At 41.9% G+C, this 242,449-nt stretch overlaps 1 protein-coding gene across 2 annotated transcripts; it reads left to right on the top strand.

The window, feature by feature from the left end:
• Window positions 1-23,371: 23,371 nt before the first annotated feature.
• Window positions 23,372-234,864, top strand: LOC132591035 (probable JmjC domain-containing histone demethylation protein 2C). 2 transcript variants are annotated; one of them, XM_060263908.1, is made up of 26 exons: window positions 23,372-23,885; window positions 90,375-90,539; window positions 149,151-149,264; window positions 187,068-187,173; window positions 194,116-194,240; window positions 195,225-195,368; window positions 195,457-195,643; window positions 195,725-197,403; window positions 198,703-198,875; window positions 199,241-201,417; window positions 206,116-206,317; window positions 209,621-209,835; window positions 211,101-211,253; window positions 211,526-211,615; window positions 213,826-213,953; window positions 214,172-214,385; window positions 216,864-217,078; window positions 218,863-219,141; window positions 220,783-220,951; window positions 221,834-221,924; window positions 222,032-222,162; window positions 227,195-227,317; window positions 229,409-229,548; window positions 231,881-232,057; window positions 233,181-233,312; window positions 233,972-234,864. In XM_060263908.1, exons 1-26 carry the CDS (start codon window positions 23,739-23,741, stop codon window positions 234,059-234,061), a joined length of 7,566 nt encoding a protein of 2,521 aa, XP_060119891.1. In that variant the 5' UTR covers window positions 23,372-23,738; the 3' UTR covers window positions 234,062-234,864. The 2 variants fall into 2 exon arrangements, with proteins under 2 accessions (XP_060119891.1, XP_060119892.1); XM_060263909.1 differs by lacking the exons at window positions 23,372-23,885; window positions 90,375-90,539 and adding an exon at window positions 139,301-139,496.
• Window positions 234,865-242,449: the final 7,585 nt, after the last annotated feature.

Raw genomic sequence — 242,449 nt, 5'->3', positions numbered from 1 at the left:
TATTGTCTACTCAGACTGGCAGCGGCTCTCCAGTGTCTCAGGCAGAGTTCACATCATCTGCTTGATTCTTTTTATGCTGGAGCTTGAAGCTGCACCTTCTGAATACCAAGCAGATGCTCTACAGCTGAGCCATGGCCCCGACTTCATATGTCTCATTTCAGTGGAGTGGGCTGTTAAGGATGAAGAAAACATCTTTCTTTTTTACACAAGACTTATTTGTATCAATTTCATTCTCGGTTAAGAGTCCTTTTCCCGTCCAAGATAAATCCACTTTTTCCCTGTATAATAAAGGAAGCCAGCAAGCTAAATTTTGCTCTTCAGTGGGACTACTAAAATGTTTTTAAAACATCAGGAAACATAGTCAGTGCTGCCTTGAGAAAGAATGACCACACATTAATTATACAATGCTATCTGACACTACATTGGCATATGAAGATAGGTAATACATTTGGAAAACTATGGAAATACAACAATTAGAAATACAACAGATAGGAAAGAGACTTTTGTTCTTATTGTCTGCAGACTTGTCCTTATTAAACAAAAATTATGGTAATTACTTTCAAGTATGACTCATTAGACAAACACAGCCTGTCAAGTTTGTGAGCCTTTTAAAAGGGACTAGTGCAGGGGTATCAAACTCATTTGTTATGAGGGAAGAATCTGACACAAATGAGACCTTGTTGGGCTGGCCATGTGTGTCATAAAATGCAATGCCAGGTAGCAGAGATATAATATTTATAAAGCACAGACAAACACAATTTAATTTAAAAAAAAACTTAAAATAAAACATGCTTTAAACATTAGCACTTGTTAGTCTTAATGGTGCTTTCTTTTTATCTGTCCTTTGAGATCCCTGGAACTGGGCAAAGGAAACCCTGGCTCTTTCCTTTCTTCCCCAGAGGACCAGGAGGGGGAGGATCCTCAGCCAATAGAAGGAAGATAGGTTTGGCTCAATAGTTCTGTGCGATTGAGCAAGCATGGCAGAGCAAGCTGTGATGCAAAAGGAAGCAAGAGAGAAGGAGAAGGAAGCAGATGGAAGCTAGTTGCTCAGGGGGGGTGGGGCTGATAGGAGCCCTCCGGGGGCCTCATTCAGCATGTTTGACACCCCTGAGTTAGAGTGTCTGATTAGAAACTTAGAGACCCATGTTTGAATTCCCACTGTGTTATGGATGAACTTGCACTAGTCATTTTTTCTTCACCTAACATATCATACAAGTATGCTGGAGACGGAGAGAATGATGTAAGCCTCTTTGAGTCCCTCATTCAGCAGAAAAACTGGGTGTAAATATCTATATAAAATAAAATGTTCCATGCTGGAAGATTGGCCTGGAAGATAAATCGTTATGAGGTCTTTAGGTAAAGTGACAATACTTAATGGGATACTGATAAACTAGGTTTCTACGTGCCCCACTGGGAAAAGATAGGTCCTAACTGCCTTACCTAATGTGGAAATACATAACAGCTTTGCTATACAACTCACATCCCTCCGCCGAGAGATGTCTATGTTTTCTAGTTATCATGGAGGTTTGTTAGAACAGCCACATGCTAAACAGTGCAGTTTCAGTGTACTTAGTCCAAATAAGGTGACTAAAGGAGAAGTGGGCAACCACCATACCCATTAATTCCAGAACAGCATAACATGGAATCTTAGAATCTAACAGTTTATGCAAAAAAATTCAAATCCCCTGCATTCTCCCTCCTGTCTCTCACCTTCCAAACAAGAGACACAGAGTACAGACTCCTTTCCCACTACCCAATCCACTACCAGTGCTGTCTGACAACCTAAACTCTTACAAGGTGCCGCATTCTGAAAGGTGAGGGATAAGGAGAGAAGGTGCAGAGGACTCAAGGGGTACATATCCCCTCTCAGTCAGAAACGCTCTGTGCTGAGACTATCCTATGATGTGTCTGTCTTGCTATGGAAAAATATTGCTCAATCCTGCATCTCAATTATTCCCTACTTACCACCATTAAGTCCTCCTTGCTCACCGAGCAATTACTAGAGTGACTTGGAAAGAGCCTTGATACCAAATCTCAGATTTTTGGTGGCGGCGGGGAGTAAATAGCCTAACAATTGTTCTCAGGATCAAACCAGATAGGATGCTGGCAAGTTCCAGGTCTGGCACTCACAAGCATCTTCTTCTCTGTAGATTACAGTTGAACTGTGTGTGTGCATTACTCTTTTCCTCCTTGCTCTTTTCATAGCCTGAAATGACCTTGCATGATGGCTGTTTGTCCCACCAGGACATGTATACAGACACTCTGTACGTTGCCCATATCTTTTCCCAGTGGGGCACATAGCAGCTCCGGTATGACTTTTGAAGTTAAGAGTAATATGAATGGGGGGGGGGGAATGTTACAGCCCCTTCACTGTGCCACAGCCCTGTTTTAACCAGCACTGTACAGCCTTATTTACAAGAAAAAAAATAATGCTTGAGAGCTCAGTATATGCAAGTCCCAGTCTCTTGTCTAGTTTGAACCTTAGTCACCCCAGTCTTGTCTTTAGACAGAGGTATGTATGTGCGCAAGAGAGAGAAAGCCTGGGCAGGTTTATCAGCAACACCCACACTGATTTCAGTTATTTGGGTACTACCTGTGCAAGTTGCAAAGCCACTAATGTTGCGGCTTGTTGCCTCAGAAATTACTTCTCTGTTTACATTCCAGTACGATGTCTTAATCCATTTGCGGATTATGCTGCTTGTCTTACATGGTGAGAAGGCAGAAGATTGGCTGCATGGCTGAAATGAAATAAACTTCTGACTGCAATAATGGAAGCCCCAACTTTTTTTAAGATACAGAAAGCAACGACAAAAAAACAGTCAGTTTTGCTCTAGGGATGCTGCTTATTTAACTACTGACACAGGGTGAACCTAGCAGGATATCAGATGCTATCTTCTCACCTACAGCAGCTGTACCTTTTGGTTTACTTCTGGCTCAGACCATATATGGATGGAGATTGGAACACATGTAAACAGTTGGGAAATTATAAACTTAAGTCAATGCACTTATTGTAAGGGAAATTATAAAGTTATTTTGCTTCAAGGGGGAAAGCTTAGGAACAGGAGAGGCTATCTGCAGCAGTGGGGCTGAGAAGCTGACAGAGCAGGTAGTCAAAGATGCAGGGAAGAGCTCAAATGGATGAAGAGAGAGATGTTAGAGGATAACAGTAGAAAGAGTTGAGCAAGGCTGTAGTTCAGGGTGGCCAAATTGTGGCTCAGGTGCCACTTGCAGCTATTGAGCAGCTCAAAAAGGAACTTAATGCTGGCTTACTCTCAAGTAAGCATGCTTAATATGTGTGACTATTTTTGCAGTGTGAAGTGAAGAAGGAGGGGGAAATAGGCAGACTTGCAAGCTCTTCTCCAATATAGAAGTCACCAGAAGACCTAGAGTGAAGAAAGAGCACAAACTGAGGGAGCCACTGAAAGAAGGGTCAGAATTAAAGAGAGTCTAAAGAGCACAGGGTTCCCCCAGTTTCATAGCTCTTGCAGAAGCTGTATTTACTAACCTTAGTGTCAAGGTAGAGAGATGCATAATTATGCAAACGGTGGTCAGTGATTTATACGTACATGTGTGCTTCCTTCTCCCACTAGTACAAAAAAAATTCCCTAACCTTTCCCTATGCTGGTCTTATGGGGACTGTTATTCCAAGCTTTTGTTATTGAAAAAGTCTCCTTCAAGCATGGTCATGTTGTAAAGTGCATGCATATTTTATCCTTCTGTGCAACGAAAGTATGCAGAGTTTTAATAAAGACGTGCATAATATTTGTCAGCCTCAAACAACTGACGTTTATTCTATGTAGCTCTTAAGTTAAGCAAGGCTGGCCACCCTTGCTGCAGTTCATGTACTTATTTAGCATAATACTTATTTTATTTACCATAATACTTCTTTATTTCAAACATGAATGTACCACCTCTTAGAGACTGATGATGATGGGTCACAATTAGCCAAATGCTTTTTATCCAATGTAAACCTGGCAACTGTCTTTCATACCTGGCTACTGTGGGTCTCTCCTAAGTTGTTTTGTGCTCAGCACATGAAAGGGGTCGTGCACAGGGTTTGATTTTTTTGCACCATACAGGTTAACTCTTGGTCTAGTAATGCCATGATCAGAGTATTAGTTGCATAATGCTCAGGTGGCTATGGCGTCTTCCCACAAGCCCCAGGGACTCATGGATCCAGTTGTTTTCCAAAATGCTATGGGGTTTTTGAAAAGAATGGTGACAACTCTGCCAATGCCCTTGTGAGGGCTTGGAATGTCAGGATCTCAGTGGCAATTTACAGAGTTGCTCCTCCATGCCCTTCCCCCACTTCTAGGAGACTCCTGATGGAGAGGGTGGGGAGACAACTAGAGCATAGTTGGCAGAAAGCCAAAGTACGCCCATTTGAAAAACTATAAGACATCCATGTCAGTCATGAGGAGGATTTTCTTCTCTGCTACCATTGCATCAACTAATTTACATCTGGCCCAGTTGTTTGTCAGTCAGAATTCACCAACTATCAGGTTGGAGTCACAAAATAATAAAAATATGGTCATTAGATTTGAAGAGTTTGCATTTTAAAAAACAAAGTGCCTCACATCAAATCTGAATTGGATTCTACATTTGTTTCAAAAAATAGCCATGTGAGATGCACTGCCTGGTCAACTTTGCATTAATAGGTTCGGATTAGTTTCCTTGGATGATGTTGACAAGATCCTAAGGACTGTGGAGCCAGCCGCTTGTAGCCTGGACCCTTGTCCCACTTGTTATACCTTGTCCTAAAGCAAGGGGTCCTCTGGCAAATATTGTCAGCTCCTCACTTTAAGAGGGCAATTGTCCAACATCCTGAAGGAGACGATAATTTGTCTTGTGTTGGAAAAAGCCCTCTCTTCACTCTCGCCAATTAAAAGCCTGCATCAAACTTGCCGTTTTTAGGTAAAGTGATTGTGGGTATTGTGGTGAAGCAACTTCAGGGTTTTCTAGATGACTCATCTGCCCTGGATCATGTTTTTTTTGTCTGTCTTTAGGACAGAGGATTTTTCTGGTGGACAATCTCCATTTGTAGAAATTGCAGGCTGAAATCAAAAAGCAATCTCTTTTGCTCTTATTGTATCTTTCTGCCACTTTGAACATACACATGGACACATGAAGCTAGCTGCCTTATACTGATCCAGTCCATCCAGGACCATAGCCAAGGTAGAGCACACATGGCAATGCCCCCTCCTGATTCTGCCCTGCCCTTAGTCCCAGGTCTGCCCCTGCTAGCTTGTGCTAAACACAGCCACGGCCGCTCTAGCTATGGTGTGTAAGAGGAGCCTTGAGCAAGCAGGCAGGGCAATAGGAGAGCTCAGCGGCTCTCTATGCTCTGAGGGTGGGATGGATGGGATGGGAACAGGAAGAAATCAGAGCACCAAAGAGCCCCTGATTTCACCGCTGCTGCATCTAAAATAAAATAAAAAATATCATCAATATGCCACTTGGCCAAGGGCATCAATATGCCACTTGGCCACTTGGCCAAGGGAGGGAAGCTGATTGACTGGCTGGGCTTGATGCAATAGAATGCCATGCAGAAGCTGAGGAGGAGGCCCCTGGTCGGTCCAGCTGCTTCAATTGGCGGCCCTGAAGTGATTTCAAACCTGGAGTCACAGACATGACAGTTGCCACTGTACCTGTCCATTGGTTTCTCAGTGACATCACCCCATCAAATGACATCATCACATCAGCAGCATGTTCACCCCCACCCTGCTGCTGAAAATTTTCTGGCTATAGGGCTGAGTCCATCAAGGCAGTATTGTCTCCTTAGACTGGCAGTAGCTCTCCAGGGTCTTAGGTGAAGGTCTTTCACATCATCTGATCCTTTTCACTTAAAATGCCAGGGACTGAACCTGGGACCTTCTGCCTGCCAAGCCGATGCTCTACCACGTGACTGTGTTGAACCAACATAAAACCAACGTGGATTTTAGAGGTAATGTGTTACTTTGTTTTTTTTGTTTCTTTCTCCATAGGCAGTCCTCCAAATCTGTAGTTAATGACTGGATCTATGCAGGGTGCATGAAGCGCATCCAGTAAAGTTCCACAGAATTCTACCCTCTCATCAGTGTTATGATGCTGTGCCTTTTAATGAGATTGTCTCAGTCATTGCCACCAGAAATAGTAGTCACTCTTTTGATACAAGGATTGGATGCCATAGTCAAGTGACTGAGAAATAACAAGCTAGAACTGAATCCAAACCAAATGGAGATGATGCTGGTTGGAAAAGCAAATGCTCTGGGGGAAAAAATGTTCTGCTCACTTTGGATGGAGTGATGTTGAACTTGGGCAGTACTGTGAAGAGTTTGGCATTTTTGAAAGAAGCTGCCTTATTAGAGATTTTAAAAATGCAGTTGCTTGCCAGAATGGCTTTCTTTCAGCTGCATGTTCGGCAGAAGTTGTATCTTCTCTTTCCCTTTGGTGTTCTGATCACACTAAACTATACTTTTGCAACTGTGAGTAGACCACTGCAATGTATTCTGTGTGGGGCTGCTTTCGAAGACCATCTAGAAGCTGCAGTTGGTGCAGAATAAAGATTCTTGTCTATTGGCTAGAACATGGAAGTATAATTACATTACTCCAATTTAAGACACTTTAATTGGTTACCCATATGCTTCTAGGTTTGTTTCAGGGTGCTGGTTTTCACATTTAGACCTTTGCCCATTCTGGGACCTTTATATCTGAATAACTTTCTCGTCCAGTAGGAACTTGTGAACTCCCTCACCCAGGACAACTAGGAGAGCAATCCTAAACAGGTCTATTAAATGAGGTTTACTCCCAGGAAAGTGTTCTTTGGATTCTACTGTAGATCTACAACAAAATGTTAGTCATTTTCAGCTGCAGCTGTAGCCCTTTAGAACAGCCATCCCAAAGAGGTCAGGAGGGGGTCCATGTTGGCCCATTTCCGGGGATTATGTAAGGCTTCCTTATTTAAAAGGGCTTTCGAAAGCAGGAAGTCTCTGATGTCTGTTGTAATCTTAAGTAGGAACCATAAGTAGTTGTTCATCTGTTTCCTGAGGGAATATTACTGCTTATTTTCTAAAATTATCTAAAATATTTCCTAAGCCCATAACTGGCTCACCAGAATTGGATGGCCAGGTGATGTAAAGGGTATGAACCAGACTATCTCTTAAGCACTCTGACAGTGACATAAAGTGGGAATAGGGGGGAAGGATGAGGGATTGGAAACTTAGCTGCAGCACAGAACTATCATAGCTTATTATTTATTTATGAGAAATAAGACCTGTGAAGAAAAACACAACAGGCTCTTGAAAGAGGCTCTGGGTGAGTGCTTCCTCACCTTACTGTCTTCCCACCCACCCAAGTGAAGGCATTCACTCCCACACATACTTCAAGGGGAGCTTATATCTGCCATCTGGAGAACCGCTGTAGTTCTGAATTATCTCCAGTCGTCACCTGGTTCCCCAGGAGGAAATGGCTGGTTTGGAGGATGGAGTATATGGCATTGTACATGCCTGAGGTCCCACTCCCTACCCTCTCCAGGCTCCACCCTTCAGATCTCCAGGAATTTTCCAACCTGAAGTTGGCAACTTCTAAATCACACTGGCTGTTGTAGGAGGGCTGCTGCTGAACAGGAGCAAGCAGCCATGCCTAATTAAATCATGCCAGTCAGCTAGCGGCCCCGTGGTGCAGAGTGGTAAAGCAGCAATACTGCAGTACTGTGGTCTGAACTCTCTGCCCACGACCTGCGTTCAATTTCGGCAGAAACTGGACTCAGGTAGCTGGCCCAAGGTTGACTCAGCCTTCCATCCTTCTGAGGTCAGTAAAATAAGTACCCAGCTTGCTGGGGGGAAAGTGTAAAAGTGTAATGGCAAACCACCCCGTAAAAAATCTGCCGTGAAAATGTTGTGAAAGCAATGTCACCCCAGAGTCGGAAACGACTGGTGCTTGCACAGGGGACCTTTCCTTTCCTAGTCAGGTGGCATCAAGTCACCCAGAGTGTGTTGCCAGGCCTAGGGTAGCCAACCTCCAAGTGGAGACTGAAGATCTCCTGGGATCACAACTGAACTCCAGACAACAGATCTTTCTCCCCATCGTGGAGAAAAGAACTGCTTTGGAGGGTGGACTCTATGGTATTGTATTCAGCTGAGGACAACATTGGTTGCCTAGTAACAGCCTCTGGCTAGCAGCTTTCCCAGTGGGGAGGAGGGAGGGAAGGAGTGACAGGAAGAGATGGCCACCATGGCCTCTAAGGAAATGCTTTGTGAAGCTGCAGTAGAGTAGCAGCCCTTTCTGAGGTGGACTGATGGAGAGGACACAGAGAAGTGTGTGAGATATGTCTGTCTCTGAGGTAAAACTATTTTGGAGATTTGTTCATTGTTTCCAGCCCTGCAGTAGGTGGGGGATAAGGTAGTCATTTGGCCACCACCATAGAAGAAAGAAAGAAAGAAAGAAAGAAAGAAAGAAAGAAAGAAAGAAAGAAAGAAAGAAAGAAAGAAAGAAAGAAAGAAAGAAAGAAAGAAAGAAAGAAAGAAAGAAAGAAAGAAAGAAAGAAAAAGAAGGAAAGTACTTGTGTAAAACTTCAGAAGTTTAGTCTGAACTCTAAAGCACCGTTCTTCCTGTAGTACACCAGAATAAGGAGCTGAATAACAGAGCAGGGGCACTGCCCAAGCATCATCCGTTTTGATATTATACAGTAGAATGGGACATTTATTCAAAACTGTAGCTCTGATTTGTGAGCTGCATTGTATATGTGTCCTAATTTCTAGTCTGAACCTATTTCCCCAGTCCAGCTGTTTGGACAAAAACAGAAGTTTGTACCACAATAGCCAAAGCAGAAGTCTCTGCTGTGGCAAATAAACTTTCGAAATCTTACATGTGTTGAGAGATTTGGATTGAGGAAATGGTGCCCAATTCTCTCTACCAATTCTAAATCTCCTCTCCTAAATCAGTTTTAATTATATATATATATATATATGATGGAACCCAATTATATGTTTTTTCATGTAACATAATGTAAGTCTATATTCTTTCTAACTTGCTCCTATAAATTCCCCAATTTATTTTTACATAAGCCAGAAATATTTCAATAGTTTTTATGGCTTGAATATTTATTGGTATATTTACTGGGATATCTGTAGAATTTAAAAGTATATTTGTTTTCTATAAGAAAACTTGAAAGTATTTGAGAAAGAATAGCAAACTGCTCCACCCTAGCCTGCCATAGCACATGGAACTTTCATTTTTGTTATCCAAGAGGCAGGGGAAAGAAATAAAAATTGAAAGAAGAAATATTATGTAGTAAGCAAAATAAAGCATATTATATTTAAAACTCTCCTATAGAGTCACAATAGATAGGGCTACCAGAATGTTTATAGCTTTATAAAAACACTTAGTTGTTGAATAATGTTATCATTAAATACTTGATAGCATATTGTTAACAAAGTTATTTATATTTAAACAAAAACACATTCTTGAAACTATTTATTTATTTGACTTCTTTTTGATTACAGAGTCCAGAAAAGGGGGGGATGTAACCATATAGTATAGAAAATAGAATGAACAATGCAATAGGAGCAGGAACACAAAACTGAATGACAATGTGAGCAACAATATAATAACGCAGTAGCAGTATAACATATCCAGAGAACAATGTGGTAGGACTAAGAGTACAGAATTGAATTACAATGTGAACAGGCCAGGTCAGCATAGAGCAAATAGTGCAGAGTGAGATTACAAAGATACAGGCAATGCAGTACCCAATCCAATATGAAGGTGCCCTTCTGGACCATTCTGTCCCACTTCCAATCAATTCCATTACAATACCTTCCTGAACATTTCTCTTTGCACCTTTTATATCTATAGTAATTGTTAATGCTTTTCTGTTCACTGCCTCAGTCATCAACCAAAAGTAGCATTGCCAGGTTCCCTTGCTGTTGTGGCAAATATGGGGGGTGTTCTGGGGTGGGCAGGGTATCACATGTGATGCTCTGATTTGGGACCAAAACTCTATGTTTTGAGCAAGAATGCACAGGAACACAGTTCCGGCTGGCTTGGGGTCAGGGGGTGTTGCCTAATATGCAAATTAGTTCCTGCTGGGCTTTTTCTACAAAAAAGCTCTGTGTGAGACAGTTGTGTCAACAGAGGGTGTGGCCTAATATGCAAATGAGTCCCTGCTGTCCTTTTTCTACCCCCAAAGTCCTGTTTTTTGCCTTCAAAACCATAGAGTTTGCCCAAAAAACAGAGCATCACCATGCAACATCCCCAGCATGATAACATCACCTGGAAATGACATCATTGCATTGGGGACATTGCACAGTGACATCCCTATTGGGGTGGAGTTCCCCCACCAATCAGCTGACTGCAGTGGATCAAAGGCCCCCAAAGTGAGGGAAACCCTTACTGGGTCCTGAAGGGTGGCAACCCCTGCTCTGCAACCAACAAATCAGGAGGCAACTGAGGCTGGGAAGGAGCTAGAAAAGAGTGGTAAGTGTATAGATGTGTTGCTGGTGATGACCAAGATCACAATAATTCATGCTATGGTATTCCCCAATATTATGCGTGGTTGTGAAAGCTGAACAATGAAGACAGCTGACAAGAAAGAAAGCTGATTAATTTGAAATATTTGAGGAGAGTCTTACAGATACCATCAGCTGCTTGAAAGACAAGTCAGTGGGTTCTACATCAAAGGAAAAGACAATAATGCCAGGAAAAGCCGAAGGCAGCAGGAAAAGAGGAAGACCCAACATGACATGGATTGATTCCATAAAAGAAGCCATGGTGCTCAGTCTGCAAGACCTGAGCAAGGTTGTTAAGGATAGGATGTTTTGGAGGTCAGTAATTCATAGGGCTGCCAAAAGTCAGGAGTGATGTGATGTCACTTATCACACACACATTTGGAAAGAAAGAAACTCTTTGAAGCTTTTCTAACTCAAATAGAAAACAAATTAATAGGAGGGTTATTTTTTCAGGGGTCCCACAGGTTTCCCATTTGTCTATTAGATCTTTTTTAGTTGATGGGGGGGATGGGACAGTCCCCCCTTCCCCTCCTGGAACTTCACATTGGTTCTCCTCACATCTCAAGGCTTTTCAATGGGAGATCAGCAGAAGATTGATGACACCCTAATGGGCCAAAAGGATGCAGAATTTTCCTGCTCTAGCACCAGCTTGCTATGCACAATCATGCAACTTTTTCAAAGTCATGCATAGTAACCAATGTTAAAAGACAGCCTGTTGTGATGGATATCCTCCAGCTATGCAAATATCTCTGTGTTTGTTCCTTGATGGCCCACTAGTCTGCCCTTTGTTTTAAAAAGCCTGCTAGGAATGAGAATTGCACTTGCTAAACCTGTTTGAAAGGTGAACATGGGACAAATTTGCAAAGAAATAGTTTTTCATCTTGGAATTGGCTGGTAGAGGTGCTAAGAGATTGCTGTGTGCCAGTCAGTTCTGGAGTTGCTTTGGGACTGATGTTGCTGTGAATCTAGTTGTGCCTTGCTTCCTTGTCAGCCCTGTAATAATCCCTATACATTTGTCAACAGATTACAAAGCAAGATAATATCCAGTGAGTGCTAGTTCCTCAAACCAGCAATTGACACTGTAAAGAAGAGGAGTTCGAATACCACATGACTCAGGAGAAGAGATACATGAAATATAATTATACCCTACCCAAACAAGTTTTCAGTTGACAGTCTTATTTTGCAAAGTAACTTCAGTAGTTCTCTCATGTATACATAATATTTTAGAGGCAGGCAGTTTCTGCTAGGAGAATAAAGTACCAAAAGTGTACGCTTCACAGAAAAGAAATACAGGAGCTAGTATTTACTTCTATCACCATAGAAACAGAATCAGTGTAAAGATCAGGGCTTTTTTTTAGCAGGAATGCACAGAAACGCAGTTCCGGCTGGCTTGGTGTCAGGGGGTGTGGTCTAATATGCAGATGAGTTGAGCTTTTTCTACACCCCCACCAGTGCAAAACAATGGTGATGTCAAGGGGTGTGGCCTAATATGCAAATGAGTTCCCACTGGGCTTCATCTACCAAAAAAACCCCTGGTGAAGATATAAAACATCTTTGCAGTGTAAACAGTTGTAAACATATTAAAATGATAATTTGTAAAGGCGACGACCATTTGTGAAGGTGCAATTGTTAGTAGGGTCTTGTATTTAATAGAATGTGAGTTTTTTATATTTAATAGAGGAATTAAAACAAATATACACTTGAAAAATAAGGACTAACTAGACTTGAAACTTAGGATGTACATTAATTGATGGCTATGTTGTGGAAACAGCAAACAATCTGAGACATTGGTATGCAGAACAAGGAACAAAGTTCATTTACAAAATCGATCTGGAAGATCCAGGACAAACCTAAAACTGGTGATCAAAAGCCCTGCTTGTATTTTAGATGGTGCTTTAATTGAACATCAGCTGCTCCAGAAACCAGAGTGTATCTTACTAATATACTCAATTGAAAAATGACCGTAAAGCAGTCATAAAGTGCATTGGTAAAAACAAAGGTACTCAGACTACACTTAGAACCTCCAAAATGAATTTCAAATACATCATGCATCCATTTAAGTATTTCCCATCAAAGAGTAGTACTTGGTTCAGTAAATGGCAGGTGGTGAAGGTAACCCCTCAACTTTTTCAGATGCGCAGCAAAAGGAACATTAACAGGGACCAAATAACCAATATTGCATGAATTACTAGTAGCCAGGGCCGGATCTGGGGGGGGGGGGGCAGCGAGGGGTGCTTGCCCCGGGTGCTGACGGAGGAGGGCACCAAATTGGGTATGGAGTCCATTGTATTCTATGGGACCATAAGATAGAATGGCCCATAAGAAGGGCATCATTTTTTAATTTTACCCCCCCTCAAAAAACATGTAGATCCGGTCCTGCTAGTAGCAGACCCTTAAGCACTCAAGGCCCAGGATTTCTTTGCCTGCTTTCAGACTCATATCCTGAACAGTGGAAATCTGGTCTGTGGTACTCTATACCAATATCTGTGCCTGCAATATACTTGGTGGGCCTATTGTAGGAGAGCTTAGCAACTCACTGTGTAGCAACTCACTTTTGATTCCTTGTATCAGACCATCTGTTCAATAATGATATTTTGCCTTTGGCAGCACTGTTATGGTTTTCAGATATTTCTCCCTCCGTCCCTGCTATTGAAGCAGTAAAATCCAATATTTATGTATGCTAGTACTGAACTGGACTTAAAGCTTGAAGAAGACTCAAAAGTTAATGAAGACATAAGCTCTAGTTGTATTTCCATTGTCTAAGTAGCCTCACTGGAGAATCTCTACTGAAGTTTAACCCCTAACTCTACAATGTGAGGGGAGAGAGAAAGTTAATTTAGGCCTACATTAATCTCTAATAACAACTGTGATGTGTCCCTGAGTCTTCTTACTTCCTTTCAGCTACTTTAGCTGGTACAAATAATAATGATACACCCAGGTAAATATAAGTTAATTTATGAATTTCAGTGTGGGAGGAGCCACGTTTGTCTTGCTGGCTCCCACAAAAGAGCTAAAATAGTGAGACAAATGGCCGAACTGAAAGCTGCTATTTGCTGATCAGGTCTGTGGACAGGGGAGATGGCCTAACCCACTCTCACAGTTAGGGTTTCCAGTTCTGGTTTACAAAATACCTGGGTATCTTGAGGGTGGAGCCCGGAGAGGGACCTCAGGGAATAATGCTATCAAGTCCATCCTCCCAAGCAATCATTTTCTCCAGGAGATATTATCTTGATAATCTGGAGATCGTTTGTAATACCAGGTATCACCTGGAGGCTGGCAACCCTACCTGTTGGAGAATATGGATGTCATCTGCCTGGAGAAAAAAATATCCTGTCTTTTAATACAGAGTTGGTGGTGGCTGGAAGTGCATAAAGTTTGCACACAGTTTATGGCAAACACTCATGCGGTTTTCAAGACAAGAGGTGAATAGAGGTGGTTTGCCATTGCTTTCCTTTGTACAGTAACCCCAGTCTTCGGTGGTTTTCCAACCAAATACTAACTATGGCTGACTCTACTTATTTTGGGTTAGAAGCATCAGTTAGTCTGGGCTAGCTAGAAAGTTGGGTTATTCTTCTGGTGCATTTAGGCTGTTATTCCCCTCCATGCCATGAAAACCGTCAGCTCCCCATTTCCATACATTAGGCCTCTTTTAATGGTCTCCTGTCTTGTTGGCAATAGGCTTGCTAATCCCCAGGTCCCAGTGGGGGTTCTTCCGCTTTCCCAGGCTCCTTCCCGCCCCCAGTCAGCTGGCCGGTAGGGGGAAGCCCTGCCCCCAAAAGACCTTGTGCCTTTCCTCCTCCAGAGGCTTCAGTCTCTAATTGAAAGGCTTCCTCTTGGGATGGTATGTCTGTGTTACTTTGAAGAAGTTGACAGCAACTTGTGAGTAGAGAGGCCAATCCTTCACTTCAGAGTCGTCAGAAACAGGGCGGGGAGGGAGGGAAACATCTGCTGAGCACTTCAGTATTCCCTATGTGGAGATCGATTCTCATAGGATATAATGGGGAATTGATCTGGGGGTTTCAGGGGCCCTGGGGGAACTGCTTTTTGAGGTAGAGGCACCAAATTTTTAGTATAGTATCTAGTGCCTCTCCCCAAAGTACCCTCCAAGTTACAAAATGATTGGACCAGGGGGTCCAATTCTATGAGCCCCAAACGAAGGTGCCCCATCCTTCATTATTTCCTATGGAAGGAAGACATTTTAAAAGGTGTGCTGTCCCTTTAAATGTGATGGCCAGAACTCCCTTGGAGTTCAATTATGCTTGTCACACCCTTGTTCCTGGCTCCGCCCCTAATGTCTCCTGGCTCCACTCCCAAAGTCACCAGATATTTCTTGAAGTGGACTTGGCAACCTTAGTTGGCAACATTATGAGGTATGTATTTTATATACTAACGCTGGCAGCCACACTAAGTCTGGCCTCAGAGGAGGATATGTGTCTGAGGAAGACACTGGGCTTGATAGTTTATTTAGGGCCTTGGAGCCTTTCCAGGCTTGGATGAGGGTGAGATCTGGAATCACTCCATGAGTCTCCCTTCCACTGAGCTGTTAGGATGTGGGGAATCAGCAGTGATGTGGGGTGGGATTCCCTTTTGAGTAGCACGGGTCCCAATTTATTAGGCTGTGCCATGTATTAGGCTGCTCAGAGGCCTACAGCTTTGTGGTACAAATCCATCTTAGAAGTAAAATCGCCTAACTTTTATCTAATAACTTTACTAATGTGGATTATTAAACTTTATCCTTTTCTTACAGAACAATTATTCACATATTTTATATACATTTGACAAAGTCCACACTGGATTTTAGGCTGTTTCTCTGCAAACCCCCTCTGTATAAACAGTCTATTGGCATTTTTAAAAATAAAAGATGTATTATGACTTTCACTTTTGTGGTCTAGAGTCTACTTTATCAGATACATTAAGAGTTCCCCTCAGTTGGCACACACAGGTATAGAGGACAAAAAGGTAATCAATTTGCTGCCAAGGACTAAAACAGCTATGCCCTGGAGAATACTCAGCTTAGTTGGGCAGCCTGTGAACGTGCATATTGCTTTATCTAGTGAGAGTAGAATTTTCAAACTGAAGTGATAGTTGAAGGTGACAGTTAGAGGGATGTCCCTACTCAAGGTCTGATTACTGTGGGATACACATTTACAGTTTATCCAGAGTACAAAGAGTTTATGCAAACAAAATGGTGTTATATAAAAAAACAGCAACAGACTTTTTATACAGAAATCTGAGGGGAAAGTTATAGAACACCTGGAAAGCTACTTGGATATTTATCTGGATTTTCCTTATAATTTTGAGAAAATATTGTCTGATAATACTATTGTTACAATTAATTTTTTAGAAATTAATTTTGTTACTTGCATATATAACTAGAATCCACAAAATGTAGGAGGATATGGAGGCACAATCACATCTTATTCCCCTGTAATAAACATGGTCCACTTTGCTACAGCTAATCCTTGCATGTCTATGGTATTTTGGTCTGCTTGGTTGATATTGGTTATGATGGGCAATTTGTAGTCAGACTTAGAGCACTGGAACCTCATTAATGTATGGCCTCTTGAATCCCACTTCACACAAGTTGTCCATATATAGAAACACATGATTACAAAGGACTAGTGACAATAACAGCATAGGAAACAACCATATAATCTGTCATCAATTCCATGCAGTTTCTGTACAAAGGCATTACTTTTGTGGCAAAGGATTCAATCGTGTAGTAGAAATGGCTCCCTCACTACAGTAGTAACCCAACCAATTACTGTTGTTTTAGTTGAATTGCACAATGAATTTGTAGACAAATGTAGATAGTGAAAAAAAACACGAAGATGTGATGTAGTAATAAAGCAGGGCACCTTTTAAACTAGGTGTATCAGTAGGAGTTACAAAAACAAAGGCAACCTATGACTTGTTCGTGAGCTTAGCCTCTGCTGAGCTGGAAATGTTCATGCACCATCATGGGCTTCAGCTTTTGATACACTATCAGATATTCCATGTAAAGAACATAAGATGAGCTCTGTTGGATCAGACCAAGGGTCCATCAAGTCCAACACTCTGTTTCCAACAGTCAGCCAAGCTGCATTGGGGAAACACACAACACATGTGTTATGAACATCATGGTTGCATGTCAAAACCGACTCCAGAAAGAATTCAACCCGTGGCAGCAGAGGCTAACTACAAGTCCACATGGGCTGAAATGCTAACGTGAACCAGCCATGATTCCAGGTATTCCCTATCAACAGCTTCTGAATAGCTTTAATTGTTATTTTGATTAACTGGAGAAGTAGAATTCATATTATGCAAATAATTTGTTCAGAATCAGTAGAGATAGCCAAACCAAACAAAGGCAAAACACGCACCCAGCCTCAGACTTCTGCATTACCTTTTCCTGTCCTTTTTAAATCTTGTGTTCTTTTCTCAAAGTAGCAATAACAGCCTTAATAATCTAGAATTACAGTTTAAAACACAAACATTTTAATTAATCGCAGATTAGACTATTTTGATTCCACCATAGTGAAATAAAATGATTTTCTTTAGAGCTTCCAATAATTGTTAAATATATTGCTTTGGGGGAAAGATTAAACCCCACAGCTTGTTTTTTTAAAAATGCAACATACCATATTATTAATAGTTTGTATTAGTTCAGATGTTCTTCAATCAGGTTTATCATGGTCAAAAGCTCAAATGTTATTGCCACAGCTTAAACTAAATATTATTCTCCTTTATTTGTTCTGTAGAGTTTTCTACATGCTAAGGCAGTGAGGGAGTTAAGTACCTTTCCCCTTTATAATCAAAGCTGGAAGAAAAAGCTTCCAGAGTTCCTTTTTATTTCTAAAGGAAACATGATCCATAAAGGAAGGGGAAAGTTCAGCATGGCTCAGTTTCAGGACTGTAGCTATGGCAGCAAAATCTTATGGCTATACTGGTTTATTGCTTCCATTTGGTGTTGCTGGAGGCTAAAAAAATGTAACCCCTATGAATGGGGACTATAGAAAGTGGGAAAAACTTCTGTATGTGTTGACAGCTTGTTAAGATTACTGCTTTGTTTGGACCTTCTCTACTGAAAGCAAAGGTTTTATGATTTGAAAATGTGGTAGGCTGCCTATTTCTCTGCATCTCATCCATCCCAGCATGAGACCAGCATCTTATGGAGAAGGATCAAAAGGGGAAGTGCCAAGGTCATTAACTAAACAATCAGATTTGGTGAGGAAAGGAAAGCAGCAGTCTCATGGCTGTAATTAACATGATATAAATTCCCTAGCCATACACAGAAACTGCAGAGTGGTATAGATCACTGTGTTCGTGTTGAGTCAAAGGATTTTGTCTACTTTACTTGTTTAATTGACAAGAAATTTGGTGGTTAATAGCTATGGGGTACCAATGTGGTACTGCAGCTAGCATTGGACTCTGAAAATGGGCAATGCAGATGCAACCCCCTACTCAGATGGGAAAAAAATCTGGGTTATCTGAACGCACCACTGATTGTCAACCTCATCCATCTTGCAAGCAAGACAGGAATTGGCATGGGATAAATGTAAATAAACAGAAACAATCATGCCTCTCAAGTAATCTCATGCAACAAATCTCATCAACCCATTCAACTCTTAGTAATGACTAGAAGATACATTCAATTAAAAAAAAACCCCTGTAATTCTAATAAACTGGGCCGCCCTCATGAATAGAAACTTAGTATGAATAGAGAACACATAATTTATTGCACATTTCATTTAATAAAGATTTTATAATGAGGCATTAAATCTGATTCATGTATAACTGTAACCTCTTTGAAATTATTTTTCAACTCAGCAATGATCTAATATTGAACATAACATATTATCTTATTCTTCCTAAGCTTTCTCTCTACCTCCTTCTGACTTCAATAGAATGACAGCCTTAGTTAAGTTAGTTATGACTATGGGGTCATGACTGATTTGCCCCACAGAATTCAACCAATCTGCCTCAACTACTTCTCCATTTTCTCCCTTGTTATCTTTACACTAACTAATTTGCTGTCATTGGGGAACTAGAATGCATTGAAGGGGGAAGCAAGAAACTGTGGCCAAAAGATTTAAAAAATTAGGGCCTCTATCCAACTAAAGTCAGTTATGGCTACAGCTGCAGTCCTAAAATCAATAGCTTAGAAGAGTGCTTAGAATTCCACTGTAGTTACCTATCAAGAAATATGCTGACATTGAGCTCAGTGGGATTTTTGAGTAAGCAATGAGCTGCTCTAGTATGTTTCACTGGCTTCAATAGGATTTAGTAATGACCAGGGCTTTTTTGTAGCAGGGATTCCTTTGCATATTAGGCCACACCCCCTGATGTAGCCAATCCTCCAAAAGCTTATAGGGCTCTTATTATAGGGCCTACTGTAATAATCTTGGAGGATAGGCTACATCAGGGGAATTTAGCCTATTATGCAAAGGAGTTTCTGTAACAAAAAATTCCTGGTAATGACTAACTTCAGCTGGAGAGGGCACAGAAAACAAGACAGCTCTTAATGGAAAATAGCATAGTTTCTTATTTTGTTCTTATGTGTATATTCCTCTAAGAGATGCACTCAAGATTTAACTTCTTATTATTTACTTAACATACTTCAATTACTTCATGATACTTGAGCAGTCAATGTGGTAGAAGGGCAGAATCCCCCCTTTCAACCTGTGTTTATGGGCATTCTAATATTTTTCAGTGATTTATATTCTAAATTAAGATGTGATCTTGTGGGCAAACAGTAATTAATATGTGGCAAGAGTATGGTCTAATAAGATAAAGTTTCAGCCTTAGGAAAGCAAATCAGACTACTTCCCTCCAGCACCTGTAATCCAGTGGTTAATTTGCTTTAACCAGTGTGTATCTTTATGAACCTTGTAAAATCACAAAGTAGAAAATTGAGTAATCTAACAGGATTGACTGCACTACAATTTGATCAATTAATTGCTTACAGTTCAGGAGTCCTAAGACAATTTGATACAAAGCAAGCAGACAAGCTGCATTCATAAACTTTAGTTTCTTTATTGATGACTAACAAGTCAATTGTGTCACAAAAGTTATGCTTAACAAACTTACTTGTAGTCATCAGTACATGTAAGTTATCCTGTTGGGCAAAGAGCATGGGGCACTTTCAGGTTGGGATAATGCCATGGGTGCAGGGGGAGACCATCTTTCCCGTGTGTCATGATCCCAATCTAAATCAGGCCTGTGCATGCCTGGGTGGCACAAAACACATCTTTGTAACACATTAATCTCCCCTGAGGATACATGATCTCAATCCTCTATCTTTACAGGGTACATTTTTTTTGTTTTTACAGGTGATAATAATTTATCCTTTGCTGTAGTAACTTTACATTGATAGCAGATTGAACAGAAAGGTCAGTCAAGGGAAGGAAGGGAACCATCAATATGCCTCCCACTCGCAACCAATGATCTGAAAGTCTCACAGTGTAGGCATCTTCTCTTGTATAGATGTAACATGTTGAGTGGTCTTATTGTATACTACTTTATTGTACATGACAGTCTGCACTAAGGTGGATTCTCTGATCTTTAACTTATTTAATGTTGTATATTTCACAGGGATGGCAGCTTATGGATGGAGTACTGGAATAGACTTCTCACAGATTTTGTCTTTTAACTGCTACGGGGTTTGCTCATTGTAATGGGATCTATTTTCTTCATCACTCAGGGAATTTTTTGAGAATATTAGCTATTTACTTAGTATGATAATATGGGGATTGGGAAAATGAACAAATCTACCCCCTATTGGCTATCTAGTATTAAAAAATTGTGGAAAGGCCTTGATTTTTTACTAAGATTATCTTTTTATATTTTACAGCACTTTTTACAGGCTGCTTAAAATATTATGAAATGTCTTCTAAAAATTTAATAGGATGCTAGGGGTGCTTAAGAAATAATATATATATGTAAATAATTTTAATATAATGCTACCATTAATGTTTTGTTAATTCAGATCAAAATGCCTTTTTCTCCTTGAGCTACAAACACAATTACATCGCAGAATTATAAAATCTCCTTTACATCAATACAACATCAGGTATATCATTATCACTTCTTTTTAATATTAAAAGGCTTAGTGATTTGTCCAAGGTTATCCAGTTAAATCCACAGCTGAACAGGAACTTGAATCCATATTGTGGAAAATATCTAGCATCCTTTCTACACATTTTTTTTGTGTATGCATGAATGTATATACTTTATTCACTTGCAATGCATTGTCCACATGTTTCCCCTTGAGACTGCATTTCTGTTGTGGAATACTGCATGTTCTCAAGAATTCAAATTCTAACCCTTTGTACCTGGCAAAATGCAATGTTGTCTCTTTTAGTACATCCACTGCTATAGTGATTGCCACGTGGAACACAACTGCATATCTAGTGGACATACCGCTGAGTGTCTCCTGTTCTGTGAATTTATTTTTTTAAGATCCGTGGGCAGCCGTGTTGGTCTGAAGCAGTAGACCAAAGCAGGAATCAAGTTACACCTTTAAGACCAACCAATTTTTATTCAGAAGGTAAGCTTTTGTGCGCTCTCTTAAGCACACTTTATCAGATGAGGGGATCAGGTATTGACTGATCTCACAATACCTTATCCCCTAGTCTGATGAAGTGTGCTTAAGAGAATGCACGAAAGCTTATGTTCTGAATAAAAATTGGTTGGTCTTAAAGATGCAACTTGATTCCCGCTTTGTTCTTTTTTTTAAGTAAGCGTCCTCAGGAACTGTGAAGAGATAACATCTATTACTGAAGTTACATGGTTTCCACAGATTTGCTTCTTGTCAAAATCTGCCCCTTAAGCAGGACCCCAGCAGTTACAGCTTTCCCCATCCCTTTGTCCCATTCTTTTGTCTGCCCCCATGTATCTCTTGTTGTGCAGCACACCTGAAATCTTGCCTGCTGCAGCAACTGGAGAAAGTACAGATGAAAGCAGCGAGGAAGGAACCAATAGGCAATGACACTGCTGCATCTGCTGCTTAATCAGTAGCTTTAAAGTGAGAGAGCAAATCTTCAGGTTGCCACCTGGCAACACAATCCCACTTTTTAATTAACTTTATTTATGGAGAAGGCACAGCAACAGTGCAACACACACAGCAAAGTATTTATGCATTGCATGGGAGCAAAGTATCCTGCTATTGATTCTGAGCTGGGGCTTGCTAAGTATCATGCTTCCACACAAAGGATAAAATGCAGCACTCATTGTTTGATCCTGAGAAAAGGCCCCATGCCCATTAACCTACACAGCCTGTTTATTGACAGCTCTATGGAATATATGCTCCCTTTCTTGACTGAACTGGAACTTTGAGGCACTCACTGTAATAGTACAGCTCTCCTCCTGTGCCAATTAAGGAGCACTTTGCATATTGTGCTGGAAGTGGCTGTCTGCATCTCCCCTCCCCCACCCAACATTTGTTGCTAATATTTAGCAAAAAAAGACTCATGGAACTCAGCAATACCCAGAAAAGAAATAAAGCTGTTAAGACCATATAACCCGTCAGGGCAGGCTGGACTATTTTTTGCATACAGCTGTTTCCAGAAGAGTGGTGCGAATCGCCTTGATTCTCCTGTGCGCTTTTCCTTAGGCTGATGCGGCTCTTCCAACTGCAGCAGCATCACCACAGTGCAGTAACCATGGCAAGCCTATGTTCAGCACACACAAATTTACTCTGGATAGGTAGAATTTTCCCTGGGTGGGTGTTTCATTCAGCAAGAGAGACGGTGACCTCAGCCGCTGTGAGTCATCCTGCAGAGATGCAAGGAAGAAAAGCGCTGAAGAAAAACAAAACAAATATCCCAGACTAACCCCTGTATGGGATATCATAGGAACAGGCAGCGTCTGGAATGGAAACATGGGGAGGGAGAAAGAGGGAGGCAACAGCTTTGTGTGCAGTTTGGTCTCTTTTACAAGCCTAACCCGGGCAGGAGGCAACAGCAATTAAACACAGCCGACTAAACAAAACAAGGCTTCCCCCCACCGCCTTCACAATCGCCACCACGAATTACTGCTGAGCTCTTTCTCATTGTAGTAGCACATTTAACAGCATGTTTACTACCACCACGGCTTCTGCTGGTCTCGCCCGCCAGTCCCTGAAAGGGGAGGGGGAAGGGAGAGACACAGCACCCTACAAGGGGGGGGGGGAATCAGTTAGCTGCTTTTGGCCTTTCCCCAGCTCCTCCACACACACCCCTCCCCACATCAACTCCCCGCTATTCCAGCTGTTCGCTTCCTGTGGCGCCAGAAGAGCTCAAGGCGCGCGAGGAAGGCTGAGGAAAGCGGCGAGAAGAATATTAGTGCGAAGCCAGGCTGTTTTAATTTTTATCTTCTAGAAAGGGGGGGGGGAGTGGGAGGCGTCGTGGCCTTCGGCACCCCGGCCCCACACGTTTTTGACTTTTCCAGGCAAGCCCCTTCCTTCCATTGCAACACTGACACCGCTGCTTGTCCTTCTTTCTCTGAAGCGACTCAGGGCAGCGTCCTTCTCTCTTGACTGCTCCCGCCCCCGCCACTCGTCTCTGCAGATGCCTCCCCTCGCTATAGGGATGAGAGCAACAAGGTCCCTCGCGGAGGCAGCCGAAGCTTTCTTGGTTAGACCCCGCCAGGCAATTTGCCTGCGCTACTGCTGCTTCTCCGCTCTCCTCGCAGGCGCGAGCGCTGACGGACTCTTTCCCGTGCCGTGGCAGCTGTCTCCCGCTCAACCCGCCCTCCCCCCGCTTTTCCCTCTCTCTCCCTGCCCACCTTCAGACCAGCGCGTTTGTGTCTGGCGGAGGGAGACGGCGCGTTGTGCCGGTCTCCATGGTAGTGGGCTTGTGTGGGCGGAGTGGTCGGGGCCGCAGCGCGGTTCTGAGGGAGGGAGTGAGCGGCTCCCCCGCCCCCTTCGCTTTTCCCCTCCCTTCGCTGTGTTGGTGTCAGGCTGGTCGCGGCGGCGGCGGCTGAGCGGCTGCCCGGGCGCGCCCGGCTCGGAGCAGCGGGCAGGCAAGGCAGGCACAAGAAAAGAAGGGAGGACGAGGCGAGCTAAGGCGGACGAGCAGCGCAGGGAAACCAACCGCCACCGACTCGGCCGAGCGCGCGCCCGCCCGCGAGGGAGGGGGCAACGCCGCAGCCTCCCCCTTTCTCTCCTCTTCCCCCCTCCCTTCGGCTCGCCGCCGCTGGGCTTCTCCCGGCATGGGCGACCCGTAGAGGGAGGCGAGCTCGGCGGTTGGCTGGCTCTGTCGGGCGGCTGGTGCTTCGGCAGCGGCGTCGGCCATGGCGGTGGTTGTGGAGTCGCGGCCGGAGCTGGTGGGGAAGCGGTTCCTGTGTGTCTGTGGAGACGAACCGCCGGAGAAGGGGCGTTGGAGGGCTGGCGTGATCCGCACCGTGTCCCACCGGGACTCCCACAGCCCGGAGTTGTCGGTAAGAGGCGGCGGCGTTCTGCTCATCCCCCCCCCTTTCCCCTCAGGGGGTCCCCCCTTCCTGTCTCCCCCTTCCTTTCCAGGCTTGGAAATGCCTCCTGTTTATAAGGCCTTTCTCAGGGGAAAAGGGGGGCGAGTGAGGTATTTTTCTCAAGCCCCCCCCCCCAATACACGGAGCCTGTGTAGTGGATGTATTTAGGGAGGGGGGAGTGAGAAAGGGAGGTGGTAACACGACACTCCCCTCCTCTGCTCCTGGAGAAGGGGGGGGAGAGGCGATGAGGGAGTTTAAACATGACACATCCGCTCTCATTTCCCCTTTCCTAGGCCCCGAAGAGAAGAGGGGGTGACGGTGGCGAGCAGCAGGAGAAAAAAAAATCTCTTTCTCTCTCTCCCAGACTGATTTGTAGAGAAGGGAAGGGTCTGTTGCCCGTTTCTTCTCCATGTTTTGTGTGCGCGCACTGTGGTGTGTGTGTTGGAGGGAGGGATGTCTGGTGTAGAACCAGGTTGACGTGGATCACTGAACGTAAAAATTATCGTGAGTACAGCCGCCGCCAACTGTTGGTGCTTTGCCGATGGGAGTCTTTAGGGAAACGAGGGTTTGTTTTTCTCCCCCCCCTCCTTTTCTTTCGCACACACCACACACAACATATACACCCCCGCGCGTTCCTTTTGCTGATTCGCTCCCCTCAATATTAATGTGCTGGGACTGTGTATGTGCCTAGCATGTGTGATAAAGGAAAGAAGCTTCTCAAGGCGTTGATTTCGAATTCATTGTGGAAAGTGCAATTGCGGCGGTGGCACTCAGATTCCTTTTAAATGTTGTGTTGTAAAAACACACACACACAACAGGCGCTGTCATCTAGTGGCCGTAGGGATTTTTTTTTCCTATTTTAAAAAAGCCACAGGTTTGATTTACAGTCAGACTGCAAATCTCTTATTTTCCCATTTTTGGGGGCGATTTTAAAAAGCCATTGTTTTTTAAAGCTAGTGTGTCTTGCTGTTAATGTTTTCTTGATGAGCATAGGAATGCATATGGGTGGAGGAGGGAAGAGCCAGGATATACTCTGTGGTGGGAGGAGGGGAGGAGAAAGTGTCCAAGATTTCCTTGGCCAGTGTTATATGTAAATTGTAGATTAAATTCTAGTCTGTTAAGGATTTCAACTTTATTATTTTTCTACTTTTTCAGAATCTAGTTTTGTTACACATGTGATATTACTACAGATATGATCAATTTTGTGCATTGTCGTATGTGTACAAAACTGGCTTCTTAGTTCTCTCAGTGATTCCCAGCTGGCTTCCTGATTGTTCTTTGTAGATTCCCAACTACTCTGTGTTAATAACAAGCTGTTCAAGAGTTTCCTCTTGTAATTTGATGGGGGAAAAGAAATAATCATTTTTTTTAATATATGAGGATTTGTTTTGCTTCTATCAACATTATGCTCTTAATTGCATAGCTCCTCTTCATTTTTCACACGAAGGAGTTCACTTTTGTATTTGCATGTATATTTCTATCTGTTAGTACTGATTTTGTCTGGATGTGTGTAATATGCACTTCTTAATTAGGAAATAGTGTGTTGGCCGTGACCTAAAACACAGTTTGGGAGGGGATGTTCCCTTCTATCCTGTAGTCAAAGACCATAAATGAAGGCAGGAAAAATAGATTGAAGGGATCTTTGTTCATGAGTCTCAGTCTTATAATGACTTAACTCAGCCTTTCCAAAGAATCAAGATAGCTCATCTAAGCATATACTCTCATATTGATCTCAGTCCCTCATCAGTATGTCCTTCCATACATAGTGAAAGGGTGAGAATTCATCTTCCTGCAAGGGTTCATGCTTGTTTTGTTTTTACTAGAAGAGGTGTGAGGTGGAGATGGTGAATGCAGTACCTTCCGATAACTGCAGACCTCTACTAAAACAAAAGGGTGTTAAAAAGAACAAACCTTAATGGTCTATTACTACAATAATGCAGAAGGGTAGCCTTGGTAGTGTTTGTTGCCTAAACTTGCTTTTGAAAGAGCTGTGCATTCCATTGCATAACTTTGCACTGGGGGGCATGCTGATTTTCTGAAAAAGGGTGTAAAAAGGTTCATAATACTTCCACATAGTGTGGCCATGGGTTTTGAAGATGTTGTCACTGTTGACTAGGAATCTGATGCTACCAAATACAGTGTGCTACTTAAAGTTATCATGGATATCCTGGTAGGAGAAAGAATCATGTTTCCCTAGTGAAGAATATTGCAGCTTGAATCCTTGGGAAATGTTTTATTACCTTCAAGAAAGATGTTTAACTACTTTGTACAGATGGGAGACTGCAGTTGGGTTATAAAGGACCAAGTGGAAAGTCTTGGCTGCATTCTTGGGCATATTTACTGGTCTGGCTGAACTGCTCCTTTTCTCCGCTAGTGGAACAAAGCAGAAGGGTAAAAGTGCATCATAATTCAGACTCCTGCCTCTTAGGAAATAAACTGATTTTAGAAAAGCTAGATTTTATGGTATCAAGGCTGTGGGGTCAAGATCACAAGTACAAACCTTGTAGACATAATCAGTGCTAATGAAAGAGCTCTGTTTCAGTTGCTGGAATGTAGGAGGGAGTTTCTTGGTCACTGCTGGCTTCTCTAGTGTTTGACTGTTGTTGTGGGTGGAGCATTTTTGCTAATCCTTCTAGGCTTCCATTCTTAGATTGTTTCTATGAATAGTTCCAAAGCCTGTTGGTGCTCAGAGTGAAAATAATTTTCTTTTGGGAGAAAAAGGATTTTGTTCCTGTGCACAGGGTTCTGATTAGAAACTGCCCAATCTTGTCAATTTCATGCTGCCAGATTTAAATTACCAGCATTAAAAACATCTGTAGCAATGTTTCTAAAACTTTTTGTTGTGGACCATTATTCTGGCATGCCTTACAAGCCACCTTTTCCCATATGTTGTCCCAGGATGCCACTTGAAATGTAATGTAGAAATATTGTAAATCCAGGGTATGATTAAGTGAGCTAGCCAGCATTCTTTTTAAAGGGAAGGAAAAAAAGAAACCTTATTTTCATATTCTCCACTTTTTGGTATTTTAGTGGAACACTGGAGTGGTGTAACAAGGAGAATGGCCAAACCAGCTGGCAGTGATTATTGTCCTGCTGGCATTCCCTTGAAAACAAGTGTGTTGTCTTTGCATCGCACACTACTTTTTCTGATCCAAAATGGGGATTATTTAGTTAGCTTCAGATATATTTCAGCTTGCATTATAATGCATACTATCCTTATATTGAGTTTCTAGGACATGTGTATGGTATATGGCTTCATAAATCCAGACAATTTCTGTGAACTTAGGAAGGAATGTTAAATTTTGCCAGAAATTCAGTTCATGGTTTTTCAGACAAATTAAAGCTTCCTTTCTCTAGTCTTTTCCATCTTTTTCTGATCTTGGAAAATGGAGCTGTGGATTATTTATTATAGGGATAAGCCTTGGATAATCACATGTAGCTATAGGACTTGTGTTGCCTTTCTTAGTGTAAATTACCTTCTAAATAAACTGGTAAAGGTAGGCCTTGTGCAAGCACTGAGTTGTTATTGACTCATGGGGTGATGTCACATCACACAATGTTTTCTTGGCAGACTTTTTACGGGGTGGTTTGCCATTGCTTTCCCCAGTCGTCTACACTTTACCCCCAGCAAGCCGGGTACTCATTTTACTCACCTTGGAAGGATGGAAAGTTGAGTCAACCTTTAGCTGGCTACCTGAGCCCAGCTTCTGCCAGGATCGAACTCAGGTCATCAGCAGAGCTTGGACTGCAGTACTGCAGCTTACCACTCTGTGTGGTTGCTAAAATCTTGATTCAGTAACCCATGTCTTTATATCACATTAATGCTGGCTGTTACTTTTTCTTCCTCCTATATTTAGAACTAAAGGTCTCTTTCCCCTTGTTGTAGGTGACCATGTGAGTGGCTTTTACAAGCCTGGATTAATATGGCAAGGATCATGGTGGAAAATGCATATGGTGTGAAATTAGGACTGATGGTGAAGTGAGGATACAGGCCGTTGCCCCTTGGAGTGAATTTTGTGTTCAGTGTCTGTAAAGATGAACATGTTTTTAAATGCCATTTGTTAATGTTAAACAAGCTTTTGGAATACTATTAGTGACATTCACTGAAGAAATCCAATTTTTGCTTTGACTCAAGAAAAAATGTATTGCATAATGGAACTGAACTAATGAGTTAACAGTTGAAACTCAAAAGTGTCAACAAATGAAAAATTCCTGTTTATCTCTTCTGTTACTTATAAACAGAGAGTTGAGCCAGTCTCCTGATAACATGCTGTAGGGGCAAGAGGTTTGCTTAAAACGCATATGAGTTGTATTTCAAATAAAAACCACAGCAGTTTAAGTGTTGAGTTGTATATAGCTTGTGGAGACTTTGATGTTTTGTGATTTTGGATGTTTGGTGCTACTTAAAACATAGTATCATCAAAGTTACATGTCCAGATTTTACTGTGTGTTCATATTTTAGGAATCGACTTTTATGTCTGTATTCAGAACACATGTATGTATTGTATAGCAATATAAATGTGCAATCAGTGCATACATGTGCCTGGAAGTTTTGTAAGCTTCTTGGAACAAGATTGGTTTGTTTGATTCAATTCTTACTGCATGTTTCATTGTTGTTCTCACAGAAAGAACGTTTGAGCACTTCTAAAGAATTAGTTTAGGTAATGTATTCCTAATTAATAGGAAGAAGAGTAAGTATAAATGGGCAGTCTTCTCAATGGAGGACGGTAAGCAGTGGAGTGCTGCAGGGCTCAGTACTGGGTCCCATGCTCTTTAACTTATTCATAAATGATTTGGAGTTGAGAGTAAGCAGTGAAGTGGCCAAGTTTGCTGATGACACTAAATTGTTCAGGGTGGTGAGAACCAGAGAGGATTGTGAGGACCTCCAAAGGGATCTGTTGAGGCTGGGTGAGTGGGCGTCAGCGTGGCAGCTGAGGTTCAATGTGGCCAAGTGCAAAGTAATGCACATTGGGGCCAAGAATCCCAGCTACAAATACAACTTGATGGGTTGCGAACTGGCAGAGACTGACCAAGTGAGAGATCTTGGGGTCGTGGTAGATAACTCACAAAATGTCAAGACAGTGTGCGATTGCAATAAAAAAGGCCAACGCCATGCTGGGAGTTATTAGGAAGGGAATTGAAAACATATCAGCCAGTATCATAATGCCCCTGTATAAATCGATGGTGCGGTCTCATTTGGAATACTGTGTGCAGTTCTGGTCACCGCACCTCAAAAAGGATATTATAGCATTGGAAAAAGTGCAGAAAAGGCCAACTAGAATGATTAAAGGTTTGGAACACATTCCCTATGAAAAAAGGTTAAAACGCTTGGGGCTCTTTAGCTTGGAGAAACGTCAACTGCGGGGTGACATGATAGAGGTTTACAAGATTATGCATGGGATGGAGAAGGTAGAGAAAGAAGTACTTTTCTCCCTTTCTCACAATACAAGAACTCGTAGGCATTCAATGAAATTGCTGAGCAGTCGGGTTAGAACGGATAAAAGGAGGTACTTCTTCACCCAAAGGGTGATTAACATGTGGAATTCACTGCCATAGGAGGTAGTACCAGCTTCAAGAGGGGGTTAGATGGAGCAGAGGTCCATCAGTGGCTATTAGCCACTGTGTGTGTGTGTGTATATAAAATTATTGGCCACTGTGTGACACAGAGTGTTGGACTGGATGGGCCATTGGCCTGATCCAACATGGCTTCTCTTATGTTCTTATGTATTTTATTGCTACACTAGAATCTGAGGAAAACCATTTTCTTGGTATGCCTGGAATTTAATATGGGAAGGAATAGAGAATTAGGGCAAACTGGGAAATTCATTGTTAGGGGTTGCAGACATGCTGTAGATGGCGGTTAAATTTCAGTCAGCAGCAGGAATAGATTTATAAAAGTTTGTAATTTTTGGTCTCTAATCAGTGGTAACTGAAATAATATTTCACAGTGCAGGTTCTGTTAGGCTTTAATGCTTTACTTTTAAAATACTTTCTGTTGTGTGTGTTGCTTAATAGAAAGTTAAAATACATTATTGGTATCTGGTTTGGTGAATTCACAAAGCTTTCAAGAAACAAATATTTTTTGGTATTGTGCTGTGTATGCAAGTTGTCTTGCAAGGTACTAGGAAAATTTTTTGGTGAGAAAAGTTGAGTTGATTGAACCATTGTTTTCACAATTCCATTTGAGTGTGAGAAAAGTTGAAGGTTTGGTCCCTGTGCTGAGAACTGAAGATTTTTGACACTTTTGTGTTGTATCTCACTTCACATATAGAATTGAATATCTGGATCATGGATAAATTCATGGACTGTTTTTCTGTTCATGTACTTAAAATTCAAATTCTTGGTTAAATACAGGAGTTTGGATGAGACCAACATCAAGCCCCTTTGCTGTCTGCGGTTTTGCTCTCTCTTTTTTTTAACACTAGTGATAGTTTCTTTCCCTTTATTATTGTGATGCCAGTTTTGCACAGGGATATACTTCTATATTTTTTGCGTTAGTATACTTCATACTATGATATGTTGATGTCTGTGTACTAAATTTTAAATTTATTTGATACCTGAATACATTAATTTTTAGCACTCCTCTTAGATGTATACATTAGGGGTGCCAATCCCCAGGTGGGGGCAGATGATTCCTGGTTTGGAGGCACTCCTCCCTGCTTCAGGGTCATCAGAAAGCCAGGGAGGGGGAATGTCTGCTGGGCACTCCATTATCAACTTTGGAGACCAATTCCCATAGGGTATAATAGAGAATTGATCTGGGGCTCTTGGGGGGGGCTGTTTTTTGAGCTAGAGACACCAAATTTTTCAGCACAGCATTCAGTGTCTCTCCCCAAAATACCTTCCAGGTTTCAAAAAGATTGGACCAGGGGATCCAGTTCTATGAGCCCCAAAAGAAGGTGCCCCTATCCTTCATTATTTCCAATGGAGGGAAGGCATTTAAAAGGTGTGTGGTCCCTTGAAATGTGATGGCCAGAACTTCCTTTGAAGTTCAGTTGTCACAATGTTACTCCTGCCTCGACCCCCAATGTCTCCTGGCTCCATCCCAGTGTCTCCTGGCTCGACCCCCAAAGTGTCCAGATATTTCTTGGACTTGGCAACCCTAGTATACATGCATGTTTTTGCTTCCTTCACATAGCTGTCACATGTATTTCCTGTGCTAAGCAATCTAACTGCAAGACACAATCATATGCACTTACTACAGATTTCCTCCATCAAATGTGCCTTTAACAATTTCCTTATCACTTGGCTGAGTGGCTGAAAAGGAGGACCACCAAGAAGGGACTTAAACAGATTTTTTTTAAAGGGAGCAGGTGGTAGCTGGCTAGAAGCTTCCATCTGACTGCTGGAAAAACCAATCAGTTCACTGCTACTCTGTTTGGCTGCTAAATGGATAATTCCCAGCTTTCATTATGAAATGTTTTATCAACAAATAGTGAGAAGCAAACCTTCATTTTACATAATAGGGTTGTCCAGTAAAAGTTGACAGTAAAACACTTGCTTTACTTGTTACTAATATATGCCATTTTTCATAACTAACACTTGAGGTTAACTAAATCTTAACATTTGAATTTTGTACTGCTATTGCTTTTAATAACTATCATAAACCAGTGGTAACTGAAGAGCCAGAACGGTGTAGTGAATAGAGGTTCCAGATGAGGATTTGGGAGACCAAGGTTCAAATCCCTACTCTGCCCTTGAAACTTGTTGGGTGACTTTTGGACAGTCAAACACTCACACCTAACTTGCAGAGTAGTTGTGGGGGCAAAATGAAAGAGGAAGAATAATGTAAACTGCTTTGGTCCTCCACTGGAGGAAATAGTGGGGTAGAAATATCTTAATATAAGGATAATTTTCAAGATCCTCTCATAGCCTGCTATAATTGCATACTAAAGATATGGAGCCTGCTGCTACGCCACGGGTGTGGTGGTCCATCCAAATTGCAGTAGAGTTCTCTTGAGAAAGTATGTTGTTATATTTGGGCATAGTTTACATCAATTTATTGTTCCTCTAAGAAGACATTGGCATCTTAGAAGACAAATGTTGTGGTACTCCAGAGACTGCTTTGTTGTGGCATTAATTAATGAATGGATTTGTATCCTGTGCTTTGGTGGCTGAATAAAAACTGTGCAATTCATTTAGATAGTTCAAATAAACTAAAACATTAAGTAGTATAATAAAGTTTGTCAATAAATAATAAATATGCTGCTTAAATTAAATTATTTTTCATAAGACACTTCACTTACCCCAGTTAAAAGTTGAAAATCTGCTTTAAAAGTAATTTTGCTATCTTGCCTTCCTTTTCTCTACAGTGACTCGCAATATTTCATAAGTAATACTTCACTGTGCTTAAACAATGTGTTTTTAATTTTAAAGATTTCTTTCTTTTAAAAATGGGGAGGGGGGACCGAGAAGGGGAAAAACTCTAAACTGAGCAACTACATTTTTAAAAAAGGAAATAATATATATATAAAATTGAGACAAAAATGCAACTGTGATGCTATACAGTGTAGTAGTTAGTAATAAATATAGCATGTTGACCAAGGGGGTCAAGGCCTTAAAGAAACTCATAGTGGAGAAGAGGCTGATGGGAGATAAGTATGTGCAAGAGCTAGGTATGCTGTTGGCTTGGGAGTAGGCTAGAGATGGGAGCTGAAAGCTGCACTATATGTACATGTTGCAAAGAATCATGGTTGGTCTTTGGCTGTTATTGTCTGTATGTAGTAAAAGACTGTAATGGGTAGCAGAGCAGACGTACACAATGTCGCATGTGCCTACTTATTCTTATAGCTTGTGAAATAATCTTAAGAAATGGGGATACCCTGGAATGGTAGGAAAAGGAAGCAGATTCTTGAAGAGCAGAAAGGAGGAATGGAACTGAGAAACTGAAGATCCTTGGAAAGTCTTTAAAGCAGGAAGGACTGTCTGCTATTGGCAAGAAGGCAGTTGATGAATAAAGGAACTTTGGAAGAAGGGAACTGTAGGTCAGGAATACTGAAGAAACTATTGTGATGGGGAGTATGCAGGTTGCATACTGATCCAGCTAGAGAAGTCAAAGTTGTGAAAATTTTGATGCTAGTGCAAACTGCCCCCCTCCCCCATGGTGCATTTTTTGGGATAATGGAACATTTGAGAGGAAATTGAAATATTTGTGCTTTCTTATTAAATGTCAATGTTACTGCTTTAATAACATAAATTGCATAGTTTATAATGGTTTACAATGCAAAATGTGTTATTTGGCATATTTATAGAATTTAAAAGTATAAATGCACTAATTTTCTATAAGCAAAATTGTAAATATATTAAAAAATTGAGAGGTGTGAACTGCTGCACCTAGTGCTACCTTAGCACATGGACCTTTGTTTTTGCTGTCTAAGAGATATGAAGAAGTAAAAATGGAAATTGAAAAACAAGTTAGTAGTAAAGAAAAGCATATTCTGTGGACTGAATGAAACAGTATCAGACAGTCACTGTGGATCTACCAGCCCATTTGGATATCAAGTTAACAGTGTCATCCCTAAACAGAGTTACACCTTTCACTGAAATAATTGAATGTTTGGGATGGTATCATAAGCTGTATAATATTGACAACAGAGAACTCTTTAATGTATTTGGCAATAATAATTATTATAGCACATTAAGTGTTATCAGTATTCACATTTAAACAGTTAAACATATTCTAAAACAGGGGTGTCAAACATGTGGTCCAGAGGCCGAATCAGGCCCCCAAAGGGCTTCTATCAAATCCCCAAGCAACTGGCTGTCATCTGCTTCCTTCTCCCTCTCTCTTGCTTCCTTCTGCATCACAGTTTGCTTTGCCAGACTTGCTCAATCACACAGGAGCTACAGAGTAAAGCCTCTATTTTCTCCATCAGATGAGGCTGCTCCCTTGGGGAGGAAGGGGGGGAAGGCAGAGGTTTTTCCAGGCTCTCTGAATTGCACAGCAGAGCTACTGAGCCAAGCCTCTCTTCCTTCTATTGGCTGAACCTCCTCCTGGTCCCCTGGGGAAGGAAGGAAAGAGCAAGAGCTTCCTTTCCCAGTTCCCTAGATCCCATGGGAGAAATACAAAGAAAGCACCTTTAAGACCAATGAGTGCTAACATTTTTAGTGTGTTTTAAGTTTTTTTTTTTAAAAAGATATTTAATTGTGTTTGTGTGTCCTTTATAAAGTTTGTATCTCTGCTAGCTAATTTTAAATAGATATGTATATGACCTGGCATGACATGGCTGGCCCAACCATGTCTCATTTTTGTCAGATCCATCCCTCATAACAAATGTTTGACACCCCTGTTCTAAAACATGTGTTGTATATGTCTACATGGGAATTATCATTCTCTAATGCTTCAGATAGTCTTATGAAAGAATTATGCTACATATTTTGTGAAAGTAAATCTTGTCTTTAAAAGCATTTCATTCACTCTAAAGCAAAATCTGTTTAATTGGGAAGTTTCCATTGAGAAATTGAAGGAAGGCTTCAGAAAAGAAAGGAAAGAAGATTTTCTCCCTGGACCTTTAAATTTTTAGATGCAAGCCCTCTGACTTGAGAAAGTATGCTTTGGTGCCCTTAGGCCAGTGTGGCTCATGTAGTAACGGTATTCTTTCCATGCAAAAAAGAGAATCCCAGGCAGTTTGGTCATGGATTTCCCACCATCTTGTCTAGGTTGGCACTCTGCTGGATTGCTGTCCATTATTATAATGTAAACTTTATTCTCCAACATTTGACTGTTTCAAAATTCAGACTGTCAAAACTCCTGATTGTTTCCCACTTCAGATTTTTCTAGCAATCAGGTATTGTGCCTGGATAGATACTGAACTTTCTGAGTACCTGGAAGTCCTTAGTAATTTTGTGGTATATTTATGCAAATGTATCGCTTTTCATATTTTTTTTTAGTAATCCGTGTGTCCTGAAATATTTGTGCATCACATTGCATGTTTGTTGATTTCATAGAAGTGCCTGAAATATTGGGCTGGGTTGGTTCTACTCTGTTTTCTATTAATGGAAGACACTTGCAAAATGGAACCTCTCTTCCCACCTCTCCCACAGCAGCCTATTGAGCTGTCTGAAATGCTGCACTGAGGGAGCAGGGAGCCATTTCATGGACTGCAGTGAGGGGGGAAGTGGAAATATTCATTCTGCTGACAGTAGTGTCTTCTGTTAATGGAAACCAAATTTTGGATTCAGCTTAATGACGTGCTTCCCTTTTGAACCAGATGCTTGCGTATCTATTTTTTTTTTAAATAATGGTTTTATGGTATGTTTTGGCCAAAAATTAGCTGCCAGAAAAGCTCAGAGACTAAACTTTTAACACAACCGAGAAAGTATAATGCAAAATGTTTAGAAGTCATTTGTAGCTGAACTACATCTGAACATGATATGGGTACCTGCCTCCTACCTGCCACTCAACCCATGCATGGAAGCTGAAGGGAGGTGGGCTCTCAGCTGAACTGAATCCAGGTGCAACAGAAGGGAGCCTGACTGCTTGAGATGTACAGATGTCCAAGTATCAGACTTGTCCAGGGCTTACCAGGTCTGCTATGTGATGTGCAGGTAAGAATGATTAAAAAGAAAAAAGAACCATCTCCCAAGTGGCCTTATTAAAGTTGACCATATTCTAGAAGTGCAGAATATTGAGACCAGTTATGAGGGAAATGTGGAAACGAATCTGTTGAGATCTTATAGAACCCTTAGAAGATTTGAGGTGTGTGTGTGATTTTCCTAGTGGTTTGTCTCCCCCTGAACCAGCAATATCTTATGGATCCCCCTCAGGATGTTCCCTCTAACAATTAACTGATTTGCAAATTACAAAGGCAGAGAGGCCCACTGGCAAGCAGTATGGAATTTGCTTAGGTTTGTGGGAAAATACTACTTTTAAAATTAAAAAGACAAACAGCCTAATGAAGACTAACCTTGTTCTAAGTACAGGTTACTAAGGGTGGTAGAGTAGCAGCTAATAGTATTAAAAATAGAAAGGGCACAATTAACCTATTCAGGCCTCTAGAATGTGTATAGCATAGAACTACTGTAACAGTTTTATAGAGAAAGTCACTTTGGCTACCCTTTTAGTCTAACATAATCATCAGTATCATGGACTCTTGTTAGCTCCTTGTTTTCTGTTTTGCAAAGGTATGCACAAATATCCTGTTTCATATGTTTCTAAAAAAGGGGGTATCCTGGAATATACAAGTTCTAACTCCAGCCTTGACAGATTCCCTTTGGTGTTAGAAGCGAGCCCCGGTATGTAGATTCTAGAGTCATTTTCAGCCTTCAGAGCCTTCTGTTTTAGCCAATAAGGATTTTAATGATAGCAACCACAAAACCTAATTCTAACCTCTGCAAAGTTTCTTGTATTAAAGCTATGACAAAGTTCTGAAATATATAAATATAGGAGTAACTCTAGTTGCCATTTCCACAACAAAACCCTCAATTTAATTGAATAATGAAATCAGAAAAAAAGCATTTGCTTAAGAAATAAAATCATCTAGCAGCACAGAATAATATAAAGGTAAGTTTATGTATAAACAAGCACATTTATTTTTATGTCATACACCAAAACATTCTGGTGCGAAATGGTAAGCTTTGGTTTGGATCTAGTTAGCTTTTCTAGTCAACCTTGAACAATTCCCATTCATATTATAACATCTGTTCTACATTGCTATTGCCTATGCAGGTTGCAAGATCCCAAACATAACCTTTTGGTGATCAAAGTGGGGGATCCCATCCCCTTTTTAATCAAATGAATAGCTGGTTGGATCCAGCCCCTTGTATTTCTACTGAGAATTGCTGAAAATACTGATTGCCACAATAAAATGTATTGGTGCTTTGGTGACCAGGCCTGAAATTCAATTCTTTGAGCTCTGTTCTAACATCATAGAAAGTACTTAAGTGAGGGTTGTTATGATCATGAAAGATATTTTTGTGGTGGTATATGTTAAGTCTAATTTATTAGTTCCTTGAATCTACCAAGCACATATGTTAAAAAAGAGCTGCTGTTCTTGCATTGTAGTCTAGCCTCTGTGACTATAATAGGAACTAAGGTCTATAATAAACATAAACATACATTGTTAGCTACTGGAGCAGTGGTTTTTAAACTCCCTCTGTAGGGAACTTTTTCTGTGCTGTCTAGTCCTCTGAGGAACAGTTGTATGTTACAGAACATTCTCAAGCAATTTCAATTCATGCAGTGTGTGGACCAGGCTTACTAGACCATATTGTTGCTGTTTATAAATTGATAGTATATATTAATGCACTCCTTCAGCTATGCATTGCAGCAAAAACCGATACAGCAAAAACTGATGCGGTGAGGAAGCCAACTTTCAAGGAAACTTGTGTGCCATGACTGACTTTCACTGAGAAACTCCTGATAAACTTACGAGAAGTCCAAGAATCCCCTGGAGCATAGTTTGAAAACCACTTGCTCGAATCATGCTTGATGATTTTTTTAAAGCAGCTGATGAAATACCCAAGTTTTGGGAAGAGGTATTACAGTATTATTTCATTGTCCTGGAGAAAAGTAATAACACAAAGTGAATAGATATTATAGGTGTCACATGTTCTTCTAGAATATTCTTTTATTTATGAGTCCAAGAACATCATAGTAATGAAGTATATATGGTACCTCTTCAGCCAGTTTGGCAAAAATGTTGAATTTGGCTGTTTCAAAGTCTTATTGGATGGCATGGCTATTTTGTCAGCCTTTTCTGGTAGAACTGTGAACTTGAAGAAGGGTATACCTCAGTATTTTCCTAATTTTGTAGCTGCTGCTGTTCATGTCTGGCCATGTTACAACTACCTGTAATTTTAATAGTAGTTGCTTGTCAGTTTTTGATTAATTTAGCAGGACCAAACAAAATCCAGCAGGCAAGTGGAATAATAGTCAGGGGCTGAAACAGGATAGAATTTGCCAAGACAGGCAGCACTTGACAGGTCCAGTGATAGAGAAAATGATGAAAATCTTTAGTGGATGAGCACTGACGTTTACTGAGTTCTCAGAAACTACTAGTACTTGCTAATGCACCAGAATGTTGCTTTATTGATTCTACCGCTAGTAAACAGCAAAATAATACCTTTGGCTACCCTAACAACAATAAGGCATTAAAAAACCCTTATTTGTGTGTATTATGTGCTTGAGGGGCAGAAAACTTTCCAGTTCTTTATTTTTCAGTGGAAAATTTTCTGTTCCCAAAGATTTATTGTTTCATAAAATTGCAATGAATGGATGCTATTGCCAATACAATGTTAGGCAGGCCTGGCAGTTTCAAGACTGTAATTAAAGGGTTTTTCTAAATGATTTTTCTAAATGATTATCTCTAGGAATTGTGGGAGAGAAAGTACATGCATGATGTATTGATATGTAAACTGGAGGAGTGGGATAGAGCATAAAATAATCCAAACAAAAACATCAAATGTATGAATTCACCTGGTTAATTATACTGGTTGAATGAAAACCAAAGCTAATTTTTTTTTATTTACAGGTCTCCCACAAAGTGAAAGGGATATTCTAATGGTCAGTGTGATATGAAATGTGTATAGCAAGCTCCAGTGACTTCCCTGGGTGAGAGTTAAAGCCTGTTGAAACAGAGGAGTAAACAATCATGTTCTTGGTGTGTCCTGCCTAGTTCTTTGGATGTGCTAAAATTAGTGTTTCAACAATTTTTAGTGTCTTAATCCCCCCCATCCCAAAAAGAATTATACAGTGTAAGGGAATTTCATATTTCATTGGCTTTAAATTTAAGTATTATTCCAATAAAATAATTTCTGTATAAAAATTGTAAATACTTATTTCTTTTGGAACATGAGGTGTGTTGTTTATGTACATAATGTGAGGTATATAAACAATATATAAAAATAAACATGCTACATCATATCATGCTCTATTTAGTCCTTTGTATGGTTTTCCAGAAAATTCTCTGATTTTAAATTTCTTCCCAGAAAACCCAAATCACTGGATGAATTCCTGTGGGCATACTGTTTACTGTTGTGTGATCTCTAAGCAGACAACATTCAAGTGGTTGGTGCATCCTGCTGAGTTCTGCTCGCTTCATTTAAGCAGAACATCTACAAGAACAGCAGTTGATAGATTGCTCCTTTCATTGGTTGCTGTTACTTGTTGCAACTCCCCTATCTCTCTCCCCTTTAATTTATTTTAGTTAGTTGTCTAACAGTGTTTAGACTAAAAGATGACACACCTGTTCAAAGGAAATGCATGCATACTTAAAAAGTAATCTTGGAGGGGGGGGGGAGCAAATGAAAACCTTTTCTTTATGCTACCAAAATTAAGTGGGTAAAAATAACAAAGGGAGCAATCTTGTCTTCTCAAGGCTTTATGTTCATTGTGGTGTGACTGTTAATGTGGGAGGATTAGTTGTGTTCAGAATTCTGCCTATTATTCCCAACATGTGAAAGAGATCTGCAAACAAAAGGAGAGTTAACAGATCTCTTTATACTTAAGTATTAAACTTGCAGCTCTTTTTTTGAAAGCTTGCATTTTTGGGAGTGACTTAACTCTGTGGCTGATTGGTTTTTGATCATAAATGAACATCAGAATATAATGATTTCTGCAGTTCCTTTTTCATGGACAGGCCATAACATGGTGAGATTTTCAGGAACTTGAAACATTTGCAGGATGAGTGACCAAAATAATCTACTCCCAGAGGTTGATTTATCCAGATGATTTCCTTTGGGTGCTTGGAGAATTTCAGTGCTAATAAGGCTGACACTCCTGTTTCATTCTTGGTGACTTGTGGCATACAGGTATGACCATCTTACAGAGTTCACTGGTTAGTGAGAAGTCAGGTGGTAATGGAAGGGCAGATGATTTGGAAGATGACTCAAACCAAATATGACCAAGCACATTTTTGTGCCTACTTTACGGTAGTAACAATGGCCAAGCAATCTACATTTCACTACAACTACTCTTCTGTATCGTGTTTCAAATTGTGAGTGGGCTTTTATATTAGGCTACTGATTGCCTGTGCTCAGATAATATGGGGGTTCACTTCGGCTTGTTTGTGGGTTGCTTGAAAGAATATGAGCTTGGAAATATGTGGCCTAGCATACCTGATCCCTGTCCATCTTGGTTTGTGGTATGTTGCAATTGGGGGTTGCCCACCTAGCAACAGCTTCGTTAAAGGAGGGAGTTGAACTTGACCACATTGAAGGATGTAGTTGTGAAGCCCCTTCTGAAAAAAATCAACCCTGGCCCTGAATGATCATAGCTATTGGTTGCTAGCAAATATCCCCTTATTAGACAAGAAACTCAGGCAGGTGGCAACGGTATAACTCCAGGCATTCTTGGATACATGGACCTATTTCAGTCTGACTTGTAGCCTTGTGTTCAGACAGAAATTGTCTGGATTATTGTGATTGGTGATCTTTGCTAGGAGGAAAATGGGGATTGTGGCATCTTTTACTCTACAAGATTTCTCATTGGCTTTCAATAACATCATATGTTTGGATTGTTGACTGAGATGAGTATTTAGGACACTCTGGACTGGTGTTACTGATCCAGACTGACAAACCTGTTGTAGAAGGTGGTGCTGGGAGACAGCTAGGTTTCCATTTTATGTCCCATACTGTTTGCCAACTACATGATACCACTGGAAGCAGCCATCCAGAAATTTGTGGCAAAACATTATCAACACGCTGGCTACACCTAACTGTTCCTTATCAGATTCATATGAGTTAGTGAACTAAAACAAATGCTTGGACAGGCCAGCAAATTGATGTCTGTCCAGATAGACTGAAGTGCTAGCATGTTGGTTGATAGTATAGCTGGCTTGGAACTGAGGTCATCCGGACCAGTCTGCACTCCCCCAAAGGAACTTATAGCTTCTGTTAAACACAGGTCTTTGCATTGGCATGCTTCAACTAGCTTGGTGTGCCAGCTGTGACCTTTGGTTATGAAGTAAGATTTATCTCCAGTGATACTGGGAACATATCTAGGTTATATTTCTTTATGTTTTTGAAGACTGTTTGGAGATTGTAGCTGGTGCAGAATGTAGCAGCAAAGGTGGTAACTGATGTGAATTGTAGATAGCATGCATTGCTAGTCTCAGTTCAAAATTTTCTTACCTGTAAAGTCTTTAACTATTAGGTCTCTTGAAGGACTAACTGAAGCAGATAGGAAGAGCATTGGGAGACCTGTTCCATGTGCTTCCACATTTGGCGGCAAAGGTTTCTACATAGTGATTTGCCTGTCACTTAGCTTGTTGAGCTTTAGGCACCAACAGAAAATATTCTATTTACCCAAGAATATCCTTAATTTTTGAGTGTTGTACCCTTGCTTGCTTTTACTTCTCTTATTCTTTTACTGCTGGTTTTTATAAATGTTGTTTCTGTTATGTCACTTCTTCACTTTATGCTGTATCATATTATTTTAATTTAATATTTTGTTTTAATTTAATTTATTTATTGGACACCCTTTCCTGCAAACAGGGCTCAGGGTGGCTTACAACAATATATGTACAGTACATGATTTTAATTAAAACCAGTGTTAAGACCAAGTCCCAGTTGGGCAAGGGGGCACATATAGATATTAAACAACATTGAGAAGAGGAGTTCTCCTTGAGGAACCCTGTGTTCCAGCGGTGGGTACCTTGGAGACACTGCCCCTCCAAGTGCAACCCTCTGTATCGTCTGTGGAGGAATGAGGTAAAGCACTGGTAAGGCTTTCCCACAGATTGCAGCTTTGGCCTTCCATCACCCAAACTCCAACTTGTTAGTCTCCAAGGTCTTTCTAGCAAGAGGATGATTGGGCGCCCACTTGGCACCAATTGACAAGGAAGACTGCAAACTTGACTTCTTACGCTGGAAGGTCTACTTGTTGTGAGCGATGGGACTGCTGGTGGTGAACTTTACAGCCATAATGGGCAGATAGTATGTTTGGATTCAGTTTACTATTTTGGTCAATTGTAATGTTGCTTAAGCACCAATTCTTCTCTGGGTTTCAAATGATATTTGATTTCATAGATTATATTGGGTGTTTTTAAAAAACACTTATTACATGCTAAATATTTGCCTATGATTGTTATCACAGAAAAGATATTTCTGACTGAATATATATTTGATAATGTTCTTAATAAGTTAATAGTAATTCAGACATTCAGTTCAACTTTTATTCAGTCAGTTTTAAAAATCATTTTAAATTGCTGTGTAAACAAACAAAAAAGGTCTAGATTCAGTAAATCAGTTACATGAGCTAACACTCAGCCCAAGCTGCCCTGAAGGGGGAAGAAGGTATGTGGATAATTTTCCTTGTCACCCTGAGGGGACCATGGAAGTGGGCAAGTCATGTGATTTGTTTCCATATGACATTTGCGTTGTATCTTGTTGATATTCATGTAGGCAGAAGGAATGTTTGACCGGGGGGGGGGGGGGGGCGCTACTACCAAAGCTATATTTTTCCAGTATGGGTAGCATTGTTTTCTTTGAAGAAGGAAACATTTGGAGTGCATGTGATAGTGAGAACAAATACTTGTTTGTAGTACAATCATTGTGAAGGACAATGTCAGCTAATAAATAAATGCTAAATACAATCTTGGACATATAAGTGGTGTTGAACATCTTACACTATTCCAAAATGAGATACAGCTGGCTAGAATAGCGCACATTTTCTTGCATCTCTTTCACATCTCTGCTTTCTCTTAATCAGCAGAAACAATATTGGCATCTAAAATGGCCATATGTAAAATTTAGCGAAAGTGCATGATGGAGTTGTTTGCTTATTGAACTGATACAGGTTGGATGAAATGAAATGTTCTTTTTTAATGGAAGAAAATTATCTTAGAGCAATCAGGGAAAGCCAAATTGGTTATTTTTAAATCTATGAAGAAAATGTATTACTTTAGCAAAGTTACAGCTGCCAAAAATAACAGTCAGCTTGATCTGGTTCTATGCTATCCTATAATTGGGGGAAGAATTAGCATATAAGAATACGTAATATTTTGAAATTGAATTTTCATCTAGTTTTGTTTTTCTTGTCTTCAAAGTACCTCATGTTACCTTAGAACAGGGGTGGGCAAACTTGCTTTATATAAGAGCCTCATAGACAAAGACTGATTCCCTACGCACCTTGTCCCGGTCTCACGCTCCTCTTCTCTGCAGGGCTTCTGTCTGATTTTGCACAAGCTGCCCTGGGGCTGCAACTCACTCCACCCCTTTCATACTGCAAGCAGAAACTGGTTTTTAGAGGATTGTGCTTGCTGCTTGAAAGAAGTGGAGCGAGTTGCAGCCCCAGGGCAGCTTGTGTAAAATTGGATGGAAACCCTGTGGAGAAGAGGAGTGTGAGACCGGGACAAGGCTAGTGGGGAATCGGTCTAAATGTCAGATGTTCGAGAGCCACAAGGTGACTTTGGAGGAAGAGGCAGGTTTGGGAGGGTGTCTTGGAAGTGACATCACAGGAAGGGGTGGAGTTTTGGTGCAGGATGTGACATCAGAAGGGGTAGAGCTTAGGAAGTGACATCACCTTATCTGTGCTGTAATATCCCATGTGTATGTATTGATTTACTGATTTACATCTGTTTTTCCTTCTCATTGATGACCCTAAGGAGGCTCATAACATCCTTCTCCCCTCTTTCCTTTTAACCCTACAACAATCTATGCTGAGAGAGAGGTAGGTCCATTAGCTAGGATGCCTAAATGGGACTTTCATGTTCAGAGGCAGTGTTCCTCTGGATACCAGCTCCTGGGAAGCAATACATACAGGCTTGCCTTTCAGTCTGAAAACTCTATTTAGCAATCATGGGTAACAGCAGTGGTGGTGGATGGGTTTGTCTCATCAGAGAGCCAGAGTGCTCTAGTATCCAGGCTTGAATTCACATTCTGACATGGAAACTCACTGGGTGACCTTGCGCCATTTCCTATTTCACAAGACTTCTGTAAGGAGGAAGTGGGAGAAGAAATAGTGATATTGTCAGTTGCCTGGGGCTCCCACTGGTGAGAACAGCAGGATATAAATATCTAAACACAAATAAATATGAGCCCATTTCAAAGATCTGTCAGTGCCCTCCCAACCCTTGAGATAGCCAGCTCCACAATCAAGTTATGCACAGCTTTCTCTGACATTTCACCCAACATGCTTGAGGACGGACCTCAGAAAGGCATAAGGGCATAGACTCCACCCTCCAAAGCAGCCTGTCATGTTATCAGGGTGCAGGCAGGCAGGATTCCAAAGCCAGTCCAAGGCCAAAGTCCAGGAAGTCAAGCAAGAGCCAAGTCACCAATGCAGAATCACAAACTGGAATCAGAAGTCAGTGTCTAAAAGCCAAAAGGTCAGGGTGCCAAGGAAATCAAGCAGGTCAGTATCAGGAATCAGGAAGGAGTGTGGATGCAAGCCAGAGAATAGACCTGTTGCTTTCACAAGGTTACCAGGTCCTGGATGGGAGCTATATGTGAGTCTCAATCAGCCTGTTCCCGGGTGGCATCGACTCTGCTAGAACTCGGGGCTGAGAGACCTGAAGGATTGGCGTTCCTCATGTCGTCGCTCTGAAAGTTCTTTCTGGAGCCTGCTTCGATCTCTTGAGATGGGAGGAGGAGAGCTTGGAAGAGATTGATCGTCAACAGCTGACACTAGTGCCTGGAGAGTGATTGATGGGCTAGCTGCTGTTTGTTCAGTTGAGGAACTGGCTGGCAACTCTTCCAGGTCTGTTAACCTTTCCAGCTCTTCCTCGTCAGGGCTCATGACACAGCTATTTCCTCCAGTTCAGGGCAACTGATCTCTGAAGCCTGGGAATCCCTCCCAGAAGTGGCAGCCCAAATTCATATTTGGAAGGAAGAAGAAGAGAGAGAAATAGAAATAAAGCAAGTGGGGAAGAGAGGTGGGGAAGGAGGGGGAGAAGGAAGGGAGAGGGAGGGAGGGGAAACAGAAACAAAGCAAATAGATGGGGAGGGGGAGGAAAGAAGAGAAAGAGAGAAAGCAAGCAAGCAAATAGATGGAAGGGGAGGGGGAAGGAAGAAAGAGAAAGGAAGAGAGAAGGAAACAAACCAAATAGAAAGAAACAAAGCTCGCTCCTGCACACAGACCCCGCATGGAGGCTTCTATTGCTGGGTGACTTAAACTGCCTGGGAACAGGCCCGGCATGTGGGTTTCTGGCGTCTGAGGCAGAACCCCAACATGCAGGCCCCCCCCCCCCCCCAGACCCGGGAGCAAACTAATTGTGTGCGAGTGAAGCGTGATGATGTCCCAGTTTAGTTCAGACCTTTATTGGCATAAAAACAATAATGATTCACAATCAAAACTAGGTACAAGGGCATGAAGTATAGTAGGAACAATACATAAAGCAATCAATTAAAATGGCAGCCAATACTACTAATCAAGAGTAGACACCCAGCAATTAAAATACAGAAGTAGGCTTCTACTAAGAAATTCACAACACTTGTGGTAATGTGGGGATTAACATCTTCTAAAATGTATTTACTAAAAGGATGACATCCCCTGCCCAGCATGCTCCGAGATTGGAACGTGCTGGGCAGGGGAAGGCCGGTTCTTTCCGGGCTTTGAGGGATCGGGGGAGCTCCACTTTAAGCCCAGAAAGAACACTTGGCGCGTCCCCTGCCCTGCGTGCTCCAAGTTTGGAGCTGCTAGGCAGGGGAAGCCATGTTCTTTCTTGGCTCTGAGGGATCGGGGGAGCTCCTCTGATCCCTCAGAGCCAAGAGATGGATCAGGGACTGCGCAAGCGGGGACGGGGAGGGGGCACCTGCCCCCACCTCTGCTGCGAGCTGGCACCCCAGGTGGTCACCTAGTTCGCCTGTTCCCACGCGCTGGCCTGGCCTAGGAAGAGAGGCTAGCCCTGGGATCTGTATGCAGCCGGAAGGTCTCTCCCGACTGCACACAGATCCCTGTTTGGAGGCTTCTTTTGTCAGGTGGCTTAAACTGCCCTGGAAGAGAAGCTGGCCCCATTGCAGAAGCAGGGTGCCTGTAGCCATCCACTTCTCCCCATCCTCTTGACTTACGCACACACACAGGCCGCCTCCCCTGGCAAGGGTGTTGTCGTGTTAAGGGGGGTGGTGGTGGTGGTGGTGGCAAGCCTTTGCAAGACACACAGAAGAGGGCTTGAAGAACTGCGTGTAGCTCGTGAGCTGCAGTTTGGCTGCCCTTGCCTTAGAATATGGGAAATAGCAGCTTGATTCATGTGGTTAAATGCAGCAAGTTTTTTTGCATTTACAGTTTGCAGTTAAGCCTTGTCTTTTTACTCTTTACTCCCCCCTAAAAAAAAAAAGAACACTGCAGCTGCCATGGGGGCTTTGGATCAAATATACATCTGGGAAATCAGTGTCCAGGAATGTAGGGGCCCAATTGGCCAATTCACCACTGCTTTCTCTCGTGTGTGGATTTCCTGACCAAAAATAGCCCCAAATAGTCTGTTACTTTGTACAAATCAATTTATGAAGCTTTGTATTAATTTGATGGGGGAAAAGTCATTTGCTACCTGGAATTTTGACTTCTGCCTAATATATATGTCAATATAGTATGGTCTGTATGTTGTCTTGCTATGTTAAAATTGTCTAGCTTACTTATCACACTATTAGCTACTAGTCAATAGCAGATGGCATGCAATTTAGTTCCCAGGATCTAGATTTTTCTGATCTAAGCTGTCACCCTGGCTGGCTAGATTGGGTTCTTTTATTTTGTGCTAGTTTGATTTTGCATTTGGGCTACAGAAAGATAGTAGTGAGGAAACCTTCTCTTCATTGTGCAGTCATTCTCTGATCTTAATGAGATACTGAGTCCTGCAGCAAAAATAGCATGTGATTGCCTCATAATGCATTCATACATTGGCTTAATTTTATTATTTCCTATATTGAGTGGTTGACTTTGCCACAGAGATTTCAGTCTGTAGCTTCTGATTCATGAATGTTTAATGAACCATAAGACTTTTTGTGAAGTTGGTACTGCATAGTGGTTGCATAATACTTGAACCTGGAATGTGATGATTGTTCCATGGAGTTACCAGAGCACAATGAATCATATAAGCCCTTCCCATCTGAAATTTTAGTCTGCAAAGAAAAAAGAACCTCTATAACTGTTGGTTTCTGTCAAGGGTTTAAGTTTGTTAAATGAACACATCTAAATGTCTGTGGTATGATATGCTCAGATTAACTAAGGTGCTCTGAGCAATATGCGTAATGCCACCAAAGAAGTGTATTATATTCAAAACAGTATTATTATAGAAGGTAATGAAGAATTCTTGCTTAAATTCTTGTAATTATTGATGCTGAGATGTTAGTCCAATCATTCATTCATAGACTGTTGTACTTTCCATACTTTCAGACTATATGACTGTGACAAAAATATACTTGTATCAGCCACAATACTGACAAGCATTCTATGGTACAGATTTTATATCCTAACAAGTTTTCCTTCTTTTATTTTATATCTGAACAAGTTAGCCACACATATGAATATATGAAGCTGCCTTATACTGAATCAGACCTTTGGTCCATCAAAGTCAGTATTGTCTTCTCAGACTGGCAGCGGCTCTCCAGGGTCTCAAGCTGAGGTTTTTCACACCTATTTGTCTGGACTCTTTTTTGGAGATGCCAGGGATAGAACCTGGGACCTTCTGCTTCCCAAGCCACCGTCCTTCCCCTCAACCATCGTCCTTCCCCTAATCTTTTAATATACATATACATATCAAGATTGCCAGAGTCTTAAGAAATGTAGCTATGAAAATAATTCATCTTGCCTAGAAGCAGAGAAGACCAAGAATTGATGGAAAACTTGATGTGATTCAGTAATATGTATCAGCCTTTAGAGAATCTAGAACATTTACATTTTAGCAGTGACACCATTAAAAGAATGCTGTATAGGTCTGTGACAATGAAATTTGAACATATCTTGTTGCAGATATTTAGATGTGTTCATTTAATTTTACATTAAACGTGAGACACATCAAATATTTATGTAGTATTTTATAAATGTTCAGGATATTTACCCAGTTTCTCACTAAACTTTATTTCAGCCCATGTTTATTCAGCTATCCAAAAATGGCTGACTTGAAAATATTTGGGATTTTTCAGGACCACCAGGTAGCAACTGGTGCAGTGTGGGCCTCCTTTTTGCAGCTTAGTTTCAACTGAGTTGGAAGGAGAAGCCAACTCAGGATTGTCTGGGTCAGTGCAAAGCTCTCATCTCCCTCAGCCTCACCTAGGCTTCCCAACCCTCCCGCCCTGGCGGGGGACCCCAGGATTTCCACCCTCTTCACCCGCTCCCCCAAAAAACGGAAGCGGGGGAGGGGGTGGAAATGGCGCCGGGGAGCATGGCCAGCCGCCGCATCCCGGAGCTGGCGAGGCCGCTGCGCCGCTGCTGCCCCCTCCCCTCCCACCGCAGCTGCTCCTCCGAGATGAGCTCAGGCTGAGCCCATCTTGGAGGAGCAGCCACGGCGAGCAGAGAAGAGGCGTCAGCTGCGCAGCGGCATCGCACGCTCCGAGACGGGGCGGCTCACCGTTTCCCCCCCTCCCCCTAGCCCCACCCCAGTGTCTCCTGGCTCCACCCCCAGTGTCTCCTGGCTCCACCCCCAAAGTCTCCTGGCTCCACCCCCAAAGTCCCCAGATATTTTTGGGGTTGGACTTGGGAACCCTAGCCCCACCTAATGCTTTTGTTTTTTTCCTTCTCAGGTCCATTGGGCCTGAAAAAATTCGGGAATCCTGAATAGTTACAGTGAATCACTACAGCAGAGTATTGTATTAATATATATTTTTGTACTGTTCATATCAGTGTTCTTTTGAAATAACATTAAGTTTTCCAGTCTTCTAAAACTATTCCAGTTAGTATCAATTCTGGTATTTCTCAGTTTCCTTAATTGCAAAGGAATTAAAATATGTGAATTTGAAAAAATAATTTGTAATACTTTTAAATAACTAATCATGCAAACCTATTGTTGGCAGGCTGGCTGGTCAAGAATAAAATACCAGTTAAAGTCTCTTTTGATGGCAGAGCCCCTGGATTTACTAGCATTATGAATCCATATGAACATAACATCATGATGATTTTATGCTCATATGGATGCATAATACTAGCAAATACTGATGCAACCTTGCCAGCAAAGAGGTAAAAACGGGCAGTGTTGGGGGTGTGGCTGGGAGGAGTGGAACTTACCTGGAATATTGTACTCAAACCTCAGTATCTTTCATGGCAGTTAGGAAAGGAAGAATGTTATAAGCTGCTCTGGGTACTCATGGAGGAGAAAAGTGGCATATTAATTCGATACTATGGTTTTTAATAGGGCCTGCTTCCAACTGTTTATGATGGTAGCTTTCATATTAGAAGTGTAGTGTGGTTTAAAAAAAATTAAATGGTGGTACTTGAAACTGAAATTACATCTTTATGATGAACAAAACTTACCTTGCAGGATCAGTAGTCTGCTCCTGACAAGGCAGGAGGAAGGAGGCCTTTTCAAGGCCTGTTTTGCCCTTTAAGACAGAACTCTTGGACCCACTCCTGGCTACAGCTGCCAGCTCCAGGTTGGTGGGGAATTCCTAGAGATTTTGTTGTGGAGTTTAAGGAAGCCAGAGTTTGGGTAAAGAGGCTTTGCTTGAATATAATGTCATAGAGTCCACCTTCCAAATCAGCTCTTTTCTCCAGGATGGGGACAGAGATCTGTTGTCTGGAGTTTGGTTGTGATCCCAGGAGATCTTCAGCCTCCATCAGGACGTTGGCTAACCTAGCCCTAGCAGCACCCTCTGAGTGACTTGATGCCACCTGTTCAGCAGCAGCCCCCCATAACAGCTAGTATGCCAACTCCAGGTAGGCAAATTCCTGGAGATTTGAGGGGGTGGAGCCTGGAGAGGGTGGGTTTGAGGAGGGGTGGAACCAGACAGGTAGACTACCATAGATTCCACCCCAAAATCAGTCATTTCCTCATCAGAACCACTGTTGCCAATATCCAGGTAAGGGCTGGAGATCACTGAGATTTACAACTGCTCTCCATATGGCAGAGATCAGTTCCCCTTGAGGGGATGGGAGAGAGTGAATGCTTTCACTTGGGTGGATGGGAAGGCAGCAGGGGTGGGGGACACTTGTCCACCACCTCTTTCTAGAGCCTGTTGTATTTTTCTCCACAACAGGGCTTTACTCCTAGTTAAATATAAATAGAGAGAGGGTGAGGGAGATTAGTTGTCAGGAAGGGTTAGTTATAAAAATGCTGATTTACTGCCATTCACAGATTTTACCAATCACCTTAATCCAATTGTAGCTATAATCGCCCAGTTACTTGCACCTTGAATGTTAGCCTTAAAGGCGCTGCTGGATTCAAACTTTGTTTTGCTGCCTCAGACCAAAATGGCTACCCACCTGAGTTCTTTTGCTCATCACTAGAAACAAAAAGGAGTCTTGACTTCTCAAAGACTATAAGCAATGTATTGAAGCATATACTTGCATATTTGTTTTCATCAGATGCGTCTTACAAAGTGAAACTTCGGTAAATTAAGTTGCTATATTATAACTCTTATATGCTGTAACTGCCATGTTCTGTTATATTTGTAGTTTTACAACAGTGTTTTATGTCTTTTTATGTATGATTTTATGGTCATTCAGTTTTAATTTTGTATGATTTTACTTTTAAATTCTAGCTTAGGCTGTGAATAAACTAAACTATGATATTATAAATTTTTTTTTGCTGAAGTAGACTAACAAAGCTATTCCATGGCATTCATAGTCCAAAAATGTTATGAATCACAACATAGTCTGCTTTCCAAATGCCCCTCTATTTCTGAGTGCGGTTCACGGAGCCATGAAATTTTATATAGGTCTCTTGTTTGAAGTCCCCCAGTTCCATGGCAATCTTTGCTCTTGAAATTTGACCTGGTTACCCTGTAAGGGGACCAAAGTTTTGCAGCCGCTTATTCCAATCACCAACTTCCTTATTTCTCAAAACAATCTCCTCTCCCACACTTCAGTACAATTGGGCAACTGTAGTAAGGCGCAGGCCCCTGGGGAAGGATGTGAACAAATGCAGTAAAAGATTCCAGCTGACTGTTCCTCAGCTCTGGTTTAACTGAAAGAAAAATGCAGAGGCAGGAAGTTTTATGGAAGTGAGCAAGTATATTTGCAGGAAGAATCCAAAATGCTGAGAGCAAATATAGGCTGCTTCCACCTCGCCTTCCTTCTCTTTGTCTTTGTCCTGACCACACAATTACTTCCCTTGCCCAGGAACTAGCCAGGAATTGCATTCACTCATTCACCCACATACCCCTTCCTGGCTGAAGCTCAAACAGCTGCTGCCTTCAAGTAGAACATAAAGCTCTTGCATGTGCCATGTAGGAGGCAAGACGCTGATGTTCAGGATTATGAGGCATGAGAAGTTACAGACAAGAGTTCTCTGTTATTTAAGAACACCCCTTCCTAGGATGAGAATAGAACAGTTTGGTGAAGGAGAGGGGTCCTTGGAATTGCAGAGAAAGGCAAAGCTGTGCTTGTGAAATTTTCCATCTTATTAAGGAGCTCTTTAAAGAAGCAAGAACTTTGCTGAGGGGAATAGCACCTTAGTGCCACAAGGCATTTTCTAGGCACTATTATGACTTGGCTACCTGTGCTTGTGAAGCCCTTCTCTGATGTGATGGTTGTTGGCCAGGCATCTGAAAGGTCAGTTTTGCTTTGTGATTAATTCAGCACTTCCCATGACAAGATTTTAGTTTGGGAGTAAATTTTATTGAACACTGAAGAATGTGTAAATGAATGTTATTTTATGTGTTACAGCATTGATTTTCAAACTGTTTTCTGGAGGTCCCTGAAATTCTTTGAAAGGTTATCAGGGACTTTTAATAATAAATTCATACTGATGGGCTAACTTCAACTGCACTGATCATTTCAACTGCACCAGAGAATGTTCTTCTGGATGCAGGGATTCTGTGGCACACAGATTTTTATGGAAAAGGGTCTTCGTGGTTTAAAAACCATTCTGTTATAGCATTTGCCTACAAATAGACATGGTATATTGTGTTTTAAAATATTAGTTGTTTTTTGAAGTTTTGGAAGATATATTGGGTACATGCTGAAGGCATATGTGCTTGTGATGTTCCCTGTGGCTTCAGAGCCAACCTCGTATTTTTCTTGAACCAGATGTATACTTACTATATGTGTGATATACATGTTGTGTGATGCTGCAGCTGGCCCTGGTTTCCCACAGAATGGATATGTACTTAAAAGTCCTTTGTTTTCTCATACATTATGATAAATATTGCAGGTAAATATGATAGATAAATATTGCAGGTAAATATGATCCCAATTCCCACAATTTGTTCCATGATCTTAAACAAAGTTGTTTGAGGCTGTTCTGGGTATATAGCAAAGTTGCTCTGCATGTATATTGATAGGGGCAGAAGACACATCTGATGTATGAATTGCCCTCCTTGCATGCGAGGCATCACATGATGGTATGTCCAAAGTTTGGAACTGTGATTTGAAAATGAGAAATAGATCCAAATTTTCCTCTCAGTATTGCAGTTTTCAAGAAACCCATTAATGTAAAATAATAATAATAATCAAGGTTGAGATAGAACGATGAACCAACTTTTTTACAATGTCAAAAGTCCAGTGGCTTGAGTCTGATCTGAAAAGATCTAGGGCCTGAATGTAATAAGCCCTGTAGCCAGGATTTGAAAGATCAGAAGGCCTTTCATTTTTTCAGGGGCACTTAGCACCTCCACTCATTACCTTCCCTCCCACCATTGCCCTGATTGTATCCATCAGGATCTCAAAGAGCGGCCAGTGCCAGACCCGCCATCACTGCAACACAGGACTTCAGTGGAAGCACCTGGATGAGAGTTCAGGACACACCCCGCCCTTGAGGTAGAAGGTACAGAAAACTGGGAAGTGGGAGAGGGCATCCCTGTTTGCAATGCCAGCTAGTGAGCTGTCCCTTCCCCATCACTATGCCACCTAGGCAGGATGGATCTTCCCTACCCCTGAGAATCTGGCCTCTCACCAGCACTGCAAATTCCAAACATTGAGGCCTCCTAGCCTTCACCCCCCCCCCCACCAAGCAGCACCCTGATTCCCATTCTCCTCCTCTGCCCTACCCTGGGCTATGGAAGCCATGGAGCCTGTCCTCATCCCCTGTTGGTTTCGTGCCAGTCCAGCTATTCTCTGCTGAGCTCTCCAGTGCCAGGAAGCTGGGCATTCCTCTATGCATCCTGCACCCACTCCTTGGTGAGGGGAGTTCAGGCTTAATCTCCAGGGTGGAGGAGGCACCGTTAAGCCCTGGGTGGCTGCAGGCAGAACGCAGCTGCATGGGTCCTGTGGGGCAGTAGAGAAAGGAGGAGGAGAAGGCGGCAGGAAACTGAACATTCCTCCATGCACACTGCCGCCTGCTCCTTGTGAGGAGAACTCAGGTTGAATCTCCAAGGCAGAGGAGACACTGGTGGCCGCTGCTGGAGCAGCAGCCACCGGCCTCCCACATGATTGAAAGGGCCTGCTGATCACCTGATCGGTGGGGCTTTTAAAGTGTGAGGGGGAGGCTGACAGCTGGTTCTGCCACTGCCCTCCCTTGCAATTTGAGTCATGGAGAAGGAAGGGGTGAGGGAGGGAGGTGGTGGCTGTGGTTGCTGCTACAGGTGCTCTACCCACTGCTGCCCTTCCCCTGTGATTCAAATTTCATGACAAGGGCAGCAAGAGCAGCCACTAGCCTCCCACACCATTTAAAGGCCCCACCAATCAGCTGATCAGTGGGCCATTTCTCTTTGAATTAAGGGGGGAGGGAGGCAGCACGAGGCGTGGCAGCATGAGGCATGTTGGGGAAAAAAAGTTGAGGGACAAGTCAGGGGGCAACATAGGGGATGGAAGTCAGGGGGCCTTGCACATGAGTTGGCCCCTCTGTGGTTACAGGCCTGAATGTAATAGTTTGACAAAAACTGGGGGAAAGAACTTTATTGAATGTGCTAGTTCAATGATAATATGTGTAGCTTTCGTTAAGTGAGGGCAGCAAAGTTGTAGGCTGACTGACAACCATTTAAGTGGTTGTGGGTATTGGGTGCTTTGACCTGTTTACAGTAGAGCTTTGTATAGAAAGTGGCTTATTCAAGCAGAAAGTTTAATAGTAAATCATCATCTGTAAACCTTTTGTGTTGGAGCCAGCAGTTAGATCACAGAGTACAGTATTAACCCAGCCTGAGACACAGAGTTAGGCAAATAAATGAAGGGGGTTTGGAGCTGCTTTGAGATGGAAGACAATGTGAAATCCTATCTAGTCCTTTTACGAAATGATTATTTTTCATTTTTCATTTCTCATTCTTACTGCATCTCAGGTTATGCCATTGCAATGATACCATTGTTCTGATGAGACACTGCCTTTTTATGAAATGAAAATGAGTGTGGCTAGAGGTGTGACAGGGTAAGAGTGAAGCTTAGTCAGAATCCTGTTCTTGCTTGGTTTGATCTCTCCCCGCAGTAATGGTGTACCTATTCACCTTTGTAAAGAGGTGAGGCAGTGGCCTCAGGCATTGGATTAGGTGGAGGCAGCCTCTCCAACACTCTTCCTTCCTGTTTCCCCAGCATCTTGAAATGCCGATTGACTTAAATAGATCGTCTCAAACTCTCATGATTCTACAATCACCACTGATTGTTGCATGTGCAAAATATAAAAAAATGATCACATCTGTTGCACCCATCCAACTACACAAACATCAGTTGCTCCTGCAAGCACCCTTAAATAAGAAGGCTTTACAGCGCTTCCAGAACTCTGCCAAAGTGGGAGTCCTTCTAACTTCTTTTGGATGACTGTTCCAAAGAACTAGGTACCATGGCTTGAGCCATGGGAAATATAATAGACTTCAAGCATAAAAAAGGTAAAGGTAGTCCCCTGTGCAAGCACCAGTCGTTTCCGACTCTGGGGTGATGTTGCTTTCACAACATTTTCATGGCAGACTTTTTACGTGGTGGTTTGCCATTGCCTTCCCCAGTCATCTACACTCCCCCCCCCCCCACCAGCAAGCTGGGTGCTCACTTTACCAACCTTGGTAGGATGGAAGGCTGAGTCAACTTGGAGCCGGCTACCTGAACCCAGCTTCCACCAGGATCAAACTCAGGTTGTGAGGAGAGCTTGGGACTGCAGTACTGCAACTTTATTACTTTGCACCACAGGGCTCTTTCAAGCATAAGAAACTTAAAAGAAAGCCACAGAAGATGCACAAGGTTCATATTGGGAGAACTGCCCTTCTGATATATGAATCTCATAACGGGCCTTGGATGTCACAGATTCCACCTGTGCAGTGTCTTGCCCACAGGACTGTGAAGGTGATGGGGCAGTCCGCTATTACTCCCTCTCCCCAAAAACATTTCTTTATTTATGTTAGTAACCAAGCAGTTCTGCTGCTGTGATGTGGGCAGAGGGGAAGATTGCCAGTATGCCAATGCCTGCTCCAAGAGAAATGCAGGGAACAGAACAAGGTCTATATGTGACTTTTGTCGACCTTACCAAAGCTTTCGATACCATTAGCAGGAAAGGCCTGTGGCATATCTTGGAACGTTTAGGATGTCCCCCAAGGTTCCTCAGCATGATCATCCAGCTACATGAAGACCAGCGAGGCCAAGTCAGACACTGCAACGACCTCTCGGAGCCCTTCCCAATAGGCACAGGTGTAAAGCAAGGCTGTGTTCTCGCGCCAACTCTCTTTACGATCTTCTTTAGCATGATGCTTCAAAGAGCCTCAGTAGATCTAGATGATGACGATGGTGTCTACATCCGCTATCACACTGATGGCAGCCTGTTCAACCTGAGGCGACTAAAGGCTCACTCCAAGACAATGGAAAAACTCATCCGAGAGCTACTATTTGCTGATGATGCTGCACTCGTCTCCCACTCGGCATCAGCTCTGCAGCATATGACGTCCTGCTTTGCAGAGGCTGCCAAGCTATTCGGCCTAGAAGTTAGTCTGAAGAAGACAGAAGTTCTCCACCAGCCTGCACCCCAGAAATATTATCACCCTCCCTGCATCACTGTGGGTGAATCAGTTCTGAAGACAGTCCAGCAGTTCATCGTCCAGTAAGACTGAGGTCAGAGAATTAGATTCACTTTTAGAAATGCTTTGGGTTGAAATAGAGGGCCCAAAAGGAAATTTAACTATGGGAGTTTGTTATCGCCCACCAAATCAAAAGAGAGAGGACGATTATAATATGATGGAAGGCTTAAAGATAGCGGCTAAACGTAAAAACTGTGTTGTAATAGGTGATTTTAACTACCCGCAGATTGATTGGGTCAATATGTGTTCTGGTCGAGAGAAAGAGATTGAGTTTCTTGATGCTCTCAATGACTGTGCTATGGAGCAGATGGTCTCAGAACCTACCAGGGGTGGGGCGATCCTGGATTTGGTCCTAAGTAATGCCCAAGACTTGGTGAGAGATGTAAAAGTGATTGCGCCGCTTGGGAGCAGTGACCATAATGTTATTGATTTCACCGTTTGTATAAATAGGGAGTTGTCCAAAAAGACCGCCACAACCACATTTAACTTTAAAAGGGGTAAATACACTGAGATGAGGAGGCATGTGAGGAGGAAACTGAAAGGAAAGGTAAATACGGTCAAAACCCTCGGGGAAGCTTGGACGCTATTTAAAACTATCATCCTAGAAGCTCAGATAAAATACATACCACAAGTTAGGAAAGGCACAAACAGGCATAAGAAAAGACCTGCATGGTTAACAAACAAAGTAATGGAAGCTGTAAAAGGTAAGAAGGACTCCTTTAAGCGGTGGAAAACCAGTCCAAGTGAGATTAGTAAAAGGGAACACAGGCTGTGGCAAATCAAATGCAAGACTGTGATCAGGCAGGCAAAAAGGGACTATGAGGAGCATATTGCAAAAAACATAAAGACCAACAATAAAACTTTCTTCAAATATATTAGAAGTAGGAAACCAGCCAGGGAGGCAGTGGGGCCCTTGGATGACCATGGGGTAAAAGGATCACTGAAGGAGGATAGGGAAATGGCTGAGGAGCTAAATGAATTTTTTGCCTCCGTCTTCACTGTGGAAGATGAGAACTTTTTGCCCTCCCCAGAACCACTAATTTTGGAAGTGGTGTTGAAAGACCTGACTCAGATTGAGGTGACAAAAGAGGAGGTCCTACAACTGATAGACAAATTAAAAACTAATAAGTCACCGGGTCCGGATGGCATACATCCGAGAGTTCTGAAAGAACTCTAAAGTTGAACTTGTGGATCTTCTAACAAAAATCTGTAATCTTTCATTGAAATCTGCCTCCGTTCCTGAGGACTGGAAGGTAGCAAATGTCACCCCCATCTTTAAAAAGGGTTCCAGAGGAGATCCGGGAAATTACAGGCCAGTCAGTCTGACTTCAATACCGGGAAAGTTGGTAGAAACCATTATCAAGGACAGAATGAGTAGGCACATTGATGAACACGGGTTATTGAGGAAGACTCAGCATGGGTTCTGCAAGGGAAGATCTTGCCTCACTAACCTGTTACATTTCTTTGAGGGGGTGAACAAACATGTGGACAAAGGCGACCCGATAGATGTTGTTTACCTTGACTTCCAGAAAGCTTTTGATAAAGTTCCTCATCAAAGGCTCCTTAGAAAACTTGAGAGTCATGGAGTAAAAGGACAGGTCCTCTTGTGGATCAAAAACTGGCTTAGTAATAGGAAGCAGAGAGTCAGTATAAATGGGCAGTCTTCGCAGTGGAGGATGGTAAGCAGTGGGGTGCCGCAGGGCTCGGTACTGGGTCCCATGCTCTTTAACTTGTTCATAAATGATTTAGAGTTGGGAGTGAGCAGTGAAGTGGCCAAGTTTGCGGATGACACTAAATTGTTCAGGGTGGTGAGAACCAGAGAGGATTGTGAGGAACTCCAAAGAGATCTGTTGAGGCTGGGTGAGTGGGCGTCAACGTGGCAGATGCGGTTCAATGTGGCCAAGTGCAAAGGTCTGGGAGGAGCACAGCAGAGGTCTGGGAGGAGCACAGCAGAGCAGCTCTGATAGCTGAGACAGCTGGAGAAATTGCTGAGAATTTCTGAGTTTTGAAGGACTACATTCTAAGGTTTGTGGGGCTGCCTAAAATTCTAAGGTGTGATAGCTGGGGAACTGCTCTTTGTTTGGTTGACTGCCTTAAGGGTGAAAGAGATTGAGAGTGATTGCTGCTGATTGAGAGTGATTGCTGAGGAGTGCCCTGCTCCACCTCTTTGCATTTTAAGCTGCGCCTTGCCAAAGGCTGAGCACATCTCACAGAGGTCTGGGAGGAGCACAGCAGAGCAGCTCTGATAGCTGAGACAGCTGGAGAAATTGCTGAGAATTTCTGAGTTTTGAAGGACTACATTCTAAGGTTTGTGGGGCTGCCTAAAATTCTAAGGTGTGATAGCTGGGGAACTGCTCTTTGTTTGGTTGACTGCCTTAAGGGTGAAAGAGATTGAGAGTGATTGCTGCTGATTGAGAGTGATTGCTGAGGAGTGCCCTGCTCCACCTCTTTGCATTTTAAGCTGCGCCTTGCCAAAGGCGCGAGCCTTTGGCGCGAGCCGAAGGGCGAGAGCTAAAGGGCTCTTGGCCTGTGGCTCTTCGCCTAGGGGCTCTGTAAGGAGCAGGAACCCAGATCCCTGGCTTCTTTGTTCTCCAAATAAGGTAAGTTCCCAATAAGGTAAGTTTAGGTAAGTTGACCCGCCAGAAGGGGAGCCACTTAAACAGCATTTAAAGAGGACTGTATATTTTAATATATATATATATATACAATGAAGATAGAATGCCAGCAGGGGGTTGGGGGCTTTCCAGTGTTTTGCACTGAGTGTCACATGTATGACTATCTGCCCAAAGGACAGAAGTCTTGGGTGTGTGCTCGATGCAAGGAGCTCCTGGTCCTCAGGGAACGAGTTCGTACCCTTGAGGCCGAGGTGACTGCCCTGGAGAAGCAGAGACGGTCAGTTAGGCACTTGGGGAAGACTCTCGGGGGCGTATTAGATGAGCCCCGCTCAGAACGTAGCAGCCCCGTTGCTGCCAGAGAGCGTGAGGGTCGAGAGGGAACAGGGCACCGTGCTGAGGATAAGGGGAATGCGCCCTCAGAAGGGACCTCTTCTTCGGTCGGTGAGCGGGAATCCTTTCGCGCCAAGGAACCATCCCTGAGCAGGGGGAGAGGGGGGGTATTGGTAGTTGGTGATTCGATCATTAGGCAAGTAGACAGCCGGGTGGCGAAACCGCGTACTGACCGTATGGTGACTTGCCTGCCTGGTGCGAAGGTAGCGGACATTACGCGTGTAGTAGATAGACTGATAGACAGTGCTGGGGAGGAGCCTGTGGTCGTGGTGCATGTTGGCACCAACGATGTGGGGAAATGCAGTCGTGAGGTCCTGGAGGAAAAATTTAGGCTGCTAGGCGGGAGACTTAAGGCCAGGACCTCCAAGGTAGCCTTCTCGGAAGTGCTACCTGTTCCACGTGCAGGGCAGGAGAGACAGGCACAAATTAGAAGTCTCAATGTGTGGATGAGACGATGGTGTAAGGAGGAAGGGTTTAAGTTTGTTAGGCACTGGGATGCTTTCTGGAACAAGCGGGAGCTGTACAAAAGAGACGGTCTCCACTTGTCCCCGGATGGAACCAGGCTGCTGGCGCTTAAAATCAAAAAGGTGGCAGAGCAGTTTTTAAACTAAATCTTGGGGGAAAGCCGACAGGAGATGAAATGTCTCTGGTTCGGGAGGACTCGTCTCAAAGAGATGAAGGGTTAGCTGCTATTTTTCTACCGGGTAACGGACCGGAGTTGTCCACTGTGAAGGTGACAAACAATATGGACTGTCTGCCAGTGTCTCGAGGCGGCAGGAGGAAGGTGGCGGGCCTAGCTCGCCTGGGAAATTATAGATGTTTGTATGCAAATGCTAGAAGTGTTCAAAGTAAAATTGGTGAATTGGAATGTTTAGTGCTGGGAGAAAACATAGACATTGTGGGAATTTCAGAAACTTGGTGGAATGAGGAGAATCAGTGGGACACGGTGATTCCTGGATATAAGCTATATCGGAAGGATAGGGAGGGAAGGGTTGGAGGTGGGGTGGCTCTGTATGTCAGAGAGGATATACGGTCCAGTAAGGCTGAGATCAGAGAATTAGATTCACTTTTAGAAATGCTTTGGGTTGAAATAGAGGGCCCAAAAGGAAATTTAACTATGGGAGTTTGTTATCGCCCACCAAATCAAAAGAGAGAGGACGATTATAATATGATGGAAGGCTTAAAGATAGCGGCTAAACGTAAAAACTGTGTCGTAATAGGTGATTTTAACTACCCGCAGATTGATTGGGTCAATATGTGTTCTGGTCGAGAGAAAGAGATTGAGTTTCTTGATGCTCTCAATGACTGTGCTATGGAGCAGATGGTCTCAGAACCTACCAGGGGTGGGGCGATCCTGGATTTGGTCCTAAGTAATGCCCAAGACTTGGTGAGAGATGTAAAAGTGATTGCGCCGCTTGGGAGCAGTGACCATAATGTTATTGATTTCACCGTTTGTATAAATAGGGAGTTGTCCAAAAAGACCACCACAACCACGTTTAACTTTAAAAGGGGTAAATACACTGAGATGAGGAGGCATGTGAGGAAGAAACTGAAAGGAAAGGTACATACGGTCAAAACCCTTGAGAAAGCTTGGACGCTATTTAAAACTATCATCCTAGAAGCTCAGATAAAATACATACCACAAGTTAGGAAAGGCACAAACAGGCATAAGAAAAGGCCTGCGTGGTTAACAAATAAAGTAATGGAAGCTGTAAAAGGTAAGAAGGACTCCTTTAAGCGGTGGAAAACCAGTCCAAGTGAGATTAATAAAAGGGAACACAGGCAGTGGCAAATCAAATGCAAGACTGTGATCAGGCAGGCAAAAAGGGACTATGAGGAGCATATTGCAAAAAACATAAAGACCAACAATAAAACTTTCTTCAAATATATTAGAAGTAGGAAACCAGCCAGGGAGGCAGTGGGGCCCTTGGATGACCATGGGGTAAAAGGATTACTGAAGGAGGATAGGGAAATGGCTGAAAAGCTAAATGAATTTTTTGCCTCCGTCTTCACTGTAGAAGACGAGAACTTTTTGCCCGCCCCAGAACCACTAATTTTGGAAGGGGTGTTGAAAGACCTGAGTCAGATTGAGGTGACAAATGAGGAGGTCCTACAACTGATAGACAAATTAAAAACTAATAAGTCACCGGGTCCGGATGGCATACATCCGAGAGTTCTGAAGGAACTCAAAGTTGAACTTGTGGATCTTCTAACAAAAATCTGTAATCTTTCATTGAAATCTGCCTCCATTCCTGAGGACTGGAAGGTAGCAAATGTCACCCCCATCTTTAAAAAGGGTTCCAGAGGAGATCCGGGAAACTACAGGCCAGTCAGTCTGACTTCAATACCGGGAAAGTTGGTAGAAACCATTATCAAGGACAGAATGAGTAGGCACATTGATGAACACGGGTTATTGAGGAAGACTCAGCATGGGTTCTGCAAGGGAAGATCTTGCCTCACTAACCTGTTGCATTTCTTTGAGGGGGTGAACAAACATGTGGACAAAGGAGACCCGATAGATGTTGTTTACCTTGACTTCCAGAAAGCTTTTGATAAAGTTCCTCATCAAAGGCTCCTTAGAAAGCTTGAGAATCATGGAGTAAAAGGACAGGTCCTCTTGTGGATCAAAAACTGGCTGAGTAATAGGAAGCAGAGAGTGAGTATAAATGGGCAGTCTTCGCAGTGGAGGACGGTAAGCAGTGGGGTGCCGCAGGGCTCGGTACTGGGTCCCATGCTTTTTAACTTGTTCATAAATGATTTAGAGTTCGGAGTGAGCAGTGAAGTGGCCAAGTTTGCGGATGACACTAAATTGTTCAGGGTGGTGAGAACCAGAGAGGATTGTGAGGAACTCCAAAGGGATCTGTTGAGGCTGGGTGAGTGGGCGTCAACGTGGCAGATGCGGTTCAATGTGGCCAAGTGCAAAGTAATGCACATTGGGGCTAAGAATCCCAGCTACAAATACAAGTTGATGGGGTGTGAACTGGCAGAGACTGATCAAGAGAGAGATCTTGGGGTCATGATAGATAACTCACTGAAAGTGTCAAGACAGTGTGCGTTTGCAATAAAAAAGGCCAATGCCATGCTGGGAATTATTAGGAAGGGAATTGAAAACAAATCAGCCAGTATCATAATGCCCCTGTATAAATCGATGGTGCGGTCTCATTTGGAGTACTGTGTGCAGTTCTGGTCGCCGCACCTCAAAAAGGATATTATAGCTTTAGAGAAGGTGCAGAGAAGGGCAACTAGAATGATTAAAGGGCTGGAGCACTTTCCCTATGAAGAAAGGTTGAAACGCTTGGGACTCTTTAGCTTGGAGAAACGTCGACTGCGGGGTGACATGATAGAGGTTTACAAGATAATGCATGGAATGGAGAAAGTAGAGAAAGAAGTACTTTTCTCCCTTTCTCACAATACAAGAACTCGTGGGCATTCGATGAAATTGCTGAGCAGACAGGTTAAGACGGATAAAAGGAAGTACTTCTTCACCCAAAGGGTGATTAACATGTGGAATTCAGTGCCACAGGAGGTGGTGGCGGCCACAAGTATAGCCACCTTCAAGAGGGGTTTAGATAAAAATATGGAGCACAGGTCCATCAGTGGCTATTAGCCACAGTGTATGGAGCACAGGTCCATCAGTGGCTATTAGCCACAGTGTATGGAGCACAGGTCCATCAGTGGCTATTAGCCACAGTGTATGTGTGTATATAACATTTTTTGCCACTGTGTGACACAGAGTGTTGGACTTGATGGGCCGTTGGCCTGATCCAACATGGCTTCTCTTATGTTCTTATGTTCTTATGTTCTTAAAGTAATGCACATTGGGGCCAAGAATCCCAGCTACAAATACAAGTTGATGGGGTGTGAACTGGCAGAGACTGACCAAGAGAGAGATCTTGGGGTCGTGGTAGATAACTCACTGAAAATGTTAAGACAGTGTGCATCTGCAATAAAAAAGGCCAACGCCATGCTGGGAATTATTAGGAAGGGAATTGAAAACAAATCAGCCAGTATCATAATGCCCCTGTATAAATCGATGGTGCGGTCTCATTTGGAGTACTGTGTGCAGTTCTGGTCGCCGCACCTCAAAAAGGATATTATAGCATTGGAGAAAGTCCAGAGAAGGGCAACTAGAATGATTAAAGGGCTGGAGCACTTTCCCTATGAAGAAAGGTTGAAACGCTTGGGACTCTTTAGCTTGGAGAAACGTCGACTGCGGGGTGACATGATAGAGGTTTACAAGATAATGCATGGGATGGAGAAAGTAGAGAAAGAAGAACTTTTCTCCCTTTCTCACAATACAAGAACTCGTGGGCATTCGATGAAATTGCTGAGCAGAAAGATTAAAACGGATAAAAGGAAGTACTTCTTCACCCAAAGGGTGATTAACATGTGGAATTCACTGCCACAGGAGGTGGTGGCGGCCACAAGTATAGCCACCTTCAAGAAGGGGTTAGATAAATATATGGAGCACAGGTCCATCAGTGGCTATTAGCCACAGTGTGTATGTGTGTATATAAAATTTTTTGCCACTGTGTGACACAGAGTGTTGGACTTGATGGGCCGTTGGCCTGATCCAACATGGCTTCTCTTATGTTCTTATGTTCTTACCTGGGGTGCATCATCTCCTCAGATGCCAAGATCGACAAGGAGATTGACAACAGGCTGGCAAAGGCAAATCGTGCATTTGGCCGACTGCACAAAAGAGTATGGAGCAACAAGCATCTGAAAAAAGGCACAAAGATCAATGTTTACAAAGTGGTTGTGATGACAACCCTCATCTACGGCTCCGAATCGTGGGTTTTATACCGTCATCACCTGCGACTCCTTGAGCGCTTTCATCAGCGCTGCCTTCGCACCATCCTCAACATCCATTGGAGTGACTTTGTGACGAACACTGAAGTCCTCAAGAGGGCGGAGGTTACAAGCATCGAAGCACTGCTGTTGAAGACGCAGCTGCGTTGGGCAGGGCATATTTCTAGGATGGAAAACCACCGCCTTCCCAAGATTGCTCTGTATGGCGAACTTTCCACCGGCCATCGAAATAGAGGGGCACCAAAGAAGAGGTACAAGGACTCCTTGAAGAAATCCCTTGGCACGTGTCGCATCAACCATCACCAGTGGTCTGACCTAGCCTCAGATTGCAAAGCATGGAGGCACACCATCCACCAGGCTGTCTCTTCCTTTGAGAACGCACGCATAGCTGGTCTTGAGGACAAAAGGAGATTGAGGAAGAATCGCACTGCTACAGCACCAACCCCAAATCAGACTTTTCCCTGCAGCCACTGTGGCCGGATCTGCCTGTCCTGCATTGGTCTTGTCAGCCACCAGCGAGCCTGCAGGAGACGTGGACTACTGCACCCTTCTTAAATCTTCGTTCGCGAAGTCAAGCCGAGAGAGAGAATGCCTGCCTTTTAGTGCGCTAGCATACCCGTATATACTCGAGTATAAGCCGACCTGAATATAAGCCGAGGCTTCTAATTTTACCCCAAAAATCTGGGAAAACTTATTGACTCGAGTATAAGCCGAGGGTGGGAAGCGCAGCAGTTACTGGTAATTTACAAAATTAAAATACTGGTAGATACCAATAAAACGACATTAATTGAGGCAGTAAACTATTGTTCTGCAAGTAGAAAAGAGGGTCAACCTAAACAATATGGTATCAACAATAACTAAAAAGTACAAAACCTTAGCTCAATCAGCAACTACGGTAAGCCGCGGGAAACCAGCAGCTGCTTTGTAGGCGGGCAGGCAGGCAGGACGGCTTTCTTTCTGCTCCTCTCGGGCTTCCCAGGGTCTACAAGACGGCGCATGGAAAGGAGTCCCCCGCCCACTTGCAAGGAAGGAAGCAGGAGGGAAAGAGGGAGGAAGGAAGGGAGCCCCCGGGAGGGAGGGAGGCAGAACTCTTGGGGCGCGGAAACAAGAAGCCGGGGAGCGGTTTCCCGGTGAGGCCGGCGTGCTGTGGCTGCTTCACCCGGAGGCCTTCGGGGAATGGAGCAAGCGTACTGGCAGGCAGGCCTTCCCAGCCAAGGAGCTGCAGAGAGGGACAGACGGATTGCCAGCCATTGTCCCCCTCAAGCTCAGTCGGCGGAGAACCACCCACGGCCCGCCAGCCACGCTTCTGGGTTGCCTGGATGGTCCTTGCTTGGAGGGCAAGCCGAGGCTGGCGGGCGAGGGAGGGAGGAGAGCTCTTGGGCCCTGGACGGAGGGATGAAAGGCGCCTCCTCCTAACGCAGCCGATCCCACTCCGGAGTTGCGCTGCAGCCAGCTGGGAGCTGCTGGTTTCCTCGGCCGCTTTGGAAGGGGCCCTCGGAAAGGTGGGAGCCGCTTCAGGGCTGGCATTTGGTGCATTTGGCGGCCGTGGCGGTGGGGGGATGCGCGCATGAGAGAGCGCCGGTCCAAAACCAGAGAAATCAAACCGAAGGGAGGCCGGATAGTGACTCGAGATAGTGACTCGACTATAAGCCGAGGAAGGGGTTTTTCTGCCCAAAATTTGGGCAGAAAAACTCGGCTTATACTTTTTTTTTTTTTTTTCTTCTCAATATTCATCATTTATTGAGATTAGTATATATAACAGATCCATAGTAATAATAAATATTTAACAATTAAACAAACAAAAATTGCATCGTTCATAATTATCCACTCATCCAACACCCTGTGACCCATCACCCTTGTTGCCCATACTTATCTGTCACTGCCTATTGTATGCCTAATACTTGATATAGCTCTCTGGACCACCTTGGCCCCCACAGCCTAGAGGGAACTATGTTCAAGATCACATCCCGGACCCTGTAAATTATTGACAGCCGCCAAAAATGGTGCCCAAATGTCCTCGAATTGTTGTTGTTGCATCATTCGTCGGTAGACCAGCCTTTCATCCACCGCCAATCGCAGCATGTCCTCTAACCATTGCGCTACGGTTCCTGAAAAATCTGTTCTCCACGTCTGCATGATTATCCTCTTTGCCGTCATCAGTGCCCGAAATCCCCAATATCGCTGTGGGCGAGACAACACCCATGTTGATGGGAAGTGGTTTAAAAGAACTTGCATGGCTGTAAATCTGTGCTGACCTCCCAATACGCGGTTTATACTTGAGTATATACGGTACTTTACCTATTGTTACTGTGCCTTTCTTCTCAGCAACTTAAAGTGTTTACAATATGAATATACAAAGTAAAATACGTTTCAAATAAGATACAACTCAATAAACCCCGTAATACCCTTGAAGCAGGCCAAACAATAATCCTGGTTTTCCTTTCCTTTTGTACGCTTTGAAGCGCATAGATTGACAAATCTTGAGTAGCAGCTGGGTTTCCTGCTTCAAGTACAAGCTGCAGACTGAGAGGCCAAGAACTCCTTGGTTCTTGCTATATGGCTTTGCATCTGGTCATGGCCAGACTTCACTCCAGCGTGGTATAGTTCTTAGAGTGTTGAATTATGATCTGAAAGACCCAGGTTCAAATCCCCACTTGTGCCATGGAAGCTTGGCCAGGGGTGGCCAAACTGTGGCTTGGGAGCCACATGTGGCTCTTTAACACATATTGTGTAGCTCTCAAAGCCCCCACTGCCCCGTCGATTGGCTTGGAGAATGCATTTGTCTCTTTAAATCAGCTGGCGACTTGGAAAATGTATTTAAAGTTAGAGTTGCTTTTTTCCACCTCCCTCCCCATATATTTGCTTTCTTTCCACCTTTTTCTTGCTTGCTTCCTCTCGTCCATTTTGCGGTTCTCAACCATCTGACAATCATATCTTGCGGCTCTCAAACATCTGCCATTTATTCTATGCGGCTCTTATGTTAAACAAGTTTGACCACCCCTGCCTTAGGCCATTAACACACTCAGAGCCTAGGCCAACCTTACAGGATTGTTGTGTGGATAAAATGGAGGAGATGAAAATTAAGCCACTTGGTCTTAGTTGGGGAGAAAGGTGGAGTATAAATGAAGTAAATAAAATAACTTTTAGAAAGGTAGATAGAAATATTATTATTATTATTTTATTTATATTCCACCCATTCCTTCATAGGGGCTCAGAGCAGAGTACAACATAAATAGTAAAATCACAATAAAATCACAGCAGCATGACAATAAAAACCAATTACAATATTCAGTACACAGAATGGTCCAGCAGGACAGTATAGTAAGATGGTGTAGCAGAACAGTACAGCAAATCAGCTCAGTAGGATAGTTCAGAGGAGACCTTACTCAGCTGCTTGGATTTTCAAAGTTCCCTTATCTCAGTCATCCGAATGAATATGGGTGTTATCAGTCAGCCAATTAAAGATGGAGGAAGCAAAGGAGGAGAAGGGGAAGAAAGAAGAAGAGTTGGATTTATTCCCTGCCCTTCACTCAGAGTCTCACAGCAGCTTACAGTCTCCTTTCCCTTCCTCCCCCACAACAGACACCCTGTGAGATAGTTGTGGCTGAGAGAACTCTTTCAAGAAATGCACTTGAGCAGAACAGCTCTGAGAGAGTTATGATGGACCCAAGGTAACTCCAGCAGTTGTATGTGGAAGAGTGCGGAATCAAACCCGGTGTTCACAGATAAGAGTCTGTGCACTTAACCACCTCATCACACTGGCTCTCAGAATGGGTTGATAGGGGGGCTGTATGCAATGAAAGATATACAAGGCATGAATGATCCACCAGTAACCTGCCAGTCAGGTGTGCCTAGGTGATTTGCAGTATTTCAGGTATATGTGTTTTGTTTTTGTTTTGAACCCTTTTCTGCTAAGAGATCAAATCTGGAAATCTGGGAATTTTTATTTTGGCATTTTTATGCTTGTTCCTTATGGTTTATGGCTCCATATAATGATCCTTTAGTATTATTGATCAATATACTATATACAGTGAATTATTTACTTCCTGTTTACCACAAACCATACAACTAAATTTATAAATGCAATACAAAAGAAATAAATACAATATATAAAAGAAACAGTGTATAAATACAATATAAAAGAAACTGTTGCAGAAAACAGTTTTGGTGTAACTTATTTCTTGCCTTTTTCTGTGGAAAGCAAGGTGGCAGGAGAATTGTAATATGGTTTACATCTTTCAAAGCTTTCTGAAACATTAAATTATTTCATTGTTTTCATGGGTTGAAGCAGGAGTTGGATTGTAAAAAGAATAGTAGCAGACCATTCAGCAGATAAGTCTGAGTTTACATTAGGACTCTGAACTCCCATCCTGACTGTATTCAGTTTATTTGTGGTTTGGCCCTGTGCTTGTGTCTCCCCACCCCAATCAATGCTGTAATTACTTCCTGCTTAGTCTAAACCATAGTTTCTATTGTATTGAAATTTGCATTCCACATTTTGATTGCAGATAAACTGAAGAGTTAGGCAGTTTTGATGTAATGGCAAAGTATGGTTTGTGGTAAGCAGGAAGTAAATAATTTAGGCTGAGCATGCTTAGATGATGGAGCGTGCAAACGCAAGTGTTGGTTTTGTACTGCCAAATAATTGTCTCAGTTATTGGCAGCACACTGCAGTTGAATGTGAACATGTAACATTAATACAGTTTGTAGCTGAGGCAGTGCTGACTATCAACAGTATAAATGAATTTGAAATAACTTAAAATTGTCAGGTAAGTAAGACATCCTGTAACCAAGGGATTAATATTATTTAATGAAGTTGACTGGTTGTTGTGTTAAAAAAAGTTCCTTTTGGGATAGGGAGGAGAACTACTTAACAGTGCTAAGAGTTGAGTAGTTCCATTGATTGGTTCCATGCGGGTGAAATCTGACCTTTTGCAGATGTTTGAAAAATTGCCAGCACTCGGTGTGATCAGTAGACTAGACAGTTTTTTCTCTCATGTTGGCAGACAATGTACATTGTGTTAGTAACTTAGCATAGCACTTTTAAAGGTTTTTTAAAAATGCTTCTACTACTTTAAAACACTTTTCAGACACTTAGAAGCTGTGGCATTTATATCAAAGCAAGTTAACATCTGAATCAAATATACCCTATTGCATAAGCTATGAGTTAAGTACATTTTTAAGGGGAAACTGTATTTCTAAATTTTGGATTAGTTCTCTTGAAAGTTACAGCATTTTTATACTTTTCTGGGCATACGTGGGTGTGTGCTCCCCCTCCCAAAACAGAGATTAAAAGTGAAACATGGTCCATCTGGAAGTTTTGGCTAAGAACTGGTTGTTGCATGACTCTTTGCATTTCTAGGAGTATTTTAAGGGAGAGGTTCAGCTGCTTAGATCTGGACCACTGAAGAAAAAAGAGCTCCTGCTTTTCCTTTTAAACTCTACCCAGTTAAGCTTCAGGAAAGTCTGACTTATCTGATGAATACTTTGACAAGACCACCAGCTCCAGGGCTGAAGCTTTCCCTGCAAATATTGCTGTTCCTATGAACTTTACAGATGTTTCAGATTATACTGAACTTAGAATTTTTAAAGAAGTTAACTTTGAGATGTAATTTTAAGAGTAATCTTTCATTCTCAGATGTACAATGGCGGCAAATCTTTCTACAATGTTCTTTTTTTAAAAAAAAACCCCTCTGGTTTTAAGAAAAATTTCATGTAAACCAGAATAGGAGTCTGAAGGGGAAGGCTCTTATAATTGTACTGTTATATTGGTTTAATGAGATATGAGTAACCTTTTCTTAAACTGGGCTCTACTAACTTGACTGGCTGTGACATAAGTCCAGTTGGTACATAGCTTCTATTCCTAATTACCGTTTCCTGACATTAATTAAAAAAAAATCCATTTGGCCACCATTCTTTCCCCTCCACTCAACCCAAATGTGTCTCTCTGCTAGGGTGCATCTGGGCATGTGTCTCCCTGAGTCATTCTTAAATTTTAGGGTGCTCCAGTTGTGCAGTAACTGAGCAGTTACTTCCTGACCTGCATTGTAATTCGTAGTGGCTTCTTATCACTGAGGGGGCTCAAGTTCTTTTAGGCAATTAGTCTATTAACTTGTATCACTTTGATCTTCTTTTAGTAGGATCAGAATGTCAAAGTTGCATCTTCGACCAAGATGACAGAAAGGAAGGTTATTTATAGCCAGAATTGACCAGACTTGAGCAAATAAAGTTGTACTGTCAAAACTGTATGATCAAATAACATAATATTGTCTACTGTAGCAGACTTCCACTCTCCAGTGTTCAGGCAGGGAAATCTACTATTTAAGATGCTTTAACTGTAGATGACTTGGACTGGTACCATCTCCAATCAAGATATGTGTTCTGAAATTGCACAATGCTCATTGGAATGATGAATCTTCTGCAGTTGTATAAGTATAAATTTTAGTGGTGGTGTTGTAATAGATGCATTTATAGGACACAAATCGGTTTATTATTTTACTGTATCTTTGTATTCTCTTGTGTATGTTAAGCAACCTTCCCAAGTAAATGAGCCATTGATCTAAGGTAGTTGACCATCTTTATTTACCCTGCACAGATGTTCTTGGTCTACTTACAAAGAGTAAACTTAGGGGGGATGATGTGCTAGTTACAGATGAAGTAACTTCTATTTTAATCTGGTTTAACAGTGGTCCTGAGTTTGCTAGGATAAGGAAACGTGGAACAGTCTGACACGGTGCAGTCAATAAAGTCTATTTGAACTACAGGTACATAATCTATGAGAAAATTATATCCCTTGGTATCTTCTCATTAGAACTGCAGATGACAGTGCTTTCAGCTGTGCTAATATAAATGCCCTTCTGTAATTTAATGAGATGCCATTTTGTAACAGGAAAGAAGAAAAGTATGAGGGAAGCATGAAGATGGGGATGGCAGAGTTAGGAGCTCCTGAGGCTTACCACTTTCCTTCCTTCCTTCCATCCATCCAATCCAATTACTGTTTCTTTGACCATTGTTAGGAGCACACAGTCAGGCGAAACAAAGCAGACAGAGGGCTCTTTAAATTTCTCTCTCTCTCGGCTTGGCTTCGCGAACGAAGATTTAAGAAGGGTGCAATAGTCCACGTTTGCTGCAGGCTCGCTGGTGGCTGACAAGACCAATGTGGGACAGGCAGGTCCGGCCACAGCGGCTGCAGGGAAAAGTCTGATTTAGGGTTGGTCCTGTAGCAGTGCGATTCTTCCTCAATCTCCTTTTGTCCTCAAGACCAGCTATGCGTGCGTTCTCAAAGGAAGAGACAGCCTGGTGGATGGTGTGCCTCCATGCTTTGCGATCTGAGGCTAGGTTAGACCACTGGTGATGGTTGATGTGACAGGTGCTAAGGGATTTCTTCAAGGAGTCCTTGTACCTCTTCTTTGGTGCCCCTCTATTTCGATGGCCGGTGGAGAGTTCGCCATACAGGGCAATCTTGGGAAGGCGGTGGTTTTCCATCCTAGAAATATGCCCTGCCCAGCGCAGCTGCGTCTTCAACAGCAGTGCCTCGATGCTGGTAACCTCCGCCCTCTTGAGGACTTCAGTGTTGGTCACAAAGTCACTCCAGTGGATGTTGAGGATGGTGCGAAGGCAGCGCTGATGAAAGCGCTCAAGGAGTCGCAGGTGATGACGGTATAAAACCCACGATTCGGAGCCGTAGATGAGGGTTGTCATCACAACCGCTTTGTAAACATTGATCTTTGTGCCTTTTTTCAGATGCTTGTTGCTCCACACTCTTTTGTGCAGTCGGCCAAATGCACGGTTTGCCTTTGCCAGCCTGTTGTCAATCTCCTTGTCGATCTTGGCATCTGAGGAGATGATGCACCCCAGGTAGCTGAACTGCTGGACTGTCTTCAGAACTGATTCACCCACAGTGATGCAGGGAGGGTGATAATCTTCCTGGGGTGCAGGCTGGTGGAGAACTTCTGTCTTCTTCAGACTAACTTCTAGGCCGAATAGCTTGGCAGCCTCTGCAAAGCAGGACGTCATATGCTGCAGAGCTGATACCGAGTGGGAGACGAGTGCAGCATCATCAGCAAACAGTAGCTCTCGGATGAGTTTTTCCATTGTCTTGGAGTGGGCCTTTAGTCGCCTCAGGTTGAACAGGCTGCCATCGGTGCGATAGCGGATGTAGACACCATCGTCATCATCTAGATCTACTGCGGCTCTTTGAAGCATCATGCTAAAGAAGATCGTAAAGAGAGTTGGCGCGAGAACGCAGCCTTGCTTTACACCTGTGCCTATTGGGAAGGGCTCCGAGAGGTCGTTGCAGTGTCTGACTTGGCCTCGCTGGTCTTCGTGTAGCTGGATGATCATGCTGAGGAACCTTGGGGGACATCCTAAACGTTCCAAGATTTGCCACAGGCCTTTCCTGCTAACGGTATCGAAAGCTTTGGTAAGGTCGACAAAAGTCACATACAGAGCCTTGTTCTGTTCCCTGCATTTCTCTTGGAGCTGCCTGAGAACAAATACCATGTCGGTGGTGCTCCTGTTAGCTCTGAAGCCGCACTGGCTCTCTGGGAGGAGTTCTTCTGCAATGGTGGGCACCAGTCTGTTCAGGAGTATTCTGGCAAGGATTTTGCCTGCGATGGAGAGCAGGGTTATCCCCCGGTAGTTGGAGCAGTCTGACTTTTCCCCTTTGTTCTTGTATAGGGTGATGATGATTGCATCGCGAAAGTCCTGTGGTAATTTGCCTTGTTCCCAGCAGGTGACAAGTACTTTGTGAAGTGAGCTATGTAGTACTGTGCCCCCATGCTTCCAGATCTCTGGTGGAATTCCATCAACTCCCGCTGCCTTGCCACTTTTCAGTTGCTTGATGGCTTTAACAGTCTCTTCTAGGGTGGGGATCTCATCCAACTCTGTTTTCACCGGTTGAAGTGGGGTGAGGTGGATTGCTGAATCTTGAACTACGCGGTTGGCACTGAAGAGAACCTGAAAATACTCCGACCACCGGTTCAGTATGGATGCCTTGTCTGTGAGGAGTACTTGGACAAGGACAAGGACAAAGGACAAAGGAAAGGCATGCACCTGCCTCACAAAGTGTGCAAAGACTAAAGCTTTCGTGTTGGAACATCAGAACCATGCTTGACACAGTAGGCAGTGGTCGCCCTGAACGACGCTCTGCTCTAGTTGCCCACGAACTTCTCAGGTTGAATATCGACATAGCAGCTCTCAGTGAGGTCCGTTTCCCTGAGGAAGGTAGTCTTCAAGAACACGGTGCTGGCTATACCCTCTACTGGTCGGGTAAGTCAAAGGCTGAGAGCCGCCTTTCTGGCGTTGGCTTCATGGTCAGGAACTCCATTGCCTCCAAACTCGAAAACCTGCCAACAGGTCACTCAGATCGCATCATGTCCATGCGCCTCCCACTTCAAAACAAGCAGCATGCAACACTCTTCAGTGTGTATGCCCCAACCCTTCAAGCAGATCCTGCAGAAAAGAACAAGTTCTATGCTGATCTACGCAACCTCGTACGGAAGACCCCTACAGAGGACAAGGTGATCATCCTTGGCGACTTCAATGCCAGAGTAGGTAAAGACTCGGAAGCCTGGAAAGGAGTACTTGGCAAACACGGCATTGGCAACTGCAATGACAACGGGCGCCTCCTGCTAGAATTCTGCATGGAGCACCAGCTCACCATCACCAACACTATCTTCCAGCAGAAGAACAGTCTGAAGACAACCTGGATGCACCCACGGTCCAAGCATTGGCACCTTATCGACTACATTCTGGTGCGCCAGAGAGACCTTCGAGATGTCTTACACACCCGAGTAATGCCCAGCGCAGAATGTCATACGGATCATCGTCTTGTACGCTGCAATCTCCGTCTTCACTTTAAACCCACACCCAGGAGAGGAGGTATCCCTCGGAGGAAGTTTCAGGTTGGCAGCCTCCAGTCAGCCAAAGTTAAAGCTGCCTTCCAGGCAAAACTCCAGTCAAGAATTGAGGACCCCAGTTGCCCCACAGACCCTTCTCCAGAAGCACTCTGGGAACACCTAAAAACTACCGTCCTGCAGATCTCTGAAGAAGTCCTCGGGTTCTCCACAAGGAAGAACAAGGACTGGTTTGATGAGAACAATCAAGAGATCCAAGAATTACTGGCAAAAAAGAGATCTGCCTACCAAGCACATCTTGCTCAGCCCTCCTGTCCTGGGAAAAAAGCAACCTTTCGCGCTGCATGTAGCAACCTCCAGCGCAAGCTTCGAGACATTCAGAACGAGTGGTGGACCAAGCTTGCAGAGAGAACCCAGCTGTGTGCAGACACTGGTGATTTAAGAGGGTTCTACGAAGCCCTGAAGGCAGTATATGGTCCATCATATCAGGCTCAGAGTCCCTTGCATAGTGCAGACGGCTCTTTAAATACGCTGTGCTATAACTGCATCCAGATATTTGGCTATCTGTCCAGTAACTTGGTTTTCTGCATCTCTTAATAACCAAGAAATGTCCTTATCCAGGGAATCAAAGCTAGCTTCAAGTAATGTGAGAATTAAATCTGATCTTAAATCAGAAAACGCAGAACAGTCTAACACGGTGTAGTCAAAGTCTATTTGAACTACAGGTACATAATCTATCAGAAAATGATATGCCTTGGTATCTTCTCATTAGAACTGCAGATGACGGTGCTTTCAGCTGTGCTAATATAAATGCCCTTCCGTACCTTGATATTGTTAGCAATATTTTCCTCCATCCCTGATTCTTTTGTATTCTGAAGGAGGCATCAGGTTTGAGCAGGCATTTTTTTTCTTGATATGCCCTTCAGAAATGCATATATGCTAAGGTTTGGGATGGATATAATTATATTTGATGAATTGGTTAATAGTAGACAATTAAATTTAACTTGATTGATTGCCTGTTTCTGGTTGCATGGGTACTGAATACTAAAGAAATCACCATACTTTAAGATTCCATTAGCGGTATAGAAAACATTTTGTTATATTCTTGAATAACCCTCTGCACCACCTTTATAGTATTTTGAGCTTTCACGTAGGGATTGTTCTTCATGCACATGTGTGCGCCTGTGTCTGCATGTCTAACTGAGCTGTCTTTCACTCTAGAGTCTAACAGTGCAATGTGCTTTCCCTGTGCTTTCGTCTTCATAGAACTTATATTGGAATTATCATGTTTCATTCCTATGTATGTTGGTGTTTTGTAGAATGAAGAAGGCTGTGTAAAACACTGACCATGTGAACTGTTCCTGACATATACATGTAGCTGAGTAATGTTGCTTTATCTGTTTTAGTTCATAGTAACTTGATTCTGCTAGCGGTAGGCCTGCACCATGTAGTTGTTATAGTATCAAACAAGGTGTGGTAAGACCAAGGCTCAAATTTTCATTCAGCTGTGAAACTCACTGGTTGACCTTTGGCCAGTCACCTTCTCTCAACCTAATATACTTATTTCACAGAGTTGTGAGGATAAAATGGAAGAAAAAAAATCCATATATGCTGCCTGAAATCCTTGGAGGAGAGGGGAGGATATAAATATAATAGAGGTATGATTCTTAAACTGGGGTCAGTGAGTCTGGGCAAGTGCTCTAGGTAGTCTACAGAATGACAAAGGAATGACCCTCCACTGTTTTCTGATTCCCCAGAAAAGCTCCCCGCTTCAGACACTATGATTCTTCCTAGGTGTGTTGACCAGGCAGTGCCTAATTCCAGCTGCTGTTTTTTGTGGCCAAGAGAATGAAATTGACAAACTGTGGCCAAGAGGATGAAACAAACAGATAAAGACCTTGTTTTTATTTCATACCTATTTGTTATACCTGGCTTTGAGTTCAGAGCATCCATTATGTGATTGATGGGTTCCCTCCATCAGGTCAACAGTGTGACTGCACACATGAGGACATAACACCCAACTTTTGATGCTGCAGCAGCCATTTTCTGGTGGTGGTGGTGGGGAGGTTATTGACCACTCCTTTGTTGGTATGAAGAAATGCATTTTTCTTGGGCAGAATAGCTGCAGTAAAAATGAATATCTTACCAAGGATTATGTATTTGTTTCAAACCATCCCCATTGTGAAAGATGCTAAGCAATTTGATAAATGGAGAAGAAAAATCTCGGAATTTGTGTGGGCCGGGAGGAAACCTAGAATTAAAATGAAAGTCCTGATAGATGCAAAAGAGAGAGGTGGGTTTCAATTACCAGATTTGAAACTGTATCATGAAGCAATTTGTTTAGTATGGTTGAAAGAATGGATAACGTTATTAAATAAAAAACTTCTAGTGTTAGAAGGCCATGGGAAAAAATTCAGCTGGCATGCCTACTTGTATTATGGGAAAAAGAAGATGGACGGTCTTTTCTCTTACCATTATATAAGGAGCAGCTTACTAAATGTGTGGATAAAGTACAAGAAATATGGCGATGAGAGAAGACCTTTGTGGATAGTGCCGGCTGAAGTGATAAAGTTAACGGCCAAAACAGTTAAGGAAAAACAACTATCATACAACCAACTACTAAAAATACAAAGTGGGAAAATAGAAATGAAAACTGCAGAAGAATTGAATTATAAATATGATTGGTTTCAAATGCAACAAATAAAAAGCTTGATGGAGAATGATATCAAAGCTGAAGGAATAAGGAAAGAGCAAACAGAAATGGAAAGAGTTCTGCTTGGAGATAATGAGAAATTAATTTCAAAAGTGTACAAATTACTTTTACAATGGACTACAGAAGATGAAGTAGTGAAATCTCAAATGATAAAATGGGCAATTAATGTAAATAAAGAAATAAAGATGGAATCTTGGGAATATCTGTGGAAAAACTCTATGAAACTCGCAACATGTCATAGCATTAAAGAGAACTGTTTTAAGATGATGTATAGATGGTATATGACTCCAAAAAAATTAGCAAAGATGAACAATAAGATGCCAGATAGGTGCTGGAAATGTAAAAAGCATGAAGGTTCTTTCTACCATATGTGGTGGACTTGTGAAAGAGCTAAAACGTTTTGGCAGATGATTCAACAAGAGATATCTAAGATCCTGGGATATGAATTTAACAAAGAAGCAGAGACTTTTCTGCTGGGATTACAAATGGAAAAATTTCCAAAAGAAGATAGAACTTTAATATGGTACTTGCTCTCAGCTGCTAGGACATTGTATGCGCAGTTGTGGAAGCAAGAAAAAATACCAGAAAAATGGGACTGGGCTATAAAAGTTATGTCATGGAGTGAAATGGACAAATTAACAAGAAAACTAAGAGACTGCGATTTAGAACTTTTTAATCGGGAGTGGAAGAAATTCAGAAGATATGTAGAAAAAGAGTGGAAAATAAAAGGACATTGGACAATTTTTGATGATTAAGACTTTTAAGACAAGAATATAACTTTTGAAGGGGGGATCCTTTTCTTTATCAATTTTTGTTTTTTCTTGATAGTTAAAGGTACCTTTAATATCTGTTTTTTTTAAAAAAAAACACTGGCGGGGGTCAAGTATTGGGGGAGGGGTGGGAGAAAAGTAAGATGTGGGGTAGAATGATGTTTTTTTTTAATCTTAAGCTTTTTATAAGTTGTAGATATAGTTCTACTACCATATGTTACTAATAAAATTGTTTATACATAAAAGAAATGCATTTTTCTTTGGAGGTTTGAAACGAGCAAGACCTTCACTCTTGAATTTTAAAAGGTCCCCCCCTCTGGACAGAGAGCAGGCAGGAAGGGGAGAAGTCAGTTCAGTTGCTTTCCAGACATACCTTAGCCCACCTTCATACAAATGCTAATAGGTTTAGCAGGTGAGATAATGGATGGGTTAGGCTGTCCCCCAGGGAACAGAGATTTGGAGGAATTAAAATATTAGAGAGACTTCAGGAACGAAATTTCTAAAAACTTCAGGAAAAACTTCTGTGATCCAACCTGACTGATCAGTGGGTAGGGAAAAGAGAGGTGACAAAACTCAGGGGTGTCAGGAGGAAAGTCATCTTTGATGTGTAGTCAATCAGAGCAGGTAGAACTTTTAACTGAGGTCTGGAGGAGGCAGCCATTTAACCATGTGCTTACCCTGAAGAACTGGAGGAAACTTCAAGGTAATGATCACTCTGTAGAGATTTGTACTTTACTAAGCTAAGGAGCCTGTCCTATATTTTAACATCTGATAGAGAGAGGGATGGAGGAATGTTTTACCCATTTCTTTTGAATTCCCTGCTCAATCTGGTGCTGTGCTGAAAGTATGCCTATGAACATTTTTTATTAAAACTTTATAACTTTTGATGCTGGTAGAGGTTCTCTTCTCTGTACTACATAGACCTCCACCATCTTGGACACAGTATTTTAAAAGGAGTGCCAGGGAAAGGCAGTCAGTTGGCAGGTGACTCCAGTGGCACACAAGGCAGTAAACGGTCCTGGTGGTGACCAGGTGCTGGGCAGCAGGAGACACAGAGGGAGGGCCTCAGAACTTGGAAGGGAAACCGGGAGTCCTGACCCTCAGGGGAACTTCCTGCAAAAATCAGGTGGTGGTGGCCGGTTACTGGAGGGAGGGAGAGAAAAGCCTCTCCAAGTGTTGGGAAAACCTTGGAGGGCAGTGTGCAAAAGGGCCCATAGGCCAGATCAGTCAAATTCTACCATAGTGGATATGAATGTTGCTTGAAAAGCTTTTTTATAATACAGAGGAGCCTTATAACTGGGTTCTTTGGGATGGGTTGTTACTGATAAAGGCCTGTAAAATTATGCAGGAAAGAAAATTCCAGCACATACACCCCATCGTACTCATTTTGACATCATGCTTAAAATGTGTCTCACCCTTGCTCTATTTATGGAGTGAATATAATTTATCCCATTTATTGCTCATTCTTAAATTCTGCTAACTCCTTTTCAGTTTTCCAGCTGTTACTTTGTTTTATCAGCCTACTTCATTTGTTGTAATGCTCCGGTGATAATGTGTAAAAGTAGGGTTTAGAGTTGTTCATAGTGACTAACAGATGTAGCGTTTAAATAGAATATAGTTGAATAATTATTTTCAAAAAGGATTATGTAAAGATACTTTATAGATTATATAAAATATTTATTTTTTGCAATTTCCTCACATTTTACCCCTCTTATTTGTGTACGGATGTGGCAGTTTTCGTTATGGATCCTTTTAAGGAACAGTATGCTATACAAGATCAGAAACATAGAGGAGAATGTAATTAGTATATCAGTCATGCATTGTTCTAAGAATATGTATTTGAGGTTTTAGTTTTTTTGCATGCTTTCAGGTTCTCTGTGCTGTAATACTGCCCTTTTAATGTAATTGGAGAAAAAGGCATTGTGTTTTTAATTTTTTAAAAACATCTTTCAACGATTCTGACTCTTCATGTCTTGATATTGAAAGCTTAGCTAGAGGTAGTGATTAGGGGTGTGCAAAAACAAACAAACAGATTTACACGGATTTGGAAATACACGGGGCCAAAAAATTCGAAATATCGTGTATTTCCGAATACCGGTACTCAGAATAGCCGCATATATGGTAGATGCGCGGCTATTACCGAATATACGGCCCCATTATACCCTATGGCCATTGCAATCAATGGCAAAATAGGGTATATTGAAAGGCATCTGGAGGGGAGGGGGTTTGAGGGAGAGCCCCTAAATTTACAGGGGACCTGCAGGGGACTCTCCCCTACAAATCCCCCCAAGTCCCAAAAAGATTGGGCCAGGGGGTCCCATTCCAGGGGCACTCAAAGCCAAACCTAACTTCACACCACAGAATCTCTATAGGACCCAAATGCACTACATTCATCTATCTACTCTATGAACCCTGCTGGCCTGGAACCAATATAAACCCAGTTGCTAATGTTACTGCCACACAAAACACAATCTACTCTGCTCTGTAGACCTGGCTGCAGCAAACCCAGATGCCAGCTCTCCAGCCCTGCCCCAAACAACACAGGGAGAGCTGGCCAAGCACAGTAAGCCTGCTGGTTCTGGGTCTCTCACCCAGGTGCCAGCTTCCCTGCCACAAAACACACAATCTACAGATGCCAGCTCTCCAGCCCTGCCCCAAACAACACAACTCTCAAACAAGAGAAGCAGTGGACAGATCCAAATAATAACAACAGATCCAAACAGACAACTGAAAAACAACTGTTAAAAAGTGACCCTTTTTAACAATGAAAATTAGGCCAAACAGCCCCCCTCCACAAGAACCAGAAGAGAAAAGGAACAACAGCAGCACAACACAGCAGCAACAAATCAAACAAAGAATCCCTTTAAAACAGTAAAAAACCTTGACTTTTAACAATGCAGGAACCCCTCCCCCCCAAAAAACCTTCACCCTAACCCCAAGAAATCCAAGCCACCCAAATCAGGACACTGCACTTTTAGAAGTCCTCTCACTAAAGTAAGATATGGGCAAATTGGCAAACCCCCCCCCAACCCAGGCCCCCACCCCCAGCAGAACCCCCTAACCTCAAATAATCTACCCAGTACTCACCCATCCAAATCTGGATAAGTAAAGGGACTCTGAGTCTTAAAAAGTCTTTTTACTAACTAAAATAAAAACAAGAACGCCAAGACTGCCGTACCTTAGACGTCTTCTCTTCTCCTAGCAGGTCAGGCAAGGCTGAGAGAGAGCAGCAGCAGCTGAGGCCAAGGACCAGTGCAGCATAATCTTTCTCACACACCAACACAGCAGCAATGGAATGGAGTCCAGCCAGGCAGACTCTTTTAAAAAGTCATCTGGCCCTACACAGAGCAGTTTCAAAAAATACCACTGCTCTGTGATTGGCCAGAGAACACTTTTTACTTGGATACCCAAGTAAACAAAAGAACAAAAGAACAACAATGTTGCTGATGGCTGGGGAATTAGCCCAGCCATCAGCTACACAACAGCTGTGCAAAGCATGCATTTGTAATGCATTTTGCAAATGCATGCTTTGGATTGGCTGCTGGGGCTCCTCTCCCCCTCCCCCTCCCTTCCTGATCCCAGGGAACCTATGGGAGAGGCGGGAAAAGGCTTCCAAAGGCAGGAAAGGAGGCAAGCAGCTTCCCTGAGGCTGCAGAAGCTCCTTTCCCGCCTTTTCCATGAACTTCTGTATACTTCCGAATATCTATTCGGAAGTATATGGGGAGCTGTATACGGCTCCCGTATAATGGCTTCAAAATGGATTTGGAAGTATATGGTGCCGTATACTTCCGAATCAGGGGTGATTCGGGAGTTTCTTTGATTCGGCTGAACCGAATGCACACCCCTAGTAGTGATTCTGTTAGCTTTCACTTGATGTCTCTGAACAGCAGATAGAAACCGAGTATACATCTAAGCACATCTAAATGAAAGGAAATAGTCCTGGTATCTTCATTTTGCCATAAATGTCCAGTTATACCAAAAGTAGTATAGAAGCACTCTTACTCAGATCTTTATCTAGCCCCTTGCATTGCTGACTGTTGTTGTGTCTTTCAGGCATCCAAATCTCATTGTCAGTACTTCACTGCATTTGGCTTTGGTTCTGTCTGCACTGGTGCACCATGTTCTGTCCTGTATCTGGGATGGTTCTGATGTTTGTGACTTGATTTAACCCTCTTCCAAATTGTGCACACACCCATTCCCTGTGGCTACTTTTAGGGAACATTAAAGACATCTCTCATCTGGCCTCATCACTGATTTCTCAGATGTCATCTGGTTTATCCCTGGCCTGTCTGTTTCGCTCTGTTACTTATTGCAATGCACTCACATTAAGACAACACAGCAGATGCTGCCTCTCATCAAGGGGGCAAATGTGGCATTTCTCTCCAGTCTGCAGTGCTGTTTGTCTGTGTCCAAGTGCTGTGTCCTCTCCCTGGCAGCTGTAGCCCAAGGGAAAACGGAACAGCAAGCAAAAGAAAGAACGAACCACAGCTGCTTTGTATAAAATAAAATAAACCTTCCTAGGCCAATGATCCAGCAGTGTGATTGGTGTAAATAGTACTTCTGAAAGACAGACATAATCTTCTTTGAGGGCAAGATTTGTGAGTGTAACTCTGCTTGATTGGTAATTGTCCCTGTCAGTTAGATACATGTTAAGGCGCTGTTCACCTACTTCTGACCTTGAATTCTAAGCCCTGGTGCTGGGTCTGATTGCTTGAAGCAGTTTTTTTCAATAACTATCAGTGCATGAGTCATTTTCATTTCGACTTCTGATTCCTTAATGTAAAAAGAGTTCTCCCTCTTAGGCGTAGGACACCTTGTGGATGATTCCCAACCCATCAGTAGGGAGACAGGACTAAATTTTCAACTTCCTGTTTCTGTTGGGAGTCACCCTCAACTCAGTTCTTTTCCTGCCTCTGTAGGGAGAGCATCGAATATAGGATCGTCTGCTACTATTCTCTTCATCTACATATTTCCTCAATTTTTTGATCCTTTGCTACCTATTTATTTATTTATTTATTTATTTATTTATTTATTTATTTATTCCGGGATTTATATCCCGCCCTTCCCACGAGTGGCTCAGGGCGGCTTACAACAAACAATAAAGCAATAAAATCGGAATAAGATAGTTACATTTAAATCAAACATTTAAAAACCTTAAAAACCTTAAAACTAGTATTAACTATACGGTAATCACAGATATCTAGAGAGCTACATTAGTCCAGTCAGGCGTAAGCTAACCGGAAGAGGGTCGTCTTACAGGCCCTGCGGAACTGAGTAAGATCTACTCATCATACTGTTCTATTGTCTAATCCTCCCTCTTATCTTTTCCTCTGACAAACCTTCAATATTTCCTTTCCCTGGAGTCGCCTTCGGGCATCCCAACTGCCATTTTGTGCCCAGTACTTCTAACAGGCCTTGAGATCGTCATGGGCTCCTCCGAGTGAGGCACTCCAAGGACGATGGCTTCATCTCCTGCGGGGAGTGTGAGCCCTTGAGCAAACAGAGGTTAATGGAGCCGACAAGACCCAAGAGAGGCTTGTGTGGATCTCCCCGTCATTGCCGCATTCAGGTGGCGCCTCAGAAAAGCACGCCAAAACAGGCCGCAAAGAGAAAGACGCCCTGGTGAAAGGCAGAATGCAGGTCTTGGGCCATCCAGATCCTTCCCAGTCTGGCGGAGATGGTGAGGCATGCAAATCGGGCTGTTGAACGGGCGGTAGAAGGCTAATTTCAGGGCCCCGTTCCACAGCCGAGTCTAGTGCAGCATTTATACATTACTCTCAAGTAGACCAACTAGAGGCTACTCCAGGTACTGCACAAGAGGATTTGGTTCCTGTGCTGCTCCCTAGCGATTTCTTCTCTGTACTTAGAGGTCAAATGAGAGAGGAAATGCAGGCCTTTTGTAAGCATCACAGTACAAAGAGATGCAGATCACACTCCCATTCATCATCATCACCCTCCCCTACTAGAAGACCAAAAGGGAAGGGTAAGTGGCCTACCAAGGCAGCACAAAAACAGGTTTCCTCTCCAAATAGAGGAAGAGATTCCTCTTCCTCTAGAGGAGATGTCTGATAGAACCATGACAAAGAAGAAGGGGAATTCCTCTCAGATGAAGAAGATTTAAATATTGAGGTCCCAGAGTCTGCCCAACGATTCTTTAAAATGGAGGACTATCAATATCTACTCATTAGAACCCTCACAGCATTAGATCTTCACGATGATCCTGATGTTGAAGATGAGGAGGAGGAAGATGGAAAATAGAAAGTGAAACAAAAGGAAGGGGATATGGAATTTTTTCCACAAAGGGCATCCTATGACAAGGCTTTTCCATTTCCAAAGTATTTTGAAAGGCAGATCAGAGCAGAATGCAGAAAACCATTTGCTAATAAACAGTACCCAGGAATTCTAAAAAAGCTCTACCAGTTATATTCCTTTACTAACGATTTCTTGCAGATTTCTTTAATTGATGCTCCAGTTACAGCTCTTCAGAGATACTATCTGGTGTCGGAAGATGGCCAAGGCACACTAAAAGATCATATTGACAAGAAGACAGAGTTTGCCTTACGAAGGTCACATGAAGCCTCTGTTATGGCATCGGCAATAGGGTCCATGGTGGCAAGAGCTTCAATTGTATGGATGAGGAAAATTATCTCAAGGATCCCAGAGGAAGACCATCGCATGGTGGAAGGGACCAATCGGGTCTTAAAGGCTGTATCCTTCCTGGCAGATGCCTCCCTTGGACTCCATGATCTTCGCTGCCAGAGCTATTGCTTCATCAATGGCAGCCAGATGTTCTGTTTGGTTGAGAGTGTGGTTGGCAGACACACATTCTAAAAATATTGTGATGTCTTATCCGTTTCATGGAGGGCACCTCTTCGGCCAAGACTTAGATAAAATACTAGTAGATACTAAAGACAAGAAGAAGGCTATGCCCAAGTTTCTCCATCAAGACAGCAGACAGGGGTTCAATCTTCCTTTCTTGCGCAACACATGTTACCCCGGTTTAGACAAGACAATAGAAGAGGAGCCTGGAATTCCAATAAACAACCTTTTCATCGCAACACCTCGAACAGATTCAACAAGTTTGGAAGCAAGCAGACAGAAAGATCGGACAGAGACGACAAACCAAACAAAGTGTGACTACGATATAATTCCAGTCGGAGCACGCCTCTTCCATTTTCAGCATCAGTGGCAGAAATGAACAATGGATGTTTGGTGCAAAGAAATAGTCTCCGAGGGTTACAGAATAGAATTAAGTCAAATACCATGCAACCACTTTGTCTGCTCACCAAGTCATTCAAATCCAGTAAAAAGAGATCACACAATTCAAGCAATTCAACGACTTTTAGAAATAAGGGCAATAGAGCCCGTTCCTCTGGAAGAACAGAAGAAAGGAGTTTATTCGATATTTTTCACAGTGCCGAAAAGATCAGGCAACTGGAGAGCAATGTTAGATCTAAAATATCTGAATACATTCATCTTGTCAAAGAAATTTCGAATGGAAACACTGCGTTCGGTAACAAAAGCCCTATAACCACGAGAACTATTCACTTCAATAGATCTCATGGAGGCGTACCTACATATACCAATCTTTGTGGGTCACGGAAGGTTCCTTTGATTTTGTTATCTCAACCATCATATGCAGTTTGGAGCACTACCGTTTGGCCGTTTGGCCTATCATCAGCTCCGAAGGGTGTTCACCAAAGTATTGGTAAACTTAGTCGTCCTGCTGAGGGAACAGGGTATTCACATTCACCCTTAAATAGACGACATAAGAGCGCCAACATTGGAAAGAGCACAGTTGGACACCAACAAGACCATCCAGATTCTGCAGAGCCACGGATTCAAAATCAACAGTCACAAGAGTTCACTGGAGCCAATGCCTGGGAGTTATAATAGACACATTACAGAATCACCTAGTTCTACCACTTCACAAGGTGCAAAAGATAAGAGAAGCGACTGCAGCAGTGATTCAGAGCAAGAACTCATGTCTGTCGTTAGCAGTGCTACAGGGCTTAATGATTGCAACAGTAGATGTCATCCAATGGGGCAGGTTGTATTCCAGACCACTCCAGAACTTCTCACGACCCTACCAATACTGTATTTCAAAGAAGATGGACTGTTCATTGAGGGTTCCACTGAAACTAAAGATGGACCTACGCTGGTGGACAAAGACTTCCAACCTGACTCAGGGAAAACAGTTTTGGATAGGAGAATGGATTCAAATATATACGGATGGCAGTCTATCAGGCTGGGGAGCCACATGCTTCAACGTTCCAGTCCAGGGCACCTGGAACCAGGAGGAGTCCAAGCTTCCGATCAGTGTTTTGGAACTGAGGGCAATCAGACCATTTTGCTGCAAGGATCAACAACTGCCACGTATTAGTCAGAACGGACAATGTTTCTGTGAAAGCATACATAAACAGACAAGGAGGATCCAAGTCTACTCTTCTTCTCAAGGAAGTGACTCATCTGTTAAATTGGGCACAATTTCACATAGCTTCAATAAGAGCGGAACATATGAAGGGCTCTACCAATATTCAAGCAGATTGGCTCAGTCGTCAGCAAATATGTCGGGGGTAATGGGCATTGAAGCACAGCGTATTCCAGATGATAGTGAATAATTTCGGCCAACCAGAAGTGGATCTATTTGCATCCCCGTACAACAACAAACTGAAGCGCTTCTTCACATGCTTTTTTCATCCGAAATGGAGACCACAGATGCATTAACAGCCAAGTGGCCACAGACCTTACTATTTGCTTTTCCACCAATTCCACTCTTACCAAGGCTGATAAGGAGAATCAGACTACTTCAAGCCGAGATAATAGTGGTAGCTCCATACTGGCCAAGACGTCCCTGACTTGTGGATCTTCAAGAGTTATCAACAGATCTTCTGCTAACCTTGCCTGTATCAGAAGCATGCTTGTATCAAGGGCCGATATGTCATCCGCACCCGGAGTGGTTTCATTTGACAGCGTGGAAATTGAGAGGTCAAAGTTGCTAAATCTGCGATACTCGGAACAGGTGACACAAACAATGTTAGCTTCTCAGAGACCGTCTATGGTCCATATATATAATGTGACCTGGAAAGTGTTTGTCCGCTGGGGCAGAAGGAAAAAGATCAACCTTTTGAAACCTAGGGTGAAAGAAATTCTACAATTTCTTCAGGACGGCTTGGATTCAGGGCTCAAAGCAGCCACACTTCGTCGTCAAGTGGCAGCACTTGCTTCTGTATTAAATTTAGATGGCAAAAATGCGCTGAATAGACATCCTCATATCACTAGGTTTTGCCACTCTTTCTCTTCCTCCCCAGTTGCACAGATTTCCTACTTGGAAATTAAACATGATGCTCACGGCATTAACAAAATAGCCTTTTGAGCCTATAAAAGAGATTTCCTTGTCATTCCTTAGAATGAAGGTTATATTTCTGGTGGCCATAACTTCTGCCTGAAGTGTATCTGAATTGGGTGTGCTTTCAGTCCACAAGGATTTTTGTATCTTCTGCAAGGACAAGGTGGTCCTCAGAACAGATTTCACATTTAGACCAAAGGTGGACTCTAGTTTTCATAGAGCTCAAGAGATCTCCTTACCCTCATTTTGTCCAGATCTGGTACATCCCAAAGAGAAGTTGTGGCATAAACTGGATGTCAGGCAGGCTCTAAGATGCTTTATTGAGAGAACCAAGGGCTGCCGCAAAACAGATTCTCTGTTCATAAATATATCTCCACCACACACAGGCAAAAGAATGTCTAATGCTGCCATTAGCAAATCACTACGTTTATGTATTACTGAGGCCTATAAAGCTCAAAAACTTCTGCCGCCACAAGGTTTGACAACTCACTCAGTGAGAAGCACAGCAGCAAACGCAGCTTATCTAACAGGGCATCTGTAGAGGAAATTTGCAGAGCCGCTACGTGGTCATCAATCTCAACCTTTATCAGGCATTACAAAATTAATGCATATGATTCTGCTGATGCCGCATGTGGAAGGAAAGTGCTGCAACATATTCTGAGGGATGCTGATGGTGAGATCCCTCCCACTATCTAGGGACACTGCTTTTAAGATGTCCCACAAGGCGTCCTATGCCTCAGAGGGAGAACGACCACTGGGTATTTACCGTGAGGGGTCCTTCTCCTCTGAGGATAGTAGGACACTTTGGCCCTACCCTTTAGTTCTCGCCATCGACGTGCATCAGATATGTAAAAATATTTATATGAAGCAGAAACAGAGAGAAAAACTCAAGTTATAGGTTCTCAAGAAAGTGTAAATACTCCTGTTACCCTGTTTTTTCAACTATGCTATCTATTTCTGTCTGTTTTCGTTGCCTTATTCTAGTTCTAATGGTTATATCAGTTATATTTTTTTAGTTAGAAGGAAGGTTCCTGCTGCTTGCAGGAATTGCCAAACTGAGTTGAGGGTGACTCCCAATGGAAACAGGAAGTTGAAAATTTAGTCCTGCCTCCCTACTGATGGGTTGGGAATCACCCATAAGGTGTCCTACTATCCTCAGAGGAGAAGGACCCCTCACAGTAAGTACCCAATGGTCATTCTAGCAGGATCCGGATCTGCACTAAAATTATTGTCTTTTATTGCTGCTATTGGGAATATAAAATTGCCTAGTTTTATTCATAGAGCCACACAGCTTGGCCTTCGGGGCGGGGCGGGGGGAGCATTTTGAAAAATGCAGTTTTGTGTCTGTCTAGTTGTATTTTTAAAATTTAAAAACTATTTCAGAGCCAGTCCAGTAGTTACATTTGAATATTTTAAAGGAAGCTAGATTGGCAGAAACTTTTGAGTGCCAGCTCAAGATTCCCTTACTCAGAAATATATAGGTCCAAAATTCCTCCAACTTTTCCTAAAAGACCCATTATTTCTTACAGATCATTATTCTTATAAGTATTCCCTTGTCCAGGAATTTGTGTATAGTCTTCCAAACACTTCCTTCACCTTTTCCCCCTCTGAGCTTGTTTGCAAGTACTGCCTTCTGCATCCCTCCTTCAAGCCAAATGCCACAACATTGGAGTATTATTATTTACCACTCTATTTAACAGCAAATTGTCTGGTCATTGTTTGGATAATGGAAGCCCCACAGTAGGGCTACACAGAGACAAGACCCCCTACTCAGGGGCTAGGTATAAAGAAAAATACTATTTTGGAAATTAACTGAAAGGGGGGAAAATGCTCCCCCACAAATGGCTTGATGAGGACTGACAGTGCTGTAGGAGTAAAATGTTGAGAGTGGGTGAGATACAGTTGAAAGTGGGAAGGTGGGGTGGGGGGAATCATTTTGCTCAAGCCCATGAGAGTTTGTAGTTTCCTAGAGCAGAATGTCCAAGAAAGCAAGACTAGTGTATCTTTAATTGTGGTGAGAATCTACAATTCAGTGGTTTAGATATTCTCAGGTCAGAGATAGGGATAGAAACCCTTAAAAGAAAAGGCTGCTGCTTGTCCCTGATTTCAGATTTTGAGACTATCTGCAAGGAGTATGATGGGGACTCAAGAGGCCTCTTATCTTCTACAGTATTTTTATGAAGGTCTTCACAAAAGGGCAGACGCATGCGCAAGAGAAATGGGCACTGGACCTGGGTAGGGAACTTTCAGTTACTGAATGACACCAGGTTTGGAACTCAGTTGTTCAGTACTTAAAAGTTTTTCATATTCAGCTCCAAGCTTTTAAGATGCAGACCAGATGGTAGTACACCCCCTCTAGGTTACATAAGAGAAATAAGAACATTAGCCCATTGTATTGGAAGGAATGTGGCCAGATTGGTGCATTTTGACACTGCTGGTGGGACTGTCCCATCATCCAGGGATTCTGTCAAGATGTCTTAACTAGGACTGGTAGAATAGGAGGTCAGGTCATTCCTCCTACTTTGGATCTAGCTTTGCTAGAATTGTAGTGTGACTGTCCCTGAGTAAGGTTAAGAAGGTTATGATTTCTCTTACTGATAGTGGAAAGGTTAGCCATTGCTTCCAAATGGAAAACTAAGGAAGCACCAACTTTAGAACTATGGTCCAATATACTATGGACACCTTTTGTGATGGAAAGATCACTGATGGTCTAAACTCTCACTCCTGTGATGTTATGAACAGCACCTTTGTAGGTACCTGGTTCCCGATACTGCAGTATTTATCTGAGAAGGAGATTATTCTATCTAATGTATACATCCGGGACTAGAATTATTTCTGAGTACGTGGTTGCTAACAGTTTCTCTTTTGAGGTTATATGCTGTTTTAATGCCCCTAAAAGTTGGAGTATGGTACCTGCCTTCCTTTTATTATATAGTTATTATTTTCCTTCGCCTGTTTTCCCCCTGATGATACATGTTTTTAAACGAAATAAACATTTATTTAATTAAAATAGTGAGAGTATGTCATTAGGCTCCATTATTCTCCTGTCAAGCTTGACATCAGTCTCCACTTCTTACGTATTTATAACCATTGGTATGTTCTCCCCCTCATTGAAAATATATTAACCATATATACTAAGCTAATTATTATTTTAATCTGATAAAAATACTCTCATTATTCTGTATGCTAGTTTACTGCCCACCATCTATATGTATGGCTGTGATTTCTGTTTTCATTCAGTTGCATCTGAAGAGGTATGGGTGCACAAGCTCAGACCTTGTATAAAAATTTGTTGGTCTTAAAGGTGCTGCTGAACTCAAACTTTGTTATAATGTTTATTGTTAGTGAACTTGCTATTATGCTAACTTGGAAACACACTGAGGAGCTTCAAATGGTGAGACTTGAGTGCGGAGGGCTGGATATGAGGATCATATTATTAACTGGCACTAGTTCCTAGTTGCTTACCAGGCACAATTAAAAATGCTGGGTTTTGACCTTTTGAATTCTAAAATGTCTAAGTCCTGAGTATCTGCAGGAACATTCTTACCATATGTGCTGAATGTGGCTTAATATTGAGAAAGACTTAATGGGTGCTCCTGTCTGAAATGTGGTGGGTGAACACAAGATTAAGGGGCTTTCTCATGGTAGTGCCTGTTCTCTCCCAGGAAATCAAGTCAGATTATCTTTGTCATAATCTGTAGAGACTTGGTGAAGACTTTATTTTAAGGAAAGAAATTACTGGACTGGAGGAGGAATCTGACTTGGTATAACACTTGGTATAATGTTTTTATTAGTTTCAATAAGTTGTGTTTCTGTTATTAGAAACAAAATATATTTGGAGTTGGGCTGTAATAGAGTGAAGATGTTCAATAGTAGTTTGTTTCCCATGATTTGGAACTTTTTTCTTTTGTTTAGGAGGAATCTAAAAACAGTAATAAAACTATTATACTAATTCTACTGATCTGTGTATCATTGCGTAATACGTCTCAATTTATTTCTTCAGGTATATGTGGAATTTGATGACCTCGAATGGGAAAAGCGAGAATGGGTTAAAGTTTATGAAGATTTTGCAGCCTTCCTGGTGGAGTACCAGCTGGTCTGGGCAAAGAGAAAGGATCCTAGTCAGACTCAGGGATCAAAGATCAAGCATATTCAGTGGCCTGCATTGGTAAGATGTGTCACTGTTTTTATGCATGCCTTACAAAAACTCTAGAATGGGGTGGCCAAACTGCAGCTTGGGAGTCACATGCGGCTCTTTCACACACATTGTGTGGCTCTTGAAGCCCCCAGTACCCCATCAGCTGGCTTGGAGAAGGCATTTGTCTCTTTCAATCACTTCTCCAAGCCAAGGCAGCCAGCTGCTTGGAAAATGCAATTAAAGTGGCTTTCTTTTTACCTCTCCTTCCCCCATCTATTTGCCTGCCTGGCTGCCTTCCCTCCGATAGCTGACATTTTATTCCATGTGGCTCTTACATTAAGCAGGTTTGGCCACCCCTGGTCTAGAAAGTGACTTTGCAATTTGGAATTTATACATTGATGTGTTCTTTTCCCATACCCCTGGCAATGCTTTAAGCTGTTTTAGAAGTATCGTAATTGTAGTTATCTGGGTTGGAAAAGATGTATGATCTACTTCCTTTATTTCATTTTTAGTTCTAAAATTTGTATTGGCCAGTTCAGAAGTGTTATTGAGTTGTGTGATCTTGTTAGGCAGAGCTTAAAGTAGGGCACAGATTAAAGCATGGTAACTGATGTCACCTTTTCACCTCCTGGTTTTACCTGTACCATGCAGTAAATAATCATTTACCTCTGATATAGTACTCTCCCTTTTTTGGAAATTACTTTTCTCTACATGAGCTCTTGATGAGACACGTACAGAATATATTTTGTGTTGTTGATTCTGGATGTCCAAAGGTGTGTCAGAGATTGCCACTTAGCAACTATGTCAAATCTGGGTAGTTATTGCATCAACAAACTGAAAGGCTTTTTGAAGATCAATTTCACTAAAACTGCTTCTTTCCCTTCCACTTGATTGGCTCTGTAGCGACCAGTTGAGAATTGAGTGGGCAAAGGAATGTTCTTTACATTAAGTATCTCCTGAAGTCAGTCTCATTTGTCCTGAACCAGATTCAGTTATTTGTTTACTGTCAAAGGGGTAGAATCCAAAAGATTTGAGTGGGAAAAAATATGAATGGTAGAGTGAGAGCTGTAAATATTGTTAAATTGTATATACTGACTTGAACCTTGGAATATGAGGATTTTGTAGTTCAGCTCTTTGGGTTCCAGTTCCAAAGGAGGTTCAGGTCATAACATCATGGCCTGCTTCCCACCTTTCTGTCTTAAAAAAAAAAAACAAACAACTTGTAACATTCAGCCTGATGAAGCATTCTTGTGAGGTGGAAAGTTTACACAATGTTTTGTGACAATTTGGTTGGTCCTAATAAAAAGTATTACATAGATTTTGGGGGTGGAGGTTGGTGAGGAAATTCTGTATTCAATATATCTGTGCAGTTGTCCTGCCTGTCCTCTACTCCCCCAGACATTCTGCTACTGTTCCAGGGCTTTTGGTGGGGGAGTGCAAAGAAATGGAGCTCTGTCTGGGTTTGCCAGGGCTCCGACTAGCAAGCTGAGGAAGGAGTGGGGTGGCATCTTTAAATGCCTCCTCAATGGTTTCAGCCTTCCCCAGCTTGCCCACTGGGGAAGGCACGGGGGAACTCCTGCTGGGCTTTTTCTACAACCCCCCCCTGGACTATCCTATATAATCAACTATGGTGATAGATTAAGATAGGTAGCTGTGTTAGTCATCTGTAGAAAAGAGCAAGAGTCCATTAGCACCTTAAAAACTTAACAGATGAGCTTTCATGCATCACTGCTTACTTGAAATTCTCTTAAAGTGAGCAGTGACTCACGAAAGCTCATACCTTGCCACGAATTTTGTTGGTCTTAAAGGTGCTACCAGACTTTTGCTCTTTTCTACTATGTCACCAACTGCAAAACATTCTGCATGTTCACCACTTATCTGTGTGTTCTTGCAACATACTGGACTGTGTTATGTAACTAAAGCAGTTAGGCTTTTCTTTGTTGAAGGTTCACTTGGAGTTGAAATTCAAAATTGATCGTTAGTTTCCCATGGCTTGGTGAAACCTTTCTTTAGGGACCTGATATGCTTATACCTTTTGCTCAACATTTGGTTCCTTATTTCTTTGTTCTTTCTGGACTCCTCAGTAACCATTTTGAACCCATGACTTCTTGTGATATAAGACTGCTTTCATTCAAAACTGCTTTCCTAGTGGTGATCACATACTACAGTCTTTCATAAGAGCAAAGTAGTACTTCATTCCAACCTCAGTTTTCCATTTGAATAGTTTTCTGCAAGATGTCACACTTGTCTCTTCCTGCTCTGGCATGTCAGAGGGCAGCTGATATACTGGATGTCACATGAGCCTCCTTTTTTGTACACCTTTAAAGCCAAAGATTTCAGAAAGGTCCATACTTTGTTTCTTTGTGATAGTGCCCCAAAGAAGTGTTGTAAAGTCTCCAGCAAAACAAGTGGGTGGTCTCCACTGTTTTGATAGAATAGTTTTTTAATGAAGCAGTGTGAAGTCTTATGCTTCACATACATCCTGAGTGAGAGATATAAATGTTTCTTTAGTCTGAGAGGTACATTGGGTAGCAATGTAGGTAACTGTTGCTCAACTTCCTTCTCCCACAATGACCTCACGGTGCAGACCCCTGAATTAAATATTTTTATTAGTCTTAGGGAAAATGTATTCCTCCTTACCATTGTTTAATATAATTTAATAGAAAAATGTGTTTTGCATTACTTTATGGGATTATGTTTTACTTAATGTTGTTCAGTATAGTGTGATTGTTCCTTTCCTAGTCCCTATCACTGACATTCTGGCCACTTTGTATTGGGGGCGGGAAGAAGATTTTTTCTTCCCCAGTGATGTCTCAATTAACATTTTCCATTTTTTTCATAGCAATGAATGACAGAAACACACATACTTTTTTGAGAAAATAAAAGACAGCAGTTGGGAGACAATTGAGCATTTGTGACCCAGTGTCTGGATTAGAAGGGCAGAATTTGTCTTTCATCATTGCAGTCTGTGACACAGTTATTCCAGCTGGAAAAGATCTCTCTATCAATTCTGAAATTTTTTTGTCCACCTGAAAGCAATTGGTACTTTTGTTGCGTGAGCCTGTGACACATCTGTGTCTGCTGCTACATGCATTGAAATTCCTTGGGAAATTCTGACTCATCCTGCTAACTGTAGTTGATATAGTAATAAAATTAGGCTTGATTATGACATTACAGGCAAACCATGGTTTGGCTGCCATGAAATGGCTTTGTGCCTGCATGCTTCCTCTGTTGCATACTCCAGACCTTCCTAACTTCTGGGTCCACAGCAATTATGGTTTGCTGTTGCTGAGACAAAGTAATGATTACCATGATCTATGATGTGCTTCCAAACCAGAACTGGAAACACACTTCCAGTTTCCTGCTTTGATTTGGAGGTAGCTCTGGCAAACAGTAAGCATAATTTTTTCATTGTTGGAACTAGATAGGCTAATAGTTTCTGTGAACCAGGACGTGAAGGTGGGAATTGGAGCATGCAGGGAGAGGAAGGAGTGGGCAGCTTATTCACTAACCGTAGTCTGGCAACGATGCATAAAGTGGAGCATTTCTTTTTTTGCCGTCATGTCATAGCTGACATGGCAACCCTATAAGGTTTTCAAGGAAAGAGACATTCCAAGGTGGTTTGCTGTTGCCTACTTCCACATTACAAACCTGGTATTCCTTGGAGGTCTCCCATACAAATACTGTCTCCCATCCAAATACTGCCAAGAGCTAACCTTTCTTAGCTTCTGAAATCTAATGAGATTGGGCTAGTTAGGTCAGGATGAAGTGGGCCATAGGATTAATTTGTTACCTTAGCAAATGATTGTCAGTCCTGTGTTGTGTGCTGCATGTTTTACTTATACCCTACACTAGTAGGTTTATATCTACTTCACCACTCATATATTCTGTATATTCAGCCTATCATCCTCGCAGCTGTGATCTTAGATCAAAACTTCCTTCATATTTTCATTCTCCTTTCCTTTAAACAGGTTCATCTGGGAGAAGACTAGACTTGCTTAATAATATGCTGCTGCTAGTTGCATGCAGAGTAAGGGCTGATTTACATGCATAATTCTATTTTAAAAATTGCTCCATCCTGTGATAGCTTGCTTGTGTGGAGCTTGCATGTGACCTGCTAATGGCTCATAGCATCTCTTTGTGGAGGACACACTTTTCATAATATTGCTTTCAACCATGAGAGCTCAAATCTGCCCCCCTTCCTTTCAAAGAAAGTTGGGATTCTTGTGATTTTAAGAAACATCTGTGTTGCTTAGGTAAAACAAAACATCTAATCTCTTAGGAATGCCAAATGACAGGGTGTATTCATTTCTGTCATAAAACAGACAGGTTAAATCCATGATGATGATTGGAAAAAAGATTAAGAAAGTTTGCCTGTCTGGAAACATGGTAGTAAAACATTTCAAAATATCCACAAAGCCTGTTTTCCATCTGTTTCAGTACTGATCACTTAGGTAAAGGGATAAAAATTTATCTGTTCCAATTGTAGAGTGATGTTTGTAGAGACTTACAGTGCAATCCTAAACAGAGTTGCACTCTTTTAAGTCATTGCATTGTCCCATTGTAAGTTTTATAGGCACACAATTTACACATTTTATAATTTTGAAATGGCAATCTAAATGTTTGATTATTTTTGAAAATTAGAAATGTAGACATGCAATTTTCTTGCCAAAAATGGTGATGATAATATTCTGAGCCAGTCTGTTGCTCTGTCACAGTAAAAAGAGGGAGGTAAAACCTGCTTGTTTTGAAGTATCCCATTGTTCTCAACAAGACCACTCAGGTAAACATTCTGATTTCTGTTTAGACTGACAGGAGACCCATGAGATTCATGGGGTATGGAAATTCCATCAGCCCTTCCCCCAGTTTGTGTCTTCTCCCTCCACCCCGGTCTGTTACTTTCCGTCTTTTTCCAAAATGCACATGACCTCCCATATCTTTGCTTTGTATCCCCCACTCTCCTTTTTGCTTTTCCTACTTTTCCAGCCTCCCTGTGACAGAACACCAAAGTCAGCTAGGCATCAGAGAAGAGCAAAGACTGAAGCAGACCGAGCCATATACCTTGCTGTTGCTCACTGTGGTTTGGTCTGCTTCAGCCTTTGCTCTCCTCTGATGTCTTTAGAAGACAGAAGGGGGATTTTTGTCTGATGAAGAGGAAGAAGAGATTGAAAAATCTAATCGAGTGTTCAGGAATCTCAAAGCAGATGACAATCAATACCTCCTCCTGTCAAAAATTCTTACAGCTGTAGAGCTTCAAGAGTCCACTGCAGAAGACAAAGCCCTTGCAGATTCAGATTAAAAAAAAACAGATCCAGAGGGAATTGACAATTCCTCCCCAGATCTAGTACAGCTGACAGGGGTTTTTTCATTTCCAGAATTATTTGAAAAACAACTGAAAGTCTGAACAAACCAGGGGGATCAAAATCCACAGCCCTACACAGAAGGCAGCTGAAGTCCTCTCATGGTTGGAGAAGAATCTGTCACCGATCAAAGCAGAACATATAAAGGCTCAGCAGGCAGATGATTCAGGAGGAAGAATGGTTCCTGCTAATCACAAGCCAGTTTGCTTCCCCAAGCGTGGACCTCTTTATGTCTCTGTAAGACCACCAACCCAACAGATTCTTCATCAGGTTCCCTCACCCTAAAGCGGAAGAAACCAACACTCCCACTTCACAGTGGCCAATGTCATGGGTGATGCTGAGCCCCTGTCCGAGTTGGCAGCATCATCAGAGCCTGCAGCCAGCCCTTCTGATGCCTCAGGAAGTGACAGCTCACCGCTGCTTGAGTCAGCGTTCCCGGCACTTGCCCAGGCAGCTGACGAGGCACAAGTGCAACCAAACAGCCCATCTGACTCACCTCCGCTGGTGGCTCAGGTGAGAGAGAGGCTCCAGCAGGACTTAGCAACCCACTGCCGAGATGCATACTTGCAGGGAAGATGGTCGCTGATCCCTGAGTGTTAAAAGGAACTTTGCCGCTCGCTAATTGAATCATCACCAGAGGCCCATATATCCCCTGCTTGGGGCTGGGCTCTCTGTGAAAGCAATAAGTCGCACCTGTGATGACCTCGCATCCACCCCTGGCTTTGGACCTTAACCCTGCTTGGTTTTCCCAGTTACCAGATCTCCTGCTTCAGATGATCACATTCTTAGACCCTTGACTTGGCTCTTGGCTTCCTGACTGAGCTCCTGTTCTGATTCTCCTGGCTACCACCTCAGACCGAACCTAGACTCTGCTCCCCGATCAAGCCCAGCCCATGACAGCTGAGGACTCTGTTGTTCCCTTTTCCATCCAAACTAGTCATGGCCAAACTAATCAGAAAGCTCAAGGAGCAAGAAGGAGATAACATCTTAGCGGCACCCTTTTGGCCATGCCAATTGTGATCCTCAACCCTGCAAAAAATGTTGATGGAGTCACCACTGAGACCCTTGGTGTCACCAGACATGCTTCATCAAGGTCTGATTTGGCACCCACGTCTGGAATAGTTATATTTGACTGGTTGGAAATTGAGAAGGACAACTTTCTCCATCTAAGCTATGATCTAGAGGTCACTGATACTGTGTTGGTCTCCAGAAAATAGTCAGCAGGATATACAACATGTCATGGAAAGCCTTCGTAAGGTGGTGAAAGAGAAAGGTAGTTGATCCTTTAAAACCTCACCTTAAATCAATCCTGGGCTTTTTACAAGAAGGAGCTTTCAAAGGGCTGAAGCCTTCCACTCTAAAATGACAAATGGCAGCCTTGTACATGATCCTGCCACCAGTTAAAAGAGTTCAACATCTCAAGGCATCCTCATTTAAGACGTTTTCTTAAGGATGTGGCCTTGTGACTCCCACCACAAGTGCAGAGGTTCCACATGTGGAATATATATACGGTCATCTCAGTTCTTACTAGACCACCCTTCAAATCCATCGGGGAAGTCTCATTAAAGTAGTTAAGGCTAAAAGTTCTTTCTTATAGCAATCACATCTCAACAAAGAGTATTGGAGTTAGGTGTGCTTTCAGTCAAGTCCGAATTGTGCATATGTTGTAAGGACAAGGTGGTTCTAAGAACTTACCCTAGTTTATGCCCAAAGGCTACTCTGTCTTCCACAGGACCCAAGAGGTGTGTCTTCTATCTTTCTGTCCAAATCCTAAACATTCAAAGGAGAAGACATGGCACATGGTTGACATACAAAGGGCACTTAAGATGTACTTACGCAGAACAGAACATATCAGGAAGACCGATGTATTGCTTATTTCCATTTCCCCTCCCAATTCAGGGGGCATAATGAAAATCAAAAGAGTTGGTGAACACTCAAAGAAAGTGTAATGGAGTGTTTGGAAAACACTGGAGCAAAAGCTTCTCAACATAAAGAGTGAAGTCACTGTGAAAAGCTCTCATTAGTCAGAAACAAAATGATTAAAGTCTATGCATGTGCTGATTTTACCTAAGAATTATCCATATTGAGTTACCTCGGAAATTTTACCCTAGATTTCACCTGACTTGCCCTCTCTGTTAAATAAAATATTTTGTTATTTTTGAATTTCAAAAAGCCTCAAGTGCCATTTAAGTTGTTTAAGTTAAAGTGGGCTCCTGATCCTTCCCTCAGGTTCCTGGGCTGAGCCAACAGCCAAAATATCATACTGTGACAGGATTTATGACAGGGTGGGACAGCCAGAGTTCTTCAGCAAAGAAAACATATCACTAGGATGTCTCAGTCAGTAAAGGGAAAGAAAACTGGAGGGAAAAAACTTACCTCTAAGGGAAGGAAGTGAACAGAGCCGTCCTAAGTGTTCTGGAATCCAGTGGCTTTTTAGCAATTTTTGGGTAAAACTAGTAAAACTTAAGCTTATCTCATGTATGAAAACTTTGAAGCTCTCAGAAGATCAGATAGGAGACTGCAGTATCTTTATGATATGAGGAACTGGTTTTATGCTTGATAGTGGGGTTGAAGATCATCAGGTACTTTGTTCTCTGAAGCTTTGAGAAGGGATGTATCTACCTGACAGGTTATGGTGTAGAAATACATTCCCTGTGTTTTACAAGGATGTAGTGATTCTGTAGTGTGATTAGTTCACATTGAAGGGTTTGGGTACCATGTTTTTGGGGCTCCTTATAAGACAAAAAAAGCAAGAAAATTGATTGTAAAGGGGCATAGCCAACTGAGAATAATTGGGGGGGAAATGTTAAGAAGCACCCAAGAGCTTAATCAGAGAACATCAGGAATTATACCACTCCCCCCAGCATGAGGCTTTGTAGCTTTCCTGAGGCTTGTCTGCAGTTTGTCACTTTTAAAAGAAGCTCATCAAACCTTGGAGGTTTTTAAACAGAGGCTAGATGGCCATCTGACAGCAATGCTGATCCTGTGAACTTAGGGGGAAGTATCTGTGAAGTTTCTGCATTGTGCAGGGGGTTGGACTAGATGCCCCTGGAGTCTTCCAACTCATAGAATCATATTCTATGATAGCAGATGCCCTTCATGGCATATATATGGTATAATGGATTAGAATGTTGGTTTAGAGCAGGCATGGCCAAATGCAGCTTGGGAGCCACATGTGGTTCTTTCAAACATACTGTGTGGCTCTTGAAGCCCCTACTGCCCTGTTGGCCAGCTTGAAGATTGCATTTAAAGTTAAAATTCCTTTCTTTCCACCCCTTCCCCCCTTCCTCCCTCCCTCCCACATCTGACATTTATTCTATGTGGCTCTTACAGTAAGCAAGTTTGGCTACCCCTGGCCTAGGGTCTAAGAGACACTGCTGTGAAGCTTACTAGATGATCTTGGGGTGGTCACTTTGGTACCATTCCCTGGTGGCAGAAGGGCAGGGTTGCTGCATAGAGGGAGACAGTGGCAAACCACCTCTGAGCATCTCTTGCCTTGGAAACCCTATGGGGTTGTCAAGTCACATCTGTTCTTTTCATCACCACTACTTTTTACTTTGGCATCCAATGTACTGTTGCATGGGCCACTCAGGCATGTAGGACCTGAGGCCAGTTATACTCATGCCAAAGAATTTCTAACCAAACGTGTTTTTTGAAGAGTAAAAACAATGATAAAGTGTACCTGAGATTTAGAAAAACAGTGTGCAAACAAAGGAAACACATGCATGGATTTTGCATATTTGTTAGAACTTTTGTTAAATCATTTGAATGAGCAGACTGATAGTCATTAGTTTATTCATGCTCACTACTACTCTGTAAGAGAAGTTCCTTTATATAGAGGAGAAAACTTAAACTGACAGAGCCCAAGACTACATGACTGGAGTAATAGTTTCAGCACTGGTTTTGGGGCACATCTGATGTATTCAGGCTGTACTGGGTCTCATAATAGACTGTTCAGGCCATACTGGGTTTCATGATACAGTTGTCAAAAAAGATTTAGGGTAAACTGCATGATCTTATTTTGAAGTTATGTTGTATAAATATACTTGAAAATGTCTTCTCTTCTCTGGTTTAGATCCTAGACATTGTTCTCTTCATACTTCTGTACAGTTAGTGCAGAGACTTTCCTCTGCTGTTAGCACGTCTGCGTAGATAAAGACTCCTTGAAAAACATTGATCTTGCGCAAATGAAAGTGCTAACTGCAGAGGAAGCCTCTTCAGTGACTGTAGATACCATAAGTATGAAGTAAATGATGTCATGGGGTGCAAGCTCATAAGTCCAAACTTGGTTACAATTAAACGTGTAAAACAGAGTTCTGTTGTGAATAAAGTATTGTTTTTTTTGTCAGTATTTCTCTTATGGAACTTTGGCCTTAGTGTCAAATTAATTGCTTAGTTTCTTCCACAGAATGTCACTGGGCACTGAATCAAAAGCTCCCTTAAGGCCTAAGAAAGCTGTATATAATTTAGGTCCTTTCCCTTTCCTATATTTATTTACTAGATGGCTAAGGACTGCACAATGGTCCAGGGTTGACTTACCCTGACAAAAGCCAATTTGCTCTGGCCCCAGGATTTGCTGGTCTAGCATCCAGGATTTAAGTGTACTGGCCAAGTGATTGGCATGCATTGGGGGATCCCTTTTAGTGGTTCACTTACAGAGAATTTTTCTTGTTTGATTGACCCCCATATTTGAAGGGCGTTTATGTTAGCCTGTTTTAATGTGCTTCCTTCTGCTGTACTATACTAGAGGTTTTAAAAAATATCATTCCTTGATAGGCTGTGTCCCTGTGGGCTGAAGGAAACTGAAGGAACAGACTATGTACTTTTATTCTGTAGATTCTACTGTGATTTACATGCATTTTATCTGGATCCTATATTGTAATCCCTGGAGGGTAAATCTGATGAAAACAAGATTGTAAGTTTACTAACCTCAAATAAGGCTGAAACCATCGAAGTGGTGGCAGACTTTCTTTACTGTGCTTATAAGAGGAGAAGTCTGTTTAGAATGTTTAATTAACCACCTTTTCCCCCCTGCTTCCTTGTTTTGATACTGTTGTTATGCCAATAAAGGTTCTGTGACTGTGTCAAATTAAACTTGCTCACTCTTTCAGGTGCTGCTTTATCAATGAATATTTTCAGCAATATCTGTAATTTTTTTTAAACATCAGAACTGTGGGTTGTGATAAGAATTTGGTGTTGCATTGTCTGTACTTTACAGCTGTGGAGGAGCACAGCTTCTGGGCCAGAGGTGTCAAACTAATTTGTTATGAAGGCCAGACCTGAAATAAATGAGACCTTGTCAGGCCGGGCCATGTATGTCATAAAATGTAATGCCAGGTGGTGGAGATATAAACGTTATAAACACAATTAAAGATTTTTTTGAAACTTAATAAACTATGCTTAAAATATGCTCATCCAACATTTTGCTTATTCAACAGTTTTTGATAACTGACACCTCTTGCTTTGAATTATTGCATCAAAATCTGGAGACAATGTCTTTGCTGTTGAAATCTTGGTTATGTTGTTCAAGTGTGTGTCAGTAAGTTGCAAATCTACTTTTGATTTATTGACATTCATTACAGAAATCTCATGGTCAATGCTTTGAGCCTAAGACCCAGGGGAAAACATGAAATGGCTGGGCATTGCGAACTTTTGTACATGTTGCTTCATGTGCTGGCCAGCCAGTGGAGAAAATCCTTTGCTCTGTAGCTCCTGGGTGATTGAGCAAGCATGGCAAAGCAAGTGTGATGCAGAAGGAAGCGAGAGAGAGATAAGGATGCTGATGACAGCCTGATTCGGCCCCCGGGTCACATGTTTGACGCCCCTGGGACCTAGGCATTTTCAGGAAATGGATAGAGAGAATTTCTAAAGCTTCATAGGCATATGTTTTGTCCCTTCTTCCAGTTATAGCTAGGGTTGTTAGCAAACAAGAGATGGTGGTAGTGATAGCAGCTGCAGTGTAATCTGCATGGCCTCCAGTTTGAGCCTTCCTGTGTATCATGGGATGTGTCTGGAAGAAAAGGCTTGTTGCTATATCTGTTGCTCACTGTTGGTACACCTGTTAAGGAAGAAAGACAGTTGCTGTTGTGAAAAGGGCTTGCTTATGTGTCTGGGAAGAGCTTGGAAGAGAAAAGTAGCAATAGCTACAGTATGTCTGCAGTGGGTGTGGGTCTTTGGTATGTGGTTTGGAACCTGCTCTCTTAAGTTACAGGATTTTTAGACCCATCTTGCAGTATTAGAATACCAACTTTATAAATATGGATTGAAGTGTTTGCATTCTGAAAAAACTACAGCAGGTTTGTTCTCCATTTAAACTGTATAAAAGGAGCTACCTTTTAAATGTGCTGCTAATCTTGTCAGGCTTTTGTGGTTTTATATAACAAACAAGTGTGGAACTCAGAAGGACCTGCAGGGAACATTTCATTTTCCCTTTCTCTATTATTTCCTTTTTCCCTTCCCTGATAGTCCTCATAACCTCTCTCTTTCCAACTTCGTCCTCTCCTTCTCACCCACCAGCCAAACTACATTTATCTGCTCTCTTGTCATCAGCTTTCCCGCCCTCAGCAGCTGGGAAACTCTAAATTGCATGGGGCCAGCTGCCAGGCCTAATTGTTCAGTACCAGCTGCTAGGCCTATGCCCAGTTGCACTGTGGGGTACCTGCAGGACACCCTACTTTCTCCTGTATCTCCTTTGTCATGCTATTCCTTTTTCCCTTTCTGCAGTCTTCCTGTATTTCCTTTGCACCTTTCCAACCAAAATGTCCTTTTATTTGACCCCATCTTCAGTTGTATGTATTATTTACTTATTATCTACCTTTCTTCATAATGGGGACCCAAAGCAACTTACGTCTTTCTCCTCTTCACAACTACCCTGTGAGGTAAGATAGGCTGAGAAAATGTGACTGGCCTAAGTTCACCAAGTGAACTTTTGTGGTAGAGTAGGGATTCAAACATGGCTTTCCCAGATTCTGGCCTGAAACTATAACTACAACACCACACAGGCTTTTGTGTGGTGGCTGTGGTTGAACAGTAGTGAGTAGCCTAGCCTGGGTTTCTTAAAGTTACAGGCATTTATTCCTTAAAGCTGCAGGTGCTGCTTCTATTATATTTGAAGGAGTTTTAACCCTACAGTTTATTTTTAAAGATTACAGATTTTTGTGCAAAGTGGGGGCTTTTGCTCAAGTAGAAAGATAAGGTCTTTTCTTAACCCTGGTTTCTGAAATTAAGTATCTACAGATGGTGCCATGTTTAAAATTAGATATATTGATAATAGAAAGTATGAGTTTCTTTTTTTGCTTGCTTCTTTTGCCCCACTCTTTTGAAAGATACTCCATATAGATTAGATTACATTTTGAGCATATATTGGGTTACTTATAGGGCAATGTACATGTTGAAATTGTAAGCAAATAACATTTATAAATCTGACTATCTTAGACATTGCTTTACCACAGGGTTAAGTTTTCTTTGCTATGTCATTGTTTGTTGCTGAGTATACATGTTTATGTGTATGCTGTTAGTCAGTTTTGTCTCCTCAAGTTTATGAACAAGACTGAGATTGCATTACTGATTTACTGTCAGAGGGGGTATAATATTACTCAGCTGTACTTGTCAGAAGTGATGCAGTTGACCTATTTACCTATTATAAGGACAGAATGAATATCTTGATTTCATAAGCATAAGGTTTCCTTGTGAATATATTGCCAAAAATACTGCAGATGTTCACTATGACATCTGAAAATTGCCTTGAAGCATATTGTGACTAAATATTCTTAGAAGCCACATATGATGCACAAAATTTGTGAAAAGATATGAAAAAAATTATTTGCTGTTTATAAAGTTTCTGGGCATCTAATCATTTTACTTTGGTGTTCAAAAAGTAAGACACTTTTGTATTGTTGGCCTTCAGATTCTGGCAGCTTATTGCATTTTCCTACCTATGTCAGTATGTAAGAACTACTGCTTGCTGGAAATGGAGTGAGACTACATGTGCTTGAGAGAGCAGACTGCATGTTCTGTAGCATCCCTGTTGTACCAGCACAAATTGAAGGCTCTGTGAGGAAACTCTGACTCACTTGTTCAAATAACAGTAGTATTAGAAGACTTTCTTGTAATTCAGTCATGGAATGCATAGATTTTTGTATGGTTTGCAGTAAAATTACCAGATTTCTACAGTTACACAATTGCTTTACTCTGAAAGTTATAACAGTTTCTTGTACTTGTTTTATTAATGACACGTCCATAATCTGAACATGTGTGAAGGCAGCCTGTGAGAGATTCCACCACCTTTAACAACTTTTGGCCTCACCATCACCCTAACTGTGGAATCCCTCCGCTCAACAAGTAAATTTTCTGGGTACTACTATACAACTAGGTGATGGACACAGGCAAAGCGATCCTGAGTTATGCCTATGTTGGAGTAGCCAGCTGCCACAGAACATTGGTGCCACTAATTGACTCCCTAAGGGCCAAGTTACGCTGGGGTGGAGGGATAGTGTAGCTGGCTGCTTGCAAGGTGGTGTCTGTGATGATTCTGCTGCAATGTGGCCTCTTTCCATACTGTTGAGGTGGGGGCAGCAGGAGGGGAGGGGCACTTTGGGTCAATAGGAGTGGCCAGTCCTGAGGCAGATGCCATCACATGTGACAGTTGAGGGTGGGGAAAGGCAGCTCGAGAGAGCCCCAGTCTGCTCTCCCACCCTTCCTTCTGACAGACCTGTGCCTATAATAGGCACATGGTCATAGTCATTTGCTTTCCCTGTATGCCAGCATGTTCCATGGGCAAAGCCCCCCATGAATACTTTGAGTTCACCCCTGCAATGGCTCCCCCCCCCACTGACTCAGGCAACCCCCATGAGTCAGTGCCCCCTCAATGCTATGTTCACAGATGCCCAGGTGCCAGAGGAACCCCATCTTGGAGCAGGCACAGAGATAGGAGCCAGCCATGCGACTTCTCCCCATAGTTGCATCATTTCCCTCTTCTCTGTTCTGTGAGCACAACAGCTCTGTGAGGTCAGTCAGGCTGAGGGTATGCATCTGGCACAAGGCTACCTGCCTAGGCTCCATGGTACAAGTGGGGAATAATCTCTGGTATGGAGATTCCCTGGAACAGTCTCATGCTCTAGCCAGCACAGTGAGGTGGCTCATTTACCCAGACTACCCTTCTGACCCCTCCCTACTTTACACAGAAGCCTACAAGGCAAGTGAGCCCTCCCTCTTATAGATTCCCTCAGGAAGCCCGCAGGAGGAGCGGCAGATGGGGGGAGGGAGTGGGCCAGGAAGGGGTTTGGAGCTCTGGCCATGTAGCAGAAACCAAACAGCAGAGACACAGTTGGGATACAACACAGACTTTATTGCACTGGAATCCATGGCATGGGGTGACGACTCTGTCCACTTCCACTTTCTGAACTGAGGGTGCCTGACTTGGTATGAGCCTAAATGGGATAGTATCCCGGGTAGAACTTGGAAAGACATGCTGGTCACAAAGCTCTGCTTCAAGAGAGGGGCTGAAACAGTTTAATGAGCATAGCGTGTGTTTGGGGGGAGACTTGACATATCCATCTCTCTACTGAATGAAGAAAGGATGTCAAATTGGACTTTGGCAGTTCTCTTAGAGTCTGCATCACTGAAGCATACGAAGTTTAAATCAGGCATATCAGTTGAGATCACCACAGTTAAATGGGTCACATCCGATACACCCGTTATCTAACAATTCACAACTAAAGAATCCTGCTAGATAACTATGCGGTCAACAATATCCAACTCTGTAAGATGTCTTAAGATGACCATCTATTAGTCAGCTGGTACTGTGTTTGGAACAAATGAATTAACAACACATTCTAGATCTAGAAGATGATGGTCCACCTGTTAAATGATGACAATGCTTTGGGAGGTCTCATCAAGATGTGCTCTGCCTCAGATGGAGAACAACCATTGGATACTTACCATGAAGGGTCATTCTTCTCTGAGGAAAGGAGGACATTTTGCCCCTCTTGAAGTCATCATCATCAGTTGTTCAGCAGGAACACTTCTTGTCTCAATTGTGTGAATGATCCTTCATGGTAAGTATTCAATGATCGTTCTACAGAAGCATGTGAAAAGGAGAATGTAAAGATAAATTTGTTGAATTAACATTAATCAAGAAATCTAACACTGTCTTTCAGCCAGGTCTTAGCAGTTACCTGTCTCTTAATTTAGTATAGATGTTTTCACCCTGTGCAGATTGTAATTGCTACAGTTCAGCCTTTGTAATTTCCTATTGTATCTGCTTATCTCACTTCCTCCTGTGCTAAATTTCACATTTTACTATCTAATAACAGTTGGAAGTATCGCACACTTATGGTAAGAGAACTGATTACTGTTTGGATTGAATCTTGTTTTGTACAGTTTATTTTATAACGACCCCCCCACCTTTCTGTTGCATGTGTGTCTGATGAGTTTATAATCATGCACATCTGATGGAGTGAGCTCTGATTCATAAAAGTTTTTGGTGGAATCAGTTTTGATGGGTAATGCTGGACTCCTGTTTTTATTTTGTGTAAATTTTTGAACTTTTCCATGTGTTTTTTGTTTCCATACTTAGCGGGTGACATTGTTGGAAATCCAGGTAGCATTTTGCATCTGTTGCAGGAAAATTTAATCATACACATAGCAAAATTCTATGTAAATCAACAGGGAGGAACTCTCTCACTGATCCTTCACATGGAAGCCAGTCACATCATCAGGTGGGTAAAGATATGTTTGACCTCAATAATATCCAGAGCATCTGGAAAGAATCTTAATTTAAATACTGTAGTGGACTGGTTGAACAGGAAGAGCTTTCAGGAAGTGGAATGGACACTGCATCCTCAAGTTTCCAGGTGATACTCAAGTACTTCAGCATGCCAGGCATGTTTGCAACAGCAGAAAATAAGCAAGGTAAAAAAATTTATGACTCATTTCCAGTGCACAGAGGAAGAAGGAGCAGATGCTCTGAAACAGCAGGAATGTCTTCTGTACACCTTTCTGCCCATTGTCTTCATTCTGCAAGTATTAACACACATCATATTCTAGAAGGCAGAGCTCAGCTGGTATTCATGACACTGCGTTGGCCTAGGATACCTTGGTTTTTTGGAACTAATATCAGTGTCATTACAGTTCATTGGCTTCTCTCAGGGTGGGAAGGTCTATTGTTGTATGGTAAGATTCTCTGTCAGTCACAAAATTTCCAGCATAGAGTCTGGGCAGCAGTGACTAAGAGTGTGGTTACCTGAAGGATTTGAATGTTTCTGGCATCCAGACAACTTTCCACCAACAGTTATGTTATTTGGAAGGCTTTTATGGAGTGCTGTACTAAGGCTAGACTACAGGGAGTAAGAATGTTCAATTCTAAGTTTTCCCTCTAGAAAGGAAGAGACAAAGGCCTCATTGCTACAACTGTGAAGCATCAGATCTTAACAGCATACTGGGTTGTAAGGGCAAACAGTCTCTTGCAACACATCACATCCTACTACATGTAGATTTTGATTTTTTCAAAGGACAGCATTAAAAAAATTGCTAATTATTCACTTTTCCCCCCAGTGGGGATCTCAACTGGGGTGCTCACAGTCACTTCCAGGCTGGATTACTGTAACTCGCTCTACGCTGGCTTGCCCCTGAAACTGACCTGGAAACTGCAGCAGGTGCAGAATGCGGCAGCTCTTCCTCTAACTGCATCACCTATACGGGTGAGCATACGGACAGCGCTCTGCGACCTGCACTGGCTGCCTATAGAGTACCGGATCCATTTCAAGGTGTTAGTTTTGACTTTAAAGCGTTACGTGGCCTGGGACCAACATACCTGCGGGACTGTCTCATTCCATATACGCCCCGGAGGTCACTTCGTTTGGCCTCCCAGGATCTTCTGACAGTCCCTGGCTCAAGGGATGCCCGTCTTGCCTCTACTTTCTGGGTCCTGGCCCCGATCTGGTGGAATCAGCTCCCAATAGAGATCCGGACCCTACCTGGCCTACTGGCCTATCGTAGGGCCTGTAAAACGGAGCTGTTCCACCAGGTCTTTGGATGAGGCAGCAGGCATCCATCTATTCGATCGGTTGACTTCCCCCTATGCCTTTATGGCCCACTGCACCACTGTATTGTAGAGCCATACAGTCTTGCTCATACCACCTTGTTGAACTAACTTATTGCACTTACTGGATGGTGAATTCGTTTTTTATTATGATTTTATTGTGATTTTAATTTAAATTGTTGTACTCCGCTCTGAGTCCCCCAAAAGGGGGAAGGGGCGGACTAGAAATAAACTGATGATGATAAACCTATGACTGTTCTTCTGAAGGATTCCCTCTTTATGGTAGCCATTCTTTTGCCCAGGATGGTCTGAATGCTGGGGGAATTTTTGTCTAACCTGAACATGTTTTCCACACTGACAAGGTGGTTCTTAGAATTGGCCCCTCACTCATGCAAAAAAAATAATGCCATTTTTTTGTGTGTATTCGGGAGAAGAGGTGGCATAAATTGGATGTTAGAACCCTCAAGTTCTATTTAGGCAGGACTGTAGATACAGGAAGACAAATGCTTGTTTATTTCAGGACATTTCCATGAGCATAGCTTCCAAATCAGTTTTCTTTAGGTAGTGAAAGCTAGTTCTACAAGGGCTTCAAGTCTCCACGTGTAAGAATTCAGGTACACTGCACTAAAGGTCCTGTCTCTGTAATACAAGTTTAATGGAATGTCATTTACCATCTGGTAGAATTTACCTCCATGCCATGAAAAGCCTCATCTGTCCATTTCCATACCTTAAGGCTCTTTAAAGGGACAGGGCACTTTTCCAGCTCTGTTGGCACTCTTAATAGCACTAGGGAACAGCTACATCTGTGGCTTTTTGGGTTGTGCTGCTGTGGATTAGATTGGTAGATTGGACTTCTGTGTATTATTTTTATAGCAACAATAAAGTAGATAGGTCCTCATCAATGGAATCAGGGATTTCTTGGGAGAGTGCTGCAAAGAATCTAGCCCATAGGGTGTGCAGGCAAAGGAATATTGCTTTTTCATGTGTTGCAAAATACAGAGTTGCCCTTCTCCCTCTACTGGAGAAAATGGGCATTTTCTTACCCGTATCATCCATTATTGACAGCACATTATGCTGTTTGTATGCTTTTTCCCAGGTTTATGTTTAGAAACAACTGGTAAGGGTCTGATCTTTTTGGCAGTCTCAGTGATGAGCAAATATGTCTCAGAAATATTATAATGCATCATACCCTGTTGTCTGTCCATCAATTCAGGAATGGTCTGCTTTCTTGATAGTTGAGGAGAAATGGGTAATAGCTTCTAAGTGCTTAAAGACTGAGCTGGATCCAGCAGAAAGATTGCTGATTCTGCACTCTTAAGTGACTGATATTAAAGACTTTACAAGGCTTTAATAAATATATGAACATATAGCTCTTTCCATGTGAAGACATTATGGGTTTTGGATATAATGATGACAGCTTCACATGTTAGTCATAAATTCTGTTGATAGATCGAGATGGGTAGCCATGTTAGTCTGTACCAGTTGAAAACAGCAAGCATCCAATAGCACTTTAAAGTAACAAAATTTGTAGCATGGTATGAGCTTTTCTCTGTTCACAGATATTTTCAGATATGTATGCAGAGGGGAAATACTGTAATTTGGTGACAAACACAACAGTTAATCTGCTTTTAAATCTAATTGATCAAAGACCATCTGAATTTATTCCTAACTAATTTTCTCAACTTGCTAAATGAGAAAACAATAAATATCAGTACAATAAGGGGCAATTAACTTGCTGTGTATTTTCTTGGTGAGGTCTCTGAAGATTAGAAAGGATTAAAAGAAATTGTGACTTGAATGGCATATTTACAGTTGTTTTACTAACACATAAGTTATTTTGAAAGACAGCTGCAGGATCATGAAATCCTGAAAACAAAAATGGAACTGTATATGAAAATGAAAAAACATATTTGCAGGCTCCCATTTTAATGGAATTTCCCTTAATGTAATAAACGGAACATTTACTGTTTATTGTAGCAGGTACTATAGCCCATAGAGGAAGGGGACTGACAGATAATTTGCTTTTAAGTTTCTGTTACTTTTTAAAGTGAACTGTTTCCCAAGATTTTTGATAGCAATTGTAAAGAATGTGTAGAGATTTTGTAACTTTTAAAGTTATGAGATTTGTCATGCTTTGCTTCTGATGAAGCCACTAATGTAATATTTAGACGAGAGGAATTGCTGGAAAACAAATTCAACAGTCTCTGCTAGGGATGGGCACAAACTGGAAAACTAAAGTTTGTTCCCAGTTTGCGGGGTGTGACAACCTTCCCATTTACTGAACCTATTCATTTCATAAGGTTTGTGATGTAATAGGATGGTGCCCCTGGCAGGCTACAGATGCCAAACTCACAGCAAGTCTCCAGCTGATGCTCCTCTTCTACCAATCACCCTCCCCCCCGTTTCCTTCCAACCTTGTGATCCTTGACTTCCAGGCCTCCTGGGATCCCCCTTTTTGGGCTGGTCTCATCTGCTGGCCTCCCTTTAACTGCCCCATGGGCCAGTTCCCCAGAACTCACACCTCTTCCATCAAAGGGAGATTGCCTCCCCTTTCCTTCTGGCCCTGTGATCCTTGACTTCCAGGCCTCCTGGGAGTACCACTTTTTTGCATGGTCTCGTCTGCTGGCCTCCTTCTGACTTCCCCTCTGGGTGCCCCTTTGGCCGGGTTCCTGGAATTCCCGTCACTTCTATCAAAAGGAGATCACTCCCCTTTCCCTTCTGACACTGATCCTCGACTTCTGGGCCTCTGGAATCCCCCTTTTTGACTGGCCTCATCTGCCAGCCTCCCTCTGATTGCCCCATGGGTTGCTTTCCCAAAGTTCCTGTCCACATCTGTGAAAAGATTGCCTTTCCCTTTCTCCCCCAAGCCTCAGATCTCCTCCTCTCCTGTGCTGCCACTTGTGGTGTACTATTCCTCCATCTCTCCCTCATCTCCTTCCATCTGCAAACCAGGCTCTTTTCCGCCTTCCTCTATGCCCCTGGGTCCCACAAGAGCCACTTTTGTTTGGTGTTTGGAGAGCCACTGTTGGTGTTTCCAGGGCTGCAAAAGGGCCCCGTTGCTTTGACAATTGATTGGTGTCAGCATGTCTGCTGCATAAACCACTGACATGAACTGCACAAACCTCTATTAAAACCATGGAGGTTCATGGGAGGTTCATTGCAGGCGCGATCACACAACCCTTGGCTCATGAACCAGTGATTTTCATGATGAATTTAGGTTCATGATGAGGTTCGTGCCCATCCCTAGTCCCTACAACTGCATTGTGTATATGCTCACTTTTACATTGTAGATGGCGTGGAGATTATAGCACGGGGTGGCCAACAGTAGCTCTCCAGATGTTTTTTTGCCTACAACTCCCATCAGCCCAGCCATTGGCATGCTGGCTGGGGCTGATGGGAGTTGTAGGCAAAAAACATCTGGAGAGCTACCGTTGGCCTCTTCTGGCATAGCACATTATCTCTTTGCTGTGCTAATGCTTGCGTAGTAATTTCTTCTAAAATAGTTGACCTGAGTTGCTGTAAACATTTGCAGTAGAAGCAATGAAACCGTGCTTTCCCCCACTGTTACCAGTTAATTTGAAATAAATGAAAAAGTCTTTATTTATTAAAGATATTTGGTTTGTCTTTTTTCCATTATAAGAAATAGATTTTACTAAAGGTTTGATGTTTGAAAGTGTCAAGACAGTGTGCGTTTGCAATAAAAAAGGCCAATGCCATGCTGGGAATTATTAGGAAGGGAATTGAAAACAAATCAGCCAGTATCATAATGCCCCTGTATAAATCGATGGTGCGGTCTCATTTGGAGTACTGTGTGCAGTTCTGGTCGCCGCACCTCAAAAAGGATATTATAGCTTTAGAGAAGGTGCAGAGAAGGGCAACTAGAATGATTAAAGGGCTGGAGCACTTTCCCTATGAAGAAAGGTTGAAACGCTTGGGACTCTTTAGCTTGGAGAAACGTCGACTGCGGGGTGACATGATAGAGGTTTACAAGATAATGCATGGAATGGAGAAAGTAGAGAAAGAAGTACTTTTCTCCCTTTCTCACAATACAAGAACTCGTGGGCATTCGATGAAATTGCTGAGCAGACAGGTTAAAACGGATAAAAGGAAGTACTTCTTCCCCCAAAGGGTGATTAACATGTGGAATTCACTGCCACAGGAGGTGGTGGCGGCCACAAGTATAGCCACCTTCAAGAGGGGTTTAGATAAAAATATGGAGCACAGGTCCATCAGTGGCTATTAGCCACAGTGTATGTGTGTATATAACATTTTTTGCCACTGTGTGACACAGAGTGTTGGACTTGATGGGCCGTTGGCCTGATCCAACATGGCTTCTCTTATGTTCTTATGTTCTTATGTTTGTGTTTTACCCTGAATTTAAATATTAAAAGTAATGTTGAACTAGAGAACGTTTTAGAAGGAAGTGTGAATTTTTCATTTCTCTTTTTCCTGGTGTTCTCTGGATCTGTTAGAAGATTAGCTTTCCAGAAGTGACTCACATTTTCAGTGCTGGCTGCCAGCCAAATTGCAGATAAAAGCTTGCCAGCTGGCTATCCATCTTGCTCTACACTTTAGCAAAGAAGCTGCAGTAAAGCTCTGCTGTTGGCAGTGCATACCAGCTCCCTGAGCAGAGTTTTATGTATAAATATTTTCCATAATTTCTTTAGGGTAATGAACAAATGACAGAATGTTAAAATAGCACTGCTTGATAGAAGTTCATAAGAATTCTTTAAAAGCTACAGTTTTACCCCTGTTTTATTGAGGCAGCTTTCAATCTTAAGATCTGGTTAATACGTTTCAGATAAAATCTCTTTGTCTGCGTTACCAGTACCTTAGAGTAACACACTTAAGAACTTTGAACAGGATTCTGTATTTCCAAACTGAAGGATCTGAACTTTACCGAAGAAATATTTTGTGTTAGCTGAACTTACAAATTGTTAGCATGTTTAATAAAAAAGCTGAGCTTTCTCCCATTGTGTTTGAGCTACATTGAATAACTTTTTTGTAAAATAGGGCATGCTGTTAGCAGCAATTCACCAGTTCTGTGGCAGTAAGCCAAGACAGTAATTGAAGGTCATGGATTGTTTGCTAAGTGCAATTCTGTGTGCTGTTTTGGTCCATAGGGGGACTGGCAATGCCAAGAAACAAAGAGAGCTTTGTTTGTTTTTTTTCTTTAAAGGTTATGGTATGGATCAGTTGACAGTTAATGCCTGACTCTGAGATGAAGCAAATGGTGGCTTAATATAATAGTATAGTGAAATTCTGTAATTGACAATGAAGTTTGTCAAGTGTGAAAGCTTGTATACCTCAGTGTTGGACTTCAGTGTTTGCTTAAAAATAATGTCACTGGTATGCATGATGCATGCATGATGAAGACACGCTCATTCTGTGTTAAAATTTTTCATTTTTGTGCATTCTTTGATGTTTTGAGTAAATTGTTGTTCCAGAATTTTTTGAGTAGAATTGCCATAATCCAGCTGTGCTGGGTTGGACAATTTAAAGTATTTCTGAATAAAGTGGGTTGTTTGGGTCCTTTTTTATCTGTTTTCAGGCTTGGTTATGGGACTAGAAACATCCTTTGTCGTGCCCTGTTGGATGACCTACATTGGGTGATAGAGGGACTCAACTGTCAGTACCTTCAATCATGGTATCCTTTTAATAATAATAAATAATAATAAAATTTTATTTATATCCCGCCCTCCCCGCCGCTTTTGGACTACCTGCTAGGCTGGGACTGAGAGGCACTGTTTGCAGGGGTTCCAGTCCTACCCCAAATAAAAAGTTTCAGAAGGTGATGCTGGGGGACTGCAGCTCAGTCCTTTTGGCTTGTGGGATCCTGCAAAGTTACATCTTATCCCCTGTGCTTGGAGCCCCCCCCCCTTCATATGGGCACCTTTTAAATTTTGAAACGGGGTGCTGGGCACAACCTCAAAATGGTTGCTGCAGGAGGTAGAACTGACTGCAAAGTATCAGGGAGTGATATCGTGTACAGCTCTAACACTTCAGGCAGAAGCTGTTTGACAGAATGCCTTTTAAAATTAGCATGTTGTTTAAAAATATTTGCTTGCATACACACAAGTTAGCTTCAGCCATGCAGTGAAAGTCCTTGTGCTATTGTGGCAGCTGCTGCCAAAGTAGCTTAAAAAAAATCTGCACATCCAGTCAGAAGCCCTGCTGTGCCAAAAGCCATGCCTACTTCCTGAAAATGCTTGGTGGGCACCAGTGTTCCCTCTAAGCTGAGTTAGTGTGAGCCAGCTCACAGTTTTTTAGCCTCCAGCTCACATATTTTTATCTCAGCTCAGGAAAAATGGCCCCAGAGCAAACTATTTTATGCAGTAGTTCACAACTTTAATGCCAGTATCTCACAAAGTAGAATTTTTGCTCAAAAGACTTCACAACATAGAGGGAACCAGGAAATAAGTTGGTGTGCATCATGGTGTCCACCAAGCACCATGTTGGGAGCCCCTGCCCTATGGTTTTCTGCATCTACAAGAAACCGCTGGGTGAGATCATCTGAAGATTTGGACTGAGTTGTCACCAATACGCAAATGACACTCAGCTCTGTCTTGTGCATCTAGCAGATTCCAGGGAGGCTTTAGAACCCCTGAACTGGTGCCTAGAGGGAGTATTGGTATGGATGTGGACTAATAAACTGAAGTGTAATTCTTACAGGATGGAAGTGCTACTGGTGAATGGAAGGTCTGACCCAGGACTTACGTCCGTTGTTTGGGGGTGATCTTGGGCCCAGGCCTCCTTCTAGATAAGTTTTATTCAGTTAGCCAGCTGCTATCTTTCCTGGGAAAAAGAAATCTGGCCACTGTGATGCATGACCTAGTTAAATAGTGCACTCTTTGTGGGTTACCCTTGGACACCTCAGTTGCTGAAGAATGCTGCAGATGTTGACTGGAATGGGTTTTAGGGATCAGATCACTCTACTCTTGGCCTTTCTGCACTGGCTCCCAGTTATTTCTGGGCACAATTCATGGTACTGGTGCTGACTTTTAAAGCCCTGTATAGTTTTGCACCAGCATACCTGAAGGTTTGCCTCCTCCCTTTGAACCTCTCCAACCACTAGTTATCTTCTGAGGCCTTGCTTTTAGTGCCCCCCCCCCCCTGAGGTTACACGTAAGATCAGACCAGTATCCTGTCCTACCCTGTGGCCCACCAGTTACTCTGGCGGCCCACAACAAAACATAGAATCTGAGGTCTCCCCCTGATGTTGCCAGCTGGCACTGGTATTCAGAGACTTAGTGCCTCTAAATGTGGAGGCTTCCTTTAGTCAGCATAGCCAGTAGCAGTTCATAGACATGTCCTCTGTTAATCTGCTTAATCTCCTTTTAAAGTTATCTGTGCCTCTGGCTATCACTATATCCTCTGGCAGCAAATTCTACATTTTAATCACTCTTTGAGAAAAGAAGTATTTTCTGTAGTTGGTTCTGAATTTCGTGCCCTTGAACTTCATTGGATGCCCTTGAATACTAGTATCTTGGAAGAAGGAGAAAAAGTTCTCTGTCCCAATACAAGAACTCGTGGACACTCAATGAAATTACTTAGCAGCTGCATTAGAATGAATAAATGGAAGTACTTCTTCACCCAAAGATTAACACATGGAATTCACTGCCCCAGGAGGTGGCAGCGGCTACAAGCATAGACAGCTTCAAAAGGGGATTGGATAAAGATATGGATCAGAGATCCATCAATGGCTATTAGCCACAGCATATTGATGGAACACTCTGTCTGGGGCAGTGATGCTCTGTATTTTGGTGCTTGTGGGGGGAGGGGGGGAGAACAGTGGGATGGCTTCTAGTGTAGTGGCCATTGGCCTGATCCAACATGGCTTCTCTTACATTATTATTCTCTCTTCCTTGTGCATAATTTTATAACTGCTGATAGTATTCCAAATGAGGCTGCACCGTAGGTGTATACAGATGCATTATAATATTGTCTGCCTTATTATCAATCCCTTTCTAATAATCCCCAACAGAGTTTGCCTTTTTCACTGCTGTGGCATATTAGGTTAGCACCTTCATCAGTCTGTCTACTATGACCCTTCTTTCCTTCTTAGTCTGAGCAGATTCAGACCTAATTTGCATATACTTAAAGTCTGGATCTTTTGGTCCAGTGTGTATCACACTTACCTACACTGAACTTCATTGCCACATTGTTGCCCATTTACCCAATCTCTTGAATCCCTTCACAGGTTTTCACCAACCTGCATAATTGTCACCTGTAAACTTGGTCACAGAAGAGCCCCATGGTGCAGAGTGGTAAAGCTGCAGTACTGCAGTCGGAGCCCACGACCTGAGTTCGATCCCAGCGGAAGCTGGTTCAGGTAGCCGGCTCCAGGTTGACTCAGCCTTCCATCCTTCCGAGGTGGGTAAAATGAGTACCCAGCTTGCTGGCGGGAAAGTGTAGATGACTGGGAAGGCAATGGCAAACCACCCTATAAAAAGTCTGCCGTGAAAATGTTGTGAAAGCAACGTCACCCCAGAGTTGAAAACGACTGGTGCTTGCACAAGGGACTACCTTTACCTTTTAAAACTTGGTCACTACACTGCTGACCCCAGTTCCAGATCTTTTGTGAATAAATTAAATAGCACTGACTCCAATACCGATTTCTGTGGGACCCCAATGCATATTTCGCTCCATTGAGAGAGCTTTCCATTTATTCCTACTCTCAGTTCCTTGTTGTTTAACCAATCTTTAATCCATAAAACAATTCTTATCCCATGCCAGTTAAGCTTACTCTGAAGTCTTTAGTGAAGTACTTTATCAAAAGCTTTTTGAAAGTCTAAAAATGCAATGTGTTTTAGATCACTATCTACATGTTTGTTCAATTTCTGAAAAACTTCTCAAATGTGGATGGCAACCTGGAAGAGGATCTTCTCAGCCATGACACCAAAACTTTGGAAGTCTTTCCCCAGAGACCTGTTGTGTTGCCATCTTCTGCCAGCTGGTAGTCTTTTTTGTTTCATCTGGGGTTCCCATGGCTATCCATCCTTCCTGTCCTATGTGGTGATGGTGATGATGACCAGGGCCTTTTTTGTAGCCAGAACTCCTTTGCATATTAGGCCTCACACCCCTGATGCAGCCAATCCTCCAAGAGCTTTCAGGGCTCTTAGTATAGGGCCTACTGTAAGCTCCAGGAGGATTGACTACATCAGGAGGGTGTGGCCTGATATGCAAAAGAGTTCCTGCTACAAATAAAGCCCTGCTTGTGGGACTGCACACTATTTTTCCTCTCATATTAAATATCCTTCCTCCCATCTACTACCAGCTTTAACCATGTTTAATCTTGATGCTGACATTAGTTAGCCCATGGGTGTTAATCAAAATTCACTTCAAATTGTAAAATTGGTTTCAAATCCAATTTTAAAATTTATTTATTTATTTATTTATTTCTCTTAATTTATACCCTGTTCCTCCCATGAATGGCTTGAAGCAGCTTCCAACATAGGATATATGACTTCATAGCAAATATTGGGTGCTTGTGGTTAAAGTTAGCATAGGAATTTCTCATGAAGGGGAGGAACTGGAGGAGGAAGGATGATCTTAGAGTAGGCTTCCCAATCCCCAGGTTCCAGCGGGAGATCCCCTGTTTTTACAGGCTTCTCCCCGCCCCCAGCCAGTTGGCCAGCGGGGGGAAGCCCCACCCCCACAGTCATGATGTAGTTGTAGAGCTCCTGCAGGTTTAGAAACCTGCAAACTGATCCGTTTGTAAAATGTGTGCCTTTAAGGCTGAGCAGGAAACAGGAAGGGCTTAATGGGAAAGGGTCAGTAACAGTTTCGATGGAGAATGGCCCCTCCCTTTCTTTTGCTTTCGTTTTCACAGCAAGTAAAGTTCTGCAGGAACAAGATCTAGTAAGTATTTGTGTGTGAGAGAGAGGGAGGGGGCAGGGGATTCCCTGGTTTGGAGGCCCTCCCCCCGCTTTAGAAAGCGTGGGGGGGAGGGAAATGTCTACTGGGTACTCTATTATTCCCTATGGAGAACGATTTCCATAGGGAATAATGGGGAATTGATCCGTGGGTATTGGGGGCTCTGGGGGGGCTATTTTTTGAGGTAGAGGCACCAACTTTTTAGTATAGCATCTAGTGCCTCTCCCCAAAATACCCCCCAAGTTTCAAAACGATTGGACCAGAGGGTCCAATTCTATGAGCCCCAAAAATGGTGCCCCTATCCTTCATTATTTCCTATGGAAGAAAGGCATTTAAAAAGGTGTGCTGTCCCTTTAAATGTGATGGCCAGAACTCCCTTAGAGTTCAATTATGCTTGTCACACCCTTGTTCCTGGCTCCCCGCCCAATGTCTCCTGGCTCCACCCCCAAAGTCTCCTGGCTCCGCCCCCAAAGCCCCCAGATTTTTCTTGAATTGGATTTGGCAACCCTATCTTAGAGGCCTGAACTCAATACCTTAACAATGGTGAACAGAAGTATTTTTAAATTGTTAATACTGTTCATGACCTGAGTTTGATCCCGGCGGAAGCTGGATTCAGGTAGCCGGCTCAAAGTTGACTCAGCCTTCCATCCTTCCGAGGTCGGTAAAATGAGTACCCAGCTTGCTGGGGGGAAAGTGTAGATGACTGGGGAAGGCAATGGCAAACCACCCTGTAAAAGGTCTGCTGTGAAAACGTCGTGATGCAACGTCACCCCAGAGTTGGAAATGACTGGTGCTTGCACAGGAGACTACCTTTACTCTTTTTAGTTGTTGTCTGTATATTTTAATCTCTCTGTTACTGAAATATCAATTTTTTAAAAAGGAAAAAATGGTGAATAGAAGTTGCAGCTGCACTGGACTGATGTACTTTTTAATTTTATTTTTAGAGATAATTTAAAAAAAAAATCTTGCATTTTCTTTTGTAGCAAATTAATTGTTGTGGGTTATTTTTTCACAGTATATTATCAAACTCCTTATATCTCTGTCATTTATGCACCTAAAGTTAATTTGTGGCTATGGCAAATGGAAACAGAAAAACTTGTGGATAATGATGAGTGCTTCACTTACATGTTTCATTTCTGAATATGGGTGTGCCAGAGTAGAAGGAATTCAGTATTACCTGCAGCAAACACTGGCAATATTGTTCTGAGCAGAGAGGAAAAGGGGTGTGGCTAAAGCAATCCTGGGATTCCCTCCTGTGTAACATGTGGGTGGTTGAGTCACAAGAAAAACCAGATTCAATAGCTCCGATCATATAAACAAATCTCTTGAGTGCTAAATAAAACCTGTATTTTTAGTTAAGGTACTATTACAACACAATTCTTTGCATAAATGCTATTAATAAATCTGTCTACATGCACAGGTTTTGCCTGCTCTCTGGATGGTCTTGGTAATTTGTGTTTGAACACATGTTTGTCTTGGCATTCAGAATCTTCTGCAGCAGGGATTATGTGCAATACTGATTTGGCATGGGTTACAAAACTAGTATTGTGTTCCATTACCATCATTGTTTAAAATTAAAATAAATAATGATTGTTTAAAATTCTGTATTAGTGATCCCTATAGAGGATGTGGTGAATAAAACTAATTAATAAAAGTATTTACAAAAAAGTATTTTTGTTCAGTTTTTATTTATATAACACTTGCTATGTGCTCAGAGCATTGTGTTACACTAACTGATGTGCAAAGTATCCCATTATTACTACTCCCATCCTACAGATGAGAGAATTAAGAATAGCTTACCTAGGGTCACCACTGAGATCATGACTGAATTCAGGATTTTCATGTTACTTTGTGTTTCAGCTCCTATTGTATGTATTTTAGATGTACAGGAAATCTCATTTCTAGTGCAGTGATAAAATTAACTTCAAAATGGAAGGTTGGATTGAGTAACACAGGGCATGACTGGCTGAGTCACATGAACTCTCAGTGCTGTTCATCTCTCAAATATATCGCTTTTTTCTCAGCAGAGTGTTTTTCTAGTTTGTTATAACAAAAATTGATATCCAGATGTTGAAGATTGTGAATGAATTGTAATAATATTCCCGTAAGGAACTGACAAGCACATGCTTGCGAACACATGTTTTGTAACACTGGGAATAGCCTGGTACTGTGTGCACGCACACACACACAAGTCCTGTATCTGCCTCTTGATAGATTGGGGGCGGGAGGGAATACACTATCAGCCTGGCTGTTTAATCTGTTACAAAATTTACACATCATATACAAGGACTCCAGAGGTCCCAGGTGCCTGGTAATCATGACACCTTGAAATTTCATTGTGGCCCTTGATATTTTCAGCAGTGTGCTATTTCTAGTTTAATTTAATTTAATTTTTGGATTTATAGCAGGCTCAGGGCGGCTTACAACAGTAAAATCAAATAGAGTTAAAATAATACCATAAAACAAGCATTAATTGGACTGTAACTCAATTTTTAATCTTACATTTTATCTTTTAATGTTAATTTTGTTTAATTTGTAGTTCTACATATAGAATAATAGAATTTCAGAGTTGTAAGGGGCAATATAGGCCATCTAGTCCAACTCCTCAATGCAATCAGCTTAGAGCACAGGTGGCCAAACTGCGGCTCGGTAGTCACATGAGGCTTTTTCACTCATGCTGTGTGGTATCTGGAGGTCAAGGAGGAACTTAATGCAGGCTTACTCTCAAGTAAGCGTGCTTAGCATCAGGGCCTCAGTCAGCCTTGGAGTGCTGACTCATAGGTAGGCAACTATTTCAACCACGTGTGAAGTGGGGAAGGAGGAGGAAATAGGCAGACTTACAAGCTCTTCTCCACTACAGAGGTCACCTGGAGACCTGGAGCTGCTGGGAAGAGGGACGGAATTAAAGAGGGCTGCACAGGATTACCGCTTAATTTCATAGCTCTTGTAGGAGCTGTATTTACTCATCTTGGTGTCAAGGCAAAGAGAGATGCATAATGATTCAAAGAGTGGTCAGTGATTTATATGAATACATGTGTGTTTCCTTCTCCCAGAGTTGCCAAAAAAGAATTCTCCAATCTTTCGCTGTGTTTGTCTTGTGGGGAGTGTTGTTCACGACTTTTGTTTTTTTTAAAAGTCTCCGTCTAGCATGGTTGTGTTGTAAAGTTCATACATATGTATTTTATCTTTCTGTTCAAATAAATTAAGAGTTTTAATAAAGATGGGTGTGTAATACTTATGTCTTACAGCTCTCAAACATCTGATGTTTGTTTTGTTTGGCTCTTATTTTAAGCATATTTGGTTACCCCAGGCCTAGAGCATCTCTGACAAATGTTTGTCCAGCTGCTGCTTAAAGACTGACAGTGAAGGAGTGCTCACCACCTCCCTAGGTAGTTGATTTCACTGTTGAACAACTCTTCTGTAAAAATGTTCTTCCTGATATCCAGCCAGTACCTTCCTGCCCTTAATTTAAACTAGGGATGGGCACAAACTGGGAAATGGAGGTTTGTTGGAGGTTCGTGGTTCAGGCTTTTCATGAACACAAACTCCAAACCTCCAGTGAACACCTCCATTAGACGAACCAGTTCATGCTTTGTTCAGTTTGGGAATCTGGCGCATCCCCAGTGAGATCCAAAGCCATTTAAATGCCAAAAGCATTTAAATGCTTTTAGAGCCGTCAGGCCAGCCCAACTGAGCTCCGTGAGTGAGCTCCAAAAGCCTTTACAGGCCTTTTACAGTGACCCAACTTGACTGAGCTCTCAGAGCTCTGAAGACTTTTAATAAGATTTATATACCCTCTATGGGCAGGCCATATAAGGGCATATAAGACCTATAAAAGCCTTCTGAGGTTGCTTTTGGAACTCAGTCCAGTCAGGCCACCCAAGTGGACTGAGCTCTCAGAGCAAACTCTGAAGGCGTATAAAGGCCTTCGGAGTTCATTTGGGCCAGCTCAACCCTCTGAAAGTGTTCAGATCCTTTGGAGTTCACTTCTGGTAGGGCTGCCCTGACCTGCAAGTAAGCTCTAAAGCCATTTAAATGCTTTTGGAACTCACTTGGGTCGGGCTAGGGGGCCAGTGGTCTGCTGTAATGGCATTTAAATGTCTTCAGAATCTGCATGAACCCTCAGGGAGGATTTGTGGGAGGCATGTTGGTCTGACAGGACCTGTTGGGAACAAATCCGTGATGACTTACTTGGATCACCAAGTTGTCCTTCAGGTGTTCACAGATTGATCCCTTTAAAATCTGCTCCAGTATCCAGTATCCAAGAGAGCCAGTTTGCTGTAGTGGTTAAGTGCGTGGATTCTTATCTGGGAGAACCGGGCTTGATTCCCCACTCTTCCACGTGCACTTACTGGAATGGCCTTGGGTCAGCCATAGCTCTGGCAGAGGTTGTCTTTGAAAGGGCAGCTGCTGTGAGAGCCCTCTCAGCCCCACCTCCCTCACAGGGTGTCTGATGCGGGGGTAAAGGATATGAGAGATTGTAAGCCGCTCTGAGTCTGTGATTCAGGTAAAAGGACAGGGTATAAATCTGCAATTATTATTCTTCGTCGTCCTCCTCCTCTTCTTCCTCCTCTTCCTCTTCCTCCTCCCTTTTTTGAAAATTGAGGTAACGTGCCCTCCTTCAGTTTTGTGGCACATTTCCTGTCCTCCAAGAGTTCTGGAAGATGATGGACAAAGGCTCTGCCAGGTCTCTAGAAAGTTCTTTGAGCACTCAGGTGCATACCATCTGGCCTGGGAGATTTGTACTCATTCAGTGCAGTCAGGTTATTCTCAACTACTTCTCTGTCCATGTCAACCAGCAGCCCAGATGCCAAACCTTGCTTACTGCCATCTCAAAATGAGCCTATTCTCTTCTTCAAGGGGAAAAAACTGAGGCAAAGCAGGCATTAAGCCTTTCACTTTGTGTCTCGGGTGGGAGTTAATTTCAACTTGGAAAGATTGACACACAGACCTAGAAATGTTAGAAGAGTCAGAGTGGTGGAAATGTCTGATCGAAGCTGTTCTGGAGACTGAGATACTATTAGCCAGCCATTGCTGTAAGGGAAGATTGAAATGCCTCGCTGTCTGAGGGCTGCGCTCGTCCACTTGTGGATCAAAAACTGGCTAATTAATAGGAAACGGAGAGTGAGTGTAAATGGGCAATTTTCGCAGTGGAGGGTGGTAAGCAGTGGGGTACTGCAGGGCTCAGTACTGGGTCCGATGCTTTTTAACTTGTTCATTTAATGATTTGGAGTTGGGAGTAAGCAGTGAAGTGGCTAAGTTTGCGGATGACACTAAATTGTTCAGGATGGTGAGAACCAGGGAGGATTGTGAGGTACTCCAAAGGGATCTGTTGACGCTGGGTGAATTCAAAGCTTTCCAGTTTATAGGTGCTCGCCTGTGCACAACACGACACATGGCGTATCTTTCTCTAGATTGCAGTCTTCACATACGAACATTAGCATCTGTCATTTGCATTTCTCCAAAGCAGCCAGCATTGATTATTCAGTGCATGATGGAGTTATTGGCCACCATGACCTTGGTTCTTCGTTTTGCTCAGTTACACATGTCCATTGCATCTGTGGTTTGTTTGGGCCTTCCACCCGCACTGGCAGCATCAGTCAACCACAATCGCAGTTCCAGACACCATTTTATCAACACTTCATTGGTGGACTGTAGAATCCAACTTTCCTGTGTGAATGCATTTCCACCTACTGTTAACTACAGCTATTGTCACCACAGATGCCTCCAAGTGGGGTTAGGGAGCCCACTTTGGAATGTTGACTGCACAAGGCCAATGGACAGCTGCAGAAAACAACCTACCTATCAGTTGCCTGGAGTTGATAGCAGTGCATTGTGCCCTCTGGTTGTTCCTTCAGTTGCTATGAGGTCTTCATGTACAAGTCACCATGGATAATATAGTGGCAGTCTTCTGTAGAAACAAGCAGGGTGGAACAGTTTCTGTGTGACTTTGCAACAGGATGATTTTGCTATGGAACTGGTGTATTGACCACCAAATTCATTTGACAGCAGTGCACCTCCCAGGGATACAGGACATCTGGGCGGATTCCCTAAGCCAGTCTCCTGCTGATGATCATAAATGGTTGTTGAATGTTCAGTATCTCCTACCAGTCTTAAATCATTTGACCATCCTGTCATAGATGTGTTTGTTCCCAAGGACAATGCCAAATGCCCCATATTCTACACCTGAGGCCCCCTGGATGCCTCGGTCTCCAGGGGATGCCTTTCTTCACAAGTGGTCAGGATCCTTGCATTATCTATTTCTGCCGTCTTTTCTGATCATCTGGACTCTCCAAAAGGTGGTGCAAGATCTTACAAACTGCATTCTTGTGACTCCATAGGGCCTGAGGCAGCTGTGGTTCACTAGACATCTTCAGGTGTCTCACATTACTTATTGTCAACTTTCACCTGCAGTGGACCTTCTCTCCCAACAGCATGGGAAAGTTTCCATCACAGCCCAGCTGTGCTGCACCTCACAGCTTGGAGGATCACAGCCTAACCCTCTCACCTACTGTTCAGCATGTCATTCTGAATGCCAGGAAATCTTCTGCCCATCATTTATACCTTTTAAAGTGGAAACATTTTTCTACATATGCAGCAGATTGTCAGCTAGTGCCTGAATCCACTTCTCTACCTGAAGTTTTGACTTACCTTTTATCTCTTCAAGATTCAGGACTCGTTTTTTCTTCTTTAAAAGTTCACCTTTATGCCATCTCTGCTTTTTACATCCCTGTTGATGGAAGAACTATTTTTTCTCACTACCTCTTGAAAGGGTTTTTGCATTTGCACCCTCCTGTTTGGCCAGTGGTTCCCTCAGGAGTCTGTCTCTAGGCTTAGCTCATCTTCTACAACCACTGTTTGAGCCACTAGCTTCAGTTTCTAGTGGGTAGGAGGCAAGGGTGCTGCCGCTTTTTCAGTGGGTCACTCGCCGCTGCTGCCCCCAGCGCTGATCATGACTGCACCAGAGGGGCATAGGAGCCCAGCCTTTGGTGCGTTTTTTCCTGCTGATCAGCTGATTGGTTGGGGGGGGTTGGCCTTTAAAGAGCCCGGGAATGTGGCGCTTCACCACCCCTTCCTGGGCCTTAAAACTGTAAAGAACAGGGGGAGGAGGAGGCTGGGGAAGCAAACAGGTATTTGCCTAGGGGGCCGGGCTGGGGGGGAGGCCTAGTTTGCCTAATGGGTGGCCAGCCCTGGGGCCGCGGAGTGAGGCAGAGACCTTTGCTCACTCCTCATTTAAAGCCCCTTCATGGGGGGCCAGGGATGGGGTGTGGGCAGCCTGGGGCAGTAAAAACCCTAGCACCCCCACACCCACCAGTCCGTGAAAAAATTGCCTTCTACAAAACTGGTCCCTGGTGCCAAAAAGGTTGGGGGGCCACTGACTTAATGGGGTGGTTTTTTTTCTTGCCAGTACCCTTCATCCTTTTATTACAGTTGTCTAATCACCATGTGTGGGACTGCACAGAGACCACAGTGAAAATAAACAAGTTGCTTATTTGTAACTGAAGATCTTTGTGTGGTTGTCTGTGCAGTCACACACACACACAACCTTCCCCACTGTTGGCTCTTCCCCTCCTGTTCTTTGATAGTTGGACTTGTCAGTAGTGACTGGAAGAAACTTAGTGGGCGGGACGCTTTCCCCTAACTCCAGTCATGCTCCGTAGCTGCCTGCCTAGAGGGAAAGCACCAAAAAAGCCTGAGGCTAGCTATTGGAGTCTCCAAGGGTAGGGTTCATGTGTGAGCACAGTACCCATGTGTCTGACTGCACAGATGACCACTCGAAGATCATCAGTTACAGGTAAGCAACCTGTTTATTTTTATTGTGGTGACAAGCAGAGTTACCTCTGCATCTATCCGCCACAATATTTTGGGCATAGCTTTATAAGGTAACAAGAAACTGTGAAGAGGTTATGATTAGGTTTTGTGGTAGAAATAATTAGAAAATATGGTCACTAAAATGCAAAGTCCTGAAGTCTGAAAAATAATTTTGGTTCCTAACGTTTGGGACTGCCTTCTAGTGCCCAAGAAAAATTGTCAAGGCCTTATCGTACATGATTGTGAAAAGAATAGATACAAAAATATACCATAGATCTGTGACATGCATTTGTTAATGGGACATCACTCCTTATAGTGTGAGGGTTTAAAAACTTTCTTATTTTACAGGTTTTATTTTTGTCCTTTTTTTCCTTGGATGACAGCTGCCTTTTTCTACTTTTCATGTATGAAAGATGGTTTCAACAAGGATTTTGCTGGCTGCTTTGGCTATGGAAAGAGCATTCAGCTGTAAAGGCCTTCAGATAACTGAATATGTTTGATATAGGGAATAATGATGTCGTTTTATTCAATTTACATACCTATGCTGTAGTCCAGGGGTGGCCAACGGTAGCTCTCCAGATGTTTTTTGCCTACAACTCCCATCAGCCCCAGCCAGCATGGCCAATGGCTGGGGCTGATGGAAGTTGTAGGCAAAAAATATCTGGAGAGCTACTGTTGGCCACTCCTGCTGTAGTCTGGTTAGTTCCTTCTCTTTAAGGCTCTGAGGAATTTACCTCTGACATACTTGAATCTGATTACTGTGTTCAGCTAGAGAATAAAATAAACTTGTTCTGCTGTAGAGTGTGATAGGATATACACTGTTAAAATTGTATTTAATGCTCAGCTTTATTTCATCATGCTCTTTTGATTTGACCCAGTTTGGTTTTCTATTAAGTTCCTTTTACTGTTAATGTTCTGTGTTTCAGGTAGTGTTTTTAGGAAAGCCAACTGTCCATCTCTTTTCCCTTTGGTGTCCCTCCTATGCCAAGTTTTTTAAAAGCCCATTGTCTTTCATTATTTACTAGTCTCTTCTTTATTGTGTCATGATTGCTTTCACCTTCCTGACCTTTCACTTCTGCATTACCAGTTCTTTACTATCTTTGGAAATCAAGGCTGAAATACCTTCCTTACCAATTCAAGTTGCCAGTTTTTAGTTCAATAAATTGTTCCAAATACATTCCATACATATGCATGACAATTTGTGTTTAGCTATACCCAGGGCCTTTTTGGTAGAAAAAGCCCAGCAGGAACATATTTTTGTATTAGGCCACACCCCCTGATGTCATTATTTAGCATGGGGCTTTTTGTAAAAAGGCCCATCAGAAGCTTACTTGCATATTAGGCCACACACCCTGTTTACAAGCCAGCCAGAACTGCATTTCTGCACATTTCTGCTAAAAAAAGCCATGGCAATACCACTTTCTGAAAACATGTTTGGGTAACTGAAGGGTCATCAGATTGTGTTATTTAAGTTTTTCCTTTTATTTATTTATTTATTTATTTAGAATGTATATCCCGCCCTTCCCACGAGTGGCTCAGGGCGGCTTCCAACAATAGATCCCACATAAAATTAACAATATTTAAACATATAAGGGAATGACGATTTAAAACAGATAAAACCATAAATATTAATAAATATTCAGAATATATATATAAAAAAAGAAATCTGGCAAGTTGTGTTAAATTCTCAAGCTAGGTATGGGCTAGCCGGAAGAGGGTCGTCTTACAGGCCCTGCGGAACTGAACAAGGTCCCGCAGGGCCCTCACCTCTTCCGGCAACTGATTTCACCATGTAGGGGCCATAACAGAGAAAGCCCTTTCTCTGGTGGATTTCAAGCGGGCTTCTTTCGGCCCAGGGACAGTAAGGAGATTTTGTGTTCCCGACCTCAGTACTCTCTGGGGTACATGCGGGAAAAGACGGTCCTTCAGGTAGACAGGTCCCAAGCCATATAGGGCTTTAAAGGTGATAACCAGCACCTTGTACCGGACTCGGTATATCACTGGAAGCCAGTGCAGGGTCCGGAGACCCGGCTGAATGTGTCCCCACTTTGGGAGACCCAGTAACAGCCGGGCCGCGGCGTTCTGCACCAGCTGCAATTTCCGAGTTCGTGACAGCGGCAGCCCCATGTAGAGGGCATTACAGTAGTCCAACCTCGAGGTGACCGTAGCATGGATCACTGTTGCTAGGTCGTCGCGCTCCAGGAAGGGGGCCAACTGCCTTGCCCGCCTAAGGTGAAAAAACGCGAACTTGGCAGCGGCTGCTATCTGAGCTCCATCTTTAAGGACGGCTCCAATAACACCCCCAAGCTCTTGACCCTGTCCGCCGCTACCAGGGGCGCACCGTCAAAGGCTGGTAGGGGGATTCCCCTTCCCGGGCCGCGTCGACCCAGGCAAAGGACCTCTGTCTTCGCGGGATTAAGCTTCAGCCCGCTCAGTCTGAGCCACTCAGCCACGGCATGTAATGCCCGATCTAGATTTTCCGGGGCGTGGGTCAGCTGGCCGTCCATCAGTAGGTAGAGGTATTTGTTGATCAAATAATATTTTTAAACACCCTTATTTCTTCCTCCTTTTTCAATTTGATGTTAACATGCACTGTAGGATCCTTTTGTATTTCTTTGACCCATAACCAAGGTATATTCACCAGAAACATCCTTTGTCATCTTTCCTAACTTGGAAGCACATGAAAATATATTTGGGCAGTGCCATTTCTATTTTCCCCCATTAATATTTCTTTCGAGCAGTCTGCATTTCTTTAGATGTCTTTCAATCATGTATTAAATATGTTCATTTAATTAATGCATTAAAATACCTCTGCTCTGAGTTTTTTCTTCATAGGGGCCCAGGGTGGTTTATCCCACCCTGTCTCAGTAATGCTAGTTAGCAGGGCTGTTTTTCTAGCAGGAGCTTCTCTGCATATTAGGCCATGCCTCCCTGAAGCTTACAGTAAGCCCTGTACTAAGAGCCCTCTAAGCTCTTGGAAGACTGGCTACATCAGAGGGGCATGGCCTAATATGCAGAGGAGCTTCTGCTAGAAAAACAGCCCTGCTAGTTAGACTACAATATGCAGTATGTGCCAAGAAACCAGTTGATTAAGTTTATTTTCCCTGGTTTTTTGTGTGTTTGTATGAAAACATTTCAAATAGCAGTTGGTTTAAAAATACTGTGATTTAATAACAGCCCTGTATAGTTGTATGCTCCTTTAAAATGTGTGTCTGGTTATAAGAAGAGCGAGCAATAAAAATATTTCCCCATTTCGTAAAAAAAAAAATGGCAGATAAAATATATGGATTGGATTGAATTATATCTGAACATATTGTATTGAATCTGAATATTAAACACACCTAAACCAAATGTATTTTGGAACATGACAACAGAGTGCTTGTCATTAAAATAATAATCACTTTATGTTCCATTGGTTAAAGAATGCTCTATTTTAAACATTTAAAGGACTTGGAAATATGGATTCATCTTCATGAGTTCTGTGCAGTCCCCCATGGGACTGCCTCAGAGCAGGCCTGCAGCAAATTAGTTTTCTACAAGCTTCTAGAATATTACAGCTGAGTGCTCCCCCTCCCCTTGGCACATTAGAGCAACATGCTGTGTTCCTGCCCAAAAAGTCATGTGGTGAGGGGCAGGAAGAGCACCGTTCCCTCAGTCTTTTTTCTGCAACTGTGGAGAAAAGACTTACTACAGCTTTGTCCAGTTCCCTCAGGAAAATTCTGTGAGGAAATCATATGCATTTGGACTTCAGATTATTTTCAAACAATTTACTATGGCACTTTTTATGAAATGCCTCAATTGTGGCATTAAAATGGCATAAAATGATGACCACAACCAGAGTTTCATGTGATTGGAGGAAGGGCACAATACAGTCTTGTGTAAGGACTGTAGCCTCTTCACTCCAAAAGCACAAAAATAACGTGCTCTTCGTCTCAAGGCTGCTTTGTGGGAGCACTTTTTTGGGGGGTGGGGTTAAAAAATTGGATTCCCCTCAAAAGAGAGCCAGGACTCCTAGAGTGGTCTCTGTGCCAGTCATAAAGTCCCAGCTGGCTACTGAGCAAGTGATACTAGTACCGAGGGTTACATCTGAGCCACCAATAAAAAAAGCAAAGAAGTTGAAGCACAGGACTTAATCAATTGCATGACTCCATTGTACCAACTCAAGACTTGGCTCAACGCTAACAGTGCACACCCCCTGATGTTGAAGACAAACTCCACTGATGTCACCACCACAAAGTCACCCAACTAACCACTGATCCATGCCATTGACCCTAGATGGACAAGCCATCTCTCATGATCATTCCACCTTGAGATCACCCATTGTGGAGATGATGCTCCATTTGACATTGAAGTCCCAACAGACCATGGCAACACCAGTTCTCAGAAGACAGCCCATCTCGCTTCCAAAAGCCACATACTATTTTCCCTTCCATGACTTGAAGGATTGTCAGACTTCCAACAAAGGCATCATTGAATTGATCATTTTGGGTCAGAAGACTTTGAGGCATGAGCCAGTCTCACTCTCTGACACCAACACTTTGCAGATGTCTGAGTGGAACTCTCAATCACACTGTGGGCAATTCCCTCCATGGTTCAAGTCTCCGTGGAACCAATGGGATCCATCCTCCTTTGCTTATTGGTAGCCACCCACCTGACTTACTCAGCCTGCACCAAGGTTAAGATTGTCTGACAGTTCACAGACCAGCCAAGGACACCATATGCTCCTATGCAGACCCAAAGACGCATCCAGAGCAAGATTCAGAAAATGGCTGCAAATGCACATCCATCCCATCTCCTGATGATACTATAGGGGACCCTTCACCTGTGTTGTCTATAGAAGATTTCAAACTATATTATGAACAGCTTATTAGAATGGTTTAAGACACTGTAGATTGAGTACACTCCACCAGAGTCAAGGTGGAAAACCCAATTATGAATATTCTGTATTTGTCTGACCCAGCCCCAAATTAGAAATCACAAAAAAGGTATGGGCTAAGCCAGACTCAAGACAGAGGCCACCAGGGTCAGTCTCCTTGGAACCCCTCATCCAAGGGCGGTCACAATGACTAGATAATTTACCATTATTTACTGATAAGCTTACAGATAGGTGTACCCAGTTTTCACACTGTTAGAGTTCAATCACACAAGCTGTTTAGGTTTTGATCATAATGATTTTTGGATATTTTCTGGAATTCAAAGCCACTTCTTATAGGATCACCTTTAATCTTAGAGCATCACTGTCTGATTTGCTGCTGCAGCAAGAAATTCTACATCTCCTTGAATAGCACCTTGAATAGCACCTGTCCAAGTCATTCCCCCTGCAGACAAGCAGATCGATTTTTACTCTAACCACTTTTTAATAGAGAAAAAGAGAGATGGTAAAATACCTATTTTAGACCTTGGGGTTCTTAACAAACAGTTAAATATTTGCAAGTTTTGTATTGCTGACATTAGAAGACATCTTTTCCTTTATTGACAAGGGATGTTGATTTGCAGTCTTAGATTTAAAAGATGCATACTTTATTGCTATTCACAAAGACTGCAGGAAATTCTTGAGGTTTAGGTTTGGGGGCCAATCTTATCAGTATGCAGTATTGACATTTGGTTTGGTCATAGCTCCAGTGATCTTCACAAAATGCTTCTCAGTGATTGTTGCGCACTTGTACTTGAGAGGCTGCACAATTTATCTGTACCTGGATAACTGGATGCTTATTGGTTCAGAAAAGTCACAATTGACAGACAAGATATCCTTAACAATATGCACCCTAGATTGGCTAGAGATCCTCATAAATTTCGCCAAATCCATTCTAGTTCCTACTGATGAAATTGACTTCATTGAAGTGAGAGTCTGATCTTGCACAGAGCATATTTCCCAGGGAATAGAGCCAGATCAATATAAAAATGAGTATTGAGGTTTTCTCCCTCAAAATTCCAAAGCTGTCCATATTCAAAAGTGTTTAGGCTCGATAGCTTCTACTACAGCTATTATTTGACATGCAAGGATTCATATGTGTCCTCTGCAAAATCGCTTTCTCAGAAACTTTAAAATAAGGACCAACTTGCAATGGAGAAACCTCTCTATTCCCAGAGGGGTTGTTAGATCCTTGTCTTGGTAGTCCTTAGATTCCAACTTCATAGAAGGTGCACCCTTAGCATGGCCCTCCCTAGATTTCCACTTATTCACAGATGCTTTTCTAAACAGGTGGGGAGCCCAATGTAGTTCAGTATACATTAATCGTCATTGGAGTCCAGCTGAATCCAGACTCCATATTAGTGTTTTAGAACTCAGAGCTGTCAGATATGCCCTTGCTTCTCTTTCAGTTGTCACCAAGAGAAAGACCCTTCTGCTGCTCACAGACAACATAGCAACAAAGTACTATCTAAACAGATCCTTTAAAGTTATGCAGAGGGATCCCTTCTTTGGGGGCTGGGCAGTTTGAAACAGAATCATACACATGGCAAGGCAAAACAATGTGATTGCAGATCAGCTGAAGGGGACCCATTTTCAACACAAAAGTGATCCTTGGACACAAAATATTTACTCCCAGTTTTCCAAACTTGGGGGTTGCCCTCACATTGACCTTTTTGCCTTGACAAAGAACGTAAAATGTCACACTTACTGCTTGGAGCAACCAGGGACAACTGCTCCCTGGGGGATGTATTCTAATTAGCATGATCTCATGGATTTATTATGTTTTCCACCTTTTCCACTCCATAGTGCTAAAACTAATAACAGCTAGCACCATGGTGATTCTCATTGCCCCTTTCTGGCCTAGAAGAACATGTTCTCCCTAGGAGGCGGAGGACATCTTGGGTGTTTCCCACCATCCAATCAGGGAGGCAGGATTCAAAAAATTCTTCCTCTTCCTGTGGCTGTGGGAACCACCCCTCAGTTCCTTTCCTGCCTCGACAGGGAGAGCATATGCTAGGATAGGTTCCTATCCTTTTTGTTTGTTTTTTCCTTTAGCCAAGTAAGATTTCTTCCTCCCCTTTTGTTCTCTTTTACCTGTATCTGTCCTTTCTCATCCTCCTTGCCTCTCCAATCCCTCCTATAAGCCTTCCTTCCTCCTTTGCCTTTTCCCCCCACAACGGAGAGGAGCAGCGCGCCGGCGGCCCGGGCTGTGTTTTTCAAGCCGTGGCGCAAAGATCAGCTGATGGCACGCAGAGCGAGGGATGCCTTCCTAATGGACGACTCGGCCCCCAGCGCACTGCGTGGGGCCGAAAGGCTGCCTTCCGGAGCCGGCATGACCGTGGGGCTTGCCACGGCTGCCGGCAACGTGCCCTGTAGGGGCAGAAGAGCGGAGAACGAGCGCAGGCGGCGCTGGTCGTCGTCGGCAGCGGGAGGAGGCTTCCTCCTCAGAACGCCAACCTGGCCCCGACGGCCATTTCGAAAAGCGCAGGAAGGCGCGTAAGGACGGCGACCAGCAGCTGGGCAGCCTCCAGAGATGGGGACCAGCAGATGCCACCCTCCAGGCGGGAGACTTCGATCCCCACGAAGCCCAACCGCACCAGGAAGCTGCACGGACCAACCAGCCCCAGGCGGGCTTGGGTAACGTACCCATAATGGGACCCTCCTTATTTGTTGAAGTTTTAGAGTCAATAGGACAGACCATGGGTGCTGCAGTGGAAGCAGCCACCCATAAGAGATCAAGACCCTCTAGCCTATGTCCCTCCTCCAGATCACCATCACCTAAGAGGCCCAGGGTCCAAGACCACTACTCTAGGGCCACCAAGGGTTACTTAGTCAGTGATCCCCTGGAAGGTGAGAGATCTCAGTATGGGGATCAGTCGGAGGAGTCAGAAGAGGGCGAACGGGAGGGGGGTGAATTCCTATCGGATGAGGAGATAGAGGCTACGTCTGTGCCAGAACCCTCCTCACGTTTCTTCAGGACGGAAGAGTTCCAGCCTCTCCTGTCCAAGGTACTGGCTACTCTGGACCTCCAGGTGGCTCCTGAGGAACAGGAGGCTCCCAATTCCCTGACCAATCCCAAGAATAAATCCAAGGGGAACTCAGAGTTTTTTCCAAGGTACCGATCTTCTGACAGGACTTTCCCCTTCCCAGAATTTTTCGAACGCCAGCTGAAAGCAGAGTGGGCCAAACCAAGCGCCAACAGACAGGTTCCCAACTCCATTAAGAAGTTGTATGAGCTGCCCACCTTTGCCAATGATATGCTGCAGGTGCCCCTGGTGGATGCACCGGTGGCAGCTTTACAGTCCCATGGGTTGCTAGCAGAGGATGGCCAAGGGTCCGTCCAGGACAGCTGGGACAGAAAAATTGACCTGGCCCTGAAGAGGAGCCACGAGGCCACGGCCTTTGCCATCAAGGCTGCTGCCACTAACTCTATAGTCTCTAGGGCAGCTATAGTGTGGATAAGGCGTCGTAACACAACTTTTACCAGACGCAGATAAAAGGATCCTGGAGGGCACCAGCAGACTCCTGCGGGCGGCCGAACTCTCAGCAGATGCTTCCCTGGATGCCCTTTCCTTCTCTGCTAGAGCGATGGCGTCCAACACTGTGGCAAGAAGGGGCCTATGGCTTAGGGCCTGGCCGGCTGACATACATTCAAAGTCGATCGTTTCAGGCTACCCTTTCCAAGGAGAGAAGCTGTTCGGAGACGCCCTGGAAAAGGTCCTAGTGGAGACACGGGACAAGAAGAAGGCCATGCCCAAGTTCCTCAGACGTCCAGACAGACGAGGGTTTGGGCCTAATTCCTTTCGGACCTCCTCCAGCGCCCCCAAGCCCAAGCAAGAGTTTAGAAAAGCAGCCTGGAGTCAACCCAAGCAAAATTTCCGTAAAGGCTTCTCCAACCCCAGATTCCAGAGAAACCAGCCCGAGAGATCGGACAAGTTTGAGAGGGGCCCCAAGCCTAATAAGGCATGACTGGGAGCACATCCCAGTAGGGGGCCGCCTGCTACACTTCCATCAGGCCTGGGCGGAGTCGCAGGCGGAATCTTGGACTCTAGAAATTGTATCTCAGTTCAGGCACACCCCTCCAGATCGCTTCATCTCCCCCCTTCGCTCGAACCCAGGGCGGAGGGAGGTCACCCTCAAGGCTATACGCCATCTTCTAGATATTGCTGCAATAGAACAAGTCCCTACGAAGCAGAAATATCTAGGAGTTTATTCTATCTTTTTCACAGTTCCCAAAAGGAACGGGGACTGGAGGGCAATCCTGGACTTGAAATTTCTGAACAGGAATATCAAGCTACGCCACTTCAGGATGGAGTCCATCAAGTCAATAACAGAGGCCCTGAATCACATGGACTACATGGCTTCACTGGATCTAACAGAGGCCTATCTTCATATCCCGATTCTACCCGCCCATCGCAAATTCCTACGTTTCTGCGTGAACGGACGTCACTACCAGTTCAGAGCCCTGCCTTTCGGTCTTGCAACGGCTCCACGGGTGTTCACCAAGGTATTGGTGAATCTGATCGCTCATCTCAGGCAGAGAGGTATACACGTTCACCCGTATCTCGACGACCTGTTGCTAAGATCTTCGTCGAGGAGGAATGCAGAGCAGGACGTCCAGAGTACCATCAACTGCCTCCAGCAGCACGGCTTCATAATCAATCCGGTCAAGAGCCACCTGTGGCCGACTCAGAGACTGGAGCACCTGGGCATGATAATCGACATGAACCTGAGATCCATCTTCCTTCCAGAAGCCAAGATCTTGAAGACCGTGTCGCTTGTACGACAGGTAATTCAAGAGCCATCATCGACGCTCCAGACACTGGCAAAACTCATGGGCCTTCTAATTTCAAACCTCGAAGCTTTACAGTGGGGCCGCCATCACACCAGGCAGTTGCAGATGTTCCTACGTCCCTATCAGCTACAGATCATGGAGAGACGCTCCATGTCACTGACGTTGCCCGTGGGGGTAAAGGAGAGCCTTATGTGGTGGACCAAGGCCAGCAACTTACGTCAGGGAAAAATCTTCTGTGCAGAGGGAGAGTTGCAGCTGTTTTCGGATGCCAGCCTCTTGGGTTTGGGGGCAACCCTCAATGAGACTCCCACACAGGGTCGGTGGACTACCAAAGAGTCGAACCTCCCAATGAACCTCTTGGAGCTTCGAGCAATCCGACTAGCCTTGCTTCACTTCCAGGCCAAGTATCAGGACAGCATGTCCTGATACGAACGGACAACATAGCAGCGAAAGCCTACCTAAACAATCAAGGGGGGTCCAGGTCCAGCTCCCTCCACAGGGAGGCCGGGAAGCTGTTCAGATGGGCGGAGTGCCACCTGAAGTCAATAAGAGCGGAACATATCAAGGGGACATGCAACGTCAAGGCAGACTGGCTCAGCCGGGAGCACATCCAGGCGGGAGAGTGGTCTCTCAACAAGTCTCTGTTCCTGAAGATAGTGGAGCATTTTGGATCTCCAGCACTGGACCTATTCGCATCTCATCAAAACCACCAACTTCCCCGATTCTTCACAAGGTACTTCCACAGTCAGGCGGAGGCCACAGACGCACTAACATCCCCGTGGCCACAAGACCTTCTGTATGCCTTCCCTCCAATTCCAGTCATCCCGAGATTACTCAGAAAGATCAGGACACTGGGGGCCGAGGTCATCTTGGTTGCACCCTGGTGGCCTCGACGTCCCTGGTTTTCTTCAATCCAACAGATGTCCATGGAGGAACCACTCCATCTACCAACCTGGCTGGACATGCTACTGCAGGGGCCTGTGTGGCACCCTCGTCCAGAATGGCTGGGGCTGACCGCTTGGAGGTTGAGAGGAGATCGTTGTTAGATCTAGGGTATACTAGCGAGGTGGCTAGCACCATACTTGCATCTAGAAAGGAATCCACCACGCGGATCTATAACATGTCTTGGAAGGCCTTCCACAGGTGGTGCCGGAGGAAGAAGGTGGACCCATTACGTCCTACTGTTCCTAAGGTCCTTCAGTTTCTTCAGGATGGTCTGCAGTCAGGCCTGAGACCAGCTACCCTCAGGCAGCAGATCGCAGCACTGTCCTCAGTACTTCAACAGGTGGAGGGCATAAGCCTGTCGTCTCACACGCACATCCGACGGTTCCTTAGAGGGGCTTCCTTGAGTTCTCCACCACAATCTCATCGTTTTCCGACTTGGAGACTGAACCCGGTGCTGTCAGCCCTGACAGGTCCGCCCTTCGAGCCACTCATATCTGTGCCCCTAAAGATGATGTGCATGAAGACGATCTTCCTGGTGGCAATAACGTCACAGGTGGTGGCACCTCGACCAGAAGTGCAGCAACCAACGCAGCTTTCAACAGGAACGCCTCTGTCGAGGAGGTGTGCAAGGCGGCTACGTGGTCCTCTATCTCCACTTTCGTGCGACACTACAAACTGAATTCTTACGCATCGGCGAATGCGGCCTTTGGTAGACGTATCATTCAACATGTTCTACCTGAGTAGGGCGACCCCACTCTAAATAACTCACTGCTCTGGGAGCACCCAAGATGTCCTCCGCCTCCTAGGGAGAATAACCCTTGGCACTTACCGTGAGGGGTCCTTCTCCTAGGAGGACAGGAGGACATCTTGCCCTCCCATCTATCGCCCTGCCTTGGGCAACCTATACTCTATTTCTTCTGTCAACCTTCAACTGAAGTCTCTTACACTGCTGTTCGTTGCCCGTTTGGCTTGTTTTCTGTTTCCACCTGTTAGGATCTGCCTCTTCTGGCCGGTTTACTAGGCCTGAGTCTATGGTTGCCGGCAGACAGTTAGTTACGTATGTTAGAAGTTTTTTGTTTTCTAGATGCAATTATATCCATACTGCTGCTTGGAGTCACCCGAACTGAGGGGTGGTTCCCACAGCCACAGGAAGAGGAAGAATTTTTTTGAATCCTGCCTCCCTGATTGGACGGTGGGAAACACACAAGATGTCCTCCTGTCCTCCTAGGAGAAGGACCCCTCACGGTAAGTGCCAAGGGTCGGTTCCCAACATTTTTTACTCTTTCTAAGGGCAGGAGAATACATCTGCCCCCAGCACAAGACCTTCTTTTTCTGGAGCCTCTCTGTCACTACAATGTAAATATACTACAACTCAACACGTTAATTTCTCCATAAATCAATACTCTGAGTGCTGGGGGTTTTGCTTTCTGCCTGCAAAAACTCTACCTGAAAATCCTATGAAGGAAAGTGGCAGTGCTTTACAGCTGGGCCAGAGAATGGAAAATCAGACCAAAGTCCCTTGGCAGGGGTTTTTTTGAATACTTACACCCTGTCTAGATGGATGACAACTGGGATTAAGATGCTCTAACGAGAGCAAGGTTGGAATGCCTGTTTTTCCTAAAGGCACACTCAACAAGAGCTCAAGCCTCATAGCAGCTTTTTGATGCAACCAGACGTCAGGGAGATCTGCAGAGCTGCAACTCGGTCCTCATCACTGACGTTTATCAAACAGTATTCCATTGTCATAGATTCTAGGAGAGAGGCAGTGGTTGGGAAAGCGTTGTTACAATCACTTGCATGAACTGTCCCATACTCACCTCTGTGGCAAGTGAGCTTGCTATTCTCCCGTGTGGGACTGACTGCACAGAAGATACAAAAATGAAAATATGATTTCACTTAGCTGTAACTGATGCTCATTGAGTGTCTTTTGTTTAGGCACACATCCCTCCCTCCTTCATGCTGTAGGCTTTACTCAGTATTCATAATCACCACAATGGTGGAAGGAGACCAAGGGAAGATTTCTTTCCCTGCCTCTCATCATGTGACCATTTGGGTGGGAACAGAGCCTGTATCTCTGATTTGCTGAGGGGAGGGGGAGCACTCAGCTGTAAGATTCTGGAAGTTTGTAGAAAATTTTGCAGCAGCAGGCCTGCCCTGAGGCAGTCTTATGTGTGCCTGCACAGAAGACACTTGAAGAACATTAGTTACAGGTAAGTGCAACCATGTTCTGTATTTGTCAAGTCTGTTTCCTCTTTTATATCACTCCTCCCCCAATATGAGCATGCATTTACTGCTATATTTCAGAAAGAATGTTAAAGTTGGTTGTGTCATTTAAGACTTGATCCCTCAGTTTAATAATTTAGTTTGTCATCCTTGGTGTTCGCTGGTTTGTGCTAAGCTATATTAAACAATACAAAAATGGTTTATTTCCTGTTGCAGTTTGAATAGGACTCATGGACAACTGTTTCTATCCTTCTTTCTCTCCAAGGATCTCAGAGCCCCAATTAGCTGCAATGTGGTTTAAAATCCAGATAGGTTATTCCCAAAGTACACTGCTCTTCATGATGACACCTGAAGAGGTCAATGATCTTTTGTTTTAGAAAGTGATACCTCGATAGGAAATCTTCGTTGCCAAATCCATTTGGATTTATTCCATTTTTCTTCCAAGGACAATTCTGAACTGTAAACTGTTGCATTGCATGACTGTGTTCTTTCTCTGGTGCTGAAATCCTGTGTACTTTTACCTGGCAGTAAGACTAATTGAAATCAATGGAACTTGTTTCTGAGTAGGTATGCCTACAATTGGCTGTGAGTAACTGAGGAAAGTGGGAACTTGATAGCTGCGTTTTTCTGTAGGCATTAAACTTGAGCTGTCAGTCTCTCCTGCAGTCTGGCTTTGTCTGTAGTTAAAATTATGACCTATACACTCTGGCCGTCCCAGCCAAATGAGTAATCAGTAATGTGACTCGTGCTGGAAGTGACTCCATCACCACCTGTGACGGGGGATTAGTTACAGTTCACAGAGCACCGCCTCTTCCCTTCTTTCAACATGTCGTAAGCAGAGGGCTAGGTTCTCGTTTTTCTGTCTGCTCTGCTGTAAACCAGTGTGTATGCAGATGAAAAGTATCATTCCCGATATTTTCTGTCCTATGGATTGTTAGCTGATGGCTCCTTTGTATGCTTGAAGACTGCTTTGTTATGTAAGCGACCTTGGCAGAAATTATCATGACCCAGATCTGGGAACGCTGTAAGTGCTTCAGTTGCAGGGTTTCTTAGTTCGTAACACGCACTGCTGCTGACAAAGAGAGTTGTAATCTGCGCTGCAGAGCCTGGGTTGAAGGGGTGGGGGAGGCTGTCATTTGTTTTATTGTTAGGTTGCAGTCTGGACGCTTTCTTTGTACATATCTTTTGTCTGTGGAAATGTAGTTAGATTTGAATGGTACTGATAGAAACTATAAGAGAGTTTTTGAAAAATCCTGTATTGTGGGAGAGCTCGAAGTTTATTACATGACCTACTAAAATGTCTCCTGAAAATTAAAACATAATTGAAAGGCATTTAGAAGCAAAATGAGGTTTGTATCGTGGTTTTTAAGTGTTTGTGTGTATTTCTAAATTCTTCATTAATATAATGCTGTTGGATAGTTTGGTAATCAAGATGGCAAGGTTTAAACATATAAAGTAGAATGCAGTAAAATTAAGCCAGCCCTTACTCCTTGTTGGTTCAAGTTAACTCTTCCCTGATTTTTTAAATCTTGTAGCTGTTATGTTTCTGTTGGTTTTGGTATTTGAAAAGGATATAATTTCTGTCCTAATGATTTTTCTGAAGTTCTTAAAAGAGCCTCAATTTGGGTTCTAGCCATTTTGAATAAAGGAAAAATTAATAAAATCCATTGTTAAACATCAAAATACTTCCAAGCCTTACAAAATATATCACATAATTAAAGGGTTTCAGAATGTTTATGAAACTATAGGGTGTATAGTTTAGAACAATAGGATGTCTCCTGCAATAAAGTATATATATTTCCTGTTGCAGACAGGAAATCGAAATGGTGTGTGTTCTCTCTCTCTTTCTCTCTCTCTCTCTCTTTCTCTGGAAGGGGAAATGAGAGACTGAGCAGCTGAAGTCTCCATTCAGAACTGTGTCTGATTTATTTTAAAAATGCCTTTCAGGGAAGGATCATTTAGTCCATTTTTTCTCATGTGAATGGAATTTAGTGCTACATGGAGACCCAAACAAGACACAGTTGTTCTGAGCTTGGCTTAATATAAAAAGAAGGCCATAATTGTAATGTAGATATTTTGGCTGTGCTGGCAGTTTATTTTAGCTTGCATGATTTGGATGCAGTAAAGTTTCTTGTTTTTTACACAGAATGTTGTATTTAAATTGCATCCCTATTTTTAGTTTGGAATTTTGCATAATATAAAAAATAGTTTGTAGACAAAACTTATGTCTGCAGTTAGTTTTACATCAGAATGTGGAAATATTTTGCAGAATTATAGATGTGCAGCCCTTTGTGTAGGAGCCTATGTATTAATGGAATCATTTTTGGAATTTTCAGGGCTATGAAAAGCAAGAGGAATGTAAACATATGGAGGCTTTTGTTTCAATATAAAGGAAGATAACATGCAGTAACTTGTTCTATATTGACGGGAGGCTGTTGCATTTAGTGCAGCACACAGTATAAGTGAACAGTGAATTATGGTGGTTGAAACAGTTAATTTTAAATTTTAGATATGCTCAACAATATTGTATTTTTAAACTGGGAAAGATTTGTTTGCTGAGGTGCTGCTGCTGCATAAATTGATGCTTAAGTATGTCATAAGTGCATTTATACACTTTGATCAAAATACTTTTGAAGCATGGTGCAGTATATTTTTTTGTTTTTATATTTGATTTGAGATTCAAAACTTTGCACGCATTTGTCTCTGTAGAGTTTAAAGTTTTCATCGTGTAACTATCTTGTCATTCTGTGATTCATTCTTAGTTAAGGGCAGATTCTGAAAATGTACCAAAAATATAGGACAATAGAGAGCGAGGTTTGGCACAATCATTTTGCTAATTACGTCTAAACATCCCATCACTGTAATTTTTACTTTAGCCAGTTCTACCAGTTGTTTAACATTGCTCTAAGAACCCTTTGACCTATGGAGGGAAGGAAAGGTGAAGGAGGTCATGTTTTTCAAAGAATGTGTTGTTCAGGTTAGAAATAACTTGTGTAAGAAACTCTTCTGATTCCCAGTAGAAAAGAGCAAAAGTCCAGTAGCACCTTAAAAACTAAGAAAATTTGTGGCAGGGTATGAGCTTTTGTGAGCAACATGGCTACCCATCTTGATTTATTTTCTGATTTGCGTGTGTCATCTTTTTATATTATTCAAAAGAACTGAATGGGCTGGATCCAGTAGTGAATACTTTCTGTTTCCACTTCCATAGTTAGTTTGAGGACTTCATTGATTGAATCCATCCAGTTTTATCTTATCTGAATTTTAAATTTTTGCGTTTTCATTCCCATCAAACACCCCAAGAAAATTACAGTACACATAAGTTAATAATTGCTGTATGATCTTGATTCTATTTGTACCATATGTGATTTCATTTATTTGAAATATCTTTTAAAATCTTAACAGGTAACTAATAAGTACTTATAATGTCTCTAGAAAGATTATATTTTCTTTTTTGTATTCATGAGAAACCAGAAATTACTGTCAACATTAAGCTCTAGAATTTATATATACATTGACTAAAATATCAGTTACCTGAACCACCAGCCCCCTGCCCCTGTGATGTATATCTGATGTCATAGCATGTCTGCTGACACTTATTTTTACTACAGGGAAAGATTCTAGAATATTGAAAAATAGTGCAGCTTTTTGAGGGTTATAGAAGGTTAGTTCACCTAAGCAGAAAACTTTAGACAGGCTCTGTGAAAATGAGTAACTGCTGTTTTGCAGAAAGGGAGTGCGCAAGTAGAGGACCTTTAGAGGCTGTGTAGATAGATCCCAGTTCACTGGAAGAGGAGTCCAGAGAAGATGAGTGCTGTAGGTGATTTGAATTTTGCATGCTCACTTGAATTAACCAGCTAGATCATTGGCTGCAGATCTCTAGTTGTTCTTTAACCAGCACATGAGCTTTCCATTAACAAAGTGCTTTAACAAGATTTCCAAGTTATTCCAGGCAAAAGGGTATTATGAATAAAGCATGTACACCATATAAGGCAAATACTTTCAAAATGAAGTCAGCTTCAGGCTGTTGAGTTCTGTGTGTACCTAAGTAAGATAAAATAGTCATACAAATTTTGTTTATACAGTGTAGCAGACTAACTGCAGTCTTGTTTATTGAACTATGTCCTGAGATTATTTTGAAACAGAACTAGTTTTGGCTGTCTACAAATTTTAATGTTGTGAATTTTCAGGTTCATTCAAAGGATGGGCACTTTTTTTTGGGGGGGGGGGTGAATGCACAGCAGGCAGAGGTTTTTTAGTGACTTCTTTGTACAACAAATGTGCTAGAATTAAACAACATTTTGTAAAATGAGCCTTTTGAACTTCCCTTTTTGCCTACCTAGGTCAGTTTTATGAAAGTAATTAAGTATGTGTGCAGGTAAATTGGAATGGAAATCTTTGGAACAGCTAGGAACAGCCTACTATTGAATGTTGTAAAGTGTTGTTTGTTTTTGCTTACTTTATTTGCATGAGGTGATACTACTTTATAGCACAATCTATTGAGAGCAGGATTGCTTTGCAAACAGGGTACAAATAGTTAATTTTGCTTTCAGCCTTCAGATTTTTGTGTCCTTGTAGGGTTTCCAGGGTAACACTTCAACATTATTACTGTTTATCTTTGAAAACCACACTATGTCTCTGCAGCTGAGTGTGGATTGTTGTAGTACAAGAGGAGGAAAAATCAGCTAGGCTAAGAAGCATTTTACCTACTGTGTACACTGCTAGTTCTGTCTTTTTGATAAGTAGCCTGCCAAACTTGAGACTTGTTCTCCTTCCTTAAATCAATACTGTTCTGATTATGTGTGTTCTTGTATTTAAATAAGTCATTTTATTACTGCTTGTAGAATACAAAAATAGGCACACCTAGCATGCTAATTATTCATTTTTACAAATTAAGATTTAAAAAAACTACCTGGAGCCGTCCTTTGTTGCTAGAATATTTATACCATAACAGACTGCAGGAGGTTGCCAGTTAAGGGATTTAGGGAAACCAGATTAGTAGCTACTAAATTACTGGTCTGTGGAGAACCACATTGATATGAGTAAAATGAGAAAATGAGTCTTAAAACACTTACAACATGACAGGACTGGCTGTATGGTTGGGCTGAATAAATCTGGTGATAATATTTCCTTTATGCTGGGTACACCCTATCACCATCTTTAAATTCACCCTGCAAAAACCCCCCCAACCTTAAGGACATTTCTGCATTTAAGGATATTCTAATACTGTAAAAACATATGCAGCCTGTTGTAGTGTTTCTGTATGTGACTACATTGCCTTCCTAAGCTATTTATTTAGTGCCAAAGAGGCGAGGGGTGGTGGAGGCGTCTCGTCTGGGGGAGCAGCCTTTCACAGGCTCTCTAGCGCTGGTGCTGTTTGGGTAATACAAAGGACTGAGGATAAACTTGGAAGTAAACTGAGGGAGCGAAACCTAGCTTGGTTTCGATCTTCCTAATAATGACTTGGCTTCTTTCAGGCTTATGCTTTTCACTTTTCTCTACCATTTGGCTATTCCCCCTTCTTTCTTGAAAAGAGGTTCTTCAAATTTATAAACACCAATCATTTCCACATCTACTTGTACTGTTTGATATCAGTAGGGGAAAAAGGCAGCCATGGATTTTTTTTCCCTGTTCCACTTAGGCAGGAAAAAAGAGAATGAGGCTCTTCTTTCCACCCTTTGCTTGCTCACCCTGTACAGCAGCAACAGTGTCTCCTGTTACTTGGGACAGCACTACCTGCTTGTAGAAGTTAATTCCAGCAAGGCACTGGTCCAAATCAGTTGGTTTGGATTCCATCCAACAAATGTGGCTCTAATTCCATAGCCAAGCCTCTGCCATCACCATGCTTCATCTTGGGAAATTGTATTGAGTCAGATTCTGGCTGGCTGCACTAAGACAACATGACAAGCTGTAATTAACCTGAGATTTGCTGTAGTGACCACAAATGCAGTTTATTTGTTGTGCCTGCTGTGCACTCCCCTGGCTTCCCCTGACCTTTCTCTTCCCCTCCCTTTGTGTGCAGAGTACAATCAAGGCTTCCAAGTTTGAAAAGCCTTGAAACAAACTCCTGCTCCCCATAAAAGACAAACTGAAGGTGGTTGGATTAACTGGAAATTTGTCTCTTGCAAATTTGCCTTTTGTAAACTGGAATTCTAAATTAAAATTAAATTGAAGGGTTAGAATCCTCATTTGTGGCAAGCAAGCCATCCAATTCACCCAGCCACCTGCATTTGGACATAAGAGGAACTGGAATTTTTTTCAAGACTGCTCAAGCCAGTATGCCTTAATCACAGTCTATGAGAGGGGAAAAAGAGAGGAGTAAAGGAAGTGCACTGGCAGGGCGAGTGGTGGTTGTGTCTCTTCCAGCAAATCTCAATTTAATTACAGATAGTTGTGATATCTGAATGCACCTTCCCACTGTTAGAATTCCAATTCGTAGGCATTGATAAAGGTTGTAAATGGAGTTTTCAGCACTGGATTGGGAAATTCCTGGAGATTTGAAGACAGTCTAGGATGCATGGGGTTTGTAGAGGAGAAGGAACTTAGTGGGGTATAATGCTGTAGAGTCCATCCTCCAAAGCTGCAGTCTTCTCCAGGGGAACTGATTTCTGTTGGCTGGAGATCATTTTTAGTTCCAGCAGCACTCCAGGCGTCACTCAGAGGTTGGCAACCCTGATTCTAAAACACAATCAGAATGTAGCCATGTTACAGAGGAATCAGTTTAATTATCCTTGCTAGTTAAAATGTGTGTTAATTGCTTCCATCATCACACAAACTTGGACCCAGAGTCTCCACAAACCCAATTCCTATTTTGTCATTTAGAAATCACCATCTTCTTTATTGTGTCCCCATTTTCTTTGTCTACCCAATCCATAGTGGGTGGATGAGAATTAAGGGATTTATCATGGGACAACCCTGTTGTCAGTTCTTCAACAAGGTGATGTCTGATTTCCTTATCACAGGTTCCTTTCTTCAGTTTATGTGTACTGAAAATTTGAAAGTTATCAGATTTATCTGCTTGTGGTACAAAAGAAACCACATTGCGGTAGCAGATGTCTGAGTAGAGGAGATGATAGAAGTGCAAGCTGTGGGAAGGGAAATGATTATGTAAAGGAGAATGCTTAAATGTGTGGGCAGGATAAGCACAATATTCAGATTTAATATATATATTTTCCAAATTAAGGTATGCTACAATATCCCTATCATACTGCAGGGTCAACAGTAATGAAGGTTTTAAGGAAAAACAAATTGCAGCATTTTCCTGAGAAATGTACTGTTCAAACTGATTACTCAAATCCCTCTGCTCAAATGAGAGTTAATGATTGTTACTCTCAGTCCTGTCTACTTAAAAGAGGTACACGCCAAGGGTGTCCGCTTTTGCCAGTAATTTTTGCTCTCTCAGTGGAACCCCTGGCAGAATGTATCCAAAAAAATCAAGATATCAAGGGTGCCTCAATAGGTTCTAAAACCCATACAATAGCGCTCTTTGCTGATTAAGTTGTATTATATACCACTTCCCCAATAAAGTCATTACAGACTATCAATCAGATCTTACAACAACTTAGTCTTGTGTCTTGGTTAAAAATCAACCTGGAAAAAACAATGTTGCATCCATTCAGTCTGTCAGTTGATACTGAAGCAAGGCTAAGAAATCTAGTCCCTTATTCATAAGTGGATAAGAAGCGGTCATGCTTAGGGATAAATATCCCCAAAAAATTAGGGCTTTAATGAAATTCAACTATGATGAGTTGCTAAAGGAAGTCCAAGCATTATTAGTTAAATGGAACAGAATCATCCTTTCTTGGCTTGAAAGAATCATGAGTATCAAATGTGTTATTCTTTCTAAATTTTTATATTTATTCCGGGCTATTCCAATAGAAATATCAGAAAAAACTTTGAATAAATGGCAACAAATCTTAAATCGATTTATTTTGAATAATGCTAGACCTAGGATAAAATTTTCAACACTGTGTAGACCCATCAAGAAGGGCGGGGGGGTCAAATACCCAATTGAAGAATCTACTATTATGTGGCTAATCTTGCCCAAACAGTTAAAATGATTAGGACAAATCCTGTAGACGCTTGGGTCAGTATCAAACAAGAGTATGTTTTCCCCTTCTCTTTGAGAGAAACTTTTTGCTATAAATGTCAGAAGAGATGACATTCTATACCAGCAAATCCTTTCCTGGAAAATTCATTAAGAATATGGGATAAGCTAAGGAAGTGGATTGCGCTGGGTATTTCCCTAGTAAGTAGCTTTTCCAACCAAGATTGGTTCCCACAATTCATTAAGGCTGACTTCAGCCATCCATGGGGGATTGAGGGGTTGGATAGAATTGGGAAGTGGATTCAAGGAAATAATATTATTACTAAGGAACAAGCAGAAGAGAAATTAGGAGCTGATATCAATTGGTGTCAATACCTTCAGGTTCAGAATATGGTCCACTCTCTTCAGAGGAAAGAAACTATTAGATATGAATTGACACTATTTGAGGTTTTTCTTAAAGAGGAGGACAATGGCAAGAAAGGTTTGCTTTTCTAAAATATATTATTTAATTGACTCTCTTCACTCAAATCCACCCTCTTACATTAAACACTGGAATTTAATGCTACCTCAAAGGCTAGATGACAGTGCTTGGAAAATGATTTGGAACTCCCCTTCCATTAAGGCTAAAAGCATTGGTATCCAACTCCAGTTTTTAAAAATGTATTCACTTTGGTTTTTAAAGCCTGTCATGATGAGTAAAATCTCTAGGGTCTCAAGTCCAGATTGTTGGAGGAATTGTAAAACTAAAGGCTCTCCGTGTCATATGTTGTGGGAATGTCCAACAGTGTCAAATTTTTGGAATAAACAGGTAGAGCAAATAAAACTTATATTCGATTTTACAATTCCAGTAGATTTTAAACTTCTTTTACTTGATATCTGGCCTGATAAGCTGGCGAGTAAAGATCAGAAATCTTTAATTTCGACAATGTTGGCGATAGCTCACATGACGATTGCTAAAAATTGGAAACCCCCAAATACCCCCACAATTGAAATGTGATATAAGTTTATGAGACCAGTATGTAATGACAAAGACAATGGATAACCCTTTCTTCGATAATGATACTGATTTGGCTATAGATTATTATTTGCTTTGGGCCCTAGTTTTGGAATTCTTTGGGAAAAATTTCTTTTTTGCCTAATAGAATGAATTATAAGCTATTTCTCAATGCCTTACATATTATGTACTGGTTTTGTAAATTTTTTGTTATATGCATTCAGTGGTCTAAGTTGAATTCTTGTGTGTTAGATTTATATTTTTATTATTTATTCTCCCTAGGCTCCCTTTGTATTGGATTAGATTTAATAAAATAAAATTTATTAAAAAACAAACAGATTGCGGAGAACTTCCAATAAAGCACCCATTTCAAAAAATCAGAACTGAAAATGTTTCCAATGTCCTAAATCTACTGGGATCATCTGATTTAGTACAAAAATATGCATTTGTGTGTGTGTATGTTTGTGTGTGGAGCAGAGATTTAATTGGTCCAGCAGTCTGCAGATGGAAGGATAGTGCATTGTTCCTGTGTGTCACTCCCTCCTCTGGCACTCAATATAATCACAGGAAGATTTTGTCTCAGGGTTGTGGGTGAAGTGGCTGTAGTAAAGAAGGAGATAGAAATACCCTCTTTGGTGTAGTGGTTAAGTGTGTGGACTCTTATTTGGGAGAACCAGGTTTGATTCCCCACTCCTTCACTTGCAGCTGCTGGAATGGCCTTTGGTCAGCCATAGCTCTTGCAAGAGTTGTCCTTGAAAGGGCAGCTGCTATGAGAGCCCTCTCAGCCCCACCCATCTCACAGGGTGTCTGTTGTGGGGATGGGGGGTGGGAGAAGATATAGGAGATTGTAAACTGCTCTGCGTCTCTGATTCAGAGAGAAGGGCAGGGTATAAATCTGCAGTCTTCTTCTTCTGTCATTGGTGAAGCTGCAGTGCTAGAAGAGGAGGAAGATTTTGTCCCTTTCCACCTGCCAGGTACAGCTATCTGGCCTGCATGGCTATTAATCCATGTGGGTGCCATGTATTGTTTCCTCTAAGCTGCAGAGACTTGTGAGCAAAAATTCTACGTTGTGAGCTACTGGCATTAAAATTGTCAGCTACTGCATAAGTTAGTGTGCTTTGGGGCCATTTTTCCTGAGCTAAGACAAAAATGTATGAGCTAGAGGCTAAAAATCTGTGAGCTAGCTCACGCCTACTCAGCTTAGAGGGAACAATGGTGCCATGGCACTTGGGACTAAACTTGGGCTTGTGGATGGATCCAGGAGGACTGCTGGAGTGAGAGTAATATAGGAAAGATTTGTGACCGTGAACATCTTTCGCTGACAGATGGGTGGATCCAACCCCAATATGTCTTCGTAAACACTGCATCAGGAAAAAGTTAGCTACAGTTTTGAAACTGCCCAGTTTGACTGGAATTTCACTTGTGATTGGTTAATTTAGGGGAAAAAAGTATCTATAAAAATTTAAAAACCCAGACAAAAATACGGCGATGGGAAATTTTCTATGGCAAATGTTTATACTCACACAATAACATAGCATACCATTAGTTTTGTAAAAAGAATTGAACAAAAATAATAAACATGGTATGTTTAGGTTTTTAGAAATTCCAGTTTTATATTGTTGTTTTGTTTTTGTCCTTAGACGTTCAAACCTTTAGTTGGAAAAAGTGTATACAGTTCTATCACTGCAGTTGAATTCCTTCTGGACAAACAGCTGGATTTTGTAACTGAAGATAGTGCCTTTCAGCCCTATCAGGTAAGAAGTTTCTATTGTTCCCATAAATTATATGCATTTCAAGTTTAGAGAGATACTAGTAATACAATCATTTGCAACATGACCCCAGCTGATTTCAGTGGGGTTTATGCAAGAATAACTCTAAAATATAGGATTACGCTATTAGTCTTACAAGCAGGGCCTTTTCCACCACTCTGGTAAGGGTCTGTATGGAGGGCCCAGAGCACCCAACCACTTGTCTTCCTTATTAATAAATACCTCTTAACTGTGACCAAGGTGACATAACCCAGGCAGTATAACAATAAAAATAAATTTATTATTAGTGCTCTAAAACAAGAAGTGGGCGACAAAATTTAGTGCTAAAGTGAATATGAAACGGTAAACATTGATGCAGATAAACAAAAGCCCTGACTCATTTAGCTATACAGTCTCTACTCTTAATACCAAACTTGCCACACTTCCCTTGGGTGAGGGAACTTTTCCTGCTGTCTGCTTCACAGAGCTTTCCTTCTCTATCTGCAACCATTCAGACAGAGAACCTCTCTGCTTGCAGCCTCTGCAGGAAAAAACACATCCTGTCTGGGCTTGGCCTTTTTTATGCTCTCTTCCCAGGTCCCATCCCTCTCTGGGCTAGTTTCCTTCCAAAACCTTGCCACCCAATCAGAAGTACAGAAGGGATCCTGGGAAATGTAGGCTTTCCCCAGTAACTCCTAGGCAGGCTTTTCTGAGGCCTGCAGGCTTCACTAGGCCCAGGATCATGACACAAGTATATTAAAAATGTATATGTTGATGCTGAATATCTCCTTCTGGTCATTTTGTGAGAACTGAAGCACTGTTTTACAAACTGATGGCAACTTTAGAGAAACTGGTAGTGATATATTGCAAAGAGTTCAGCACTGGAGTAATTATATTTTAAATAATTTATGATTCATTAATCTAAAGTTATACTTAAGTCACTGAAATTGCTTTTTTAAATACACTTGATTGTATTCATGTTCATTTTTCGGAAGAATTTTATAAGTTTTTTGTTATTGTAGTGATATCTCAGTTGATTGAGACTATGAACTGGGAAACAAATTATTGTGGAATTATCCTTTTAAGGTCTGCAGTGCTGCTTCAGAATTGGTGGCTTGCAGGGTTGTGAGGGCTGGGTTGGAAAATAGGGTTTCCTTGCCAGGTTTAGGTTGGAGACTTTGGGGATGGATCCAGGAGAGGGCGGGGTTTGGGGAGGGGAGGGGCCTCAGCATGGTACAATGCCATAGAGTCCACCCTTCAAAGCAGCCATTTTCTCCAGGGAAGCTGATCTCAGTCAACTGGAGATCAGTTGTAAAAGCGGGAGGCCCTACTTGGAGGCTGGCAAACCTAGTGGCTTGTGGATTTCTGATAATAATTGTGATTCTTTTGCAACGGCAGTTTTCCAGCTGTATTAATCATTGCCCTGATTTATGTGTACTTGTAAATTCATTGGAGGGGGGAGGGAGAGCAACGAAGTGTACTTTGAAAGATACCTTAAGAAAAAGAAAAATAACCCACTAGTCAAGTCTGAATGATACATGGTTTTTGTGAGATAAATGGTTCCTTTTAATTTATATTAGGCTGTTTCGTAGCTGCTTAAGCTTAACTTCTGAAGTTTGTCAAAGTTTCAGACCAGAACATTAATTTAAGGCATATCTTGGGTTGAGTTAAAGTACTCATTTTGGTTTCTGGTTAAAGTGCAACCGTATATAGATTAATTCACATAGTAAGCCATTCAGGTGACACAAATGCCTCCGCATACAATTGTGACAATTTGCACTGTGCCAGCCCAAAATTTCACGTATGAGGGGTTTGAGATTATGCCAATAAAATGACTGTGGGTTTGTGATAATGCAGTGAAAATAGCTAGGATCACATTTGGGGCTGCTCACAGAATCAGTTTGCCACATGGAACAGCCTTCATGTGGCTATTGTATAAGTGACTATTTACTTGATTGCTTGGATATAGGAGCTGGGCTTTAAACTTTGTGTAACACATGGGCAATTCTGATTTAATCACCATCTGGACCTTCTAGAAGAAAATAAGATTGTTATTTCATAGCTGAGTTAACCATTTTTGTAAAAGAATGAGCAAAAGTGTTTGGAAAATCAGCAGTGGATATTTGAGAGAGAAAATGTGGCATTTTATGCAACAACCTGTCAGCAGGTTACTTGGCAGTTACTTGAGCATGTATTAGGTTTCATCAGTACGATGGAAGATTACCAAGGAGACTTTGTCCTTAGAAAAAAGCCCTGGGAGTTTAGTCTGAGAAAGTAAATCAATAATATGGCAGTGCATGAAGATTTGTCCCTGCTACATAAACTTCTGGCTTCAAAGTCATCGCGTAACACTTTGTTACAATACAAGAAAACAAAAGGCAGAATTAAGCTGAGGGAAATCTTTTTTTTTAGGGAAAATGCGATTTTCCTTGCCTATCAAAAGAACTCCCAGAAATAATAAGCTTTAGATTTTTATAGTCTTGAATAATTGAGACTCCAGAGTCCCTTATCTTTGTACGTCCTTTTGTGGCAGTGTGGTGGGACTGAAAGACTAACTAGCCTTTGACCCCACCATCACTCCTGAAGGCAATAGACCTATATAATGACCCTTCTCCATAATGATGGAGGATAGTTATGAGCCTCATTGTGATCATCAGTTCTCATGAATGTTGTAGCAGACAGGCACAGAAGAAGTGTCCTCACATATGCTCCCCCATGTTATCAACAACATTTGGAAGGTGGCATAATTAATCATGGAGTGGGAGCATATGCATGGGCCCTTCCCCAACATGCAAGCTTCACGCAGATGGCCTGGAGGTCAGTCAGTGAAGGGGCCTGCTGTTCCTCCTCATCCATTCAGTCCTGTTTAACAGGCTATTAATAGAGTGGGACAGGTTTGGAGAACGCTAGTGAGCGGAAAATAGAATAGAATTACTCTTGTCTTTAAAAGCAGCCTCCAGTTTATCAGAACCCACGTCTATCAGCATTTCCACATGGCTGCAGAAAATTTAATGTTATTAATATTCAGTACTCCCTATCCATTCAGATGACTGGGGAAGGCAATGGCAAACCACTCTGTAAAAGCCTGGCAAGAAAACGTCCTGATGTAACATCACCCCAGAAGTCGGTAATGACCTGATGCTTGCACAGCGGATTACCTTTACCTTTAAAAAAAGCCCAGTGGTGTAGAGTTGTAAACTGCAGTACTGCAGTCCAAGTTCTGCTCACGACCTGAGTTCAGCCCCAACAGAAGCTGGGTTCAGGTAACTGGCTCAAGGTTGACCCATCCTTCCATCCTTCTGCGGTTGGTAAAATTAGTACGCAGATGACTGGGGAAGGCAATGGGAAAGCACCCTGTAAAACGTCTGCCAAGGTAACATCGTGATATGATGTCACCCCATGGGTCGGTAATGACTCGGTGATTGCACAGGGGACTACCTTTACCTTTTATCTAAGTAGAGGTTTTCAATCAAAACTCCAATTATAATCTCTGCGTTGTGTCAAGGCCAGAAGGTTTCAGAGAACCAATGATATCTTGGTGCTCTGGAATCTGCAAATTCACAATCAGTTTGACCATTTGGTCTAAAAAGGAAAGATTGCAAATATTGGAAACCGGGCCTCAAACATGCAGAGATTGTAGCATCCTACACTTCTTCACCAAAGTGTTGATTATCCTACTTAGCAAAAAGCTAAATTTCTTTCAGATTATTTTCACCAGTGAGAATAGTTGTAGATCCAGTTTTTAGCTGGTCACTCATATGTCCCAACATATTGGATATCCTGATTCAATCTGTTAAAATGTACAGATTGAGCTTTTGCTGTATCTGGAACGCTTACTCTTTACTGTAAAATATGGCTTCCAAGAAAAAGCAAATATGATTCACTGTATCTGCAATATAGCTGGCAAATAGATCACAGTGAGCAAAAGATTACACAGTCTCTGCATGGGTAGAACTTTACTGGACCATTCACCATCTGGAACAGCTCTGTTGGATGGCACTTTGTTGGTGCACTGTAAACTGACAGAAATTTTATATCTCCTGCTACTGTGACATTGTATTGGAAAGATTTCTTCAACATAGTATTTTTGGTACAGTTCATTTGTTGTGGAAGATCTGTTTCTTCGCTCTCTGACCAACATTATTTTGTGAACATTTTTTTTTTGCTTTTAATTTTTTGCTATAATATATTGTTTGGTTAGATTGCCCACTAAGACTTTTCTCAATTCCCAAAGCCAGCTAGAACATTCTCTGTCCACAGGAGTTACTGCCATCTGCACTCCAAGTATTTCAGGTGCTGCCAGAGAAGTCATGATGAAAGGAAACGATGGCTCAGTGGAGGAGCCTCTGCTTTGCATGCAGAAGGTCCCATGTTCACTCCCTGGCATCTCCAGTTAAAAGGGTCAGGTGATGTGAAAGAGCCTCTGCCTGAGACCCTGGAGAATTGCTGCCCGTGTGAGTAGGCAGTGTTGATGCTAGTGGACCAAAGGTCTGATTCAGCAACTTCATGTGTAACCTGATCACTGAAACTGTTTGGTGCAGTAAAGTTGAATCCAATAGTGAGAAGTTCGTGAGTGTAAATACTATTAATTTTATTTGGTATCTATGTGAAGATATTGTGAATGTGGTTGGTGCTTAAGAGGGTGAAGGGGGTTTCTTAGCTTTGAATTGGAGGGGATAAATCCTACACTCTCCCTTGGAAGTATTGGGAGAACTGGATGAGTGGGGAAGTCCCATCCACTTTTGGTGGCATGATATCCAGTGTTATTGTTCCAGAGGGGGGGAGTTTCCCTATCACCCTTTCAGTCTTCTCGTCCTGCCAGTGGAGGAGGCAGGCCTTTGGAGAGCTCTTACGTGCTTTCATTTTCAGAGCTATCTTTGAAGTCCAGTCTTGATTTGCTGTAGTCCTTATCTTCAGCAATCTTCCCTATCTCACAAAGCTATTAAGGCAACATGCTTTCACTCAGGAAAGCATGGAGATTTGCAGCTTTGCAGTGCTGTAAGGAAATAGCAGAGGATCTGGGCAATGGAGCTACCAGTGGTATTTGTCCTCTGGGCTGCAGGTGTATTTTGTGCCTGGCAGAGTTCCAAGGGCATTGGGCTCTTTCCAATTTATTCTCCACTTCCCCCTCTTCCTCTGAGAGTCAGCACGTAAGGGATGAGATGACAGTGAGTGCCAGAGTAGGTATGCACTTTTTTCCTGCCAGAATGTGACTATGCGTTTCTCTTTTGCACTAGGGTTGAGCTAGATGGAAATGGAGAACTCCTACCCACTCCCTTTAGGGATGCCAAGGGTTTCCAGCAGTGTTTGGAGTTCTTTATAGAAGGGGATATGTGCAAAAGAGATTGCAGCAGCCGCAGGTGCCAGTGCTGTCCCCCATGAAGGCTTTCCAGTAGTACTAAGCAGCACAAGAAGCTTGCCTTATAGAGTCAGAGGGGGATAGAATCCTCACAAGTACCTCTCTTAGTCTGTAAAAAGCAAGTGTTGCCCTTTACATGTTACTCACAAATGAACCATTACAGTACTCATGAGTAGAGTAGTCACTAAATTTGAATAGTTCCCTTTTTCTCTCAGAGAGTGTCCCTGACCTCTCTGAAAAGGAGGCAGATCACATCAGTGACCAGACTGGACACAGGCAATAACCACCATGGTTCAGCGAGTTCTATCTCAGCCTACCTTGAGAATCATGTTCCTTTTGGGTCCCTTTGCGTCACATGATCTCTACCATTGAGTTGGTTCCATGGGTGAGAGCAGACTTGAGAGATCTGCGGTGGCTAATTCTTCCCTGCAGACAATGGTATTAGTAAAGTGGCATTGGAAAATTCCAGTTTCAAACAAATGAGATCATCCTTACTTTGGTGGACCAACCCCTCTAGCCTTTTGAGAGGCAAATCAGTTCTTCCTGCACCAAAGCTGGTGGCGACAGTGGATGACAACCTGTGAAAATGGGGAGCTCACATGGAGTCAACTCATGTGCAAGGGAATTGGGATCGGTCTAAGTCAAGAAACTGGCCATAGTAGTAACCCTTTCCCTTGGTCCTTTGTCTTTTTTCCTTCAGCTATTGAATCCTCATTATGTGGGTTTCAGGACCAAGAATGTGTTGGGCAAGGCCCATGTGTACAGACAGGGGTACCAGGCTGAGAAGCCCCCAGGGCCAAGATTCAAGCGGTCATGAGCTATTTGGAACCTCACCTGCAGAGTATAAGAGCAGATTACTTTCAGGGCTTGCCCAACAGGGAACCAAATTGGCTTCCCGGATCAGTTGTGCACCCAAATGTAGGGTCTCTGAAGACATCAGTCTGCATCCCCATGCCTCTATACCCAGACAGAAGGGATCTATGCCTTCCACCCAGGGCTTTTTTCCTGGAAAATGAGGTGCTGGAACTCTCAAGAAGAATATGAAGGAGAAACATATGGGTGCCCCTCATGAACTTTTAAACATTTTTTTGAGAATTTTGTTCCTTCGAAGAGGTTGTGGAACTCAGTTCTGCCATGTTCTTCCAGAAAAAAAAGCTCAGCTTCCACCAGTCCTTGCCAGAAGGCTTTCTCCACGCATTTCCTCCAATACCAGATCTACCTTGATGCCTTTGCAAGGGGAAGGAACTGGGTGCATAGTTGTTTGTGCTGCTCTTTTTTGGCCGAAAAGGCCATGGTTCCTGAGTCTGGTGAGTCTGCTCAAAAGGAACTTTGAACACTTCCCATTTCAGTGGTCCTCTTGCAGCAGAAACCAGTTGTTCATCAGGTCCCTGGGAGTTGCAGGTTAACAGCCTGGATCTTGATCACAGATTCTAGAGTATTTACTGCTCTTGGACAAGGTGATTCAGTTTGTTCTAGCAGCCAGTCGTATTCCCACTTCTAGAATTTATGATGTTTCATTGTAGACTTTCTGCACTGGTGTGTTGATACTCACATGGAAAATTTGAATCCAGTTCTGAAGTATGTATCACTTTTCTTACAGAACAGTCTGACAGGGGTCTTTGTCCCAGTACGTTAAAGAGGGGATTGAGTCAGAGGACATCTTGTGGATGATTCCCATCCTACTTGTAGGGAGGCAGGAACTAAATCTTTTTTCCACTTCCTGTTTTCCACTTCCTTTTTTCCACTTCCTGGGAGTCACCCTCAGTTTTTTTCCTGCCTCAGTAGGGAGACAACCTAGAATAGGCTTTGCCTTATCCTATTCTACCTAGTGTCTTCTGTGTGAGAGAATTTCCTTTTACAAAGTCCGATTTTTCTTTACTTCCTTCTATTCTTCTCTGTCATGTCCTGTGCATCTTTCTTCACTATTTTCCCTCTATAATTCAGGCTTCAAAAACAGAGTTAAAAAGTCAGGAGGAAAGCAGTCATAAAGACCCGACAGGGAGCCCAAAAGCGACAAGACGCGATGATATGGCATTACCCATTGAAGACCTGACAGGGAGCTCAAAAGCGGCAAGAGGCGACTATATGGTACTACCCATTGAAGCACATCTACACCTTGAACAACAGTGGTGCAAAGAAATAGTCTCCAATAGTCGCAAAATAGAATTCCAAGTGCTTCCTCTGCAGCTTTTTATGCAATCACACACACACACACAAAACCCTCTACAGGCCATACAACACCTTCTACACATCAAGATCACTGAACTGGTTCCAACAGAAGAAAGATCCTGTATGGGGTTTATTCCATCTTTTTCACAGTTTCAAAGAGGTTGAAAGACTGGTAAGCCATCTTGAATCTCAAGTTCTTAGAACATAAGAACATAAGAGAAGCCATGTTGGATCAGGCCAATGGCCCATCCAGTCCAACACTCTGTGTCACACAGTGGCCAAAAAAAATTCTATCTATCTTTTCTCCTGACTTTTTAACTGTTTTTGAAGCCTGAATTATAGAGGGAAAAGTGAAGAAAGATGCACAGGACATGACAGAGAAGAATAGAAGGAAGTAAAGAAAAATCGGACTTTGTAAAAGGAAATTCTCTCACACAGAAGCCACTAGGTAGAATAGGATAAGGCAAAGCCTATTCTAGGTTGTCTTCCTACTGAGGCAGGAAAAGAACTGAGGGTGACTCCCAGGAAGTGGAAAAAAGGAAGTGGAAAGGGAGAAAGGGAGAAAAATACTTCTTTCTCTACTTTCTCTATCCCATGCGTTATCTTGTAAACATCTATCATGTCACCCCACAGGCGACGTTTCTCCAAGCTAAAGATCCCCAAGCGTTTCAACCTTTCTTCCTATCTATCTGTCTGTCCGTCCGTCCATCCATCCACCCACACTGTGGCTAATAGCCACTGATGGACCTCTGCTCCATGTTTTTATCCAATCCCCTCTTGAAGCTGACTATGCTTGTAGCCGCCACCACCTCCTGTGGCAGTGAATTCCACATGTTAACCACCCTTTGGGTGAAGAAATACTTCCTTTTATCCGTTTTAACCTGTCTGCTCAGCAATTTCATTGAATGCCCACGGGTTCTCGTATTGTGAGAAAGGGAGAAAAGTACTTCTTTCTCTACTTTCTCCATCCCATGCATAATCTTGTAAACCTCTTATCATGTCACCCCGCAGTCGACGTTTCTCCAAGCTAAAGAGCCCCAAGCGTTTCAACCTTCCTTCATAGGGAAAGTGTTCCAACCCTTTAATCATTCTAGTTGCACTTTTCTGGACTTTCTCAAATGCTAGAATATCCTTTTTGACGTGAATAACTTTGTGATGCCAGAACACTTTAGGATGGAAACATTAAGGTCAATAGCAGAATCTCTACAGCTTCAAGAGTTTTTGATGTCCATAGATCTCACCAAAGCCTACCTTCACATCCCAATCTTTCAGGGGTCACAGGAAGTACCTTCACTTCTGCTCCAGCAACCACCACTACCAATTCAGGGCACTTCCTTTTGGACTAGCCTCAGTGTTTCAGGTGTCTACTAAGGTGTTGGTGAAACCAATCGTATGTACCTCACATCTCAAAAAGCACAAAAGATCAAGAAACTGGCTTCTTTAGTGATCAAAAACAGATTATCCTGATGATGTTAGCCAAACTCCACAATCTTCTAATCTCCACTACAGATTCAACCCAGTGGGGAAGGTTTCATACCAGACAGCTACAGATGTACTTATGACCTTATCAGACCCACATCTCCAGGAGGATAGATCTTTCACTTCAAGTTCCATTAGCGGTGAAGTACAGCCTTCATTGGTGAACCAAGATGACCAGTCTTCTACAAGAAAAATATTTTGGGATTCTGGAACAGCACCAAATCTTCATGCGTGCCAGCCTCAATGGACCATGTTCAATCAATACCCAATGCAGGGTCAGTGATCCAGAGTGAAGGGCAATCAGGCTAGCATTATTACGACTCACAACACAGATCAAGGAATTACACATCTTAGTTGGATGGACAACATATCTGCCAAAGCTTATATCAACAAGCATGAGGGTTCCAGATCATCACCCCTTCACAGGAAAGGCCACAAGCTGTTTGTATGGGCTCAGAAGCACCTGGCATCCATCAAGGTGGAATATGTGATGGGAGTAATAACAGTTCAAGCCGACTGTCTCAGTTGTCAAGTCATCACACAGGAAGAGTGGTCACTCTACAGGAAGGTCTTCCAATAAATCCATCTCCCACTTTGGATAACTAAAGATTGACTTATTTGTGTCTCCAGAGAACCATCAACTGAAGAGGCTTTACTCCAGAAATCTCTACTCCAAGGCAGAAGCTACAGATGCACTGATGGTGCCGTGGCTGAAAGAACTTCTCTTCACCAGCCCTTTAACTCTACTTCTATCCAGACTGATCAGGAGAGTTGGAGAATTTAAGGTAGAAATTCTGATAGTAGCTTTATACTGGCCCATAAGACCTTGGTTTGCAGATCTCCAAATTCAAGCAGTGGAACCTCCATTAACCCTTCCAGTCTCAGAAGACACGCTTTACCAAGAGCTGATAGTCCATCCACATCTGGAATGCTATCATTTGATTATATGAAAATTGAAAGGAAGAAACTATTCCTTCTAGGATATCCACCTCAGGTTATGGACACAATTTTGGCTTTCCATAAATTGTCTACAAACAGGATTTGTATAATCACTTGAAATGGCATTCATGCATTGGGGTAACACAAGACAACTGGATATGTTGAAGCCCAAAGGGAGGGGGATCCTCTTGTTCCCCCAAGATGGGCTGTCCTCAGGTCTGAAAGCTTGAAAAGTTTTAAAAGTCAAGTTGCAGCTCTTTCCTTAGTGCTACCTCACTTTTATAAGAGGAGTGTTTTAAAATGTTCTCACATTTTACACTTCTTAAGTTGGGAGCTTTGCTGTCACAACCACCACAGACTCCCAGACTCCCTACGTGGAAACTAAATACAGTTCTTTCTGTTTTAACAAGACCACCATTTGAGGTTATTAAGGACATTTCTATTGCATTTCTTAGAATGAATGCCATTTTTCTAATGATAATAACCTCCACAAGAAGGTTCTCAAACTGGGTACTCTGTTGGTAAAGTCTGAGCCCTCTGTTTTCCATAAAGCGAAGGTTGTGCTTTGCATTGACCCAGCATTCAGACCAAAGATAAAATCCATCTTTTCACAGATCCCAAAAGATCTACTCACTTTCTTTCTGCCCGCACCTTATACATACAAAGGAGAAAAGGTGTGGCATACACTAGATGTTGAAAGAACTCCAAAATCATACATCCTCAGGATGAAAAATATCTGCAAGACAGAGGCGCTATTTATAAATCTCTCACCCCCACACATGGGCAAGAAGCTTTCCAATGCGGCTATCAGCAGAACTATAAGATTATGCATAAGAGGCCTATAAACGACAAATCCTATCAGTGCTAACAGAAATAATAACACACTCTGTAAGGCGTACAGCCACAAATGCAGTATTTGCCAAGCAAGCTTCAGTGGAAGAGATATGCAAAGCTGCTAAGTGGTCTTCAGTCTCCACATTCATTAAACATTACAAGATCAATGTCTCTGAGTTTGTTGATGCAGATTTTGGAGGAGGAGATCAGTGGTGGTTACCCTCCCTTACCTTAGGGACACTGCTTTAAGATGTCCCACAAGATGTCCTCCAACTCAGAGGAAGAATGACCATTGGACACTTGCCATGAAGGGTCCTTCTCCTCTGAGGATAGGAGGACATCTTGGACCCTCCCAGGCGCGATTATTTTCTCCAGGTAGGTGTTGCTACTTCAGTTTAAAACAACAACAAAAACAAACAAACTAAAATGACAGAACTGGAAGGAAAGATTTTATCCTCCCTCCTTCACATTCTCTATTCTTAATTGGTATCTGTTTGTGATTACTTCCTGTTTTGCACACTGCTTTTTACTGTTAATGTTTGTATCAGTCATTCTCTAGTTTTACTGCTTTTTGGAGTTGCCGAACTGAGGTCGAGGGTGACTCTCAGCAGGAACAGGAAGTGGAAAAAATATTTAGTTCCTGTCTCCCTACAACTAGGGTGGGAATCATCCACAAGATGTCCTCCTATCCTCAGAAGAGAAGGACCCTTCATGGTAAGTGTCCATTGGTTATTCTAGCTGCTGCCCTACCAGAGTGTGATGATCACCCAGGTCTCAAGAGATTTTTAATAGGGAACATCCCATCTTCCTGCAGTACACAGTCTTCTGACTTGGAGGGTTAATTTGGCCACTAAGGCCCTGATTCAATATCCATTTGAACCTCTTCATCAGGTTTTTTAAAGGCAATGATGTTAAAGAGCCTTTTCCTGGTGTTGGTGACTTCAGCCCATAGGGTCTTACAAATATGTTTCTATTTTCCATTTCTTAAAGTTCTTCTTCATTTGAGTAGAATATACAAAAAAGTACCAAAATTCTGCATCACTGCATTCATGATTCTGTTACCTGTATATATTCACTTATTTTGTATAATTCTGTTTCTGGTAGTCATGGTAGCAAAAAGCTTTGTAGGCTACATAAAGATTTGGAAACACTATTCAGCTCTGCTATAGCATTGCCTACACATTTTGAAATGCACATTTGCAAGACCACACAAGGGTTAATAAGCTGAAATCCTCTTTAAAGTATATGATTCTTCAAAACAGTGCTGCAGGTAGGCAGCAACAAATATTCTTTCATTATCTAGTGGTTTCTTTTCGTTTTCTTACATTTTCTTACCTGACAATTTATATTTTTATGTATAAAGTTATAAATACTAGCAGGATGCCTTAGCTTCTGAGCATAGTTTAATCTCAAAAAGGATTCACACATTTGGATTTGCAATAATATGCTTATTTTCATGACAACTAAAGGTAACCATAGCAGTGTAGATTTATGATGGACTAGTCTGAGTTTGAACTATGAATAGAATGTAAATGATTAGCTTTAACATTTGACAAAACCCTAGATTATTTAGTTCAGTTATGAGGTTTACCTTTTCCATTCCCACCTGAGTGTAGTATAAATACAAAGTGGTTCTGAAGAGAAAGTGAATTATAAAGGGTAGAATGGGAGGTTTTTAGGAACAGTTATTTCCACCTTAATTGTTACAATTTATGTTAATGTCTGATAGAATTTCAGGAAAAAGGACCATACCACACATTAGTTGCAGTTTTTGTATGAAGTTCCCTATTTCTCTGCCTTAGGTCTCACTCACAGAAGCATAGCACTGTGTATAATCACCAGCACACCTTTGGTTTATTGTGCAATATTTGAATGACTGTGTACATTACAATGTGTGCCAGAGCATGTTTTTCTCTTGGTGGTGTTCTCTCTGGGCTCTGACTTATGTGAAACATCTTAAATATTGGATAGGTATTTGTACTGAGAAATATTGCATTTTCTAGATTGTGGTTTTAGCTTCAGATTTTTATAAATGTTTTATATTTATCCAAAGGTATAAGTATATTTAGTTTGGTGCTGTCTCAAGTTCACTTCAGTTTCATGCATGACATTTTTAAACTTTATAACTGCTGAGACACCTCTTACCTAGTAATTGGAGGGCATGCAGCCCCTGCTAGAATTAAAGTGGCATCACTAGATGCCAGACATACCAATAGGTTGATAAATGTATTCCATTTGACTTTTCACCTAATGTGCTCCACTTCAAGCTGGTCTCTAGTTTTGCTAAAGAGTACCACTCTGCCATTAAAGGCACTGGCAAATTACTTATGATTTTCAAATGAACAGCCATTGCTTCTTTGTCTCTTAGCCTTCTGATAACTGCAGGTTGTTTAAGTTACTACAGGGTTTTGGTTTTATATTGTTGGGGGTACAATAGAAATCCCCCAACACGTACATTTGTTAAATGTGAGATTTTTTTTTACATGAGATGATCCAGCATAATTAAGGCTGTAATCCTGCATACACATACCTTGGTAAGTCATTTACCATTAATTACAGTGAAGCTTACTGCTGAGTAAACATGCATAGGATTATACGCAGGGGTGGCCAGTGGTAGCTCTCCAGATGTTTTTTGCCTACAACTCCCATCAGCCCCAGCCATTGGCCATGCAAAGGAAGGTACACCTTCTTGTCCTGTACCAAGAACTGACAAATAGCCGAATAAAGAGAAACAGCAAACACTGTGATGTAAAGTCTCCATTCCATTTTCACCTGAAAGTAAATTTCCTCAGCCCTTATTCTCACTAAAGGGTTAGTGCTAAAAATATTGTGTAGATTTATGGTACAGTTGCATTTGAATATTGTGTATGAATCTGGTTACCCCATCTCAAAAAAGATACCATAGATACTGTAGAATTGAAATAGTAGCAGAAAAGGGCAAACAACTGGTAACTGCCAAGCTTTATTTAGAAGACCGTCCTATTGATACAAGATGTGAGTGTTCCAGAAAAGAAAATCAAGTATGTTTGAAGCCTAAGAAGAGGGAGCTATGACTTACTGTGAGCCCCATTTGCAGTTCTGCACCGGGGGGGGGGGGGGGCGGAGGCGGAGTCAGCAGGGCAATGGGTGGCCATCCAGAGAGGTAGGACAGGCAGCAGGGGCAGTTGATGGGCCCAGGCAGTGACAGGAAATCTTGGCAGTGGAAGGGGAGGGACCACTGGGGAATTTAAAGTGCTCCACACCACCTGGCCCTCCTCACATGGCTGCATGGAATTGTTTGCCCACCGAGCCCTCCCTGTGTGTTAGTACTAGATTGGAAATGTTTGGAGGGTTAGCTGGTAGCCCTGCTGAAAGGTTGGATATATTGAAGGGTAGTGTTGGTTGATATTTTTTATGTTCTTCTTTATGTTTTCTGCTTCATTTCTTTTGTCACAACCTTAGGGTGGTATCAGCATGGAGTCGGATCCATTTTGGAAAAGCAGCTTGCTTGCTGTTTTCATGACATTATGGGATTCCCATAAGAGATCTTGGGGTGAGGGTTTCAAGCGGCAAGCCCAGCTCTGGGGTTGCCAACAGGTTACTTTCATGCTCAGGTGACAGGGAGAACACTTAATGGCATTTGTCCTTGTGGAATCCTGAAACCTGCCAATCTTCATTGTGGTCTTTGTGCAGTCCCACAAATGGGTTTTCCACCTGGAAACGAACCCGGAGAATTCAAATTCACTACTGATTTGCCTAGAGTATCGGATGTGGTCCATGACCTAGTTCACGCTGACTTACCTGCTGGATCCTTTTTTCCGATGCTTCCTGTTCACCTCGAAGGTTTCAGAGAGGCTTGGTTCCTCCTACATCTAAGAGAGTCGAATCACTATACAAAATCCATGCACCGGACTCTAAGTTTCTATTCAATCATCCTGCACCCAACTCCATGATTGTGCACTCTTTGTCGAAATCCAAACAGACACGACACCCAGTTCCACCTGAGAAAGAAGGGGAAAAAACTCGACAAGCTAGGAAGAAAGACTTATCCCCTTACTATTGCTACCTCCAAAATTCACAATTATTTGGCATATTTTTCAGCTTATACCTTTAATTTAACTTCACAATTGACTTCTTTGGTCTCTTCTCTACCTGATTCTGCGCAGAAGCAAGCCTCACAACTCTTACAGGAAATCTCCCGTGTTAGCAAACAGCAGATTAACACGTTCCGTTGTGCTGTTGCTTGCTCTTCCAGGACCATGGCCACATCCATCGCCCTACATTGCCATACCTGACTTCGGTCCACCTCACTGCAACCGGACATCAAATTTAAGATTGAGGACCTGCCGGTTGACGGTCAGAGCCTCTTCAATGTAATGACCGATGACATCCTGACTACGGTTGATGACAGTAGAAGAGGGCTAGGAGATTGGGAGTCAGTCAACAGCAAGCTCACCAGCCCAATCGGCAGAGAGTCTGGAAACCGTCCTACTACAAACATCCTCATTCACCGAATCAGGCCGACTACTGGAAACGCAAAGTTCCACTAGCTAAGCAACCTTTCTATCAGCGGCATCGTTCACAGACCACAAAAAAGACGACTCCCGCTTCAAAGCAGTCTCTTTGACTTCCTTGTACCATCTCCTCGCTCACTACCACCACAACATCTGTCCAATATCACAACTTTTTCCATTTTACCCCAAATGGGAATCCATCACATCAGACTCATGAGTTCTAGCAATAATCTGCAGGGGTTACACCATAGAATTCAATTCTCCTCTGAAGTTCCATCGATTCGTATGTACCCCTCCATCTCTTCCACTTCAATCGGAGATCTGCGCCCTGCTCGACAAGGCAGCGATAGAACCAGTTCCACCACAGTTCCATCACACCGGGTTCTATTCCCGATACTTCCTGGTACCAAAGAGAGATGGAGGGCAACGTCCAATCCCGGACCTCCACAAACTCAATCATCATGTACAGTACAAAAAATTCCGCATGATTACCCTGCAGTCTATCCTTCCATTGATCCAAAAAAATTCTTGGATGGCGTTGATAAACCTTCAGGGCGCTTACTTCCATCTCACCATCACAGAAAATTCCTGAGGTTTGCCATCGGGGATCAACACTCCCAGTTTTGCTCCTTCCCCTTTGGTCTCTGCACTGCACCGAGAGTTTTCACAAAGTGCATGGCAGTGGTGGGGGCGACACGTCGCTAGCAGAAAATTTCCATATATCCTTGCATAGGCAACTGGCTAATTGTGGCCCAATCCAGAGAGCAACTCCAACAAGACATCTCTACCACTCTGCTTCTTCTGTCTTCATTGGGCCTTCAGGTCAACTTGACAAAGTCCAATGTGACACCAACGCAAGACATTGAATTCATAGGCACACGCCTGTCCATGATATCCCACAGGGCCTACCTTCCCGTAAACAGAGCCCGCTGCATCCAGTCTCTGACCTCTACCATCATATTGCACCCTACCGAAACAACACGGCTACAAGCTCTGTCCTGTGTCTTCCGAGACTCCACATGAGACCTTTGCAACTATGGTTTGTGCGGACTTTCCCTTCATCGACAACACCACTTTGGATTTTTGACGGTGGAGGGGGCAGTGGACAGACTACGAGAAGTCTCTACACATCAACTGCCTAGAACTCTTGGCGGTCCACAGAGCACTTAACACTTTCCTACCATCCCTTCGTGATTCATGTCCAGGTCACCTCAGACAACATGGCCACTGTATTTTATGTCAACTGACAGGGGGGCCTTTGCAGAAGGGCCTTATCCCTCTGGCATTGGAGCATTGCTCACAACATATTCCTGACAGCTGTACACCTGCTGGGAATCCAGAATGTTCAAGCAGACACGCTAAGCCAGCATCTTGTGAATGATCACGAATCGGCCCTCAACTGCACCTACCTTCAAGTAGTCTTCAGGATCTTCGGGGTTCCGGCCATAGACGTCTTTGTCTCTCCGGCCAATGCACAATGTCTGTGCTTTTACACTCATGGCCCTCCGTCCCCGCAATCCCCAGGAGATGCCTTTCTCCACTCGTGGTCGGGACCACTCCACTACTTATTCCCTCCAATTCCAATAATAACCAGAACTCTTCAGAAAATCCAACTGGATCAGACCAACTGTATCCTCATCACTCCCTGGTGGCCCTGTCAGCCATGGTCACCACCCTCCTACTTCTGTCACACAATGTGTTCCATCGTTTCCCTCCAGCTCAAGACTTAATCTCCCAACAAGAAGGGAAAGTCCTGCACCACAATCCAGCTTTTCTGCGACTGACTGCCTGGAAAATCAATTTATAGAATTCCTCCCTGAAGCCCCGTCGGGTCCTACCCAACGCCAGAAAACCGTCCACTAGGAAATCCTACTCCCAAAAGTGGAAGCGGTTTTCAGTATATGCTGCTCAACACAACTTCCTTCCTGAATCATCCTCTATAGCCCAAATCCTGTCATACGCTCTGTCTTCATCAGACTCTGATCTGGGCTACTCCTCTTTGAAAGTTTACTTGGCTGCTATTTCAACTCTTCATCCACACATTGACGAACTTACTGTCTTCGCTCATTCCACAACAAAAGCCTTCCTAAAGGGCATTTTACATCGTCACTCTCCAATTCATCAACTACAACCGACATGGAGCCTGTCTCTTGTCCTGAACCAGTTGATGAAACCTCTTTTTGAACTGATGGCATCCATTCCACTGCATCTCTTGTCATGGAAGACGGCGTTACTGGTGGCACTTACATCCGGCAGGAGAGCCAGTGACATTTGTGCCTTCAGGATAGACCTCCCATACACTGTTTTCACCATGACAGAGTGATGCTACATCCAGACCCTGCTTTCCTACTAAAGGTGGTCTCCCCTTACCACCTAGGGAAGTCAACTACACTTCCTTCCTTCTTTCAGAACCCCAGTGATGCCGGACAAAAGACTACATAATCTCGATGTACGTAGAGCCCTCACATTCTTTATAGGACACACTCTTTCTGTAACGACTCTAGATTTTTTGTAGCCTATGGGACACATAAACAAGGGTACAAGATCTCAGCTCAGAGATTTTCAAAATGGGTTGTGTTTGCAATTGCGTTATGTTACCAGCTGGCTAAACAACCCGTACCTGAAAACTTGCAAGCTCATTCCACTCGAGCCGTTTCCACATCATCAGCCTTCTGCAGAGGCATACCAATGGAGGACATCTGTGCCGCTGCGGTCTGGTCCCCTCCATCTACATTTGCCACACACTACGCTCTAGACGTTCATGCATGGCGTGACATATCCTTCGGGCAGGCTGTACTTCGCTCCATTTTTGACTGACGCCTTCAGCTCCATGCCCTGCAAGTACAATATTTCATGTCATTTATATGCACGTTTAATATGTGTTCTTTTATCCAACCGTGCACTTCAGCTTACTAGTCACCCATGTGTAGGACTGCACAGAGACCACGATGAAGATAAACAGGTTGCTTACCTGTAACTGATGATCTTCGAGTGATCATCTGTGCAGTCACACATGCCTGCCCAGCCTTCTCCGCTGCTGGTTTACTCTCCTTTCTAAATTAAAATTTTCTCTATACAGTGACTAGAAGAAACTGGGTGGGTAGAGCGCCTCCCCCTCGTTCCAGGCATGCGCAGTGGATGCCTGCTCCCGAGATCGAGAGGGAATGTGCAAAATAAAATGCTTGAGGCTAATTTTAAATTCTCCAAGGTCGGGTTAGTTTCCAGGTGGAAAACCCATGTGTTTGACTGCACAGATGAACACTCTAAGATCATCAGTTACAGGTATGCAACCTGTTTTTTCATGGTTTCCCCCACCTCAATGGGAAGGGGCCCATCAACTGGCAGGTGGGGGTCAGTCAATACTGGATCCGGTGGACCCATGCTGTGCCAATGCTTCTTACCACTGTAACCAATAACTGTTGTGGCCATGTTATTTTACATTTACATTTATTCTGGAAAACACTGCGTGATTGTGTTATTGGTGGGTCGCTTTGAAGAAGTTATCACCTTTATTCTCCCCTCAATAGGCCTGGGACTGCAAGTTATATTTCTGCATTTCTGTTAAATCAGCTGCTCATACTTTCCAGACTTGCACAGTGCCTTGTAAATCATACTAAAGTAGGCTGTTACAGTAGATGATGAAATTGCAAGTAATAGTTATAAGGGTAGAAACTGCATGACTAAATGAAAATGCTGTTTTCCTAAGGAAATGTACTTTTAAAGTAATGAGGATTGGGTGTAGAAGTAAGACATCAGAAAGAAAGAACCTGTAGTCGAGCAGACTTTCTAACAAGTTTCTGCTGCGTCTTGGGGATCCCATATGTTATGGTGAGATTAGGATTTTTGTACACTATATGACAGAATTAATAGTGTATGTAATACAGTAATAAAATAAGTGGTAAAAAGCCAAGACTATAATTATCCCAGTCATACATCATTGAGTTAAAAATGCATGTACAGGTCACAGTGGGAAGAGGAGAAAATTTACTTTACTGGTTAGTATAAATCTGGTCTTTTTGCTAACATTTGTGCTGGCAATCTCTTATCAAAAGAACTGGGTTTCATTGCCATTGTAGAAGGTAAGTAGCTTAGAGTGCAACCCTAAGCAGAGTTACACCCTTCTAAACCCCATTGATTTCAATGGACTTAAAAGGATATAACCCTGCTTAGTATTGTCCTGTTGATTGCAAATGCCTGAGTCTCTTTACCGACAGCAATTTGATGGTTTACTTATTTAACTAGGCATGGAGACTAAGGTAACAGTGCTTGAGAAGAATACATGGTGTATGATGTATGCAAATTTGAAATCCTAGGTCCATTTTGTTTTCATTGTGAGACTTTTTGCAGGGGAGAAATATTGTATTTGTTCATATAGAAGATGGATCATGATAGGAAGGCCAAAGATGGTTATTCTCTTCCATGAGTATGCACCTCACTACATTGTGTTACCTCTAGCTGAGGGAGCAGGAAACATCCTTCTCCATCAAAAGGCTTGCCTATTGATCACTACTTCCTGTATCATTTTATTTAGTTACTTAAACAAATAATTTTAACCTGCTCCTTCGAACATGCAGACAAACTTATACAAATCTATACAATGCAAATAATTCCAGAAGTATGCTAGACTATACAAGTTGTAAAATATCACATAAACCCACCCCTCTGTCTACCCTCAAGCTTGCTGAAATTTGTTCAGCCATGTACCATCAGAAGCAGTCCTCAAAGCTGGACCATCCCAACAAAAAGCATAACTTTAATTCCCGCTACACTGTAACAGTCAGCAGTGAAACTCTAAAGGTTTTCTGGAATAAAATAATTTTCAGTGTTTTACAGATCTCACTGGTGGTGGTGGTGGTGGTAGAGGGGGAGCACTCTGCACTACAAATGTGCACAAACTGAGCCATGAACTGTGGTTTGACCATGAACCAGGCTGATTTGTGGTTCTCAAACCAGGCTGGTTCATGATTCCTGAACCAGGGGTTTGGAAGAACTTGCCTTTCATGAACCCTCTCATGAACCCTCCATGGAGGTTTGTGAGGTTCAAGGAGGGCTTGTGCAGGCTCTGAAGGCATTTAAATACATTTGGAGCCTGACCCAGAAGTAAGCTCCAAAAGGCATTTAATTGCCATCAGAGCCTACCACCAGGCCCGGGACCCAACCTAAGTAAGCTCTGAAGGTATTTAAATGTCTTCAGAGCCCACTACTGGGTTGAACCAGCTTGACTGAACTCTTGAGAGTGAGTTCTGAAGGTGTTTAAGGCCTTCAGAGCTCATTCCCTGTGGTCCATCTTGACTGGACTGTCAAAGTGATTTCTGAAGGCTTTTATAGGTCTTCACAGCCCACCTCTGGGTAGAGTATGCCCATATAAAGGCATCTAAGGCTTATAAAAGCCTTCAGAGCTCATTCTGGGAGCTCCAAAGGCCTTCAGAGCTCATTCTCAGAGCTCAGTTGGGCCAACTCTGTCACTGGGAATGGGCTGTTAACCAGATTGTCCAGTGGAGGAGTTTGTTGGGGGTTCAGGGTTTGTGAAAACTCTGAACCACAAAGCTCCATTTTCCTGGTTCATGTCCACCCCTACTCTGCACACCTCTTGGGCAGCCTAAACCAAAAATTAGTTTTGTGTTTTTTTAAAAAACAGAACAGGTGGTATCTCTTGTGAAAATCAAATGAACCTTCCAAAAGGAAGAGAGCTAACCTCAGTTTTTTGCAAATTCCTGTCTTTGGCAAGAGAGACAATGCTTTGTTAAGCAGTGAGTAGTAAGGAGCTGGTTAAGTGTGTTATCTAAGAGTGTGGACTGTTATCCAGAAGTTTATCTTTTTTCTTAGCTACAAAGGTGTATTGGGCAAGCTCCTCTGTCTCACGCTCTGCATTCTAGTAATACTCACCTATTGAACAAGGCTGTTATGAGAAATATTGAGAGATTTTTCAGTGAAATGGTTTGAACACTATAAAGCAGGTATATCAGACATATGGCCTGTGAGCTACATCATGGCCCACCAAGTATGATTATCCTGGCCTGCCAAATACATATGTGCTTGGCACAGCAAAAAGCTGTTGCCTCTCTGTCTGCCAGGCTGTAGCATGAGCTGATTCTGGAGCAGGGACCAGCAGGCAGGCAACAGCTTTTTGCAGTGTTGAGCATTGCATCAACCCTCTCTTACACAATGCAGCAAGGAGCAGCTTCCATCACTAGCAGGCAGGGAAACAGCTTTTTGCAGTCCCAACCTGACCATCCACCATCTTTCACTCGGTGCAACAAGGGACAGCTTTTGCTCCCAGCATGCATATAGCCTTTCTCTGTATCTTACTTGGCACAGCAAAAAGATGTTGCCCACTTATCTGTTTGTGAGTGAGCCATCGCTTGGAGTTGGCATGGCACAGAGCTGTTTCTTCCATTCACTCAACTTATGTACACTTGCTAGGTGGGGTCCCCCAGCAGGTGGGTGAATGGGAGCACTTATTCTGTACTGTACTGGCTCCAAGCAAGTGACTGTTGTCTGTTTTCTTATATCCCTTTCCCCTATTCCCCATTTGTGCTTTCTTCCCCTTCACATACCATTTCTCCTTTCTTTCCGCCTCCTTTCACTTCTTTCTCCTTCCAAGTCTCCTTTTCTTTTCCTGTCTTGTAGGAGGAGGGCGGTGTCTAGCTTTGGGCTGCCTGGGGCTGAAGTTAGCTGGAACAACTGCTTATGTTCATTGGCTTTAGGGCTTACAGCTGTGATTTGATGTGCTACAACTGTGGCCCTGGGTGAGGAGTTTTGCTCCTTCACCCATATGAATTTGGCACTCCTGCTCTAAAGCTAAGTATTCTAACTTTCTGAGCCTTCTGCAATGTACAGATGATAAAGACTTCATTATTAGCATCCTTGAGGAATGCACAAATATATCATGCTATTTGCAGCCTATAGGTATTTCTAAGTTCAAATCTGCTTTGATGTTAGAATCCTCTCATCATCATGGTTTTTGTTTGTTGTATAGTGCATAATCATCCATATGAAATATAGTCCTTGTTCCTTCTGGATAATTTCTGATGTACATGAAAATCCATTCATTTGATATTCATACAAAATTCATAATCCCATAATAATTGCTACAAGGGCGTTGACTGAGCTCTTGTTCCAATGGGTTTTTGTCAGGCAAAGGATTACTGAAACAGAAATATTAATCACACATCCATCTCACATACAAAACACTTTTAAACAAACTCAACTTTTTGAGAATTTGGTTTTGTGCAATAATTTGTTATTGTTATCTCCGTTTGAATATATGTATGTCAATCTTAGTAATATTTTCACAGTTGTAATACTTCATACATAATTGTTGTGACAACTTTTCTAACATTTCAGCATGATCTAGCAGTACTGCATGAATGGTAGTGGTGTAGACTGTGGATAATATATGCATGTTTAGTTTAGAGACTATTCTCTGACTGGTTTGGCTGCAGAGAAGTGTGAGGTTACTATATATTGCATAAAGGAACTATTTAGCTTCCTTTTTCTAGCAGCAGTCTACAGGTTACTCCCAGTTTAATAGTTAATGTGTCAGACCAGGATCTGGGAGACCCAGATTTGAATCCTTGCTCTCCCATGGAAGCTTATTTGGTGACCTTGGATCAGTCATGTTCTCAGCCTAACCTCCTCACACAAGTTGTTGCAAGGACAGAATGGAGGAGAGGAGAACAATGTAAACCACTTCGGGTCCACATTGGAGAGAAAGGGTAAATCCCTTTGAAGAACAGGGCTTCTCTTGCAGCATCCCATGTAGTGTAAAAAAAAAAAAAGCATGTAAAGACTGAAATCACCTTCCCTCTTATGGCCAGTGTAGCCATAGATGTGCTTTGAGTACAGCCTTCTTTGTATCACTGAAGATGTGAAGGCCTGGCAAACTCCCAGAATTAAAACAACAGAAACAAAAAGGGATGAATCCAACCATTCTCTTAGTAGCCTTCCTCTTAAGTGTCTCTTCCTCTGATTTAAGTGTCTCTTCCTCCAATGGAAGAGACACTTCAGTTGGAGGAAGTCTCCATAGACTGGAGGAAGACTTAAAACTTGAGCAAAAGGAAAGGTGGGATATAAGTATCTGTAGTAATAATTCTCTTATCGTTGTAGCCAGATTTAAGATGGCCATAGGCTAGTATTTCTGGAACCAACGATTGGCCCATCACACATTGGTAAGTGTCACTGGCCCCCCATTGGCTGACTTCTCTGCCTTGCCTACTCAGGCCTAGGAATATTGAACAAACTGCCAGAAGCAGTCTTCCCTCAGAGACAGCTGCATCTCCAACTCTTCTCTGTGTCCTCTGTCAGCTGGCCTCAGAAAGGGCTGCTGAGCTACTGTGGCCTCAGGAAAGGCCTCTCAGCACACTCAGCTTCCGAAGGCTGTAGAAATAGCCAGAGAGGCCTGGCCCTGCTGGAGTGTTTCCTGCCACCTGGAAAGTGCTAGCCAGTGGCTGTTGGTCAGCAAAGGGAGAGGCTTCAGGTGAATAGAGTGGCATACAGTCTACCCTCCAATGCAGTGATTTTCTCCAGGATGGGGAGAGAGATGTGTTGTCTGTAGTTCAGTTATGATCCCAGGAGAGCTTCAGGCTCCATCTGGAGGTTGGCTACATTAGGCCTGGCAGCACCGTCTGGGTGCCTTGATGCTACCAGCCATTTCCTCCCAGGAACCACTGTTGCCAGTCTCCAGTCTTGTTGAAATAACTGGCATGCATTCAGCTCTGTTTTCATGTGGCTACCTGATATTTCCTTTATGTTTTTTTTCTTTTCTGTTCCCTGTCAATAGTTATTTGCCTAAAAGATACTGATGCAATGACAGAACGCAGACATAATGTTCTAAGTCTCTTAATTAAATTATGAAATTGATAATATGCTACAGGTTTGCACACTTCTCCCCTTTTCAGAACTAACTTTTTGAATTTACACTTGATTAAATACTAAGCACTGTTAGGTCAAATGAGATTTTCCAGCCAGAATTACAGCAGACTATTCTCATCACATTTGCAATTATTTAAATAATAAGAGGCCAATCTTCTGCTGAGGTTGTCAGTCCCCAATTGGGGGTAGGGGATCCCTGATTTGAAGGTCCTCCCCCTACTTCAGGGTTATCAGAAAGCAGAGTGGGGAGATGTCTGCTGGTATCCATTATATTCTATGGAGACCTCCCCCCATAGAGTATAATGAAATATTGATCCATGAGTATCTGGGGCTCTGGTGGGTGTGTTTTTTGAGGTAGAGACATTGAATTTTCAGCATAGCATATGGTGCCTCTCCTCAAAAAAACACCCCCAAGTTTCAAAACGATTGGACCAGGGGGTCCAATTCTATGGGCCTCAAAAGGAAGTGTCCCCATCCTCCATTTTTTCAAGTAGAGGGAAGGCATTTAAAAGGTGCACAGCCCCTTTAAATGTGATGGCCAGAACTCCCTTTGGAGTTCAGTCATACTTATCTCACAACCTTGCTCCTGGCTCCACCCCCAAAGTCCCCAGATATTTCCTGAGTCAGACCTGGTAACGCTCTGTTTCATCCTTATCTTGTTCTAGTGCATGGGTTGCCAAACTTGCTTAATGTAAGAGCCACGTAGAATAAGCATCAAATGTTTGAGAGCCACAAGACATGAACATCAGATGTTTGAGAGCTGCAAGATAGGAGGGAAGGAAGGAAAATAGATGGGAGGATGGGGAGGTGGAAAGAAAGCAACTTAAAATGCATTTTCCAAGCTTCCTGCTAGTTTGTCTTGGAGAAGTAATTTAAAGAGACAAATACATTCTCCAAGTTGGCCAAATGGGTGGTGGCAGCTTCGAGAGCCACACAATATGTGTGAAAGAGCCACATGTGACTCCCAAGCCACAGTTTTGCCACCCTTACTCTAGTGTGTTGTCTTCAAACGATTGTGGGATTTTGAAATAATTTTGAGTTCATGTCCATATATGTCACATCATCAGAATGGAGAAACCATCATACACAGTCAGATGAACACTCTCAACTGTAGGATGCAGTCAGATGTTATAAAAACTTTGACTTCTGTTAATCAGTGTTTTGTGCATGCCTTGGTTAATATACCAGACAAACAGAACTGGCCATATTTCCTCTCCCCCCCCCCCCAAACCCCAGTTCTGTTGCTTGTCTCCTTTCCTATTTCCAAGCAGAATTCCCAGTTACTATTCTGGGCTTTCTTGCATTGCCTGTCTGCTGGCAAAGCTTCACTACATTATGCAGCCAACTAAATATTGGTGCCTGCAAAAAAAAGTAGGTAATAAAATCACAGGGAAGCCCAGAGCAAGGCAAGACTTTCTCTTGGCTGAAAATAATCAGTCTCTCCCTTTTTATCTACACAATTAACTGAATCCCCATAACCTTTTTACTGTGAAACAAAACAGCTTTTTATGCCTCCTTTCATTTAGGTTTACTACATTTCCTTAACTTGTTCTGTGTTAGAAATAAAATAAAAAACTTGGGAATAAACACATGATCATAGCCAGGTTCAGTCTTTCTCAGTCTGTGGGGAAGGGAGGGTTGAATGGAGAGCTCTCCTTACAGATGGAAAGTATGGTGGCTATCCTTTTCAATTTCCTCTCAGGAGAGGCTGGAACCACATTGTTCTGCTTGGGGGATGATCAATAGTAGAGGGAAGGAGGCTGTTTTAGTGATTAAAAAGTAAAGGTAGTCAGTCCCCTGTGCAAGCACCAGTCATTTCCAACTCTGGGGTGACATCACATCACAACATTTTCACGGCAAACTTTTTTACGGGGTGGTTTGTCATTCCCTTCCCCAGTCATTTACACTCCCCCCCCCCAGCAAGCTGGGTACTCATTTTACCGACCTTGGAAGGTTGGAAGGCTGAGTCAACCTTGAGCTGGCTACCTGAACCCAGCTTTTGCCAGGATCAAACTCAGGTCGTGAGCCAGAGAGTTTGACTGCAGTACTGCAGCTTTACAACTTTGTGCCACGAGGCTCTTTTGCATTTCAGTGATAGCACCCTTGATCTAACAAAGTGTAGGTCAAGCAAGTAGGTTGCTGTGTTCCTCTGTTTTTAAGAGTCTGAGAAAAGCAATACTACGGCATTTTTGACTTATTGTAAACTATTTCAAACCATACAGGGAAAAGGGATTTGTTTTAAAAGAAATAAATGATAAATGTGAGTTTACCCAGAGCATGGTTTGTTATGACATATGAATTCAGCCCTGATGGCATTAGTCCTTTGCTTTATTTCACTTAAGAGAACCCAAGCACAAACCCAAGCTTTATTTCACGTAAGAGAACCCAAGCACAAACCCAAGCTTTATTTCACGTAAGAGAACCCAAGCACAGTTTAGATTTTTTTTTCTTTGCCCATGTTTAGATGAAACTTTCAGGACTGACAAGGATATTCTAATCAAGGATAAACTACTTATCAGGGTGGTACAGCATGGAAATGTTCACATACGTTTATGTTCACTTTCACTTTTCCTGGGTTAAAGAGTATTTGCTTGAATAAGGACTGCAGGGTAAAAAAGGCATGTTAGAATACTCTGACAATTTTTTAAAAACACACTTTAAATTTTTAGTCAACCAGCAGTTTTTAGTCAATTACTGTTTGTGATTGCTTTATTCAGTTATTAAAGGGAAAATTAGCTACTTGCATTTAGTGCGATACCTCTCTGACCACCTCGCTTTAGAGGAAAGTACATAGCTGCCACAAAAAGTTTATTTATTGTCTTGATGTTGGAGGCTGTTAAATCATGTGGTATCATCATAATATTACATCTGAGATGACATGGGAGCTGCAAACAATGGCAAATATATCAAAGAATTCATGTTTTCACAGCTGGTAATATCATTAGGGTTTGTAGAATCTTTCGGGATCAAGTGCCGTGTTCTACTGGAGAAAGTTTTCCTTCCAGACGTTCTCTGCAGCTGAGAACGAAACGTCAGGAAGGAAAACTTTCTCCAGTAGAACACGGCACTTGATCCCGAAAGATTCTACAAACCCTAATGGCAAATATATTTGTCATGTTCACTTAAATTGTTATATTGTGCCTTATCTCCTTCAGCTCAAGGAGGGATTTAATTAGCTCCTCTTTACATGATAGACCTGATACATCTACTATTTCTTTTACTAGACTGCTTGTCTGGATACATCTATTTTGTAACCTCTTTGGTCTATGTAATGCAAAGGCAGACTAGAAATATGATAAATATTGTATCCTGGTAGTTTGAACATAGCTTCCTTTCTCAGAAAAAGTTACTTAACTCCTGCAGTGAAACAAAATGTGCTGTGATTACATCAGCTGCAGAGAATCTGTATGGTGTGAAAGTTACAATGCCAAACTAGGAACAGGGAGATCCATATTCAAGTCACCACCCTACCCTGGAGCTCACTTGGTGACTTCGGGCCATTGCATTCTTCTGGCTCATCTATCTCCCTGGGTTTTTGTGGGTTAAAGTTGGGAGGAGAGAATTATGCTTGCCAAATATCTTGTACTGGTTTCCTCACACCTTTTGTTCAACTTCCTTCTTTCCAGCAGCCCTATTCACAAACCTCTTTCTCCCCCCTCCCTTTTAAAAATTTACCAACATAGTGAATGGAAGAAGGCACTTTCACTTTTTAAAATGCTCAACTGACTGTACTTTATTAAGAACACTGGTAAAGAACTGATCCCTTGCCCAGATTCCTCCTGTCCTCTGTCCCTCACAGAGCAGAGGTTGTGAATCAACAGCAGAACATCTGCTTTGCCCACGAAAGGTTCTACATTCTTTCACAGGGATCCCCAGTTAAAAGAACCAGGTAGAAGAAGAAGACATTGGATTTATATTCTGCCCTCCACTCAAGAGTCTCAGAGCAGCTCACAATCTCCTTTGTCTCCCTCCCCCACAACAGACACCCTGTGAGGTGAGTGGAGCTGAGAGGACTCTCACAGCAGCTGCCCTTTCAAGGACAACCTCTGCTGACCCTTTCAAGGACAACCTATGGCTGACTCAAGGCCATTCCAGTAGCTGCAAGTGGAGGAGTGGGGAATCAAACCTGGTTCTCCCAGATAAGAGTCCGCACACTTAACCACTACACCAAACTGGCTCAGAGTGATGTGAAAGACGACTACTGTGTTATGGTAGACAATTATGACCTTAATAGACCAACCAGTGGTCTGCCTCAGTATATGGCAGCTTCACCTGTTTATCACTGCAAACTTCAATTTCAGTTCCAATTGATTTTTCTCTTCTTTGACAGGCATGCTCTCTCATTTTCTCACAGAAATGGAGAAACAGCATTTGCATTTAAAAGAAAAGTTTTGTGGGTTTGTTTGCTTGCTCAGTGAGAATTCACAACTACATCATCAGCAGTTGCAGCTTTTGTCATCACCATAATCTGTGTGGCATTAAAAATATGCAGGTTGATATGCAGATTTGGTAGGCAGCCCTTTTGTGAGACATACTAGGATTCAGCCTTAGTTATTAGCATGTGAAGAATAAGGAAACAGCTGCTTTTTAAAAATTGTAAAAAGTGGTGAGTGGGTGTTGAAAATAATGGCTGTCTCTGCTAATTGAACGCAGTTGGAAGGTAAGGAACTAATCAGTTAATTCTCTTGTGCACAGACTAGATCTTCCATTCTTTTTTCTTTCAAGAAAAGGTTTGTGACATAACCATTACCACCTCCTTTTTAGAGCCAGGAATAGGTGAACAGAATGGAGAGTAGTTCTGTATACTGCTCTTTGAAAATAATTTCCATTAATTTCAGCTGAATTTAAACTTCATGTGCACACCTTTGGGACCACCTCTCCCCATATGAGCCCCATAGGTACTTAAGATGAATGACTCAAGATCTCCTAGTGGTCCCTGGCCCCAGAGATGTCTGACTTGCCTCAGCTTTTGGGACAGGGCTTTTTCGGCCACGACCCCTGCCTGGTGGAATGAGCTACCTTTGGAGATCAGGGCCCTGCGGAACTTGCTTCAGTTCCACAGGGCCTGCAAAACAGAGCTCTTCCGCCAGACCTTCAGTTGAGGTGGCAGACATCATCTTCTATCTAGCCTCTCCCCCCCTCCCCATTTTGGCAATTGGGATCTGATGGACCTCTGGCCCTGGTTGGTCATGACTGTTGAGGCAGAGTTTTAAGTTGGTATTTAGTTGTTTATATTGTAATCTAAATTTGGTTTTAATTGTAATTTTAATTGTTTTGAATTTTGATATAACCTGCCCTGAGCCTGAATGAAACTGAATGAAATAAAATAAAAGTAAGATAAATACTGCTGGTGTAACACTGCTAGTGTAATTCAGAGTTATGAATGCTCCTGGAAAAGAAAATGAAGTTGGGCATAATGTAATGTGGAGACTTTTGAAAATAACATTATGTAGAAAATAATGCTGCTATCTGTAAGCTGCTCACAATGAAACTGCTACATATGTTTCTAACCATGCATGCTGTAGAGTTGAAGTTTGTAGTTGCAGTTTGGCTTTCTAATTGTTGTTGTTATAGTCATTTTATAAACTGAAATATTTAACTTATGAAATAGTTATCATTTCATTTGAATAAGCCAAGCTCTTAATGGTCAAAATCTTTAAAATTTTGACTGAATTGATGAATTTAGGTCAGCATATGGAGTTACAGTTGTATGTTACTACTTTGTGCTTAAACACTTGTTTTGAAAATGGTGTTGCATTTTAAGGAATGCTTTGTGCCAGTTTTCATCTTCCATCTTTAAGAAGCTAGTGAGAGCTGAACTAATTGGGCCACAGATGGCAAATACATGTGTTTCTGACCTCTGTGAGGACTGCAAAAATCTCCTTAGTCTTTATTTTTGAAAAAAGACTTCACTTGAAATTAATGTGTTTTTAAGAAAAGCAATAGCTGATCTGGATTACAGGCAGTGACAAGGCTATTAAAGGAACAGGTTCTGATATACTAGCAGCTGATGAAGTACATGAAAGGTATCTGTGACTTACTTGCTTGTGGCTCTGAATGATGAGTTTGGATTCAAAATCTTAGTTCAGTTTTACTGTACTGAGTTTACTTGAAACAGGGCTTTATGTGAACTGCACAAACAAATCTTCTGTACTAGAGTAAATTGTGCCAATTGAGCTTTAATTGGTTTGCAGTGTCTAATTCTGTTTCTAAGATTTAGAATTCAGGAACTTTGACCATCTGCAAGGGCTAGGTAGTAGAAGAAAGATAGGAGGAGGATGGTGGAGAAGGAAGTGCAATCAAAGGACATAGGTTTAGGAAAGAGGGGGATAGTGATGAAGCTGATCCTTCCCCTGTTTGATTTCTGAGCATTTATTTCCAAGGTTGTTCTCCACAACTTTGAGAATAGGCAAAGAATTCTCAGCATGCTTATTCCATGCTTGTGTATTGACCTTGCAGACGGATACATGGATTATAGATTTGACTCTGGCATACAGTGCACTCTGTTAAATTCCTTCAGACTGGATTGCTCATGTTTCACTTTATAGAATTTTCATCATTTATTGTAAAATTAAATGTAAACAGGATTGCCGTAAGATATAGCAAACTGAAGTATAACTGCTGCAGTGATGTCTGATTTAGGAAGAATTGCTGTTATCTGTTCTTTATGCACTGCTTTTATCTTTTTAAAGCAGTTTAACTGTTTTAAGGATGACATGAAAGGAAATGACTTGTCAAGTTATAAAAGTCTGTTAGAGTGTATTTAATATGCAGTATTAGTTATAATTCCTAGTATATATGGGCTAAAACCATGACATTAGAACTTTGCCCTGCTGACCTCACTGTAAGCCTCCTTGATCCTGTCTCCTCTTAGTGAGGACTGCCATATCTCTCACCCTTTAGCTTTCCTCTGGCTTGTGTTCAAACTTGTCACTGGGTTGGATCCCACACAAAATCTCAGCTGACAGAAGAGATTTCCAGCAGCAGAGCAGGACCTAATTCTTAGCCCTTCTGACTGCAGTTCTCCCCCCCCCCCAAAAAAAAACCCCTGAAATACTGCTCCTGGGAGACAAGGGACTCCCAGGAACAGCATGAAAGTGGAGTTTGAGGTATATCAAAGTGTAGGTGGGTGAGTGGTGAAAGTCTTCTGTTAGTGGGAAATTCTCTGCTTAAAGCAACTAAATGTTACCATGTTATCCAAAAGCTACTCTTTCCAGTCACTGACAGTTCTACCATTTGTCTCCAAATTCCTAGAGTAGGCTGCTTATTCCCACTGTCTCAGCTTTCTGCTAATATCACTTCTGAGGCTCTACAATTCCAGCTTCTTCTCTCTGCATTTAACTGAAACTCTGCTTGCCAAAATGACTAATCGTATTGTCAAACCAACAGGTTTCTGCTCTGATCTCATCCTCCTGCTGCCTGAGATACAGTTGATCACTCCCTCTTGTTTAGCTCTAGGCTTGTATGACTGTCATTATCTGTTCTCTTACCACCTCTAATTATTAAATGTTTCCACAGGAGAATCTCTTCTGCTTTCTCCACTGGTCCTGCAGATTCATTTCCTAGCTCTTTTCTGTTCTGTGTCTGGGTGACATCTGATCTTCCCCAGCCCTGAACTTTCTTTCTCATATTTCACTGAGTTCCATATCTTAGTTGTCTGTCAGATATTTCTGTTTGGATGTTCCATTGTAGTCTCCAGTGCAGCATGTCCAAGACTGAACTTCTCATCTTTCTTCCCAAGCCTTCCTTTCCCTGAATACTCTCCATATTAATGGGAAATGTCATAATTCACTCTGTAAAAGTGATGACTTTCTGTGCTTCTTCTTTCTCTTTCTCTCCATGTACTTATTTCTTCTCCCTTTACATCAATGCAGTGATGGTCTTGGTTGTTAATTCAACACAAACTATTAACTTCACAACATCCCATGTCCTTGCATCTCCTTATCTCTTCATTCTCAGTGCTTCATCTGTTCATATTGTCCACCACAAGCCCGTGACTGAAAATTAACACAAATTCTTCTCTTGTTCACTCCCATTTCCACCTCTTTCCATTTATTTTATTGTTTTCCTTTATTAAAATGTTAGTTCATAAACTCTGCCTCTGGAAACCCATCATCTTGTGCTCTAGGGTTGCCAAGTCCAATTCAAGAAATATCTGGGGACTTTGGGGATGGAGCCTGGAGACTTTGGGGGTGGAGCCATTAGCAAAGTTGTGATAAGCACAATTGAACTCTAAAGGGAGTTCTGGCTATTACATTTAAAGGACCTACACACCTTTTAAATGCCTTCCCTACATTAGAAATAATGAAGGATAGGGGCACCTTCTTTCTGGGCTCATAGAATTCGACCTCCCTGGTCCAATCATTTTGAAACGTGAAGAGCATTTTGAGAAGAGTCATCAGATGCTATGCTGAAAATTTAGTGCCTCTACCTCAAAAAACAGCCCCTCTAGAGCTCCAGATACCTCCAGATCAATTCCCCATTATACACTATGAGAATCAATCTCCATAGTGAATTATGAGTGCCCAGCAAACATTTCCCTCCCCCCTCCCATTTCTGACGACTCTGAAACATCTCTACTCACAAGTTGCTGAATTTCCAACTTCTTCAAAGTAACACAGAGACACCATCCCAAGAGGAAGCCTTTCCCAGTGGAGTCTGAAGCCTCTGGAGATGGAAGTGCACATGTTGGCTGTGGGGGCGGGGCTTCCCCCCGCCAGCCAGCTGACTGGGAGCGGGAAGGAGCCTGGGAAAGCTGGAGAACCCCCACTGGGACCTGGGGATTGGCAAGCCTATTGTGCTCTGAAGTGGCATGCATATTGATGGTGCTACGTAAACAAAGCAGTATAAATTTCAGGAAATCTCCATTATCTATCAGAAGGTCATGCAGGGTTTTTTTTTTTTTTTAAAGTAAAATCAATGTCTGTACATGTTTTAGTTTAGGGAGCTATTGGAGCTTCGTCAGCTACCTTTTAGTAGGCCTCAGATTCACAAATTAAATTACCATAAAAGAAAACAGCAGTTGACATACAATTTAGTATCTGTATGTCGATTTTAAGTTTAAATGGCCTCCTATATGTAAAGTCCTGATTTCAGACTTTAATTAAGTTCTGTGCTGCCATAGCAGGATTCCGCGCCCCCCCCCCCCGAAGAATGTGAACATTCACCTCATATATTCTGATATTTGGTTGTAGTTACAACAGTTGTTGTATACCAGATCACCTCTGTGGATGAACATGTACCAAAACAATGTTGACTGTAGTCCAAAGAGTTCCATAGATTGATTCAAGCAGCTTTGCAAATTGCTTAGTGGAATTTTTGTTCCCTTTGGAACTGCTGATACCATACTGTATCACAATTTGCTTTTGAAACTCTCCACTTTAAAAAAGCAGTTTGGAGCCTGGCCATTTTAATTAGCAACAGTGTTGCAGTGTGTAGGGGAGGAGTATTTCTATAACCAAAGTAGTTCACATTCCACTGGTATCAAAGAATACCGGCATATGGATAAACAGCAGTGAATTGTCAGTCCACACATTTCTGAAATTTTGGTACATAAAATGCATAATTAAAACAGCCTTTTTCTTTCATTCATTGAGAGATGCTGCATAACTGGCGCTATTGAAAAAAATTTCGTCCCACCACCAGCCCTTACTGGACCAGTGGACAGTGTAAAGCTGGAAGGTCTCCCTAAATCTTCATCAGATATAAATAAATACCTGTAAATGAGTTTGTGCAATTTTGTGAATTTAGTAGCATAAAGGTTACCATCTCTTGACTGAGAAATAACTGGAGATTTGGGGGTTGGAGCTTCAGGAGGGAGATTGGCAACCCTAAGTAGCGTGCTTGTAAACTTACTTTTTTGTACCTATTGGCTTTTTTCTTGCTGTTTTGCTTTGTTGTTTTGAACCTTGGCAGCTCTTGAAAATTTTACTTTTTGTCTAGGAAGATGTTCAGAATGCTTCTTCCAGTTAGAAAAATCATGAATCCCCCCCCCCAGCCCTGTGTAAGGAACTTGTCTCCTTTTTTGTTTTGCACCAAACATTTGAGGAATTGAATATTACTCTGTAATGCATGATTAGTAAATTATTAAGGCTGGCATCCAGGAGACCTACAGAATCTTATAGAATGCCTAAATTTAATTTCTCAATTAGCTTAGTGATGTAGACTGTTTTCATCTTCTAATCTTCAGTGAAGATGAAGAGGGTATTATGGATCATCTGGATAAAAGCATTAAGAGGCCTACAGATCCTTCATGCTACCTATTCCCACTCATTTGTTTCTGTCTGCCTGAAGAGTGAACCTTGTACATTTTTATGATAGAAAGATTGTCCCATAAATAATTTTGCTTTATTTTTCTCTTGGGTGTGTGTGTTTTATTTTGCTCCCCCCCCCACATTGCATGATATGAACACCCCCTCCCCCCCCAGAAAAAAAGAGCTTCTCTTGTCAAAAGATATAAAATCAATCTCACTTTCTTTTTATTATAGGGTTAAAATATCCAAACCTGGCTTTGATTTCCAAAATGTAATAAAGAGTTAGTGGGGGATGAAATGTTAGCCTGGTGCAGATTTTCATTAAAAGTTGAAGAATAAAATTATATACAATCCTAAATACTCAGAAGTAAGTGCTGTTGAATTCAGTAAGCCTTATTCACTAGTGAGTGAGTTTAGGATTGTAACATTATAGGCAGAGAAACCATAAACATCTCGAAAACCAGGTGGTTATCCATCCCATTTTTCTACCTGAGAGAACAAATACTTTAAGCTCCCCCTTCTGTATTGTAGAAAAATACTGTTATAAAATATATTGTTTTCCCCAGGAAAATATAGTTAGTAGAAGGTCAGAAACTGTGACACTGGGACAGAAACAGAATCAGTAGTGTTTTTCTCAATGATAAAAACCTACCCAACCACACACAATTCTTTTTGTTTTTAATTTTTTTTTAAATGATCTTCCATCATATTTAGTTCAGTTCCAGTGCAGACCTTTATTGGCATAAAAGCAATTATGATTCAGAATCAAAAGTAGGTACAAAGGCCTGAAATATAGTAAGAACAATATATAAAGCAATCAATTAAAATGGCAGCCAATAATACTAATCAAAAGTAGACACCCAGCAATTAAAATACAGAAGTATGCTTAGATTTAATTTTATAGGCTTCTACTAAGAAATTCGCAACGCATGTAGTAATGTGGGGATTAACATCTTCTAAAAAATAGGTTAGAGTTTTTCTTTTAGCAAATATATTGTGTTGGAGATATTCAGCTAAAAATTGTCTATGTTGTGAGGCCAGGAAAGGACATTCTAAAATAATATGGGATATAGAATCAAGGACTCCTAATTCACATGGACATAATCTATTTTGGAGAGGTATCTGTTTAAACCTACCAAAGAGAACTGTTGATGAGATGGCATTTAAACGTGCCAGAGTAAAAGTCCGACGATGGAATGGGGAATCTAAAGTAAAAAAATAATGGGGTATCTTCCCATGTCTTTGGAGTATACCTAGATTAGCTGCAGAGCAAACAGTGAGGAGAACACTTTTTGTTATTCGTGATCCATAAGCCTTAGTTGACTATACTTCCTATTTCATGTTTGTAGCTTTTGAATACTTATAGTAGCATAAATCAAACTTGTTAATGTAAAACTCTAAACCTTGAATTAGTGGGATAAAGTAAAAAGCTGTACATCCCAATAAATGTAAAATTAACCGTTACGGATACATTACAGATTTTTTTTTTAAACTATATTGATAATTTACTTTATTCTGGTTTCTGTTCATTCATATTCAAGTAACTTCCAGGACCCATTGCAGATGCAATGCTCCACAATCAATAACCATGATTTGGCAACTTGGAGCAAGTGTGTAGTATTGTGTGCTCCCTCCCTGCCTTCTCTTTTCATGCTTTAGTCCTCTGCTGTCCTCATGGGTTGACACTAGGGCTGCTGACCTCTAAGTGGCACCTGGCGATCTCCTGCAATCACAGCTGATCTCCAGATGTCTAGACAGTCCCCTTGGAGAAAATGGCTGCTTCGGAGAATGGACTCTGTAGCATTATACTGTGCTAAAGTCCTTCTCATCCCCAAACCCTGCCTTTTGCAGGTTCCACTCCCCAGATCTCCCAACCCAGAACTGGCAATTCTAGTTGGCAGAACATATGACTATTACTGAATTCCAGCTCCTCTCCATGATATAGAAACCCAAATGTGTACTAAAAATCCAGTGAAAAATCTCCTAATCCAGCTATACAGTATATTTTAAGATGTAAAGAATGTATACAAATACAATTCTACAAATCAAATCAGTGTTAGGATTTGGATCTTCTGGTAATAAAATTGCATTTTAGAACATTTCTGATTCTGCTTTTAGCCAAATGAAAGTGTATATTTGCTTGTTTGATCAGTATGCTTTTGTGCTCTAGCTATACTGCGGCCTTATTGGGGCAAATAGTATAAGTAGGGTTGCCAAGTCTCAATTATTCCCCAGCGGGGGAATTTGGGGGGTGTTCTGGGAGGGGGCGGGGCTACCCTCAACACAATGATGTCATGTAGAATGATGTCATCACACTGAGAACGCAGCGCTGCACACTCACACTTTTTCCCCAGACATTTAAAGGAACTTTCCCTTTAAATGGTTGGGAGGGAAACAAGCGTTGGTGCTGCAGACCTTCCAAGCCCCGATCAAGGCTTGGAAAGGCAGAAGCAAGCAGTTTTTGCCTCTCTGAGAGAGCGGTCGCCGGGCTCAGCTACCCTTCCAAACACTGATTGAGGCTTGGAAAAGGCAGAAGATAGCGGCTCTCCTTGTCTCTCAGAGAGCGGGCGCTGGGCTCAGCTGCCCTTCCAAGCCCCGATCGAGGCTTGGAAAGGCAGGAGCAAGTGGCTCTGCTCCCTCATTCTGAGAGAGCGGATGCCTGGCGCTGTTGCTCTTCCAAGCCCCCATCGAGGTGTGGAAAGGCAGAAGGTAGCACCCCCTGCTCTCCCTGAGGGGGTGGGCTCCGGGCTCGGCTGACCTTCAAAGCCCCAGTCGAGGCTTGGAAAGGCAGGAGCAAGTGGCTCCCGCACTCTCTGAGAGAGCAGGTGCCCGGCACTACTGCCCTTCCAAGTCTTGAACGAGGTGTGGAAAGGCAGGAGGTAGCGCCGGGCTCAGGTGCCAATCAAGGCTTGGAAAGGCAGGAGGAAGCAGCTCCCACTCTCTCCCAGAGAGCCCATGCTGAGTGCACTTGCTTCTCAAGCTGCAAATTTGCAGCTCGGGGTAGGTGCAGTCTGTGCCCATGGGGCCACTGGGGGTGTGGCTTCCCCCGCCGGGCAGCTGGGTTGGGGCAGAAAGAAGCCCTTCAAACCGGGGAAACCCCCGCTTGGAACGGGAGGTTGGCAGCCCTAAGTATAACGGAGCCTTGAATTGAAAGGGCGTCTTGCTTTTCTTTTGTGAAATGGTTTGGAACAGTTGCAAGCATGCATGAAGTTTTTGTATGTGTGTGAAATAAAAAACAGTATAATTAGATCTGGTACAAGTCAAACTTAAAAGTTGGGATAGCTTTGCTATGTCACTTGTCTGACATTGTTTTTATAAGAGTGCACTGTTTTTCCAGATTATCAGACTTTGAACTTCATAAAATGTTGAATATGTATAATATAAGAGTTTTTCTTAATTTCTGCTTTAGGACGACGTAGACAGTTTAAACCCAGTTCTCAGGGACAACCCACAGCTTCAGGAGGAAGTAAAAATCTGGGTAAAGGAACAAAAGGTGCAAGAGATTTTTATGCAAGGTAATTTTGTGAAATATTTGTCTTTTAACTAACTTGGTCCATTGAAATTTTTACACAAACATAATAGGGTGAAAAATAATATTTGTAAATAGGATTCTGAATTTGTTTTAAATTTACTTCATAGAGTAATGTTCATGTTTCTGATTCTATGGTTTAATATGTAGTGAACACTATTCCCTCTAACCTCCACAGTGTTGTGAGCAGAAATTCTAACTCATGAGTGAAAAAGCTAGTAGCATTAAAGTTGTGAGCAAGTCTGCATTTGACTATTGCATAAATTAGTTTTTAGAAGATTATTTTATAACCTTATTAAAATATCAGAATAAATTATTTTAAATTATATTTAAACTATATTTTAAGAATAATTTAAACATTATAGAAAAAGATAGAATCAAGTAAAATCTCACCCACCTCTTTCCACTATATTGGTAGACCTGGCCTCTGGAGAACATGTCTTTCTGCCCCAGTCCACTATATTGGTAGACCTGGCTTCCAGTGAACATGTCTACCCACCCCTTCCCACGATATTGATAGATCTGGCCTCCAGAGAACAGGTCTACCAGCCCCTTTCCACTATATTGGTAGACCTGGCCTCTGAAGAACAGGCCTCCCCACCCCAGTTGGCTATATTGGTAGACCTGACCTTGGACCGTCACCCAGCACTGAGCCTCAGAAAACATACCATTGCTTGCCGGGGTGGGTGGGGAGAAGGACACTTGCAGTCTACTTTGGGTTTTTTAAAAAGTGAAATATGACAATCAGCATTATAGATCAAGTATAATAAAAGAGTTAAATCACTGCCAGAACCCTGCCAAACCTAAAAAACAAAACAAAACAGGAATTTGCTTAAAGTTATCAACCTGCCCAAACTATTTATTTATTCAGATATTTATATCCCACTTTTCCCTGTGACTCAAGGCAGCTTACAGAAAAATACTGAAAAGCATAATAGGGGTATGCAAATTGTGTGTGTGTGTATGGTTCTATTGTATCCTATGGAGATTGTTATAGTCAAGGGGCCCCATAGGCTACAATGAAGAATCAATCTAGGGGTATCTGGTGTTTTAGGGGGCTGTTTTTTGAGAATGAGGAAGCAAATTTGCAGCATAGTTGCTGGTGCCTCTCAAGAGTCTTCCCAAGTTTCAAAAAGATTAGAGCAGGGAGTCCAATTCTATGGGCCCCAGAAGGGGGTGCCCCATCCTCTATTCTTTCCAATGGACTGAAGCTTTATCTGAGGGCAGAAGCGGAAATCTGTGAGTGGCCTTTTAAAAATTTGTGCGCCAGCACCCCCTAGAACGTCTTAGAGGGAATTATGGTAGTGAATAGATTAATGGTTTACCGGTGCTACTGGATGTGATTTATTCTGATGTTAAAAGAGGATTGTTTCAATATTCAAATGTAATCACATGATTCAAGTTGGAGGGGGAAGGGATCCATCTAATCAATTCTGCTTCCTTGGAATTGCTGGTTATGTATTAAATGTAAAACTGTTATATATTATATATTATTATATACCAAAAGAAATGTGCACATTCTCCAGGGTTACAAAAGGATGTGTAACATTTGGTCCCTTTCTGACTCCTTGCATGTAACACCTGCAATGGCACCTCTCTGTAATGCTCTGAAATCATATGTATTTTGCTGCCTCTTTGACTTCCATAGCATTCCCTAATGATTTTCTCTGCTACCAAAGGATCCTGGGCTTAGACCTCTTAGTTTAACCCAAAGAACTTATTTTTAGTTATTTTTGATAGAATGACAGAACAGTCAACACGTGGTAGTAGCTGTGAAGAAAAAAAGGATCCTTTGCTCTAAATAGAACAGCTGTTTTTGCTTAAATGAAATATAGTTCATTAAGAACTATAGAAGCTCCAATGTTGTTCAAAGGTATATCCTTTCTAGGTGTTCCTTTACAGTTCTAGCTTCTTGGTTGCAAGATAGATGCTGGTTGTCTTCTTTTTGTCTTCAAGTTCCCTAAATAAACCTAGTCACAAAGACCTATTTTCCTCACTTGCCTGTTAGGGTAATAACCAGGGCCGGCACCCTAGGCTTGGCAAGGGAGGCACCTCGAAGCCTTCCGTGGCAAGGGAGGGCAGGCTCCGAGTGCATCCGCTGCCATGCTGCCACACTGTCCCTGCTCAGCCTCTTTCCCACACCTGCTGCCCTGGACTGCCAGGCTGGACAGCGAGGCAGAGGAGGTGGTGGAGAGGTGGGTGGTGGCAAGGGTGAGCATGGCAGCAGCAGGGAAGGGGCACTGGGGGCAGCAGGGAGGTGGCTCCTGCTGCCTGCCCCTGTGGCCAGGTGGCGCCCTGTGAGCCGCAAACGTGGTGTACTAGATAGCACCGGCCCTGGTAATAACTTCCACAGAAAACATACAGACTTTACTTAGTCTGCAGCACCTCACTCAGTCACTCCTCTCCTCTCTCTAACAAACTCAATCAATTGTACCCACCAAGGTACAACTAGTATCCAATCATTACACAGTTCACAGCACTCCTCTTTCTTACCTTAGAGGCCTGCATTTTAAATCACAGCAAACATACATAAAAATAAAACACTGAAAATATTAATGGAGCAAAATGTTACAGGGTGTCTGCTAGGAATTTGAAATGCCTTTAACCCTGTATCTGATTTTTACAATCCACATTGCACCTGCACTGATAATAGCAATGTCTTTTTCTTATTAGTAACACCATAACCTATATTACATTTTTGGATATATTTTCTGTGTAGATTTCATTGAAATATATTGATGACTTGATTTTTAATAAGTGAAAGTTTTAAAATAAGTTAAAAATTCTAGCTCTCTGTTTTTGTCATCTTCTGTCTACCTGGCACCATCCCTGGAAGCAGGTAAATTTTAAAAATTACTTTTTCCCTTGGTCCATGCTGCCAAACCACAATTTAGATGCTTGCAATAATCATTCATGGGTACTACACCAGCTTTTCTAGTTCTACATTACAGCTCTGTTTGTAACATTGGTGGGGTTTGTCAGTGTGGTGTAATGGTTAGAGTGTTAGACTAGGATCTGGAAGACCCAGGTTTGAGTTCCTGCTCTTCCATAGAAACTTGCTGGATGACTTTGGGCCAGTACACATTGTTAGCGTTGCTTACCATACAGGGTTATTATGAAGATAAAATAGGAGAGAGAAGAATGATATAAGGTGTTTTGGGTCCCTATCAGAGAGAAGGGTGGAGTAAATAAATAAGAAAATAAAATAGTTGTAATTACAATCATACACATTCAAAACACTTTACAGACTCTTAAAAACTCTGAACCAGTCTTAATTGTTCATGATTCACAGAATGGGAACCTGACCCTGTTAAATAGTGTTTGATTATGTCAAAAAGTAGCACCCTTCCAGACCACAGAAGACCTGTTTTACGTATTGCACTAGACTGTTGCATAAGAAAAGTGAATCTGTTGTCTTTCCGCTTGCACAGGACATTGTATCATAGCTTGCACAATCTGCTGCAAAGGCCAGAAGCATGACAGTTATAATAAATCCTGCTTAATACAGCACTGTTTATGCAAGTGTTTCCAGAACAGCAGTTCCAGCTATCCTACTAAGTTCTTTGGAGTCAACCCAGTTGATCCAGTACATTCATATCTGAGATTAAAATATGGATCCATGTTCATTCCCTTGGTCCTTAAACTGCACAGTCTTCTAAGCAGTTCTTCATAATGTGGTTTCTGGATAATGTGTTGGTGGTATTTGCTGTGGTTCAGAAATGCAAGGTGCTTTGAAGCACATTGGATTCCTAGGATTTTGACAGTGGTTTATTTTCCCAGGAAAGGGAGCCATAAAATTCACAGAGAGGTAAGAGAAAGCAGAGATGAACTTCTGCTGAGATAACCATTTGCCTACCTTGTATGACTGCTTTTTCTAATTCTATTTCATTGTCTGATTAAGTGTGCTTGCACACAAAAGCTCAGAACTTGAATAAAACTTCGTTGGTGTTCACAGTGCTGCTGGACTCTATTTTTGTTCTGTTGCTTCAGACAAGCACAGCAACCCACCTTGATCCATTTGTCTACCTGCCAGGGAAGGAAAGTTGGTTTGCTGTTGTAAAAACATAATCTGGGTGTTGAAATGTGTGCGATGTGAGCCCTGGGGTGATTGAGGCATAGGGGTTCACCTCGTGAGAGCCAGTTTGGTGTAGTGGTTAAGTGTGCAGACTCTTATCTGGGAGAACTGGGTTTGATTCCCCACTCCTCCACTTGCAGCTGTTGGAATGGCCTTTGGTCAGCCATAGCTTTGGCAGAGGTTGTCCTTGAAAGGGCAGCTGATGTGAGAGCCCTCTCAGCCCCACCCACCTCACAGGGTGTCTGTTGTGAGGGAAGAAGATATAGGAGATTGTGAGCCGCTCTGAGACTCTGAGTGGAGGGCGGAATATAAATCCAATGTCGTTGTCTTCCATGTGGGGCAAGTTTTCTAAAACTGGATTGGAAGAGGCTTCCTGCCTATGAAGGTAGAAAGGGTTGAAAAGACCAGTAATATCCATTGGTCTTGGTCCAAATGCTGGGAGTTGGATTCCCCTGCAGGGAGCAGAAGCAGGTCTGGATGTGCATTTGTTCCACAGACATCCAGGCAGGGATGTTAGAGATAACTGTTCTGTATTGTTTAAGCTTAACTTAGTGTTATGTTTTGTATTCTTTTCATTAGATCTGTAACCAGTAGGTGTGATAGCTATTTTTCTTGTCTGTGCTGTAGCTTAATCTGTAGCAATAAAGTCTTTTCCTGTTTAAGAAAGCAGACTGTGAGTCAGTTCCTCCTCATTTGGCCTTAGATCACTCGCTAATGCTTGCACGCATAAGTGCGCAAGTACACACAAGCGGGGCTAAGGTAATTGGGAAACTCTGCCCCTTGTATTTGCCCAGAGACAGCCTTTCCAGTGTTTTCCAAGTTATCAGCAATGTGGAAGGCTGGCTTCTTAACTTGGGATGGTGGCACAGTGAAAAGGACTATAGTTTACGTGACATGAACATGAAACACATATGTAAGCACATACAGGGCCAGAGTGAGTTTATGACAGTATCAGCTTTTCAAAGCAATGGAGAATGGCTGGCCATCTGTGGCCATCATCCACCCGATATGCTGAGTGTCCACCTCATGAACCCTGCCCCTTATGCGCCTCCAGAGGCCCCCATGTGCATGATTTCTTCTAGGGTGGCCTGCCTGCGGGTTCTGGCGGTGGTGGATGGAGGAACTGTTGGATTGGGAAGGCATGTATTGGCATTTCCAGGGCTGCAGAAGTCCACCCCCACAGAGCTTTTTTTATGCAAAAGTAATGGGTGGGTTTTCTTTTTCAAGCATGTCCAGGCCTTGATGAAAAGCTCAGATAGGTCTATCCTAAGCACATGATTTCTGATCTGCAGTAAACCTTGAACTGGGCTAAGTTTGGCATGGACTAGGCGTTTGCCTCCCCTCCTCCCCCGTGTTGCGCCTAGTTCCCCCCCTCTCCCTCCCTCCCTCCCTCTCCCTCTCATAAAAACCTAAATATCAGAGGAGCATGGTCATTCTCCTGTTGTTAGGGGGGGCTAAAAAAAGGTAAAAGTAAGGAGGAACGGTAGGTAAAGCTAGAGTGGGGAGAAGCAAAAAAAAAAAAAAGACAAGCTGAGATGGGGGGAAGGAAGGGGAGGGAGGGAGAAGGCGCTGGCTTCCAGGGGGAGAAGCAGGCAAAGTAGAGAGGTAGATAGGTGAGAAGGAAAGGGGGACAAACAGGAAAAACTTGAGAAGGGAGATTGAGGAAATAGGAGTCACCTCCGCATATCATCCTTGTTCTCCCAGTTATATTAGAAGAGAGATAAATTTATTTAGTCAAGTTGAATGACAAGATGAAAAGAGGAGTAGATAAAACTAAAATTACTAAAGAACAGAGAATCCTGACATGAGAGAAAGTAACTTTTATTGATTTGACAGTGAGTCTGAGCCAGACATTCCTATATTGTCCAAAGCACAATTTTGGGTTTTAACCTTACTTCAGCTCCCAGTTTGTCTGAGGAGCACCTGCAAAAGATGTAGCAATCCTAAAAGGTGAAGCACTGAAATTGAAAATGTAAAGAATAATTTGGTAAAGAGTTTATGCAGACAAATAATCCATATGGTTTCCACAGAAGTCAAAGATGATGGTAGTACAACATAGCCGCAATTTATGATTAAATTATGGTTTTAATTGCATGTATTTGTTTCTACGCTAAATTAATGCCATTTCTCTCCTGTTGTAGGATGTAAGCTAGAAGTTGCTTAATTTGTGGTTAATAGGCAATTTGTAACATATATGTCATACGTTTAGTTTCATAGCTGCTGCAAGAAGGAAAAAAATAGACTTTAGAGCTGCCTTGCTTAAACTACTCCCTAGGATTCAAATTTGTGGTCATTTTGGGGAATGTCTTGACCGAAGTGGGACCAGCATTTGAAAAAAAAAAGTGTTTCCACAGTAAAAGAATCTGACCATGCAAACAGCTGCTATATGACTTCTTTTCTATAGTAGGAATGATGTTTTTAGTTTTTTGGTTTAGCATTTTATAGGTTTTTTGCCAATTAAGGTTTTATTTATTGTTCAAATTTATATTCCACCCTCCCTGTGAGTGGGATCAGGGCAGATCACAGGGCGATATTGACTGACCATTTTATAGTTAACATTTTGAAAATTTTCACCACTCTTTGCTATTACAGGTTGCTCAATTAAAAAGTATCTCCTGAATGCCCCCAGGCTTTTAAGTAATTTAGAGGCTATCAAATATTATATTTGCATTATTTAACATTCCTTTGTGAACACAAAGCAAAATGTCTGGTAGATCTATAACCATGTGGGATGTTTAGTTTTTGTTATTTATGCATGCAACTTGTGTTCAGTGTGCTTCTAAAACCAGATCTGAGAATGACTTTTTTTTTAGGTCTGTCTCAAAATCTTTTTAAAAATTATTTTCTTTTAAGGTCCATATTCCTTAAACGGCTATAGAGTGAGAGTATACAGACAGGATTCTGCCACCCAGTGGTTCACTGGTATAATTACTCACCATGATCTCTTCACTCGTACTATGATAGTTATGAATGATCAGGTAATCATTTTTCTATTATTGAAAATAATGATAGGTAATTGCATTTTAGGGTTGTCATTATCATTCCTTTGTATCTTAAAATCAAAACACACATATTTACATTTTTTTTTAAAGTATTAATCCAAGAGTAAGTTTAATAGTCTGGCGTCCTCGGGGCTAAATTGGTGACGGGGAATATGCTCTTGTGCTAGTTCCCTGTTTGGAGAACTTAAATCCTCTTATTTGGTCATTATCCAACCAGTAAAGCAAGTGCAAGAAATTAAAGGAATTCTATCTGGGGAAGGTAATGGCAAACCACCCCATTAAAAAAGTCTACTGTAAAAACATTGGGATACAACATCACCACAGAGTTGGAAACGACTGGTCCTTGCACATGGGACTACCTTTTAAAATATATATCTAAAGATTAGTGTTTTGGCTGTTCTTTTAAATTTGTCATTAATTACTGTGGTGCACCACCCAATGATTATTTTAAGTGGCTGTAAATTCTTACTCTGAACAAAAGGAACTTTAATACTTAGATCAGCAGACCTAAGTATTCTCATGGTATAACAGGAGGAATCCCAGAAAACTTTCAGTTTACTTACTCTGTATTAATTTTAAAAAATCTGTTTTCTTTAGATGCCACATACCCCTTCCTCGAATCTATTGTTGGGGGTGCAATAAATTCTGTGCTTTAATATATAATGTGTAAGGGTTTTCAATGTGATTTTCTTTTGGAGATTACAAAATGACTGCTAGTGATGTTCTGGTAAGTATTGAATATGCTTGCTGTAAAAGGAAGGGATACATTTTATGTATTCCTTCAAAAACTCATGTAGCAATTCTGTTGCAACTGTCCATATGTAATCTTTCATGCTAAACCATCAATTTTTATTTACAATTGGCATCCATATGGAAAATGTAGACCCAAAACTGATAATATATTTTTTCCTTAGTAGAACCAAAACTGATAATATATTTTCTGTTTTCCTAATAAACCAGGTGCTAGAACCACAAAATGTTGATCCTTCTATGGTTCAGATGACCTTTCTAGATGATGTTGTTCACTCTTTGCTGAAAGGTGAAAATATTGGTATTACATCGCGGCGCAGGTCTCGTTCCAACCAGAACAGCAACACAGCTCATGTAGATATATTTTAAAATTATATTCTTTTTAGTTCTGTTTATCTGCATTCATTTGGATAGAGAGAAATAAATTCCTGTTTTCACTTAGGGTCACTATACCCGGGCTCAAGCAAATAGTCCCCGGCCAGCAATGAATTCTCAGAGCGCAGCACCAAAACAAAATTCACACCAGCAGCAACGGAATACTCGTCCAAATAAAAGAAAAGGTTCTGACAGCAGTGTGCCCGATGAAGAGAAGATTAAAGAAGAAAAATATGACTATATAGGTCAAGGAGGTAAAGAGATTGTTCCAAAGGTCAAACAAGTATTTTTAATGTAATACTGTACTGAACTAAAAATATTTTTTCCCTTTCCAGAAAATCCTAAAAATAAAAACAAACTCTTTCTTTCTAAAAGAAGAAAACCTGAAGATGAAGAAAAAAAATTGAGTATGAAGAGACAGAGGACAGACAACACCTCAGATTACTCAGAGAGCAGTGACTCAGAAAACTCAAACAAAAGATCGACAGATTCTTCATCTGAGCAAAATTCAGAGAATGAATTGAAAAGCAAGAGCACTTCAAAGGTAAATGGGGAAGAAGGAAAATCTCAGAGCAGCAGTGTTGTAGAGGAGCAGACACTAATAGATGATCAGTCTCCCTGGCATGAAATGCATGATAAAAAACATCAAGAAATACAAAGACCCGAGTCGGCTGATTTGGAGCTGCAAGAGATTTCATTCCATCAAGCTGAACAGCTGACAATTTATGATAGGAATGCCAGTGACATACGCATTCAAGAGGATGGTATAGGCAAGCAAAACCCCAGGGAGCTGTTATCAAATGAACAATTTATATCCAGCTCTCCTACACCAAAAAGTTGTATTGATATGAATATTGAAAATAACTCCATCAGTGACAACCAGGAAAACATTTCAAGTACATTTGGATTACAGGGCTGTCTGAAAATGGAACCCCATGGCAAAGATACAAAACATCTGTTTACAAATGCAAACTTTCCAGAAGTAAGGAAATCAGAAGTTGATGAGAATTGGGTTAATAATGTCAGCAAGATGGATTTGCTGCAACTGAAAGTTATGAAAAGTACATCAGCAGGCGAACATTTACATTCTGAAAAAGAAAAAGTTCAGTATGGCTCTGCATCATCTTTAACTGTAATTTCTATAGCAGAAGAGAGCAGAGTATGCAAGCAAAGTCCAGTCCCAGATGCTTTGAAGTCAAAACCTGGTCATTTGGGTGACAACCCTAAAATCAAGTCAAGTTCCTTACCTGATGTTAAATATAAACACACCCAGTCTTCAGATACTGTGAAGTCTAAACTTAATTACCAGAACAACCATGTTACTGGAGTAACAAGGTCAGCAATTAAAACTGAGCATGATTTGCCTAGGTCTAGTTTTCACCCAGTTCCAGCTAGAGTTAGTTCATTAGACGCTACTAAAAGTCCTCTTATTATTGACAAGAATGAACATTTCACAGTTTACAGAGATCCCGCTCTTATTGGACAAGAAACGGGAACTAACCACATATCGCCATATTTGCATCAGCATAATTATCCTCCTCATTCCACTTCCCATAGAACTTGTCTAAATCCAAACTCACATCATCCCACATTAACTGGCGCATCCCATTTATTAGCTGGATCCTCAAACCAAACTCCTTTATCATCTATTAGTACTCATCCTCTTAGTGGTGCATCTCACCATTCTGTTCATCACCCACATCTACTTCCCGCAGTGTTACCTGGAGTGCCTACAGCCTCTTTGTTGGGAGGCCACCCACGACTAGAGACTGCTCATGCTAGCAGCTTAAGCCATTTGGCATTAGCACACCAGCAACAGCAACAGATGCTACAGCACCAGTCATCACATCTTCTTGGGCAAGCTCACCCTTCTGCTTCATATAATCACCTAGGACTTTATCCAATTATTTGGCAGTATCCAAATGGAACACATGCTTACTCAGGACTTGGAATACCTTCATCTAAATGGGTGCATCCTGAAACTTCTGTAAATACTGAGACACCTTTGAGAAGAGTAAGTCAAATTCAGTTGTCAAATTATTATAAATTGGTATGTCATGTGTGTTTTTTTGTGTTCATAGTGCTTTTATATGGCTTTAATAAAGTTGCATGATAGTTACCCAGCTAGGCAAATATTAATAATTGCTGTTATGTCACCATGCTTTGCTATTGGAGATTAATAACACATCATAGCTTAGTATTAACTGTGTGTGTTAACAGGATGTGACTGTTGGATATAAAGAATACAACACCTTTTGAAATTTATTTCATATTCATCTTATAGGTCAAGAGCCACTTGATTAGTTCAACTTCCTTTTTAAAAACTATGAATTTTGGACTTGAGTTATTTATAAACACAAAAAATTATCTTAGTTGTTAGCAGGAGATTATAAAATGCTGGGTTTTAAAACAAAACAAAACAAAACCCTGACTTGAAAAACTCAAATTCATTTTAATCTACAGTGTTTTCCCCAGCAATTACTGATATATCTAAACGGTAGAGAGACAGCTATTATTCATATATCTAAACAGTAGAGTGATGTTATATATAGTATGGTTGTGTCCTGATACATACAAAATGAGGCCCTATGTGGACAGAACATGAACCTGTCTCCTAATTGTGTTGAGAAGTTTGGGAACATATCCAGAGGCTTGCCTGATCTTTACTCTGTTCACCTTTGTGAATCCTCCCACGCCTGGTTACCATTAATTGCGGTTCAGCATTATATCTGTGCCATGGTTAGCTTTTCAATTAAGATTAGATGTCGTAAACCCTGGTTAACACCAGCGAAGACATAATGCTTCACCATAGTTAATATCTAAGCAGGGTATGATCTATGGTGAGATCTGCTAGCATTACACCTACACCAGGTCTGATTCACTACTTAGCCAATATATTTTGAATATTGCCTCAGTTAGTTTTCATGCTGGATGTCTGCTGGATGTCATGAAAGATTAGTTTTGTTTTTATGGGAATTAGCTACCAAAAATGAAGTGGTAGACAGACTAAAAAGTTAGTTTATTTTTTAGTCAGACTTGCTCACTTTTCTCTCTGTCCCTCTGTATGCTGCCTATGTTTTATTTAAAACTATTACCTGGTTCTTAAATAAGCTGCCTACTGCAACATTAAAATGGTTTTTAAAATCCTTAGTACAAGTTTCCAGAAGCAATTTTTTTTCACTAACAGTCATTGGGGGGTGAGGGGGAGAGAAGCACTTTTTATTTGGTATCTTAAGGCTTTTAGTAAAGAGAGTGATAACTGTGCTCAGATTCCAGTGATAACTGTGAAGTCTGATTTTGTTGCCATTAACAGAATACTCCTAGTCCTTGGTTACACCAACCAACCCCTGTGACCTCAGCTGACAGTCTTGGGTTACTGAGTCATATACCCGTAAGACCATCCAGTGCAGAACCTCACCGACCACTCAAATTGACGACACACTCTAGTCCTCCATTGTCAAAAAGTATAGTGGATCATCATAAAGAGTAAGTGTGCATTGTTTAAATCTATAAACACAGAAATGAGGGGATGCTGAAAGTATGAGGACTTGCAGTTGACTATCGAGTGTTTTGCTCCAAGTCACTTGTAGTTATGCTTCACATATTACATGCAAAATTTATTTATTTATTATAGTATATTTATGGATCACCTAATCTAGGCAATATAGAACATTTATAAAACATTGAAATCATAAGATGTGACCAACAGTAATCTGAAATGTACACTAAGAAGACAGATACTAACATTGTTTGTTGGGGACTAACATTTGAAAAAAAAGATTGTTTAATTTTTATATAGCATATAATTGATTTGAAACACAATTAATTGAATGTTCTGTATTTTTGTACAGAGAAATGGAAAGGAAAGGCATTTTTGAACCTTTACGTTCAGTTGCACCTACTCCAGCAAAGTCTGATCTAGAACACAGCAGAACGCAAAATGTCAAAGAGGGCCATTTGCAAAGACACTTTGTAGACCCACTGCAAAGGTCACTTCAAGAAACAGGAGAGAGGCTAAGCAAGTATAAAGAAGAACATAGGCGGATACTTCAAGAAAGCATCGAGGTTGCTCCTTTTACAGCTAAAGTCAAGACACTTGAGGGGGAAAGGGAGACTTATTCCAGAATAATGCCATTATCATCTTCTAGCCCCAAAAGCCATGGAATAAAGCATGAGAAAGATTCAGAACTCTATAAAATGAAGCATTCAGTACCACAGAGCTTGCCACAAAGTAATTATTTTACCACCTTGTCAAACAGTGTAGTGAATGAACCACCAAGAACTTATTCATCCAAAGAAGTTTCAGGTGTGAGTGTCGATAAACCAGGTAATTGTCCTTCAACAACAGCTTCTGCTCAGTCACTTGCTTCTTTTACTTCATCTCTTTCAAAACCACCGCCTTTGATTAAACACCAACCTGAAGCTGAAAGCTCAGTAAGCAAGATAACAGATCAACTTTCACAGCAAGTGACATCTCATTCAGTAAATTCTTTCCGGAACGACTCTAGAAGTCCTACACAATTGTCAGTTTCATCCTCAAGTGCGCTCCGGACTATGCCTGCTTTACACAGAGCACCTGTGTTTCACCCTCCAGTCCATCATAGCCTGGAGAGAAAGGAAGGCTATAATAGTCTTTCTCCACCAACCCTAACTCCTGTGCAGCCAGTTAATGCTGGTAGCAAAATCCATGAACTGCAGAAGCCACCAACTTTAGTACCTGAGCCAAAAGAAGCACAAAGCATATACAAGAGTGCTTTGGAACAAAAAATTTCTGATATGTGGAAATGTAGTGATAATCCAAATCACGATAAAATGGAATGGCATGTTGAAAGAACAAGTAGGAAATCACCTTCTGCCACAGCTTCTGTCATTGTACGTCCACCTTCAAGTACTAAGTATGATACCGTGTCTGTAGTGCAGTCAGCTCCCAAAGAACGAATTAGTGAAAGATCATTGACAGGGACAAGCCAAACAGACTGCCTGAAACCAGCAGAAGCCAGAGAAATGGGAAGAATTGTTCAGCCAAACACAAACTCAGACACAATTCATACCCAGTATGAAAAGAATTTTTCAACTGCTTCCCAAGGCAACATTCCCTGCTCTGTCATGCCTACTACAGTTATACTGTGCAGTACCAAACCAGTTGTAACTACTTCTGTGGCAACTACAGGAATTCCCAGCATAGGTAGTTCAGAAGTGACTTACTGCTCATCAAACACAGCATTGTCTTGCACATCAATTGAAAGCAGTGCCTCTAGAGCCATAACACAGGAAGTGACGCAAGTACAAGAATGCGCTGTAAGTACTGCAGCTTCAGTTGTACCAACCTCCAGCAAAACGGAAAGTGCTCTTCAGGCCGGCTCTGGATTCCCTGGGCCATCTGATTTTATTCACTTGAAAAAGCACAAGGCAGCCTTGGCTGCAGCTCAGTTTAAAAGTAGCAGTGTCAGTGATGCAGAATCCAGTGCTGTGAAAAATCAGTCATATCCAGCCTCTGTTTCCCTAGACAGTGCTGTCATTTCTACTACAATAAACAAAGCAAATGCTGTAGGCAATGGGCAAGTTTCCCAGATGAGTCAAGCAAACTACCACACGAAACTGAAAAAAGCTTGGCTCACAAGACATTCAGAAGAAGATAAAAACACTAATAAAAAAGAGAATTCAGGGAACAGTGTATCGGAAATTATTAAGCCATGTACTGTTAACTTAATAGCTTCTACGTCAAATGATTTGCAAAATAGTGTAGATAGTAAAATGCTAGGGGAAAAGCTTGTGAAAGAAGAGAAACACACAAGGCGAAAAACAAAAAGGACTTATGAGTCTGGCTCTGACAGTGGTGATTCTGATGAAAGTGAGAGTAAGTCAGAGCAAAGGACTAAGCGGCAGCCTAAGCCAACTTACAAAAAGAAACAAAATGATTTGCAGAAGAAAAAGGGTGATGCAGAGGAAGAAATAAAACCAAACGGTGTTCTTAGCAGGAGTGCCAAAGAGAAAAGCAAACTGAAGTTACAGAGTAGCAGTAGTAACAGTAAGTATATCACTATATACAAATTGGAACTGATAAGGAAATTATTTATTGTGATCGAGTGTCTGTGTATTCTGCATTTTTATAAAACCACTTAATATTGTGCACTAAAGAAAACTGAACCCTACAGCCTGTACAGATTATGCAATTATGCACATATATTGCACACTTCTGCTGATCGTAGGGGGTGAACAAGGAGCGGTGCATAGCAACAAAGCACACTGAGTCAGATGTTTGAGATTTCACAATGCCTTCCTTCATACTGTTATAGGCCTGTGGTTCAGCTTTATGACCTAACAAGTTGTCTTTGGAAAAAAAGGGGAGAGAGAGAAAGAGCCAGCCAGCAGTCTAATGACTGCTGAATTGTGTGCTGGTTAATTCATTTCATTCTTTTATGGTGCATTCTCTGGGGGCAGTTCATATGCACTTGGATCCACGAGATTGTTTTCAAGGACAGAATAATTTCTGCCTGTTCAGCTTGACTTTCTCACTTCCTGCTACGGCCCAAAATGCTGCTCCAAGGAGTAGCATTTCATGAGGCATTGTAGATTGCAGTGGTAAGAAGGAGGAAAACTGCTCTGTAAGCAGAAGTCCTACTGTCTGCAGAAATGCTGTGGTGCATTGAAGCCATAGTTCTGATGATGTGTTCTTTAGTTATATGAAAAATAATGTTTATAAGCAGTAGTTTCAAAAACTGTAAATGTTGGAGTGTAAGGATGGGCAGTTTAAAAGCTGAACTTCATAGGATATTATTTTAAGCATATTCTAAGCATTTGTTCATTAACCTTGACTTGGATAGCCCAGGCTAGCATGATCTCAGATCTCCAAAGCTAAGCAAACTCAGTCTTAGCTAGTATTTGGATGGAGACCTCCAAGGATTACCAGGGTTGTGATGTGGAGACAGGCAATGACAAACCACTTCTGAATGTCTCTTGCCTTGAAAACCCCATGGGTCAGCATAAGTCACCTGTGACTTGACAACAAAAAAAACCACAACAAACAACTGAGACTTAAGTTGGGAGAATGTGATCTTGGCGCTACCAGTAAATACAGAGAATGGAACTGTAGCAGTAGAAAAGAGCAAGGGTCCAATAGCACGTTAAAGACTAACACAATTTGTGAAAGGATATGAGCTTTTGTGAGTCACCAAAATGATTTGATGAAGTGGTACAACTGCTACAATAAATACTCCTTGATTTGGCTTAGTATTCCATGTCGATTAAGTTCTGCAGCTGGACATTTTTTGTACATCATCTGTATATACATATAATGTCTCAAGCTGTGAATTGTCCTAATTAAAGCATTCAGTCTTTATGACGATCCATTCTTGTTGCAGTATTCCAGAACCCATTTTCCTGTCATTCTGTGCCTAGTCTTGTAAATGTTACCCTTCCTTTATCATCATTATTACCATTTGCTACTTTACCTCTTTTTGCCTTCCATATAAATGCTCCTATTTTTCCCTTGTGGCAATTCCACTGTAAATAGTATTGATTGTGTATCTACTAGGGATGGGTATGGAACACAAAATAGTAGTCTGGTTCATGGTTTGTTGGGTTGCCTGAATCAGTGGTTCAATTCATGTTTTTTTCAATTTCCCAATTTGTGGTTCATTGATTCATTTGGTTCAGGAAGGCATAGAACAGCCCCCAAGTAGGCTAGAGATGCTAAACTTGTGGCAAACTCTTCAGCAGACTCTCCTCTACCAGCTCCAAGTTTGGTGCAAATTGGATATCAGGGGGCCAAGCTACAGCTCTCTGAAAGGAGCAGGTGCCTCCTTTCGGAGAGTATGTCAAGCTGGGGAAAGAAAGGGAAGCTGCTTTATAGTCTCTGATTGGTTTCACTCCCAGGAAGCTTGGAAACTGACTAGAGGCTACAGCTTCACTCTCCCACCTCCTGTGCTTCTGACTAGAAGCCACAGGAAGCTGGGGAGAGCGGAGCTGTGGTGTCTAGTCAGTTTCACTGCAAACGGAACAGAAGTTCAGGGGTAGGGAGACCAGAGCAGGGGTTGGGGAACCGTGCCTGAGCCAGGCTGTCTGGAAAAATGAAGCAAACACAAACCAAACAACATACCAAGAAAAAAGGCCGGTTCGTGTTTAGGGGCAGCAGGATCAGATGAACCAGTTCAGAATGAACCACAAATGGACCATTTTTTGCATAAATCGTTATTTGTGGCTTGGTTCGTGCCCATCCCTAGTGTTTTCCTTTTGGTTGAATTCCTTTCCTTTTGTATCCTTAGAAGCTCATTGATTCACAAATCTTGACACTTATTTGTTATATTTTTCCAAGTTCCAAATGTTTATTATGGCAGAAGCCAGCAGCAGTAACAGTTCACAACAATAGCCAGTAAATTAATGAGAATACAAAAAAAATCTGAGGTATAAAAAGGATAAAACTCAGTATAAGTGAAAACAAGTTACAGTATATCTTCCATTACAAGGGATTTATGTTTTCTGTTCACTAAGCAACAGAATCTGGTTACAACACAAGATACGAAACTTTGAGAGTCTTCTAGGAGAAAGTTACACAAAGTTTCTGGCCTAAATTTTAGATAAGGTTGCAGAGGATTAAATTTAGACAAAAGTGGTATTATAAGATGGGACCATTCTTCCTGGTAGAGTTTACAATACATGAGTGGTGGATTCCACCATATTGGACTTACATGGACGTAACCATTCTTATATTTTTGATGCAAGGGGTAAAAGAACTGAGACAAGTTTTGCAGTTGCTAGAGTGATCTTAGGATTCTTTTCACTGAGCAAAAGAGCCAGGGTTTTTAGAGTATGGGGGGACAGTTGGTTGAATAAAAGTTTAATATAGTAATCCCTCCTAATCTCAAAAAAACTGCATTCTAGCAGAATGTGAAAGGCTGTTATCAATCCTGTTAAGGCCACAAGGGCAGATTCTATCAGTGTAGGGCAGGGGTGTCAAACTAATTTGTTATGAGGGCTGGAGCTGACATAAATGAAAAAGCACCTGTTGGTCTTAAAGATGCTTTCTTTGCATTTCTCCCATGGAATCCAGGGAACTGGGCAAAGGAAGCTCTGGTTCTTTCCTTCCTTCCCCAGGGGACCAGGAGGAGCCTCACACAATAGAAGGAAGAGAGGCTTGGCTCAGTAGCTCTACTGTGCAATTGAGAGAGCCTGGCAAAGCAAGTTCTCCATCTTCCCCTTCCATCCCAAGGGAGGAGCCTCAGCCAAAGGAGAAAATAGAGGTTTTGCTCTGTAACTCATGTGCAATTGAGCAAGCCTTGCAAAGCAAGCTGTTATGCAAAAAGAAGCAAGAAAGAAGGAGAAGGAAGCAGATGACAGCCAGTTGCTCAGGGGCCTGACAGTAGCCCTCCAGGGGCCTGATTTGGCCCCCAAACTGCATGTTTGACATCCCTGGGGTAGGGTCTATTAAAAAATCTCCCTCGCAAAACCATTATAGATATATAATGTTCAGTCTTGCGAAGAAAAAAGCTCTGCAATAACATGTGGTGGTAAGATGGCACATATTGGGGGGGGGGGTAAAATTTTTGTGTAAGAAAGACCAAAAAATAGGGGTGAGCATATTTTGCAGGCTCTCAGGTTCAACTTTGGTCCAGTTGTTTATCACTGTTTCAGATTCTACAAGAATGCAAGTTTGTGCATGTAATACATGGTCCAGACTATTTCTGTCTAAATTCTAGACAGATTTTTCAGATTGATAGGTGCTTTTACAAGTTGAGAGCTGAACAAGAATATGTTTATCCTTTATGTCTGTGGCTGATGATTTTTGGCTTTATTTTGTCCATAGATAATTTATCCAGGTGCTTGATTGTATGGAGGAAACCAAAGCATTCCCCAGTATTATAAGTTATGTGCATTGCAGAAATGACTATGATCCCAACAACTGTGACTGCAAAAATCAGTGGGCTATTTATTCATTCAGAACTTTCTTCAACCAAATCTTGGCCATGGGTGTTTTGAAAGATTATCACAGAGAAAATTCAATGTCAGAATTGTCACTATAGTGCATGCTAATTGATAAGCTAAAGATTGTCATGCTCTTAAGATTTCTTCTGCAACTTTAAAGTGTAAACAGAGTATCAAGATTCCACAAAATGCACTTGCTGGCTAGCTGTAATGAAGGGGCTGGGTTTTTAGTTACTCTTTTAGGGGACTCTTTTTAATCGCACATACGTGTATGCAAACCATTGAAAATGTTGCTGTTCTGAGATCCATAAATATGTTAAATATATGTAAATTTATTCAGAAGGTCAAAGATTTAACTGTTATTTTGAAAATACATTCATGTCTTTTCTACAAGAAAGTAGGTTTTATTTTTGTGTAGAACTTCTATATGTAGGAAGCAAATGCATCATTGGGTAGATTAACCTTATAATAGTATATATTCACAGAGTTTTGGGATTGTATATAGAATATTCAGATTTTTTTTTTAAAGCTCCATCAACGGTGGGGGGGGGGAGGAATATGACGAATCATTATCCTTTGTATTGTAAATCATGGGGCAAATTGATTGCAGTAAAAAAACAGATCGAAAATCTTAAACTGGGTAGCTCTCCCCAAAATTTTCAATCATCATTTTGTTTGAATAGTTAAGTTACAATTAAGCTGTTGATTCTGGCTACACTTTTGTGTCTCCCCCCCGCCCCAAGCTCTAAACATGGAATATTAATAACATGCTTGTCAATCATGCTAAAAGTTTTCATTTTTGCAGCTGGCATACCTCGTTCAGTATTAAAAGACTGGCGTAAAGTAAAGAAGCTGAAGCAAACTGGAGAATCCTTTTTGCAGGATGACTCTTGCTATGAAATAGGGCCCAATTTGCAAAAATGCAGAGAATGTAGACTGGTGAGAAGTAAGAAAGGTGAAGAATCTGCCCACTCACCAGTGTTTTGTAGATTTTACTACTTTCGTCGGTAAGTGAAAAAAAAAATCTTTACATACCAAATCTGATTTCTTCTCTCTTTAGCAACTGTGTTATGTTTTATAGTGTTTCAGGTAGTGTTAGAAGTATAGCTATGTGCACGACTTTGGAAGTCTAGGAGGGTTGCTTTTGTGGGAAGGGTTGATTTGCATGAGGGAGCTGTCATGCTCTTTTGTGGAATTTTCTCAGATGCCTATAAAGATTTTTGTCTTTGTGGGAAGTCTATGTAAGAGGTTCAAAAAACTGCCTCACCTGTCCCTACAGGAATTGTTTAGGGAAGTAAATGTAACTTCCCCTCCTTTTAAAGGGGGTGGGTGGAATAAACTAGGCCTTTACAACAAAGACTGCTGTTTCACCAGTTCCCTGAAGAAATATACATGCTTAAACAATGCTCCTAAGTGAAAACATACAGGCCTGGAATAGGGGATATGAGATATCTGCTCTTTCTGATGTCACAAAAGTACTCCCTGGGTGTCATGGCAACAAGGATATGCTATAGCTGAATACAGCTAAAGGGGTGAGAGGAGGGAAGCAACAGCCTGAGATAATTGTAGTCAGAAGCTAGTCTTGTGAAGGATGGAAAGAAAGGGGAAAAGGTAGGACCAGGGCTCTCTTTGTAGCAGGAGCTCCTCTGCATATTAGGCCATGCCCCCCTGATGTAGCCAATCCTCCTCTAAAGGGCTCTTAGTACAGGGCCTACTGTAAGCTCCAGGAGGATTGGCATAGCAATTTAAAAGAATTATGGTTCCAACTACAGTGCAGATTAATAGAACAGGGCTGTGAAATCATTGTGCTAGGAACATCAGGAATGGACATGAAACTTCTAATATTTATTTTAAACATTCATACTTCCCTCTCCATATGGATATCTGTGTGGTGGCTTACAGTGATCATTCTTAAAGCAACACAGAAGACAAATTGATAAAAACAGCAGAACATAGATGAATGCAGTGAAACGATTTAAAATAGCAATAAATATAAGTGTAAAAAACTTTTAAAATCCTAAAACAGCCAATATGAAGCCAAGAAAAACCTATTAGTATACCTATGGATAAAAGAGTAGTATAACAGAATAGCTAATACAGTTTCACAGAGAAAGAAGATCTAAAAGACGCAGGAGAATAAAAATATCTTCTCCTGGAATCTAAAAGCTTTTACATTCAGTACCAGGCAAACTTCTATAGGAAGGAGTTCAGAGCTTGAGCACCACTACAGAAAAGTGCTTATTTACCTGGCCTGTGAAACTGGGAACAAATAGATCAGGGCTTCTGTTGAAGATCTTATATGGTGGGCTCATATGGGATGATAAGGTGCTCCTTTAGGTACCCTTGTCCTAGCCCAGGAAGACGAGGGAAACTAGTACTTTGAACTTTGCCCCAAAGTAAACTAGCAACTGGTATGGAGCTTTTAAAGCTAATATGATATGGTTTCAGCAATCTCTACCTGGCAACTGGTTCACCATCTCATTTTGAAGCTTCTGTCAAAAAGAAGCACCATGTAGAACACATTGAAGTAGACAGCAGATAACAGTAGCATAGATAATGTTGGCCAAATTACACCTTTCAGTGAAAGGACACTCTGAAGCAGCTACTGGTTAAAAGTACCATATGCTACAGGGAAGATCTGAGTCTCCATCTCCGTAGCCTCGATTCAAAAAGCATCCTCAAACTGTGTTCCTACTCCTTAAGAGGGGAATGTGCACGGTAGTAAAATTTATTATGTAAAGCCATGGGCCATTACATTTACAGCAGTTTACAAGTTAAAAACAAAGACTCTAAAAATGACACATTCAAAATTAGATTATTTACAATCTTAATTACATTCAGTGTTCCCATAATTTCAGTCAAGCTCTAATTGTCCAGTTAACAACATCATTTTGCTGTCTACCACGGTACTGTCTTTGCCATAATTTTGCTGGCAGCCAGAACAAAAAGTGCTACCTTATAAGAGACTGTGGAGTCAATATCTGACAACAGAAATATTAATTTATCTGTATCAGATGCCATATACAATTGATGTGTTATTTCAGTCAGAAGCTTGTGTCTAGGATCTGAATACAGTGGGCACACCATAACATAATGGAAGAGGTCCTTCACAGAAGTTTTGCATATACGGATATATGCAGATGACATGGTTTTAGTTTCTTATGTAATATTCAGGGAACCCTGAGTAGGAACACTCACTTAGCCTCCTTAAAAGCTTCAGCAAATAAACTCATTGGAGTTGTTATGAGCTTTTACTATCGAGGTTTTCTTATAGATCCGGCCCTCAAACTGTTTGTTAGCAAAGTGATTTTACGTATATTATATGGTGCTGAACATTGGGGGTGGAAAGAACAAACACTATCTAGTTTGGCAGTAATACAAAATTCCTTTTTAAGGTATATTTTGGCACTTCCAAAAGGAGTGCCATCTGCCCTATTAAGAATGGAACTTGGCCTTCCATCAATCAGGGCACGCATACATTTAGCTGTATTAAAATCTCAGAAGAAATATCAATTGACGCAAATGGAATCACTTGGCAAACTTAACTATTATTAAGCAAGGATAAAATTTGCTCTAATTTTGTTTACATCATTTCTCATTATACAATTCCAGTCAATCTGTTGCAAGCCTCAGGAAATAATAATGATTTGCATCAATGGATGTTTAATGGGGAGGCCATAATAGACTGCTAATTGTTTGGACAAGATCTGCCCCGTGGTATAAAGATATAAAGAAGGTATAAAGATATAAAGAAGGACTACCTAAGATCCACATATCAATATATGAAATCTATATAGTGGAGTCCAAAAACTTCAGAGGACCTCTGCCAATGGTCTCATATATAAGTTAAACAGCCTAGAGGACAAAATAGAATCATCTGGATGGAACCCTATGTGTTAGATGCTATGGGGTTGAGCAGAACCAGTTTATGAAATAGAACTACCAGTCGTTCTGAAGGATACCATGTTTTGATGCTACCAAAAGCTGCTGAGACATCCAGAAGAATCAACAGTTGCACTTCTTATCAAAAGTTAGCTGGGACAACCAAGACAGGTCTGGAATCAGTTTTGAGTGTTTCATTAAATAACATAAGCAAAAAGGTTTTCTCTATTTATATTTCAATCAATAACTATATTGTGTCCTAGTGCATTCTGCTTCTCTTTCCAGCAGTACCTCTGCTAAGAAACTGGTTCAGGAGGAAAAGACAGACGGAGGCATGGAATGTATTAGATTAACAATAGCAATGTTTGACCTAGATTGTAATTCAGCTGCTCAGTATTGTGATACTTATTTGTGTATTTCTTTTGCAGGCTTTCTTTTAGTAAGAATGGAGTGGTTAGGATTGATGGCTTTTCTTCTCCTGATCAGTATGATGATGAAGCAATAAGTTTATGGACACATGAAAATTATGATGATGATGAAGTGGACATAGAAATGTGTAAATATATTTTAGAACACATAGGTGACAAATTTTGTCAACTAGTTACATCTGAGAAAACGGCCATGTCCTGGGTGAAAAAGGATGGTAAGGCTTTTTAGCTTTAAAAAAAAATTATAACTGGATTCAAATGTTAGCTTTTCTAGTTGGCTCCTTTTTAATATGGCTCAAGTGTCAAGTTCTTCCTTGAGAATCCTCATATTGCGCTGAAATGTTTCATTGTGCTGTTGAGAACTACACGTATATTCAAAAATAGACTGAGATAAACTCTCTCTCTCTCTCTCTCTCGGCTTGGCTTCGCGACACAAGACATATTGGAGCAATTTCAGTAGTTCGAATTATTTCAAAACTTGTTAGTCGGTTGATTTGATTTGGGAAGGAATATTTTTGCAAAAGTCTATTTAACACTGATAATTGTTACTTGGTAATATTAAGCTGAAAATTTTAAGGTAGCTCTGTATTGTTTAATTTTTATGATTGAAGTAAGCATACCTTCTAAATTCAGTGTCAAAAGGACGTTAAGAAAAAGGTATCATAACTTCTGATTAAGGCTCCAGTATTCAAAGCAATCATATTCGCAATTAATGAAGTGTTGTCCAATGTATGTTGTTCTTTTGCTGGCCTTTTGAAGTTCTGAGCACTCTGAGTGCATCGTCTTATATTTGTGACTGCCAATGGACACGAGAGGGAAGAACTATGATAGATCATACTAGTAGCAGCCCCTAGAAAATGTGTAACAAGTCCCTTATATTGACAGGAGTGGTCTTCCTTGGCTGTTAAGTTTAGTAGAAGTTTTCTTAAAAATGGAAAATAATGCCGCTTATCCTGAACCAAGGGACATACCTGCATATAGATCTGAGTTTCTCAAAGTCTACAATTTCTCCAAATAGTTTCATTCATTAAAATTACCTTTTAATTGCTCTGGGGCAGTGTACCAGAAAGTACACTTTCTTTAAAAAAAATCTTTAGGACTGAGTAATACACAACTCTTGGGTTTAGAAGCATCTCAGATTCCTGCCTATTCCTTTTCCATCACATTGGATGCAAGGATAGCAGCCCATTTAAATATATGTATATATAAATTGATATGGAAAAAGTATATGCGGTAAGTCCTAGGAATAAGAGCCTTTGTGGTTACAAAGACTAGTAATAGAATTTTAGAGACAGAGAGTTGCCTAGATACTCGACAATTTATAAAAATACTTATGGCAGTTGTCGAATTTCCCCCCCTAATTGCCTGAAAGGAAATAATGACTGGTCTGTTTGGCTGAAATTTTATTTCTGTGCAACAACTTTACAGATGTTTGCCTTTAAATTTCAGTACTTGGTTTTCTGTTTACTCTGTATTTCAGCCAAAATAGCTTGGAAGAGAGCAGTCAGAGGAGTCCGTGAAATGTGTGATGCATGTGAAGCCACTCTGTTTAACATTCACTGGGTCTGCCAAAAATGTGGATTTGTGGTCTGCTTAGATTGCTACAAGGCAAAGGAAAGGAAGAGTTCTAGAGGTCAGTGTACTCTTGTAAGAAGAACAGCAGCTTAGATTTGCTTGTTTTAAATTTGAGCTTGTTTTTTGTTCAGCTAACAAAGATTGTACGTAAAGTAACTTCATCTTTGTCCTAAAAAACAAATTCCAGTACCCATGCTATACTCTTTGATATGAAAATGGGGTCTCATGTGGTTTGACAAATAGCAACAGCCCTAGAAATATACCTGTATTTAAAGTGCCAATTGGACCCTGCAAAACCATAACTAATATGACCTGTTAATATCTTTACAGATAAAGAACTTTATGCATGGATGAAATGTGTAAAAGGACAGCCTCATGACCATAAACATTTAATGCCTACCCAGATCATTCCTGGATCTGGTAAGATCACAATAGACTTTGAAGATGGAATTTATTTACTTTTTATAATGTATGTAGGACTCATTACAGATACTTTGTTGATAGTAATTTTTAGCTTGCTATTGAACACTGGGAAGTAACATGAGAATAAGGTAAGATATTTATGTCTCTTCTCCTTAACAATGTGGTTGAGATGAAGAACTAGATATGTTATCTTCAAATCACTGGGAAGTCGTTATGTGTAAGGTATTTATTCCTCAGTAAACCAAGTCCTAACTGCAATCAGTATTTTAAGGCTGAAACAATAAACTCAATTTTAAACATAGTCAAAGTCAGAAGTTTTAAAGTAAAGGCTGAAGTAAAATTATTTATAGTACCATAAAAATAATCCAAATACTGAGGAGAGTATGAAACTGAAAAAGACCATCTCAGGTATAAATACCATTGTAATTATCATTGTATTTAATAGTAAAGTGGTACTATGTTAATCATTTAAGCAGCAAAATCAGAAGGGGTGGGGGGTTGCTTTGTTTCTAGGGGATTCTGCAGTATACAGAAAAAATACGACTTTTATAAGTTATTCAAAATAGGAAAATATGCAAAATCTAGCCTGGTGAAGATTGATTACACTCCAGGATACAAGATGTTGAGGGCTGATTAGTCATTTTAAAAGGGAGGGGTAGGCTGCTTAAGGCTTAGCCAGGATTTTTTAGGTTGGGGGGCTTTTTAAAAATTTGGGGAGCACTCAATTTTTTTTTAAACACAACCTAAAAAATCCTGGGAATGACCTTGAGAGGCAGCCTTCCCAGGCTGGGTCTTCCTGCTTTCACAGCCAGCTTTGAAGCTGACTGTGAGAAGAAGACCCATGGCCTCTCACTGTCTCCTCTTGCTCAACTGAGATTTAAGATGTAAAAAATTGCCAAGGGAAGCAGGGGAGACCTATTTTTTTTCCAGAACAAAAAAAATAACAAAATTGGGGGAAATTGAAATAAATGCATATTTTATACACACACCTCTTAGCACATATATCTTAAATTTTGCCATTTCAGATTTGGGGAAAAAATAAACAGAAAACAAATTCTGATAGATCCAGGTGGGCAGCTGAGTTAGTCTGAAGCAGTAGAGTTTATTTGAATATAAACACTTTCATGTAATCACAATAGGTGTAGGAACCAACTTATTTGGATATCAAGTTAAACTTGATAACATTGAACTTTTAATACAGTGCATATTGTTGCCATGAGCCCTGTGGCACAGAGAGGTAAGCTGCAGTACTGCAGCCCAAGCTCTGCTCACGACCTGAGTTCAATCCTGGCAGAAGCTGGGTTCAGGTAGCTAGCTCAAGGTTGACTCTACCTTCTACCCTTCTGAGGTCAGTAAAATGTGTACCCAGCTTGCTGGGGGTAAAGTGTAGATGACTGGGGAAGGCGATGGCAAATCACACCGTAAAAGTCTGCCAAGAAAACATCCTGATGTCACCGCATGAGTTGGTAATGACTCAGTACCTTTACCTTTTACCTTTTATATTGTTACCAGCATTCTTCACATTTAAACATTCTTGACAATATATTATATGTCTACAATATATATAAAAATTATCTGATATTGTTCTTGTACATCAACATTTTCATACTACAATTTTTGAATAAAACCTTTGTTGTAAAGCATTTCATTCCTTCCAAAATAGATATTTCATAGGAGTTTTTTTTTCCAGTGCTTTCCAAAATTTCCCAATGCTTTTAATGGTCAGGTTGAAAAAGTCCTCAGATTTTTTTTCCATGGTATTCATTTTGATTTTGAAAAAAAACTGAGGTTGAGTTGATTCTGCATATAAAAATTACATGTAGTAATTGAACTGAAATCAGTAGGATCCACACCTTCATACTGAATTGAAACATAGCTCATTTTACAGTTTTATCTCATATTTCATAGAATCTGAGGACATGAGCTCTGACCCATGAAAGCTCGTGGTAAAATAAATGTTAGTATTTAAGGAGCCCCTAGATGTCTGTTGTACTACAATAGGCGTATTGGCTACTCCTCTGAAATCCCATATAGTAGATGTCAAGTCAACTAAATTATACTCTACTGAAAGATCAATCTCAAGAGCTTTCTTCATTTGCTATAGTATACGAAAGGAGATGTAACTTCAGGCTGTTATCCTCAGGACTGTACAAAGTAGTTTTGCTGTATATGGAAGAACCATTGTTTTCTTTATTCATATTTTTTAGTTTTAATGGAACTTCTTGAAACAATGCATACTCTTAGAGAAAGACATGAGATTAAATCCCATTGCCAGTGTGCCAGCAAACAGAATTTACAAGTTGGCAAATTCCCTTCTATGAATGGGGTGTCTCAGGTAAGGCCAATTGTGTCCTAATATACTTCTGTTAATATTTGCATTATGTTATGGGGCACAGTCTGTTGCACTTTTGAGTATGCATCTACATTTTGATTTTCAGTGGCAGGTAAGTATATTTAATGGTGCATAATTGAACCATAGAGTACAATTGCTATTAAAATAACCATTGTTTCAATGTGTGCAAACTGATTAATATGAACTGTTGTACCCTGCAGGTTTTACAGAATGTCCTTAACCACAGTAATAAAATTTCTCTGTGCATCCCTGAGTCACAACAGCAGAAAGCATCTCAAAAATCTGAGACCAATGGTAATACAAGTCCAGGGAGTGACATAAGCACAGACAGCAAGTTGACACCACCTGAATCTCAATCACCACTGCATTGGTTGGCAGATCTAGCAGAACAAAAGGCCAGAGAAGAAAAGAAAGGTAGGTGTAGGTAATGACCAATGTATGTGAACCCTGCCTTACGCAAATTGTATTTTTCTATATATAATGGGAAATGTCTGTCTCAGTGAACGTTGAGAAGCTTGTGCCACATATTTGAGGGGGAAAAACACCCTTGCATCACTAAGTCTATAGAATTGCCAGGTGCCTTTTGTTAATGTCGTGGTTTTTGGTATACATCAAACAATATTTTATCACTAAATACATTTCCTGCTATAAAAATCAGGCATCTTTATATAGCAAAGGCAGGAATGAGGAGAAGATCTTCAGTTCACTGAAGATTAAAAAAAGAAAGCTATCAGAGACTTGCACTGGTCTTTCCTTAAATTAAGGGCCCAGAATTTCATGTGGGAAAGGATGGTGCTGCTGGGCTTTTCTGTCCTTTCCCATTATAGAGTGGCATTTCAACAGAAGAGGCAAAATCATGTGGCTGTGTAGCTAAATCCACCTAGAAGGTCATGCTCGTTGCCAACATGAAAATGACATGCTGTTCATTTATACCCTGCATTTCTCCCATCGGGGACCCAAAGCAGCTTACATTAGTCTCCTCTTCTCCATATTGATGTCACAACAACCCTATGAGTTAGCTTAAGCTGAGACTGTGTCACTGGCAGAGTGGGGACTCAGACTTGGATCTTCCAGATCCTAGTCTGATGCTCTAACCATTATACCATGCTGATTCATCTCTGAATGAATGCATCTCTGGGCACCAAACTGCTGGGAGGGAGATCAGGAGGTAGTGGTGGCTTATCAAAGGGAAGGCTCTAACCCCCACATTAGAGGGGATTGGAGAACACTGAAGAATCCCTACTGAGAAGAATGGGTTTTCCTCAGCCAAAACAACTGCCTCCCTAGTTTCTGAGCAAAGCTGGGCCCTGCTTGCTTGAGGGTTGTTTATCTGAGCTGGGAGGTCTGAACACCTTATAGCAGGGGTGGCCAACGGTAGCTCTCCAAATGTTTTTTGCGTACAGTTCCCGTCAGCCCTAACCATTGGCCATGCTGGCTGGGGCTGATGGGAGTTGTAGGCAAAAAACATCTGGAGAGCTACCGTTAGCCACCCCTGCCTTATAGGAAGGTCACTCAAGTGGAATTTTTTAGTTTCCCATTTCTCTACAACTCATCTCTTAAAAGGGCGACAATAAATTGATAATACTAATGCAGTACTACTTCTGAACAAGGCCAGGACTCTAAAGAGATGTGTTATTGTTAGTATAGAGGTCTGGGATGGAGGAGTAGAACAGCAAGCTGGTTGACAAAAATGGCTGGTGGATGTGAACCCTTCTGTTAGCCTCTATGCAAATCTATCACTGGAATATCTGACCACATCAAAGGATCAAATTGCATCATGTGTATCTCTCTCTTTCCCTCTACTTCTGTAGTCTGAGCTCAGAGCTTACTGTGTTGTGGTCTGTAAGCAGGAAATAAAGATTGTAACCAGAAAACAAAAATGAGGAAGAATGCCTAGAGTTATAAAGAGGGTTGTGGTGCACAAGAAGAGTGGTCAAAGTTGCTGGAATTATTCACTTATTTGGGCCCCAGCAAGGGGATAAGGTGCATTTATGCCTATTAATTGACTCTTATGTTAGCGCTCCAGGGCAACTGGTTGGTTACTGTGACAGGATGCTGGGCTAGATGGACCACTTGTCTAATCAGCAGGGCTGTTCTTATGTCCTTAAGAGTGGTTCTAAGACTAACTCTGGACAATGGTCATGATGTTTGTTATCCTTCAGGACAACTGTAAATTCCTTTAATGTTTTTAAATTAAACCCGTAATTTTTGGCAGGCTTTATGAAGAGCTGTTCATTTATTTATGGTTTTGAACATTTGCCAGACTGTCTTGATGATACATATTAATTTTTCTGGTATGAAAACAAGGAAGCAACAAGTAGCAAATCTGGAAAAAGTTTCACTGCCTCTCCAGCTGGTCTCCGTCAGCACATTATTTCTGCCTCTTTCCTTCCTACCCGCATTTACTTTTTTTCCTGCACACCGGCATTAGTGAAAGGCACTTGGTGACTCTTGACTCAGAATGTTAAAAACCAGTGCTAAATGTCAGTGTTGACAGTGTGACATTTCCTGTACTATATATGGAAAATTACATCCTTTGGCTGCATGTGTTGGTACCCTCTTCTGGTGGCATCAAATTGACACATTATTTCTTGCATATTGATAGAAGAACCACTTGCAGAAGGTACATCATGTGTCAGTGTCCAACTCCTGTTATCTGCAGCATCTTTCATTTGCGACAGGTTTAACTCAGCTCCAGGTCTGAGAGGCTGAAGATGCCTTTTACATGGTTGCATAGTGTTGATTCCTTTTTAAAAGGATCTAATTAATCCTCTGGTGTTCAAGTGAAGCAATAATGCTAAAAAGTATATTGTCACTAATGTCAAAGGCAGGCTGTCAGTGTTCATGCTCGTGTGTTATGCTTAATGCGAGATCAAACTTATTTTATTTTAGAAAATAAAGATTGTCCACTTGGGAAACATGCCAAGGAAGAACAGGACCAAGACAGTTCAGAATCTCTCAACTGCAAGACCTCAACACCTTTGTCTCAGAACAGTGAGCAGGGGTCAACATTACGAGACTTGCTGACCACAACAGCTGGCAAACTTCGTCTTGGTTCTACAGATGCTGGTATTGCTTTTGCTCCAGTTTATTCTACAGGAACTGCAGTAAGTATGTTACCAGCTGTTATGTTCTGGATGCTCTTGAATACAAAGGGGGCTCTTGAATCCTTGGTGACTAATACCGTAACTTAAGGCGGGGGAAAGTGGATAAAAGGCTGCATTCAGGTGATGTGAACAAACAAAATTTCAGTTTATCATGACATCCAAATCAGATAACATTAATAGTCATTCTTTTCAAGATTCTGATTGAATAATTATGATTTAGAATCTTTTAAAGCATGAAACAAGACTACATTTCGTTAATGCTCCTGAGTCAGATGCCACAATAAATTGCAGTTCATTGCACACACGAAAGCCATTAATGAATAAACTGGAATGGGACAGGGTACAGAGCTCATAAGTGTAAGAATGGCTATCATTTGTGTAGTAATCTGAATGCAGCCAACATCAGCATTCAGTTTGTAGTTGGCCAGGATCCAAAGAACTCTATGAGGCATGCCCAATGGAATTAGAAAAAAATAACTTTGGATCCCTCCTCTGCACACCAAATCTCAAACTGTTTTGGACTCTGCCACCCTTCTAAAGAAGTTTTCCATGTAGCACAGAGAGCCGATCTTTGAAACGCATGCAGATTCCCTTTGGTGTGCAGAGGAGGGATCCATCTATAAATCTTTAGATTTATAACTAAATAAGTAAAGCAAAGAACCACATGGGTGTCCCTGAAAGAGTTGACTGGTTTCATAATATTCCAGACATGTTAACAACATTTTAAGAAGCAGTGGCTGTGTATTGGTAACACACATTACACAAGCAACTCAGTTCATTGAAATCTCATTGTCTCTTACTGCAAGTATAATAATAAGTGGGATTATCCCAGTGTAAGTGCTTGGTGAATCATTGTTTAACTACTGTAATTTATTTATTTTCATTTATAATCTCTTTCTCACTGCGACTCAAGGCAGTTTATTCATATGATAGAGGTAGAGCTACTCAGTCAATCAATAACCTGATTAAAATATAACATTTGATTGATCACTATTTAAATTTCACAGCAGATATTCCTAGTAAAATAAAACTATTGAATCAGGTGAAAACATGTAGTGAGTCTAATAGGAAAGATTCCTGGTAAAACAACATAATGCATTGGAGCAGGGACTGAAGAACTGGAAGATAAAACACATTATCCTTGATAGAGATCACTTCCTGAGCTGATACTTTACATCACAGCTCTTCTCCTTTCCAAGAATGCACTCCTGAACAGTTCTGTTTTGCATGTGAAATGACATAAGTGTGGGGAACCATCATAGACAGCACCTGTGAACAGGCAGATGCCAATTTTACCTGTTTGCAGTGTGGCACTTTCCTAAGTCTTTACTCTGATGAGCTAAGCTGTCACTGCAGAACACAGTAGGAGAGGAGGTCCTGCAGGAATATGGATCCAGTGCCATAAAGGGCTTTGTAAGTGATTGGCAACCAGTGGAGTGTCTGCCGAGTAGGATTATGTAGATTTCACTTAGCACCCAATAGTAATCCAAGTGGCAGTGTTGTGTACCAACTGTAGCTTCTGAGTTGCCTTTTAAGTGGCAGTGTTGTGTACCAACTGTAGCTTCTGAGTTGCCTTTTAAGGGCAGACTCATGTAGACTGGATTACAGTAGCTGAGCCTTGAAGTAACCATAGCGAGGATCTGTATGGCCAGGTCAGTATTATAGTTATTTTGGATGCACTGTTTATAATTAACATAATAATAACTTTTTGTACAGGCTTGGTGATGATGTTTCCAATAGAAAAACTAAGGAGTACTGAAGTCCTCATTTTATTTTTCCAATAGAATAGCAAAGGTGGAAGGACTATGCCAAACATTCTTGATGACATAATTGCTTCAGTTGTAGAAAACAAGATTCCACCAAACAGAACACCAAAGATAAATGTGAAATCTGAAGGGAAGGATGAGCCAAAGGATGACAGAAAATTTGTTATAGATGACTGCAGTATATTGTATAGTGACGTTCCACATTCATGGATCTGTGACAAACATGTTTTGTGGCTTCGAGACCATAAAAACTGTAACAACTGGAAACTATTCAGAGACTGTTGGAAACAAGGGAAGGTATGCATTAAAGTATACTTTAGCTTCTTAAGAAGAGCTAACAAAAGACTGCATGGTTGTGTCTTTCATGTAGGCTGTTTAACAGTTATGGTTCCCCCATCCAACCAGGAAAATATTACCTTGATCTATATTGAGAATAGTGGCCAGCTACTATTCTCATGCTAATCTTGATCAGCAAAGAAGCTAAAATCATAACATCGTAATAGTTGAGATCCCAGTGTTTGATGAATAGTAAGTATGAACCAGTTTGAATTATCACTTTTAGAGTGATGATTTACTATGTTGGTACCTCTTTTATAGATACATACATGGAAATACTAGTCCAATACCTATGCTTTTGCATTCCCATTTAGAAAACTGAATGTATAGGCTTCTTAATACTTATTATTCATCCTATGCACTCTGTTAGATCAATTGCTTTTTCTATGTGGGACCTAGTTATGTAGTTCTTGTTAAAAGTCATTACAATTTGTCTTTCATTCAAATGTGCTCTTGCAGATGCAAAAAGCACTTCTCATCACACAAGGTATGTCCTTGTTTCCTGCTGTTTCTACTCAAGCTAGAGAAACACCTCCCCCACCCCCCATGTGCTATTTATAAGGGTCATGTGATCTTCAGGAGCAGCTTGCTGGGTATAGGGAACTCCAGAAGATAGTTGGATCCAGTGGATCTGTTCTGCCTCCTCTGATGAATTTGAACTTTTTAAAGAAACAGAGAAGGAGAGGGGAACATGCTACAAGTGTTTAAATTGAAGCTCAGTTTACAAATCAGGTGCAATTAAATGAGAGCATAAACTAATGAGAAAGCCTGTGAACCAAAGCAAGTTGCAGGAGTTAATTTAGGTTGTGAATAGGGGTGTGTATCTGGCTAAATCGAAGCAAAAAAAATCATCTGAAAAACACTTTACCAGTATTTTCCAGATATTCTTTCAGCCAGATATAGATTTGGCTATTTTTCAGCTATCCAAAATGGCCAACCCCTGAAAATCCTGAAAATATTTGGGATTTTTCAGGACTGTTGGATAATTGAAGCTCAAGGGCACTTAAAAAGATTGCAGTTCCTTTAAACACCTTCTGGGCGAACTTGCTGCTTGGGGAAGGTGTTTAAAGAGACTGTGAGACCTTTAAATGCCTTTAGTGTTCACTTGCAGAATCAAGGGTTGGAGAAGGCATTTAAAGGGTCCATGATCCCTTTAAACACCTTTTCCCCATTAATTGAAACCAGTGGAGGATGGGGGCACCTTGTTTGGGAGCCCATAGAATTGGACCGCCTGGTCCAATCTTTATGAAATTTGTGGGGGCTTTTTGAGGAGAGGAACCAGCAGCTATGCTGCAAATTTGTTGCCTCTACCTCAAACCCCCCTCCCCAAGCCCCAGATACCCTGGATCAATTCTCCATTATAACCTATGGGGACCATTTTTGGGGGTGGGGGGTTGCACATTCTTAGTTGTGAATGCTTAGTGAAAATTCTCACAAATTCAAATAAAGATGTAGATGACTAGAATGCTGTTTAGCATTTATTGATGTGCAATACTGGAAACTGCTGTACATACAAGAGAAATTCAAGGCTGATTTCTTCTGTGTCCCATTTTGTTTTTAACATATTTTCTCTTATTTCCACTTTTCTGTTACGTTTTGCAGCTTGCATTAGTGTCTGGTGTGCACAAGAAGTTGAATGCCAGTTTGTGGAAGGCAGACTTGATTAGTTCAGATTTTGGTGATCTCAAAGTTGATATTTTGAATTGCAAAGACAGCATTACTTCAAGTGGCAGTGTCAAGGAATTCTGGGATGGCTTTGAAGAAGTTTCAAGTATGTTGTGTTTTGCATGTTTTCTTCAGTTTCAAATAAACCAGCTACGTGTACTTTCTGCCAGAAATATCGAATATAGACCCTTGATATTTCTAGCATTTGCAGGTTGACCAAGTTAAAGTTTATTTTAGACAGTGTGCTGGTAATTTCAGTTTTTACTGGGTCTTCCTGATGAAAATAACCTGCAGCATTATTAGGCATTGATTTCAGTTAAAAAATTAAATATGTGCTTCACCCTCTGCCACTGGAACAATGGGACTTTTTGACTGGATCATAAGCTAATTAATGTAGTACTGTAAAATAGGCCTCCAAAACTTTTGAGTATTAATTTTGCACATATCTAATCCACATTCTTTAAACAAACCCTTTCCCTCTACTCCACTCTACAACACTTTCACTCTGAAATACTTTCTGTAGAATTTGGGAAACTTCAGAAAAATCACTGACCCTAATATGGAGATCTACAGTGGGAGGGAAGGATCAGTGAAAATCACACACCCTCAGTGGCAGAAAATAGCTCTCAGATATAAGATAATATTGACAGATAAACAGGTGTTCAAGTGTGAATCTATTCCACCTTGTCATAGTTTAAACAGTAAAGTGAACTACAATGTGATATGCACTGATAGAGCAATTTTAAAATAGTTTTTTTTGCATAATTTGGTGCCAGCTGATTTTAATGCATAAATTAGTGCCAGATGCTTTTCCCTGCACCAGTAATATTGTCCTTGGTCATTACCATGGCAACCTCTGTTTACAGATTTTAAAAACCAGAATATTTTCTATATGTTATTGGTAGTCACAGTAGAAGACAAGCCTGTGTTATTCTTGCATTTTGTGGTAATAATGACTTAATATATGCATTGGCTTGTATGCTTGCAGAGCGACAAAAAATAAAAAATGGGGAATCAGTTGTACTGAAATTAAAAGATCTGCCTTCTGGTGATGATTTCAAGACCATGATGCCTGCAAGGTATTCATTTTTATTGATAGTCCTCCTTCCGTTGCTGTGCTTTGTGGGAAGGGGGGTTGTTTTCTTAAATTTTATTCACACTATAACTTTTACCTTTGTTTCCTCAGATATGAAGATTTATTAAAAAGTTTGCCACTGCCAGAGTATTGTAATCCTGAAGGAAAATATAATTTGGCTTCATACTTGCCAGGGTTTTTTGTACACCCAGATCTAGGACCCAGGTTATGCAGTGCATATGGTAAGTAAATTTCCAGTAATGATTGTGTCAGACCGAATTCTTCTTAAACACCACCACCGCTTCGCCAAAGACAGCCAAAGATTTTGATAGGAATTAATGAATGATAAAGATTGGCAGGTTCAGAAGGAAAACAAGAAGGAAATACAGGTTCCCAGAGATAGCAGAACAGTGAGTTGGAGTATGGTATGTGGTCATGATAACATAAAGCTGTTTCATAGCAGGGAACTACAAATGATGATTACCATGGTTACATGAGACTCAGATGAGGGGGGGGGGGAAGTACCTGTATCCTGATGTTTTTTTTCTGATATGACAAAAAGTGTAATAACAGTCCTAAGCATAAGAAAATAAGAGAAGCCATGCTGGATCAGGTCACTGTGTCACACAGTGGGCAAAAAAGCTAGGTGCCATCAGGAGGTCCATCAGTGGGGCCAGGACACTAGAAGCCCTCTCACTGTGCCCCCCCTCAAACACCAAGAATACAGTGCTTCACTGCCCCAGACAGAGAGTGCTGTGGCTAATAGCCTCTGATGGACCTCTGTTCCATATGTTTATCAATCCCTTCTTGAAGCTATCTATGCTTGCAGCTGTCGCCACCTCCTGTGGCAGTGTTCCACATGTTAATCATCCTTTGGGTGAAGAAGTACATCCTTTTATCAGTTCTAACCCGACTACTCAGCAATTTCATTGACTGCCCACGAGTTCTCGTATTGTGAGAAAGGGAGAAAAGTACTTTTCTTTATCTTCTCTATCCCATGCATAATCTCGTAAACCTCTATCACGTCACCCCTCAGTCGACGTTTCTCCAAGCCAAAGAGCCCCAAGCATTTTAACCTTTCTTCATAGGGAAAGTGTTCCAACCCTTGAATCATTCTAGTTGCCCTTTTTTGTACTTTTTCCAGTGCTCTGTTATCTTTTTTGAGGTGTGGTGACCAGAATTGTACACAGTATTCCAAATGAGGCTGCACTATTGATTTATACAGGGCCATTATGATACTGGATGATTTGTTTTCAGTTCTCTTCCTAATAATTCCCAGCATAGCATTGACCTTTTTTATAGCAGTCGCACACTGTCTCAAGATCTCTCTCTTGGTCAGTCTCCACCAGTTCACACCCCATCAACTTGTATTTATAGTTAGGATTTTTTGCCCCAATGTTCATTACTTTGCACTTGGCCACATTGAACCTCATCTGCCACGCTGACGCCCACTCACCCAGCCTCGACAGATCCCTTCGGAGTGCCTCACAATCCTCTCTGGTTCTCACCACCCTGAACAGTTTAGTGTCATCTGCAAACTTGGCCACTTCACTGCTTACTCCCAACTCCAAATTATTAATGAACAAGTTAAAAAGCATCGCACCCAGTACTGAGCCCTGTGAGACTCCATTGCTTACCACCCTCCACTCCGAAAATTGCCCATTTATACTCACTCTCTGTTTCCTATTGATTAGCCAGTTTTTGATTCACAAAAGGACTTGTCCTTTTACCCCATGACTCTCAAGTTTACTTAGGAGCCTTTGATAAGGAACTTTATCAAAAGCTTTCTGGAAGTCAAGGTAAACAACATCTATTGGGTCCCCTTTGTCCACATGTTTGTTCACCGCCTCAAAGAATTCTTAACAGGTTAGTGAGACAAGATCTTCTCTTACAGAACCCATGCTGAGTCTTCCTCAATAATTTTTGTTCATCAATGTGCCTTCTAATTCTCTCTTCAATAACGATTTCCACCAACTTTCCTGGTATTGAATTCAGACTGACTGGCCTGTAATTTCCTGGATCTTCTCTGGAACCCTTTTTAAAGGTGGGGGTGACATTAGCTACCTTCCAATCCTCAGGAATGGAGGCAGATTTTGATGAAAGATTACATATTTTTGTCAGGAGAGCCACAAGTTCACCTTTGAGTTCTTTCAGAAATCTTGGATGTATGCCATCTGGGCCTGGTGACTTATCAGTTTTTAAATTGTTTATCAGTCATAGGACCTCCTCTCTTGTCACTTCAGTCTGATTCAGGTCTTTCAATATCCCTCCTGAAATCAGCAGTTCTGGAGTGGACAAACACTTCTCATCTTCCACAGTGAAGACAGAGGCAAAAAATGCATTCAGCTTCTCAGCCATTTCCTTATTATCCTGCAGTAATCCTTTTAGCCCTTGGTCATTCAAGAGCCCCACTGCCTCCCTGGCTGGTTTCCTGCTTCTAATGTATTTGAAGAAATTTTTATTGTTGGTCTTTATGTTTTTTGCAATATGCTCCTCATAGTCCCTTTTTGCCTGCCTGATCACAGTCTTGCATTTGATCTGCTGCAGCCTGTGTTCCCTTTTGTTAATCTCACTTGGACTAGCTTTCCACTGCTTAAAGGAATCCTTCTTACCTTTTACAGCTTCCATTACTTTGTTTGTTAACCATGCAGGTCTTTTTCTATACCTATTTGTGCTTTTCCTGACTTGTGCATATTTCATCTGACCTTCTAGGATTGTAGTTTTAAATAGCCTACAAGCTTCCCCAAGGGGTTTGACCGTATTTACCTTTCCTTTCAGGGTCCTCTTCACATGCCTCCTCATCTCAGAGAATTTACCCCTTTTAAAGTTTAAAGTGGTTGTGTTGGTCCTTTTGGGCAGCTCCCTATTTATACAAATGTTGAAAGCAACAAGCAGCCCCATGGTGCAGAGTGGTAAAGCAGCAGAACTACAGTACTGTGGTCTGAACTCTCTGCTCACAACATGAGTTTGATTCCAGCGGAAGCTGGATTTAGGTAGCTGGCCCAAGGTTGACTCAGCCTTCCATCCTTCCGAGGTCAGTAAAATGAGTACCCAGCTTGCTGGGGGGAAAGTGTAAAAGACTGGGGAAGGCAATGGCAAACCACCCCATAAAAAGTCTGCCGTGAAAACGTTGTGAAAGCAACGTCACCCCAGAGTCAGAAACAACAGGCGCTTGCACAGGGGACCTTTCCTTTTCCTGCAACCAACAACGTTACCATCACTGCTCCTAAGCAGTGCAATCACTTTTACATCTCTCACCAGGTCTTGGGCATTACTTAGAACCAACTCCAGGATCACCCCACCCCTGGTAGGTTCTGTGACCATCCGCTCCAAAGCACAAGTGTCTAGAAACTTAATCTCTTTCTCCCGACCTGAACACATATTGACCCAATAAATGCACAGGTAGTTAAAATCACCTATTACAACATAGTTTTTACATCTAGCTGCTATCTTTAATTCTTTCATCATTTTATAATCATCCTCTATTGTTTGATGTGGTGGGCGATAACAAACTCCCAGAGTTAAGCTTCCTTTTTGGCCCACTATTTTGACTCATAGCATTTCTAGAAGGGAAACTAATTCTCTTACCTTCTCAGTCTTACTCTCTGACATACAGAGCCACCCCACCTCCAACCCTTTCCTCCTTATCCTTCCGATATAATTTATATCCAGGAATCACTGTGTCCCACTGATTCTCCTCATTCCACCAAGTTTCTGAAATACCCACAATGTCTATATTTTCACTAAGCATTCCAACTCCCTGATTTTACCTTGGACATTTCTAGCATTTGTATATAAACATCTGTAATTTCCCAGACAAATTAGGCCCACAACCTTCCTCCTGCTGCCTGGAGACTTTGGCAGGCAGTCCATACTGTTTGTCACCATCTCAGTGGACAACTCTAATCCATTGCCCGGTAGAAAAGTAACAGCTAACCAGTCATCTCTTTGAGATGAGTCATCCTGTTTCCTGCCGGCTTTCTTCCAAGGTTCAGTTTAAAAACTGCTCTGCCACCTTTTTGATTTTAAATGCCAGCAGCCTGGTTCCTTCTGGGGAGAAGTGGAGACTGTCTCTTTTGTACAGCTCCCACTTGTTCCAAAAAGCATTCCAGTGCCTAACAAACTTGAACCTTTCCTCCCTACATCATTGTCTCATCCATGCATTGAGACTCCTAATTTTTGCCTGTCTCTCTGGCCCTGCATGTGGAACAGGTAGTACTTCTAAGAAGGCTACCTTGGAGGTCCTGGCCTTATGTTTCCTGCCTAGCAGCCTAAATTTTTCCTCCAAGACCTCACAACTGCATTTCCCCACATCGTTGGTGCCAACATGTACCATCCCCAGCAGTGTCTGTCAGCCTATCTAGAACATGCGTAATGTCTGTACCTTCACACCAGGCAGGCAAGTCACCATATGGTCAGTATGCGGTTTTGGCACCCAGCTGTCTACTTGTCTAAGGATCAAATCACCAACTACCAAGACCCACCCCCCGTGCCCAGGGATGGTTCCTTGATGTGACAGGATACCCGCTCATCAGCTGAAGAAGAGGTCCCTTCCAAGGGCGCATTCCCCTTATCCTCACTTGCACCTTACTAATACCTGTAAAAGCCAGCAATTGCACCTTTCCAATACCTGTAAAAGGCTTTTTAACTGATCAGCTCTTTTTGAAATCTAAAGTACATCATTATACCTCCTAAACAGAACTAAATGTCTCACATCAAGTTTTTATTTATTCTTAGCTCACAAATGAATTTTGAAAGCCATCTGATCTTATGTAGAAAATTGCTATCCTCCCCCCCCACTTTTTTGCTGAGTCAGATTTTTTCTTTTATTGTTTGACTATAAATGACTATAGTAATGACTTCATTCGCTATTTAAATCTTTTTTTAAAAAAAATTATTATACTGTAATATATAATAGTAACACTTATCATTTGTTATTAAAAATTAATACATATACATTACATTTTCTCCACCCTCCCCACCATTCGGTGACCCCGGCAGTGTATTTTAATTACATTGCTAAAAAAAGTTAATCAATTTAATCTGTTAAAGAATATTCATAAAAAAGCATCATAAAGCAAAAAGAGAAGGAAAAAAAACCCCATATGTTATAATTGTAGTCCATTTTCATTCGCTATTTAAATCTTAACTAAAAAAAAATAAAAAAATAATCCAGCTTTCATAAATTTCACAAGAAAATATTTTACAGGTCTGTTCATGAAAAGTGATGGCCTTAAATGCACTTCAATATATTTTACATTGTCTTTGAAAAAGGTGTAGCTGCTGCAAAGGACCATGATGTAGGAACTACGAATCTCCATATTGAAGTGTCTGATGTTGTGAACATCCTTGTCAGTGTTGCCATAGCAAAAGGGAATGGAGTTCTCTCAAAATCAGGTAAAGTTAAAAAACCTGTGTGTGTTGCCACCACAGTAAAACCAGCGCAAGTGTAATAATTTATTTTATGCGCACATAAATAAATTAAATGTGGATAACTAGGAATAAGGCCCATTATGAAGGAACAGGCTTTAGAAAGAGGCTCTGGGTGAATGCCCACACACTCAAGTGAAGGCATTCACTCCTCCCCACCCATCTCCATAGGAGCTGATCTCTGCCATCTGGAGAGCAGTTGTAATTCACAGTGATCTCCAGCCCTCACCTGGAGATTGTAGCAGTCTTTGGGTTGAGAACTGGAGATTGGCAACAGTGGTTCCCCATGAGGAAATGGCTGGTTTGGAGGGTGGAGTCTATGGCTCCACATCTCCTCAAACCCACCCTCTCCGAGCTCCATCCCTCATATCTCCAGGAATTTGCCAACTTAGAGTTGGCAACTGCTAAATCACACTCGCTGTCCTAGGGGAGCTGCTGCTGAACAGGAGCAAGCAGTCAGGCCTAGTTAAGTCATGCCAGTCAGGTGGCATCAAGTCATGGTGGCATCAAGTCCTCCCGGTGGAGCCTGAAGATCTCCTGGGATCATAACTGAACTCCAGACAACAGATCTCTCTCCCTAAACTAGAGAAAAGAACTGCTTTGGAGGGTGAACTGTATGCCATTCTGTTCGCCTGAGGCCTCTCCCTTTACTGACAGAACTTGGTTGCCTAGCAGCAGCCTCTGGCTATGGGCAAAGACTGAGGGGAGGAAGGAGAGAGGGAATGACAGGAAAGAGCCGTGGCCTGTGAGGAAACACTCCCAGCAGGGCCAGGTCTTGCTGCCTAGTTGCATCACAGCGGTGGCAGTTCCTTGGCTATTTCTGTGGCTTTCAGAGACTGTCTGTGTGGGCTGTTGATGGGGCAACAGAGGTCTGTTGCCAGCGGTACTTTTCATGAGGCTGGTTAACAGAGAGAACACAGAGGACAGTTGGAGACGTGTCTGTTTCTGCGCTTAGACTGTTTGATGGTTTGTTCAACATTCCCAGGCCTGCAGTAAGTGGGGGCAGGGGAGTCAGCCAATGGGAGGCCCAGAGATGCTGAGTGAGCCATGATAAGCCAATTACTTGTTGAGTGCATGGAATGCATCCATAAGCCAATGGGAGAACTCCATTTGGCCACCACCATAAGAGAATTATCATTATAGATGTCCTCTTGATACTTCCAACCAAACTATTAATCAGCATGAAAACTGGTTGCTGTCTCTCTATGTGCTTTGGTGCAGTTGGGTTGCAGACTCTGTTTTTGTTGTTTATAGAACCAGGGAGGGATTTTGATAACTATTGCTGTAGAGTAGCAATTATAAGGAATAATTTGTGTACTTATGAATTTCTACTAAACGCCAATTACCAACTGAACTTTGGGTGATCCCCTATTTGTTGGCAGATATTAATCCTGAAACCACCTATTTTGTTAAAAAAAATTAATGATTTTATCTGTAAAATGACAAATCTGGATTGACCCGATTGTAACAGGATCTAGTATATATTCGGTTAACATGATGATTTTTGATTTACTTGATAGGTTTTATCAGAAATTCTTGTTTTAATATTTTACTTTTTAGATTTTAATATTTTCATATGTAACCTTTTAATTCAGTGAATTTTGTGAGTAATGTTATATATCTATGTATATTTGATAATTGATAGCATTCTGGTTGAGCTTAAGAACTTTGGTCATATAAGCTAATAAAGGAATTGGATTTCTACATGAATCTGTCCTAGTTCTATCATTATCAATAAGACACTTTAATGATGCAGTCAGATTCTTAACACTTTTTTTGACAGTTTATTGTGCAATAAAAGTTATTTGGTAACATTCACCACTAGCTTGCGCAAGATCTATACATTTGGTTCAAATAATATAAGTATGTTTTAGATGGGCATCATTAAGATTTTTAACTAGTGCATATAAATCTGCTGTTTGATGCTCCTCTTCTCTTTTTCATGCCCCACCCTCTTGTAATATATACAAGGGAAGGAAGCGGCATTTCTGGCATGATGCTAAGTGCAGAACTAGTCTTCTCCAACTCTGGAATATAATTACATTTATAAATTTTCAGGAGTACTGAAGAAGTTTGAAGAAGAAGATTTGGATGATCTTCTAAGAAAAAGGCTGAAGGATTCAAGTGAATTGCCTGGTGCTTTGTGGCATATTTATGCTGGCAAAGATGCAGAGAAGATAAGGGAGTTCCTACAAAAGGTTAGATTTATAATGAATGCATATTAATTAGAACTCAACAGTCCTACCTTTATAACTTGTATCTGTGCTTATCGAAGGGTGGAGATAAAAAACAGTTTAGATAAATTTCCCCAGATTGAGCAGTACTGAAGCTGTAGATGCTTACTCTGAATAGAAAATAGAACCTTTCATAAGACTATTGCACATTTGTCTGATTTGCTACCTATAAACATAGCTGGAAAACCCCATTGGGATGATGGGCTTGCATGGTGTTATCAGCCTTATTGTTGCCTTGTTTGAACTATATGACTTCACACACTCTTCCAGCTACAGATTACCTTTAGTGGTGATTATGATTGCATGATTGGTAGTGTTGAATAACCCAGGCTGATCCACCATTATAGATTTTCTCATTGAGAAAACTCTGGATAAGCTTATCAGAAAATAGCCTTCTGGGTGGTTAAAAGGGGAGACCTCCCTCCCTTTTTCACTGAGAGAAAAGCTGGCCGGACTCAACCCAGTGTCTCCCAGTTTTAAAACCAGCAACTTAATTATGGTTTGAAAATAGGGGGGTCCCCTTCTTAAATAATAACTCAGTCTCAAGGGGTGCCTTGCAGAAACGTTTTAAAATACGTATGTATATTTGTACTGTGTAAGAAAGGGATTGTTCATTTTATGTTCAAAAATATTGTTCCCCAGGAAAAAGTTATTTCCCCCCACCCCCCAAATCAAAGGTGATATAAAACTAGGCTTGGTTAGCTTGACATATCCTCTGGTAATAAATCAGACTAGCATATTTCCATCTGTGCCAGGTCCAGCAATTGGTTCTCTTCCTGTCTCTCCCCCCCCACCCCCAACTGAGCCACAGTGATCCATGCAACAGTCACTTCCAGGCTAGATTACTGTAACTTGCTGTACACAGGGCTACCCTTGCGCGCTCTCACCTTCAGGAAACATCTCTCTTTGTCTGTATCTGATGAAGAGAGCTGTGTTTCTCAAAAGCATATGCTACAATAAAATTTGTTAGTCTTAAAGGTACTACTGGTCTCTTTACTATTTTAGGGCTACCCTGACCTGGAAACTCCCAACTGGTCTAGAATGCGGCTGCATGTGTACTTACAAACACTCCATCTAGAGCCCAGATACAACTGGTGCTCTGCCAGGTGCACTGGCTCCAAGTTGAATACTGGATCAGATTCAATTTCTTGGTTCTAACCTTCAAAGCCCTACATGGCCTGCTACTGGAGTCTTATTCTTTCTAATGCAACATTCAAAAACCAGTAGAGGAACATTTTACCCTTCCAGGACATTCAGTAGTAGTTCTCTTACAAAGGAAGATAAGGAAGACTGCTGAATTGCAACTGGTAATGAAGCTCAAGGCAATGCATCCTCCTTGACTGAACTGAGATCTAATTTTCTTCTCTCATTACCAGTGCCTATTGTCATTTGGTAGCTGAAATAATTTCACTCTCGAAGGACGGATGGACTGGATTCTTGCTCCCTTCCACTCATAAAGAATGGTTTATTAGGTTTCTCTCCCCCCCCTCCCCCACTTCCCGCCTGCAAATGCCATGGGAAACTCTCTCTCTCTTCCCCCTCCTTCCGTCTCTCTAAAGAAGTGTACAGGCACACAAAAGCTTATACCTGGAATAAAATGTTGTTGTTGGTCTCCTTAAAAGTGCTCTTGGTCTCCCTCCCCGCCCCCCGCTCTAAAAAAGTGTGCAGGCACACAAAAGCTTACACCTGGAATAAAATGATGTTGGTCTTCTTAAAAGTGCTATGGAACTTACACTCTTTCTGGCTCTTTCCTTCTCCCTCTCTCCTCAGAGGAGGTGGAGGAGCCCTCAGCTAATTGAGGGAAGGGAGGCATCTTTTCCCTCTGCTCTGGGAAGTAAGAAATAGGAGAGACTGAGCAAAAGTCAGCTTTGATGCCAAAAACAGGAAGAAGAAAAAGGAAGCAGGAAGAATCAGATTTGATTGGAGGTCTGCTTGCAGGCCTGATTGGAGCCCAGCAGGGGCTGGATCTGGCCTGCTGGCCATTATATCTGACACCCCTGACGTTTTGGATGTCCTTCCATTATACAGGATATAAGGGCTATGTGATCTCCATTCCTACTTGAATCTTATGAAAATAAATCAAAATAATAAATGAAGGGAGCTTTGACTTACACCCTGGAAATCTTGTTGGTCTTTAAGACGCTACTGAGCTCAGATCTTGTTCTTCTGATGAATTCTAACAGGAATTCTGAAGTTTAATTGTATTTTTGTACATAATATAGATTTTAGGACTAGACTGTCTTCATTAGGTATAAACATGTTTTGTGTATAATGCAGTATCACAATTGTATTACAGATAGCAAAAGAACAAGGTTTAGATGTTTTACCAGAGCACGATCCAATACGTGACCAGAGTTGGTATATAAACAAAAAACTACGTCAAAGACTTTTTGAAGAATATGGAGTAAAAACCTGCACTCTTATCCAGTTCCTTGGTGATGCCATTGTTTTACCAGCAGGAGCACTCCATCAGGTAAAGCTGTAATTTCCCAAAATGATGAGAATGAATGCATACTTCAAGATTTTATCTTTTTATTGGTGGCTGTTACCAACAGTGCTTTTGTAATGCCAAAAGGATGGTTCAGTCTCCCTTTCAATACCTTCAGGTGTAATAAAAATCTTCCCAGCTTCCCTGCCTTCTTGTATGGTTTGTGGTGGAAAATCTGGTGATGACCGATTTTGTGACCCACTTTGATTTTTCCTTTGCTTGTTATCTTTCTGATCAAAACTGGTTGAGAAGCTTCCTGAATCTTTTTTGACCTGAAAGATGTATGGTTTTATGCTATTTAAGGGCTGAGTGCAATACAGTAAAATCAAGATACAAGGTTGGATCCCAATTAACTCTTCCAATGGCAGATTGGAACTTTCTTGCCTTCTGCTCTCACTGCAGGCCACCAAATGCCACGGCATGCTGCTCTTGGGGGTGGAGGGGTTAGGGGATCCTGAGGAATGATGGGAGGCGATCTGTAGCAGGAAGGGAAAATCAGTGGAAATGGCCAGTTTAGCTTAGATCCAACCTGCAATGAAAGTTTACAGATTTTTTCCTCCAGTCACAGCTGTGTACTTCTAGCTGTCATTAAAAAAATTATATGGAGAAGTATTTCCATTCCTGCAATCCATTGGTGCAAGTATTGAGGAACTTTTCTATATTCTTCTGCACAAGCAACTGTTTCTGGCCCTTGGAAAGTTGATTCCTGAGGTTGCAGTAGAAGAGAACAGCTACTCAGGTTTGGGGCCTGCTCTCATGAGAGAGAAAGGAGAGAAAAGTGAGCTATGTCACCCCCTGCCTCCTTCTCAGTAGAGCTCCTATCCCCTGTTGCTATCCCCATCCCACATGAGCCCCACAACACCAGGAATCTGCTGTGCTGTTCCCAAGAACAAAATTACTGAGGGTTTCATGGGTTGCAGTGAGACTTGGAAATCTGTGGGACTCTCCATCCTGCCCCCTCCTCCCCAAGAGGAACCTCAAGTCTTCATAACCACATGGTTGGATATAGATCAGAGACTTAAAGATCCTGATAAAGCTGGCAGTTGTACATGTTTGTTTTTATCCTTTCCTGTCCAAGAATACTTCAGCATGGGTTTTGTTTACATAGGTACAGAATTTTCATAGCTGCATTCAAGTTACTGAGGACTTTGTGTCTTCAGAACATCTTGTGCAGTCATTTCATTTAACACAAGAACTGAGGCTGTCGAAGGAAGAAATCAATTATGATGACAAGCTGCAGGTAACAGATTAATCTTCATCATAATTCAATGTTCCCTGCTGATGTTCATGTGGAATAACTGCTAATGAATATGTGATAGTAGAAATTCCTTTTAGCTGTGATAGTTTCATGGTGGCCATATGAGCACTCCTGTACACAGTATGTGGAGGCACACATCTTGGTCTTCTGTGTGCTTTCTCAAGCCCCACTCTCCCTACTACAAGCTACAATATTGGTTTCTTTCTATTTGGTATCTCCTACTAAACTTGCTTCCTATAGTCCTATATCCATTTAGGTTGCCTGGGGTTGGATCTTGCTATGTTGTTGTATTAGTACCCACCAGCTCCTCCAGTGTAAGACCCTTTCCACTGGTGCAAGATGCTCCTGCGTTGACCCAAGAACATCTTGAATCAGTAGAAGGCACCTTGCACTGGAAGAATATGGAGGCATTGATGGAGCAGTAGGATCCAACCCAGTATTGTGCTCATGTATTACTTTCTTCTCAACAAGAGCAGGTTGAAGCAGTGTGTAAGCCAAAAACATGTGCACCTTTTCTGTTGGATACAAAAATTTGTGTGTGAACCAGGCCAATGTCTTCCTCTTTACTCTCTCTCCCCTCCCTCTTTCAAACCTATGAGAAGCTGGGCTCTTTGCTTAAATTGCTGAACTTACTTTTACAGGTTAAAAATATCTTGTATCATGCAGTTAAGGAAATGGTGAGAGCTTTGAAGATACATGAGCAGGAAACAGAAGATATGGAAGAAAACTAAGTGTGCGCGCTCCTCCTTTTTGTGTCAGAAGGTTATTTTTTTACAATAGTCTACTTACTAATATAAGCTGCATGCACCATCAGTGCCAAGAAAATATGTCCATTGTATTTACTTGCTACTGACACTGCAACAGAACAGCTTCTGATCACAGCTGCTGTGATTTAAACTTGGGGGATTTTTTAGAAATGGAAAACCCTGAGCAGCATTCTGCTGTTGTGTATTATAGTGTAAATTAAATTTGCAAAATGTTAAAGATTTAAGATGTATTTATTTTTGGAAAAAAAATTCTATGCTCTATTATTGATCGAATGTAAATGTGATTTGTACAGTTTGGTTAAAACAACTTGGATATTTTTCACTACATTGAGACAGTTACTGTGAGTAGGACACAAACACCAGCTATTGCCTGCATTTGGGATATTGCTGAATCCGCACAGCAGTCATGTCATGATCTGAAAATTTACTGCCAAATAATTGTAAACTTTGTATAATATAAAGTATATAAAATAGATATTACAGACTCTTCAGTATTTTATTGAAGCTATTCAGTGTACAATGAAATGTTTTCAAAAAGGTGTAATTTATTTAAAATTTGTCTCATTTTGGTAAAATTTATGTGGACTTTTAAAGCTAAATATTAAACTTAATATGCTATGTAAATATATACATATATACATTCAATGATGTATTTTTTTAAAACATTGGCTTGCTTTAATTTGTTAAAAGTGCAAGTGTTACACATGCTTTGTACATTGAAAGTTGAAAGGGGTTTTACATTTTCCATTAAAAAGGACTTTATCAAATGTTGTCTCATTGTGTGTGTTTTTCATGTTTGTGGCACATTTGTTAAAAGATGCGCTTGTCTGAGTCATTCATTCATAGTGGTTGCAAATGTGTCTCTGTATTGTTGACTATTGTAAAAGACTAGACTGTTCTGTGTTTAATTAGTGTGGTTCGTTCTGCCCTCTCCAGGTTTCATATGAAACTGCTGACATGTGCTAGAGCACAGTTCAACTGGCTGAGCCAAAGAAAGTTTATTTAATAAGGAATAAAAATAATTAAAACACCTTGTTATGTACTGTCTTTAATTACAGTTCTTAATAATATAAAGAATTACACAGAATGATTTTTTTGAGATTTTTAATTATAATCAATAACAGAGAAAAAATTCATAACAAACTGATATAAGGATTGAGGAGATAATTATGTGGAATTTCACCTTGAGGAATCCAAGTAGAGTTGAATTATTATTTTTTTCTTTTCTAGCAGGTGATAGTCTAAATTGTAGAATGGTAGATGGCTTGGATCCGACAAAGGGGTTTCACTGACTGGAGAGGTGAGAAAGTCATACTCTGCCTATGGAAATTATTCTGTCAGCAGAAATTTTTAGTGAGATCCAAGCTGATGCATTTCTAAAGCAAGGTTGGTGGTAATGGCTGTATTTTAATTATACATATATATGTAGCACAGAATACCAATTAATAGCTGCTCTTAGTGGATATTTTAAAATGTTTGGACTTTCAATCTCAACTTTAAAACCTAACTTGTAGAGCTTTTGAGGGGTTTTTTTTGTTAAGCTTTGACAGAATGTTTGATGTCTTTAAGTAATTCGTTTCAGAGAGTAGCCATGTTGGTCAAGGGTTCTGACAAAGGGATCTTTGTGTCTCGAAAGCTCATACCCAGAGGCCAAAGTAAAAAAAAAAAAAAAGTTCAATGTGGTATTTGCAAATACCATGAAAAAGACACAGCAAATATATGCTGTTATACCCCTATCAGCACTTGCAAATTTAAATGTGTATGTGGCATTCACAAAAGGACCTTGAACAGTATAACACGGCAGTTTACATTCTAAGAAAGTTCTGCAGTATATGTTATTTTAATAAAACAGGTTTATTTAAGTTGCATGCCTTTTTAATCCAAAGACACCAGAATTTTTTATTGCCCTTTGGCATGAAATACTAAAAAAAAAAATAGATGGACTTCAGTGATATGGGTGTGTAAGCCCTGTGAATGTCTGAAGGTGATACACAAATAATGATCTGTGAATGAGCTTTTCCCTTTTGCTATTGAAAAAAATTAAGTAACCAGCTGTTAAGGTGGGGGTCCTGTTTTCTGATCCACCTTTTGCTTTTCATCAACATGGACTGAGCCAATCATTTATATACATACATTGATTTCCAGCATCTCATCTTTAGCTGGTGATACCTTAATGCTTTGTAACGATCTGTACAGTAGCTTCACAAACTTTCACAAAGCTCTGGAGTTGCATTGAATCCTCAGCTGCTGAAAAGCATTGCTCTAGTTGGGAGTAAATATTACCAGTCCTGCTGGTTCCAACTTCACCTTTGTGATCCCCAGATGCATTTTGTCTCCATTACTTGCCATTCATTTCAAAGAATGGATTCTTTCCTGTTTGTAATGTTCATTAATTGCATTAAAGGCTAGGCATTTGGAATGAGCACCAGTTATGCCATTATTTGGACTAGAATCTTCAGATATTCATTTTACTGTGATCAATTTTGAGTTCTGGGTTTCCCTTTCACTCCCAAATACCCATCCAATACTGACACTGATAGATCAGTGGTCTGATTTGGTGTAAGACAGGTTCATGTGTTCACCTCCACCAATATACATTTAACCATCTTATAATTTTATTTTATTTTTGGCAGCAGATAGAACTGTGAATGTATTTTAGTCATTTTCTGGCAGGACACTCCTTTTTAGCAAAGAATCTGTGTGAGATATTACTGTTTTTATACCTTTGCCTGTGTTCTATTAGGAGAAATTTGGTAGATAGTATTTGCATTGAGTATGACCTATTCTGCAGCATTTGGCGAGTTATTATACACTAATTGGCATAATTCTATGACTCTTCTTCCCCTGCCAACTGCAGTTTGGCATTCATTCCTTAAACTGCTTGGGAGGAGAACTCAGCAGGAGGGCTTGGCAGGTGTTGCAGAATCCAGGTCAAGAGCTACTTTTCTCCTCAAAAGTAAAATATACAGGAGTCTTTGCTGGAAAAGTCACAAATGTCTGACACAAATTATTATAGCAGAGAGGGGATTATTCTTACAATGAAAGAAAAAAGCAGTATGTATCCATTCTGCCTGCCTGAATTTTTTATCTGTCCTGTGAATTATGTGTACTGAAACTATACTTGTGCTCATGCCATATAGATTAGTAGTAGTTTTCTGCTGGCAGGGATAGTGTCCTATGGCAGATATGATGGGGTATTTTTAGAGTGGGGCAGTGTGGGGAAGAGATTTTCCTCCTTCTTTCAGGATTTCCCTTGCCAACCTATATAGGGTCTAAGTCTGGCCCTCTCCTTGTCTGCTGCGGAGTCAAACCCATCCATATGTGAAACCTAATTTACTAGCAGGAGTGATGAATAGTGAGAGGAGACTGAACAAAATAAAACCTTGTCCAGATGCAGGCAATAAGTCATTCTTTTTCTTAGTGCATACCAAAGTTCTTTGTACAATGGAAATTTTCTGTAGTGCATAAAAACAAGGTTAGAATGCAGCACTGTAATAATTCTATCAGTTATATATAATGAAGTAAACATGTTGTTTGAGTTCATACATTTTGCAAGCATATATGTAAAATTATTTTACAATAGATTAACTATTTTGCTGAGCTATCCCTATAATGGTAACACTGTTTCCATGGTAACTAATGCATATATCAGAAGGAGGCCCCCAAATCAACAGAAGATGGCACTGAATGAAAAATGGATATGCGTTTTCTGCGCAGCTGGTAACTACTGCATATGTATTTCAAGCAGCAACAAATGTTTCTGGGTGAACATTTGTGGTTTAGTAAGTCTAATTTGGCATCTGATTGCAATTGGTGAACAAACCAGAATTTGAAACCATGGGATAGACATACATCCAGCAGCAGAAAAGGAGGGCTGAGTTTTGCTGTTTTTTCCTTATAGTGACAGAGTCCTTCCACTTCATCCCTCCAAGTGGTCTCAGTGGTCCATTGATCTCCCCACCAGCAGCCGCCCCATCACTGCTTCCCCTTCTTGCAGAGCAGGGCCACTGCATCCAAAGACATCAAGCCCATCCTCTGCATCATCTCCTCCTCAGGCACCAGGGCCAGGGATTCTGTGATGCCAACTGATCTCGGGACTATGGAGGCTGCCATTGCCATGCCCCTCTTCAGGGTTAGGACACATAGTTGGTCCATGACATCAGTAGCAAACGTCAGGGAATAGGGACCTGGGCATAGGGAAAACACAGCAGTCTGTTCATGGGAGTTCCCTAGTGGGTGCTGAACCCCTGCAATCTGGCCCCCCACAGGCATCTCACTTTCCTTAGCCCCTGGCCAGGGAGCCTGGCCCCCATGGTTCTCCTCATAACTCAGCTCCACCTCCTCACTAGATGTGGTGGTGGTGGAGTCTTTCGTTAGAGGTCCTGGGGTGTGTTGTAGAAGCACCTCAGCTATGGAGATGGGACATGACAATGGCAGAGTCCTCTGTGGGGTAGAACTCAGCAGCACTAACTGCTACTGTGTCCTTGGACCTCCTCGCTGACCTTGAAGGACAGACCTGCAGCATCTCCACCTTTCAGATTGCCTGTGGAGGATCATTGGTCAGGACAGAAGGGAGGATTAGAGGCAACAAGTGGCAGGACCTGGCCCTCAGCTGGGGCCAGGTGGTAGCAGTGAACCATGACACTCACCACGCAGTACCTCAACGCCGTGGCCACCCAAGTGCCTGCATGATGACCTCTGTTTCCAGCAGGCCCTCCTCCACTGATCGCTTGTAAGGAACACCTTTGGCCAGGAAACACTTCTGAGTGCAACTGAAGAAATAGTTCCAACACTTCAGTGTGGACATCTCCATCTTGGTGGCATGTCCCAGCACAGACAACCGTTTTGCAGTCTTGCACCACAAAGCACAATGACAAAAGGTGACAGAACTGCTCCTGGAGATAGCAGTGGTAACACTCACTTCACCACCAACTTGTGCAGCAGTGCCTTCTCAGTCCAGTTTGGCTGGCGATGGCTGTCTCCACCACCAGATGTTGTAATAATAATAATAATAAATTTTATTTGTACCCCGCCCTCCCCTGCCGAAGCAGGCTCAGGGTGTTGTAGCACCCATGATACCCACACACAGGGCAGTGTGGAGGCAGGCCATTCCACTATGGAAAGACAATGATACCCCCCCCTTGCCCTGACCCCCATGCTCCTGCCATGGCCATCACTTGTGAGGTCACCGCGGGTAGTGGGAAACGAGCCACTCAGAGGGGGCACACTGTGTCCGGGGGAAAGGAAGCCGGCCACACAGATGACTGCGGCTCTGATTGCCTTTCACCTTTGTGAAAGCTGTCCCCTTTTCCTGTAGGCCAGTAGTGTCCCCTCCTACGCTTATCTCTCATACTCAGGGTGCGCCACATCTACTTGCTACCAGCACTCTACACCTGGGTGGCACAGCAACAGCCGAAGAGGCACCACTCACATCAGCACTCTTTTAGACATTCTTGCCTAGAGAGTGCTCCCATCTAAGCCCTGTATGAGGAACTCGGGCCAGCCTTCCAAGGCCAGGTTGTGGCTTCCTGTGCCACCCTTGTCTTACAGAAAATCCTGCTGAGACAGACTTTAGCCTTGTTTGACGGTTGGTCTAAGCCACTTTAAATTTCTGTACATGACATTTAATTATGGACTAACTGAAAGCCTTAACCTGAGTGTAGTTATAAATTTGAGAACTTTTTAAAACTACAGCCACACCCCATTTTCTTGAGAGCTTTGCTGAGATAAACTGGAGTCAAGAACATGATCTGACTTTTTAAAGCTGCACAGTGCGTTGTATATTAAGGTCCGGGGAGGTGGCTTGCTGACTTAACTAGACACCTGGTCCCTCTACTCTCAATCTCCCCATCAATGCTCAGATGCAGTTAAAGGTCCATAGGTGTGCTGCTCCTGGAAGTACATTTGATCCACAGTGGGCAGCAGTGAGGCTCAAGAAGGCCAGAACTGAGGAAAGAATGTCTAAACCTATAGAAACGTTGGCTAGAGATCATGCTATAGGTGTTTGTTCACTGCCTCAAGATATGCATTCTACGTGAATTAGTATATTCTTGCCGTACCTTTGTAATGTAAGAAACCATTATCAAGGACAGAATGAGTAGGCACATTGATGAACACAAGTTATTGAGGAAGACTCAGCATGGGTTCTGTAAGGGAAGACTTGCCTCACTAACCTGTTGCATTTCTTTGATGGAGTGAACAAACATGTGGACAAAGGGGACCCAATAGATGTTGTTTACCTTGACTTCCAGAAATTTTTTGATAAAGTTCCTCATCAAAGGCTCCTTAGTAAGCTCGAGAGTCATGGAGTAAAAGGACAGGTCCTCTTGTGGACCAAAAACTGGCTCATTAATAGGAAGCAGAGACTGAGTATAAATGGGCAGTCTTCATAGTGGAGGACGGTAAGCAGTGGGGTGCCGCAGGGCTCAGTACTGGGTCCCATGCTCTTTAACTTGTTCATAAATTATTTGGGAGTGAAGTGTCCAAGTTTGCAGATGACACTAAATTGTTCAGGGTGGTGAGAACCAGAGAGGATTGTGAGGCTCTCCAAAGGGATCTGTCGAGGCTAGGTGAGTGGGCGTCAACGTGGCAGATGAGGTTCAATGTGGCGAAGTGCAAAGTAATGCACATTGGGGCCAAGAATCCCAGCTACAAATACAAGTTGATGGGGTGTGAACTTGCAGAGACTGACCGAGAGAGAGATCTTGGGGTTGTGGTAGACAACTCACTGAAAATGTCAAGACAGTGTGCGATTGCAATAAAAAAGGCCAACGCCATGCTGGGAATTATTAGGAAGGGAATTGAAAACAAATCAGCCAGTATCATAATGCCCCTGTATAAATCGATGGTGCGGTCCCATTTGGAATACTGTGTGCAACTCTGGTCCCTGCACCTCAAAAAGGATATTATAGCTTTGGAAAAAGTGCAGAAAAGGGCAACTAGAATGATTAAAGGGTTGGAACACTTTCCCTATGAAGAAAGGTTAAAACGCTTGGGGCTCTTTAGCTTGGAGAAACGTCGACTGCAGGGTGACATAGAGGTTTACAAGATTATGCATGGGATAGAAAAAGTAGAAAAAGAAGTACTTTTCTCCCTTTCTCACAATACAAGAACTTGTGGGCTTTCGATGAAATTGCTGAGCAGTCAGGTTAAAACAGATAAAAGGAAGTACTTCTTCACCTAAAGGGTGATTAACATGTGGAATTCACTCTTATGTTCTTAAGACTGCTTTTGCTAATGTAAGCAGACAGAATAGGAGAAGTAGTGCAGATCCCAGGATTGTAATATGACCAGGCTTGTGGATCTTAAGATTGTGGCTAATTTCAAAACCTTAAGGGGAATGGGTTCTAGAACAGGGCAACATTGTTATCTACCAAATGGCACTATTAATACAAAGATACTTTTACAAGGTTTAAAGTGATTGTCATCTAAAACAAATATTCACAAAGTCAAACATACACGTGTCTATCATGACATTTGGATAATTTATTTTCAGTTTTGTGTTCCTGCTCATTCTAACCTGACGAGCACTTCACAGATTTATGAAGTTGTATGTCTGCTCATGGGCATCAAATGTACAAGGGGGAAACTGTCCATCTGGTTAGAAACACTTCACCCTTGCAGAAAGACAGGATCTCCCCTGCCCTTCCTCCATGAATATTTGCATAGCTAGGACTGAAGAGCTAGGCAAAAGCTTAAAGGGGTGGTGGTAGAAATAGAAATAGTAATCACATGTACACAGGATGTTTTTTGTAGCAGGAAATACTTTGCATATCAGGCCACACACTCCTGATGTAGCCTATACTCCAAGAGCTTACAGGGCCAACTGTAAGCTCCATGAGGATTGACTACATCAGGAGTATTTCGCATCATATGCAAAGGAGTTTCTGATTTTAAAAAAGTCCTGCAGGTACATAATTTTCTTGGCGTTGCTCTATTACTACGTCTGTTCAGCAAAGCTTGCTACTTCCAGGACAAGGATGAACATAAGTCTTAAAAGAAGGGCCTAGGTGCTCTATAAGAAAATTCAAGTTTCATACCAGCAGAAGCCTATGGCCTCCTTTAAGCTGAGCCGTTAACAACCTCTGCCTTTAACCTGAGGTGGTGGTCATAAGTATGAGCATGCAAGGTGTATTTTAAAAAGAACTAGAAAGATTTCAGTGGAAAAATTTCAGTTTATCAGATTCTAGCAGGTGGAACCTGGCTACTCCAGCGGGACCATATTCACCTATGGAATTAATTACGAAGCTCTGATAACAGTGGGTAGCTTTAACATAAAATGACAAGTTGGGTAGAGAGAAAATTACACAAGAATTTAGTAGAATAATGTGTGTCAGGTCAAACAGAAATATC

Source organism: Heteronotia binoei, unplaced genomic scaffold, assembly GCF_032191835.1.
Source record: "Heteronotia binoei isolate CCM8104 ecotype False Entrance Well unplaced genomic scaffold, APGP_CSIRO_Hbin_v1 ptg001331l, whole genome shotgun sequence".
NCBI classification, from domain to species: domain Eukaryota; kingdom Metazoa; phylum Chordata; class Lepidosauria; order Squamata; family Gekkonidae; genus Heteronotia; species Heteronotia binoei.
This window is presented reverse-complemented; position numbering and strand designations above follow the sequence as displayed.

Bases quoted from the DNA above. Each gene is read 5' to 3' on its own strand.
- LOC132591035 (XM_060263908.1), top strand. From the start codon at position 23,739: ATGGCGGTGGTTGTGGAGTCGCGGCCGGAGCTGGTGGGGAAGCGGTTC. The intron at 90,540-149,150 runs GTAAGATGTGTC...TTTTGTCCTTAG, and splicing joins ATATTCAGTGGCCTGCATTG to ACGTTCAAACCTTTAGTTGG. The intron at 201,418-206,115 runs GTAAGTATATCA...TCATTTTTGCAG, and splicing joins ACAGAGTAGCAGTAGTAACA to CTGGCATACCTCGTTCAGTA.